General features: G+C 43.7%; 2 protein-coding genes, 1 long non-coding RNA gene and 1 pseudogene across 3 annotated transcripts; 1 reads left to right on the top strand and 3 right to left on the bottom strand.

Annotated features, from left to right (window-relative positions):
- Nucleotides 1-46010: 46010 nt before the first annotated feature.
- On the top strand, nt 46011-264027 carry ROR2 (receptor tyrosine kinase like orphan receptor 2). Its single transcript, XM_037041305.1, has 9 exons — nt 46011-46492; nt 214177-214254; nt 229555-229842; nt 230587-230617; nt 248960-249087; nt 254843-255157; nt 256245-256490; nt 259947-260149; nt 261480-264027. The coding sequence occupies exons 1-9, from the start codon at nt 46405-46407 to the stop codon at nt 262923-262925; spliced, it is 2823 nt and encodes a 940-aa protein (XP_036897200.1). The 5' UTR covers nt 46011-46404; the 3' UTR covers nt 262926-264027.
- On the bottom strand, nt 66678-67878 carry LOC118983676 (prostaglandin reductase 1-like). Its single transcript, XM_037041310.1, is given in 2 exon segments — nt 66678-67445; nt 67447-67878. Coding segments are annotated over 2 exon segments (888 nt in total). The 5' UTR covers nt 67809-67878; the 3' UTR covers nt 66678-66919.
- LOC118983793 (thymosin beta-4-like) lies at nt 115845-115979 on the bottom strand (annotated as a pseudogene).
- On the bottom strand, nt 258129-270624 carry LOC118983689 (uncharacterized). Its single transcript, XR_005065762.1, has 3 exons — nt 270613-270624; nt 264222-264224; nt 258129-258215 (listed from the first exon to the last, which is right to left on the bottom strand). It is a non-coding gene; the product is annotated as an uncharacterized LOC118983689 (long non-coding RNA).
- Between the last annotated feature and the right edge of the window lie 17734 nt (nt 270625-288358).

The raw sequence follows: 288358 nt of genomic DNA, 5'->3' as shown, positions 1-288358 counted from the left end.
GGTGAATTGTTTGTCTTCTCTTGGTCTATACCTAAACTTTCCAACTGTTACAGGTTCTTAATACATTCTCATATCCAGTAGGACAAGTCTCCTGCTTTTCTCTTCTTCACAATGTTCTTGGTCATCCTTACATTTTTGCTCTTCCAGAGGAATGTTAGAATAAGCTTATCATACTTGCAAATTGGCATGGTGTATCTGCACTGTACCACCTTCACACATGTTTATGGAGACATTTATTCTCTCAGGCACAAAATACTTGGTGAGGTCTAATGCTATAACCAGCAGCTGTGTTGATGAAATCGCTTCTAAACACACAAGGCTAGAAAGTCCACTTGTCGGGGCTTGGTGGACCTATATTTATTTCTCTCTACCCTCCCAGCACCAGCACTACCTGATGTTACTTGGTTATAAACTCAAAATGCCAGTTCTTCCTCATAGTACAACCCTGGGCAAATGGTTTTACCTCTGTGACAGTTGGCTCTCTCATTAATAATATGGGGACAGTGTTACAGGACCTGTCTTCCTCACAGGACCAAATAATGCAGTGGATGCCATGTGGAGGCTAGGTTCTGGGAAAGTGCACCAAGTGAAGTTCACTCTCTAATAAAATGAGAAGTGGAAAGGCGTGAAAATACAAGTAAAAAGCCAGCAAATAAAACATTGTCCCCCAACTATCTGTCATACATTCCCAACCACCCACATACATTCCCCACCATCACCTCTAGAAGAGGCGAGGGACACCCTGTTCTCAGGCTCTCTGGAAGACCCCTCCTCCCATCTTAACCCTCACCTGTCCATGTGCCACCTGTGCCTTCTGACTATCAGGAATCAGACAGAGGGAAATAATGTTCCTTGAGTGAAGGCCAACACTGTACACTCTGAGCACTTTGTAATCCTCATGAAAACCCTGAGAGGCGAATACTATTGACGTTCACATTTTATGGGTGAGAACAATGAGGTATAGAGAGGTGGAGTGAGTTGCACATTGTCATGCAGCCAGTAAGAGGTAGAGTCTGCTCCATATCTGTGTGCCTGTCCTCCAAATCACAGAGTGTCTGGTGCATTTTCATTGTGCTGTCTTTCTGTCGATTGTGCACTTCTGAGAGCCTTGAGAATGTTAGAGTTTTGAGAATGTCCCTCTCTGAGATACAGCTCTCTTCAAAGCAAGGTGTCTGGAGTGATGTTCAGCTAATGTTAATGGTAGTTATTTCCAAGTACTTGAATTTTGGGAAATGGTGCTTCTTTTTTATTTTCTGGCATACTTGAAAATTCAATAAATAATTGCTTCAGTTGTAGGAAAAATGAAGTTCACATTCAAAAGAAGAATGCTTTGGAAACTAATGTTTTTTAGAAATAAAAACTATTAGTTTAAATTTAAACATTCTTACTTTTGCACTTCATGTCTTGCATTTGCAATCTCATTCTTCTGTTTAATTTGTTTTTATATTGAATCTGCTGAAAATGCCTTATAGACTAAAAAGGAATGTATTTAATTGCTATATGGTTTATTAGATCTATTTTTATTTGCCAAATAAACACATATTCTTATCAATTATATGTTACCATCACTTTTGGAATTATATTTTAAATTTTTTTATTCTGATGCAAAGTTTTTAGTGTGCAGTTGACCCTTGAACAACATAGGACTAGGGGCACCCACACCCTTGATTATAGGACTATTCATGTATCTATTTTATCTTATTCAGTAATTGTAGTTTGTGGTTTTCAAAAAACTGCTCCATTTCTTCTAACTTGTAAAATTGATGGGGATGGAGTTTTTGTAGTGTTAACCTATTAGTTTAATAACTGGTGGATGGATTCATTGTGATACCCATCTTTTATTTTGACATTGATTTGGGTCTTCTATTTTTTTTATTTTTGTCCATTGCACTAGTAGTTTGTCAATTTTATTTTATTTTTTTACAAACACTTTTTTATTAATTCATTTACTTATTTTTATTTGTGCTTTTTTTCATTACTTATGTTTGCTTTGTTATTGTTTATTTCTCTTCTTTTTCTAGTCTTTTGAGCTGGGAACTTAGATATATTTTCTCTTTTCTAGTGTAAGCATTTGAGGCTATAAATCTCCCTCTCAGTATTGGTTAGCTCAATACCACAAACTATGATATGTTGTATTTTCAATTTTATTCATTTTATTCATTTTTTTATTTTCAGTTTTTAACTTACTTTGAGACTTCCTCTATGACCTATGAATTATTTAGGAGTGTGTTGTTTAATTACCAGTTACTTGGAGATGTTTCTGTTGCCTTTTAGTTATTACTTTTTAAATTGATTCCATTATGGTCAGAAAACATACTCTGTATAATTTCAGTTCTTTAAAATTACTTAAGGTTTGCTGTGTGACCTAAGACATGGTTTTCATGGTGAATGTTCCATGAGCACTTTACTAGAATGTGTACTCTGCTTTTGTTGCATGGAATGTTCCATAAATGTCAGATCAGTAGGCTGGTGGTGTTGTTCATTCCTCTATATTCTTGTGGATTTTATCAATTTCTGCAAGTTGGGTTTTGAAATCCCCGAGAACAATTGTGAATCTGTCTATTTCTCTTTTCATCTTTATCAGTTTTGGCTTACGTATTTTTAAATCGCTGTGTGCTGCACACACACTTTGGATTGCTGTATCTTAGTGGATTGATTGACCCTTTATCATCATGTAGTACTTATTTTGTTCCTAATTTTCTTTTTTGTTGTTGTTTGTAGTATTCTTTCACTATCCTTTTCATGTCCATGGGATCTGTATTGATTCCCCCATTTTTATTTCTTTTAAAAAATATATTTTATTGATTATGTTATTACAGTTTTCCCAATTTTTCTCCTTTTATCCTTCTTCCACCCTGTATCCCCCAACCCTCCAGAATCCCCTCCCCCACACTTACTTCATATCCATGGGTTGAACATAAAAGTCCTTTGATTTCTCTGTTTCCTATAACACTCATCCTGTTCCCGTCTATTTTATGCTTACCAATTATGCTTCTTGTTCCCTGTACCTCCTCCACCCTCATTCTTCCCTTCCTCCTCCCTGCTGAAAACCCTCCATGTGATCTCCATTTCTCTGATTCTGTTCCTGTTCTAGTCATTTGCTTAGGTTTTTTTTTCTCTTTTTTTTTAGGTTCAGTTGTTGATAGTTGTGAGTTTGTCGTCATTTTACTGTTCATAGTTTTGGTATTCTATTTCTTAGATAAGTCCCTTTAACATTTGATATAATAAGGGCTTGGTACTAATGAACTCTTAACCTTATCTTATCTGGGAAGCACTTTATCTGCCTTTTCATTCTAAATGAAAGCTTTGCTGGATAGAGTCATCTTGGATGTAGGTCCTTGAGTTTCATGACTTCAAATACTTCTTTACATCCCCTTCTTGCCTGTAAGTTTCTTTTGAGAAATCAGTTTATAGTCTTATGGGCACTCCTCGGTAGGTAACTCTCTCCTTTCCTCTTGCTGCATTTAAGATTCTCTCTTTATCTTTAATCTTGGTTAACTTAATGATGAGGTGCCTTGGTATGTCCCTCTTTAGGTTCAATTCCTTTGGGACTTTCTGGGCTTCCTGGACTTCCTGGACTTCCTGGAAGTCTATTTCCCTCACCAGATTGGGAAAGTTTTTCTTTATTATTTGTTCCAATAAGTTTTCAAGTTCTTGCTCTTGTTCTTCTCCCTCTGGCACCCCTGTGATTCAGATATTAGAATGTTAAAAGTTGTCCCAGAGGTTCCTAAGCTTCTCCTCATTTTTAGAAATTCTTATTTCTTCATTCTGTTCTGGCTGGGTGTTTATTTCTTCCTTTTGTTTCAGATCATTCATTTAAGTCTCAATTTTCTTCCCTTCACCATTGGACCCCTGTATATTTTGCTTTATTTCACTTTGGGTAGCCTTCATTTTTTCCTTCATTTTGCGATCACACTCAACCATTTCTGTGAGCATCCTGACTACAAGTGTTTTGAACTCTGCATCAGAGAGGCTGGCTATCTCCTGGTTGCTTAGCTCTTTTTCTGGAGTTTTGATCTGTTCTGTCATCTGGGCCATATTTCTTTGGATACACCTGTTATGTTGTAGGGGGTTGGGCCTTAGGTATTCAACTGGGCAAGGCAACTCACTTTGCTTCTTTTGGGTGCTGTCTGTTGGTGTGGGGTCCAAGAGGAAACAATGAAGCTCACCTGCTTGGCTCTAGCCCTATTTTCCAATGAACTCTGTCACATGAGACTGAGAGTTTCTCCCACCAAGGCAACCCCTATGGTAGTTTATAGCTAGCTTAAGTCTTTAGTTTCCCATTCAGCCAGCCCTGCCTTGCCCATGTGGTCCACTGCCTTGCTGCAGTCCTCTCCACCCACTTGTCTGCCTGTCTCTGCCCCTCCTACCAGTCTGGTGAATATTTCTTTAACTCCTTGGTTGGTGGAGTTCCATGAAGTTTAATTTTCTGGCACTTTTGGTTGTTTATCATTTTTAGATTGGTTGTTATCCTCCTTTTGGTTGTGGGAGGAATCAAAGGGTTTCTACCTATGCCTCCATCTTGGCCAGATCCTGTTTCTAATAATTTTCTTTTTTCTGAAGTTATTTGATGTTATTATGAGTCATTCTTACTTCTTTCAATTCTTTCATTTACTAATTATCTGTTGTTACTTTTGAAGCCATTTGCTTATAGACTACACATAATTGAGTCATGATTGTTATCCACTCTAGCTTTTTATTTATATTTTAATTTTTTCCATATTTACTAATAATTGACCTCTGTCTTGTAACTGATGTATTTCTACCACTTATATTTAAATTAGTCATTGATGGGTTAGAGCTTAAAGCTACCATTTTAGTATTTGTTTATTTGTACCCATTGTTTTTCATCCTTCTGGATTTTTTTCTTCTACCTTCCTTACGAGTTACTTGAACATTATTTAGCATTAGATTCTTCTTTATGTATGATTTTTGGACACCAGTTTGTATAGTTTTATTGGTTGATGCTCTGGGTATTTCCTCATGTCTCTGTAATTTATCACCACCTACAGTGTCAGGGTTTCACCCTTTGAGTGAAGTGCAGAAAACTTATTTCCATTTAAATCCCTTTATCATCTCCACTTTTTAAATACAATTATCTTAAGTGTTTTCACTGCATACATCGAGCATCATATCAAGTGGTGTTGTAATTTGGGCTTCAAACACAAAGTATAATTAAAGGAACTAAAGCAGTAAAGAATGATCTGTTGCATTTGTTTCTCTTTATATTTCCTTATTCCATTGTTCTTTCCCTCTCTGAAGATCCCATCATTTGTCTGTTGTTATTTTTTAAATTTGTCTGCTCAGGTTGCCAAAAAAAATACTACAGACCAGGCGGCTTAAACAACAGAGATTTATTTCTCACAGTTCTAGAGGCTGAAAGTTCAGGATCAAGGTGCATGCAGGTTTAGTTTCCTCTGAGATCTCTCTCCTTGGATTTCAGCCAGCCATCTTGGTTCCCTGTTCTTACATGGCCTTTTTTTTTTAATGCATAGACTCCCCCCTCCCCACCCATTTCTTTCTAGTCTTATACCAGTTTTATCAGGGATAAGGTCCAGACCCTTATGACCTCGATTAACCTTAATTACCTCCTTAAAGTTTCTATCTTCTTATGTACTCTCATTGGGGGTTAGGGTTTCAAAATATGACTTTTAGGGTGACATTATCCAATCAGTAATATTTTTTAATATTTGAGGGGCTTCATTTAGCCAATCTGTAAAGTAAGTCTCCTACCAACAAATCCTCTTTACTTTATCTGAGAAATCTTATTTCCCCTTCATTTTCGAAGGATAGTTTTGCCAGATATAGAATTCATGGTTGACAGTTCTTTTCTTGCATCATTTACCTTTTTTCTTTTCTTTATTTTTGTTTTTGTCTTTAGTTTGTCAGAAGTTTAATGACGATGTGTTTTTTTGTGAATTTCTTAGGGTTTTACTAAGATACTTGAATTTGTAGTTTCATGTGTCTGGCTAAATTTAGAAAATTATTGACCATTATTTCTTTCAATATTTTTCAGCTACACTCTCTCTTTTTCTCTGGGACTCCAAAGATAGCACATTAAATATTTATTTTTATTTTTTTAAAGATTTTACGTCATTTTTATTTTTAGAGAGGAAAGGAAGGAGAGAGAGAGAGAAATATCAATGTATGGTTGCCTCTGGTGTGTCCCCTGCCGGGAACTGGCCTGCAACCCAGGCATGTGCCCTGAGTGGGAATCGAACCGCGATCGTCTGGTTCACAGGCCCACACTCAATCCACTGAGCTACACCAGCCAGGGCAAGCACATTAAATATTTAGTTAGACATGTGTTGCAAATATCTTTGAAGCTCCATTAATTTTTTTCAGTTTCTATTTCTGTTTTGTTCAGATTGAATAAAATCTATTGATCTGTCTTCAGGTTCATGGATTCTATTCACTTTCATTTCCATTCTACTATTGATGACATGCAGTAAATTTTCAAAATTTTAGTTATTGTATTTTTCAGTTCTATGATTCCCATATGGCTGTTTTTATAAGTTCTATTTCTTTGTTGAGATTTTTCATTTTTCTTATTTGTTTCAAGAGAATTTGTAATTGCTTATTGAAGCATCACAACTGTTTCAAAATCCTTGCCAAATAATTTCAACATAATATTCATTTCAACAATGGCATTAGTTTTTTTTTCTTGTTAAAAGTATGGGTTTTTTTTAAATATTTGGTACAATGAGTGAATTTTTATTGTGCCCTGGACATTTTTGTTATTTTGTTAGGAAACTCTTAATTCTATTTAAATCTTCTACTTTAGCAGGCAATCGCCCTTTTAAATTGCCTAGGTCCTGGCCTACTCTTGTGGGTTGTGGTTCCAGTGACAGTTCGGTTTTTAGAGCCCTTGCAGTTCTTTTTTGGCCTGACTTGTTCTTCTGGCATTTCTGGGGGTGTTACTCAGTCTGCTGTGCTGCCTGAAGGGGTGGAAGTTGCTTCCCAGGGCCAATGTGGAATTGCAAGTCCACCTTCTGCCATGGGAAGTGGGAGGGGTCAAAGCCAATGGGTCTTTGTATTCTTGTGTCACTGAGTGAAGAACAGAGAGATGCTAGGCTGTGCCACTGCTGCCCCTCAGTTGGTCAGCCCATCCACCACTGCCCAGGTGTGGAGTAGAGGTTGGTCAGCCCAGCAGGGCTTTGAGGGCAAATTGGTCCCCTGATGTGCCTCCGGATAAAGAAGGCTCTGTCTGTTTTCTCCTTTCCCAGCTCTTTGAACAGGCCTTTCCTGTTTGTTTGACTGTGCTCCATGGTGGTTCCAGATTTCAGGACTCTCTGGTGCCCGTATGGGGCATATGGGAAATAAAAGAACTCACCACATCACCATTCCTCAATTCCTGAGGTTTCTAACCAGTCTACCTTATTCTTTTCAGCTTTTGGAATCCTTTATCATTGTTCATTGAATTATTTCCAGGCTATTTAGTTGTTTTTTAGGGGGAGGATGAGGGATAGTGTCTTTTATTGTTCTGGGAGTACCATTTAAGATTTTGCAAATGGAAACAGAATGAAACATTTAAATTTCATGGTTGCTAGAGTTACTCCTAGTCCTTGGTACAGAGTGGGTACTCTGTAATAATTATTGGTTAAATAAATGAGTAAATGGAGTTTTCCATACTTTAATTTCAGTGTCCTAATGGCATAAAGAGCTTTATATCTCTGAATTCTTGAACACTTACTACTCAGGACATTAAGGCAGCATCTTTCTGAGAAAAGACTGCATGAACTGGCAGGAGATTGCTATTTTCCAAAAGCTGATGACAACACTATCCACTTATATATCTCTATTCAGCTCCACATTTGTCTATCCATCCATGTTTCTCTCTGTATGTATATATTTACCTAGTCATCTTGTGGATCATTATTATACTGTTTCCAAAAAGAAGGAAACTTGTTATTCAGTATCCAGATATATTTAGCATAATAAGATAGAACTAAACATCTTTAATTGGAATCTTTGTCAGGAAAGAGGCCAGTATTTAACATAGATAAATGACAAATTTTAAAATATTTTGCACTTAACAGCATTAGATTAGTTTGACAGAATGAGAGCATTTTTAAAGACTTCTATGTTGAGATTTTAGCAAGATTTCCTTCATCTCATGCTCCCTTTTCTCTGTAAATATTATGATGCCTCTCAGGTGGGGTTGTTTAAATAAAAGGGAGGGAAATGCCTCTTCATCTTAATGAAGCCTTGAATAACTGTACCTGAGAGGGACAATGTGTGCAGTGTTTCACAAAGGATCATACCCATATGTTTCCTTCTTCATAAATCTGAATTTCACTCCTCAGCAGATACCCCACATTTTGTATTCAAGAGATGAAATACATAAGGAATTCATTGAGAAATCAGTCTTTGGTGGACACCTTTGATTTGACACTTTTGAAATATGATCCACATCACAGCAGCAAATGGTGCAAACCTCTTTTTTGGCAACAGCATCTGGACTTGATTATTTTAAATTAGGTAATGGGGTGCTGGCATCCACCCTTCTATGAAGCTGCTACTAAAACAGACCTTGTATCCCAAAATGATATAGGAAATTAATGTAAGTTCTAAATACTTAGAAATAATATTTTATATTAATTCTCTGCTTAGTTGTTTCAGTACCCCATTTTAATTAGTTTTCAGAATGTCACTTTTTATGTTTAATCAGCACTAAGGGCTTTCATGTCAGAGGTAAATTAAACCTGGAGCATTTTGTTAGTATTTAATTTCTTCCCTCAGAAACATAAGTGATACTGAATAGCTTCTTTAATGAATATTTATTAAAGGAATGGGAATTACTCCAAAATAATGAGCCATCAATGTAGGAATGTGCTCTCAGAGGGAGGGTGCTGTGTGGTTCCATGCACTCTGTCCCATGGGCTTCACGCCCTTTGCATCTCCAGGGGGCAGGAATTCAAAACCAAACCACTTTTCTTTCCCATTAACTGGAGTCAAACAAGAAGGTGTAAAATTGGACAAACTAAGTTTCAACAGCTAAGATATGTAGTTTTATGATTTCAGGAATGTTCATATTTGGAGGTTTATTTTTCAGCATCAGAGTCAGAAGAGAAACAAAAAAGAACACTACCACATCTAAAGAGCTTAACAACTATTTGTATTCCCTCCTTTATGTTGTTTCAGAAATAGTCACATAGCCATTTCTCAAATAAACCAAATTCCAAGTGCATTTACATTTCAAATATGAATGGCGAATTTTGGTGAACTCTCATATTTGGAATAGTCAGTGTTCTGGGAAGAGATTCTGCACAAGAAAGACCCAGAAAGCAGCTCTTCATTTGTAAACTTTCTCTTTACCTCAGCAATCCACAATGGGCTAAAAATAACCTTGGAGAATAAAACCCTAGGAAAATAATATTTTCAGAAAAAGCCCTAGCATCTCTCTTGAACTCTAACCTGACATAACTTTCTTTTGTTCTGCTCACTACCTTCTACTTCTAAATTGAGATTTTTTTCCCTTCCAATTATGGTGATTCTTATTTTGTGTGTGTGTGTACCTAAAATGACTCTTATACAGCACAAAGTGAGAGAAACTAATTTATTTGTTGAGGAATAGGTATTTATAGTCTCGGGAACATCAATGAGATTCCTGAGGCTGTTGTTTCTGAATCATTTTACATCAGGTTCCTGTACTGCATGAACAGCAGGTTCTGCCCTGCTGAGAACATCAGACTTTGGAGTCAGGAGGATAGAATTTCAGCAAGGGCCTTTCAGTTTCCTAGCAGTGTGACCTCAAGCAATGGTTTTGTTTGTTTTTTAATTGTTTACATTACAGTTTACATTCAGTATCATTTCATATTAATTTCAGGTATTGAACCCCAGTTCACCTTCTGTGAAGTAAGGTGAAACAAGTGTGGAGAGCAGGACTAAAAAAATGGCATTTATCTGGTCAAGATAGCATAAAGTAGACTTCCAGCCAAGATGGAGGTGTAGGTTGACACACTATGCCTCCTCACACAACCAAAAGAAGGATGACAACAAGTTTAAAAACAAAAAACAACCAAAATTGACAGAAAACCAAACTGTATGGAGGTCCAACAACCAAGGAGTTAAAGAAGACTAATTCATCAAGGCCAGTAGGGGGGGTGGAGTTGGGCAGCCAGGGGCAGAGAGGACTCTTGTCAAGGCAGTGACTGGGGTACCCAGTGAGGTGGCAGATTGTGGAGCAGGGCGCTGAAGGCTGTAGCTGGCTGGCAAGGCAGCAGCGGGTGGATTGGCAAGGTGGTGCATTGCCAACTGGGTGGTCTCACATTTGTGAGCAAATAAACCTGGAGAAACAACTGGGGAGCAGGACAGACTGCGCAACCCAAAGCCCAGCTCAGGGAAATAAAGCTTCAAACCACTGATTGAAAATACCTGCAGGGTTTGAAGCAGCAGGAGAAACTCCCAGCCTCATAGGAGAGTTCACTGGAGAGACCCACCCACATGGAAATCAGCACCAGAAGGGCCTAATTTGCTTGTGGGAAGTGAGGGAAGTGACTGAAAGCCTGCAGAGAGAAGAGCAAGCACCATTGTTCCCCCTCAGACCCCTTCCCCACAAACAGCGTCACAACTCAGTGACCTGGGTCATCCTGCCCTGGTGAACACCTGAGGCTACACCCCTCACTAGGTAAGAGGTGGGTCGAGACAAAAACAAAATGGCCCAAACGTAAGAACAGATCAAAGCTCCACAGCAAATACAACTAAGCAACAAAGAGATAGCCAACAAATCAGATGCATAGTTCAAAGCACTGGTCATCAGGATGCTCAAGGAACTGGTTGAATTTGGTTGCAAATTACATGAAAAAATGAATGCTACACTAAGTGAAATAAAGGAAAATGTACAGGGAACCAATAGTAATGGGAAGAAAACCGGGACTCAAATCAATGCTGTGGACCAGAAGGAAGAAAGAAACCTCCAAACAGAAAAGAATGAAGAAACAAGAATGCAAAAAAATGAGGAGAGGCTTAGGAACCTCCAGGACATCTTTAAATGTTCCAACATCTGAATTATAGGGATACCAGAAGGGGAAGAGGAAGAGCAACAAGTGGAAAACTTATTTGAACAAATAATAAAAGAGAACTTCCCCAGTCTGGCAAAGGAAATAAACTTCCAGGAAGTCCAGGAAACTCAGAGTCCCAAAGAAGCTGGACCCAAGGAGGAACACACCAATGCACATCAGAATTACATTGCCCAAGATTAAAATAAAGGAGAGAATCCTAGAAGCAGCAAGAGATAAGGGGACAGTCACCTACAAAGGAGTTCCCATCAGACTGTCAGCTGATTTCTCAAAAGAGACCTTACAGGCAAGAAGGGGCTGGAAAGAAGTATTCCAAGTCATGAAAGGCAAGGACCTACACCCAAGATTGCTCTATCCAGCAGAGCTCTCATTTAGAATGGAAGGGCAGATAAAGTGCTTTTCAGATATGGTCAAGTTAAAGGAGTTCATCATCACCAAGCTCTCCCATCCAAATACTAACCAGGCCCAACCTGCTTAGCTTCTGAGATCAGATGAGATCGGGTGCATTCAGGGTGGTCTGGCCGTAGACTCCAAGCTCTTATTATATGAAATGTTAGAGGGATTTATCTAAGCAAAAGGAGGTAAAAAATATGAACAGTAAAATGACGACAAGCTTACAGTCATTAACAACCACACCTAAAACAAAAACAAAAGCAAACTAAGCAAACAAGTAGATCAGGAACAGAACCACAGAAATGGAGATCATGAGGAGGGTTATCAACAGGGGAGGAGGAGAGAGGGAGGAAAAGGTGCAGAGAACAAGTAGCAGAGATGGTAGATAGAAAATAGAAAGGGGGAGGGTAAGAATAGTATAGGAAAGTTGGAAGCCAAAGAACTTATATGTGTGACCCATGGACATGAACATGCAGGTGGGAGGGGAGTGAAGTGGGGGAAATGGGACAACTGTATGTAATAGCATAATCAATAAAATGTATTAAAATAAAATAAAAATTTAAAAGATAGCATAAACTATATAAAAGAAAGTAGAGTCACTCATGTCAACCAAGATGGTTGCTAGTTGGCCATAACACTTTGGTTCAAGAGGGAAACTACCTAAGTCACACTCAACACATCTGGCAGGGAGACACACTTAAAACATCTGCACATATGACCAGAACAGTCATGCCTGCAGAGCAGGACTACCCATAGATAGGCTCTCAAACAAATTCCCTACTTGCTTTCAGGGGTGCCAAGACCCTTGTTAAGGGACCCAGAATGGTGGAACACACCACTCTTAAGGGTATAACTGAGGCAGGCCCCAGACCGCTGCTGAGACAGCTGAGCTCCACACACCAGAGTGCGACTCCACACCACACTGATTTCCTTTGGCATCAGCCACCGGAGGCTCTGCCCTGTGGACTGAGGACTGGCTCTGGAGATTCTCCCCTGAAAAACACTGACAGCTTTCTTGTTCACTGTGTTGTCTCCCAGACCTGCAGACTGTGACTCTGGGTCTCAGGTTCATTATCCCCCAATTTTGTCTCATGTGATGTTATTACTGATTGTGTCTTATTAGTACTAGTAATTAGTATTGTCATTAGGTTAGTAATTAGTATTTAGGTTAGTAATTAGTATTTCAGTTAGCAACTAGTAAGTAGTATTAGTTTCTATAAGTATTAGTAACTAGTATTGTTATTACATTTATATGGATTTGGATTAAATCTGCAGTAATAAAAGCTGAGTGAACCTGCATTGACAAAATCTGAGTGGCTAGCACAGTCACCTGTGTTGGCTCCCTATTATTTCTTAGTGCTGGTGTCACCTGTAGGATGGGTGGTCCTATAGGCAGCTTGGCACTTTTGATTTTAAGACCTGGGCTGGACATTCAAGCTGGAACTGAAAGCTGACTTGTAGGAAAAACCATATTGCAAACACACGCTCAGGAGAGCAAGCAGCCTCCCAGTGCTGCACACAGGGAGAGGCAGGTGATCCAGCCACACCAGGCAGCACTGACCATGGTCCACACACAGCCAGTCAGAAACGGCACCCACAGGCTGCCCTCAGGTCAGCTCTGCCAAAGCGGAAGCACATGGGGTGTCTAGTTGGTGCCAGCTGAATGTCCACTGACTGACTGTGTCTGAGCTTGGGCTTCCTCAGAGTGGCTCAAGTCAGTGGATCATCAAGCAGGTGATCTGGTTGGCCATCCCAGGAAGCGCCTGTAGGGGAGCAGGAGGCATTGACCTTGCTCCAGGAACAGTGTCAGTGACAAGTTCCCTTTGGGAACCCAAGCTCATCCCATTGGGGAATCAGAGGATGGCCACACCTCTGGGTGAGGGCAGCTACAGGCACATTCTTGTCCCCTGCACTTATTCCTGTGACCACAGACACTGGCAGTAGGGGTCACGGATCTGTAGACATAAGCTCTGCAGGAATGTGACATCAACATTGTCTGCTACATCAGCTATTGCAAGTTTTGCAAAAGAGAACTCAGCATTTATGGAGTCCCCAGAGTGATGTTGGTCACTTTTGGCAGAATTAAAATGAGGAATTTTGGGGACCCTGAACCTGCCAGCTGCTCAAATTCATGGCCAGACACAGAAGACAGGTGTTCACCTCCATCCAGCATTGGATAAGGCTGTCCCAGGAGGGTGCACAAAGGAAAGAGCTCTCTACTCTGAGGCTGGCCCTGAAGGAACTGACAGCTGGGGCAACAAGCACTTCCTAGAAGGAGGAACTGGATGGCATGTCTGCCAGGCACCTTTGGCCTAACTTGCTTCTAGAATTCTGGCAGGCAGTGCCACTGCCTCCAGGGGCCCTTCTTTGGACAAAAGACCTCCAGGTGCTGACATGTGGAGTAGTGATAGAATTGGATCCTTGTGAAGCACACCCAGTGAGGACCAGCAGGCCCCAAGCTCCCCTCACCCACATACAGCCTGCTTCTTGGTCCCCAACTCTCAACATGACAGACAACAGTCACCATCATGGGAGGGACCAAAACATTAACAAGCAAAACAGACAATTTAGGTAAATTATTCACATACACACACATGCACACACCCCACACTGTGGTTGCATATCAGAAATAAAAGAGCAATAGGGAGGGCTGGGGGAGTGGGCTGGGATAGGGGTAAAAGGCAGAAAACTGTACTTGAACAACAATTATAATAAAAATGCAATAGAATTCAAAAAAAGAAAGAAGAGAGCAATTTTTGCATTCATGAATTGAGAATAATCATCAAAGACCAAAAACAATCTAAATTATTGTTTCTACAACTTCAATAGGAGAGTGAAATATAAAGTTAAGGAAATTCCAGGATAAGAGGGGTAAAGAAATGGAAAAATATAAAAGAAAATATAAGAAATGAGAGGATCAGTCTAGGAGATACAATATCTAATTAACTGAACATATAGAAAGAACAGAAAAAAATTAAACAAACAGCTTAACAAAAATATTAGGTAGATGCTGGACCTTCTTGAAGGACAGTAGATTAAAATAAACAGGCTTCTCATTCTTCAAAAATTAACCCATGGAAATTTCCCACATCCTGGATATGAGTTTCAATATTGGAAAAGTTCCCCTGGCTGGTGTAGCTCAGTGGATTGAACACAGGCCTGTGAACTAAAGGATCACATTTTGAGTCCCAGTCAGGGCACATGCCTGGGTTGCAGGCCAGTTCCCAGCAGGGGACGCACAAGAGGCAACCATACATTGATATTTCTCTCCCTCTCTCCTTCCCTTCCCCTCTAAAGATAAAAGAATAAAATCTTTAAAAAATATTGGAAAAGTTTACTGAACACCTTTGGAAATAAGTTTAAAAGATTCAGAGCAAAGCACATTATTATGAAATTTCAAATGTCCTAACAAATTGAGTTTTGAACTGTGTTTCAAAGTTGACCTGTTAAAGTGATGTTATTTATTTATAATATTTATTCACAAAAGGCTATGTCTTGAGCTATGCTTCTAATTTTATGATTTAGCAGTGGCTAGATCACAGTGAATCACAGTGAAATGTAGTCAGAGTGAGACACCAGAGTTGGTGAATAAAGTCAGCCTTTGTTGAAAAATAAAATTCAGTTGACAACTTCAAATGAACACAGTTGTCTATACAAAGTAGTCTAAAAACTTGCACTATCTCATGATAAATGTGCTATAGTCTTGAGGTTATAAGAACAGTGTTCAAAACTGTTAACACAGCACTACCAGTATAATACAAAAGCCTGCACTTCTTATCAGGAAGACTGAACCAGAGCTTGCTTTTCTGATGGTGAGATAGAGTATGCATGCAGGTTTAACAGGTTTGTAACTGAACATTTCCTTACAGATCTAAAAAAATATTTGATGTCTGATGCTGGATTGTTCTTTTTAAAGCACCTGTTTTAACAGATTCTTATTCTCTCAGGGGTTTTCCTTAAGTGCTTTCACTTCAGGCAAATATTCTAGTCAAGGCTGAATTAAAGAATGTGGGGCTACTTCCATCCAAAATACCAGAGAGATTGATAACCCTAAACTTTCAGAGAGGAAAAAGTACAGACCCTCTGTAGTCACAGACACTGCAGATGTCTGCCCAACTGCCCTTTCCCCTTTCAGGCTTCTTTGAACTCAGATAGGAGGCCTGCACTATGGCCTCTCCCAGGGTGGAGATCATGGCCAGGCCAGGGATGGTCTTCTAGGGCCTCTGGGCTGGGCATGCGATGGCACTGTCCTGACCAAGGTAATGCAAGAATACATCTGCTGGGGATGGTTTAATTTTATTACTACTCTACGTGGGACTCAGGTTGTGATGTCTGGGGCTAGTACAGCCATCTTACCCCAATGAAGAGCATGATTGCTAACACACAGGGTGAAGAGAGAACTGAGAGAAGTCTGAGAGATTGATGAATGTGGGAAGTGCCAATCCAACCTTGAGGTACTTCCAGTCCTATTAAGGAAATAGTCAATGTGCTCATGCTATTTTTAGATAGATATTACGTTATTTGTTAAAATATATTTATTGATTGTGCCATTACAATTGTCCCATTTTTTCTCCTCTTTATTCTCCTCCACCCTGAACCCCTCCTCCTACCAGCATTTCCCCCACCCACCCACTGCCCCTTAGTTCATGTCCATGGGTCTCCAGCTTCTCTGTTTTCTATACTATTCTTAATCCCGCCCCCATCTATTTTGTACCTACAATTTATGCTTCTTATTCATTGTACCTCTTCCTCCTTCCTCCTCCTTCCCCCTCCCCACTGATAACCTTCCATGTGATCTTCATTTCTGTGATTCTGTTTCTTTTTTAGTTGTTTGCTTAATTTGTTTTTGTTTTTAAGTTCAGTTATGGATAGTTGTTAGTTTGCTGCCATTTTACTGTTCATAGTTTTGATCACCTTCTTTGTCTTAGATAGGTCCCTTTAACATTTCATATAATAAGAGCATGGTGATGATGAACTCCTTTAACTTGACCTTATCTGAGAAGCACTGTATCTGCCATTCCATTCTAAATAAGAGCTTTGCTGGCTAGAATCATCTTGGATGTAAGTCAATGCCTTTCATGACTTGAAATACTTTGTTCCATCCCCTTCTTTCCTGTAAGGTTTCTTTTCAGAAATCAGCTGAAAGTCTCATGAGAATTCCTTTGTAGGTAACTGTCTCCTTTTCCCTCGGTGCTTTCGAGACTCTCTCCTTATCTTTAATCTTGGGTAATGCAAGTATGATGTGCCTTAATGTGCGCTTCCTTGGATCCAGCTTCTTGAGAACTCCTCAGGTTCCTGGACTTCCTGGAAGTTTATTTTCTTTGCCAGATTGGGGAAGTTCTCTTTCATTATTTTTTTTTTCAACTAAGTTTTCCATTTCTTGCTCTTCTTCTCCTTCTGGCACCCCTATAATTCAGGTGTTGGAATGTTTAAAGTTGTCCCAGAGGTTCCTAAGCCTCTCCTCATTTTCTGGAATTTTTGTTTCTTCTTTCTGTTCTGGTTGAATAGTTACTTCTTCCTTCTGCTCCAAATTCATTCATTTGAGTCTCAGTTTCCTTCCCAACACTGTTGGTTCCCTGTAAATTTTGCTTTATTTCACTTTGCATGGCCTCTATTTCTTCCTCTATTTTTTGACCATAGTCAACCAATTCTGTGAGCATCCTGATTACCAGTGCTTTGAACCCTGCATCTGATAGGTGAATTATCTCTTGATTGCTTAGTTCTATTTTTGGAGCTTTGATTTGTTCTTTCATTTAGGCTGTATTTTTCTTTGTCTCTATGTGCCTGTTATGTATTAAGGAGTGGAGTCTTAGGTATCCACCAGGGTGGGGCAATCCACTTAGCTGCGCTGTGGCACTGTATGTGGGGGAGAGGTCAGAAAGGGGACAATGCTGCTTGCTCAGCCCTTGGCTGGCATTTAGTCACTTCCCCTTGCCACCCACAAGCAAATTGAACCCTTCTGGTGCTGACTGACAGGTATGTGCGTTTATGTACATTCTAAAACCCTGTGAGTCTCTCCAAAAAACTGTCCTGTGAGGCTGGGAGTTTATCCTAGCGTCTCAACTCCCACATGTTTGTACAGCTGGAGGTTTTGAGGCTCTATTTTCATGCACTGGAATCCTGTGTTGCACAGTCTGTCTTGCTTCCCAGTTGTTCCTCCTGGTTTGCCCACACGTGAATGTGGGACCACCTAGTCCACCAGCTGCCTCCTAATTTACTGCCCACTCAGTCTTCCAGCCACTGCATTGCCACAAGTCCTCTCCACCTCACTGCCCATCTCCCCCACTCCTACTGGTCTGGGTGAATGTTCCTTCTTTAACTCCTTGATTTTTGGACTTCCATACAGTTCAATTCTCTGGCAGTTCTGGTTGGTTTTTGTTTTTAAATTTGTTGTCATCCATCTCTTGGTTGTGTGGGGAGGCGAAGTGTAGATACACCTGTGCCTCCACATTGGCCAGTGACATTGTGTTCTGGGGAGGATCAGAACATGACACCACAAAATATGCCACTCTAGCATAAGAATTATTTTGAACAGGAAGCAATAGAGAAGCAGCAGACTAATAGAAAAGTTCTCAACTATCTGTCTAAAAATAGGGCATAAATTTCCCTTTGTGAAGGTGTCTCCCTCTCCTGTACCATGAAGAGAAGAACATTGTTTACCACTGGAACTGGAGGTAGAACTAAGATAAGTCTGCAACCAAACTTTACTAAATTACCCTTCCTTTCTGTTCCTTTTATACATTCCTATGCATATACCTTCCCATAGTTCCTGCCTCTAGAAGCCCAACCCCCTTACCTTTGTCTACTTGTGTTTCTACAATTTGTCACTCTTTGCTAAAATGATACATAAGCCTCTAAGTTTCACTGCCTCTTAGGCTCTTTACTTCTTTACTATGAGGGCCTCCATGTGCAACATAAAAAGTAAATTTTACACATCAAATAAAATTTGTGTATGACTTTTCTCCTGTTAATATGTCTTGTGTTAGTTTAATGTACAAATTACAGCTGTAGAACCTAAGAGGCAGAGGAAAAATTTTTTTCTCCCCTACACTTCCCTGGTACCTAATGTATTCTAATTAATACACATACAAATAATTAGCAATAATAGCAGCATGGGACTTTTTAGCAGCAATATGGGAAGTTACAAAATAGAGGAAGAATATCTTTGGAGCTCAGAAGATTATCAGTCATCCATAGTGGCAAGAACCCCATATTCTTGGTCCAAGAGGTTACTTTTCTCATGGGAATTTTATGTCCTCCTTTAAGGTGGAAAGGAGGAGAGCAGAGTACCTTCACCTCCCAGGGGTGTCCAACCTTTGGGCGTCTCTGAGCCACACTGGAAGGAAGAGTTGTCTTGGGCCATACATTAAAAACACAAACACTAACAAAAACTGATGAGCAAAAAAAATTTTAAGTAAATTTATGATTTTGTGTTGGGCTGCACTAACAGTCATCTGGACCTCAGGCAGCTTGTGGGCTGAGGGTTAGACACCCCTATGCCAAAGTGGCCTATCTGGGGGTGGCATGTTCTAATCCCTTCAGTGAGTAGGTCATCACATGTTTTCCTCTACCCTCATCCCACCAGCCTTTTCCCAGGATAGGGTCATCAACTTTCATTAAACAAGTAAACAGCCTGGGGCTATTAACCAGGATTATTATTACTTTTCCATGCAAATAATCACTCTGGGGACTTAGATGAGCTCTGCTGCAAGACCAGAATTTGTGAGGCTCTGCATTTGGGGCCCTCCTGGAGGTCTTCCCAGTGTCAGCCTCTCTACTGCCTCTCCAGTGGATTTTACCTAAACCATCGGGGAAGGCTGCCAATAGCCCCACTTCAGTCATTTCATCTCAACTGGAATTCAGGCTGGGCAGCTTTATTCTAACTGTTTATTGAGTGACAGTGTTTTTAAGGTTAATTTCTGTAGAAAGAGTTTTCCGAATTAAACCCTAAGGGTTAAAACCCTATTCAAGTTTTTAACAGAGCACAGTGAACCAATGCTGTTTTAATGTTGTGCTAATAATACTCCTATGCAATTATACTTAGGTAAAGAAACTCTAATTGTTTCATTTAAGCCATTCCTTGCCCCACAATGCTCCAAGACTTTGAGGGAGTTTGTTTAAGCAACTGTGTTTTCAAAGTCAAAACATGAGTAAATTAAAATTCTTTACTGTATTGGAGAAATTTTAACAGATCACATCTTTCTGGTGGCACTATTTTCAAAAGGAGAACTATGAACAAAATTGGGTGTGTTTTACAAGCTAACAAAATAATCTTCCCAACACCATTCTAATGTATAAATAAATGAGTATGTGTGCCCAAGGGAAACAACCATGCATTTCAATATGTATGGATAATGGGGGGGAGGGGGTCCTGTCTCTCCTGCAAAGTGAAGTCACTAAGTCTTTGTGAGTGGGGTTTAGGGATTACACTGCAAAGTATTTCAAATAAAATTTTATTATATTAGAAGAAATAGTATTCATTGCATAAAAACGTTAAAAGTTCAGGAGAGTATCAAGTACAAAAATCACCCTTAGTCCTACCACACAGGGAGAGGTAATCAACAAAGTATTAAGATTTGAAATCAGGAAAAACAGTATGGAATTTTCTAAGAAAACTAAAAATGGATTGACCTGCCTTTTGACCCAGCAATGCCACTGCTGGAATTATATCCTAAGAACCCTAAAACACCAGTCCAAAAGAACCTCTGCATCCCAATGTTCATAGCAGCACAATTTACAATAGCCAAGAGTTGGAAGCAACCTAGGTGCCCTTCAGTAAATGAATGGATCCAAGAACTATGGTACATTTACACAATGGAATTCTATGCAGCAGAAAGAAAGAAGGAGCTACTACCCTTTGCAACAGCGTGGATGGAACTGGAAAGCATTATGCTGAGTGAAATAAGCCAGGCAGTGAAAGACAAATACCATATGATCTCACCTTTAACAGGAAGCTAGCAACAAAACAAACAAGCAAGCAAAATAAAAACAAAGACACTGAAATAGAGAACAGGGGGACAGTGACTAGAGAGGAGAGGAGAGGGAATTTCATGGGAAAAAGGGGAAGGATTTGCAGGAACTAATATAAAGAACACATGGACAACAACTAAGGGGGATGGAAACAGGAGGAAAGTGGGGAGCACTGGGAGGGTGGGCTGGGATGGGAGTAAAAGGCAGAAAACTGTACTTGAACAATAATTAAATTTAAAAAAGTATTCTTAAAAAAGATTTGAAATTAGTAGAGTGACAGAGTTAATTCAGGGAGTAGAGAAGCAATCTTTAAAGAAGGAGGAATACATACAGTCCACTTAACACTCTAAAACAAAATAATATACATATAAAATAACCCTGTGATGTACGTATTATCTACGTTCTAGAAATCAGGAATTCTTTCTGAATGAGTTTCTGCTGGCATCTTTATTGTCCTGTTTGCAGTTATACTGCACCTGGATGGTGAGAACATGACAGTGATGAGCATTTAACCAGTCCCTACAATTTGTCAAGCACTTATTTGATTCACTCAAAACACAGACAAAACCTCCCATGAATGCCAAACTTTTTACAACTGATGAATTTAATCATCAATCAATATACATTTTAGGATATTATAGTGAGAAACTAGAAAAACTCCAGCGACTTCTCCATGGAACTCCCATTGGAATGGTGACTAACAAAGGCCGCTCTGGCTTTAGGACAGTTTCATATCAGTTGCATGCACAGGAGGCGGGTGGAGCTCAGAACTCAAACACAAAGGATGACAAATGGAGCAGTGAGATACATAATAGCAATGGAGCCAAAACTTTAGAATAAAATAAATATCTGTGATTACAAAATGATACAAATAAACTCGAATCAGTAAGTAAATGGGGAAATAAGAACAGCTCTTTTTTTTTACAGATGAACTCCAGTTAAGGGAGGTAGAAGAAAGGAGGGAATAGAAAGTCACCATTTAGCAGATACCAAAGTAATAATTGCTGTAGGCAAGATCCACCAGTGGGTGGGAAAATTAGTGGGGAAAGTTTGAGTAGAAACAAGATATTTGTGTTGTCTCAAAATGTGCCCCTCTAATACAGAGCCTTCATCATGGAGACCCTAGGAGACAGCCTTGCCCAAGGGAACAAGGGAACCTCAACCAAGGGGTGCCCTGCACTGAGAAACAGATAACGTCATTGGTGTGGTATACTTGCTGAATGTGCAATCTCAGTCTAATCATGAGAAAACACCAGGCAAACCCACATCAAGAGACAGTCTCTAGAAATAACTGAACAGTGATCTTCAAAAGTGTGTCAAGGCTACTCAGGATAAAGAAAACTGAGAAACTGTCTAAGAATGGAGGAGACTAAATGCAAGGAGGGATCCTGGAACAGAAAGAGGGCATTAGTGGGAAGACTGGGGCCTGTAGTTTGTTGGGTAGCATCCTCTCACTTTCTTGTGTTGGATCATGTGGTTTGGAAGATATTAATATTAGACGAACCTGGGTGAGGATATACAAGAACTCTCCATACCATTGCACAACTTTGCTGGAAGTCTAAAATTGTTTCAAAATAAAAAATATAAAGAAAAGAAACAATGGCAACAGAGAGGATGGTTTCCTTCCACTTGAGCACCAAATAACAAGTCCCACAGGCAGCTGCTCCCCAATCACTGGCATGGGTTTGCAATCTGATCTGGCTGCTTCTCTCAAGGGCAACTGGAGTAGTGTCGGGAGAATGGTGGTCAGGATTCAGTCTTTACAAACTGGGAAGATGCCAGTTTTAGTAATAAGAGAACTGGCTCTTGCTCCCCAGGACTGGCAGATGACTTAAGCAGAAAGTTGAATTAAGAAATCTTCAGAGATATGTATGCAAGTTGACTTAAATGTGTTCATAGTTTAAAATGTATAGCATGAACAATATTGTATTCTCAAGCTCATGTTGAAGTTTGTGGGGAATGACTAACACCCATCTTTTCTTCTGAGTTCTGAACCAACTAACAAATAAGAGAGAAAGTCAGAGACCAAAATGTCAGTTTCATTCATTTTTAAAGTTGATTGGAGAAAAGGGTTTTTCCTTAATATCCTCCCCAGCCCCATCCAGCCAGGTCCTGAAAAGGCTGAAAACCCAATAACTATATCTGAAGAGCCTGTTACCTCCCAAAATTGTGGATGAGATGGGCATCCCTGGCTTTCTGCAAATGCCCATCAAAGAAGTTCCCCTCTTCCTTTGCACCCACTGAATGAGATGGGAGAGACTTCTTGTTCCAGAGCTACATTCAGAATGCTGGGAAAAGCAGGAAATTGTTACCCTATAGCTTATACCAAAAAGTCTAGGGAAAGTCCATGAATTAAGGTCGCCAGAGATTACTGAGGAGGAGGAAAATGAAGAGTTAGTGTTTGATGGAGATGCAGTTTCAGTTTTGCAAGATCAAAGTACTCTGTGAATGAATGAGGGTAATGATAACATAGTCATGTGAATGTACTTAATAGCACATAACTGTATGCTTAAAAATGATTAAGGTGGTAAATTTCATATTATACATTTTTTACACAATTTTTAAAAATGTTTTTTAAAAGGTACATGGAGTCCTGGCTGGTGTAGCTCAGTGAATTGAGTGCGGGCCTGCAAACCACACGATTGCAGTTTGATTCCCAGTCAGGGCACATACATGCCTGGGTTGCAGGCCAGTTCTCAGCAGAGGACTCAGGAGAGGCAACCATGCACTGATATTTCTCTCCTTCTCTCCTTCCCTTCCCCTCTAAAGATAAGTAAATAAAATCTTTAAAAAAATAAAAAGTAAAAGGTACATGGATTAATACCATGACCACAAACTCAATTGTGATTTTACCACATCGTTACTATTTAAAAATTAAACAGAATGCCACCACTTATCTAGATTTATGTCAGCTCTGGAGAAAAGCAGAAATATTCTTTTAGTTATTCTCTCTTCAGAACAATGGCACAAAGACAATTAGAAAATGTTCTTAGCCCTGACCAGTGTGGCTCAGTTGTGGGTGTCATCTCGCAAAGTGAAAGGTCTACCTGTTGCATTCCCAGTCAGGGCTCATGTCTGAGTTGCAGGTTTGGGCTCATGTCCCAGTTGGGGTGCATATGAGAAGCAACTGATTGATATTTCTCTCCTCCCTTTCTCTTCCCTTTCCCCTTCTCCAAAAATAAATAAGCAAAATCTTCAAAATGTTTTTATAAGCTTCCTACCCGATTCAGGACTGAGGGAGTAGAGGACACTGTGAGGCTCCAGCAATGAACAGGGAAAAAGCTGATCCAGGGTTCTAAGCAATGGTGAAGTCGGTGGAGACAGGTGGTTGTGGGAGATGGCTCACTAGTGTTCCGTTCTGCATGAATGCCCTGGGCCTTGACAGGGTCCAGGTGAAGTGCCACAGGCGCCATGTGCCTCCCCAAAGACCCCATCTTGACTTCTTTCCTTATGAAGTGGCTCTGAGTCAGTTCCAGATGGAAACTGAACCCCTGACCTCTCAGCACACAGATATCCACGACACCCACTACGCCATCTGGGGCTCATAAACCACATTCTCTATCTTTCTTGGCTCTGGGGCTATTCAAAAGCTGGAGGGCGGTATTTGGGTCTGTTCTAGTTTATTCGTGGGCCTTAATTCAGAACATATTTTCACAAAGAGGCAGAAGAAAGCACAAGAGCACTAAAGTTCAATTTACATTCTCAGTCAGTGAAACAAAATGGAAATAAAAAACAGTTGTGCGAGAGCCATTTATAACTAAGCTATGGCTCCAAGAGCGCCTTTCCTATAATGTCATGGAATAAAAGGCATTTTCAAGCCCCCAGCAAAAAAGCTAGCAACCAGAAAAGGAGGGGTGAAGGCTTTCTATTAAAAAAATTAAAGCGCTGATGACAGTGTGCACTCTCTCTCCCCTGACTGGGCAGATCTAAAGTGACTTCAATATTTCCTGATGTAAAGTCTTTTCCTTCCACTCCTGGTTTGTTTCCACACAAACAGTCATCAGGAAGCACTACTGTGCCAGGCAAGCCTGCCATGCAAATGCAGGTTACCTTCACAGTTTGGTGGGACTCCTCAAAGACCACAGTTCAGCTGCCATCACAGTCCCTTAATTTCCAGGTACAAATTTGCCATAGTAAGTCATGTCTGGCTGGGTCTGCAAAAAACACCTCAAGTGCTAGCAGATGACGGCAGCTGCACCCCACCCCCCTACTTCGTGTCAGCTCCAAAGCTAAGAACCAGTGTGCCAACCACATGAGTAGTGGACTCCATGTCTTGCACTGCTGAAAAATGGAAATTCTTTGAAGAACAAATACAGACCCTCCTCACAAAAGCAGTCACATAGAGCAGCTCCCAGTTCCTCTGGGTGCCAAGCTGTCCTCATTACCAGGACTTATTTGGGCAAAATTTTCTCTAGAACATGCCTGAGTCTCAGGCTAGTTTTTCTTATAGTTTTTCTTGTTCAGTGTTTCTTGTACCGGGTGTTTCCCACATCATATTGCAACTATTCATTTACAGGTCTGTTCCTACTGTTACAGTGTAAACTTTCTAAGGACATGGAACACCTCTCACTCATCTTCTCCTGTTTTCAGCCCAATGCTTGGTATATAGTTGGTGGCTCCTTAAATGTTTATAGGAAAAAATAATGCTCCATCCGTGCACTCAATAATTATTTAAATTAAACTTTTTTCAACTTCTTGTTTTCCTTTACTTTGTATACGGAGAAATCTATTTAGAAGATACATATAGATATTATAGAAATGTTTGTGCCCTGGCTGGCATAGCTCAGTGGATTGAGCACGGGCCTGCGAACCAAAGGATTGCGGTTCGATTTCCAGTCAGGGGACATGCCTGGGTTGCAGGCCAGTTCCCAGCGGGTGATTCATGAGAGGCAACCATACACTGATATTTCTTTCCCTCTCTCCTTCCCTTCCCCTCTATAAGATAAAGAAATAAAATCTTTAAAAAAAGAGAGATGTTTGTTATTGCCTCCAAAACCCAACTCATAACCTGTATGAGAGGGGTTAGAACAGCTAAATCCTGTTTCCCAGACTTTCTCGTATGGGATTGGTTGTGGCCAAAGCTATGTCAGTGAAAGTCCTCTGGGAGGCTTCGCAGACCAGTACCACCTCGTTCCCCCTTCTGTTCCACAGGAGGCTGCTGCAGCTGTCTGCAGACTGGAGGCAGCAAAGTGACTCTTACTCATCACACCAAGGGCAGAGGAGCAAGAGACAGAAAGACCCCAGATTCTGGAGGGCAGCTTGGAGTTATTGAACCTGCATGAGCACCTGCTCTCTCCAAACTCCTTGCACTGTAAGAAAAATTGCCCTTCTTTATTCACACAATTTTTACCCCAAAGGTGATCTAATGTCTTTGAACATATTCAGCTCGACAAGAAATATTGGAGCAATTGCTCTGTGCAGAGCACTGTGCTAGGGTGACTTAGATGAAGCATTAAAGATGTTCTTTAGAATGAATAAGAAAGCCCATTTGAGTGTTTTTTCATGTCCCCAGTCTTATTTTTTTTTCTGTGATGATCTCCTGATGTAAGGCAATGTAAGTTTTTTTCCTAAACCATTGTAATACAGGAAATGGCTTTTAATACACTGCTCCTGAGCACTTCATCCTACACTTTCAAACAATAAGGATTTTCTTCTCTATAACCATAATACCATCTTCATATTTAATATTTCTCAGATATAGTCTAATGCCCAATCTACATTCAAATGTCCCCAGTTGTCTACCCTAAATGTCTCTTACAGTTGCTATTTCAGAACCATAGTCCAAACACTGCCTTATGTTTTTGTGTAAACTAGTTCTCCCAGCCATAATGCCCACCCTACCCCCCATTTTTTTCATGACTTTGGCTTGTAAAAGAGAACAAGCCAGTTGTCATGAGTTGTCTCACTGGTATCATTTTGTTGTTTCTCTGTCCCAGTATTTCCTGTAACTGGAGTTATGTCTAAAGGTTTAATGAGATTTGAGTTAAATGTTTTTGGTGATAACACGATAGGAGATCCACATACTAGTTTTCATGGTTTCTTTTCATGACATGCAGCTGGGTGCCACCTCCCACACTCAGGCAAGCTACTTGGATGTTGGTCTTTTGCCTTCTTTCCCTGCCTAGAGTGCACACTGTCCCTGTACCTGATCTCCCATGTGTCCTCGAGGTCCCACACTTCCATATCTTTATGTGTGCTGTGCTGTATACAGAATTCATCTTTTTCCTGTGGGCATGGTATGTCTGTAACTCCCATGTGTGGGCAGGACCTGGGACTTGCTTCTAACCAGCAGAATAAAGCACAGGTGAAGGGATGTCACTCCCCTGACTACATATGATAATAACTTTATCTAGTTAGCAGATTCTGACTCTTGCTGACTTTGATGAAGCAAACTGTCATGTTGGAGAAGTTCACATGGCAAGGAAATAAGTGTGGCCCCCACCAACAGCCAGTAAGAAATGAGGCCCTCAGTCCAATGACTGTCAAGGGCCTGATGCCTGCCAAGATCCGCGCTCATGTGCCTAGAAGTGTCTCCTTCCCCATTTGAGACTTCATATGGCTAATTGCTTGATTGTAGACTTAAGAGACCCTGAGCAAGACAGATCACTTAATTAAGCTGTACCACCCTACAGAAACTATGAGGTAATAAATGTGTGTTGTTTTAAACTAATAAATGTTGTGGTGATTTGTCATATAACAATAGATAAAGAATACATCCATCATACCTCAATGTTTTATTTCAGGCCTAATCAGTCTTAAGGACCAACCTAAACACCTCAGTATTCTTAGGACCCTAACGCTATGAGTCCCTGCTTATCGCTTATGCTCAGAACCACACAATTCATTATCTCAAATGGCACCAAGACTGTTAATATTATGTCTCTAACTGGACCACCTGCTCTTTGCAGGCTGGAGTGACATTGGAACGTTGTCCTTCCTGCATTCTGAAGCATCATGTTGTAAGATAGGTGGTGCTCACCGGACACTTGTTATTAACAGCAGTAGCAGTTATTATATTCAACAACCTGTAACAATATACACTCACTATAATCCTGCCTTACCAAATGTTGAGGTTGTATCAATAGCTATAATCAAATATTCCTATAGTAAGGAGAGATATTTGGCTCTGCAAAAGTAAGCATTGCTATTCGGGATTTCCTTTTTTTTTAATTAAAACAATACAAATGGAGTGGCAATGATATTTCCCAGATATTCTCTAAAAAAGACAATAAAAATATAAACAAGATTATTTTCTTATTTTTTCCTGAGAAAATTCTAATAATACGTTTAGTCTTTAACCAATAGACTCTTACCAGATTCACATTTTCTCCTTAAGCTTGGTGTGCTGAGTGTAGGAAGGACTCGAGGAATCCATGTGTTGTTAAAGGCACTTGACAGTACCAACTTCAAGGCAATTTGCAAAGGAAACACACAAGAAGGCTCTCAGCCACTTTCTATCATTAAACCACTTAGAACATGCATGGAAGAGAAAAGCAAACAATTGCTTGGAGGGAAGTAGAGACAGTAAAGAGAACTACGTGCTTCAGTCTATTGTCACCCAAGCATTGACAAAGTGTCACCTGTGTTCTCCACACTGCAAGAAAGCCAGGAACCACATTCCCAGAATCCCCTTCCCTGGGTGGTTCTGGGACTACTACTGTCTGCCTAGGAAAAATATTTGCAAGAGATTGAGAAGACAGATTATCAGAGATAGCAGTTATAACAGAAGATGTGGTCAGGTACTGAATTCAGAATACTGTCCCACATTCCTCTACATAGCTACCCACAACACTTCTGCAGAGTGAAATTTGGTGGAAGCTTCCGAAAATTTATGAGAAAAGCAGCAACTTCCTGGGAATATCCTGAGAACCTCTGAGTTTGAGGAGTCAGGCAAAAATTTTCAAGGAATATTTCATTTACCTTTATTCCCCCACTCTTTTCAACTATATTTCAATTCTTATGGGAGTCCCTTAGTAGTTGCTCCTACTTGTATGTTACCTAGGTGTGTGTCTTTAAAACTTTTCCACGTGGTATTTGGTGGGTTCTCTAAATGTCAAAACTTGAGTTTTTGTTCATCTTTAGGAATTTTTCTTATATCAGTTATTTCTTTTATTGTTTCTTGTCTGCCTATTGACTTTATTCTCTGCGTCAAAGAATTTAATAGATTTGTTTGACTTCTTTGTATATTTTGGTCTCTTAAGTTTTCCCTTATTTTAATTTCCCAGAATTTACCTTACAGACCACAGATACTTCCATTTTCACTTATGTTAAATCATTAATTTGAAACTGCAAATGAAGTGTTAATGTAATAATCATACATATATACGATTTTACATATTACATATATAACTTTAAACATTTCTTGCAACTTTTACTCTGATTGCTCCATTTTTTACAATACCTCATTCTCATTTTATTGATGCATGTGAATCTATCTAAGGTTCTTGACTGCAATTCATATTGGCCAGGGTTATTTCCAGGGGGGGAACACTGTTTTCCAGACATTTAGAATTTCTATTTTATTTCTTTCACTGACTAATTATCTACAACTATGCTTTGAATTTTAGTGTCAGTTTAGGGATTATAGTATGCATTTTAAATTTATTACAATTTACTTACAAGTGATATTATACCACTTCAGAGATAGTATGAGAATCTTATAATATTATACTTTTATTTTTCTTTGCTTCTTTATTCTATTGTTATATTTACTCTTTATTCTATTGCTGTCCTTTTACATATGTTATAAACCCCCCCAAACTGTTCCAGATCACATGGTCTTACAGCCTAGATTGTCTGAACCATTTTCTTAAACTACGTCCTAAACACCTCAGTTAAACAGAACAGGAAAACAAAAGCCTTCTGCTCAAATTTAGACTTTGGTGAGTCTCAGCTCAGAATGGTCATTCTGGTTTAACATGAGGTGGGTCCTGGCTAAAATGAAGCACAGTCTGGAAGTTCACGTAAGTGTTAGTATGGATGCTTCATGGGTTCATCAATGTGTTCATTTAGGCCCTAAAGTTCTAAAATAGCTGCTGGGATGAAAATGGATGTATTTGCAGTTTACTATAGACTATTTCTCATGTAGAAAGTAAAATGCATAATGTAGCACACAGCTTTGAATTCCATAACGAACAATAATTACTTACACATATGATGCTTACAATATGAGTGCTGTATACATACATATTCATTTATTTAACCTTACTTCATTGTAAAGTAGTCCATTTACAACAGGGCAGTAAAATTACTATATATGGCAATCCAGAAAATGTTTAACTTGAGAGTGTAATTAATTTTGAGGGTGGTATGCATCCCGTTATATTTCTTTGCTGCACTGGTTATATCAAGATTTACAAAAAGAGTTTAGTTTCCATCTCAGGTGAATACTAATTTCTTTCTCTCCTTTATAAGGAAAACATTTTGTGTTTTATTATTTCAACAAATTCTCAATCTCATTACTTATACTAGTCTTGGTAAATTTTAGTTATTACTGTTCATATAATTTTATGACATGGCATCTGATTCTCAAATAAATACTGACAGGATCAGGTCTGGAATTTGTGGCATTATACATTGTTTGTATCATCTGTACCCCCAAAAGATTAATAAAACATACAATCTTGTGTAGCAGAATAGAAGGATTTCCCATGTACTCCAGCTGTCTCTGAGCATATCTGGGGAATATCAGAGCCCTGGTTCAGGAGGAGAAGACCATTTGGGGTAGCAGTCCATGGCTAGAAGCACAGGCTCCAAAGGAAAGTGGTGGTATATCACTTCAAAAGGCTGGATGGGACTTGGGAACAGACCAATCTGGCCATCCCATCAGTGAGGACAAATAAACAATATTTGGACAAGCTCATATGGGAAGTTGAATAAACACTCAATAATAACTAAAATGTATAGTATAGTATTATAGATAATGATACATGCTAAGAAAAAAATAGAACAGGTAAGGGAGATGGGAATGGTCAGTTTTGGGAACAAGGTGGTCAGGGAAGGTGCCAGTGAGAAGGTGACATTTGAGTAGAATCTGGAGTAAGTGAAGAGGAATGCCACACAGCTTTGTAAAGAAGAGCATCGTAGGCAGCAAGGGCACTGGGCCAAGCCTCTTGAGAAAGACTAAGGAAGCCAATGAGGAAGAAGTGAGGAAGAGAGGAGCAGGGACCGACATAGGAGTGGAGCGTATGTGAAGAGCAGAGGGCCAGATCACACAGAATCTGTGGACCACTGGGAATATGTTTGCTTTTCCAATAGATGGGGACAATTGCAGAAAATGTTAATGGGAAAGGATGAAAAGATGTGAGCTGGAGTTTAAGTGCATCATCCTGTCTGCCATGTTGAGAGTAGACTGAGTAGGGCAAGGATAGAAGCAAAGAGAGCAGGAAGGGGCAAATTATACTAATTCAACTTTGAGATGACTGAGGCTTAGACTATGGTAGAGGTCATAAAATTGGTTAGTTCAGGGATATTTTTTGTTTCTTGTCTTCACCCATTTCTCTACTGCTTTTAGATAGAAAGGAAGGAAGACAGGAAGGGAGAGGAAAACATCAATGAGAGAGAGAGAAAAAATAATTTTTCAGGTTGCTTCCCACACTGACCCAGATGGAGGTTCACACATGCTTGGACTGAGGATTGAACCAATGACCTACATATGTGCCCTGGCCAAAAATCAAATCCTCAACCTTTTGGTTGCAGAGCAACACTCCAGCCAACAATGATGTATTCTGAAGATGGAGCCAACATGTTTGTTGATGGATTTGATGTGGCATGTGGGAGAAAATGAGGAGTCAAGGATGAGCTCAAAGTCTCTGGCCTGAGCAATATATACCGAGGTGGAAAAGATTGTGGGAGGAGGCGTAGGCTGGAGAAAAAGCTCAGCAATTGTGTTTTGGCCATTTTTAAGTTGGACATGTGCCTCAAAAATTCAAGTGGAAATGTTGACCATGTCACTGAAAAGATGACATTAGGCTTCAGGGGAGGGATCCAGCTGAAGAAGCTCTTTGGGAATGTCAGTCTACATTGGCATTTACAGACACAAGACTGCATACCACTTCCAAAAGAATGAGACTTCCTAACTCTTAGAAAATAAGGAGATGAGAGGAAAAAGAAAAGGATATGGAAAAAGAATAGACAGTATGACCAGAAGAATACCAGGGGACTGAGATACCCAGAAAATCAAACAAAGAAAGTATTTTAGGAAGACGAAGGCCAAAGTCTACTAGTAAATTAAGAAGATTAAATTTTATAACTGACTCCTGGGATTAGAACCATGGAAATTATAAAAGATCCTGTTAAGATCAGCTTTTGTGAAGAGGTAGAGGTAAAATTCTGGTAATAGTGAGTTCAAGGTAAGTGAAAATGGTGGAGTAAGGACTTGTGAAAATTTCCTGCTTCATAAAAGCTATGAAAAAACTGGTAAAATTATCAGAATTAATTTTTTGAGAATCTTGGAAATTAGTCAAAGTCTTGTAGCAAACCAGGGAGCATTCATGCAAGGAAAGCAGCCGAGTCTCAGTAAGAAAAGAAAGCTTTGCAGAGCTTTAACTTGCCCTGTTCCCATATCTTTCTCTCCAGCTCTTCAGAAACCTTAAAAACCAGCAACCTGACAGCCACCAGGGAAGACGGAATGGAAATGGGAAGTAGAGCCTTGTCTCAGAGAATTGTCCTTATTTGACATTTATGAGGGTTCCCTGGAAGACCTCAGTTAAAGGATGTCTTGACCTGATTCAAAGCTCATTCAGTGAGAAAAAAGCCTTTGCTAAGAGGTGTTTGTTAAAAACACTTAGAGGTAGTTGTCTAACTTCACAACTGCACAAAGTTAGGGCAAATTATAGGCTAACAAAAAACTTTAAAAGGAAAAACTGGAAAGTGAGATATCCATAAGGGCTTTGAGAAGCTCCAATATACTCCAGGGAGTCTAGAAGGCTATGCACGTACACAAGGCTCTGTGCGTGCTCAGGAATGACCTTAGCTCTCACTTCTCGCTGGTTTTTAGGCTCTGTGCAAGCAGGAAGAAAAAGCTAAGGCAGAGTTGTCAACTGCCTGGCTGAGTGTTAAAGGCATGCCCCAATAAGAATACAGAGCCCATGTCAAAAACTGGGAGACTTCTCATTTGTTCCAGGTGTTTAAGGAAATCTCTGATCACTAGCTGACCACTAAGCTAATCAGAGACTTAAGTGGCCACATTCAATAAAGAATACACACAGAACTTATTCAGAAAAGTTGTTAAACACACAAATAATAACAAAAACAAGCAATAAGAACAAACCCTGGAAGAAAGGAAAATCTGATTTCTAGGGCTGCCACATTATATTATTATTTAAAATGTCCAGTTTTTAACAAAAATAATTAGAAGGCATGCAAAGAAACAAGTAAGTATAGCCCATACACCGGGGGTGGGGGGGCGGGAATCAATAGAAACTATCCCTGGAAAAGCTTAGACATTGGACTTTCTAAATAAAGACTTCATTTTTTTTCTTGTACTCTCCCCTGAGGACATGCTCATTGATTTTAGAGAGAGAAGAAGGGAGGAAGAGAAACATCAACTGGCTGCCTCTTGCACATGCCCCAAGTAGGGACTGTATCCACAATTCAGGCATGTGCCCTCACTGGTAATTGAATGAACAGTCTTTTGGTTTACAGGGCAATGCTCCAACCAACTGAGCCACACCAGCCAGGTTAGACAAGGACTTTAAATCAGCTATTTTAAATAGTCAGAACAACTAAAGGAAATCACATCTAAAGAAATTTTTAAAAGTATGAGGATGAAATGTTACCAAATAGAAAAGAGCAATAAAGAGATACAAAATGCAAAAGAGGAGGTTCAAAAGAGTATAACAACAGATAAATTGATAAAAATACTAGTTATACTGATGGGGACAGATCATTGCTGTCCAGGGGCTGAGGGCAAGGGGAGTGTCTGATTATAAAAGGGCAACACAAGTGAGTTTTGGGGGTAATGAAAGCATTCTGTATTCTGATTGCGCTGGTGATTACAGAAATCTATGCATATCCTAAAATTCATATAACTCTACCTCCAAAATAAGTCAATTTTACTGTATGATGGTATAAGAGTAAAATGAAAAAACATCAAGTGCTGATTATAGAAATAATAAAAAGATAACAAAATACTTGTTTCACAAAATCTAAAAATAAAATTCCAGACAATACCATGCACAATGAAAAAGAAATAGGTGGGAAGAGAGTTAAAGGTCCTTGTCTTATTCAGAACAGGCTAGTTAATAACATCAGATTTAAATTTAGTGTATATAGTTTATAAGGATAATCAATAAAAATAGAAATATAGTGGATCTTTCAAACAATATAGTAAATATATATACATATATACAAATTCAACAGGAGGCAAGAAGGGAAAACCATAGAAATAAAGCATAATAAATTGGAAGCCCCCCAAAAGTTGTTAAAAACAAAGTCTCATATATATATATATATATATATATATTAATTTTATCTATAGTGTTGGAGACAATTGAATCAGATATTAAAATTATGCTGCATAGCCCTGGCCAGGTGCCTCAGTTGGTTGGAGTATTGTTCTATACACCAAAAGGTTGTGGGTTTGATTCCTGGTCAGATTGCACACAAGGGGGCAGCCAATCAATGTTTCTGTCTCACATCAATATTTCTCTCTCTCTCTCCCTCTCTCTCTAAAATCAATAAAGATATCTTGGGGTGAGGTGGCCTTTTTTTTTTAAGTGAGAGGAGAAGAAAGGGAGAAAGAGATGGAAAGAAACTTTGATGTGAGAGAGAAACATCTATCAGTTGCCTCTCATATGCACCCCAACCAGGGGTGGAACTGCAACTCAGGCACATTCCCTGACTGGAAATCGAACGGTGACCTTTTGCTTTGAGGGGCAAAGTCCAACCAACTTAGCCACACAATCAGGGCTCAGGTGAGGATTTCTTTTTAAAACATTTTATTTATTTATCTTTAGAGGGGAAGGGAAGGAGAGAGGAAGAGAAACATCAATGTATGTTTGCTTCTCGTGCATCCCCTGCAGGGAACTGGCCCCTGCCGGAAACTGGCCTGCAACCCAAGCATGTACCCTGACTGGGAATCGAACCGCGATCATCTGGTTCGCAGGCCCGCGCTCAATCCACTGAGCTACACCAGTCAGGGCTAGGTGAGGATTTTTTTAAAAATGCTACATAAAAGGCACACACAAAATAGTGGGAGAGAAGACCAAAAGGACAATTCAAGCAAAACAGAAAGATTAAAAATAAATAAATAATAATAATATATTCAATATAAGGCATATATTGCATTATAAAAACAAAGCTATCATAGCAATATTAATATCCCATAAGATATAACTTAAGGTATAGAGCATAAAAATTATCAAAAGGGATTATTTTATACTGTATCAATTAGGACTTCATGTGTGGCTTAACAAAACCGAACAAAAATGATATTAATGAAAAGAGTTTATTTTAACAATGTAAGTAGTTCATTGCCAGGCTAACCAGAAGGGCTTCAGGGGCTCAGCATGTCAGGAATATTTGGGCTTCCTTCTTTCTTTACATTCTGTCATTCTGTTGGGTTCCTCATGATTCTAAAATGAATGATTTACCTCCAGTCTACTCCTCCATTCCAGACAGGAAGAAGAAAAAGAAATGCGAAGAAACAATGGTGTCTATATCAGAAGTTGCAGACATGGTCTCTCTTAAATAGAAGGGAAATCAGCAGTTATGAATTTTCAGCTGAGTACATTGCTACTTCTAATCAAAACTGGGGCATTGTTGCTAGGGTATATGAGGTAGGCCTCAGTGCTTACTACTCACAGTGCCAAAACAAATGGTAGTCTAACTAGATAAAATTACCATAGATTTATATGTACCTAACAACATTGCTGAGAAATACAAAAGGTAAAACATGACATAACTACAGGAACAAATTTGCAAAGTCACAGTCACACTGGGAGTTTTTAAACAATCTTCTCTCAGACAATGATAAATCACTCAGGCAAAAAATAAGAATAAAGAAGATTTAAATAAGTGCTACTTAAAATTTGGTCTGTGTACCACTGTGCTACAAAGGTTAGGAACTCATAACAGAACATAATCAACTATGCCACTAAGCCCACAATTCAGTTTAGCTAATAGATTTTTTAAATATTAGATTTTCTTGATGAAAGGAAGATTTGAGTTGGTTTACACTCTAGCACAAACTCCTTTCTTGTCATAGACCTGATAAGATGTTCACAAACCAGCTACTTTTTGAGTAGTGCTTGTTTAACTCTTCTTTATCCCTGTGTAAAGATTTCTTCATTGATCAGATACTTTGACTAATGCTGATTTAAATATCTTAACAAGCTTGAACCCAAACAATAAATGATAATTATTTTCTTCTGAGAGTTACTAAACGCCAAGAATTCAATTAATCCTGTTAAAAACCCAAGGGCCTGCCCTGGCTGGCATAGCTCAGTGGATTGAGCGAGGGCCTGTGAACTAAGGGATCGCAGTTCGATTCCCAGTCAGGGCACATGCCTGGGTTGTATTGCAGGCTAGTTCCCAGCAGGCGACACACGAGAGGCAACCATACATTGATATTTCTCTCCCTCTCTCCTTCCCTTCTTCTTTAAAGATAAATGAATAAAATCTTAAAAAAAAAAACCAAAACAAACAACAACCAAGGGCTTATTAATGAGAAAGTCAGATTTAAATCTAGGCAAATCTAGAGGATATTGCTGGCAAGTGCTCTGCCATTGAACCCAGCACAGTAAGTCATCTCTGTGGTGGGCAGCCTAAGTTCCAGTGTAAGCCCGACCCTCCACAAGAATGCTGTGGGGTGACACACTTCATCCTCTGCCAGTATGCACAAGATCTGAACTGGTGCAATTTACACTTTCTATCATGTGGAGAGTGGTTTGATACAACTTTGAATCTCACATTTCAATTTTATCTCATATTAGTTTCATCAGTTAAGCAAAGTCCATTTGTGAGATTTTCAGAAACTCCTTGGCCTAGGGTGGAGCAGCGTTCATTTCCTTTACTTGAAGGGAATAAAGCAAAGGCTTGGGCAACATTTTCTGTTGTAGGGCAATTTGAGGAATGTAGAACAGATAGAAGTTATATGTTCATTTTCCTATGAATTGAGGGTAGACATCGTTGTGTCTACACCGAAACAACAGCGAAACACTGAAATCGTGGACACAACTTGCTCTCGACCTTTAACTGAGTCTCTTTTCTTTTTCTTCCTTGGCAGGCACATTTATCAACTTAAATTGTATCCTTAGCATCCTTATTCTATGCAATTATATAGTAAAGATCAAGTATGGGGTTAGTGTCTTATTAGTATTATTTTACAAAAATCTTATCTTGCTATGTGACTTGCTTTTTTAACTTAGCAACATGATTTGGAGGTCTGTCTGTCAATACCTATAGACCTTGTATACTGTGGTACAGTATCATGTCATGTATATGTACATTTAACAGACCCTATTGATAGGTATTTAGGTGATTTCTATTTTTTTTGCTATGAAAAATAATACTGTATGTAGTTGTACCCAGTCTACAAAGTTAGCTCTCAATTAAGTATACCTCAAGGCTTTCATGTCCTGATGTAATCCACACCCACACTGAATCTTGGCTGATACTGTGAATCACTGTAACCAATGGAAAGCAAGGGACTTGGTGCTGTAAAAACTCCAGGACTGTCTTAAAAAAGACTGTGGTCTTTGCAGTCGGCCATTATGTAAAAAGTCCTTTTGAAGAAAGGCCACACACAGAAGCCTTAGAGAAGGCCCCACACTTTCCCTGGAGACAAAGGCCTCGTGGAGGAATACCAACGTACCATCCATGTGAGCAAAGAAGCCGCCTTAGATGTTTTAACCCAGTTTAGTAGTTCTATCACCCAGTGGGAGAACCATCAGCTAAGCCTCATCAACCTACAGATCATTGAGGGATAATAATGAATTGCTGTTTTAATCTACTAAGCGTTGGGTTTACTTGTGGCAAAAGATAAGTGACATAGCAATAAACAGTGCAACTTCCCTCCTATCTCTCTGTATAAAGAGAACTGAATGACTAGGTCATAGGGTATACATCAAATGTTAACAGCCCCTGCTGAATTACCCTCCAAAATATCCACAGACCACTCTAGATTCCCATCCACAGTGATGAAAAGTAACATTTTTGCTTACCATGCTTGTCACATCAAAATTAAGATTTCATTTCATTTGCATTTCTCTGATTACTAGTCAAATTAAGCATGTTTTTCTGTGTTTACCAACCATCTGTGTGGACTTGCCTGTTAACCACCTGTTGGAGGAGAGATCAACAGGACTGTGTGCTGGGTTCCTTTCCAGTTGTCTCTCTGGGGCTACTCCTTGCCTCAACCTCCCTGGGTACCAGGCACCATTGCTATCAGAAAGCAACTCCCACAGCTGACCGACAGCTGCAAGGTATTTATCTATTCAATATCTGCCTTGGAGAGGCCACTCTAATGTCCACAGCTGTTGGGAACTGCCCTGCCTGGTTTCAGAAGCTGTAACCCCCCCATGGCTAAGGCTGAGTAAAAAGACCTCGGAATCAAAAGTCACTTAGGAGACAAGGCTTATCTCCCTGTCAGGGGCACTGCCCCTGCCCTCTTTATTTCACCCTGCTTGGCCCCCCAGTGGATGACCAGGTAGCCAATGACAGGTAAGATTCCTACAGGGAGAGACAACCTAAGACAGGCATGGTCACAAACGGTCCCTCAGGGAATAACTTGGGGGCTATAGAAAAAGGGGGTGATGGACCCTCGCCCCTCAGCTTTGACATAGCCCTAGTCCTCATTCTGTCTGTAAGAAGTCTCCTAATCTCTTGGCTGCCTTACTTGCCTGCCTGACTTAAGCCTGAAACAATGCCTTAAGCCTGAAACAATGCCAGAGGTGGGTGCAGCCCTGTGCTGAAAAGGGTGGGTTTCCTAGGGTGATCAGGCCTAAGAAAGAATGCATAAAATCCTGTGAAACATACTTTGCTAATGCCCTCAGTTTATATGATAAGGGCCCAAGCATGAAATGAGTTTGCTCCCCAAAGTTTTACCGCCCTTTAACTACCTGACCCTGACTCAGAATAGGCCCTCAGAGTTCTCTGAATGTTATCTATTGTTTGATCATTTCTACATCACAATGATTGATGAGCTTTACATATAAGCCCAGTATGCTTATGCAAATTAAACCCAACAAAAGCCCATTGAGGAATTGGTTCCTGGCCCTTCTTCTCCTTTGAGAGATTGGCCACCTTTCCTCCCTGAACAGATCATGTCTTGGTAGATTTATTCTCATCTGTGGTGGCTGGGGGGACCCTGCGGGTGGAGTCCCCCTCACACACAATGGCCCCACTGTCATACACTCAGGTGGACATCACTGATATTCCCCCAAAGAATTTTTAAAAAGAGGGGGCTGCAACCAGCCTGTGCAGCCTCATCCCAGATGATGAGAGACTTGAGATCACACACCTCACCCTGAGACTGGCCTTTTGAACTGTGATATCAATATACCCCTAAGCCCCTGTTCTAACCACAACACTCCATCAACTCACCTTTGAGGACTGCCTAAGCCCTAACAGGGCCATTGCGTCTCAACGCAGGAGTATTAGGGTGCCTTATCCACATCTCTGTAACACCTGTGGCCCTTTGTGGAAGGGGTCACAGACCTGCACAAGCACCCATTAAATCCAGCACCAGCTTATTGGGATTCACAAGTATGAAAACAGCACTCCCTTGCAGGGCTGTGTGCTGCCACTCTGCTTGCTTAAAGTTGGAAGATCAAGTCTTTCCTGGAAGCTCTGGTTGTTGGTCTGTGGAGAACCTTTGGAGTGAATCTAGCTCTGGGATAATTTAGCTGCCCCCAGAGAGTAAGAGCATCAACTTATACAGGGCAGTCGCAGATCAGCACTAACTGGCTCTTGAGGGCAAAGGCACAGTGGCCTTCTTCTCTAACACAGGGAATGAGTGCTTGTGTACATTTTGCCTGGTCTAAATAACTTTATATTGGATAATCTTGTATTATTCTTGATTATTTTATAATGAACAGTAAATAAGTTGAAAGGGCTACCTCTAGTCTGTGTTCATTTATCACATTATACTAGTGTTCTGGGGCTGCCATAACAGAGCATCACAGACAGAGAAACTTAAAACAACAAGAAATTCTTGCCTTGCAGTTCTGGAAGCTGGAAGTCTGATATCAATATGTTGGCCAGGCCTGCTCCCTCTGAAGGTGCCAGGGAAGGATCTGTGCCAGCCATCTCCGCAGCTGGTAGTTCCTTGTCTTGTGGTACCATAACTCCAATCTTCTATGTGTGTGGCTTCCCTTTCTACACATCTATCCCTGTGTCTCAGTTTCCCCTTTTCATTCAGAGCACAGTGATACTGGTTAGGGGCCACCTTGATGACCTCGTCTTTACTAGATCATCTAAAAAAATTCTATTTCCAAATAAGGTCACATTCCCAGGACTTCAACATCTCTTGGGGGGGCCATAAATCAACCCATAACATACATCCAAACAAGTGAAGTAATGTAAGGCAGTTCACCGTGGGTCTAACCTAGTGGAACTGGAACTATTTTCTATGCATTTCAGAGATTGTGCTATGTAGGAGAGGGGCTAGGTGTAAAGCACTGTGCAGTAAAACTGCACATTGTGGATTCATATGGGATGAAGATTTGCTTTTAAGACAGAGAAATAAATTATTTTAAAAGGGATTTGAAAGATACTATAGGAATGAAATATTGTTGAGCAAAAACCTTAGCAACATTTATATTTTCATCCAATAATCCTATTTTAGTAATCACAGTGATATAAATACATCTTGGTTTTATTGACCTTATTTTTTCAAAAAAGATTCAACTATTATATTTAACTGCACTGTCAGGAAAAATGTTCTTACCACATGTGTGGTGTAATGGGTAATTTTTTTTCTGGTCTTTGTCCCTGGTTCCTGGCACAGAGCTCCTAAAACTGTTAGAGTATCTTTGTTACTTACAGCAAGCCGCTTTTAACCATTGCTGTGTTTGTGCTGATGAGGAGACTCTTGGAGGACCACTAGGCAGTTTAGGAATGAGGGCTAGTCACCCAAACACCAAGCCATATAAGAGTTGGAACTTTCAGCTTCCCCCTGTACCCTCTCACTCCCAACCCTAACCTCCAGGGAGAGGAGAAGAGTTGAGGTTAACTTCAATCACAAATGGTCAATGAATTAATCACTTATGCCTGTGTAATAAAATCTCCATAAAATCTCCTAAATGAAAGGGTTCAGAGAGTTTCCTTGTTGGTGAACACATGGCAGTGCTGGGAGGGTCATCTCCCAAAAGGGCACAAAGGTGCCATGTCCTGCCCCCCTTATACCTTGCCCTATGCATCTCTTCTACGTGGCTATTCCTGAGTTGTATCCTTTATAATAAACCAATAGTAAGTAAAGTGCTTTCCTGAGTTCCTCTAGCCTTTCTTGCAAACTACTGGACTTGAGGAGAGGATTGTGTGAATCTCTGACTGGTATCTGACAAGAGTGATTTTGGGACTGGGTGCTTAACATACAGGGTCTGATGCTAACTTTGAATAGTTAGTGTCAAAACAGAATTAAATTTTGGGATTCCCAGTTATTTGGAGAACTGGAGAACTGGTGTTAGAAAAGACGCCATGTATTTTTTGCCAGGGGAGGAAAAAAATCTTCTCAACATGATTAAAGAGATTAAGACTAGAGCTTCAATTAGTCTGGGCCTCCTTAAAATGACCACATGCCAGGGGGGAGGTATCTTTGTACAAAACAATGAATCTCAGAGGAAAGTATTATTATCTGTCAGTGTCTTCCTGTTGCTCCAGTTTCTTGACATAAAGATTGGAAATTTAAAATGAAATTTCTTTGTTATATTGACTGCATTCAAACTATGAATATCTGGAGTTCATAGTTATTGGTGAAAACTGGAGTCTTTGTGTCATCATACCTGAATCTAAACTTTTGGAAACAAGAAAGCCTATTCAAGCTGTCTGTAGACCAAAGGGTTTAAGATAAAATATATAAAACCAGTATGGTTTGAATGGATGTGTAATTTCAGGATAAGCCTATAATAAAGTTCATTCAGTTATGTAAGCATGAAATGGAGAAACTGCTTGCTTTATTTTATAAAGATTTGCTATACATTAGAAAGACTGTGGTCTGGTAAATGACAGACTTTATTGTGTTTGTCCTAAATCATAGTTCAGCACCTTAGCATTTGTCTGCCTTGCTTCCTCCCTCCCTGCCCCTCCCCTTCCCTTCCTTTGTTAGCAAATGTTCTGCTACTGTATCTCAGGCATTAGTGGGGAAACATCAGCTCATTCCTTATGGAGCTTCAAATCAGTAGGGAAAGTAGACAAATCTTGTAAACTTGCCTCATGCCAGCAAGATAACAACTGTGCTCCATGCCTCCAGGTGGGATTCTAGGCACTGTGTCTACATGGACCTTGATCTGTTGTGGGATGAAGGCAACAGAGGAAGTGTCCCTCAGAAGTGACACCTGGAGGAATGAGTAAAAGCTATCTAGTGAAGGAAGTCAGAGGGTGCTTATACCAAGCAGAAAGGACAGTTTGTGAAAAGGCCTCAAGGGGAAGGGAGCTTGGTGCTATTTGTGTTTGAGGAAATGGAAGAGAAAAATGCCTGGAAAATAAGAACAAGGACAAGAAGGTGCAGAGTGAGGCTGGGCAGGTAGGCCACACTGACCTTCATGCAGGGCTCCTTGAGCATCCTTACAACATGACAGATCCTATGTAATGTGAAACTTATAATCCTTACATTAAGGGCCCTAGAAAACCATTGAATAGCAACATAGACTGGAGTTTGAGAGATATATGTGTGGAGAGTAGATTAAAGGTGGGTGATGGTAGAAATGGGGAGATACTTTATCCAGGTGAGAGCTGAAATCATTCTGGACTAGGGTCATGACAATGGAGACAGAGAACATTAGGCAGAAGGCACCCAGAAAGTAAAATCAACAGGACACAGAGTGAACTGACTATGGAGTGAACATAGGGAGAGAGGGAAGTAGGTAAGTGTCAGAGATGGGGCCTAGATTTTTGACTTGCGGAGCTACATGGATGGCAGTGCTTTGGGGTGAGGGAGGAAATTTAGGGAAAAGACTAAGTTTGAGGCAGGGTTCACAGCAGATCATGAGTTCAAGTATGAACAACTTTAGTCTCAGGTGCCATTGGAAGAACCAAAGTAAAAAGACCATGGAGATGGCTGAAAGCACAAGTTTGGAGGTTAGGGAACAGTTTGGGTTGGAGACATAAATTTTGGAGTTGCCAGACTTATAGACAGAACTAAAGCCATGAACTTGGAAGAGATTTTTCAGTGGGAGGTTGTGGAGTGAGAAGAGTGCCTGGTGAGACACCGAGTGGAAGAGAAGGGCAGGAGGAACACCTCAAAAAGCAATGGGAGAGCAGGAGCTCTTGGTGCCATAGAGCCAGGGAAACATGTGCTTGTGGGGAGGAAAGGTCTAAGGTCAAGTGCTGTAGAGAGGTTGCATTTCCTAGTCTGGGTGTCCCAGCTGATTGTGGCTAACCTGTTTGTGTGGGTTCAGGCCCAAAGCCAGATTCACAAGGAGAGTGGTGTGAAGGAATGGAGTCCTATTGTTTGACAAGTTGTCTCATTTATCTTATTTTATACTTGGATTTGTGTATAGCTTGCTGCTGGTAGAGCAGAAGGGTTCCGTTCAGTTGAGGATTTTCCTAACTAAAAAACAAACAAGTGGAATTCCCACTGCACTGGTTTGCAAGTATTCACCATGAAAGACCAGTGGGCAGAAGGCACTGTGTCACCTACTTTCTGGAGGTTGGTATGCTCAAATATTCCATTCTTAGAGATATTTTTGGCCTGATCTAGCACTTACTGAGACTCAAAAAGCACTATCCATAAAAGAAAACAATTAAGAAATTGGATATCATCAAAATAAAAAACTGCTGCTTTTGAAAAAGACATTGTTAAAAAATTGCTGTATTTTGCCACGTATAATGTGATTTTTTTGCTTGAATATTTGAGGGAAAAGTAAGAATGTGCATTATACACAGGTAGTACTAATTCTGTAGTGATATAAATGTTTTAAATTCTTTTATTTATGCTTATGTGTTAAAAGTATAACTCTAGAAAGCAATAATGATATCTGCAAGCAAAATAATACCCTGGAATACAATAATTGGTTTTGTTTCTAAATATAAATAAAAATTGAATTAAGAAATTAAAATGAAAGATTTTTTTCCTTAAAGTTAGGGCCCAAAGCATGGTTGCACATTATACATGGCGAAACACAGTATTCTCTCTTCACCCCTGTGTAGATCCCTCCCATAAGGAAGATGGTTGGCTTGAGAGAACAACAGATTACTGCAAAAATAACTGTGCCTGACTTCTAAGGCTAAACTGTAAGACACTGCAGCTTTTGCCTGGCTCTCACTCTGGGGAAAGCCAGCTGCTGTGTTGTGAGGATGTTCAAGTTCTGTAGAGAGGTCCATGTGGCCTCCTCCCACACCCAGCACTAACTTGCCAGGCATGTAAGCAAACTGCCCCATAAAGAGACCCCTGCCCCAGGCAGAACCTAAGCCAGAGGTGCCTAGTTAAGCCTCTCCTGAATTCTTGATTCACAAAAACTACCTTTGTGAGATAATAAATATTTACTGTTTTAGATGCTAGGTTTGGGATGATTTGTTATGCAGCAACAGCTGATACCTGTGGAAAGGCATAAGTAGCTCTCATCTGGCTTAGACCTAAGCCACATTCTGCTAACTACTTAGAAAGAGCATATTTTGATCCCTCCCATTTATAATGATAGATGTATTGTGTTTACCCATCTGTTCTGAACCCTTGGCAACCAAGGAAGGAGGGAATAAGGGGGAGATAGGGAAGAACAGGTTCGACTTACAGATGGAGAGACTGTGGGGAAAGAGAAACGCTGAAAAGATAATTTTTAAGAAGCTTTAAGGAATCTTGTGTCTTATAACCCACATTTCTGACCCTACCCAAGAAACTGTCAGCAAAAATACTTGTTGCTGTTTAAACTTTTGGTCAGGTTTGTGGGAAACCTAGTCATATGAAAATTGCATACAGATGAGGGGCTGAAGTGCAATTGCGTCACTTCCCCAAGTTCACACCAAGAAGGAATGGCAGAGCTGCCCACCCTAAGGTTCTGAAACTACAGCCTCTAGCTGTGCGCAGCGAAAAGCAAAGACCACATCTCCTCTGAAAGGACAAAGCTTTGCTGATTGACCAGTTTTTGAGCGCAAGGCTCACGGAACCCTCCTCTGCTGTCTGTCTGGTTTTCACTAGATCTAAAATGGAGGAGTCTGGAGCTAAGTGCTTCAAGACCAACTTTTAAAGTCGTGTTTACCCTGAAGGTATCTTTGAGGATCCCCACGGGAAGGAAAACCCAAAGATAAACATCCGGCAGTACTCAGACAACACTGGGAGAGCAGCCCCCAGTTGAGACCGGCACCAGCAGTGGCAGAAGCCTGTGTTTGGGGCTGGGGGACCCGACACCTGTATAATGATTTTACAGTCTTCTTCCATTCTCCCCCGATCCCGTGCTGCCCCAGGCCAGTGACGTCACAGTCTCTCCAATCTGCATTAGGAATGAGAACTGTGTGGGATGCTACCCCAAACACGGACAGTGAAAGGCCTAATTAACTTTAATATAGCTAATGGCGGAGCTGGCCCAGCCTTGCTGTCAACAAACAGGGAAAGAGCTTTTATTTCCTGCCACGTGTAAAGGAGGCGGTGGAAGAGCAATGGAGAGGGGGGCGCCTCAGGGGCCTCGGGGTCTGGCACCCAAGGCCCGGGCTCTCTCTAAATCACAATTCACCCCAACTAGCAGGAAATGGTGTTTGAACCAAAAAAAAAAAAAAAAAAGTCAAACTGCTCTACAGTCAGTTAAAATATAAATCTCGCAAAACAAAAAACTGCGATGCTGGTGGTTCCAAATCCTTTCTCCAAGACAGCAAAAACAAAGAAAATCCCTAAGTTTCAAACTTGAGGGTCAGGCCTTCCCATTCCAGACCTTTGCACGTGTTAAGCAAAACCAGGAATAAACAGGAAAATATGTCATTTGAATTGCGTTCAAAATGTCTTTGCAAGTGAAGCAAATCATTTCTGCATGCTCTGGGGCTCTGCAGAGAACAAATAGTGTTCTTCCTTTAATGGATAAAATTACACAATTTGCTTTTAACAGTAAACCAAAAGCTGCGGTGGCCTCAGCTAGCATCGTGCGCTTAATAAGGGCTCCCTCCACTCAGCCCCATCCCAGCAGTTTTTGAGTTTTTCGGAGGGTCGCTGTGGTCTCCACTGGGCGGCCGCAGCGTGGCGGGAGGGCAGGGAGGTCCAGGAGGGCGCTGGTGGGGCGGGGCCCTTTCCTTTACTTTCATGTTTCCCTTTTCCAAGCCCTCGCTTTTCTTTCTCAGGCGCCGCTGGTTTCTGGGACTAGGTGGCTCTCTTATTTTCTCCGGTGAAGGCTGGCGGGGCTCAGTGACCAGGGGCACGCTGAAGGTGGGTGCGGCTGGACACCCACAAGGTGCCACCTTTGCGACCAAGCGTCCTGAAGCGCAGGGCGGAGGGCGGGAGCAGGAAGAATGTCCCAGGACAGAGCGGCCGAACCGGGTCCCGGCCCCGGGCCCCAGCTTCCCGCGCGTCACGCCCTCCGCAGGCGCGTCCCTCCGGCAGGGGGCGCCTGCAACGGCCTCGCTCTGCCCATCGGGGCGGGCGAGTAGGGGACCCTGCCTCCTGCGCGCCCGTGGTCCGCCCCTCGCGCTCTTCCCGGTGGCCGGACGCCCAAGCCCGCGTCCCGGAGTTTTGCAGTCTGCGGGAGCCGGAGCCCGCGCTGCGGCCGGAGCCGAGCGGCGCATCTGGCCGGGAGAAGTGGCTGACCACGAGTTCCTCGAAAGGGACCAGCTTGGGAAGCGTCCGGGAGAAAGGGCAGCGGACGCGCAGCCGACAGGGGTGGTGGCGCCTGGCCCCTGGCGCCGCGTGGGCCCCCTGCGCCCGGCCTCCAAGGCCCGCGGCATGGCCCGGGGCCCGGCGCTGCTGCTGCTGTGCGTCTGGGCCGTCTGGGCGGCCGCCCCGCTCTTGCTCCTCGTGCCCCAGACCTCAGGTAGGACCCGTGCACTGGCGGCGTCTCCTGGCTGGAGTCCGTCTCTTTCTTAGCTCCCGGCCCGCGGCCCGCCGGCGGGGCTGCTTCCAATAAGGCGCGCTCGGAGGCCAGCTAAGTGTTTCCAGAGGCCGTGCCGCGGCGCTGCGGGGAGCCCCTCGCCAGGCGTTCCCGAGGGTCCTGAGTGTGAACGCGGCCGGGCCCCGGGTCCTCAGACGTGGCCGGTGCTTGTAAGAACCTTGACTCGACCCTCTTCACTAACTTCACTAAGGTTATCCCCGGCGCCCCCGCCTATTCCGGAGACCCCCGGGGCCCCGGGAAGTGTGTTCTCGACCCCACCGTTTGGTTGAGCCAGGCTTCGGCTTCCCTTTTGTTGGCCCCTCCCCCAACGCTAGGAGGTGGCCAAAGCCATTTGGGGGCGGCTGTCCCTGGGTGGTCTTTGGACTTTTGGGGGCACACTTCCGGACGAGGGACGAGGCCCGCATCTTGGGGGGTTGGGTCCAGTTCCTCGGTGGCACTCTCCTCGAGGGGCACCCGCTGTCTCCGGGAGACCCTCCGTGGGCTTGGCTGCTTGGACCCCGCGGCGCATAGGCTCTGCCTCGAGGTTCACAGGGGGCCTGGAGGTACCAGCCTGGGGTACCGAAGGAGGCGGAGCTCTCCCACGCCGTCCAGAGGCCGGGAGCTCCCCGGATTGTGCGCCGCGCGGCCGGATTCCGGGCACCCTGCCGGGTGGGGGAGGGCGTGATGCCTCGAGGCCGGAGGTTTGCAGGATGAGGTTCAACTCAAGTCCTAAAATGTGAGCCGCCCCGTTACACATAAGTGGGTTTGAGTGTCGTGCACCCCTCGCATTGTTCCCCCATTCCCGCATTCCTGCAGGCAGGTGAGAATTTAGGGGACCCGCGCGGGAAGGCGCTCGGCTCTAACCGTGTCCTGTTACCTTCTACGCCCTCCAGAGACCAGTCCGACGACTCAGGAATGCGGGGCAGCCTTTTCTGGGGTCTTGTGTTTAAGCAGATGCCGATTACGCCGGACCCTTCTGGTTCCTTGGGAAGGGGGTTTGTAGTAACATTGCTTTCCCTTAAAGCGTCAACCTCTCGGGGCGTGCGGCTAAATGGTAAGTTGGTATATTTGAAGTCAGGGGAATTCTGACAACATCCCTGTAGATTTCTGCATCCGTCCACCTGCAGGAACCCTTCTCCCTTTAGAGTCAGGGGCCTCATCTGCAGCGCTATTGGCCGGGCGGGTTGGGGTGTGGTGGGTGGTCAAACTCCTGGACTCCAGGTGCGGTTGTGTAGCGTGGGCGTGGTGGCCACTGGCGTGTTAGGGGCAGAAGTGTGGCAGGAGCGGTTTTAGTTGCATTTTCAGGGGAGGAGTGTGGGCGCGGAGCTGGAGCTGGGAGATGTGGTAAGGGGTGATGGGTCTGTTGCTTACATCAAGGCTGTCAGGAGAACAGGAAAGTGGCTCGCATTTCGGGCCGAGTAGTTTAAACATTGTCGTCGTCGTTTCCAGTCGAATTTAAGAAATCTCTGAGGAACAAAGCAATTCTGTGTCATTTTCGTTACTTTTTGAACCCTGTACATTTGTAATTTTTTCCAATAAAATAATTGGTAGCTTCTCCTAGGGGAGGGAGTAGGAAAGCTGTTTATAGTTTTCTTTCTTCTGGAACTAGCTGAAAACTCAAAGAATATGATCATATTCAAAATATGAATCAGTTTTACGATTACAGGAGATTTGAGTGTTTGGCATCTTTTCTGCCCCAATGAGGAATCCCGTAATTTGAGTGTGTTTTATACTCAAAACGTAAATCACTGTGTACAAACACGGAAAGGTTATCTCAAAAGGACTTACAAGTTCTTATTCTCCCTTTTTAGAGAAGGCTCTGTTCCCTAAGGAGACAAATCCCAGGTTTGGGACTGTGTTTGGCACTTAGGTAGGATAGGTTGGGAATGGAAGTTTGGGGTCCAGCTGCCCCACCTCCGATATGACAGTGTAGTGTTTACTTCTGACCCGGATCCCTGGAGTGTTGGTCGTAATAAATAATGGTAGTGATCCATTTGGAAGTAAATGAAAACATCTTGAATAAGAAAGCTTTGTGGGAAAAGAAAAGTTTTAATGTATGTAGTAAGACAACATGTTTTTCTTATTATGGCTGTGTAGCAAGCAAGGAAGCAGTGCACATTGGAAATCTTTCAGTATTTAGTAGTGAGAGCGAATTTAACCCTCACGGCTACTTGATAAGGAATGCCATCCTGAGACTTTGAACGCTACCGACCCATCGGTGAACACTTTGAACACTAATAAAGCAGTGGGTGCCTGCTGAGGGGCTCTAGTCAGTGAGCTGAACTTCCATTAGCACAGCATGTCATGGTTAGAGAACACTGTCAAGAATTCTGCTTAACACTTTGCATGCAAAAAAAAAAAAAAGTAACATGAGTTCAGAAGTGTGTGTTTACCAGGGGTAGTTTTGGTGACAATGACCTGCAGATTCATGAGGCAGTGTAAAATAATTTCTATTTTTATTGGTAAAACTTTTTGTTATTGTTTGGTCAAAGTACAGCTGTAATTGTTACATATATGTCATTATTTATTACGGCATGACTTGCCTTGGTTTACCCTTGAAGACAGTTAAGCTTGGCAGGGTCAGAATTTTATCCTGTCCTTTTTTAGGAATCTTTTCCCTGAGATCACAGGGATGAAAATGCGAGTGGGGGAATAGCCTGTCTGACAGGTAGGGAAGATGAGTTCCTTAAAGGGGAATTCTAAAGGTAGGTTTCAGCTGGAGAGGTGGCATGCCTTTAAAATGTATTCCACGGAGGCCAGGATGTACAAAATTATCATTATTGTTGAAATGGAACTGGGTGTGAAAGGCTGGGCCTCCCTAATCTGCAGACCCTTACCCCCCACCAGTCTTATTAAGTACAGGAAATTGGTGTGCTCTAATTATACTGATTCTAAATTATAGTCAGGAAAGAGAGAAAGTGGGCTACTAAGTGTTACCCTCCCCCCCCCCCCACAGGGTTTATAACCATCTTCTAATGCCAGAGGCCTTTTGGTATTTATCTGGTCCATTTCCTGAGAACCTGGAGGGGGACCTGTGCCCCACCCCCATTCCTGTGGTTGTCCTGTGGAGAAGGGCTGGCTGCGAAGCTTTGGTTTTACTCTGCTGTGCCTCACGGGGAAGGGGGTGTCCTTACAGGCTATGACTCTGTTCCTGGTAAAGAAAGTTATCATTAAAATATTTCCTTCTTTGGGGACCTTGTAGTGGCCAGTGACCACCAAGTGGATTCCATGAATATCATGCCTGAAAGGTTTCAAAGCAAAACACTGGGGGGATTGCTTTGCAGAGGAAGCATTCAGTGCCAGTTAAGTCTGTGTTTCTGTGTGGCCAATAGCAATGTCATGGAAGGACCAGTAGGTTAAAAGGACTGGCTTTGAAAACATTACTTCTCAGTGACCCTTTGAGTTCTTTGATTTTGTGTTGTTTGACTGTAGCACTGTAACAGAAATGTTTGTTCAGTAGCAGTGGGGACTTCTTGAGTTCTGAAGTAAAAATCTAAGCAAAACAAGGAGCTTGGTACATTAATTATAGCTGCACTGGCTGGGCTTGCACCATCCTCCCCCTTCTAGTATGTATTTATTTGGTTTGGTCGAGGAATTTGCAAAATTGGAAATAAGAAAGGGATGGCTCTGTGTGAATGTGCAGTTGTCATAAAGTATGTCTGGAGTGTGATCTGCTTAAAACCATAGCAGAGTGGTCAAGGAATTTTTTCCCTTTATTTAATTCTTATTCAAGTACAGTTTTATGTCTTATATTCCCAGCCCTGCCCCACCCCAGTGTTCTCCACCTCCCTCCCATTTCCACCCCCCACCTTAGTTATTGTCCATGTGTCCCTTATACTTGTTCATGTGAGTCCTTCCCCTTTTCCCCTGTGATTCTCTCCATTCTCCCCTCTGGTCCCTGTCAGCTTGTTCGTGTTTCAGTGTCTTTGGTCATATTTTGCTTGCTTGTTTGTTTTGTTGTTTAGATTCCTGTTAAAGGTGATATCATATGGTATTTGTCTTTCACTGCCTGGCTTATTTCACTCAGCATAATGCTTTCCAGTTCCATCCATGATGTTGCAAAGGGTAGGAGCTCCTTCTTCCTTTCTACAGCATAGAATTTCATTGTGTGAATACCATAGCTTTTTGATCCAGTCATTTACCAATGGGCATCTAGGTTGCTTCCAACTCTTGGCTATCGTAAATTGTGCTGCTATGAACATTGGGATGCATAGGTTCTTTTGGATTGGTGTTTCAGGGTTCTTAGGATATACTCCTAACAGTAGAATTGCTGGGTCAAAAGGAATTGTTGAATAATGTTGGAAATTTTCAGAAAGCTTTTCAAAAATAGGGAATTGTGTTGGTGTGGTTAGCACCATTTTTGGGATTTCTGGCTTTTTATTTTTTATGTTTTGTAAGTTCTATCTCTGAAAGAACCAAAAAATTCAAAGCCAAAGGGAAGGAAATAATTATAGAAAAACTTAGCCTAATTAGAATAAGTGGCTTGCCCTCTACCAAGTCTTAGGCTCCAGTGGCAGGTGGTGTGTGTGTGTCTTTATTTGTCCTTGGTATGAACTTCAGTAAGCACTCTGTCATTTTTTAGTTGTTATCTAGGGAGAGTGTAGCTGCTTCTTCAAGTCCCCCTCCCCCTCAGTGGGGGGGTGGTTTTCCCAACTCTCAAATGCTCCTGCATAATGGCTTCCACACAGTGAACTCCAGGAGGGCCAGTTAACCAGCCTCCAGCTAAATTATAGGAATCCTCTCTGGAGACTTGCATGGTGCACTATAGCAGCCACTAAGCACAATAGCTGTTTAGGTTGAAGTTAATTAAACTGAACTGAAGGCACTAGTTGTATTTCATTAGTTGCAAGTGGCAGTTGGCTGATGTCACTGGGAAGCTCTCTTGGCCACTGTTCTTTGTCCAGGGTTTGTGTGCTTGTCACTGTTGCTTCAGAAACATCTCCTAGAGTTGGGAGCAAGGAGGGACTTCCTGTTGTTGTTTGCTTAGATTTTTTTGTTGTTGTTTGTTGTTGACTGTGGAGATTTAAATGCAAAAATGAACTGAATTCACTCTCACCTGTGGGAATAGAATGCCCTGACTCAGAAGAGCTTAGAAGGCAGGCGTATGATGACCAAGGCAAGGAAACCTGAACTATAGGGAGTTAATAGGGTTTGGGGGATGGTGATAAATAGGGTGGGGACATAAGAGTTCCAGCTAGAATGTGAGCAGCCTACAAATGGATGGCAAGATTGCATAGGTAGTGAGGAGCCGCCAGTTGAGAAAGCTTCATGTACAATTACTGGGGTCAAAAAACCTACCCTACAAGTCCACCTCGTAGCACTATAATACAGTGATATTTTGTGATTTCAGCACTTATAGAACATTGGGAAATAACATTTGGAAATTGCATATTTTCTTCCCAACAGTGAAATAACCGCCAGATAACCATATCATAATCTTTTTATAACATGGGTACTGAAAAATTGAGGACCATAGAATTCTGTAGAGAGAGGGTGACAAGGTGCATTCTTGTCTTATACTAGTGTAAGAGGTTGGGTAGCAGACAGGAGTGTGAGAGGTGGTGGAGGACTGGAGAGTGAGAAACAGGCGGGTAGAGGATGTGGGGTGTGAGAAACACGTGTGTGGAGGACAAGGGGTGTTAGAAGCAGGTGGATGGAGGATGAGGGGTGTGAGAAGCAGGCGGGTGGAGGATGTGGAGTTTGAGAGGCAGGTGGGTGGAGAATGAGGAGTGTGATGTTGCATCCACCAACCGCGAGAACAAATGTTAGAGACTTTCAGGGTTTCAAAGATGTTACTTTATTGGCCAAGTTTAACCTGCGCAGGGGCGAACTCTCAAAGTGTCCGGAGACATGGTGCCCGCAGGGGCTGCAAACGAGAGTCGCGCCCAGCGCTTACAGCTAAGCCCTTATATAGAGGCAAGCAAGCAAGCGTTGCACAAAAGCAGATGTGGCGGCTAGCTGTTGGCTCACAGAGCCCGCACGTGGGAACAGGGTGGGGTCTGTCTCAACTGAAAGGAAAATTTTGAAACTAAACAGATGGCAATCAACTTACAGGATGTTTGCTAGGGATGCAGGCTCCTTGGGGCTGAGACTATTTTTCTTGTTCCCAGCATGTGACAATCGGGTTTGGAAGACAGGAGTGTGAGAAGCAGGTGGTGGAGGTCGAAGAGTGTGAGTAGCAGGTGGGTGTAGGTTGAGGGGTGTGAGAATCAGGCAGGTGGAGGGTGAGGGGTGTGAGTAGCAGGTGGGTGTGGGACGAGGAGTGTGAGAATTGGGGGTGGAGGACAGGAGTGTGAGAGGCAGTCAGGTGGAGGACGAGGGGTGTGAGAAGCAGGTGGGTGTAGGATGAGGTGTGTGAGAAGTAGGAAGGTGGAGGGCGGTTGTGTGAGAATCAGACCGGTGGAGGATGAGGGGTGTGAGAATTAGGCGGGTGGAGGAAGGGAGTGGGAGAAGAAGGTGGAAGACTGGAGTGTAGGAGGAAGAAGGAGCATGGGAGTGGGACAAGTGGGTCCAGGGGCTGAGTGAGATAATAGCTTGGAGGTTGGGAGTAGTGGACTGGCTGGTTGTTTATTTGCTGAATTTTGCAAAAAGAAACATGTAATAGAGAAATCAGAAGTGACCTCAGTCAGATCTTTATTAACACACATGCATAAAAAAGATTATTATGCATATGCATAAAAGACCCCTTTAAGCACTGTTAAGTGTGCATTTAGTATATTCACATTATTCTGCCACCATAATCCCTACCTGATTGCAGAACTTTTTTCTCTTGCCCAACCTGAAACTCTGTCCATGTTGAACAGTAGTTACCAATCTCTCTCCCCATTCCTGGAATCCTTCCTTGTACTTTCTGTGTGTGTGAGTCTGCCTGCTCTGGGGACCTCATAGAAGTGGAATCAAAATGTATTTGTTCTTTTGTGTCTGGCTTCTTTCACTCGGCATACTGTTTTTAAGGTTCATTCATGTTGTAGCTTGTGTCAGTAGTTCTTTTTTTAAGGCTGAATAGTACTCTATTATGTACACACATACCATATTTATAGCACATTTTATCTTTCTATGTATTGGTAGACAGTTTGGTGGTTTCCCCCCTTTGGGTGTTGTGAATAATGCTGTTATGAAAGTGTCTGTGTCCTGCTTTCAGTTCTTTTGGGTATATACACAGAAGAGGAATTGCTGGATTATATGGTAGTTCTATTTCTAATTTTTTAAGGAACCACTATACTGCCAGCACTTGTTATTTTCTGTTAGATAATAGCCACAATGAGTGTGAAATCATAACTTATTTGCTTTTGATTTGCGTTTCTCTGGTGACTAGTGATGCTGAGCATCTTTTAAAATTATCTGTATGTATTTCATGGCCATTTGTATATGTATGTATTTGGAGAAATGTCTCCAAATCCTTTGCCCATTTGAAAAATCAAATTTCTTTTGGTTGAATTATAGGACTTCTATATAGTCTGGATATTAACTCCTTATATGATATATGATTTACACATATTTCAGTGTTTTCTCCCATTCTGTGGGTTGCCTTTGTACTTTACTTTTTTAAAATATATTTTATTGATTATGCTATTACAGTTGTCCCATTTCCCCCCCTTTACTCCCATCCACCCTGCACACCCCCTCCCACCCACATTCCCCCCACTTTAGTTCATGTCCATGTGTCATACTTACAAGATCTTTGACTTCTATATTTTTCATAGTATTCCTACCCTCCCCTTGTCTATATTCTACCTACCATCTATGCTACTTATTCTTGGTACCTTTCCCCCCCCTCACCTCCTCCTCCCCCGTTGATAACCCTACATGTGATTTCCATTTCTGTGGTTCTGTTCCTGTTCTAGTTGTTTGCTTAATTTGCTTTTGTTTTTGTTTTAGGTGTGGTTGTTAATAACTGAGTTTGCTGTCATTTTACTATACATGTTTTTTATCTTCTTTTTCTTAGATAAGTCCCTCTAACATTTCGTATAATATGTGCTTGGTGATGATGGACTCCTTTAACTTGACCTTATCTGAGCAGCACTTTATCTGCCCTTCCATTCTAAATGAAAGCTTTGTTGGACAGAGCAATCTTGGGTGTAGGTCCTTGCCTTTCATGACTTGGAATACTTCTTTCCAGCCCCTTCTTGCCTGTGAGGTCTCTTTTGAGAAATCAGCTGACAGTCTGATGGGAACTCCTTTGTAGGTAACTGTCTCCTTATCTCTTGCTGCTTTTAGAATTCTCTCCTTCATTTTAATCTTGGGCAATGTAATTCTGATGTGCATTGGTGTGTTCCTCTTTGGGTCCAGCTTCTTTGGGACTCTCTGAGTTTCCTGGACTTCCTGAAAGTTCATTTCCATTGCCAGACTGGGGAAGTTCTCCTTTACGATTTGGTCAAATAAGTTTTCCACTTGTTGCTCTTCCTTTTCCCTTTCTGGTATCCCTATAATTCAAATGTTGGAACATTTAAAGATGTCCTGGAGGTTCCTAAGTCTCTCCTCATTTTTTTTTTCCATTCTTGTTTCTTCATTCTTTTCTGTTTGGAGGTTTCTTTCTTCCTTCTGGTCCACAGCATTGATTTGAGTCCCAGTTTTCTTCCCATTACTATTGGTTCCCTGTACATTTTCCTTTATTTCACTTAGTGTAGCATTCATTTTTTCATGTAATTTGCAACCAAATTCAACCAGTTCCTTGAGCATCCTGATGACCAGTGCTTTGAACTATGCATCTGATTTGTTGGCTATCTCTTTGTTGCTTAGTTGTATTTGCTGTGGAGCTTTGATCTGTTCTTACGTTTGGGCCATTTTGTTTTTGTCTCGACCCACCTCTTACCTAGTGAGGGGTATAGCCTCAGGTGTTCACCAGGACAGGGCAACCCAGTTGCTGTGTTGTGATGCTGTATGTAGGGGTGGGGTCAGAGAGGGAACAATAGTCCTTGCTTGCTCTCTGCTGGCTTTCAGTCACTTCCCTCACTTCCCACAAGCAAATTAGGCCCTTCCGGTGCTGATTCCCATATGGGTGGGTTTGTGTACGTTCTAGGATCCTGAGGGTCTCTCTGATGAACCCTCCTGTGAGCCTGGGAGTTTCTCCCGGCACCTCAATCCCCACAGGTGTTTTTAATCGGTGTTTTGTGGCTTCATTTCCCTGGGCTAGGACCCTGGGTTGCATGGTCTGTCTTGCTCCCCAGTTTTGCCTGGTTTATTTGCTTGGGAATGTGGGACCACCCGATCAGTCAGCCCCCTTGCACGCTGCACCCCTCCACAATCTGCCACCTCGCTGGGTCCGCCAGCTGCTGCCTTGCTCTGACTCCTTTCCGTCCTGACTGCCAGCTTCGCCCTTCCTACTGGTCTGGATGAATGTGTCTACTTTAACTTCTTGGTTTTCTGACTTCCATACAGTTCAATTTTCTATCAGTACTGGTTGTGTGTGTTTTTTTAAATTGGTATTGTCCTTATTTTGGTTGTGTGAGGAGGCACAGTGTGTCTACCTATGCCTCCGTATTTGCACTTTGTTGATAATGTCCTTTAATGCACAAAAATGTTTAATTTTAACGAATCCTTGTTATTGCTTTCTTGTTTTACTTGTGATTTTGATGTCATATCCAATACATAATTACTGAGTCATTGGAAGTTTCCCCCCATTTTTTTGTTTCAAAAGTTTATAGCTTTAGCCCTTCTGTTTAGGTCCTTAACTGATTTTTAGTTAATTTTTGTATATTGTGTGAGGTGATGGTCCAACTTCCTTCTTTGGCATGTGCATATTGTTTTCCAGGCACCCTTTCTTGAAAGGTCTGTCCTTTCTCCATCAAATGTTTTTGGCACCCTTGTCATTTGCTACTTACGTAGGTTGTTTTGGCTATTTGGGAGCACTTCCATAAGAAATTCCACATGAATTTTAGGAGGATTTTCTATATCTGCAAAAAATGTCATTGGGATTTTAATAAGGATTGCTCTGAATCTGTAGATGGCTTTGGGTGGTATGGACATCTTAACATGTCTCCCAGTTCACAAACACAGGTCTCTCTGTCCATTATTTAGATCTTTAATTTCTCTTAGCATCATTTTGTAGTTTTCAGTGTGCAAGTCTCTCACCCACTTGATTAGATTTGTTCCTCAGTGTAGTTTTCTTTTTGTTGCTGTTGTGAGTGAAAATGTTTTCTCAATTTACTTTGGATTGTTTTTTGTTACTGTATAGAAATGCAACGGATTTTTGCCTGTCGATTTTGTATAATGCAAGTTTGCTGAATTTTGTTTATTAGCTCAAATAGAATTTTTGTGGATAATTTTACTTCTTTCTGATTTTGGATGTCTCATTTCTTTTTTTAAAATTTTAGTCTAATTGCTTTGTCAATGGAAGTCTAGAACTTCCATTGTTTAGTAGAAGTGGTTAAAGTGGACATCCTTGTCTTGTTCCTGATCTTAGAGGAAAACTTTCCAGCTTTTCACCATCAAGTATCATGTTATCTGTGGGATTGTAATATATGGCCTTTTTATGTTAAGATAGTTTCTTTCTATTCTTAGCCTTATGTATTTTTTGTATAGTTTTGACTTTTGGAATGTGCAAATGTTTTTTTGCATGTTCAAAAATAATATTAAATCATTAAAGATGGTGGGAAATTAAAACTGAATTCAAACAAGTAAATAGTACCATTATATTGCAAATGAATAATGTAACTATGCTGACAGGAGTGAAAAGAAACCTAGTTCAAGTGACTGTGGACCCAGTACTTTGACCATATATCCTCAATCTGGATTAAAAACAACCAGCCGGATAACGGATCTTGCACTCTTAGTGGGTTTGTTTCTCATAGTGGTATAATTGTAACAATTCTGAAACCATTTTGTGAATTGTGGGATTGGGCAAGTGAGAGATGTATTGATAGCATTGGATCCAGGGTTCCCACTGAGGAAGAAGGGGTATACGAATGTGGAAAGAAGGAAGGCAGGGAGCAACCCAGAGGGGTTGGATTGGAATTGGTAAAATCGGTAATAATTCATGATTTCATATACTCGTGTTCATATATATAGTCATATAGTATATATGTTAAGATATATAATAGTATACTAAGATTATAATGAATAATTTAAAACATTTTTCCCTACACATAACAGTTATTTTATAGCCCCTTGTTAGCCATGAGCTCTTAGTGCCTAGGTCTTGGTTTCTAAATACTGTTGCACATTAAAAGAACTAGCATACATTGAAGAAATGACTGATATGGGTTCAGGACAGGAAAAAAATACAAGATGAGCCAGAAGCATGGTCTAGTGATAGAAAGTAAGTGATTGGGGGGGAAAAAGGGAACATCAAAAACACAAGTGCCAACATGGAAGAGTTCCAGTGGTCAAATCTGAGATAATTTAAGCATCAAATTAATAAGAGCAAACATGAATTATACATAGAACAAAACAGAAATTATGATGAGTAGCCCTGGCTGGTGTAGCTCAGTGGATTGAGCACGGGCCTGCGAAGCAAAGGGATTACAGTTTGATTCCCAGTCAGGGCACATGCCTGGGTTGTGGGCCAAGTCCCCAGTAGAGGGTGTGTGAGAGGCAACCACACATTGATGTTTCTCTCTCTCTCTTTCTGCTTCCCTTCCCCTTTCTTTAAAAATAAATAAATAAAATCTTTTAAAAAAGATTAAAGAAGAAATTATGGTAAGTAATTAACTACATGTATTAGTTCCAATGTATTTGCATAACAAAATACTACAAAGTACTACAAAGTGGTTGACTTAAAGCAAGAGAAATTGATTTTCTTGCAGTTTTGGAGGCTGAAAGCCCTGAATGGAGGGAAGGCAGTGCATGCTTTCCCCAAAGGCCATGAGGGAGAATCCTTTTGCCTCTTCAATTCCTGATGCCTCCTGGCAATCCTGGGCTTGTGGCAAAGTCCCTCCAGTCTCCACTCCTGCTTCACCTGGCTGCCCACTCTGTCTCTGTGTCCCTTCAGGCTTGTGTGAAAACAGCAGTCAATGTAGTTAGGTCCAGTTTAAAGCCAGCACGGTTTCATCTCCAGATCCTCAGCTCATTACTGCTGCAAAGACTATTTCCAAATAAGGTCATGTTTGACATTCTGGGTAGGTTTGAATTTTGGGGACACATTATTTAACTTACTGAATAACATAAATAAAAGGAAATGGGGGGAGGTAAAAACACTTTCTTATTTTTTTTAGATTTATTTATTTTTAGAGAGAGGGGAAGGGAGAGAGAAGGGGAGAGAAACATCAATGTGTAGTTGCCTCCCATGCTCATGCCCTGGCTGGGAATCAGACTGGTGACCCCTTGCCTTACTGTCCAGTATCAATCTACTGAACCACACCAGCCAGGGCTGTTTGTTTATTTTTTAGGAAAAAGAGAAGGGAAGGACAAAAAGGAGGAGAGAAACATCTGTGTGAGAAAGAAGCATTCATCAGTTGCCTCTTCTCTGCGCCCCAACTGGGAACTGAACCTGCAACCCAGGCATGTGCCCTGACTGGGAAGAGAACTGGTGACTTTTCACTTTGTGGGACAACACCCAACCAACTGAACCACAGTGATCAGTGTGAGAAGCCACTTTATTTTCAGCAAAATGCCAACTAATAGGCATGAAGTGAGTTGGAAAACCCACATTTGTGACAATAATTGTGAAGGTTGATTTGGACAGGAATGATTAGTGAGTGGGTGACTTTAACTGACAGGTCCATGTTGGGCAGGGTGTAGGAATGTTCATGGCTCATGGAATTTCTGTAGAATCCTTATTATTGGCAAGGGCACAGTTAGTAACTGTAGATGGAGAAACCAGATGTCACCTTAACTGGGTGGCCAAGGCTCACACCATCATGTGGACAGGGAATGCAGTTCTTCTAAGAAGGACATCACTTAGATGCTATTCCAGTGGGGCAGTAGAGCCAGAATCTGATGGTGACACAAACCAGCAGACCCAGGTGAAATAGCATTTTGTGAAACAGCTGGTCATAGTGAAGGACAAACTTGGCCAAGGAACAGGCCACAGGACAAGCCAGCCACGGGCAGAATGAGATTCCAGGTGAACCTGCATTGGAGTGAGGACATGCTGGTGGTGTCATTGGAACCTCTGATAAAACGATGTGAACGTATGTTATATACAAAAAAGTTGTCAAAGTTAATGCTCCTGAATTTGTTAATAGTGCAGAGGTTTTATTGGAGCAGGTCCTTGCTCTTAGGAAGTGTATACTGGGTTTTAAAGGATAAAGGGCATGATGTCTACAACCCAATGTGGATATGGAGAGAGAATGATAAAGCACATGGGGTGAAATGTGAAAAATTCGTGAATTTAAGTAAAGAGTACAGGGGCATATTATGCATGTATCTTGCTATTTTTATGTGAATTTGGAATTGTTCCAAAATAAAGAACTTAAAATTGTTCAGTGATGAAATGTGTGGCTATAGCCAGTGGAATCCATGACAGAGTTAAGCAGATCCTCTTAGAAGACTCAAATGGTTATAATTTTACTGGAAATGGTGTCAGACCTCACACAGGGATGGGGCAGGTAGAATCCACGTGCCTTCTAGGCCAGATGGAGTTTTACTTGTAGGACTGAATAGAGGACTGAGAATCGCCAAGTCTTAGTCTAGTGTCTAGATCGCCACTAGAATTCTTTTGTTAAGTATATTTTATTGAATATGCTATTACGGTTGCCCCATTTTCCCCCTTTATCCCTTTCCACCCTGCACCCCTCTCCCACCCAGCACTCCCTACTTTAGTTCTTGTTCATGGATCGTACATATAAGGTCTGTGGTTTCTGCATTTCTTACACTGTTTTTTACCTCTCCCTGTCTATTATGCACCTACCATTTGTGCTTCTCTTTCCCTGTGCCTTTTCCCCCATTCCCCCCACCCCCACTGATAACCCTCCATGTGATCTCCATTTCTGTGATTTTGTTCCTGTTTTAGTTGTTTGCTTAGGTTTTTTTTTTTAGGTTCATTTGTTCATAGTTGTGAGTTTATTGTCATTTTACTGTTTGTATTTTTTGTTTACTTTTTTCTTACATAAGACCCTTTAACATTTCATGTAATAAGGACTTGGTGATGATGAACTCCTTGAACTTGACCTTATCCGAGAAGTACTTTTTCTGCCCTCCCATTCTAAATGATAGTTTTGCTGGACAGAGTAATCTAGGTTGTAGGTCAATTCATGACTTTGAATATTTCTTTCCAGTCCCTTCTTGCTGCAAGGTTTCTTTTGAGAATTCAGCTGATAGTTTTATGGTAACTCCTTTGTAGGTAACTGTCTCCTTTTCTCTTGCTGCTTTTTATCTTTAATCTTGGGTAATGTAATTATGATGTGCCTTGGTGTGTGCTTCCTTGGGTCCAGCTTCTTTGGGACTCTCTGAGCTTCTTGGACTTCCTGGAAGTCTATTTCCTTCATTATATTTCCAAATAAGTTTTCAGTTTCTTGCTCTTCCTTTTCTCCTTCTGCCACCCTATGATTTGGATGTTGGAATGTTTAAAGTTGTCTCAGAGGTTCCTAAGCCTCTCTTCATTTCTTTGAATTTTTGTTTCTTCATTATGTTCTAGTTGAATGTTTATTTCTTCCTTCTGTTCCAAATCATTGATTTGAGTCCCAGTTTCTTTCCCTTCACTGTTGGTTCCCTGGATGTTTTTGTTTATTTCACTTTGCATATAGCCTTCACTGCTTCCTGTATTTTGCTTCTGTACTCAGTCTTTTCTGTGAGCATCCCGATTACCAGTGTTTTGAACTCTGCATCTGATAGGTTGTCTGTCTCCTTATTGCTTAGCTCTTTTTCTGGAGTTTTGATCTGTTCTTTCATTTGGGTCATATTTGTTTATATTGACATGGCTATTACATTGTAAGAAGCGGACGGATCCTTAGGTATTGCCAGGGCAAGGCCACCCACTTGGCTGTGTTGTGGTGTTGTATGCGGGGGAGGGGTCTGAGAAAGAACAATGCTGCTTGTTCAGCTCTTGCCCAGCTTTGAGTCACTTTCTCTGTTACCCACAAGCAATTTGGGTCCTTCTGGTGCTGATTCCCAGGTGGGTGGGCTTGTGTACATTCCTGGATCCTGTGGGTCTCTCCAACGAACTCTCCTGTGAGGTTGGGAGTTTCTCCGACTGCTGCAGCCCCCATAGGTTTTTATAACCAGAGGTTTGAGGCTTTAGTTTCCCCATGCTGGATCTCTGGGTTGTGTTGTCTCTTCCTCTCTCCAGTTATTCCCAGATTATCCATATACTAATATGGAACCACCTGATCCACCAGCTGCTGCCTTGCCTCCTCCTCTCTACCCACTCACCTGTCTCTACCCCTCCTACCAGTCTGGATGAATGTTTCTTCTTTAACTCCTTGGTTGTTGGACTTCCATACAGTTCGATTTTCTGGCAGTTCTGGTTGTTTTTGTTTTTAAATTCGTTGTTGTCTTTCTTTTGGTTGTGTGAGGAAGCAAAGTGTATCTGCCTGTGCCTCCATCTTGGCTGGGGGACTGAATTGCCAGAACTTCTAACACATGTTTCCTTAGCTTTTTAATTATAGAAGACGTCAAACATATGTAAAGTTAGCCTAGTACAATGAACCCCTACATATTTTTCAGCCAAGTTCAATAGTTACCGTGTCCTGTTAATTTTGGTTCATTCCCTCTGGCCCACTTAATGAGCCCTAGGCAGCCTTAATTTTTGTAACTGGAAACACTTAAGCATGAGTGGTAAGAACTATTCCACGTAATTGCAATGCTGTTATCACAGGCATCATAGGCAAGCGTTATCCCATGTGCTGCCAGCTTTTCTAGCTCTCTGGAAAATGGCCTTTACACTTGCTCTGTTCGCAGCAGTGGGAGCCAGGCAAGGTGTACCCACAAACCTTGGTTTTTACCATCAGAGCAACCTTCAGTCAGACTCTGGGGTTCCCATCAGGTTGCAGCTCTGCATTCCAGCAGGTGCATGTGTTGCTTCTCTGGCTCCCAAGGCTGCTGGCAGGGCCCAGGGGCCCTCCCCCACATAGAGGAGTGGGGCAGTGCACAGGGAGGGTCCAATCAAGCTTTATCTAATCCAGCCTTTGCCAGTCCCTTCATTCTGGACCTCTCCTTCTGGGTAGGCCTTACTGCCTCTGCCTCCCCTAGGAGAGTACTCTGCAGCAGCCCGTCTGGAGTGGGTCATTCTCTATCATTCTTAGTGCCCTGGGCTTATTAAAAGCAAAGATGCTGAGTGTAGAAATAGAGGGAGGAAGGCATTTTAGCTTTCAGGTGTTTACTGCCTCCCTCTCCCTTTTCATAGACAAAAGACTCAGTTTTTTGCTTCCTAGGGTGGAGGGTTTGGAATGTGTTCTCAACATACAGGACAGATGAGGGGGCTTTGTAAAGAATTCATAAGATAAATAACAAAAATAAGTCCCCCAATTAAAAGAGGAACACAGGGTATAGCAGGCAGTTTGTAGAACAAGTATGAAAGGGCAAAAATTTAGGAAAAGAACTTGGGCTTATTAGGATTTAAGAAAGCTGAGGTTATAAGACAGTAAATCCCTTTTTTTTTTTTCTGATTGAGTTTTGGCTCAATCAGAAAAGGCGGTGTGTGTCAGCAGTGATGTGGGGAGCATGGCACTGTGCTGTGTGAGCTGCTACATTGAAGGCAGTTTGACATTGTCTGTTAACATTTAAAATACACATATTCTATTGCCTGCTCTAAAAACAACATATGTGCCTGGGAGGCATGCTGTTCCCTGCTGCACTATTTCTAATGGGGAGAAAGTGGATGTATTGACATGCCTCTTCACAGGAGCCATAACTGGCCCCAAAGCTCAACTATTATTGCACAATGGCTAAAATGAATCTGGAGACCGGTGGATGTCACCAGAAGGAGATTTCAAAGAGAGTTCCTGTGTGGGGAGAGAATCTGGCCGTAGAAGGGTATGTGCCGCATGCAGTTGAGCAGTGCATCTGCAGTTCAGCAGTCCCATCTCCCTTGCCCATTTCTGTGGGGATACTTAGAGCAAAATATGGAAAACATTTAACAGGATGTTGAGGTAGAAATGTGATTGGAACTCTTTCAAAATTTACAGTTTCACAAACTCAAAGATACAGAGAACAAACTGTTGGTTGCCCGAGGGGTGGGCGTTGGATAAATGGGTAAAAGAGGGGAAGGAGATTAAGAAGTACGAACTTCTAGTAATAAATAAGTCACTGGGATGTGATATACAGCACGGGTAATATTGTCAATAATAGCGTAATAAGTATGGTGTAAGGTGGATATTAGGCTTATTGTGGTCACTTCATAAGGTGTATAAACACTCCATCATTATGTTATATACCTAAAACTAATATAACATTGTATGGCAACTATAACAAAAAAAAGGAAGGTGCAGGAAGGTGCTCACAAGGTACAAGCTCCCTAGTTGTAAGCACTAAGGATGTAACATACAAAATGATGACTGTAGCTAACACTACTCTATGATATGTAGGGAAGTTGTTAAGAGAGTAAATTTTAAGAGTTCTCATCACAAGGAAAATTATTTTTCCTTTTTAATTTTTTTAATTGTATCTATATTAGATGATGGATGATAACTAAACTTACTATGGTAATCATTTCACAATACATGCAATTCAAACTATTACGCAGTAGAGGTTAAACTTACCAGTGATATAAGTCAATTATATCCTAATAAACTGAAAAATAATTTTAAAAACCACCATAATTTACAGTTTCAAGTTTTTATGGCTGTTAAGATGGAGGTTCATTGTTCTTAATTACTTTTTATAAGCAGAATATTATATTGTTCTAGGTTGAATTGTGCTTCTTCACAAAAAAATATATTGGAGTCCTAATTCCCAGTACTCTGATGTGACTTTATTTGGAGAGAGGCCTTCCCAGACATAATCTAGTTAAAATGAGGTCACTAGGGTGGGTCCTGATCCAGTATGACTGGTGCCCTTATAAAAAGGGGAGATTTGGACACACAGACAGACTTGCACAGAGGGAAGCTGAATGTGAAGCCACAGGGAGGTCATTGGCAAGCCAAGGAGGAAAGCCTCAGAGAACCCAGCCCTGACCACACCTTCATCTCTGATTTCCAGCCTCCAGAACAGAGACCTTAAGTGTCTGTTGGTTAAGCCACCGTGGCTGCTGTGGTTCTTTGTGCAGAGAGCCCTAGCTGACTCATGTCTATTCATCTATACTTATGTGCATGCTAATCAGGTATTGTTTTCTACTGATTTGATGATTTTTTGAGCATCTGCAAAAGAATTTATTTGCTAAAAAGATTCAATTGCTAACCAACACCCCTTCTCTCTGAGTCCTCTGGGCCTTGTATGGTAACTAACTGGCTGGGTCCAGGGACGCTAGTGGTGGAGAAGTTGGCACAGAGTCACCAGGGCCAGTAGGAGTTCTCTGTGTGCCCCAGGGTCTGACATGAGCAAGTCCGTCCTCCAGGAGAGCTTGTGGGCCAGTGCTGCTTCCCCAGACAGCTCTGTGGCCAGCCCCGGGTAGCCTTTGAGTACTTCTGTGCCATTGGCTCCCTGTCCAGGCCTTCTCTCCAAGGGTCATTGGTCACCCACCCATTGGTCCTCTCCACCTTTCTCCAGCTGATTGTCTTGTTCTCAAGAGGGGACTTGAGGCTTAGATAGGGGTTCTCCCAGAGGTCAGAGCAAGTGAGTTGGACCCTCACAAACTCCCCTAAAAGCCCCAAGATACCAGGCACACATCCAGTGTGTCCTTCCCCAGGCCTTTGTTTCTCACAGGGAAGCCTGGCTAACAACAAGGAGAAAACCCAAGGAAAGCAGACATCTTTGGGAGTGGGATTGTGTAGCTTGTCAGCCCGTTGACTTGTCGGGGTGTGAGGGCCTTTGAAGTAGGAGGCCATTGGATTCTTTGAAATGTGGTCCAGTGGGGAGGCCTTGGAAATGCCAAATGGAGAGGAAGGGACACGTGGACATGGACTGGCTTACAGGACCCTGAACTCACAAAGTCCTGGGAGGTCTGGTAAGGGAAGGAGCTCTAGAAGTACATTTTTCTATCCTTTGGATCAGTGGCACTTGTTACAAAGCACAGGGATAGCTCTCCAGCAGTGTCAAGTTTCCATGGACAGAAAAAAACATTGACTTGACACTGGCCTTGAGTTTTCCAAGGGGTGCCCCTAGCCAGTCTCTTGGGAGCTTTTGTGGAAACCGTGGACAGGGGTGCAGGGGTCTATGGCCAGCTGCTTATATGAGAGGCCACTGGTATAGGCACTTTTGGGTGCTGGAGAGTGGGGTGTGAGGGGAGTCATGCAGAGGGAGAGTTAGGAATGGTTATATATATGGGTGCCAGTGTGCACCCCAGGGGCTGTCAGGGCTTCTGACTGTGGATGCTTTGGATCACAAGGAGCTGAATTTGGGGTGCAGTGAAGAAGGAAACTATTCAGTGCAGATCGCTCCCTTATGAAACAGCATGGCTGTAGGGCAGCCCTGGGGCAAGGCTTCTCTTTGGCTCGACTGCTGTGTTCTGCACCTGATTCAGTCTTGTCTGGCCTGGTCCTGTGCTCTCTTCTCTGCTGAGATATCTTTGGTGTATCAGTTCTGGCAGGGAAAACAGAGTTCTCATCTTGCATAGAAAGGAAAAGTGTGCTCTCCGAACCAGAGGGGAACTGACTTATATATACTGAAGTCCCCACCCCTGGTTCCTGATAGATCCATCCTTATACAAATGAGTGTCCAAATCCTTATAGTTTGATAGATCTAAAAAGCATCGTTCTGATTAGTCAGAATGGAGCTTCTGTGATTGGTCTGTGAAGATGCTCTTGGGAGGGGGACTGTAGCTGTGCAACTCTGAATGGACAGGAAATGCCTCAGTCTTATTGGTTAAAGTAAAATTTTAGGAACTCCTTTATAAGGGCTGGCTCAGAAGGCAAGAACACAGTGCAGGTGGGCAGTTCAGGGTGGGCGGCAGGCAGCTTTCTCCCCAAAGTGCAGCTTCTGTGAGAGGCCCCTCTGTGGAAATGGCTATGAGGGTGTTTTAAAAATTTGAGCCCAGTTAGCCACCCAGGAGCCTTCTTTGTGTAGGCATCTTTTTTCTAGGGTCCGTAGATACAACCTTCTGGTTGTCTGGTTCAGCATATAATTGTTGTGTAGGTTAGAGTCAGCCACCTTTTTCGTGGCATACCATTTTTCTTCATTATTTGCAAAATTCAGTTTGTCATTGTTTTCTTTTTTTATTGAAATGTACTTTATTAGATGGCTCAAACTCATTACAACCACTATTCTTATAAAGCGAAGGCAGTATACACTTTTACTAAGTGATTCAAAAGAAATTAAGTAATCATGCAAGTGATTTCTAAATTCTGTGTGTCATTTTTTTCATGCGGTCACTATCATTTTCCCCAAATTATCTCCTTTCAACAATCTCATAAATGCTGCTGGCATGTTCTCAAACCCTTCAGTGACATGTTCGTTGTACTAGATTTTACCCTCAGTGACACACTTCAGCAAGTCTTTCAGAGTCTTCTGGCGGACCTCTCCTTGCCAGCGGCTGACGATGAACCCTTCCATGCGGAGCTGCTGATAGATAATAACCTCTGGGGGTGGGCCTGGGGAAAGTGGACGAGTGAGGTTATATGTGGAGATGGCCCTGCAGAGAGCAATTCTTCCAAACTTCTTCATCTGGGGGATAACAACGTTTGAAAATTCTCCACCCACATTATCAAAATAACAATCATAACCATCAGGAGGAGCTTTGTTCAAAGTTTCTTCCAGAGACTCTATCATCTTATAGTTAAAGGCAACATCAAATCCAAACTTTTTAAGGTAGGCAACTGTATCATCAGACCCTGCTGCTCTGACAGCTTTGCAGCCCTTGAGCTTAGCTATCTGCTCCACAACAGAGCCCACGGCTCCTGTGGCAGCGTTCACCAGAACTGTGTCTCCAGCCTTCGCTCTGCAGATGTCAAGCAGGCCAAAATGGGCTGTCAGGACTGTCATGCTCGGTCCCGAACCTCAAAGACAGAGGTAACATGTCTGGCCACTCCTCAGGCAGCGTCTCCAGTTGTTTTCCATCAGAAATGGAGTGTGTTGCCCAGCCCGAAGGGGCTGAAACAGTAGCTTCTGTTGGGAAGGCTGAATTTTTACTTTCCACAACTCTGGCCACTTGCTCCCCCATCATTGTATCACCCTCCTTCAGTGTTTTGGCTGCCAGTCTCATATAAGGATCCACAGTGAGGAACAGAGCTTCCAGCAGGACCTCTTCATTTTTTAAGGGTGGGAGTTCAACTGTCTTCATCTCAAAGTTACCATTTGTAGGGTGGCCTTCAAAGTACTTCTTCAAGGTCCAATTCTTAGCATGAACCATCCTGACACTCAGCCGTCTGTGGGCTCCAGTGCCTGGAGAAGGCGGTAGAGATTGCTGTTTTCTTTTTGAAGAAGGAAAATCCATTGCTTGGCAAGGCAGGCCCAAGCACAATTACCTCTAATTAGTGACGTGTTTTTAAAGTTCAAATAAGGTTGCCTTTTTCTTTTGTTATACTAAACTATGATACCATTTTTTTAATAAGTAAAAAAAAACTCAAGATTTTTTTCTAGTCGACTAACCACACATTCCTATGGGGTCTAAAAGCCAGACTGATATAAAACAAAAGAAAAAGAAAGACTGAAAACCAAGTATGCCTGTAAGTTGGTTTGTCCAGGATTAAGTTTTAAAAATGCTCTTTATAATTGCTTTTTCCTGGCCGTAGACTGGGGCCTTGCCTGAGTTTTGGGTGGGGGGTAGGGGAGGTCCTCATGATAAGGTGTCCAATTATCTGTTTATAATTGCAGGCATTTACTTAAAAATCACTATGTGAAAACCCTCATAAAACAATACTACATGTTTTTAATCTTTTATGTAGGCAAATGCTTCCAAGAGTTCCCTCCTGGCATTGGGTGTGATCAAAGAGACTTCATTTAGCTTTCTCTGTAATGTCTTATTTTTTTGCCAGGCTAGTGTATTATTACTTGGTTTAAAAAAATCAAGAAAAAACAAAACAAAAAACCCAGTAACATGCAATGATTTGAAAAATGAAAACTGAGAAGAGTATAAAGTAAAAAGTATCTCATAGCTTCTCACCTTCCTTCCCCATGCTTTCCCCCCAGATACCCCCAAATAAACCTGACTGGCAGCCTGTCTACTTCATTCCACACATTTTCTAGGCACACATGCTTGTCTGTGCATCTTCTGTATTTGCTTATATTTAAAAATTGTGGTAGAAGTTACAGGACATAAAAACCATTTTAAAGGGCACAGTTCAGTGGAATTGCAGATACTCATATTGTGCAATATGAGTCATGCTTGCCCACATTCAGAACACTGTGTCGCCCCCAAAGCAAACCCTCTGAATTAATGGTTGCTCCCCATTTCTTGCCCTAGCCTCTGACAGCCACTGATCTTTCTGTCTCTGTGGATCTGTCTGTCCTGGAAATTTCATATAAATAGATGACAAAGTGACCTTTGTATCTCATGTCTTTAATCAGGTATAATGTTTTCAAGGGCCATCCATGTTATAGCATCCTTGATTTGTTTTTAAATACAGTGAGATTATATTCAGACTGAATTTAGGCTTGCTCTTTCACATACAATAGTTCTTATAAATCTTTCTATATTAGTGTGTGCCAGGTACCTTATTTTTCAAGCCTTCACTAGTATCTGTCACTTGGATGTGTGTAAGTCATTTCACTGGTCTCCTACGGGTATATACTTTTGATTTTAGCTACTGACATAAAACAGTGCTGAAACAAACATCTGTGGATACATATTTTGTTTTTTGTGTGTGTGTATTTGTATCTGTGGAGTCAGTTCTCAGAAGTGATTTTTTTGTCCAAGGTATTTATTCAAATTTTTTTTTTAAGATTCAACAAAATTGCTCTTCTAGAAGGTGGCAGCAGTTTATACTCCCCCCAAGAGTTTGAGTTTTTCTGTATTCTCCAAGCCATGGCTAACACTGGAAGTTGCCAAGCATTTTAATTTCAGTAAGTCTGGGGGTGAGCGGGGAGAAAGTCATGTTAATTCTGTGCATGGACATTATTTAAATTGTCCATGATGCTGGATGTCTTCATAAGTCACTTATGTTTCTTTTTTCTGGGAAATACCTGTTTGCTTTCTCTGCTTACTTTCTGTTAAGTTGTTTTTAGTTGTTTCACCGATTTCAAAAAATGTTTAAATTTATTCTAGATCATATGAACATATTTTTTCACAGGTGGTCCTTTGAATTTGCTTATGATAATTGTTTCCATGCAGAAAGGTTTGTGGTGTCAAACTAAACTGCTTTTATTTTATGTATTTTGAGTTTTGCCATACCAAGATTTTTAAAAAAATATCCTTTTTGGTGGGTTGTTATGACTTACCATTTATGGTTAAATCTTTCATTTGCATAGAATTTAGATCCAGCTTTATTTATTCACCTCAGAGAAGTGAAATTCCTTATTGAATAATTTATTTTTTTCAGTTATTGGAAAAGCAGTCTTTTATTGGCATTAAAAGTTTAATGTTAGGCCCTGGCTGGTGTAGCTCAGTGGATTGAGTGTGGGTTGTGAACCAAAGGGTCACTGGTTCGATTCCCAGTCACTGCATGTGCCTGGATTGGGGGCAGGTGCCCAGTGGGGACCACATGAGAGGCAACCATACATTGATGTTTCTCTCTCTCTCTGTGTCTTCCTCCCTTTCCCTCTCTCTAAAAATAAATAAATAAAATCTTTTTTAAAATTTCACGTTTGGTGTTATTTGGTGTTCATGTTAGTTTGGTGTTATTTCTAGATCATTCAGTGTCTGTTCAACTTTTAATTACTATAGTATTATGAATTTTAATATTTGGTGAGATTAATCTGTTCCTTTACCCATTTACCCAGAATTTTCCTGGCTGGACTCACTTAGTTTTCTAGATCAGTTATTTTCAACCTTTTTCATCTTATGGCACACATAAACTAGTTACAAAAATTCTATGGCATACCAAAATACACATTTTTTTCTGATCTGACAAAAATAGGTATAATTTTGATTCATTCACCCTAGATGGCTATTGTGTTGGCTGTTGTCATTTTTTTTACTTGACAGTCTAAGGGAAAAGAGGTCAGGCCCCTAATTAAATAGTCGGGTAGTGTACGTTTTAAATATTTATTGCTGCACACCAGTTGAAAATCACTGCTCTAGATGACTCTTAGAACAATTTTTATTATAAGTAAGGCAAGCTCTTACAGGTGTAAATTTTCCTGTAAGTGTAGGATCAGCTTCAGTTTTTAGATGGTGTTACATAATGTTTTTTATTGTATTTTTTAGATAGTGTATAATCTCAGTTTTTATTTCTTCTGTGACTCAAGAGTTGTAGAAGAAATTTTAATATTTCTAGGAAATTATTTTCTAGCTTTACTATATTTTGTTTATAGAGAGTATGGTCTGTATATATTAGTGTTGGGGAATTTCATTTTTTAAAAATTTTTTATTTTTTTAAGATTTTATTTATTTTTTATTTTTAGAGCGGAAAGGAAGGAGAGAGAGAGAGAAATATCAATGAATGGTTGCCTCTGGTGCGTCCCCTACCGGGAACCGGCCTGCAACCCAGGCATGTGCCCTGACTGGAAGTCAAACCGCTGTCGTATGGTTCGCAGGCCCGTGCTCAATCCACTGAGCTACACCAGCCAGGGCAGAATTTCATGTTTTTCAATTGCTTAAACTTTGGTTATTGCTTGCTATATCCATTTGGAACTTAGGAAAACATAATCTCAGTTTAGAGCAACCTTACTGGTTATGTAATTTCATTTTCTTGTATCTTTCTTATACTATTGTTTTCTTTATCTGCCTAGGACAGAAGTGAATTCACGTATCTGCCCTTATTTCTGTTTGTTTCTCTAATTTTACCTCAGTTTTTACTTTGCTTTTTGGATGTATACAGGGTGAGGCAAAAGTAGGTTTACTGTTGTGAGTATGCAAAACACAGAGTTTATTGTTGTATTATCTATTGTATTGTTTCTATACCAACAACTGTAAACATACTCTTGCTGTATACTGTATACAAAGGATCCTCATTGAGGATTTTACCTTTAAAGTGTCCCTTTTCCTTTTTGCTTCTGATTAAATTGCTTATTAATATTATATGGTTCTTCATATTTGTGACATTTGCTCAGCCAGTCTTTATGTTTGAACATTTTCTACCTCCTAGTTGTTTGGATTTAGACAGATATTTTAAATATAACAAATAGCTGTATTTGAGTTTTGATTCTTACTGATTGTTTTTCTTCTAGATAATAAGTTTTTCCTCAATTGTATTTCTTGAGATAATATATTTTGCCTTAAGTCTGTCACCTGTTTATGGTTAAATTTTCTATTTTTAATGTTTCTCTTCTTTTCCTTTGATTTGATTTGTTTTCTTTACGTTGTATGATCAATGTAAATCATAAAAGAAGGGCAAAGATTTATCAGATACATATGAATTCTTGAAATTCAGGAACTTTACTGGTTGTGCCCTGATAACGACTGATCTTGTCCAGTTTTCTTGGGATCCAGCATGCAAATTGAGCCTTCCTTTGAGTTTATTTTGTCTGTTATACCCTTGAAATATATGTTTTCCTATTTGCTAGAGTCTCAGGGACACCACTTACATAGGTTGTGTCTCAGCTTCTGTAGTCAGCAGGTCTTCCACTTCTTGACTCTCAAAATGATTTTCAGCCTTGCCTGAGAGAGATGGACTCACTTATGGAGAATTTTCTTTTTTCATCTTGAGGGGAACCCAGATCATTTGCAAATGCTTCCAGTGACTCTAGTGTGAATCTCTGCTTTTCTGAGGAGCTCAAATCCCAAACTCATTTGGATGACTGAGGGCAGAGAGCACAAAGGCCTTGGTGGCCCCCTGGCCTCTGGATGGAGGAGGAGGTTCAGTGTGACCCAGACCCTTCTCTGAGCGGAGAGTGCAGTCTAGGAAACTAGGTGTTGACAAAATAGTTATGTTCCAAAAAGGGTTACTTTGCTCTTTGGGGCTGTATCAGGCCTGTAAAATAGGGGAAAAGACAGCCGTTTCACCAGCTTCAATGATATGCCATTCTTTTTTAAAAACGCATATATTCCCTTTTTAAAATTGTGGTGAAATGTACACAAAATAAAATTTTCTGTCTTAACTATGTTAAGTGTCCAGTTGAGTGGCATGAGGTACACTGACGTTGCTGCCACTATCTCTTCCATCCATCTCCAGAACTTTTCATCTCCCCAAACTGGACCTCAGAGAAGGTGGTGCTGACCCCTGGCATGCTGTCTCCCTCACACAGGTGCTTTCGGCTCTCGGGGACATGGCCCAGGGGTAGGCTTGTAGGATGATGGTGTGGTATTTCAGGCACCGCCAGACTGTGTGGACCATGTGGCACCCTCCTCCATCCTTGCCAGCAGCTGTGAACGTCCGACTTCTTAGCGTCCTCTCTGGTCCTTGTTTTTGATAATGGTCATTGTAATGTGTGTGATGTGGTGTCTTGCTGTAGTTTTGATCTGTGCGTTTCTCAACACCAGTGATGCTGACAGTTTTCTCCTGTCCTTTGCCCATTGTGTACTGGGGTTAGTTTGAGGGTAGGCCTCATCCTGTCTAGAGTGGCAGGGGAGAATTTGGTGAGACAAATAGGTTGAGGCACCTTTGAGTAAGTGCAGTGTCCCAAACCATGTCCCCTCTAGTCTGCATGTGCTGTGGCTCCCTGGCCCTTCGAGCCACCACTGTGCTACTTCTGTCATACTGTGAACTAAATATGCTTTAAAGAAGCCTGGCATCAAGGGTAATTACCCAGGTAAAAGGTTTACCATATCTGGTCAATCCTAAAGTTTTTATTTGAAGTCCACATGTAACCTCCCCTGTATTAAGGACAGACGTTGTACTCTGTGTTGAGGTTTAATTCTTGACCCACATTGTCCTTTAGTCACAGGGAGCCCTAGAATATGTCCAGAGTCTGTCCATGGGTCTTTAGTGGAAAACAGGTAGCACTTCTGTCCCCCCTTCTTGAAGCTGGCCACATGTCATCTGGAGCTTGAACAGGTTGGAAGCCTAGTGTCCACCTTGGGATACTGTGTGTCCACCCTCTCAGCTGTGGATCTAGTCCATTGGCAGAGACCATGGGTGTGAGGTCTGATGCTGGCTCTGTTCTCCCTGCCTGGCTGATTTCACTGTTAGCTGGGTCCAGATTTTAAAGTACTAATAAAGTACTGTATCTAAAACCTGGAACTTTCATTTTGATACAGGTCAATAAGGCATCTCCCATGTCCGATTGTCTGGGGCCACAGAATTGAATTGTGGTTACTTTACATCACTCCTGGTTCCCTTATTGGGTCCTACTTCTTGTTTTGTGCACTGTGTCCCCTTTGAACATACTGTCTACTTGACCTGTTTATGATGTGTTGGCGGCCTAGCTCCTCACTCTGGGGTGGAGAGCTTCCCTTCCTCTGTTGATGCACTCTTGAGTGCCTGGTGCTCAGGCAAACTCAAGCATCTGCTTAGTGAATGAGATGCCAGCCTTTTCCTTCTGGTTCCTGCTTTTCCCTCTCTCTCTGCACGTCTTGTGCATGAAGGGAAAACACAAGTTTTATTCTTAAATACAAGCAAGGGACTAAAGTTAGAAAAAATTGGCATCATAGTTCCAGAACTTTCAAATCTGACAGTATGCTATGTGTCCTTTTTGTGGTCTCAATATAACGCTATACAGTCTTTTTCAACTCCTTACCAGTTCCTCAGAAGAGGAGAAATAGCTCTTGAATCTTCTTAATATTGGGGGTTTAACTGAATTTATTGGGGCTGGGGTACTTCCATCCCATGCAGGCATTTAAGGTTTAGGTGGCCTCAGCTGGGCAGGTAAGGGTTGGGGCCTGAGCTGCTCAGAGCCTGTGTGTTTCAGAAAATGCAGGTCAGGTTCAGTCACGTTGGAGCTTTTGATTCTTCTCTCACTCGAATCCACCCTTTTAGTGTGTGTAGGTGCCTGCTCTAAGTGGCTCAGAAGGACCTTCCCAGCAGGGTCCTAGGAAGCAGAATCCAAATGGGTGAGCCTGTCTCTACACCCCCCACCTCTCCACCATCCGCCGGAGAGAATTAAAGACATCAATGCTCTCTCTGGTAGAAGTAGTTGAAATGACAATTTTTATTGCCAACTGTCAAAAAGAACAAGTTCCTCCAGAGGCTTACAACTCACCTGGTCTTGTAGGAACCCAGGTACAAAATTGGTGAAAAGAAAAAAATTAAACGAGACCCTTAAATATGTGAAATTACTCTCTGAGATTTTTGAATAGTGTTAATGCTAGAAGTGAGGTGGAGGTGAAGGAATAATATTTGGAAGATCCTAAATTTAGAGTTCATTGTTCAGATGGTCCTGCACTCATAGTCAGAGAGGGGCCTCTGGGTTCTACTGAGTTGTTATTTTTAGGAGCTGGCCTTTGCTTTAATATGAATTTAAACTGAATGAAGTTGGCATTTAAAGAAAGAACGAAGTGAAAGGAGGTAGACTTGTGTTCAGATCCAAGCACGTCATACTGTGCAGAAGGGCTGTGGGGGTCTGGCGGCCTGTGAGTCCAGCTGTGAGAGCAAGGGGTTGGGCATGAACACGCCGGTGCTGGCTCGCCCAGGAGTCAGATGTTGTCCAGGAGACATGAAAGAGTTCCCTCATGCCACATAGTATTTGTCTTAAGAGATTTTCCAGCGTATTTGGGAAGCTGGACTATGTGAGTTAACAATAACAAATCTTGGGCAGCCTGGAAAATGAGGCCTAGAGAACATGGGCTGCAGAGGGAGGCTGCCGTGGGCAGGTACCAGGGAAGATCTGGAAGACGGGGCAGTCACTGCTGAGCTCTGCCTTGGGTTTTTCTATTTTTCCTGCTTTATTCCTCTGCAGTGGAGTTTTGCTATATAGAGGCAAGTCTCTTAGATTTAATACATTATGGGTACAGGACATTTGCAGTGCTTTTATTTCAACAACAGAACTATTGAGATAGAGTGCATAAACTATGACATTCCTCTTTAGTGTGTACAGGGCACTGTGTTCAGGGCATTCACAGAACTCTGCAGCCATCACCACTACTGAACTTTAAGACTTCCATCACCTACACCTATTTTGATAATATACGCGATGTACCACATGAAATTGCCTGTCTTTACTGTTTGTAACCTACAAAAATGTCAGTCTCATATGCTTCAACTTTCAAACATTTGTCTTAAAAGACCTCCTGAAAAGTACTGTAAAGTTGTTCCTCCATCTTATTTTAAACCAATGTAAAAGTGTTTGAGGCCAGAAACCTTGTGTGTGGGCAGTTTGGTGTTGGGCCATCCTCAGGCCATCTCATGGAAGGACTTGCCCAGGGCTTGACTTCTGAGGAGAACATTATGAAGGCGACTGGGAGGAGGATATTGGGACACAGATTTCACTTTGATACAACAGTGACCTTTCTAGTTACAAAGCTCTCTGAACCATGAGCTCTGCACTGCGCCCAGTTAATCGGGTGAGCATGAGCAGAGGCCGGTGGCGGGGAGCACTAGGGCATGAGCAGGAGGGGCTCTCCCTGCTGGTCTCTCTGGCTTTAGCTCACCTGTCCAGGTGCTGTCCTGCACTGCCCATGAGGAATGCCCTCAGCATTCTTAGCCTGCTCCAGAAGCCCCCATGTATTCCTGGTTGGCCCTGGTTCCAAAAGATGCCAGCTTCAGGGTCTCTTTGTCTTTGTCTGGGATCCCACAGGCTGAGGATGGTGTGACCCCTCTCTGGGCCTGTGTCCTATGCGGCCTTGGGCCCCAGCTCTCTTGTTGGCCCAGAAGTTCCTTGAGGACAGGACTGTGGCCACAGTTCTTGCTGCTGCACATCTAGCCCACTCTGTGGTGGACACAGGCCCGAGGGGTTCTGGAAGGAGTGACTAGACTCACCTTGTAAGCAGGTGTGTGTGTTCCTGTGTGCACGCACATATATATGCATATACAAATACATATGCTTTGTTTGTGTATACCTGAAGGAAAATGATTCTATCATGTTGAGTGACCAGTGTGAATCACTGCCTTTGTAGGTCAACACTAAGTGAAAGAAGCTAGTCTGAGAAGCTGGAAGACTGATTCCAACCAGATTACATTGGGGAGAAGGCAAAACCATGGAGGCAGTAAAACACCAGTGGCTGTCAGGGTTTGGGGAGGAGGGAGGGATGAATTATAGGTATGTGGAACACAAGTGATTTGTATGGCAGTGAAAGTACCCCGTGACCCTGTGGTGGCAGGGAAATGACTGACACATTTGTTACTGCCCATAGAAATTTGTAACAGAAAGACTCAACCCTGTGGTAACTATGGACTTCACTTAACAGCATGTTGATATTGGTTCATCAGTATAGAAAATGTACTACAGCAATGCAAGATGTTAATAACAGGAGAAGCAGTTGAGGGGGTGTGCTGGGAGGGTTTCATGGGGAAGTCTCTGTACTTTTTGCTCATTTTTTTCTGTAAACCCAAACTGCTCTAAAAAAATGTTAACTCAGAAAGTTTGAATAGCAGCAATTTCGTATGATTCAACTTTCCTTCCAGATTTAAAAAGTGTGACTTGCACACCGTAACATTCACCATTTTACAGTGCACAGTTGAATGGTTTCTGAGTGCATTCACAGAGTTGCACATTTTTTACTGTAGGCTGTTTTAGACCATTTTCATTACTTCAGACAGAAAACCTGAACTTTGGGGCCTGACAAAAAACCATCTGCTTCCTGTCTCTGTGGGTTTACCTGTCCTGACATTGGACCAGTCTTTGAGTGGACACACATTTTAATTCCTTTTGGGTATCTACCCTGGAGTGGAGTTGTGGGGTCATATGGTACTGTGTGTTTGACATTTTTAGGAGCCATCTAGACTCTTTTCCAGTGTCTGCATCATCTTACATTTCCACTAGCAGCAGTGTATGAGGGCTCTCTACATCCTCCCCAAAACAGGCAACACGGGCAGTCATCTTAATTGCCTGTCTTTTTGATAGACTGTGGGTTTTTGTATGTATGTTTGTTTGTTTAAAGAGATCCAGTGTGACTCTTTGAAATCACCTCTGGACACATTTTCTGAGTGTCACCCAGTTGCGGAGTTTAGCTGGCCCATCTGCCTCGTGGCTCAGAGTAGAAAGGAGTGGGGTGTGTGCCTGCTGTGGGAAGGAGGTTGGGAGGGTGGGTAGGTGTTGGGTGCTCAGGCCCTTCCAGGTAGCTTTCTCATTCTCTCTTGGTGAGTAGGACTCTTTGAAGGCCCGGGAGGTGTGACCCTCTGGTGCCTTTAATGGTGAGGGTACAGGGTCTTTTCACCTGTTGTATAATAAGCATTGTTCCTCAACTCAAGCCTCTACTCCTTTTTCTGTGACATTAATTATATTTTCTCATGAAACCTCTTTCTTGGTAGTTTCTTACCAGATACCTTCTTCTCTAAGAGTATATCTGGGTTTGTGATTTTTTTTTCCTGAGTTGATTTTTAGGTAGTAGTGGCCAAAGAGTTTAGAATTAAGAAACCTTCAGCCCAGTGGAGGGGAAATGACGGCACGAAAAGCAGCAGAGATTCCGGTTGGAGAGGGAATTGGAAATTCACGGCAGACCCACCTACCAGAGCCCAGTGTTGTTCTTAAACTGTTTTAGGGAGTGGGAGGAATGCAGTGAGGAAGGGAGGAAATTCATGGTCATGGAGGGGTGGCTGGTGATGAAATGGATAAGCAGCACTTGGGTAAACATAGGAATGAGTTTTGGAGCCACTGAAAGGAGTAAACCTAGGCAGTTATGGAAGAGCACTGTGCCTCCTGATTTCATCTGTTCCCTGAGACTTGTAGGCATTGGGCACTCTCCATCTGAGGATGGAGACCTCTGCGTGCTTGTGAATGTCTGTTTTTTGTAAAGAGCTCAGAGGGTCTTTCTGCCACGCTGTCTAATTGCAGTTTTTCTCCTCCCTTTGCCTGTTTCTTGGGAGAAAGGGCGAGTTCAGTATCATTTTGTATGATAAGGCATCACATTCTAAAAGAGTTGTTAAGTTTCTATTCTTAATTATCCCCCTCAATTTTGAAGTACCTGGTGTCAGGACATAGAAAAGGGTGCCAGGCCACAGCTAATTTTCATCCGTTTGGATGCTTTACTAGAGGTATGAATTACCATAAGGAAAACAATGACCATAATGGAAACAGAGGGGATAGGCTGGCTGGTGGTTAGAATGCTTGCCTTCTACTTAAGAATTTTCTGATTTTAAGGGAGGGTTTTTGGACTTGAAGTCCAATGGACATTGGCAGTTGAGCAGAGAAGGGGTCCTGAGGATAGAGGTGGGGGGTTGGGAGTGGGTGGAGGCGATGATCCCTTTTAGTTACTCTGGGAGGAAGGTGACCAACTGAGGCTCTGGCTAGGGGCAGAGGAAGCAACAGGGGTGGAGCTATGGCACTGACTGTTCGCAGAGCATTCGAGGCAGGGCATTGCACTAGTATTAGCTTGGCTGTATTCACCAACAGTAAAGTCGTGGAAGCTTCTGCTGAACAAAATAAGCTAACAGGACTTGGAAGGCATGTGAGATTATTCATGACTTTGGGTTTCTAATTTCATTCCAGAGTTATGGACCAAGACCATGAAAGAATTTCAGGTGCTTCAAAATGATTAGTGGCTGAGTAAACAAATTTCCATGGTTTGATCAGGTCAGTACTGGCTCCTAGGAAAAAAGTCATCCTGTCTTACTTTCTTGTTCTCTCCTGAGTGGGGCCAGCTGTAGCCAAGGTGTGAGGCTGCTGGGCTTCCTGAAGTCCTCCATAAGATTTTGAGTTCTTAGAGCCTCTGTTAATGGGTGCTGTGATGCAACTGAGATAGAGATGTTAAGAATGATCAACACTTAATCCTGTAACTTAAACTAGCAGCCTGCCCTTTGTACTGCCCTCACTTCTGAGAAGGAGAATCAGAAGTGTACTGAACTTCTTGTGCTGGTACAGAAGAGATGGATTCCAGTTAAAAGGGGGCCACTTACATGGGCCATGTGTGCAGTTCATCTGTTGGGGGACACCAGTGACAGTCACAGTCCTTAGTTCACTTCATCACCCTGTGTGAGTTGAATACCACTGTGCCTTGGGGCTGACACTGGCTGACTTCTGAAGCTGGTATTGAAACATTAGGTGCAAAAGCCTGCAGGCTACTGCCACCATTTTCAGCATGGCAGGCAGTTTCTTTGTTGAAAGGGTCAGTGGCTAACCCTAGAACTAGCCCTGATGTCTGATGCTGCATTATGGGAATGCAGATGTTGACATGGAGGGTGGAACCACCTGTGGATATAAAAGGTGGCAAGTTGGCTCTTAAGTGGTGGTTTTGAGTAGACTTGTGTTGAATCTACTTGTGTTAGGTAGTGGTGTTGAGCAGACTTAATACAGATCCCAGTGAAAAGAAACAGAAGAATTGAGCCCTGTATGAGCTTTCTGCTGTCTCTGTGAGGCTTGCCCTGCCCCCATTCTTGTGGCCAGTGTTCAGGCATTCAGGTGTCCTGGAGCAGGGTGAAGCTCTGAACTCAACCCTGGCCCTCAGAACTACTCATCATGCCATGGCAGTTGAATTCTTTTTGCCCGTGATTGGTCTGGGGCCAGTTCATAGCCTGGTTCTGGCCAATGGGAAGTGAAGGAAGAGCTTCTTTTCCAGGAATAACAAGTGTGATCTCTGGAGCTGCCGTTTGTGGCCCTGAGATGGACCATCAGGAAGGCAGAAAGCTCACTGCTAAGCATGGTGGGGTGGACATATAGAAACTTGGGCCTTAGTGATGTCACTAGACCCTCCCTACAGATCTCTTCCTAAGTAAAGATCTTTATGGTTAGAATTTTCTGTCATACTAAGAGCCCCAAACATCCTAACTGCTAGACATGAATAGAACTGAACTGTGTGAGTATTGTATTTAATGCAGGCTTAAATTCTCTGTAAAATATTTGCGATGTCTGTATTTTATCTTTACAAACATCGCAATGTTTATAAAATAAAATTTATCAAGTTACAGCTGACCTGATGAACTAAAATGAGATTAGTTTGTGCCTGAGTTCTTAGCTTGTAACTTGAAGTTGACCTACTTTTGCAGATCTCTGAGCCCACAACATACCTTTCCAGCCTGGGTGTGCTGGCCAGCTGCCTTGACAGTGGAGCATGGCCAGGCAAGCAGATGGGTGTGCACCTGGGCTGGTGCAGTGGTCGGACTGCTGGTCAATTTTGGTGAGCAGCAGGCTGAATATTTCACTTTGGTATGATAAGTTCCTGGTTAGAAACTCTCCAGAGGGCCTGAGTAATCTTATTCTGTGAAAACTTTTTTAAACATTAAAAAAACACTTAAAAATATAAATATGTATCTATTTCACCATCTTAACCAGTTTTAAGTGTACTATTCCGAGGCATTAAATCCATTCATACTGCTGTGCAGCCATCACCACCATCCAACCTATTCTTCTTCCCAAACTGAAACTAACCCATTAAACAGCAACCCCCAATTATCCCTTCTCCCTGCCAGCCCCTGACGCCCATTGTTCTACCTTCGGTTGTTATGATTGTATAGGTGCCTCATAAGTGGAAGCTTTATGCAAATCAGAATTTTAAACTCTTTAAGACTGCTGAAAGCATGGTCTTGCTGGAACAGAGGGGGTTTGAGGATAGCTCAGGAAAGACATCCACTAGGTTTTACATGGTCATTGGATGTAGAGCTGGTGCCCTGCCCTGGGGTAGAGGAATTACAGAGGTGAGTCTTGCTGCCCAGCAGGTGAGGCAGCCCAGGCCCAGGGTTTCCAAGACAGAACACTGGTGAGGAAAAGGAGTTAGCAAGCCATTTTAATTTTCGCATCCAAAAGAAATTCTATAGGTTGTTTTTGGCAAAGTGATGTGTTGCATTAGGCTCCGTGGACTCAGGTACTCTGTAAACTAAAGAGTTTTGGGGTCATTGTGGTTTCTTTTTAAATTCCTTCTGTTGGCTTGGTGCCGACAACAACCAGGTTTGCCATGATGACTAATTTGGAGTGGTGGAAGGGAAGATTTTCCCTCCTGCTCAGTGGACTCCAACCGTCCAAGGTGTCAGCTTTATGGGTTTCCATAATGAAATTATAAGGGGGTTGCATTTCTTCTAGAAATTTGAGTCACTTTTGTTAATTGGCACCTTCCACTTAAAATCTCAGTGCATTTTGTTGGCTCTTTTGAGTGTTTTAAAATCTCAGTCAAGCTTTTTTGGGTAATCTCTTAAATATGACATTAATTTTGTTAGTTATTCATATGAATTAATAATCAGTCAATTTGAAGGAAGAGTTGTGGGTGTTGAATTTATTCATATATCTTCCTTTGGGACTGATACGGTTTACTTCCAAGTGATGATGGTATGCTCTGAATTCCTGTGTAAACACCCTGCCAAGAGAGTAAGTTCTAGTTCTGACCTACCTCATGGATCATCTGTCCTCTTGGGGATTAAATGAGTTAATGGTTTCGAAGCTCTTAGGACTAGTGCTTGGCTTGCAGAAAGTGATCAGTTAGTGTTGCTAGGGTCTCTCTTATAAATCCTATGTGATATTCTCTGAAAAGCAATTAAAACTTATTTCCCCCCAGCTAAATATTCTGTGTAAAACATCATCTGAATTCCCATAGTTGCGATATGTTGGATGGATGTTCTCCATAGATCAGTTATTGTTGGACATGCCTTGGGGTTCTCAGGGGCTGCATCTCCAAAAGCAAGCTTGCCTCCAGCATCCTTTGGGGTCTACCAACCTGTCCTTCAAGACATGGAATGTCCTCTGCATTCACCTAATGGCCAAGACAGGAGCTAGGGAGTTGTTCCAGCTTCCTCCCTGTCTTCTCCCAACCTTCCCAATTGATACAACAATGTCCATTTCAGCTCCAGATTGACTTTGGATTCCCCCTCTCACTGAACCTGTTCCCTACCCAACATTTCCACCATGGGCCCATGTAAATCTGCTTAGGAGCCTGAGGTTTATCTCATTATGTTCTACAGTCTCTTTGTGACATGTGGAGAGGCCTCCCGTAGCTATATTGAGGTGGGCAAGGATGATGCTCCTTCACAAGCAGTTGGAGGTGCCTTCCAGAAGAGTCTTGAGGACTCTTGGGCTGCTACAGAATTCAGAAGTGGCTTCTAGAAGCAGTGAGAGTGACCCAGGCTCCTTAGTCATACCTTTCTTCCTTGCTGCACCTCCAGCTGCTGGCCCTCATCTTCCTCCTGTGACATCTCAAATTAGAAGCCGTGCCTGGCAGCTGTTAGGACAGTGGCTGCTTTGTTTCAGGATGGACCTTGCTCTGAGCTTGCATCTGCCTTCTCCAGCCCTGTGACCTTAATCTTAGCCCCACTTAGTCATCAGTGTCCATGTTTTGTTGGAGGCCTCTTTGGTTGTAACTGATCAGCAGAGGCCAATTTCTGCCCTTGAACCCTGGTATGGGTATTTCTTTGTCTTGGTGCAGCTGATAGGTTGTAGGGGACACGACCTTAGGGTATTCCCCTTGAACCCTGGTGTGGGTATTTCTTTGTCTTGGTGCAGCTGATAGGTTGTAGGGGGGCACGACCTTAGGTATTCACCAGGGCAGGGCAACCCTCTTTTCTGTGCTGCAAGCTGTCTGTGGGGGAGGGGCCAGAGAGGGAGCTGCTAGGCTTGCTTGCTAGTCTGGACCATACTTTTCAATGGACTCTCCTGTAAGACTCAGAGCTTCCCTTACCTCCACAATCACCGTAGCCCACAGCCACCTCTAAGTCTTCTTAAGTTAGCCCCTCCTGGTGCAGCCCGCAGAGCTCAGCAGCCAGCCCCGCCCCCAAGGTCCTCCACATTGTGGAGGTTTTTCTGAGTTGGTGTGGGGTCCACTGCCTTACCAGTCTGGTTGTCCAGGTTAATTTTTTCTTTAATTCCTTTGTCGGAGTTCCATGCAGTTTGATTTTCTGGCAAGTTTGGTTGTTTATTGGTTTCAGATTGGTTGTTATCCTCCTCTTGGTTGTGCAAGGAAGCGAAGGGTCTCTACTACACCTCCTTGGCTGGAACCAAATAAAAAAAATTTCTTTAAAGATTTTCATTTGTGGTAAATTATATGTAACATAAAATTGACTATTTTAGCCATTCACTTCAAGAAGTTAAACAGTTAAACTTTCAGTGGCAGGATGTAAACTCCAGTTATTGTGCAGCCATTACCACCATCCATGCACAGGACTTGTCTGTGTTTCTAACCGAAATTCTGTCCTGGGGTGGCCACCGTCCTGCTCTCTATCTCTATGACTCGTATTCCACTATGGGCCTCATATAAGTGGAATCATGTACTGTTTGTCCTTTAGTCATGGCTTACTTCACTCAGCATGACCTTGAGGTCTGTCTGTGTTGTGACGTGTCAGGGTTTCCTCCTTCTGGAGGCTGAGTGCTCTGTCATATGTGGTAGACCTCTTGTTTATCCCTTCATTGGTTCTTAGACATTTCCATGGCTTCCGTCTCTTGGCTGTTCTGGAGAGTGTTGCTATGGACATTTGTGAACAAATATCTCTTTAAGACCCTGCTTCCATTCAGTTTTGTTTTTGTTTTTTGGTACCCGGCAGTGGAGTTGCTACATCAGATGGTAGGTCTGGTTTGGAATACTCATGGTGGGTGGGCTTTTGCATTACAGCATTTGCAGACTCCAAGGAAGTCATTTCCCAGCACAACAAACCATGGATGTTTGCCTGAGGACCAGACTCTCATTCCCTTGACTCCAAACCTTTGCCTGGGCTGCACTGGAAGCAGCATGTGCAGGGCCAGGGAGGGGGCCAGGGGGAGGGGAGTCCTTGAGCTGGGTGTGGGTTGGGACCGGAACCTGCACTATGGCTGATGACTCTGAGGAGCCTGTGCTGGCAGGAGACTCGTGACTCATTTCTCTCCATTCTCGGTTCCATTTAGAAGAGTTCCCCAGGCATGTCCTGAGAAGATGACTTCTATTTAAGGAATGGAAGATGCCCCCTGTAGGCATTAAGTGAGCTGAATTGCATGGTGTGCTGGTCAAGGAGGTCCTTAGGATAGCAGCTCAGAGCATGGTTTTCTCAGAAAGATGCCTTAATGTGTTCAATTTTGATTTCTTCTACTTTGAAATCACTGTTTTTAGTCCTTTATATATTGGTTTTTATTCTGCAGAATCTTACTGGGGTTAAAATGATGACATCCCAAAAGAACTAGGGTCAGAGAGCCACCCAAACCCCCATCCATACCTAGGCGGTGCAGGACATGCTCTCCCACTCTTGTCTTTTTTACATTGATTTTGAACAAATTCTTTGCATCCATTTGTGTTTGAAAAGGACTGCCTCACGTGTGTCAGCATAAGGCTGGCACTGTCCCAGCTTGTGCTGTGCCCAGTGAGGAAGGGCCTCAGGGCATGTCTTCATGCTGGCCTCTGAGAATGAGGGAGTGTGAATAAATGGCTCCTTGTCTAGGACTTAGAGGATTTCTCACTTACATGGATTTTGTTTGCTGCTGTGACTCAGTCTGTCAGTTTTGCTCCCTTGATTTAAATACATAGAGGAGCTCCAACGGGGACTTGTTATGAATGGGGATGGAGTGTCAGTTTTGCAAGATGAAGAGAGCTCTGTGGATGGACGATGACCTCGTGGCTGCACCACAGTGTGAATGTACTTAATGCTTCTGAACTTACACTGAGAAGTGGCTAAGATAGTGCATGTTATTTTATGTGTTTATGACAAGTTAAAAGATCTGAGAAAAAATTAGCCTGCAGACCTGAATGCACTGGAAGCTGTGTAAATCTGGATGGAGCCTGGATGTATTGTCAGCAATGTTCTGGGTGTTTCAGACTGTCAAGGGAATCATTGTGAACCAGTGCTGTTCTAAAACACAATAAAAAGAATTAATAGAAAATAAGACAAAATAATTAGTTTAGTCCATTTAGTAGTGCAAATATTTTTTATTTTTTTATTTTTATTTAATTCTTGTTCAAGTACAGTTTTCTGTCTTGTATTCCCAGCCCTGTCCCCCCAGTGCTCCCCACCTCCCTCCCATTTCCACCCCCCACCTTAGTTATTGTCCATGTGTCCTTTATACTTGTTCATTTAGTAATGCAAATATTATATGACCATGACTTAAAGGGGAAAAAACAATCAAATTACCAAAACCAAAGGGGTTTTCTTAAACTCCATCCACCAAGGGGCTGTGCATAGTGGGAGAGACACCCCCTTCACTGGCTCCTGGGCTGCTGACACCCAAGGGCTATCCAGGGCTGAGGTTAGGTGGCCCTTTGGCTGGAACTGGGTCTGTACATATGTGCTGGAGTTTAGTGATTTGGTGGTATCTTAGTACCATGTGGAGATGGGAAGGCCTCGTGGTTTGGTGGGAGCATAGACTGCTGAGCTATTCCCCAGGAAGTCTTCCCCCCAAATTCTCAGACTCTCAAAAGTTTCTGGGCACAGACCTGTTCCTTTGGTGAGGGAAAAATTTTTCTTATAAACGTGTAAGTTTGTCATTTCGAACATCCCAAGTCTGCATCCAGGATGAGTTACTGAAATGTCAATTTGCCCTCCCTAGGGAGAGCCGCCTGCAGCTCGAGAACACACAGGCTCCCCTGAACCCGGGCTGGGGGTGGTGAGGCTGCCCCCAGCACACTGTCCCCAGCCCTACCAGAGCAGAGGTCACTGCTGGGACAGTGGAGTTTCAGGGACAGCTGCTGCCTCTCAGGGTTGTAGTGTGGTTTAAAAACCCTCCCCCAAATTTTATTTTATTATGCTGGTTCAGCAGTTATTACTGTTTTATTTCTTTTGAAATAATTCTCTTCAAACGAGTAGTGTTTTTGCCTCTTTGTTAATAATAGTTTCTTAAAACCAGCAATTCAGAGTTGCACATAAATCTAGTCTGTAATTTTCTACATTTTCTTTAATGTGCAATCTTCTACTGGGATCTAGAATTTCCCAGGAAAGGCTCTTAAAAAAAAAAGAAGAGCATGCCAGTTGGCTTTCTTCCCTCATTCTTGATATTTTTACATTTGCTTTTATTTCCATTTTTCTCTCCTGAAAGGTGTGTGGTTTTACCACCACTTCTCCTCCTCCTCCACTCGTCTACCATGTGGAGCAAGGGCTCGTGGTCATTTGAAAAAAGAACACACTTGGGTGCACATGTCTGCACATGCGTGCATATATGTGCACACATGTGTGCCTGTGTATGAGAACTCATGCATGAGTGCAGCACACATGCATTTGTATGAGTAAGTGTGTATGTCTACACATGCACATGTTCAGCGGCTGTGAGCTTGGCACAGTTCCAGGCAGCAGGCAGTATTGAAGGTGATATGTATTGAGCAGTTTGATTTTCGTTTTTGGAGGCTCTGCCTTGTGACCTTTGAACCAAGGGCCCCTGAAGTATAGGTGGCATCAGAAATTTGGAGTAGTCAAGGCTCATTGGGGAAGCATGATGTGCCAGGGGTATCTGATTCTGGAAGCTGGACATTGTAAGCCTTGAAGGGCCCTTGTGTGTCTGATTGTCCACCCTTCTGCCTTCCTTCAGGGTTGTTGGCCACTCTCTTGAGTACAGTGAGGAGGCCCTGGCCCTGATGTGTTTAGGGTGGTCTCGGACCACTGGCATGGTGCCTGAACTCCTGCACTGCCTGCCTCAGTCTCACCATTGGGAAAAGGCGAGGACATGCCTTGCTTTAGCCCAGGCCCTGCCACTGACTTCCCAGACGGGGCCTAGAGGAAGATGATAGCCCAGACTGAAGCTACCTGATAGAACTTTCTTGGACCCTGGTGACTCCTGGGCGTCCTTGAGCCAGGTGTTAATAGAATGAAAGTTGGGAGAGCTGCCAGGTTCCGATGTGGGGAATCTCTGCGCTTCAGTATCTTATTATTGTCCTGGTGCTCCGTCTGGTTCAGCATCTATGTGAGGCTGCCTCTCTGACATAGAGGGTGGTGATGCCTTGCAGATGGTTCACCTTGTTTTTGTTTCTCTGAGTGTATGAAAAGCACTCTAAAATATTTCAGCCATCACCTGACTGTGGTTTTGGAAATCAAATGGATTTTGTCTGCAGATGTAGCAGGCTCTTCATGTATACATAAAACAAGTGTGGCTGTTTTATTGCCATAGACTTCTTGGTCCACCTCAGTTGTGGGTGTTTTTGTGAACTCCTGGCAAGCCTGCTTTGAAAACTGATGGAATGTGTGGTTGGCCCCGTTGTCTGTACAGCCTCTTGAACTCTCACAGTGCTCATGATGACCAGGCTGACTGGGGGTGGGCAGCATGCTGCTTTCTGGAACATTGACAATGTGGGGAAAACCCATTTATGGGGAAGGAGTAGATTTACTGGCGTCAGGGAGGAAATTGTCATTCCTACAGAGAATACTTCAGTTGAGGTTGTTTTCCAGTTGTCTGTCTTTGAAATATTCCATGGAAGAGTTTGGAGACAGGGAACTGGGCTCATTTCTGCCTGGAGAAGAAAAAGTATGGCTTGACCTCTTGGGGCACAGCCACCCCACTAGTCTAAAGTACATTTAGTTTGGAGGGCTTGTGTTACAGAAGTGAGAGGGTATGCAGTGGTGGGAACAGTGGAGCCTAATCCTCCCCCTCAGCTTTCGAGGTGCAGAGGAGGCCCCACCCAGTGTCCATGTGGCACCTTCTGGCAGGCCAGCCCAGGCCTTGCTTTGGGGCCTTCAAGCCAGAGCACAGAAAGTCCCATTGCTGTGTTGAAGTGGCAGTTTTCCTGGAATTCTCTCTTTAGGGGGGAAAAGAGTTTTTTGTGTTTTATTATTTTAAACATATGTGTGTCTGTTTTTTCTTGATTTTTTAAAATATTGCAGTAAAATATACATACCATAAAATGGGCTATTTTAACCACTTCAGAGTGTACTTTGGTGGCATTATGTGCCTTCACACTTTGTGTAGCTGTGACCACTGTTACTTCCAGAACCGTTTTTATCTTGCAGATCTGTAGGTCTGTCCCCATTAAACACTAACTCTCCCTTCTCCAGACCCTGGCACCTATCTTTCTACTTGCTGTTTCTATGAGTCTGATTGCTCTAGGTTTCAGAGCATAATGCCCTTAAGATTCATTGTGTTGTAGCATGTGTTAGAATTTTCTTCCTGATTGCACGGTTTTTATGGTCATTTGCTTTGCAGTGCAGATAAAATGTTCATATGTTAACTCCACCTTGAGGAATAGGTTCATATTAAAATGAGTTCTGCTGTGTCCTTTTATTGTTAGGATGGGCTGGTGTAAGGGCATCCCCACCGAGGGGGATCTGAAGGGGGTGTGGACATTGTAGCCAGACTCATAGAAGCTAGGAGGTCCCAGTACAAGAGTATCACTAGGTCTCTCATCAGGATGAGCTTTTGGAGACCCACTTTGGTTCAGCAGGGAGGCATTTGAGGACTGGCTGGGGCAAGTGGGGTGGGCCCCTGGAGAGCTGATTTAGGGTCAGGATCTGGGTTTCCTTGAGAGAAAGAAAAGGAAGGGCCCTGAGAGGGAGGGAGGTTTACTTCATGTCCTTTTGCTAAGTAAGGATAGAAAATTGTGTATTCTGCTTTCGATTAAAAGTGAGATATTCCTCCTAGGTAGGAAAGAATTAAATAAAGAAAACCATTAGGAAAATTTAAAATAATTGCTTCTCACCCCTTCCTCTGTTTTTGTGGGAGTCCCAATCTCTTAGTTATTTTCAGAGTGTGTAGGAAGCCAGTTAGCCTCATTGAGATTGTGCTGGGTAGAGGCCTTGTAAGTTACTCCATCTCCCAGGGTCCCAGTTTCTGCATCTGCAAAGTGGATGTGACAGCTCTGTTTTGTGGAACACAGAGATGGGCCTGTTGAGTGAATTGAGGGAGAAACTGTGCACAGTCTTTTTGAAGTGCCTTTGGTGCTCTTGGCCTGATGCTCTAATCCTAACCAGTGGCATCTGGTGCAGGTAAAGATGGCCTCGTTTACACAGGAGCTATGGGCGAACAAACAAAGCTTCCCCTATGCCTCAGGATCAGAGCCATCAGAGCGCTTTTCTATTTAGTGCTCTGCAGAAGATATCTCCTTTCAATGTACTCAACCAACACTTGAAATTACAGGAAACTTTTCTTCTGTTGGAGAGCCTAGAGCTTAGTTCTAAGTGAGGGGTGGTGGTGAGTAAGCCAACAAGGTCATTGTAGGTTTGGATACATTCGAAGCAATTTGCAAACTCTCTCTGTCCCTTGGCTGTGTGCATTTATGACTCCCTACAGGCATACAAAACACGGGTCTACAAACTGTTAACATGTAGGTTTGCATTTTGATGGTTATAATTGGATATATTATAATTTATACTAGATATACTACATAACTTGTCTATTTATATATACCATGTAAGTTTTACTGTCCCTATTTATGGTATAGTTTGCATTTCAGATGGGTGTAGTTGGGCTGTCAAGTGAAACAATTTGGTGAGACAGTCCTTGTTTCTTTACATTGAATGAGAGACAGGAATGAGACAAGTCAGGGATGGTGGCTGCAGCCCTGTGTTTTTTAGTTCCTTTTTAATTAACAATGGATTTCCTTCTCAAAAATAGATGTGCATTCTTGACTTAAAAAGCTTTTTGCTTTTAGGAGCGGGCTAGGTACCTCTGTTTTCAGAGAATCAAAGTGCAAAGTGGGTGTAATTGTAGTGACAATTTGGGAGCAGTGGTTTTGTGATACAGATGGAAGCTGGTGAGAGGGGCCTCCCAACTCCTGCCCTCGACCCTCCCAGGCAGCCATCAGGAGCCCACAGCAGCCCCTTTTTTGGATGCTTTTCTCCCCCATAAAGCTAGCAGCATCTCGACTCTTCGAAAACTCTCCATCACCATTTCCCTCAGTGCCTCTGTTTTTAACAGTTACTTTGCACATTAGCTATTGTTCTCTTCCGGGTTACTCATTGCCCACCAAACTTCTCCACCCTCCCTGAGTCAGGTCTTTGTCCCACCCCACCCCAAGCTTCACTTGTGAGCCCTGAGGGCACAGTGGGCCTCACTATGCAAAGCTTATGGTGACTTCATGTCTGGGGTGACTGTCAGCCTGTGTAGAGCTGGGAGACCCCAGTGCAGTGGGTTGGCCGCACTGCAGGGCTGCACACGGGTAGGGGTGTGGGGCCTTATCTTACCCCACTTCCCCAGTTCTGGGTGTGATCTGTGGCTCAGATGCCCTCCCCTCTGACTGTCACATGAGCTGTGAGACTGGTCTCCTCTAGGATTCCAGGCTGGGGTGCTCTTGGTCTCTAGGACTGTACAGATTAATGTTTTACTAAATTATCAAGGTTGCATTCACAGGTGAAAGGGAGATTTTATACTTTTAGAAGTTTAATTCTTACTCTTGGTTTTTTGGTGTGTGTGTACTTGCATGCATGTTCGTGTTTGTATGCATGATGTGCTTGAGTGTGTAGTTTTCTATGTGTGGCGTGTGTGTGTGTGTGTGTGTGTTGGGTTCAAGGTGTTGGTGGGTAAAGGCAGAGTTTGGGGAACCTGGTCTCAGGTGGCTGCCTTGCCCACTCCCCTTCTCCGGCCCTTCCCAGTCCAACTTTCCCAGCCTCTGTGCTCTTAAGCAGACTTGTTTCCCAAGTGACTTCCACTTGCCTGTTGACACTCCTGTGCACCGTACTCAGGGTATGGAGGCTGAGTTGGGCCCCACGCACATGGACAGAGGAGGGAAAGAGGCCCAGCCCAGAGTTTCACTGGCAGTAAACTCCAGGCCTTGCCTCAGTACCAGACCCTGCTCTTCCTTCTCCCAGATGTCCACAAGCCCTCCATCTGGGACTTCCTCATGGCAGTAGCCTTTGCTTCCTCTTAGAGGCTGTCAGCACATGAGGACACTTCTCTGCCTCATTAATCCTGTGCAGTTTTCCTTGCTAATATTGCCTACACTGCCATACCACCCTGGTGAGATTGACCACTTGGGCCTTGCCTATAGGCCAGATTTTGGGGTGCTAGTGTCTGGCCCACTGGGCCAGGCCTCTTGGTGCAGCTCAGGAAGCTCCGGGCAGCTGTATGTCCTGGAGACACTGAGCCACCTTGTTCAGAAAGCCGGCCTGCCTGTGCTTCCTGGACAGTGCAGAGTGACTGGGGCCAGGGAGAGGTACCTTAGCATGTGGCAGTCCAGGGGTCCAAGGCCTTCTCTGGCCTCCTGAGGTCTTCAGGCTGGTGCAGAGTGCCAGGGAATCCAGCAGGTGCCACTCACAGGTAGAGGTGGATCTGTGCAGTATTTTTTCCCTCTGTTCCAGGTCTCTACCATAGGTGGAGGCGGGAGCTGCACTTGACAGGGTGTTCATTCAGCTTGTAAACAGATTGGCCTGTGAAGTTTTCTTTTCTTTTTAAGATTTATTATTTATTTATCTTTAGAGGGGAAAGGAAGGAGAGAGGAAGAGAAATAATGTATGGTTGCCTCTCGTGCATTCCTTGCTGAGAACTGGCCTGCAACCCAGGCATGTGCCCTGACTGGGAATCGAACTGCGATCCTTTGGTTCACAAGCCCGCACTCAATCCACTGAGCTACACCAGCCAGGGTGCCTGTGAAGTTTTATAAGCATCTGTGAGTTAGGGGCACCGGGGCGATGGTTCTCATTGCCAATAGGTCCCTGGCCCACATCCCCTGGTGGAGGCAGCTCTGCACTGTGTTGCACTCACATAGGTGAGTGCATTTGTCATTCCTTAAAAATAGGTGCACATGCGAGTCACACCTCTGTAAGTTGGTGTGTGGGTTCTGTGTCACCTCTCGGGGCTGGGACCCTATTGTGTGTTTTGGGTTTAATCCAGTTTAATTAATTCTGGCAGTTTAATCCAGGTCATTTAATATCCCAATGCTCCTCTCTCCTCTTGCAGGGACCACTTCTCCTCCCTTGAGGGGGTGTGGCGTGGGGTGCACAGCAGTACAGTGCTGGCCTCCTGGTGCTGCCTGGAGCACTGCTGTCAGCATTTGGGATCTTTCAGAGGGCCAAAGGTCCCTTTCTCTGAGGGAGGTTTGGAATGGACCATTTATGGAGAAGTCCTAGACATGTGCATGGGTGGGCACTTTAAATGTGCACAGCTTTGGGGACTTCCTTTCCAGAGGAGGCGACCTGATGGTGAGACTTAGGGCCGTGAGGCTTAGGGGTGGAGCCCAGACAGGGGGAGGTCTGGACCAAACCTGTAGGATGTCCATGTGGCCTGGGTGTCCCACTCCCTCCATTACCAGAAATACCTGCATGGACACAGTGGCACTCATAAGTGGACTCAAAGAGTGGGGCTTCAGCCATGGATCCTTTGTACTGTTTATTAGCCCCATGACCTTTGACAGCACCTGAAAGGAGGTTGTGCCAGGAGGCCCAGTTTTCTCCTCTAGTTTAAATGGGCGAGAATGTCTTCCCCATGCCATCAGTTTGACCTCAAACAAGAGATTGTATTTGGATGCACTTCGAAAATTAGGTAGTATAGTTTTGCCCTGACTGGTGTAGCTCAGTGGATTGAGTGCCGACTTGTGAACCAAAGGATCACAGTTCGATTCCCAGTCAGGGCACACATGCCTGGGTTGCAGGCCAGTTCCCAGCAGGGAATGCACGAGAGGCAACCATACATCGATATTTCTCTCCCTCTCTCCTTCCCTTCCCCTCTAAAGATAAATAAATAAAATCTTTAAAAAAATAAAAAGTAAAATTGGGTAGTATAGTTTTAAGTGCTAATTGTTAGCCCAAAGTCTAATGGGATTGCAAACTCCTGTCTCCACTTCTGGGATGTTGATTCTGATCACAGTGCCTCACTGGGCTCCGTGGGCCCCTAGCTCCCTCATGATGTCCAGTGTGTCCCCGGCTTTCAGCGCTTACCCTCACCAACAAGGAAGAGGAGCTTTTCTGAGGCAGAAGCACCCTTCCCCCCTCCTAATGAGCCATGTTTCCCTAGCAGAGGGTCCCATTACCTATGGGAATGCCCAGGAACATCTGATGTTTAATACTCAAGAGGGTGTGGGGGACCCTGCTGTCCATCTGGGGTTGCTGGGCCCTGCCAAGCGGAAAGCAGGCCTGTCAAGTGTGATTAAAAAGCCCAGTGTGATTTTATGTTGGTGGTAAAATGACTAGGAAGTAATAATAAAAACACGGATTTGGAGAGAACATTGTTTTGTTTAATCAGTTTAAGCCCCTAAGAAAAAGAACCCTTAGAAGTCACTTAAAAAAGGATTACAGCATCCATGTGAATGTTTTCCACTTAGGTGTTCAGTTAGGGGTTTAAAACTCTCAGGGGCAAGGGGCCAGACAAGTTGCTATTTCTGGTTTTAGTCCTCATTCCAATGAGGCAATTTCTAAAATGGAAATCGGAAGTGGAGGATGAGTGAGAAACAGACTGGTCTGAGCAAAGAAGAGTCATCTGGCTACTTGAAGTCCTGACCGCCACACAAAATCCAGATGGGGCAGGTCTTCCCAGAGGCTGAAGGGAGAAAACTGGAATTAGACCATCTAGCAAGAAGTGAAGATGTGAGGAGCATAAACTTGGTTGGTTTTTAGTGGTATTTCTGCATATAGACTCAGTGGGGACAGAATTGTGGAGAAGCAGAGGTCCAAGGCTATATTTAGAAGATCCCACCAGAGACCGAGTCAGCAGCCAGGATGGTACGGGCAGGGCCTAATGGTTCCCTTACTGCCACTTTTTCTGATAGACTACAGGATACAGACTGCTTGGAGCTTTCTTTTAGTGGGAGGTAGAAAGATACTGGGAAACCTTTCCAGTAACGAGTCCTAATTTCTCTTGGACCCTATGGATTTTATTATTGCCTGAAATACTAAACTTTGGCATTTGTCAATAACGGAGGCTGGCACATCCGCTTTAGTAGTTTGCTTTTCAGGTTCCTCCATGTCTTTTTAGGACTTGACAGCTCGTTTCTTTTTAGCTGAATAATGTCTACTATTGTCCGGATGTACCACAGTTTATATGTCCATTCACCTACTGAAGGGCATCCAGGTTGCATGTTTTAACAGTTATGAATAAAGCTGCTATAGACATCCCTGTGTAGGTTTTTGTGTAGGCATAAATTTTCAGTTAATTTGGTTAAATTTCCAGGATCATGATTGTTGGATTGTTGGGTAAGAGTATGTTTAGTTTTGTGAGAAACCACCAAACTGGTTTTCAAAGTGGCCATACCATTTTTTTAGCCCCACCAGTAGTAAGTGACAGAGTTCTGTGGCTCCACACCATCTCTAGAGCTTGGTGCTGTCAGCATTCTGAACAGGAAGAGTTTTCATTGAATAAATGACTGAGTATCCTGCAGGGATGGGAAAGGGCAGAATTGTCCTTGATGCCCAAGAATACCGATGGGAATGCCCAGGAACATCTGATGTTTAATACTCAGCTTCTGGGCATCTTTAGAGCATGTAGTTGTGTGAATTTTCAAGTTTTGCATTTTTCTCTTCAATGGTAATCTAAAATAGGTGTTAATTAGTGAGCAATTGCACATATTATGATGGTGGGGAGATCAGATGAGCTTGAGAAACATAGTTCAATGAAAGGTAGAAAATGAGGGACAGAAACACTGGAATGTCCCAAGGAAGAACATTCCTAGGAGAGCGAATGGCTGGTTCAAAGGTTCTGAGGCTGGAGCAAGGTTGCAGTGTTTGTGGAGCAGGGTTGGTGCTCCTAGGGCCGTGTAGGCCACAGCAGGAATGTAAATGTTACTCTGTATGCACCAGGAAGCTTTTGGAAGCGTTTGAGCAGAGGAGTGCAGTGATCTGGTTTTTAGGTTGTGAAAGACCCTGCTCAGGGTCAAGCCAGAAGTGGCAGAAAATGGAACTTAGCTACAGGCGTCTGCATCTTTCTGTAGGTGGTGGGCAGAATGCTGAGGTGCTCCCAGACTTCCCCGCTACCACCAGGCTTGTGATAGATTTCCCTTTGTCATTAGGTAATGTTACATGGCACAGTTGACCTTCAGAAAGGGAGATTGTCCAGCCAGCCTGGCCTCATTACTTGAGACACACCTGGGTGTAGAGGTCAGAGACAGGAAGTCAGGAGTTCGACCGGTGCTGCTAGCTTTGAAGACTGAGGGGACCAGTTGGTAGGGAATGGGTGTGACTTCTAGAAGCTGAGAGCAGCCTCTCTGCCTCTAGCTGACAACCAGCAAGGGAAGGAGGGCTTTAGTCCTACAGGGCCAAAGAACCAAGGTCTGACAGTAATACAAGTGAATCTAGAGCCACTAGAAGGGAACAGAGCTGTGCTGACAACTTCCTTTTAGCTCTGTGACACTCTGACCTGAGAACTCACCATGCTGTGTCTGGGCTTCTTGTCTACAGAACTGTGAGGTAATAATCATGAGCTGTGCTGTTTCAAGCCTCTAAATTTCTGGGAACTTGTTATGCATCAGTGAAGATATACTGAACACGAATACCATCTGAACACTTGAAAACACAGATGCAAAATATTCTGTATAGAATTTAGCAAATAAGATGTGGCACTATGTTAGAGGAATAATGATAAAAAAATCTTTATTCTAGGAATTCCATGATAATTGAATATTTTAAAAAATCCAAGTTAACATGTTAGAGGGAAAAATAATATCAGGGATACTACAAATGCTTGTGCCAATTTTCATAATTCTTTGCTGATGAAAAAATTAGTAAAATAGCCCTAGATAACTCAATAAAAGGAATCTTTTGGAAATCTACAGTGACTATTTTACTTACAGTAAAACGTTTGAAAGTCAGGGAAAAGTTATAGATGTTTGCTGTCATTGTTACTATGCAATGCTGTTCTGAAGTCCCATCGACATGATAAGTCAAAAAGATGAAAGAAAGCTGTCATTATTTGCAGGTTATATAACTGCTGCTCTGGACAATTCAAGAGAATCAACTGACTGTGAGGACTAAGGCAAGAGATTAGCAAAGTGACTGGATATGAGTTGATAGAGGCAGACCAGAGAAATGTGAGTTCAGCTCCAGACTACCACGATAAAGAGAGTCACATGAATTTTTAGTTTCCCAGTGCATATTAAAGTTGTATTTACACTATACTGTAATATACTAAGTGTGCAATAGCATTAAGTCTAAAAAACAATGTTTATATGCCTTAATTAAAAAATCCTTTATTGCTAAAAAATTGTAACCACAGTCTGAGCCTTCAGCAAGTCATAATCGTTGCCAGTGGAGAGTCTTGCATTGACGGCGGTGGTTGCTGACTGATCAGGGTGGTGGTTGCCAGAGGTTGGGGGTGTGAGGCTGTGCCAATTTTATAAATAAGGTAACAGTGAAGCTGAATGCATTGATGGGCACTTCCTTTCATGAACGATTGCTCTATAGTGAGTGATTCTCTGTGTTAGCTTTTTACCCACAGTAGAACTTTCAGAATTGGAGTCAATTCTCTCAGATCCGGCCACTGCTTTATCAACTTAAGCTTATGTAATATTCTAAATCCTTTGTTGTCTCTTCAACAGTCTTTACAGCATCTTCACCAGCAGTCAATTCCCTCTCAAGAAACCACTTTCTTTGCTCATTTATGAGATGTAACTCCTCACTTTTAAAAGTTTTATTATGACATGGAAGCAATTCAGTCACATCTTCAGGCTCCACTTGTAATTCCACTTGTAGTTCTCTTGCAATTTCGAGCTCATCTGCAGTTACTTCCTTCACTGAGGCCTTGAACCTCAAATCATCCAATCAACTTCTTCCAGCTCCTGTTAATGTTGATATTTTGACTTTTTCACATGAATCATGAATATTCTTGATATCTAGAATGGGGAATCCTTTCCAAAGGCTTTCAATGTATTTTCCCCAGATCCATCTGAGGAATTGCTATCTATGGCCACTATGGCCTTATAAAATGTATTTTTTAAACAATAAGACTTGAAAGTCGAAAATAATTACTCCTTGATCCAGGGGCTACAGAACGGCTATTGTGTTAGCAGGCATGAAAGCATTAATCTCATTGTATATCTCCATCAGTGCTCTTGGGTGACCAGATATACTGTCCATGCACAGTAATATTTTGAAAGGAACCTTTTTTTCCTGAGCAGTAGATCTCAACAGTGGGCTTGAAACATTTAAACAGATGTGCTTTTATCCAGGATATGTTGTTTCATTTATAGAGCACAGGCAGAGAAGAATTTAGCATAATTCCTAAGGTGCCTAGAATTTTGGGAATAGTCGATGAGTTTTGGATTCAACTTAAAGTCACTAGCTGCATTAGCCTCGGACAAGAGAGTGTCCTTTGAAGTTTTGAAGCCAGGCATTGACTTTTTTTCTTCTCTAGCTTTGAAAGTCCTAAGTGGTATCTCCTTCAGTATGAATAAGGCTGTTTCGTCTACTTTGAAAATCTGTTGTTTAGTGTAGTCACCTTCATTAATTCTCTTAGATCTTCTGGATAACTTGCTGCAGCTTCTACATTAGCACCTGCGGCTTCACCTTGCACTTTAATGTTATGGAGATAACTTCTTTCCTTAAACCTCATGAACCAACCTCTGCTGGCTTTAAACATTTCTTCCTCACCTCTCAGGCTTCATAGAATCGAAGGGAGTAAGGGCCTTGCTCTGGGTTATGCTTTGGCTTAAGAGAATCTTATGGCTGGTTTGATCTTTTATCCAGACCATTAAAACTTTCACCATATCAGCAATAAGGCTGTTTCACTTTCTTATCATTCATGTGTTCACTAGAGTACTACTTTTAATTTCCTTCAAAACTTTTTCTTTGCAATCCCAACTTGGCTATTTGGTGTAAGAGGCCTAGCTTTCAGCCTGTCTCAGCTTTCAACATGCCTTCTTCCTTACTAAGCTTACCCATTTCTCTCTCTCTTTTTTGAAAGACCAGCATCGTCTTAGGATACTTTTAAAAAGATTTTATTTATTATTTACTTTTAGAGAGGGGGAAAGGAAGGTAGAAAGAGAGGGAGAGAAACATCGATACCAGAGAAAAACACTGATAGGTTGCCTCCCATATACGCCCTGACCACGAACTGAACGTGCAGCCCAGGCATGTGCTCTGACCAGGAATCAAACCTGCGACCTTTTGCTTTGTGGGTCAATGCCCAACCCATTGGGCCACACAACTGAGGGCTTACACATTTTTCTTTTGATTTAAAGTGAGAGATGTGCAGCTCTTCCTTTCAGTTGAACATTTTGAGGCATTGTAGGGTTATTAATTGGACTGATTTCAATATTGGTATGTCTCCCAGAGTATGGAGGCCACAGAGAGGGAGAGAGACGAGAACAGCTGGTTGGTGGAGCCCTCAGAAAACTCATTAAGTTTGCCGACTTACATGGGCATGGTTTGTGGTGCCTCTAAAATAATTACAATAGTAATATCAAAGATTACTGATCAGAGATCACCATAACAAATATAACGATAATGAAAAAGTTTAAAATATTGTGAGCATTACCAAAATGTGACACAGAGACACAAAGTAAGCAAATGCTATTGGAAAAATGGTGGCAATAGACTTGCTTGATTCAGGGTTGCCACAAACATTTAATTTGTAAAATACACAATGTTGGTGAAGTGCAATAAGATGAGGTGTGTTTGCGTAGGAAACCTATCAGCTTCCTGATGCATCAGGAGGAACCTATTAGGACAAAAGCAGAAACTGGAAAACATCTAGAAATAAGTCTAGTAAAAATGTGCAACACCCATGAGAGGAAAACCATATACTTTACTAAGAGACCCCCAAAGAAGACCCAAGTGAAAGGAGAAGCCGTATTACTACTGTCTAAGAAGACTCAGTTTTGTCCAAATGTCAGCTCTGCTAAATAATCTATGGATTAAGTGCATTGTTAATCACAACCTCAAAAGGCTTTTTATCAAACTTTGTGAGCTGATGTAAGTGGGGAGGTTATCTTAGTAGACATCAAAACACAGTCTAAGGTTCTAATTATTTAAATTGTGTGGTATTGACGTGGAATAGACAACTGCCACAGGCTGAGTTGCTGAGTTGTGTCCCTGTCGTATGTTGAAGTCCTGACCCCAGTTACCTTAGAATTATCTTTGGCGGGGAACTCAAAGAAGTAATTAAGGTAAAATGAGGTCACTAGGATGGGTCCTAATCCAATATGACTGGTGTCCTTATAAAGAGAGGAAATTAGGACACAGACTCACACAGAGGAGCAACCCCGTGCGGACATGGGGAGAGGAAGGCTGTCTTACAAGACAAGGAGAGAGGCCTTGGGAAACCAGCCCTGCGTCATCTTGATCTCAGACTTCTAGCGTCAGGACTGTGAGAAAATGCATTTCTGTTGTGTAAGCTGCCCAGCCTGTGTGTGCTTTGTTATGGCAACCCTGGAAAACTAATACAACAACCAAGTAAGAAAACAGAAGAATCCAGGAACTGAGCCTTGTCTTTGTGAACACTTCACGTAATAAAGATGTTGGGGCCCTTGGGTATTCATTTGGGGAAAAATGGCTCTCTCCTCACTGTTCACAATAATAAATTTCAGATGCAGTGTTGGTCTAAGAGGTTTAAGAAGTATGTGGAAGAGGTGAAGTTTATAAGCTTGGTCTGGAAGTCTCCTTAGTGAATACAAAAGCTACGTGGGAGAAGATTCCTGCTTTCTTTACGAGAAATATTATCATTCCACGGTGAAGATATCTTTGAGTGATTTCTTCTCATTTGTTTCCTGAGAAAAGCTTCCACTTTGACATGCATGCATGGTCTGTTGTTCTGAAGAAAGAATGCCAGGCTGATGGGAGCGGGGTGGTAGACAACACCAGGGGCCTGGTGGAGATTTCCCCTGAGCTGTGTGGTGGGAGGGGCCTCATTCTAGAGCCACTAACACCCAGGCACATTCCTGCCAGGTCATGTTCATGGGGCAGCCAGTGTCAGTGTTTGCTTGCATGCTGTTGTTTTAAACCATATGTGTCAGGCATAGAATTGTGATACTTACCTCAGAACATGCAGGGAAAATGGCTCTTTGGATAGGGGATTCCTTTTTTCTATTTTTAATGGACTCAATGTGTGTGAACCTTGGTTTTTAAACAGCATTCGTTTTGTGCTTTTTAGCCCTTTGAAGCCCACTTGTTTTCTGGAAGTGGTAGAGTATCCAGTCCAGAGGTCTGGACTGGGGGTGAGCAGCACCATCCCCTCTGGGCCCTGGCAGTGTCCTGGTGAACAGGAGCATTTGGCCCACTGATGGTCTGTGGGGAGTGGCTGCTGGTCAGACAGGAGCCTGGGAGGATGGTGGGAGACACTGCTGGTGCTTCTACTGTCCTGAGGAAAGGCTGCCTGGGTTCCCTAGAACTTTCTAGAGGCCAGGATTTGAGTTTCCCTGCCCAAGGCTGAGTGCAGCCCTCTGTGCACAGGTGTGTCTTTGCCTGTCTTGTCAGTGTCCCCAGATGTGGCCTCTCTGGCCCCTGATGCTCTTTTTTTTAAAGATTTTTATTCATTTATTTTAAGAGAGAGGGGATGGGATGGAGAAAGAGCAGGAGAGCAGCATTGATGTGCAAGAGAAACATCAATCAGTTGCCTCTCACATGCCCCCAACCCAACCAGAGACTCTAACTGCAACCCAGGCATATGTCCTGACTAGGAATTGAACCAGTGGCCTTTCAGTTTGCAGGATATGCAGGATGACTTCCAACCAACTCAGCCACACTGGTCAGGGCTGGCTTTCTGTTCAGGCCTTTCTTTCAGAAAAGTGAAGAAAAGAGGTTGTTCCCATTGTTCTTAGAAAAGAACAATGGAGAAAAGCCAGCCAGACCCACACTAGGCTCTTACTGCTGACTGGTCTGAAGGCCTGGACACCCCTCCCCCCATGGGAGGGTGAGGTCTGACTGGCCAGGGCAGGGACCAAGGTGAGGCCTGTCTGCCTGTCTGGCTCTGGGATGGCTGTCCTGGAGTCTCTGGCTACAGAAATGCACTGCACTGCACCCCCCCACCCCCGCTGACCCCACTACACCATTACCCCCTCCAGTGTTCTCAGAGGCCCAAACCAGAATTATTTTGGAATATGCCCTAGGCTAGGAGGTTTCCTGTGTGAGCCAGCTGTAAAACACGATTTCTCAGTCTGAGAGCCCCTTAAAAGGGCAAAGTGCACAAATATGGATCTTCAAGTTGACCTATAATTTTTCAGATCTCAAGAAATTTCTGAGCCATCCTTTCTGAAACCAGGTCTTTCGGGACATTTATTCTCAGTCCTCATAGGGTGACTTTCATGACTTAGTTTTGAGATGGGGCCTCCACAGTGTGTCCACCTGCACAGAGGCCCAACAGTTGTGTGCTCTGGGGCTTGTAAAGGCCTGGGCATTGGCCCACACAGGTCAGACTCAGCTCTGTAGGCAGGGGCTTGACTGAGTGCCAGGTGTGGGTGCTCAGTCAGTACTTGGACTGCTGAGTCATTCCACCAGTCTACCAGGAGGGGCACCAAGGTTTAGTATTGTTCTGGCTAGGTATGGGGGAATAAAGCTCTCACTCTTTAATTACACAGCTTTTCTTCCAAATGGAGTTATCCTCTGATTGTTTGTTTTTCCAAGAAGTTGTTCAGTCCCAGTTAGAAAGCAAAACAAACAAACAAACAAACAAAAAACCAGACAGAGCCATTCATGTTAAAAAGAATCCCACTAAGCCACTTGGTGGGCAGCTTGTGGGTGCAGAACAGACTTGGTGGGCGCTCATGGCTCTCTCGCTGTGCCAGGAACCATGCAGAGTGTAACCCAGGCCACGGCTGTTGCTCCAAAGGGCCATGGGAACCTTAGAGGGAGATTGAGAAAGGAAGAGGGCTTTCATTTTGGCTGTTGTATTACTCATTCACTTTTTGGGGATATATCTGAAATACTATATACCAAATTAAAGTTTTTCCAAACCTGAAAAACAGATGGGCCCTGAAACCTTTGAATAATTGGATGTTAGAAATGGAAGTCTAAAAGATTTCCTTTTGACTTGGTGTGTCTTGTGCCCAGGATTGGAGATAGTCACCTGAAGTGGAACCCCACTTGGCTTGTCCTCGAAGCCTTGCCTTCAGAAAGGTCTGTCTTTTCTGGGATCCAGGAAGGTAAAAGCTGTCTTGCTTAGGATTCTTGAAGAGGTTGAATTTCCTCCTACAAACCATATGCATAGGATTCTCTCCTGTGAGGCTTTTAAATGCTAAGTAATGGAATGGGTTCCTGACCCTTGGTGAGAAGAGAAATAACCCCAGCAAGTAGTATTATCTTTCCCTTTCATCTGCTCATCTTTCTGCTGCCGGACGAACATCCTCTGGTGATACTGCATCTGTGTGCTCACAAGAAACCTGCTGTTACACCCATACGCTTTGCCACCCCTAAAGTGGGAAACTTCATTTGCTTAAGGAGAAAATAAACTTTATGGGGGACGGAATTTGTTGTATATTTCCAGAGAAGCTTGGGGTGGTCAGGAATCATTTCCTAATCTTCCTGAAGCCCCAGGAGGGGCCACTCCATCCTGGAGCCTGAGGAAGGCTTTTGTCTCAGTGCAGGGGTTGGGAACTAGCTGCTCTCAATTCCGGCTTCAAGGTCCAGACACCACAGCGTACATAGCCTGTGGTGTAGACAGAGGCCTACATCCATGTCATGAGTCCTGCCCAGGTCAGCTGGGGTTGGGGGGTGCCCTCAAAACATGGAGGGAGAAGGATTGGCGTGGTTTCCATTATGAAGGTAGAGGGAATAGCATGAACCCATGGACTCCTTACTGGCTCCAACAGTAATTGTCCACTTGCGCTTTAATTCTCTCCCTTCCTCTCTAAATTCATCATTTCATTTGTAAACATCTTCCTACATGTCTCAAAAAGATAAAGGCTCCTTTACAAAGGAACTGGACTGCCATTACCATACCTGAAACAGTGGACAATAATTTAATGATATAAAAATGCAGTCAGTGCTCACATTTTACTGTTTATCTCACGATTATTTTATTTTTTATTGTTCAGCCAGGGCTGCAATTGGTGATTGACTTCAACCCCTTAAAGTAAATGAAATCTTACTACTGGAGAAAATTACAACATGGGGGAGGAGCTTTGGGGTTTTTCTAATGTTCCTCTTTGCAATGACATTTTAGTGAGTCCCGCAAATTCTGTCATATCCTAGCTGCACCCAGGCATTTTGCTGTGTCCTTTAATGATGTCCTCCATCCTACTCTCCCTGGTACAGTAATGCAGTCAGGGATGGGGTTGAGCTCTGGCCCTGCATCCCCAGGGAGAGATGAAGGGATCATGAGGCTAGTTTACAGAGGACAGTGGTTGTCCTGACCTATTGACTGTGCTGATAATTCAGCTTGAGGAAAAGCAGTGTCCTTGGAGGTTCATTCCTGTATAAGAGGTCCAGGAACTGGGCTTCTAGAAGCTTAGACCTCCGTTGCTTCCCACCTCCCCTCATTTCAGCAGAGGCTGTTTTGTAACTGTTCTTGTACCTTTTGACCTTGGACCTTTGCTCATGCCTTCCTTTGTTCATCTCCTGCGGGCTGTGGGCCACACTCCCATTTGGAAACCAGGCTGTCTCCTGGAGAGTTGACTAACAAATGGGAAAGAGCTGGGACTCAGATGTTCAGGCCATTCAGTGAAGATTCTGGTGAAAGGAGAGAGCTGCTGGCTTTCCTACCTCTGCTCTGGGGTCTGCCATATCTGGGCTCTGGAGCTAAAAGGTGTTGGCATTTTCAGTAGGAGACTTATTGACTTGGAAAATGCTGAGTTAAGGCAACAAAATGTTTCCTTTCCCCACTGATGAGTCATCTTCTCAGCACAGGAAGTCTGTGATTTAATTTAGAAAGTATGGTTAAAAAAATTTGGTCCAGAGGCTGTTTGGACTTAATTCAGTGCATGTTAGTATCGAACCAAATTATATCCTGGCATTTATTAAAGAAAAAACACAGAAATGGAAGTATGCTCAGCGGATGGAAGAAATAGTTTTGGATGTGCCTGGCAGCCCTGGGGGTACTCTCCAGCTCTTATTCAGGGTGCAAATCTAGGACAGAAACAAGTTTGTGTCATACATTTTCAGATCAGATATCAGAGAAGATTGAGGAAAAGCCCTTTAGCATTAATATTCTGATGGTATTAAAAACTGTCAGAAGAACAGGCATGGTGAATGGGGAATGTAGAATATAGAATTTCTGTACCTGAAAGTCCTGGTTAAAACAAGGAAATCAAGCCTAGGTTGAGAGTCAGTAATCTTCTCGGTCAGTCAGGTAGGTAGGTTGTGCCTGGATCCTCCCCGTACCCTATCTCCATACAGCTTCCTGGAGGAGGTGACTGTGTGTTGTGAGTTCCTGCCAACACACTGCTGGAGGCGAAATGCTCCTGGGAAGGGCCTTGACTGGTTTGTGTCAGTGCCTGTGTCTGTTTGCATTAAATCGGCAGAGGCGAATACAGGGACTGGGGAGGTAGGCATTACTGTGTGGGACTGAATGGAACTGTACCAGACTGACAAATGCTCAGGGTGGTGAAAAGAGGGGGAAAGGTAATCAAGTGCCACACCTTTCCACGAGGCGATCTCCCTTGGTAACTGATTCCTCCAGCTTCCTTCTAATTGAGTGGCTTGCTGGTTCCACCTAACTAGTTGGGTGGTGAGTGTTTTCTCTCATCTGGCTTTTGCAGCAGTCATAACATGCTCTTTTCAAGACTCAGTTGTGCCCTGGCAAGAACTCCTGACATTCTACTCCCAGCTGGAAGTCAGGCTGGAAAGGGGCCTGGGTGGGGATAGGGTGGTGTGAGGCTGGTGAGATGGCCTTAGGAGAAGTCATTTTGGTGGCATGGCAGCTCTAGCAAGGACTTTGTTGGAAAGTTATGGCAGCTTCCAGCAGCAAGGGCATCTTGGAGAGGCTGTGGCTGCCAGAGCACAGAATGGAGACAGATGTTTCATGTGGGAGCAAGAGGGTTCCAGTCACTGGATATCTTGTCCTGAACCCTCTTGGCTGTGAAATTGTATGGAGCCTCACTCCCAGGTAGAATTTTCTGCTGTGATGGAAACATTCTTTATCTGTGGTGTCCAAATTGTGGTTACCAGCCACATATGGCCATTGAGCAGTTACAATGTGACTGGAAAACTGAATTTCTAATTTATTACTTGATTTTAATTAATTTAGATTTTAAAAGCCCCATGTGGCTGGTGACTACCATGTTGGGCAGTGCTGTGGAAAGATTTTACCTTTAAATATTTATCATCGATTCAAAAGGATATATACCATGTAAACATGCAGCGTGAAGAATGATGAAATGAATAGCTCGGTACTTACCGCCTAGTTTAAGAAATTAAGCTTTACTCTGTTTCTCTGGGTCCCCTTAGCTTCTAAAGTAACAGCTGTCCTCCATTCTGTGTTAAAAATTCCCTTGTTTATTTTTGCAGTTTTACCACATAGTAATGAATTAATTTCCTAGGGTTGCTGTAAGAAAATATGATACACTGGTTTAAGCAACAGAATTTACTGTCTTACAATTCTGGAGGGTTTTTAAAAAAATATATTTTATTGATTATGCCATTATAGTTGTTCTATTCCCCCATTCATTCCCCTCCACCCTACACACCCCATCCCCCACCATTCCCCCCATTTAGTTTATGACCATGTGTCTCAAGTTCTTTAGATTCTATATTTCTCATACTATTCTTGCCTCCCCCTATCTATTTTCTACCTACCATCTATGCTACTTATTCTCTGTACCTTCTTTCCCCTTCTCCTCTTCCCACTCCCCTGTTGCTAACCCTCCATGTGATCTTCATTTCTATGGTTCCCCTCCTGATCTAGCTGTCCTCTTAGTTTGCTTTTGTTTTAGGTGTGGTTATTAATAACTGTGAGTTTGCTGTCCTTTCACTATTCATATTTTTTATCTTCTTTTGCTTAGGTAAGTCCCTTTAACATTTCATATAATAAGGGCTTGGTGATGGTGAACTCCTTGTATTTGACCTTATCTGAGAAGCACTTTATCTGCCCTTCCATTCTAAATGAACGCTTTGCTGGATAGAGCAATATTGGATGTAGGTCCTCACCTTTCATGAGTTGGAATACTTCTTTCCAGCCCCTTCTTGCCTGTAAGGTCTCTTTTGAGAAATCTGCTGACAGTCTGATGGGAACTCCTTTGTAGGTGACTGTCCCCTTATCTCTTGCTGCTTCTAGGATTCTCTCCTTCATTTTAGTCTTGGCTAATGTAATTATGATGTGCCTTAGTGTGTTCCTTCTTGGGTCCAACTTTTTTGGTACTCTCTGAGCTTCCTGGATTTCCTGGAAGTCTATTTGCTTTGCCAGACTGGGGAAGTTCTCCTTTATTACTTGTTCAAGTAAGCTTTCCACTTGTTGCTCTTCCTCTTCTCCTTCTGGTACCTCTATAATCCAGATGTTGGAATGTTTAAAGATGTCCTGAAGGTTCCTAAACCTCTCCTCATTTTTTTGAATTCTGGTTTCTTCATGCTTTTCTGTTTGGTCATTTTTTTCTTCCTTCTGCTCCACTCCCTTGATTTGAGTCCCAGTTTCTTTTCCTTCACTATTGGTTTCCTGTGCATTTCCCTTCATTTCAATTAGTTTAGCCTTCATTTGTTCCTCTAATTTGTGGATAAAATCAACCAATTCTGTGAGCATCCTGATCACCAGTGTTTTGAACTATGCGTCTGATAGGTTGGCTATTTCTTGGTCACTTAGATATTGGCTCTGGTGCTTTGAGTTCTTGAGGCATAATGTTTGGTCTGTTTGCGCCAGTTACGTATGAGGGACAGAGCCCTAGGCGTTCACCAGGGCGGGGCAACTCAGTTGCTGGGTTGTGATGCTGTATGTGGGTGTGGGGTCAAATAGGGGCAATGGTAGTCTCCTCTGCTGCTTCCTGCCACTGGGGCCTGTGGGGTCTATCTCACTGTTTGCTCCTTTGCCTGGTTTATCTGTTCACGAATGTGTGACCGCGGTCGGACAGCCACCTTGCGATCTCACTGGGTCTGCCCATTGCAACCCCACGCCTGGGATCTACCAACCGCCGCCCAAGTGCCTGGGTTGGTCTGGCTGATTTTTCCTGCAAAACCTCACTCCACCAGCTGCTGGCTCCACCCCTCTTACTGGTCTGGCCGAATGGTTCATTGTTGTCAGACTTTCATGTAGTTCAATTTTCTGTGTTTTGGTTGCGTTTTTGTTACTAAAACTTTGTTGTCTTTAAACTTGGTTGTGCAAGGAGGCACAGTGTTTCCACCTATGCCTCCATCTTAGTCGGAAGTCCCAGTTCTGGAGGTTTGAAGTCCCAAATTTTGGTGTGGTTCCGGCTGGGCTGGTTTCTGCTGAGGCCTCTCTCCATGGCTGGTAGTCATCGGCTCCTCCCATTGTCCTCACATGGTTGTCCATCTGTGTGTCTGTGTCCTAATCTCTTCTTTTTAAAAAATATTTTTATTTATTATGCTTAGAGTTGCGCCATTCCCTGCCTTCATTCCCCTCCATCTTGCACACCCCTCCCACCCACATTCCCCCTCTTTAATTCATGTCCATGTGTCATAGGTTCTTTAGCTTCCACATTTCCCATGCTATTCTTGTCCTCCCCCTGTTAATTTCTATCTACCATCTATGCTACTTATTCTCTTTACCTTTCCCCCCCTTCTCCTCCTCCCACTCCACTGTTGCTAACTCTCCATGTGATCTCCATTTCTGTGTTTCTGTTCTTGTTCTAGTTGTTTGCTTAGTTTGTTTCTGTTTTTGTTTTAGGTGTGGTTGTTAATGATTGTGAGTTTGCTGTTATTTTACTGTTCATATTTTTTATCTTCTTTTTCTTAGATAAATCCCCTCAACATTTCATATAATAAGGACTTGGTGATGATGAACTCCTTGAACTTGACCTTATCTGAGAAGCACTTTATCTGCCCTTCTATTCTAAATAAAAGCTTTGCTGAATAGAGCAATCTTGGATGTAGGTCTTTGGATTTCATGAGTTGGAATACTTCTTCCCAGCCCCTTCTTGCCTGTAAGGTCTCTTTTGAGAAATCAGCTGACAGTCTGATGGGAACTCCTTTGCAGGTAACTGCCTTCTTTTCTCTTGCTGTTTCTAGGATTCTCTTCTTCATTTTAATCTTGGCTAATGTAATTCTGATGTGTGTTGGTGTGTTCCTCCTTGGGTCCAACTTCTTTGGGACTCTTGGAGCTTCCTGGGACTTCCTGGAAGTCTATTTCCTTTGCCAGACTGGGGAAGTTCTCCTTTACTATTTGTTCAAGTAAGCTTTCCACTTGTTGCTCTTCCTCTTCCCCTTCTGGTACCCCTATAATTTGGATGTTGGAATGTTTAAAGATGTCCTGGAGGTTCCTAAGCCTATCCTCAATTTTTGGAATTCTTGTTTCTTCATTGTTTTCTGTTTGGTTGGTTGTTTTTTCCTTCTGGTCCACACCGTTGATTTGAGTTCCAGTTTCCTTCCTGTCACNGTTGCCTCTATTTCATTTAGCATTCTTTCTGTGGTTTTCCTCCTTTCCTTTCATTTGGGGATTGTTCCTTTCTCTTCCCATTGTTTATGAGACTCTTCTTGCTAGCCTCAACTTCTTAAATTGATCTGTTATGACTCACTGGGTTATGGTGAACTTCTGTGATATAATACCGGTGAAATTCAGTGGTGCAATGCCCTTTGAATATCCTAGTGTTCACCGTTCCCACCTGCCCTTTTTTGTGATCGGTTAGAGGGGTAAGGCAAAATGGTTTAAGAGAGTATTCTATGCTATTTACAGTAGCAGCCAGTAAAGAAGAGATAGGAGATCCTTTGGCTATGTATAGTGTTAACTGTTATATTCCATCCAAGTAGCCACATTTTAGAAAGAATGGAAAGAAGATAAGACTCTTGTTGGGGAGGGAAGGATTGTGAGATGGATCTAGAAAGCATTGAGGTTGTGGATTCTGAGGCAAGGTGAGAAGAAAGGATGGTAAGTAGGTGTAGGGTGTGAGAGAATAGAGTTAACCGCTATAGTAATAGAATTCTGGAAACCATGAAGTGGGCTGAGATCTAAGAGTGTTGTGTAGTATTTACAATAGTATGGAAGAGGTATTATTTACAATAATACTAGAGCAACAATCATATGACAGAATCTGTATGGTCTAGATGCCAAGAATAGGGATTAGGGGACCTTCAGTAGTGTACTAATAGAACACAGGTCACGTGAAGGACAATAAATGAGCAATACACTATGAAAGAGAGATCAGGGGAAACTTTGTCAAATGATACAATATAACCAGCCAAGCAAAGAAGACTAAACAGAAAGAAGAGGAATACAAAAATATTATTCAAATAAAAGAAGTAAGAATATTGAAAAATAATAATAGAAATATGCAATATCTTGCAGGTCTCTGTAATAGCAAAGTGAAATTTGTCTCTGTGACTCAGCTGTTGGGATGCCCCCTCTTTGGGTTCAACTCTTGTCTTTTCACAGTGCTGGGGTTTTTTTATCTCATTTCTGGGAATTTCCAAAAAAAAAATAAGCAGACTAAGGAAGATAGAAGATATAAAATTGGAAAGAAAGGAAGAAGGAATAAAATAAAAAAGAATGAAAGAGAAATAAAAGAAATTGAGAGATAAATATAATAAAAATGAAAAAAATAATTACTTTAAGAAAAATCAAACAAACAAAAACAAACAAACAAACAAACGAAACAACCTCTTGCTGGTTTCAAGCTTGCCAAACTGTTTTTTTCTACTTTTGCTGGCTGCAGCAGGCTGATGTGTGGGTTTACATATGTGGGTGGGTCTCACTCCAAGTTTACCGAGTTTACCGGAGTGGTCTTCATGTCTCCGGAGGCACGTGTGCTCTCTGCAGTCCTAGGGTGTGGTCACCACTGTTCCACAAAGCTCTCTCTCCCCAGGTTGCAGGTGCACGCGCCCCCCACCAGGCTACCTCCAGTCACACGGCTCAGGCACACACTTTTCCCAGGGCTACACGTGGGTGCTTACAGCTCCTGTGTGTTTGCCACCCAGTCCTTACTCCCCTCTCTGCGACTTCAAGCAAACCAGGTCTTTCCTGGTGCTGCTCAAACCCTGCTTGTCTGGGGAGGGAGCCCTGACCTAGCTCTCTCCTAGCAGCCCTGTGGCTAGCCCAGCTGCCTGGGCCTGGGGTTGCAGCCTCCCTGGTCCCCAACCTGATCCCTTGGACCTTAGTCCTGAAGCACTGTCCTTACTGTCTGGTTTTTCAATGTCTGCTACAATTTTTGGCCTCCTATTTTCATATATGCTGGGGTACTGTTGGCTTTCTTCTCTGTTTCTCCGTAGATCGGCCAGGTTTCCCTCCCATGTGTAGGCGGAAGTGGAATCTGTGCCCTCTTACCTAGCTGCCATCTTCTCTCCCCTCTGTATTCATCTTTCCTTTTCTTTTATCCCCTCCTTAGTTGTTGTCCTGTATTTTTTTTCCTCTCTCTCTCTTAATTCTTCTTTTCCCAGGCCCTTTCCTTTTACTCTTCAATTCTCACCTCCACCTCATGCACAGTAACGTTCATCTCTGTTCTTATTAGGACATACTAGGTGGCTCCGTGGTGCAATGGATAGCCCATTGGACTTCTGTTCCTATTAGAACACACAGCGAACCTCCTCCCACTCTTCTTCCCTTGGAGAGATTTCAGCAGCCCACGGACTCAAAACGTACTTAAAACTCAGCATGGTGACAATTCCTTTCAACTCTCTTTTGTACAGTTTTTGTTGTCGTTTACCTATGTTTATTTAATGGTCTGTTATTAAAATACACTAATTGTAATTTTGCAGGCTTTCCTTTCTGACCTGGTTCTGAGATTTTAAAACTCATGTGTTAACTCTGGAGAAAATGAGATTCTAGTAACCTCTACATATTGGAAAATTAATGAATCTCAGGCCCATGTAACATGTCACTTCTTTGGGGGACGTTCCCTGATTCACAAGTGGAAGCAGTGTCTGAACTCCCACCACACTGCAGCACACTTTGCCAAGTTTATACTTTTTATCCTTTGTCACAACTACGCACGTCCCTTTTCCCTTCTAATTTTTAAGTTCCCTGAGAGCAAAGTCTATATCTTCTTAAAGTTTGTATCACTTATAAAGCATATGAACTGTATGTAGTACGCTTTTAATAAAAACCCTGTGTTAAGTTTATGCCAAATATAAATTCTTTTCTCTTTCTTTATCTTCTTGTCGTGTGTTGTAGTTGAGACATTTTATGCTTTTCGGTAAAAGTCTTCACACTTTACTAGTTCCTCGGTGACTTCTCTGAGTCCTGAGGAGAAACAGGATTTTGCCGCTAACCATTCTTACAACTGTAGAGACCTATTTGTGTGAAATTTTTGTTCCAAGTATTTTAAACAAAAAAGAGAAAGGCAGGATACAGTCTTCGCTATTTACTGTGGTTCAGGGACAAACAGAGTTACCACCTTGGAGCTGGCAGAAATCTATATCCTTGGACCTGGCAGAAATCTATATCCTTGGACCTCACCTCAGACTTACTGAATCATAATCCCACTTCAGCAAAATCAGCAAGGGATTCGTTAGGTGCATTAAAATCTGGGGACTGCTGATAAAGATGCACTCAGAGAGGTAGCAGTGCAAGTGTTTTACAGAAACAGAAAATGGCCAAGAAAAGGGAACCACTGTTGATAGTCAGGATTGAAGTGAGAGCAAAGCAAGGTGTGTACACACACTACATTCCTACTGGTTGTGGCTGTTGTGTTGAAGACACAGCCAACACTAAGTTAATAAACACTGATCCATTGCTCGTAGGGAAAACACAGACTTCCTGTGAATCCCTGGTCAGAACATTTTGGTCAACTAATGAAAACACAGCTCTGTTTTGTGTATATTTCTGTTTAAAGACACTGTCTTTAATGTACACATAATTTCAAAATATTTATTTATTATATGCAGTATTTTAAAAATATTTTGTTTACCTATTTTGAGGTGGTGGAGAGAGAGGGAGAGAAACACTGATGTGAGAGAAACATCAATCAGTTGTCTCTTGCATGAGTACCAACCAGGACCAAACCTGCAACCCAGGTATGTGCCCTGATGGGGAACTGGATTGGCGACCTTTAGCTGTGTGGGGTGACGCCCAACCAACAGAACCACACTGGCCAGAGCTATATGCAGTATTTTTTAAATACTAAAACACCAGCCAAGAGTGTTTAACATCTTCCCGAACCTGGGTAATGCAATTACAAGTATTTTTCACTTTTAGCCACACAGCTGTGCTGTCTGTTATGCTTTTTTTAAAAAAATTAAAAGGTCATTATGTTAGGTAGGATAGAGAGCAAACCAAGGCAGGGAAGAGGGGGCAGACATGTCTCACCCACTGACCCAGTAGCCCTGAGCCCAAAGTCCCCATAGATTTGGGTCATTATTACTTGAGGGAGAATGTTATGGTGGAATGAGCGACCAGAGGGGAAATAAAGGCAGGGCCCTCTCCATTACAATCTAACAAGCACTTACAGGAGGCTACAAGCCAAAGCGCACACTCCTGAGCCTGGTCCAAAAAGGCTGTCAGGAGTCCCAAACAACAAGTGAAACTATGATAGTGTAGGAGGCGGGAGCCCTGGAAAGTCTGTGCCTATCTTCTCCACTAGCTGGGAAAAGGCTGTATGTTCATCCCAAGGCCTGGCAGGTAGAAAGGGAGGGGTCCACAGTGCCCAAAGGAAAACAAAAACCATAAACAACTTTGGTTAATGACCTGACTCCCATCATGTTTCCAAAATGAACAAATAGAGTCTGGAGCAAGATGAGGATTCAGCTAACAGACCCCCACCCATACCTGCCCTGGGGTAGTCACATCTCTCCAGGGGAAACCAGCACCACCTTTACCTGCTAATCAAAATGTAACTTCTTCGCCCCACCCCATCAGCGATATAAGTCCTCAGAACAAAGGACTCACTCCCTTCTCTTGCTCTTGTGATTCTCTTGGCCCATGGAGGACCCCTGGCCAGCTGGCCTCTGGCTTGGGGGGGTCCAGGCCACCCCTTTTGGCCACCAGGCCTGTACTTTTGCCACCTTTGCTTTGCTTTCCTATTAGAACTCAGCCTTAATAAACTTTGCTTGACTAAGTCGCACCAGTCAGGGCCCAACCATAATTTTTAATGTTTGCCTATTATCTAGTATGATATCTGTAATAGTTGAAACACTTTGCTATTTTAGTCACGTAAAGTTTTCTTATTTTTCCAAATTATATTTACGAAGTTCAAAATCTACTGGAAAGTTGCAAGTACAGCACCCAGAACTTTCTCTTCTGAACCATTTGAAAATAAGTAGCTGACAAAGTACCTTATTAGCCCATATGCTTTAGTGTGTGTTTGCAACAAATATGGACATTTTTGTACGCACCTCTACAATCACCATCAAAGTCAGGAAATTAGGGTTGATCCATGCCTCGGTCAGACCCCATCCAGGACAGTGTGACTGGCCATCCCAGGAATCTTCTCCTTTTGTGAGAAGGATCTAATCTAGGATCACATGCTCCAGTTGGCCCCAGGCCTCTTTGGTCTCCTCCAATCTGGAGTATCCCTCAACCTGTTCTTGACTTTTACACTCTTGGTACTTGTGAAGGGAAAAGCCCAGTTTTGCAGAATGTTTCACTATTGGGCTTATCATTTTGGCATGTTCGGCAAGGCCAGGATGTGATGTTGTGTATCTCTCTCATTGCATCCTATCAGATGTGCAGGTTCAGTCTGCCCCTCAGTAATGAGGTTTACCTGCCAGGCTCTCCCACTGAAATGAATCAGTATTTGGTATTTGGTGAGGGATACTTCAAAACCATCACATTCCTCATCAGACTCTCACTTTATTCATGTTTTGTCTGTCAACATGGAATCAGGACTCCTGTTTTATTCAGGGAATTATCATACTGCCACAGGGGCTCCTGACTGTCATTGTCTATTGGTAATGTGTCTACAAACACAGCTGCTTTAAACATACTACTACATTAGTGTGCTAGGGTTGCTATAACAAAATACGATAGCCTGGGTAGTCCAAACACCAGAAATTTATTGTCTCACAGTTCTGGAAGCTGATGTCTGTGATTAATGTCCTGGCGGGGTTGGTTTCTTCTAAGGCCTCTCCCTGGCTTGTGAATGGCAGTTTTCTCCCTGTGTCCTCACATGATTGCCTATGTATGTGTGTTTCTGTGCCCAAATTTCCTGTTTTTTAAGGACATCAGTCACATTGAATTAGATCCAATCCTAATGATGTCATTTTAACTTAATTACCTCTGTAAAGACCCAATCTCCAAATAAGGTCAGTTTTGAGGTGTCAGTCCTGAGGTTTACCTGACAGGTAAACCTTATTACTAAGGTCAGTTCTGGTTGTTAGGGTTTTGAAATATGGATTTTCGAGGGATACCATTCAGCCTGTAGCACTTCATAAATTGGCTTTTGGGGGGTACTGACATTCTGCCTGGCTAACTTTTTTACTATGATGAAAACTCAGTTTTACCTCCTCAGTCTTGCTAAGAATCTTCTCAGACAGCGTGAGTGCAATCAGAGAGGCAAAGGGTGTGACTTTAAGAAAAGGGACAGGCAGGGCAGGGGTTAGAATTAAAGTCCCTGTGGTTCTTGTCTAAATTAATAGGACTCTCTTTTTTAAATTCTCACTTGAGGATATGTCATTGATTTTAGAGAGAGTGGGAGGGTGGAGAGAAAAACATCATGTGAAAGAGAAACATTGATTACTTGCCTTGTGTGTGTGTGTTCCTGCTGAGGATGGAACCTGCAACCTAGGTATGTGCCCTGACTGGGGATCAGACCCACAACCCTTTTGGTGTATAGAACAACGCTCCAATTAACAGAGCAACTGGCCAGGGCAATAGGAGTATCTTGACACTTGGTGTGTCTGTGGGGCCCAGGCTTCTGTTACACCCCCACACTTTTTTCTAGGGTTTGTTTCTTGGTAAACATACCTGGTGTTGCAAGACTCAAGATGAGGTTGAGGGAGTGATGTAGTGACTTCATTCAAGGCTCAACTTAATTCTGACCTATGTAAATTCATGGCTATCCACCAGAAGAGTTCAAGGACTTGTGGATATTATTTTCCAAGTTTTTAAATTTTTTATTTGCATATTTAAAAAATTTATGCATTTTAATAATTAAAATCATTTGAACAAAGAAAATGGCACTCTGGCCCTGGCTGGTGTTGCTCAGTGGATTGAGTGCTGGCCTTTGAACTGGGTTCTCTTCCCAGTGAGGGCACGTACCTGGATTGCAGGCCAGATCCCTAGTTGGGGGTGTGCGAGAGGCAACTGATTGATGGGATGTTTCCCCATCTTTCTCCCTCCCTTCTCCTCTTTCTAAAAATAAATAAAATATTTTTTAAATAGAAAAAGAAAATGGTACTCTGATTACACTGCATTTTACAGCCTGCAGGACACCTTGAACTAGCTTGGTTTTTACTCTGGGTTTCACCGTTGTCTCACCCAGCTTCTTTCTTCACCAACATGCAAGTTCTTTTCCTTCCCTGCCAGTTATACAGGCAGATGGGAGAGGCAGGTGCGGCCTTCATTGTCAGTAATTCTCTGATGTGAAAAGGGGCAGCACCATCATTTAAACTGACCCAACCTCTTGGCATCTTACAAAGGTAAATAGCTAAAAGAAGTAAAATATGAAGGCAACACTTGTACAGTGAATAGTGGTGGTACCTCCTCAGTATAACTCTCCTGCTTGCTTTTCCTTTCAGCCTCTTTTTTGAGGCAGTAGGTTTTTCTCTTGCATTTCTGTCTTTTTTGATTTCCACTTGCCAAATTTCTCAATCTCAGCCATATTGGGTTTGTCAAACATGGTTGCAGAGGAAGTGAGGTGAGGTGCACAAAGGAGAGGAGTCCAATCAGTGGCTGCCCGTGAATCCAGATCTGTGGGAATTTAAAGGAAGCTGAAGCTGTCTCTGTGGAGTGGGTGGGGGGCTGGGAGGCAGGGTGGGAGGAGGCCTTCCCTTTCTTTTGTAACTTTTGAATTTTGTTCCATGCACATATATGTTGCCTACTAAGAAAACAGATAAAATTTATCTCTGAAAAAAGGAAGAGAGGTAAAGAGGTTCAGTGTTCCCTCTCATGCTGTCCTTTGTCCTTAGATTTAGAAGAATGCTATCTCCTTTCCTGCGGCCCCGTGTGGTCAGGTGGCCCAGAAAACTGGGATTCTGTCTCCTATCCTGTGAACAGAGCACATGTCCATTCCTGGTGATGCGGGTAAATAGATGCCACCCATGAAGAGTGACTTTTTCTGTGTTTTGTTAATTTCCATGGCCTTTGGAGGTGCCTTTCTTTTGATTTGACTTTTTAAGAAAATTGGAGATTTTTGTAATGAGTTCTTTCTGGAGGATTCAGGAAATATGGTTGGCTTTTAATTTTGGTCTCTACAGAGTGAGGGCCCTCCTCATTTTGTGCATCTTAGAAAATGATGGGTGGCCACCGTTTGGTTTAGGCCTTTGAGTGGCATATAAAAAAGGCTAGTTATTATCAACCCCCCACCCCCGAAAGAGTGCTGAATGTGAAATGAGGAGCCTCTGGGACTGCTTACAATGAATTAACACAGATCTTATCCTCAGGGAACTCACATTTTATAGAACAAGCCCTTAAGTGAATCGATGTTCAGTTTGGTACATGCAGTGAGGTGGGGCTATATGAAACATGGTGAACACCTGCTTCTGCCAGGTGAGGCCAGGAAGGCTTTGTGGAGAGCATTTGGCCTCAAGCTGCCCATGGAGGGTGAGTCATCTTCACAGAAGGAGGAGAACTATGGAGGTGTGAAGAAGAGTGGGAACTTTGACTTCGTAAGGGGAAGGGCTAACATGGTCCACTGAGGTGAGATTCATTTACTCCCATTGTCCCCATCTCCCTCTACCCTCCACCAGTCTGTAGAATAAGTGAATGTAATTAACAGGCACAATTAAAGTGCTACTCTGGTAGTTTTCTAGCACAAAGGGATTTTTCAGGTACTGTAAATATTTCCTTTGTTACAGGAAGCTGGAATTGGTACTGGGGCCCTGTGAAGTTCTAAATACTGTGGAAATCTTGTTAAAGCTGGAGGCTTAACCAAATTAAGGGGTGTCCCTCATAAAGCCTTTCTTTGTTAGCCTCCTTTTGATGAGGAAATAATTGATTATCTTTGGGGATAATAATACCTTGACTTATTTATAGCTCCTCTCCCTGAGGACCTCTAGAACAGTTTGCAGATGCAATCTAATTATAATTCTCACAACCTCCCACTGAGGTAGGAGGCAAATGTTATTGCCCCTTAGGCCCCTTCCCCTTCTTGTTTTAACATAAACCTAAACCTAGGAGGTGAGGAGAGTTGCCTGAGTATAATTTAGCCTGTCGATAGACATAATAGGAAAAACTGCTGTAAAACAAACCCCAGCTATAAAATGACTTGATAACACTGATGATTCTTCGGAATTATTACAGACTTAAGAAGAATTGGCTCTTAGTGATGAATGTAATATTGTCTATCTGGCAACACTTAATATGTTTCCTAGAAATTGTATACATATAGATGGTAATTTTTTCATTATTAGTCTCTCTCTCTTCCCTGAATGCCATACTCTTTGGCTCTTTTGATCCTTTTCTGGTCACAGAAACCCTGGATTCCCTGGTAAGCTCATTCTACGTCTTTCTGTCCCCATCAATCTGGGCTGGGTACATGACTTAGGGATGGGCATGTGCTCCACAGCAGTCAACCCTGGTACTTTCTGATCCTCTTTTTCTCTTAGGAAGTGTAGGTGAAACCTTGAGTGTGTGGTGGTGAGGGAAATCAGAAGAGTGGAGGGACGCATGGGCACTTGAGACAGGAATGTTCCAAGAAATGATGTGTAAATGGTATGTTTTCTGAGTTCCACACACCCACATGCTGGGTATCATTCTCAACTGATAGTTTGGCTGGATATCATTCTAAGTGAAGGTCATGTTTTCTGGAACATCACCCCACAGTTGCTAGAACCTGTGCAACTGTCCCTCATTTCTTTTCTGGTGACTTGCTTTAGTTTGGAGAGATGGGGATCTTCTGTTTATCCATGGTGCTCAGAAATTTCACGATCATCTGTTAGATGCACATGTATTGGTATGTTGTTTTGAGGGCAGGTTTGGTTCTTTTTATATGGATACTTGAGTCTTTAAGTTTGAGGATGTCCTTTCTTTCCCCCTGCCCCCAAAGCTGTTTGTGTTATTTTATTTAAAAAAATTTTTAATTGTTGTTCAAGTACAGTTTTTTTGCCTTTTACTCCCATCCTGTATCCTTTCTTAAATAATGCCTCTCCCATTTTTTTTTGTTCTGTCTTTCCAAAAGTTTCTCTTTCCTTTCTGTTTTTCTTGCTGGGACATTTCAACTTTGTCTTTGAACATTTCTATTGAATTTTTGCTTTTATTTTGACATCTTAATTTTCCAGTAGTTCTTAATCTGCTAATTCCTTTTTTATTGCATACTGATAATTCTAAGAGTTCAATACAATTTCGAATGTCTCTAGAAATTTAATGTTTTTACTTTCTTTTGCAATTATCTTGGTTTTCTCTGGAGTCATTTTTTAAGAAAAATCTTGGTGCCTATTTTTCATATTGGATGCTTTCTTCAGATGTGTGTTAATTCTTGTTTGATTCTTGATTGAAACAATAGCATACACCTGAGTGGATGGGTAGACTCACTTCAGGTTCATTTTGGGGATGGGCACTTTGCCCAAGCAGATGGGTGTCTGGCTGCAGAGTATGTTACATCCATGTTGATTGGTACTATGTTAAGTAAATAAGTCACTCGGAGAAAGACAAATACCATGTGATTTCACTTATGCACAGAATTTAAGGAACAATATAAACAAACAAAATTGAAAGTGACTTAATGGATAAGAACAGACTGATGGTTGCTAGACAGGAGGGGTTGGGGGCTGGTGAAAAACCGGAAGGGATTAAAAAGTGCAAACTGGTAGTTAGAGAATAGTCACTGGGACGTAAAGCACAATATAGGAGATACAGTCAATAATATTGTAACAAGTATGTATGGTGCTGGGTGGGTATTGGAAATGTTGGAGGGGAACACTTTGTAAAGTATGTGATTGTCTAAATACTACACTGTACACCTGAAACAAATACAAAATAAAAAACCCATGTACATATAGGTTTTTGAATATATATATGTGTATATATATATATATTCAAAAAAAGCAGAAAAAAAGAATGTCATGGAATCATAAAGTAGTTAACTTCTGAGTCTCCGTAATATCTTTGTGACTTATTCGCCTTATTCTCAGTGTCAGTTCATTCATTTTTATGACTGAGCAGTAGTCCATTGTATGGGTGAACCACAGTTCACTTGTCCATTTACCTGTTGAAGGACATTTGGGTTATTTCTAATCTTTGACAATTAAATTAGTGTTGAGGTTTTCAGGAGAACGTAAGTTTTTTTAAAATATTTTATTTATTTATCTTTAGAGGGTAAGGGAAGGGGAGAGGGAGAGAAACATCAATGTATGGTTGCCTCTGGTGTGTCCCCTGCCGGGAACTGGCCTGCAACCCAGGCATGTGCCCTGACTGGGAATCGAACTGTGATACTCTGGTTCGCACGCCCGTGCTCAATCCACTGAGCTACACCAGCCAGGGCAAGAACGTAAGTTTTTATCTCTCTCTGGTAAATACCTACGAATGGGATTGCTTTGTCACATGGTGTGTATGTTTAGTGTATAAGAAACTGCCACACTGTTTGCCAGAGTATCTCTACCTTTTTGCATTCCTACCAGCGATATAGGAGGGTTTCAAGTTTAGCATTTTTGTTCCTCCTGCTTCATTGCTGGTGACCCGCATTCTGTTTCTGACACAATTCCCTTCCTTTAGCAGTTCTTTAACTCTAACTACAGGTTTGCTGACAGTAAATGCTGGTAGTTTCTCTTTATTTGGAAATGACACCTTCATTCCACAAGGGCGTTTTTGCTGTGTGGGCATAGAATTCTGGGTGAGTAGCTTGCTTCTTTGAGTGCTTTACTGTTCCATGTCCTCTGAGTGCCACTGTTTTTACTGAGAAATCTGTAGCTATCACAGTAGTTTTTCTTCTGTATATAATTTGTTTTCTCTGATTGGCGTTAAGATTTTCTGTCTTTGTCATGTCTTTAGTTTGTTAGCAGACTGATCGTTGCGGTTGGGTGTAAATTTCTTTGGGTTGATCTTCCTAGCGTTTCCCTGAGTTTTTTTATTTGTGGGTTTATGCTTTTTCCACATTTAGGAAGTTCATTTTTTCACTTGTTTTCTTGCTGTAGGACTCTGATGATACAAATGTCAGACCATTTAATTTTGCCGCACAGGTCTGTTAGGGTCCCTTTTTTCAATGTTTTTCCCCTTTGTTCAGACTGTACAATGTTTATTGACATCCCTGTCATCTCCATACTACTCTCTCTCCCATCCTATGAAGCTTTGCTTCCATTTATTGTTTTCATCCTAAAGTTTAAATTTTTTTATATCTTCAATTTTGTGTTATATAAAAATTGTATCTTTCTGTTGATTTCCAACATGCTTATCATTACTTGTTCTTACTTGGAGTATTTTTATAGTAGTTGTATTAAAGTCTTTGTCAGATCATTTCAACATCTCTGTCATCTTGTTTTTTAAAGATTTTATTTATTTATCCTTAGAGGGGAAGGGAAGGAGAGAAGTAGAGAAATATCAATGTATGGTTGCCTCTCTGAGTCCCCTGCTGGGAACTGGCCTGCAACCCAGGCATGTGCCCTGACTGGGAGTCCAACCGTGATCGTGTGGTTCGCAGGCCCACACTCAATCCACTGAGCTACACCAGCCAGGGCTCTGTCATCTTGTTTTTAATGTCTGCTAGTTGTTTGAGATTTTCCTGGTTCTCTGTATGTTGAGTAATTTTATATTGTATCATGGAGATTTAAAATACTATATTTTGGCTCCGAGACTCTGAGTGTTGTTTCACCCCTATGGGGAATGTAGATACTGTTTATACTTTTGGGTTTAGGCTGCAAGTTCCCAAACACCTTCTGAGATGTGTGCTTGCAATGTCAGTTCTGGTTTCAAAGCCTTTGTAGTGCTGTTTGGATCTGGCCCAATTGGGACCTGAGTGGTATTCTATTTTTCAGTTCTATTCTCAACATCTGTTTAGGGTCAGATCCACACATGTGCAGCTCATGGGTGGTCTCAAGAGTTTACAAAAAAACTTTAAGGGATCACTTTTTTGAATTTCTTCTTCCCCATGACCTCCCCTGTACCTTTTGGTTTCCTGAGGCTTCATTTTCAACCTTTTGGCACAAATCTTGGGCTTCAGTTGCCTGCTGTGCAGCATACTCTCCTGCGTCTAGGGCTAAGCAGTTGGAGGACAGAAAGAGAAAAATGCAACGTATTTCACTATCACTTGGACCCCAGCTCCTCTGATTGCAGATAGGCTCTTCTTCCTCAGAATTTTATGTCCCCACACTCACCTGTTGCCACCTCCACCCCCACATCCTTAGCATCCCATAGGGACTGGGCAGGAACAGAATGAAGAAAGTGATAAATAAAAGAATTGTGTGCTTCCCAATACTCTTCTAGAAGGTAAAGATACATTTATTTTTACACTTTTCAAGTAGAGCCAGAAGGCTCCCCCTGTGGCTCTCTCTTCTGTGCTCATGGCCACCCTTGAGTTTCAGCCCATGTCTGTTCTGGTCTGGGTCCCTGTTGACGTCCCGGAGCCACTCCTGCATTCTCTCAGTGTGAGACACAGGCAGGGTGTCCCTATTCCATCTTGTCCAGAACCACAACCTCTAAGGTATTTTTTTATTATGATAGATAATTTGCTATTTGGATCTATTTTTCTGTTTTGTCTTAAAACATAGTAACACTAACCCCAATTTGAGGAGGATTGGCAGATTTCAGTTGTTTCAAGATTCTATCCATTTTTTTCTAAGCAAAAACATGTATTTGCAGTGTTTTGTTACAGTTGCTTCTCAGTTCTCTCCTACCCATGGAACTCTGGGGATGATGAAAATTTCCGTATCTGTGTATGGTGGCCAGTAGCCTCATGCAGCTATTAAGCATTTGAAATGTGGCTAGTTGGACTATGTAATAAAATTTTAAATTGTTAATTTTAACTAATTTAAATGTCAGTAGCCCTGTATGTTTAGACATTTCCTATAGTATGATGCAGCTTTAAGACATGCTGCTGGTAAGCTCGGTTTTGGGCCGAGGGAAATAATACCACTCTTTTCTTTCTTTGCTGGTTTCCTTGAGTACACTTTTGCTGTGACTTCACTATTGTAACATAATACCTAGCTGTGATGTTTTGGTTTAGGTAATTTAGGAAGTGGCTGTTTTTTTTTTATGTGTTGCTAAATTTGGATAGCATCCAATGTTAGAGGCATATTCTTTGGAGCAGTTTAAAGAAAACATCTTCATTACACTTTAGGGATGGGGCCTGATTGAACATTGCTGGCAGCTCTGATTAACTGTTCCCTTTGTTTCAGCAGTCGTCTTAAGCAGGTTGACATAGGCCCTGAAGAAGCCAACATTTTTTCACTGTACCCATCCACCCATGCTTTCAGCTGAAAACCAAAGTAGAACTTAGTCCATACTCTCTTAATCACTCATTTATAATAAACTCATATCTTGGGTCCATATATTGAAATATTATCATGCTCTTGTTTAATTTTTAAATATATTTTATTGATTATGCTATTACAGTTATCCCATCCCTCCCCTTTACTTCCCTCCACCCTGTGTACCCCTCCCCACCCACATTGCCCCCCTTTATTTAGTTCATGTCCATGGGTCATACATATAAGTCCTTTGGCTTCTACCTTTCCTATACTATTCTTACCCTCCCTTCCTATTTTCTACTTACCGTCTATGCTACTTATTCTCTTTACCTTTTCCCCCTCTCTCCCCTTCCCACTCTCCTGTTGATAACCCTCCATGTGATCTCCATTTCTGTGTTTCTGTTCTTGTTCTAGTTGTTTGCTTAGTTTGTTTCTGTTTTTGTTTTAAGTGTGGCTGTTAATGATTGTGAGTTTGCTGTTATTTTACTGTTCATATTTTTTATCTTCTTTTTCTTAGATAAATCCCCTCAACATTTCATATAATAAGGACTTGGTGATGATGAACTCCTTGAACTTGACCTTATCTGAGAAGCACTTTATCTGCCCTTCTATTCTAAATAAAAGCTTTGCTGAATAGAGCAATCTTGGATGTAGGTCTTTGGATTTCATGAGTTGGAATACTTCTTCCCAGCCCCTTCTTGCCTGTAAGGTCTCTTTTGAGAAATCAGCTGACAGTCTGATGGGAACTCCTTTGCAGGTAACTGCCTTCTTTTCTCTTGCTGTTTCTAGGATTCTCTTCTTCATTTTAATCTTGGCTAATGTAATTCTGATGTGTGTTGGTGTGTTCCTCCTTGGGTCCAACTTCTTTGGGACTCTTGGAGCTTCCTGGGACTTCCTGGAAGTCTATTTCCTTTGCCAGACTGGGGAAGTTCTCCTTTACTATTTGTTCAAGTAAGCTTTCCACTTGTTGCTCTTCCTCTTCCCCTTCTGGTACCCCTATAATTTGGATGTTGGAATGTTTAAAGATGTCCTGGAGGTTCCTAAGCCTATCCTCAATTTTTGGAATTCTTGTTTCTTCATTGTTTTCTGTTTGGTTGGTTGTTTTTTCCTTCTGGTCCACACCGTTGATTTGAGTTCCAGTTTCCTTCCTGTCACTGATGGTTCCCGGTGCATTTTCCTTAATTTCACTTAGTGTAGCTTTCATTTTGTCATCTAATTTGTGACCAAAATCAACCAATTCTGTGAGCATCCTGATGACCAGTGCTTTGAACTGTGCATCTGATAGGTTGGCTATCTCTTTGTTGCTTAGTTGTATTTGCTGTGGAGCTTTGATCTGTTCTTTCGTTTGGGCCATTTTTTTTGTCTTGATGCGCCTGTTGCATAGTGAGGTGGGGAGCCTTAGGTATTCACCCCAGTGGGGCAACCCACGTAGCTGTGTTGTGAGGCTGTATGCGCGGGAAGGGTTTGAGAGGGAACAATGGCACTTGCTCCATTCTGCCAGATTTCAGTCACTTCCCCCATTTCCCACAAGCAAATTGGGCTGTTCTGGTGCTGATTCCCAGTAGGTGGGCCTGTGCACATTCTAGGACCCTGTGTGTCTCTCCAATGAACTCTCCTGCAAGGCTGGGAGCCTCTCCTGGCACCTCAACCCCCCAAAGTTTTTTCAGTCGGTGTTTTTAGACTTTATTTTCTGTCGTTGGGGCCCTGGGTTGCGTGGTTTGTCTCACTACCCATTTTTGCCTGGTTTATCTGCGAGGAAATGTGTGAACCCCGTCAGCCAGCTGCCTCAAATGCCTCACTGGGTCTGCTCGGTTCCTCCCTGTACCTGGGGTCTACCAACCACTTCCTTTTCCTACCACGACCCCTCTCTGCCGGCTGCTAACTCTGCCCCTCTCACTGTTCTGGATGAATGGTTGTCGGGACTTCTGTACCGTTCAATTTTCTGTCAGTTCTGGTTATTTTTTGTTGCTAAATTTTTGTTGTCCTTAATTTTGGTTTTGTGAGGAGACACCGTGTGTTTATCTATACCTCTATCTTGGCCAGAAGCCTAATGTCTTCTTTTTGAAAAAAATTTAAGTATAGTTGGTGTACATTATAGTGAGTGCCTCCACATTTTTATACCTTACAATGTGATTACCCACTAATGTCCTTTTATGACACCAGCTATATTATATTAGATTAGGACCCACTCAAACAAGCTCAGTTAAACTTAACTACTTTGAGGATCCTATTTCCAAACACACTAACATTCTGAAGTACTGGAGGTTAGGACTACAGCATGAATTTTCAAGGGGTACAGTTAATACATGGCTTTAGTTTTACCGGCTTTTGACCTTTATATGTATTCCTGTGCAGCCTGCTTTTTTTTTTACTCAATATTTTCATTGTACCTTCATGCTCAGTGGGAGATGCCTTTCAGCTGCCTTCTACTTCTGGGCCAGGGGGTCAGTTCTGGGTTCTTGTTTGCGGTTGAACAGGCCTGAACCAAACCACACTTGCTGTTGGCTTAGAAGGCTTTCACATGGCTATGACAAGGAGAAACTCCCTGTGGAGCCCTGCACTCCTGCCTTAGCCAGATCCGGACACACAACACTCACAGTGAGTGGCCACTGCCCACCTTGCCCCATGATAAAACTTTTGTCCCAGCCTCCACTTAAGAATTTTGATCTCTTTGAAAACAACTCTCCCTGGCAGGCATTTTCTGCTCTCTCTTCACCATAGCAGTCTACTTGCCCTCATTGGGCCTTTGTAAGCTTTCTTTTTCTCTGTAACATTCTCATGATCCCACAGAGCTTTGTTTTAACTCTTGCTAATGACTTTCACTGTCAAGGTGTCATAGCTCAGTGATGCTCACCCCGTCCCCCCACTCCAATTTTCACCAGTGATAAAGCTGGTTCATGTATGTCAATATTTGGAAGGAAAACAATATAAAAAGAAAACATTATTTATAATTATGCCGCTGGAGATAACTCATTGTTAAAAATTGGAATATTTACTTTTATTTTCATTTGTAATCATAGGATATGCTTTTATTTTAGACATTTTTTTCTTATTGCCTATATAATCCTTTGATAACCATCATTTTTTTTCTTTTAAGATTTTATTTATTTATTTTTAGAGAGGGGGAAGGGAGGGAGGAAGAGGGAGAGAAACATTGATTGGTTGCCTCTTGCACACCCCTTGCAGAGGACCTGGCTTGCCACCCTATGACCTGGAATCAAATCAATGACCTTTTGGTTTGTGGGGTGATGGCCAACCCACTGAGCCACACCAGTCAGGGCCCAACCATAATTTTTAATGTTTGCCTATTATCTAGTGTGATATCTGTAATAGTTGAAACACTTTGCTATTTTAGTCACGTAAAGTTTTCTTATTTTTCCAAATTATATTTACGAAGTTCAAAATCTACTGGAAAGTTGCAAGTACAGCACCCAGAACTTTCTCTTCTGAACCATTTGAAAATAAGTAGCTGACAAAGTACCTTATTAGCCCATATGCTTTAGTGTGTGTTTGCAACAAATATGGACATTTTTGTACGCACCTCTACAATCACCATCAAAGTCAGGAAATTAGGGTTGATCCATGCCTCGGTCAGACCCCATCCAGGACAGTGTGACTGGCCATCCCAGGAATCTTCTCCTTTTGTGAGAAGGATCTAATCTAGGATCACATGCTCCAGTTGGCCCCAGGCCTCTTTGGTCTCCTCCAATCTGGAGTATCCCTCAACCTGTTCTTGACTTTTACACTCTTGGTACTTGTGAAGGGAAAAGCCCAGTTTTGCAGAATGTTTCACTATTNGTCCATCCCACTTCCCATTTGTTTCTCCGAGTTTATCTGTGTGTGAATGTAGGACTGCCTGGTCTGCAGTCCGTTGCCTCACCAGGTCCGCCAGCTGCTGCCTTGCTGGCCAGCTACAGCCTTGTGCACCCCATTACACAATCCACCAACTCACTGGGTCTGCCACCTGCCACCTTGTGGCTAGTCCTCTCCGCCTGGCTGCCCATCTCCACCCCTCCTACTGGTCTGGACGAATATGTCTTCTTTAATTCCTTGATTGTTGGACTTCCATACAGTTTAGTTTTCTGTCAGTTTTTTTTTTAAAAATTGTTGTTGTCCTTCTTTTGGTTGTGCGAGGAGGCACAGTGTGTCTACCTATGCCTCCATCTTGGCTGGAAGCCAGAAAGTTCTTGTCTAATTTTTTAAAAGATTTTATTTATTTAGTTATTTATTTAGAAAGGGGAAGAAAGAGAGGTGAAGGGAGGGAGAGAAATATCATGTGTGGTTTTCTCTCATGTGCCCTGCACTGGGGACCTGGCCTGCAACCTAGGCATGTGCTCTGACTGGGAACTGAACTGGTGACGCTTTGGTTTGCAGGCCAGCACTCAATCTACTGAGCCATACCAGCCAGGGCTTTCTCTAACTTTTTTAAGAAAGGACAAAGATTTAATGTTCAAAATGTGTTTCTTTGTAGTGCTTATAGTAAGATATCAAATTGCTTTTGGCTGCTTTGTGTTCTTTTAAGTGAAAATTAAGTGTTTCTACCTTCTCTGATGTTATTTCTGCAAAGTCAGTGTTTTGATATCCTAATTTGTAAGGAGGAGGAAGGTTAATGTGATTAAAATCACTTTTTTTTTCAATGAAAAAAGAAATTTCACAGTTGAATCTTTTGATTCCCAGAGTCTCTAGTCTCGGGACTGTTTTTGTAAACTGAAGTGTCAATTAGAGAGAGGTGTCATTGTCATTTGAGGGAGAACCTGCTGGTTGAAAGTGTGCAGACTGCCTATTTTATTCAAGTGGCAGGCTTAGGAACACTGAGTGCCTTCATGTGGTTTTTCCCTTTGTTGTCCTATGAAAGAACTGGTGGAAAGAGTTTAAGCTTTTTATTGCTGTATAGAATTACTGTATTTGAAAACTAGACTAAAAAGTTTTTTTAGCCATAGTTCTTTGAGGGATTTTTCTAAGTGATGGAGAACTTAGTCGAACTTTGCTGTTGGGGGAGAGTATTTTGCAAAGCACAAAAATTCTTGGCTAAGGGACATACTGTGGCTATTTAAATTTCCCTTTTGAGAAAGTCTGTTCATTAAAGCCATAACAAGAACTTGGTCCTCCCTTCTGAGCAGCCAGAAGGCAGATAAAACAGCCTGTGTAACATTTGCAGAAATAAAACATATGGTACATTTGGATTAACCTAGATCTGATTTATCTGTTACTTTTTTCTGTGTATTGTTGTAGTGAAAATGATCTATGTGTGAGTTAGTTGTTGTCTGAAATGAGCACATCTTGAGAGCATCCCGGCCTCTGTGACTTCTTTGGCATTCCCTCATGGATGTGGAAACAGCAGACTCTTAGAGCTTCTTCTCAGAAGGAAGAACTGTGCAGAGGGCTGCTCCAGAAAGCATATGCAGACCCTCTTGACCCATGTGACTTTGGCCATCCAGGCTATGTACCTTTGACATGTTTTGATCTATGGCAGTGTTTTGCTGCAGACTGGGGCATAAACATCATGGCATGTTCAAGTCATTATTGGTTGGCCAAAAAGTCTGTATGATTTTTGTCCATAAACTAAAAGACATTTTTATTTTCATTAGTATTTATTGATTTGGATATTTTGAGTATGTTGTTGACTGTCTTTATTTGATAGCTATCACCTTCGACTGGTCTATCTGACTGTGGAGTATCATCTAGCAAGACACCTCTAGCACAGAACTTCTCAAACCACTTTTGACCTGTTTGATCAGTCACAGCACTTTCTCCACACATTGCACAAATCTTTTTTTGCATTTTAGATGCATTTTTACCTTTCTTGAAGTAATAAGTCATAGTGTGCCGAAAATGTCTCTTTCTTCCATCTTCAGTATTAAAATGGCTGTACAGAAATTCACCAATTTTGACAAGTTTTTAAAAAATGCACATTGATATGACAGCTGTCACAATACAATATAACAGAATTGTTTCAAATGAAGTTAAACAGAGCCAAGCACAACTCTAGGCATCTTACAGAAAAAATCAAATGAACTTTTTGGCTAACTCAGTATTAAGATTCTGTGACAGGATGGAAGAATTCCACCCCTTTTGCATTGACATTGCTTCTGTCTTCCCCTTCCCCTTCCCCTCTCCGTGTCTGTGGCCCAGGTTCTCAGTTCCCAGGAGGGGAGGTGGGAAGGATACCCAGAACAAATTTGTTGACTCAGACTGGAACATAGGTTATTTTCCATTGCAAGAACCAGGCGTTGTTCTGGACCAAACCATTGACAAGTGTGTTGGAAATGGTAGGACCTCTTTTCCACAGGCCTTTAAGGTTGAGTTTAAATTCTAGGGAAAACACAAGGGTAAGAATGGGCACCTTGCACAGTGGAGTGGGTCCAGGACTTTATCTCTCAAAGTAAGCCCGCCTCTGCCTTTTCTTGAAGCCAGCCTCATTTTCCCTTTGCTTCTACTTCTTTGCTTTTGCTGTAGCTTTTATGTTGCTTGAGCCTGTCCCCCTTTCCTTCTCATTTCCAGCATCTACAAATTAGTCACTTGTGATATACTTTGGATGAGGTTTAATTCATATACAAATGCAACTCACCAGTTACAGTGTACAATTTAGTAATTTTTAATGTATTCAAAGAGTTGTGCAGCCCTCTCTATAATTAATTTGAAAAGTCTCATCACCTCAAAAAGAAACCCATTTCTTTTAGCTACCACTCCTGTCTCCTAATCCTCTCTAGTCCAGTGGTTTACTAATATAGTTTTGTCTCTGTGGACTTGCCTATTCAGGGCATTTCTTTTTTTTAAAGTATGCTGTATTAATTATGCTATCACAATTGTCCCAATTTGTTCTCCCCTTTATCCCCTTCTGTCCTGCACTCCCCACCCCCACCCTCCAGCATCCCCCCCCCCTTAGTTCATGACCATGGGTCATACATAAAAGTTCTTTGGCTTCTCCATTTCCCATACTACTCTTAACCTCTCCCTGTCTATTTTGTGCCTACCAGTTATGCTTATTGCCTGTACCTTTCCTTTCCTTCTCCTGCTCTCCCTCCCCAAGTGATCTCCATTTTTGTGATTCTGTTGTTGTTCTAGTTGTTTGCTTTGTTTTTCAGTTTTTTATGTTCAGTTGTTGATAGTTGTGACTTTGTTGTCATTTTACTGTTCATAGTTTTGATCATCATCTTTTTTTTTAGATAAGTCCCTTTAACTTTATATGTAATAAGGGCTTGGTGATGATGAACTCCTTGAACTTGACCTTATCTGAGAAGCACTTTGTCTGCCCTTCCATTCTAAATGAAAGCTTTGCTGAGTAGGGTAATCTTGAATGTAGGTCCTTGCCTTTCATGACTTGGAATACTTCTTTCCAACCCCTTCTTGCCTGCAAGGTTTCTTTTGAGAAATCAGCTGATAGCTTTGTGGGCAGGCACACCTTTGTAGGTAACTATATCCTTTTCTCTTGCTGCTTTTAAGATTCTCTCTGTATCTTTAATCTTGGGTGACTTAATGATGGTTTGCCTTGGTGTGTTCCTCTTTGGGTCCAATTTCTTTGGGACTCTGGGTTTCCTGGACTTCCTGGAAGTCTATTTTCTTCACCAGATTGGGGAAGTTTTTCTTCATTATATGTTTCAATAAGTTTCCAAGTTCTTGCTCTTGTCTTCTTCTGGCACCCTGATGAGTTGGATATTGGACCATTTAGAGTTGTCCCAGAGATTCCTAAGCCTCTCCTCATTTTTTATTTTTGAATTCTTGTTTCTTCATTCTGTTCTGGTTGAATGTTTATTTCTTCCTTCTCTTCCAAATTGTTGATTTGGGTCCTGGTTTCCTTCCCTTCACTGTTACCTCTATATTTTCTTTTATTTCCTTTGTATAGCCTTCATTTTTCTACTGAACTCAATCATTTCTGTGAGCATTCTGATTACCACTGTTTTGAACTCGGCATATGATAGGTTGTCTATCTCTTTGTTGCTTAGTTTTTTCTCTGGAGTTTTGATTTATTCTTTCATTCGGGCTATATTTCTTTGCCTTGGAGCACCTGTTATGTTGTAAGGGGTGGAGCCTTAGGTATTCACCAGAGTGGGGCAATGGACTTTGCTGCATTGTGGTGCTGTATGTGGGGGAGGGGTCAGAGAGGGAATAGTGCCGCTTGCTAGCTTGCTTGGCTCTGGCCCTGCTTTCCATCACTTGTTTTGCCTCTCAAACAGATTGTGCCCTTTCAGGTGCTGATTCCCAGGTGGGTGGGCTTGTGTATGTTTGACCCTGTGAGTCTTTCCAGTGGAATCTCCTGTGAGACTGGGAGTTTCTCCCGCCAGTGCACACCCCACAGATTTTTACAGCCAGAGGTTTTTGAGGCTCTATTTCTCTGCTCTGGAATCCTGGGTCACACAGTCTGTTTTGTTCCCCCCCCAGTTGTTCTTCCTGGCTCATCTGCACATGAATGTGGGAAATCCTATCTGCCAATTGCTGTCTTGCCTTATGTCCTCTGCCCAGCTTCCTATGTCCACCCCTCCCACCAGTCTGGGTGAATGTTTCTTCTTTAACTCCTTAGTTGTCAGAGTTCCATGCAGTTTGATTTTCTGGCAGTTCTGGTTGTTATTTATTTATTTATTATTTTTAAAGTATTTTATTTATTTATCTTTAGAGGGGAAGGGAAGGAGAGAGGGAAAGAAATATCTATGTATTTCTTGCCTCTCATGCGTTCCCTGCTGGGAACTGGCCCATGACCTAGGCATGTGCCCTGACTGGGAATCAAACCACTATCCTTCCGTTTGCAGTCCTGTGCTCAATCCACTGAGCTACACCAGCTAGGGCTGTTTTTTGTTTTTAAATTCAGTTTTATTTTTCTTTTGGTTGTCAGACTTCCATGCAGTTTGATTTTCTGGCAGTTCTGGTTGTGTTTTGTTTTTAAGTTCATTGTTATCTTTCTTTTGGTTGTGTGAGGAAGCATTTCTACCTACGTCTCCATCTTGGCCAGAACTCCCTAATATATAGCATTTCCTTTTTAACTTTGTATTATGAAAGAAATCCAAATGTTTAGAAACATAGGTAAAAATTCATAGACACATCACCTAGCTCTTTGGAAAATGTATGCTATTCAGGACATTTCATAAAATGGAATTACACAATATATGGTCTTTGTGTCTGGCTCCCCCTCCCCCAAGTTTGCATCCTTGTTTGTAGCAAATATCAGAACATCATTTTTTTAATGGCTGCATAACATTTGATTGTATGGATGTACTACACGTTATTTATTTATCACTGTAAAGGCAGTTTGGGATGTTTCTGCTGTTCAGCTATTCTAAACAGTGGTGCTGTGAACATCCCTGTACAAGTTTTTGTGTGGACATTTTTTCACCTCTTGGGTACATGCCTGGTCTTGAGGTAGCTCTGTTGAACATTGAGCTGCTGAGAGACTATCTTCCACAGCAGCTCCACCGTTCTATTCCTGCAGCCATGCATGGGGGGCTCCGATTGCTTCACGTCCTTGCCAACACTTGTTAGGTGTCTCTTCATATCTATCTTAGTAGGTATGAAGTGCTATCTCATTGTGATTTTGACTAGCATCTTGTGAATGACCAATGAAGCTGAACAAAGTTAATGACTTTCTTTGCCATTTGTATGTCATTGATGAAGAAATGATCTCAGATTCTTGGGCCATATTTTGATAGAGTTATTTGTTCTTTAATTATTTAGTTTTGTTTTTACTAGCTTGGGCTGCCATTACAAAATGCTGTAGACTGGGTGGCTTATACAACAGAAATTTACTTCTGACTGTTCTGAGGCTAGGAAGTCCAAGATCAGGCTGCTGGCGTTGTTGGGTTCTAGATAGGGCTCTCTTCTTGGCTTGTAGCTGAGTACCTGCTGGCTGTCCTCATGTGGCAGAGCTCTGGTCTCTTGTTTCTTTTTCTTCTTATAAGGACACTAATCCCATCATGGCAGCCCCTCCCTCTTGACTTCATCTAAACCTAATTACCTCCCAAAGGTCCCACCATAGGATGCTGTCACCTTGGGTTTCAGGGCTCAACATGTGAATTTTAGGAAGACACAAACATTCCATTTATAACAGTGTTCTTTATGTATTACAGCTATAAGTCTCTGATCAAACATATGATTTGCAAATTTTTCTCTCATTTTTTATTCTCTTTTCACTTTCTTCACTTTCCTGATGATGTCCAGTTTATATAGCTTTGTTTTAGTTTTTTTCTTTGGTGTCCTGTCTTAGAAACCATTGTTTAAGTCCATGTCATTTACATACCTCTGTGTTTTGTATCCATGTTTTTTTCTAAGCTTTTCATAGTTTTAGCTCTTATATGTAGGTCTGTGATACATTTTGCATTAATTTTGTGTATTTTGTGAGGAGGTGGCTCAACCTAATTTTTTACACATGGATATCCTGTTGTCCCAGCACCAGCTGAGTTGTTTCACCTTCACAAATATCAGTTCACCGTGACAGTGAGGGCTTATTTCTGGATTTTGAATTCTATTCCATTGATCTCTGTGTCTGTTCTATGCTATTAGCACACGATCTCAATCACTGGGAAGTGTGAAGCCTCTAGCTTTGCTCCTCCATTTCAAGATTGTTTTGGCTATTTTGTGTCTCTTGCATTTTCATAGGAATTTTAGGAGAAACTGATGAATTTCTGGAAAGAAAAAAATTGAGATTTTGGTAGGGATTGTGTTCAAGCCATAGGAAAACTTGGGGAGTATTGCATCTTAACAATACTAGGTATTCCAATACAGGAGTATGTGATGCTTTTTTATTTATTTAGGTCATCTATAATTTCTTTTAACAATGTTTTGTAGTTTTCAGCCTTTTAAGTTTTGTACTTCTTTTGGGGTGAAATGTAGTCCTAAGTAGTTCTTTCTTTTTAATATTAATATAAATAGAATTGTTTTCTTAACTTCATTTTCAGGTTTTTCATTGCTAGTGTATAGGAATATAATTGCTCTTTGTATATTACCATATTTTGCCATGTATAATGCTCACCCACTTAATGAAAGTTTTTGACTCAAATTCACAGGAAAAACATTTTTTGTTATGAATTTTCAACCCAATTATTTATTTATTTATTTAGGTTAAATTAAATTGTTTGTTTGTTTGTTTATTTATTTATGTTTAAAACCAAAGTTGATTATTTTATTCCGGTATTATTTTGCATAAGGATTTCATTATTGCTTTCTAGAGTTACACTTTTAACATGTAAACATAAATAAAAGAATCAAAAACATTTGTATAGACATGGAAATAATGCTAACCATGTATAAAGTGCACCCATGAGTTTTTTTTCCCTCAAGAGTTTTGGGCAAAAACATGTGCATTAAACATTACAAGAAATATGGTACTTTTTATGTTTCTGTTTTATATATATATGATCATCAACACACTCACAGGTGGATTAAATATCTCCCTTTTCAAATGAGCTTTTCTTCTCCTCTCTTTGCCCTGATCAGCTCTCTCCATTTGTACAGAGAGCAGGAAACAACTCCGGTAGGATGTGACTTTTTCTCACAACCAAGGGTTCACTGAGTGCTGCCCTAGGCAGGCCTAGGGCTCACCTCTGCAGAAATCCCACAGTTCCTCTCTCCCAGGGTGGGAAGGTGGGCTGGGTTTCTTGCCCTTTCCCTCAGGCAGACGTTGAAGGTCTCTGTAAGTTGGTCAGGGGTTCACCTTTCCAGGGGGCCTGCAACCCTGGGCCCTTCCTGGGGAGTGGGGTCTCCTGTTACCTCTTGTGCCTTCCTGAAAGCATCCTGATTAGAATCTCTGCTCAGCTCCCAGAGACAGGCCTGCCTTGCAGCTGTCACCTTTGCAGACACACCCAGGGCCTAGAGGACCACACGCTCCATTGCCCCTCAGTGTGGGCTGGGCTTGGGGGTGGCTGGTCTTCTTTGTGTGGTTTCCTTTGTGATGCCCCTGCCAGCTGGAGCTGTCCACATCTGTTGTTGCTCAAACACATCCCTTATCCAGGGGTATTAAACTCATTTTCTCCAGGGGCCACATCAGCCTCGAGGTTGCCTGCAAAGAGCCGACTGTAATTTCAACTCCTTAACAGTCAAAGGGTAGTTACATTTATACAGTCCTAAAATTATTTCAGCCCTTCGAAGGCAACCATGAGGCTGATGTGGCCCCAGTGAAAATGAGTTTGACACTCCTGCCTAATCCAGTGTTCTTAAGAACTTTAGCCTAGGACAGGGTTCCCCAGCTCCAGGCTGCAGACTGGTACCGGTCCATGGCCTATTAGGGGCTGGGCCACACAGCAGAAGGTGAGCTCACATTACTGCCTGAGCTCTGTGCTCCTGTACCCACCCAGTTCTTCCATAAAACTGGTCCCTGGTGCCAAAAAGGTTGGGGACTGCTGGTATAGAAGATTCCGGAAAATACCCTTGCCTTCATCAAAGTCTTTCTTGGATGTGTGAGAGAAGGACTTTCATCTGGTCAGAACTGAGTTCTGACTTCACCTTGGGCAAGGTTAGTGCTGGTGTCTCCTCATGAGTCACCAAAGTTCCTGTTAACTGGCCTGCTCTGATGGGCCTCACACTTGTCTGGACTCAGGCCCACCAGTTTCTAGGACCCTGCCCCTTTCACCTTTGCAGCATGTATCTTTCAGCTTTCCTCAGTGGTGACTCTGAGGCAGGGCCGTATCCTGCATGATGAGTGCCAGGGTGGTGTGTTTAGAAGGTAGACATTAGTACCTGATGCCTCACTAGGTGCAAGTTGGTCAGCCTCTCTGTACTCACTTTCCTCGCCCATGTGGTGGAGATGCTGTTACTCACCTCAGAGAGTCATTGCGGAGATTGATGAGTTGCTATATATCAGTGCTTAGGATATACATGACACGTGTGGGCACTGAGGAAATGCTTGTGAGCAGGAAAATTACTAAGTGAGCTCAAAATCACTTTTGTTTTTAAAAATATGAATACTTATTTTTAGAGTAGTTTTCGGATCACAGATAATTTAAGTAGAAGGCACAGATTTCCCATATACCCCTGCCCCCACAAGCACAGCCTCCCTGTCACCAGTGTCCCAGCATCGTGGTACATTTGTTAAAGTCACTGAACTTCTACTGACATGTCCTTATCGCTTGGAGTCCACGGTTTACATTACATTCGTTCCTGGTGTGCATCCTGTGGTTTTGGATAAATGTGGAATGACATGTACCCCCTGTTAGTGTGCCATACAGAGAGCAGCATTACTGCCCTGAAATTCCCCTCCGCCTCACCTATTTACCAAGCCCTTCTCCCCAATGCCCTGGCAGCTGCTGATAGGTATTTAAGGTTTCTTCATGTCTTCGTGGCTGGATAGGTATTTCTTTTTATCTCTGAGTAATATTTCATTGTCTGGATGAAGGTCTTATTTTTTAAACCATCATCTTGCCTCTGTATGACTAAGACCTGGTGTGAGTAGCAGTGGTTTTCAGCCTTCACCTGGAGGGCTTATTACGTACAGCTTATCCAGCCCTGTCCCCAGAGTGCTAGTTTCTGTAGGTCTGGGATGGTGCTCAGATTGTGTATTTCTGAGGATTGCTTGGGGCTGTAGCAGGCCACTAGGTGCTTTGGAAGCATGGCTCTGTGAGGCATATGTGCAGTGTAAATGTCTACATGTGCACTGTGTGTATGTGTGCACATGTATGTATGTGTGTGCACACACACATGCATCTTTCCATTGCCTGGGTGGCTTGGTGGTGGTTACCACCCTCCCCAGGTTAGCCCTCGGTGGAACAGGAGCCCAGCTTGGGGACTGTAGGAGCACACATCCTCCCCTGGAGGCCAGCCTAGGGGGACACTACTTTTGTTTCCCATTTCTCTTTCCATGGCAGGATTAGGGCCCAATGCCTAGTGGGACCAGGCTTCGTTTGTACTGAGTGGGCTGCTGGTTCTGTACTGGCTTCCTCCTAAATCCAGAGGACTTGTGGGCACAATTTCCACCCCCTTCTCCATGTTCACCCCTTTATTTTTTCATGCTCACTTCAACCGGATTTATGCTTGATTAAATTACCCTCTTTTATCTTAATTAAAGGAAAATGTGGTTGGAGAGCACTCCAGACGCCACACAATGGAAAACAGATTGCCGAGCCAGTGGGGAGGACAGGAGGCCCCAGGTCCAGGTCCTGTTACCTGCAGGCAGGCTCTCTGGGGCAGAGTGCCTGAAGTGATGACCTGAGTAAGGTCAGGGCATTTGCGCACACTGCTTCCCAAAACCTCTCTGCTGGGATCTGTGAGTCCCCTCTGGCCGACCTACTTGCACTTTGTGAAGACCTGCTTTTAGTTAAGTTCTTGGTCCTGAACAGCTACCTGTCATGGTGACACTGTGTAAGTGTCCCAATGCCTCCCTCCACAAAGCCCTCACTCCTCATTGGGGCTTCTGTGGTCTTGACTCATGAGGTCAAGGCTTGTAGGTATGATGGTCTTGAAGCAAAAGGGCAAACAGACTGGCTAGTGCTTGCGAAATGATCTCTGTCATGTATGTGGGTGTTTGGAATGTTGAGTGAGACCTCTGATGTCCCAGACCTGCTGAGTCCCCCAGGGATGGGACAAGGAGATGACTGAGGAGAGGTGCCAGTCACTGAGGGATAGCATTGTTCAGTCCCCATTCTGCCACACCACGTAAGACTAAGGGCCATTTCTGGGGTAGGTAGGAAATGAGCTCTGGGGCCCCTGAGCCTGGCCAGGTGGCTTCAGTGGAGAATGGTTGAATTTATTGCTGTGTCCATTGTGCATAATAAACATGATACCCATTGCATGGAGTTGTTACACAGGTAGGGTAGGGAGCACCTGCTGAACAGTGGGAATTGTCACTGCTGTTATGGGGTATCTTTTAGGAAGTGAACCTGGGGCCATTGCACAGTCCCAGTCAGCTTGGGTTGCCGTAGGAGGTACACAGATAGGGTAGCTTGAACAACATATGTTTAGTCTCTCACAGTTCTGGAGGTAGAAGTGTGAGATTATGGTGTGGTCAGGGTTGGTTTCTCTTGGGGCCTCTTTCCTTGGGGTGTAGATGGCTGTCTTCTCTGTGTCTCACAAACAAAGCCTGCCTCCTGGACTCTGAAGAGACCTGCATCACTGCTGTGAGATTGAAGCGCTCATTCCTGTCACATGACTTTGGCTCCTTAAAAGAGAATATTTCATCTCTTTGTTAATTTAAGTTATTGGGAAGTAATAGGGAGTCAGATCACCTTCACCCACAGATTAGAATGAAAGAAAATGATTACTTACTACTCTCCAGTGAAGACTCTGCAAATGAGTAATGTCTACATACAGAATGGGCTAGGATGGAGTGTTTGAGGAAAGTTAAGGCAGCAACTGTGTAGTGGGCAGTGTCGTCATTGGCACCCGCCCTCCCTGACCCCTACCAGGTCATGCAGGCTACTGACTCCAAGCCCTTGAGACTGCCTCAGGCTTTTTCAGGCCATTCTTGGCCACAAGCCAGGTAGAATGCAGATGCAGGATCTCTTAACACATATCCCCTGCCTCCAGCAGCTTTCACCTGCAATGCCCAGGACTGGGTAAAGAAATACAGTGGCTGCCTGGCTCATTGGGTGAGTCAGCTCCACAATGTGTGGCCTACTGGCGTACCCAGAGAAGGTGAGTACTAGTAACCTGCTCATTTGTTCTGGCTCAGTGGGCCAGAGAGGTGGCGTATTTCTTTACCTAGTCCTGATTATTGCTGGTGAGGGTCATCTGGTAAGGTCCTGCCCTAGAGGAGCCCAGTGGGTGGGTAGTTTCTGAGCCCCGACCTGGGCAGCTGTGCATAGCTGGAGGACATCCCATATTGTAGTGGTTGAACCCTGTTTGTCATCAGTACCCCAGTGGAGCCTCGCATTGTTTGGCAGACTCACTACTTTACTTTGTTCAGGGGGCTCATTCTCCCAAACACTATAATGATTGGTTTTATCTGTTTACACAACCAACATTTCTGAATTGCTCTCATTGCACTCATATTCCAGAGAGAGCCAGAGTGAGAAAGGCAATAAGCAAATGGACAGGTAGTGTTAGGTAGTGTTAGGTGATGCGTGCAGGCAAAATAGGATGTTGAGGTGGGTGACTGAGACCTGCCTCACATAAAGTTGAGAAATCTTCTCCCTTCACTTCTTTAGGTGTTCTTGCCTCTTGAATCACAGAGAAGAAAGAAGACTTCACAAGGGAGATGCTCCCTTGTCCCTTCCCCCTTCCCCTTTCCCCCTTCCCTTCCCCCTTCCCTTCCCCCTTCCCTTCCCCCTTCCCTTCTCCCTTCCCTTCTCCCTTCCCTTTTCCCGTCTTTTCCCTTCCCCCACTTGCCCCACCCCTCTCCTCCCTCCCTCCCTCCCTTCCTTCCTTCTTTCCTTCTTTGAGTTCCTTGACTTACTTTGTGGACCCCATTCCTTTTCAGCTTCCTCCAGAACATCTTCTTGCATTGTTTCACTTGTTGTAGCCCTGCTCTTTGAACTGAATTCTTTGTGTGTCCTTTTAGATATGCTCAGATTTCCTGCATTTGGGGATAAAATTCTGCCCATCATACACCTCCTGAAAGAAGTTGAATGCACTCCTTCTCCACAGCCTAGGAGGGATATATTGCTTTCCTTCCTGTTGCACATGGGATAGTCTTATTATAGTCATATACACGGTCTTTTTTTAATATTTAATTTTATGTTTTTAATTACAGTTGGCATTCAGTATTATTTTATATTAGCTTCAGGTGTATAGCATAGTGATTAGAAATTTACGTACTTTGCAAAGTGATCCCTCCAGTAAGTTTAGTACCCACCTGGCAGTAAACATAGTTATTACAGTATCATTGTCTATATTCCTTATGCTGTACTCCACATCCTCAGGACTATTTTGTAACTGCCAATTTCTACTTCTTAATTTTTCACCTAGTCTCCTAACCTCCACCCCCCACCAAATCTGGCAACCCCGAGTTTGTTTTCTGTGTCTATGAGTCTGTTTTCTGGTTTAGTTTTTTTTTTTTTTTTTTTTTAGTTTCTACATTAAGTGAAATCATATGGTATTTGTCTTTGCCTGATGTATTTGGCTCAACATAGAACTCTCTAGGTGCATCCATGGTTGTCACAAATGGTAAGACTTCATTCATTTTTCATGTACAAATAACATTCCATCATATATATGTATGACATCTTCTTTTCCCAGATGTCTGTTGGTAGACACCCAAGGCTGCTTCCATGTCTTGGCTATTGTTAATAACACTTCAGTGAACATAGGTGTGTATATATCTTTTCAAATTAGTGGTTTGGATTTCTTCAGATAAATACCCAGAAGTGGGATTGCTGGGTCATGGGTAGTTTTATTTTTAATTTATTCAGAAACTTCCATATTGTTTTCCATAGTAGCTGCACTAATCTGCATTCCTAATGACAGTACATGAGGGTTCCCTTTTCTCCACATCCTCACCAAACTTGTTTGTTGATTTATTGATGATGGCCATTCTGACAGGTATGAGATTGTAGCTCATTGTGGTTTTAGTTTGCATTTCTCTGATGACTAGTGATGTTGAGCATCTTTTCACATGTCTGTTGGCCATCTGTATGCCCTCTTTGGAGAAGGGTCTATTCAGGTCCTCTACCCATTTTTAAAATCAGATTGTTTGTTTCTTGACTTTTATAAGTAAGTTCTTTATAAATTTTGAATATTAGTCCCTTATTGGAGGTATCATTAGTGAATATGCTCTCCCATTTAGTGGGATGTTTTTCTTGTTGATGGTTTTCTTTGCTATGCAAAATCTTTTTAGTTTGACGTAATCCCATTTGTTTATTTTTTGTTTGTTTCCCTTGCTTGAGGAGACATATCCAAAAATATATATTATTAAGCAGTGTCAGAGATTTTACTGTTCATGTTTTCTTCCAGGAATTTTTGTGGTTTCAGTCCTTACATTTAACTCTTTAATCCATTTTGAACTTATATCTAGTGTAAGAAGGTGGTCTATTGTATTTGCCATTATGAGAGGTGAAAGTAGTCTCAGGCACACTAGGAGGTTGTAAAGTGCCAAATGAGCTTATTTGGTACAGTAAAATTTCTCTAAGATGAAGTTAAAATAAGGCAAACAATAGGTATACTTTTCTTAAAGTGATAAAAGCATTTTTAATTGCAGTTGATACTATATATTTTTCTGTGTATAAAAAATGCAAGGAACTCAGGTAAGCATTTTGGAACTACCATACTTTGCTGTGTATAATGTGTTCCCATGTATAACATGTATCCATGTTTTTGGCTTAAACGTTCAGGAAAAAATCTTTTGTTTTGATTTTTTAATTAAATTTTTAATTTATATTTAGATTCTTGGTTTTTTGTATTATAAAAGAATTTTAGCATTTATTTTTGAACATATTATGGTACAAGAAATTTTATGTAACAAATAATTACAAATCACAAGACCCAGATACAAGCACAAGAAATTTTATGTATTGGTAACAAATTTATGATACCCCATGTATATAATTCACATCCTTATTTTTCTCTCAAAAATTTGGGCAAAAAGCGTGCATTATACACAGCAAAATATGCTCCTAAAGGGGATATAGTGAGCTGGCTGTATTCAAGATCATCATAGAAACATCAGTGTTATTTTTATATACCTGCAAAAAAAAACCCCACTGAGAACAAGTAATGAAAAATAATCCTGTTCACAATAGCAACAAAACTAATCAGATACCCAGAAATAAACGCAATGAGAATGTACATCAGCTCCATGACTTCACTAAAGAATGTAAAAGAAGTTTGGCATAATTAGAGAGGGAAATCTAGCTGTTGGATGGGAAAGCAATATTATAAAGATATCAGTCAGTTCTTCTGAAATTAACATACAAATTGAATACAGTTCCATTTATTACCTCATTAAGTTATTTCCCAGAATCTGGCTTGCTGTTTCCAAAATCCATGTAGAATTGAAATTGGCGAGAAGAGCCAAGATAATTTTGAAAAAGAAAAACTAATGTTATTTTTGCTCTGATATCAGAATTTATTTTAGTAATTACATAGACAAATAGATCAAAGGGATAGATTATATGTAATCCATTAACAAATCTATGGGATATACATTTATTAAATGAAATGTGCCTTTTCAGTTGAGTGGGAAAATAACTAAGTTTTTAATAAATAGTGTTGGGAGAGTATCATGTCAGGCATCTGCTTTATACCAGTCACCAGAAAAAAAATAGATGTAAGAATTTGTTTATGACTTTTGGATAAAGAATTTAAACTCAAGTAAGACAACAAAAAAATAAAAGGAATGATTGATACATCTTAATAGGAGCTCTGTTGGGCAAAGAATAGTGAAGAAAGAAATTTGTAGAAGGAATATACAAATAGCCAGTAAAATTAGGAAGAAACCTCATTCTTCCTTAGCAGTGTAATATTTTCTTACTGCTGCTGTAACAAGTACCATAACATTAGTTGCTTAAAACAACACAGATTTATTCTCTTACGGTTCTGGAGTCAGAAACCTAAAATTGGTTCAGTGAAAGTGGCTCCTTCTGGGAGCTTCGGGGGATAGTTCATTTCTGTGCCTCTCCACCTTCTCCAGGTGCCCACAGTCCTTGGCTCACGGCCCCTTCCTAATCTTCAGAGCCAGCAGCAGAGCCACCTCATCTCTTGCCTTTGCTTCACGGTCACATCGACTGTTCTTGCCCTCCTACCTCCCTCTTACCAAGGACCTGAGTGATGATTGGACCTACTTGATAAACGGGGAACATCTCCCTGTCTCAAGGTCCTTAATTTAATCACATCTGCAAAGTCCTTCCTGCCATGTAAGGTAACATATTCACAGGTTCTAGGGATTGGGAGATGGACATCCTTAGTGGACCATTCTACTACACTCCTGTTAGGGAACAAAAGAGGTTAAGATTTTTAGTCATCATTTTGGCAAGGGTTAAGGAGGAGTGTGGTAAGGCTGATGAAGGGTAAGGAAATGGGCATTTTCATAAACTGTAAAGTATAGATTGGCACATCCATTTTCTAGGGCAGTTAACCATATCTCTTAAAGTCAACAGTGTGTGCTGCCATTGACCTAGTGATTTCATGTCATGGGCTGTGTTCCAGACTCACTGAGCGAGGGCAACAGAGGGTGTGAGGGTATTCACGGCAGTGCAGTTTGTGAGAGAGAAAAGGAACATTTACTGTTCATCATTTTGAAAGTAGTAAAAAACAAAAACCCCGCAAACATGGCATCTTCATATTAAGGAATGTTATGCATCCTTTAAGAATGAAATGAAAATATGAAGTTACTCTGACTTCCAAGATCATGATGGCTCAGTGCACAAAAGTCATTTGCAAAATTGCATGTGTGCCATTTATTTAGGGAAAAAGACATGTTCAGAACAACCTATTTCCATAGATAGAGAAAGATTTGGAAGCATAAATGACAAAGTACTAACCGGTTGTATCTTGTGGGGGTGGGGGATAGAGGTATGTCCAAGTGGAGCTCAGCTTTATCTAAGAGCATGATTCATCGGGGTCAGAGTATTCACACACATTTGAAAAGCAAGGTCATTGTGCAGTGAGCACAAGTAGTATGCACCCTTGAGGAAAGTGAACTTGGTTCTTGAGCTGTGGATTCTGTGTGAATTGGGCATGTGGCTGGGTGGGGACTCCAGTCACAGCTCTTTGTAGTGGGCTTTCTCAAAAAAGCAAGCATTAGTCCTCACCCAGAGCTGTCGAATTGAGCCTGAGAGTGCTGTGTTTTCTCCCGGTCACACCCATTTGGCTCTTCTGTGGAGATCCTTGTGGTGTCACAGTTCATCTGTACCTCTTGGGCCTCTTGGGCTGCTCACATTCTCTTTTCCCATGCTGGGTCCTCAGGCTTGATGTCCTGACAAGGCTGGGAATAGTGTGGCTTTGATTAGGATGCGGAGCAGAGTTTGTGAGCACAGTTCCTCTGATGCTTCTGTAATCACAAAACCATGGGGAAAAAAGGGTTTGGTCCTGCGGTGAGGTTGTCCAAGGTGATTGCCATCCCGTTGTCACCTTCAGAATGGCACAGTTTGAGTGTGGGCCCCCTTTTTTAAAAAAGATTTATTTATTGATTTGAGAGAGAGAAGAGAAGAGAAAAGAGGAGAGAAGGGAAGAGAAACATTGATTTGTTGTTCTAATTATTGATGCATTCATTGGTTGTTTCTTATATGTGCCCTGACCGGGGATTGAACCCACAACTTTGGCATATTGGGATGATGCTGGGGCTGAATGTGGACCCTTTACTGGGTTTGTGGACAGTGATTTCTGTGAACTTGAACTCTCAGTTCTCGCTGGTTGTGTGTTAAGAATCCTAATTTTTGCCCTGGCCAGGTGGTTCAGTTGGTTGGAGTGTTGCCCTGTACACCAAAGGATTTCGGGTTTGATCCTCGGTCAGGGAACATACTTAGGTTGCAGGCTCAAGCCCTGGTATACAGGGAGGGAACCAATCAGTGTTTCTCTTTCACATTGATGTTTCTCCCTCTTGCTCTCCCTCCCTCTTTCTCTAAGCATATCCTCAAGTGAAAATTAAAAAAAAAAGAATCCAGATTTTCCTAAAGAAGAATACTCTTATAGTTGTGCTTTAGAAGTCTTTGAACAGAAAAGAATTTCATAATGTGTGTGTTTTTCCCTCCTGTTATTTGGAGATCATTATAAAAATGACCCCAACTGCCAGCCAACATGAGTTCAGCCCGATGTTACAGACTGAAAAGCCTTATGTCTTGCTGTTACCCTAATGTAGAAAATAGATGGCCTTGGGCAGAGGCCTTCTCCCCTCTCTGAGAAGCCTGAAGAGTATAGGTAAGTGTCCATTCCCTGCTGTGATCTCTGTGAATACCTACCCCTAGATCCTGACCTTTGAGGGGTTCTCAGGAGAGTCTTTCACCTGGTTCATTGAGCAGCATTTTCCTCGACTGTTGATCACCACATGCATCTGTTATGGAAAAAGAAACCAAGATGTGGAATCAAGGCAACAGATTTTCTTGCTTTATTTTCCATAAAACACATCCATCCCTTCAGTTTGAGAAGACTCCAGTATCATTACTTTTGTGCCCCTGGTGATAAAACTCTTCAAGTTTCTGCTTGTTCTGAAAGCTTCCACAATACAAATAATATTTTCTGTAAAAGACTCACCTGTTTTATATTTTAGGGCAGTTCTGACACTGCCGGGTGGGGGTGCTAGCCTGGGAATCGGTTGAAGCTGGTGCTTGTGTGCTTCCCATTTTCGAGAACGAGGCTGCATGCTCCTTTCAAGATCAAAGATGTACTTGTGTCCAGCTGAGCAGAACATGAGCTCTGGGGAGTGCAGTTTTTGGTGGCAGTAGAGAGGTGCAGGATGACTTTCTGTTCAGACAGCACCCCTCGGTTCATCATGTGCTGGGGGTATTCTTTCCCCCATCTCCCACCCCCACCCCTGGTACATGTGACATGAAGATGAGGAAAGTGGCTGTGGGAGAGAGAGATGTGATTTAGGAGATAGTTGGGTCTTTCTTGTCAGTTGAGATTTATTTTCAGAGACCTGTACTGTAATGTTTGCTGCCCTTCACACGGTTTCCTCTGGTGTCCTTGGAACCTGCCTACATGAAGTTGCGATGGACTGAATGTCTGTGTCCCCCTAATTCGCAGGCTGAAGCCCTACCCGCCTATGGGATGGCATGTGGACGCAGGGCCTGTGGAGGTGATTAGGGTAGATGAGATTATCAGGGTGGGCCCCTGTGAAGAGATCAGTGCCCAGGTAAGGAGAGGAGGATATACCAAGTGAGGACCAGGAGGGTGTTTGCAAGGAAGAGGGTCCTCACCAGTATCTGAATCTACCAGCACCTTAAATTTGTACTTGTGCCTCCAGAACTGTGAGAAGTCAGTGTATGCTGTTTAAGCCACCCAGTCTGTGCTGTGCTGTGCTGTGCTGCGCTGTTCTGTTATGGCAGACTGAGATGACTGAGATGGGGGTTAGGTTTGGGAATCCTTTCTGGAGACACATTTGGGCTTCTTTGGGGTGTGTGAATGTAGCCTTTCATTTTGGGGCATACTACATAGAGGAGCAGGTGATCGGTAAGTACTCTACAGTCGATGGGCCCTGAAAGGACCTCCTAGAGCTCAGAAAGATGATGGCCCTGACTGCTGTTGTCAGGCCCAGCCTTGGGCTGAATAAAAGGGCTGTGGAGGGAGGGAGAGTAGCCTGCCCCAGGGGCCCCTGGCTTGGAGTCTGTCCAGGCAGGGCAGTGTTCTGTTCCAGTGCCCAGCCCACCCTTGCTATGTGCAGGAGTGACTTGTGGTGACACCTTGAATCCCATCTGATTTCTTTGTGGGGACAGGGTCTGTCCTGGGCTCCTGGGGCTATTGTGAGTGGCTGCTATCCCTGCTGTAGCACTGCGTACTTATGGACGTGCTGTTTCCTCAAGTGCACTGTCTGTTCTCCTCTGTTTCCAGAGACATCTACTCATCTGTTAGTCCTGGCTCTGCCCTACAAGTCTCCACACTGTGCACTCTGGCTGCCCAGTATCTGATGGGGACACTTTCTGAAGTGTGTCTTTAGGCACTTTGGCATAGTTTCTGGGGGCACTGTTCTGTTACTGAAGTTATTGATATTTGAACCTGGTGTTTTCCAGGGGAATACATTTCATCTTCCAGCCCAGCAGTCTTCTAAGGGATTGTCTAGGGCTCTGAATTCTAAGGAGTGTCCGCCGCTGAAGGGACAATAGGAGGCTAGAGATGCCAAGCCCACTGAATAGAGCACACCATCACATGTTCAGTAGTAAGGTTTCACCTGAGATTTCCATTATGGAGAGGGTCCTATTGCAGAGAGAAAGTCTGTCTTGGTCATTTTTGGCTGCTGTAACAAAACACTCTATACTAAGCGGCTTCAACAACAGATGTCTATTTCTCACAGCTCTGGAGGCTGGAAGTCGGAGACCTAGGTGCCAGTGTGGTTGTGCACTAGGGAGGGCCCTCCTGCTGGCTTGTGGGAGGCTCACACCATGGAGGCAATTGTCCTTTGGGACCAAGGCCCAAGACCTCATGCAACCTCTGTCCCTCTCATAGGATCCATCTCCACACAAAGTCACATTGGGGTTACAGTTTCAACATGTGGATTCTGAAGGGACATAAGCCAGTCCATAGCAGAATCAAAATCCACTAAATAGCATCCTTAGTTTTAAAATGAGGAGCCTGAGGCTTAACTTGATCAAGCTTGTCCAGGTGTGACCAGCAGGCCCAGGGCTAGGACCCTTTCCTAGCCCACCCTTTCTTTTGACCAGCTTGAGGTTCTCAGAGATGCATGCCTCAGGTGGTCCCCTTGCTCATGTAAAGGCCATCTCTGACTGTGCTCATTCACTTCCATCACTGTTCTGCCAGCTGCTCTGAGGGCTGCTTGTGGAAGTGCTTAACTCAGTGTCTGTATTTGTTGGCACTCACCAAGTTGTACGCCCTAAGCAGGTACCTTTTATTGTGAGTAAATTATACACTACTATAGCAGGTCCTTGAATAACGTCTTTTTGTTCAACATATTTTTTGTCATAATGCTGAGAAAAAACAGACGATTCCCATCTGGGACCGTTGTCTGTTTAGTGTGCACGTTTTCCCCATGTCTGTATGGGTTTTTTCCTGGGCCTCTGGTTTCCTCCCGCATCTCGAAGATGTGCAGGCGAGGTTGATGGATGTGTTGACATTGCCCCATCTGAATGAGAGAACATGTGTGTGCGCGCTAGTGAGTCTGTCTTTTTGATGGAAAGGTTGGGCCGGCCTGCGCCCTGAGCTGCCACCATAGGCACCTGCCCTCTGTGACCCTGAGTGGAATACGTATGGGAAAAGAATGATCTTCCTTGTGTTTATTCATCTTTCTAAATGTATGCATAGCTCGCATTTATTTCAGTGTTTAATATTGGAAGCGTTTGGGTGTTTATTTTGAAGTTTGATGGTGTTTTTGTGACCAGAAATATGCTATAGGAACTTAACTCCTGGTCGAATTGGTTTTGTTATGTGTCATTTTGCTTTAAGTTGCAGTTTCAGAGGACATATTGATGTTAAGTTAGGGCTTCCTTACTTAGGAAGGTATGCTGTGAAGGTATACTTAGTGAAGAGTCGTTGCATGTTGCAAACAGTGCTGGATTGAGTGTATGTGAGTTGGACTCAACCCCGTAAGAGTGGCAGTTAGAAGTGTGCTCATCAGAATTCCCATGCCTTTACCAAGTAGGTGAGTTTTTTACTAAGAATTGAATGGCTGTGAGAGGAAAGAGGATTTTCCAGGACAGATGTGTCCATGAACTTCTATAGGTTTCACACTTCTATGAGCAGAGCTGACTGGGAGTTCTTGGGTTTAGTGGGAGGCCTGAGTTTGCCACAGCCCTGAGGAGACTACTTTGGGTCAGGGCCTGGCTTCCCCAGGACAAGCAGTGACCCTGGGCTCCCAGACTAGACACCATGGTGAGGGACCCTGGGAGGACAGGGTCCCAAGCCCCTACCATGTCTTTATGTTGCTGGATGGTGGGTCATTTCTGAGAAAGTGACCCTTGTCCTGCTTGAGCACCGTGGAGGCTGGGAGGGCAGCTACTTGATCTCGAGAAAGGACAAAAAATCAAAAACTATCTATACTCAAGCAGACCACTGTACTCTCTCCTTTATTTCTGATTGGATTCATAATTTGGAACTGTGTCATGAATGCATATACTTTGACTAGCAATACTTTGCAAACCTTGAAGTGGCTGTTTTATTTTTTATCTTTTTATTGTTTAAAGATTTTATTTATTTGGACATCTGGCCAAGATGGAGGCATAGGTAGACACACTGTGCCTCCTCCACACTGTGTACAACCAAAACAAGGACAACAATTTAGGAACAAAACATAACCAAGTACTGACAGAAAATTGAACTGTATGGAAGTCGGACAACCAAGGAGATAAAATAGACACATTTATCCAGACTGGTAGCGGGGGTGGAGTTGGGCAGCTGGGCAGAGAGGGATTGTGGCACAAAAGGCGGTGGCACCTGGCATGCAAGATGGCAGTGGGCGGGCCCCAGGTGCGCAGGCTGTGGCTGGCAGACCCCGGGGTGGCAATGGGCACATCCAGCAAGGCGGCAATTGTGAAGCGAGGCACTGTACACAAGGCAGTTGGCTGACCAGGAGGTCCCACATTCAAGCACAGATAAACTGGGTGAAATTGTTGAGTGAGACAAACCGTGCAACCCAGGGTCCCAGCACTGGGAAATGAAGCCTCAAAACACTGATTGAAAACACCTGTATGTAGTGAGGTGCCTGGAAAGACTCCCAGCCTCACAGGAGAGTTTGTTGGAGAAACCCACAGGGTCCTAGAACCTATACAAGCCCACGCACATGGGAATCAGCACCAGAAAGGCCCAGTTTGCCTGGAGGAAGCAGTGGAAGGGACTGAAATCTGACAGAGAGTGGAGCAAGCACCATTGTTCCCTCTTAGACCCTTCACCCACATACAGTGTAACAACCCAGCAACTGGGTTGCCCCACCCTGATGAACACCTAAGGCTCTGCCACTCATACGTAACAGGTGAGACAAGACAAAAAAATGGCCCAAATGAGAGAACAGATCAAAGCTCCACAGTAAATACAACTAAACAACAAAGAGGTAGCCAACCTATCAGATGCACAGTTCAAAGCACTGATCATCAGGATGCTCACAGAATTGGTTGAATTTAGTCGCAAATTAGATGAAAAAATGAAGGCTATGCTAAGTGAAATGAAGGAAAATGTACAGGGAACCAATAGTGATGGGGAGGAAACTGGGACTCAAATCAATGGGGTGGACCAGAAGGAAGAAAGAAACATCCAAACAGAAAAGAATGAAGAAACAAGAATGCAAAAAAATGAGGAGAGGCTTAGGAACCTCCAGGACATCTTTAAATGTTCCAACATCTGAATTATAGGGGTACCAGAGGGGAAGAGGAAGAGCAACAAGTGGAAAGCTTACTTGAACAAATAGTAAAGGAGAACTTCCCCAATCTGGCAAAGGAAATAGACTTCCAGGAAGTCCAGGGAGCTCAGAGAGTCCCAAAGAAGTTGGACCCAAGAAGGAACACACCAAGGCACATCAGAATTACATTAGCCAAGATTAAAATGAAGGAGAGAATCCTAGAAGCGGCAAGAGATAAGGAGATAGTTACCTACAAAAGAGTTTCTATCAGACTGTCAACTGATTTCTTGAGAGACCTCACAGGCAAGAAGGGGCTGGAAAGAAGCATTCCAAGTCATGAAAGGCAAGGACCTACATCCAAGGTTGCTCTATCCAGCCAAGTTTTCATTCAGAATGGAAGGGCAGATAAAGTGCTTCTCAGATAAGATCAAGTTCAAGGAGTTCATCGTCACCAAGGCCTTATTATATAAAATGTTAAAGGGACTTGTCTAAGAAAAAGAAGATAAAAAACATGTACAGTAAAATGCCAGCAAACTCACAATTATGAACAACCATACATAAAACAAAAACAAAAGCAAGCTAAGCAAACAACTAGAACAGGAACAGAACCACGGAAATGGAGATCACATGCAGGGTTAGCAACAGGGGAGTTGGAGGAGGAGAGAAGGGGAAAAGGTACAGAGAAGAATAAGTAGCATAGACGGTAGGGAGAAAATAGACGGGCAAGGCAAGAATAGTGTGGGAATGTAGAAGCTAAAGAGTTTATGACACATGGACGTGAACTAAAGGGGGTGAATGTGGGTTGGAGAGCGTGTGCAGGGTGGAGGGGAGTGAAAGGGGGGGAATGGCACAACTGTAATAGCATACTCAATAAAATATATTTTAAAAATATTTTAGTTTTAGAGAGAAGGGAAGGGAGAGAGATAGGGATGGAGGAAACCATCAGTTGACTGCCTCTCACAGATCTCCAACCGGGTACTGGACCCTCAACCCAGGCACGTGTTCTGACCAGGAATGAACCAGTGATCTTTTAGTTTGTAGGACAATGCCCAATCCACTGAGCCACACCAGTCAGGGTTTGAAGTGGTTCTTTTAAATCAGGATGCATGTGTGGCAAAATACAGGCATTATTGCCTGCAGCCCTGACCAATGGGTGACAGCTGACATTATGGAAAAGAGTTGCTAAATTCAGCCTCTTTTGCCCCAGTGAGTTCATCCTGCTTCTGGTTTTCCTTTTGCCCTTCCCAACCATGTAGGTCCTGGTGGCAAGTATGTATTCCTGAGCCTGGGAGAGAGCTTGCTGTGTTGCAACAGACAGCCAAAAAGATCTTGAGTAAAACCACAGTGTGTGTGCCAGTAATTAGCAGAGAAGTGAGGGCAGCATCCTTGGGCAGGAACAAGTGCTTGTCTGTAGAAGGAGCAGAGCCCAGAGCCCGCCGCGCCTTCCCAGAGGAGGCCCAGGACCCTGCCAACAGTGCTTCTTTGTGTTCTTGGCTCCTGGGACTAACAGCCTGAAGCTGGGAGCTGGAAGTCTTGACATCAGGCAGCAGTTCGTATCAAAATAATCACTTTAAGAAACGGTAGGGAGCTTAGCTGGAGAACCATTTCCTCGCCCTAAAGCACATTCTGATTTATGCTGTTGGCTCTGGGAAGGCAGCTTGTAGAAAATTTAGAGCTCAGAGTTGATGACTCCTCCCCCACTCCAGGGATGAAAAACATTCCAGAAAGAGAGTTTTCAGAAGGTTTTTAGTACTGGCTAGTGGCTGCTGAAAGGATCCTGGTCTGTTGGGGAATGAGATGGGGTGGGATGCTTGGGCAGTGGGAGGGCCTGGCCAGCTGGCAGGAGTGTGTGCTGGGCCTTTTCCTCTGGTTCTGAGCTGAGGCTTTTCGGAACCTGTGCTCTGCCCCTCTGACTAAACAGTCACTTGAATTCAGTCTTGGAGACCTCCTTTCTCAGACAGAAGAAGGGGCGGCGCCAACCATGGTGTGTTGGGGAGGGCATATGCATGTCAAGGCTGGTGTGGTGAGGGTGGCTCTGCTGGTGTGTCCCCATCTTTGTGTTGGGTTCTGGGTAATGCCACCATGTCACCTGGCTTCTCTCCATAGGTGATGAGGCTGTCTCAATTTCATCCATTAAGCAGGTGTAGGTTTGGGGCTGGATGTGGATTCCACTCCCTGTCCCCTCTGCCCTGTGGAGACAGGTGGGCCAGGTGCAGAATGTGCTTCTCTGATGGGGCAGTCAGGATGCCCACCCCTCTGCCCTGGGCCTACCTGGTCTCCCATCTCATCCTTGGTCCACTCAGAATATTTGTCCTCAGCCCTCAGGTGGGGTGGTCAGATCTGGCCCCTACTGAGTAGTTCATTTGGTGGACGGGCAACCTCACATGACAAGTGGACTGTGCCAGGTGTCTGGGGAGGCCAGAGTGTTCAGAAGCAGAGCGGGAAGAGTGAAGGGTGGCAGGCGTGTTCCAGTCCAGCCAGCCTTGTAGATTTATTTCTTGTGCTCAGTGATTTACATGGAGAAAGACACGGCCCCATGGGGTCTGTGGATACATGGTACTTGCTATGTGGAAGCAAGCTCTGTGGTTAAAATCCTGGGGGGACTCCATTTTATCCCAGAAAAGTTGGGAATTGAAGTAAAAACATTCTTCCACCCCAGTCAGCATTCTTCCAGGGCCTGTGGGCCATCAGAATGTGTTCTGTGGGGAATAAAGAATTTTCTGGAACAATCAGTAAGTTCTGGATCAATGGGTTGTTTTGAGGGGGCCGTGTGGGCCTTGGACCTGCTCCTGCATGAGACCTCCTCCAGGGGGAACTGCTGTGTCCCTGCCCCTGGGGTGGGATCTTTCTTGCAGAGACCCTAGGCCCAGTCTGTTTGTCTCAAAGTTCCCTGGTACTTCTGCTCAGTAGGGCTGCTTCTCTCCCATCCCCATCCTAGGTGACTCTCTTTTCAGTTCATCTTCTCCCAGCAGATACTTGTGAGTGTACAAGTAAGTACAGAAAGCCCTCTTGGAGGGGTGGGTGTGCTTCTCCAGGGACTCTGCCACCGGGGTTTATGGGTACCTCCATCACAGGGCAGAAAGCAGCGGCCCATGAGAGGGTGCTGTCTGCTGCACCTGCACACAGGAGTCTGGGATGACTTGGTGACACTGGCACTTCCTCTGCCCATCTACTTCCTGTGAGCAGGATAGCTCAGGGGGCCCTTGGGGGATAGGCCTGGGTCCCTAGCCCATTGTGGAATGAAAATGTTGAAATATGCAGAAAAGACTGAGCAAAGTGGCCTGTTTCTCCTTGTTGTCTCAGATTCAGGGACACTTCAGAGCATGAGAAAAGGGCTGGGCATTCTCCTTCGGTGATGGGGAGGGGTGGGAGGGTTGTAGCCTTTGTATGGGGGGGTTTCCACTGGCAGGAGAAGCTTGGGCATAGGGTGAGGAGCAGGCACCTGAGTGCTAGCCTGTGGGCATGTTCCTCAGTGTCCTCAGCTATGACTTGGATGATAGGGGAGATGCAAAGATTAACCAGGATGGGGTCTAGCACATGCCACATTTTGAGTTGGCTATTCCTCATGTGTGTAGCAGGAATAATAGTAACTATGTAGATATTCAGGAGGGTTGGGATCAGGGGTATGTTTGAGAAATTGCGGTGTGGGGGAGAAGAAGAAGAAATCCTTCCCAATGCTGACTGTCCATCTGGTGAAAATACTTATTTTTAATGGTCTCTCCTCTTCATGCTTTTCCTCACCTTTATTTCCTTCCCCCGCTCTCCATCAGCCTAGCAGAGCAGGTGCAGTCTGTTCTGGTCATGTGGAGGGACCCTGGCTGGGACCTGGCTGCCTGGCCTTGGAGAACTTGAACTGAGGTGCCTTTAGATGGCTGCTGCCAGGTCATTAACGGAAGGTAGAGGGACATGCACAAGCTTTTGGTGGGTCAGGTCCCATTAATGTAAGAAGAGGAAGTTCAAAAAGCAACACCAGGTGGGGATAGCATTAGGACCTTTCCGGGGGTGAGGTGCAGGTTGCAGGCAGAGGAGGGGCTGCCCACCAGCCAGGATGCCAAGGACTTTGAACACTGGCCTGGCAACTGAGAGTCAGTCAACTCTGAGAGCAGTGGGGCAGCTTGGAGGCTGGAGACTGGAGACTGGAGAGGCTGCCAGCTGAGCCCCACCCAGCGCTGCTGAGAACCAGCTCTTGCATGGAAATAAAGTCGTGCAACTCCCCCTTCAGATCCATGCTTGCACCCATTCACAGGCCACAGAGTAGCTAGGTTTAAAGTATTGTCACTTTACATAAACCATTGAAAACACTCTTAAAAATCAACTCTGGCCCTGACTGGTGTGGCTCAGTGGGTTGGATGTCGTCCCATAAACCAAAAGGTCAGGGCACAGGCCTGGGTTGTGGGCCAGGTCTCCAGTTGGGGACATGCAAGAGGCAACCAATTGATCTTTTCCTCGTATATTGATGTTTCTCTCCCTCTCTCTAAAAAATGAACTAATAAAATCTTTTTAAAAAGTCAGCTCTGGAAGAGCTGCAGACTTCTGCAGTCCTGGTGGGCACTGTGGAGGGGCTGTGACTCAGGGGCTCCCAGGCTGGGGCCTGTGCTGACATTCTGAGGCCGGGGGAATTTGTAAACGTCCACACAGTGGAAGGACTTCTAAAAGTGTCAATGACATAAAAAGAGAAATAGCTTAAAGACAAGACAGCTTTAACTTTCAGAAGTTCTTGGTTAGGCCCCAAAAACGTTGACTTGTCCATGGATGTGGTATGGAGGAGTTAGATTCACTCATGAGCCCTGGCCCTGGGTGTGGAAGTCATGGCTCCCAGTCATCTGTGTCCTGTTCTGTACGTGAAGAGAAGGGGGCATGCTGTGCTGGGGGACTGCTGTCTGACAGGCACTGGGACCCAGGTGGCAGGATGGACCCGGGGTGTGTTCACCTTGGGTCTTGCTCAGCAGCAGTACGTCTTGGGGTTGTGATTTGTGTTCTGTTTAAGGAGCTGCTTAAACTTATCTTCAGTGGTTGGACATAAGGTCTTTCAATAATAATGACAGCATATTGTCACGTATCCATGATGTTTTGGTACATGTAAAATATAACATGTATGCAGCTCAGTGGTTTGAAAATAAGCCCTGGAAGACTGGGAACCTCCTTGGGCTCTGTGTCTTAGGTCCTAGAAGGAGCCCAGGCTCCCAGGGCCTCCGCAGGGTGGATGCATGGCACATGGCCACGCAGGTGGTGTTGGAGCTGGAAACAACACATTAGATATTTGTTCTCTGTCAGGGATGAGGGCGTTTTTATGACTAGGGCCCTCTGTGAGGCCGTTTGGTATAGATGAGTCTAAAACATGCAGTTAGAAAGTGTTGGTTTTTGTCATGGGTTTGCCATTTGAAAGCCTGATTCTGGGTTCCTCACCATAAAGTGAAGGCTAGAGAATGAAAGAAGAGGCAGTAACGTCACTGGTTGTTGTGGCAGGTGGATGAGGTCCAGCATAGATATAGCCCCATGTAGCTGATAGTATACATTCTCTCAGCTACATGGGGCTATACCTAGCTCCAGTGTACATTCTGTCTGATTTATTATTACCCTGTGTCCCCAGTCACCCAGGTCTGCCCTCCCGCCTCCCCAGGACAGCTGGACCAGGTAGGACTATATAACCAGGCAGATATCTGGGTGGATCTCTGGTGTGTGATGGGCTAGGCTCACGTGCAGGGTGCTGTTCCTGCACGAGAAGCAAGTGGAGCTTCGGGGAAGAAGGGCAGTACTTGCAGCTGGGCTCTGAGCAACACAACTGTACTTGGTGCCTGCCACCAAGGGGCCTTTGGCAAGCAACTGAAATAAATGTGCTCATGAAAAAAGCAGGAATACAGTTCATTGTTGCATCCAAAAATAAAAGGCTGTGGAGAGTGGGGATTTCATTAAACATATTTTGATCTCCTGGTAGTTTTGTGGCGTCAGCTGAGAAATGTGGCTTCTGGCTTGGCCAGAGGGCTCAGCTGGTTGGGGTGTCATCATGTGCACCAAAATATTGGGGGTTCAATCCCCAGTCAGGGCATGTATGGGAGGCAATTGATTGATGTTTCTCTCTTTCTAAAACCAATAAACATATCCTCAGGTGAGGACTAAAAAGTAAAGAGAAGTGGCTTCTGGCCCCCGGTGCTGCAGATGTACCACCGCTACACACACACACACACACAGATGCAAGGATGCAGACACGAACTCACACACACACACCCGGGTGCATGCTCTGCTCTGGCCGTACCAGGAATCAGTCAGGGGTTCGGGAGGAGACCAAGTGCCCAGCACCTCTTGGCTACCCGACCCCCGTCCCCTTTCTCCTGTTGAATCACAGAGTTAGCTCCTCATCTGGTCACCCCTTGTCTGTCTGCCTCGGCCACTCTGCCACATGTGGCAGTGCACAGGGCCTGTGTTTCTGGACCGTGAGCTCTCAGTGCCTTTATTCTGCTGCCCCTTTGACTCTGCCCAGGATCTGTTATTAGGTTTCCTTGCTACGACAGTGAAATTTTCCACTTTGCCCTCAAGAGTTCACAAAGAAACCTTCTCTCTAGTTTCTGCTGAAGTAGACTGCCGCCGTATGCTGAAAAATGATTTTCTTGTTCTTTGTGCTCTCTTTTTGAAAACTCCAGAGTGGGGCATTTGCTTTTATGAATGCTGGGTTTCACAAAAATTCGTAACATCTGTAATGGTTAAAATGCGTAAACATACAATACCTGCTTTGCTGATTTAAAAGGACCTGGTGATACAGACCCCATTTTCTGACTTAGGGTCTCTGTCCTCAGAGGCTTGGGCCCCTCCCCTCCTAGGAGGACAGAGCCGTGCTATAGGCGACCCCTGCACACCAGGGGGAAGGGCGTGGGCCCTGGGCTGCAGCTGACCTGCTCAGAAAGGGATAATTTGTAAATGTGAGGAGGGTCTAAATCAGAGTGGAAACCCCTGGGTTTTTTGGATCTGTGAGTGTTTTCGGGTCTCATTTTATAAAAAGGTGATTTATGATGAAGGAAACAAGATAGAGGGCTGCCCTGTAGGCAGGATAAAGGCAGTGGTTCTGGAATGTTCCAGGTGGGAGAAGTGGGAGGGGGAATGGTCATAGCCTTGCCTGTGCCTAAGAGGCACTGGGCAGAGGTGCCTTTCCAGGTGGGCTTGGAGGAGACGCCTCTGCAGGATGCGGCTTCCTGACCAGTGGGAGCAGGCGTGTAGGGTAGGCAGCACACAGCTACAGTGGGCTCATTCCCAACACCTTCTCTCCAGACTCTGGGGTTTGGGTGGCTTGCTCTGTCCTGAAATAGCCTTGAAATGCCTGACTTAATTCTTGTTTACATGCTGCTATCAGGCGAAGCTGCGCTTTTCAAAGTGATAGTGTCTTTCTCTGTGAGTTGTGGGCACACCGTCCATGATCCAAAAGGAAAATTCTACTCTCAGGTTTGCTTGGGTTAAGAAGTATGTTGGACATGTTAACTGCCTAATAAACTACAAATCTCCAAATAACCCTCCTGGATAAGGCGGGAAAATCTCCAAGTCACCTTGCATACAGGAAACCAGTCTTGTGAGGCCAGTCGGAATGTGTGTGATTTGTTTTTTCCCTGAAGTATGCATTTAATGTGGCATTTTGACAGTAAGAACTATCACTTGAGATTTTTTTGTTTTACGTGTTCCAGGTAGCATGTCTCAGAAAGTGGCACTTTAATCTACATCATTTGTTCTTTTACTCTACTTTGTAGTTTAAAATTAAGGTATAGGGAAAATAAATTGAACCTACAACAACACAAAAATATTTTTTCTACTTGCCAAATATGTGTACTTCAATCTAAGATCCCTGATCCTTAAGAAATTTTCTTGTGCACAACTGGAATTTTTCTTCTTTTAAAACAGTTTAATGAGACAACAGTTTCCCAGTTGTCTCAAATGGGAAATGAAAACTTTATGAGAAGCCTTTGAGAGTAAGTGCAGCTTTTTACTTGATGGGCCCCCTCCTCAAACCCCTCAAGATCTCTCACCTTTGAAGAGTGTTAATAAACACACAGGGCTGGGGGTCTGGTAATATAGCCAGGTTTTTCCCTTCCCCCCTCAAACACTTAAGTCTCATCTTATAATATTTGATAATCTTTTTATTGTTATAATTTTTAGTGTCATTATACTTGATGTGACCTCATGACATGGTTTTCTTGTTTTAAGACCAGAAAACACTGCAGAACAGAAATTCTTAAGGAAAGATTTAATAATGTGTATATACACAGTTTTTAAAAATCTGAAATGAGTTTTTAAAATTGTTTTCCTTGAATACATATTTCTTAAAAATTATTTCATTAACTTTCTTTTGATGGTTCTCAAATCCAAAACTTAAATTGTTATAGCTTCTTTCTTCTGGAAACAAACATCTTTTATACCACATTTTAAATATAGTGGTTAGCCATGGTTGATGTGTGTCAGTTGGTTAGAGCATCAGCCTGTGACTGAGGAAAGGATGTGGGGTCTGACTCTCAGTCAGGGCACATACCTAGGTGGTAGGCTGATCCGTGGTCCGGGTGTGAGTGTGTGCAAGCCCTGGTCCAGGCTCAAACAGGATGCAACCAGTCAGTGCTTCTTTGTCTCATCGATGTTTCTCTCTCTAAAAGCAGTGAAAAAAAAAGTCCTTAGCTAAGGATAAAAACATAAATTAAATAAATATAGTGGTTAGTTTAGTGCATCGGAGCACACACTGAACTCGGGTAGGGCTCAGGTGGCAGGAGGTGGCCTCACCTGGCACTGGGTCTGCAAGGCTGGAACTCTGGCCAGCAGAAGTTCATCTTCTCTCTCCAGGTAGGTGCTCGGGACTCTGTGGCAGGTGGTGTTCAGGTTCCCAAAGGCAGTGTTCTAGGAGTCGGGAAACAAAGACTGCCAGGTCCATGAGGCATGAGGCCTGGGCCCATGGAGTGGTACAGCATCTCTTCTGCCATATTCCCTTGATCTATGCAGCCACAGAGCCCCCAGACTCAGGAGACGGTTGAAGAGGACCAAGGCACTGTTTTGTCTTTGGTCCATCTTGTTGCTCCACTTGGATACTTGTATTTCTCCCTTCACACCATCTCAATAAATGCTGAAGCCTAGGCCTACATGCCTAGGGACAGTTTATTGGTTTAGGGTATGGCCTAAGAATATGTGTTTTTTTTTAAAGCTCAACTGTTTTATTTATTTTTTTATATTTTTCTAGATTTTATTTATTTATCTTTAGAGGGGAAAGGAAGGAGAGAGAGAGAGAGAGAAATATCAATGTATGGTTGCCTTTGGTGTGTCCCCTGCCAATAACTGGCCCGCAACCCAGGCATGTGCCCTGACTGGGAATCGAACCGCGATCGTGTGGTTCGCAGGCCCGCACTCAATCTACTGAGGTACACCAGCCAGGGCAAGAATATGTGTTTTTAAAATGGTAGTTCTCTAAGGTAGCTCTAAAGCATTACCAAGGTCATGATTGAATAGAACTACGTGTTTGGCATGTAATTTGTGCATAGTAGGGCCTCAGTAAATACTTAGTGGGGTGGATTTTCCTAAGGTGGCTGCTTGGGCAGGGCACACATTGTTAGGGAGCTGACTGTAAGGCCCTGGATGCCACCAGGGGCCGCCAAGGTTATTTGGTCCAGAGACCCTCACTCCAGGCCTCCATGGGAGTGTGACAACTTTGTGCACATGCACACCAAGTGTGTTATTTGCATGGTTTAGTCCTCATCACAACTGGACAAGGCCGGGAAGATTATAGCTCCCAGAAATTTGAACTTCACCGTGAGGTCAGCAGCAGCAGCCCACGAGTGGTAGCGGTGTAGCCCTGGCTCCAGGTGGGTGGTCCCTGTGTTGTCCCCACGGTGGGCAGCAGTGGCCAGGATGTTCTCGGGAGTGATACTCATGAAGGAGCAGTGGATCGGAGAATCAGGACCTTTTCTTAACACCGGAGTCACACACACACACCAGTACAAATAGCCAGGTTGGCCACATGCAACCTCATGGGTGAATCCCACCACCTGGAGGTCAGACCAGAGAAGGATGAAGCTGTGGGCAGCATGCAGGCTCCATGTGCAGGGGTGGTGTTTTTCATTGGGCACCAGTGTAGGTGGTAGAAGCCTAGGGAAGCAGGGAAGTGATTGCCAGAGAAGCATTGGTCTGGCTTGGAGAAGTGAAGAAGGGGTTTCCTTGGAGGGTATTTTTGTTGTGACTTCTCCACAACCAGGACTCCTGAGTCTGCTTCCCAGTTTTGCCTCCCCAGTCAGCCCCCGCCTCTGCAGTGTACTCCTCCGCCTCCAGTACTCTCAGGCCATAGACCCTTTTGTTCTCTGCCAGCTGCCTGCCGAAACTTTGGTCTTGGCTTGTTTCAAATATGTCCAGGCCACTGCTGCTAGGCCCTGGGTCCATGGCTGTGAGTTTGGGGTAGTACTGGGAACATCTTCCCTGGGAGACATTGGGGGGCCAGGACTGGGGCAGCCAAGTGTGGACAGACCTTCAGGCAGGGGCATTGCTCCTGCTGCCGGGCTCCTTTTGAGGATATGGCACGGGGGCTGGGCTGTGGGTGTGTGCAGAGAGTACCAGAAGATGCTACCCTCACAGTGCAAGTGCAGTTGTGAATTAAAGAAGCCACTGAAACTGGAGTGTTTTCAGAGAAGGACACCAGGCTATGTGTTCAGCATGTTTGGTATATGGGGTACATCTTGGCTTTCATTAGCAAATAGCTCTCTCTGCTCTAGCTGGGCTAGCGATGGGCACTTGGAAATGAAGAAGGAGACCGAGCACAGCTGGGTGGGCTTCTGGCACTTCCATTTCTGGTGTTTCTAGCAGGAAGGCAGCATGAAGCTCAGAGGGGCCATCTTTCTGGATGGCCCTTGTTTTCAGACCTGTGCAGCCTCTGGCCCCTTCCTTGGCCCCTTCCCTAGCCCCACATTAATGTGCTCAGAAACAGAAGGCAGAGTGCATTTCTGTGCTGGATGAGAAAGCAATCATTTCCTGGCAGAGGGCTTGGTCGAGTTGTAATGTGCCCTTGCTGGAGCAGAGCCTGTGGTATCCATCGTTATTGGGGCTGTGTTCACTTAAGTCTCGCAGGAGTCAGTGTTGCCCAGTGGAACTAGAGGTAACCCTGTGGGCTGCGTCTGGTGGGCTCCACCTTCTTTCACACCCTATGCATTGCCTTAGAGTTGCAAGGCTTTTCACTTGGGACTCATGCCTATTGAGAAGGCTTTAAAAATTGGATTCCACTCTATTTTTCATTCTGGGATTGTGTGTGAATAGATGTGTCTATTACTCAGTGTGGTGTTTTTCTTTAGGCTAGAACATAAATCTGGCTGACGTTTCTTTACTGTGGCTTTGAGAGAACAGCACCGCTGACTGTGCTGGGGACATTCTGTCCCCCATTATTTCACCCATGAAGCTTGGAGGGGAAGGAAGATGTAAGGAAAATTCAGACAGTGCACGTGCCAGGTCCAGTTCAGGATTCATGTTAGCTTGGTGGCTCAGTTAAAAAATAAATCACCAGACACAGTTGTTCTTTAAGCCAACTGAAAATGGGCAGCAGGTAGGAATAGTGGGGAGCTGGTTCTGGTGAAGTGAGGGAGCAAAGGACCACCCCAAGCGTGCCCAGGGTATGTCTCTAGGGCCCCCGTCTTGTCCCCTGAGCCAAGGGTGTGTGCTTTTCTCTCTGGGTGGCAAGATTTACTGGTCTTTGTCTAGGAGATTTATTTGCAAGCTGAAACACATTTTAACTTTCCTCTCATCAGCTGGAATGGACCTTGGATAAGCTATATAGCCCTAGAGCCCAGGAGGCCAGCCAGTCCCCCTCTGTACTTCTTTCACCATTTCTGACCTCAGCCAGTACTGCCCGAGGCTGGGGCAAGACCACCTGAAGAAACCGTGCTGCCCACAAAGGCCTTGCGTTTCCCAAAAGCTGGCCTGGAGAAAGGTGGTACTCTAGGGTACAGTCAAGCTGGGCCCAAGGAGCTTGCTCTTCACTGAAATGGGCACTCAAGCCCACTCTTCCTTGCATAGAGCCCAGCACAGTGGACTGGGGGAAGGCTGGCAGGACAGGAATTGCAGAGGTATTTGGGTCATATGGGTCGCAGGCTAGTGCGGGATGGACTGTTCTGTTAGGGAGGGGAAGGCACTGAGCTGGATGTGTGGTTGCTGGTTGGGGAGACCAGGGATTCAAGTACCTGGATGGTGTGGCTGCCTGTGCTGGGAGTGGTGGGTTGGGCAGGGCTGGGGAGCTGCTGCAATGTGGGCTTAGCACACTTGTCCACCTCCCTGTTCCCTCTGGGGCTACTGCAGGGTTTGGGGAATGTACACCTGCACCTGTTCCCTGCTTGTGTTTTCCAAGTTAAGAGGTGCTAGGGGGCTCCTGCTGATAGGGCTACGTGTGGCCAGGCCCATGGGCTGGCACTGCAGCCTCTTCTCTGGGACCCCTACTCACAACACCTGGAGTCCTTTCTCCACTGGGGCTCAGGGCTGTAGGGGGCTCCCAGTCTCCTCCAAGATTGGGGATTGCATTTCCGTTTCTCTGTTGTTTGGGGATGACTTGGGGAGTGTATCAGTCAGGGTTCAACAGGAGAAACAGAATCAGTGGAAGAGGTGCACATATGAAGTGATTTATCCCAAGGAGTTGGCTCCTGGTGTTGCTAGGAAAGTGAAGACCATCAAACAGGTGTGAGGAAGGGCTGAGGCAAGCCCGACTCTGGAGCTCTTTGTCTGCAGAGAAACCATTCACCCATCAGTCAGGCCCACCAGACCTTTTGGGTGATGGACATTAATCACATGTACAACATAGACCTGCATCTTTGATTGAATGGCCAGCCACATGAATCTGGCCATCACAGGGGGAAGCTTTTGTTTTTCTTCCTGCTTAATTTAACATCTTATTAATGTTTTAAACAAATAATCAGTGCTTTCTTCTGTAGCTAGTGACTGTGTTTAAATTTAAAGTAAAAAATGTACCAGTGTCAATCTAAGGAGGGTTGCCTCCTGCTCACCTGCATGGCATGGACTGATACCCCACTGTGTTCTGGGCACTGTGAGTGCCTCTCTGTTCCTCACCCCATTTCTACAAGGTCAGCCTTGCAATGACTGGTCAAGATGACCATATAGTCCACATGCAAGTCCAAACAGGGCAGGAAACCCATGCTCAGCCTGAGATATGATGTTTTTGGTCTGGAGGGGCCCTGGTTTGCATTCTTGACTTGGGGACATTATCGCTAACTAGTGCTTGGCTTCACACAGAGCATTTCTTTAAGGGGACGGGAGATGGGCAGTCTCTTCTGGAAGGGAGCTGCTTGGCCTGCTTGCTGCTACATGCACAGATGTCTGAGATACAGCCACTGGAGATCTTCCTTTTTGTCACCTAAACTGTATCCATCCCCAAACATGGCTTCCTGTTCTCCTTTTTCTAAAAACAACAAAGTTATGTTGCAAAAATAGTGATAGGAATTTTGTGAAAATCTCATATCTCAAAGGCCAAAAGTAACTGCTGGGTGTCTCTCTTTTTCTGTTTACATACAAAAATTTTTTGCGCAAGAAAGTGTTTATATTCACTTTCTTTGAAACTTGCTTTTTTCCTCTTGATATGGCAGCATAAACATCGATCGCTTCCAGGTGTGGATGTATATTTCTTTCGTATTCTTTTCAGTGGCTGCAAAATAAACTTAGAAGCTCTGTTCCTGAAGCTGCTGCCTCAGCTCAAGTTTCCGCCTCCACAGTGGGGAGTGTGCTGTTAGCCATGTGCCTTCTCAGATATGCTCTTGGGAGCTGTGTGCACCTGTGGCTCCGTAAGTCCAGGGGAGTTCAGTATGAAGAGCAAGGACACACTCAAGTTAAATGCTTTGGAAAGAAAGAATGAGGGAAACTTGTTAAAAAGTTGCAGTTGAATTAGATCTGATAATGAATATCGATGAGAGTTTTGTATTCAGGTTCATAGGTATATTTAAACATGTCACTTGAAGAAAACCAAGCCAGGAAATAGATGATACATTATAATAGATGTGATTTATGAAGAAATTAACATAAACAGAAATCAGTAGACTGATTAATGATGATTTATTTGTGTTTTTAGGTTAAAATATTTATTATAGGGGTGCATTATTTTTATTTTTCATTATATATAATGGGCTTCCATTAATCACGTTGGTAAGAAGGTGTCAGCTGATGTGCATTCTGGAACCTGGCTTTGCCTTCATTTTGCCACTTCCTGCTCTAGTTATCTGAAATTTTCTTCTCCATAGCTCCAGGTATGTGGAAACATTCGCAGCTCACGCCTGAGCTTGCTGCCTGCTGTGCAATGTGCATGTAAACACAGCCCCACACTTACAGGAGTGACATAGAGTGTGAATGCATTTGTCTCACTCTGAACGCAATTCAGAGAGGTGACTGCACACACAGTTCGGTTTATTTAGAGGTGGGACAGTGGGGTGATGGCTGGTTAGTGGAATTTAAGCTATACCTTAAGGTCATTTGAAAGTGGAATTCTCCTTCATTCCCAGCTGTGTTTACTTTCTGATGTTTGTAATCATTTAGACATTATGAATAGGGAGATTATGAGATAACCAAAAGGCTTTCAAGAAAATTAATCACATATTTTTAATTAAAGGAAACATAGGAAACTAAAGATAGAAGGGTAACTTTTTATAACATCAATATCTATGCCAAACTAAAAATAAGTGTTAATGGTGTAACCTAAATATTCCCATTAATATGAAGGCCAGTTAAAAAGCCTTACATGATATTGTTCTGCAAGACTTGCCCATGTATTGAGACATGAAGCAGAGCAAGGAGAACTTTAATGGATTGTACAAAATGAAGTTATTTGATGAGATTTTGTGCCTTAAAATCCCAAGTGAACAGACTAGCAACTTTTAGAATTAATTTTGAATTCATTATTATATTTGTGTAAAATATATTGGAAAAGCTTTCTGATGTATCAGTAGTATCAGAGGCTTTGTAGAGGGAAAATCCCACTGGCAGAAGAAAAACCACATACCACCCACCACCATACCAGTGAAAACATGTAGGTTTCGTTGAAGTAACCTAAAAACTTTACTGAAGGATAATGGAAGCATGTTAGAATGGTTAGATTTTAAATAAGGACAATAATTTATTCATGTTCTGGAAGCTAAATGTTTTACAGACGTCAGTTCTTCCCAGTGTAGCAACATGTAAAATAACCTCAGTGTGTTCCCAACAGGACTTTCAGATATTGCTGGGCAGCAGCACAGCCCTGTGGCCTATCTGGAGGAATAACAAAACTGTTAAATGGCTGAGAGAATTTTTAGTATGAAAAGTGGTAAAAGGAGATCTTTACTATGTTTGAAAATATAATATAAAGCTGCAAATGCTAAAACAATGTGGTATTGCCCCAAATAATGACTACTAATAGAATAGGCAATGAAAAGTAGTGAATGTGCAGAAGTAAAATACTCATGGGTGGTACAGAAATTTAGAAGTCCTTAGAATCCTTTAAAATCCAGAACTAGAAATCAGTTTTAAGGAGGGTAGATCACTTTTTGGTTATCTAATGGCAAAGATTTTTTAAAAGTTATATTCTTATACACTGCTGGTAGATGTGTAAATTGGGCCAATTTTGTTATTCCACTTTCACTTCTAGGAATCTGTCCAAGAACATTGGGAGGGAAATAAACAAAATTTTATAGGCAGGAATGTGTATCATAGTTTTATTTGGTACAGTTAACGATGGCAAAAAGTCTTGAGTGTTCTGTAGCAAGAGTATAGTTAAGTGAACTTCGTAAGCTACATAGAGAAGTATTTTACAGACATTTGTGAACAAATCACACTTTCAAAGAGTAATTAATGGCACAGCAAAATCTTCATAAACTATCTACAGTGAGGGAACTATTTTACAGTATTCACCTGTCTAGTCAGTGTAGATATACTGAGTGCTCACGGTGCTCCAGGCAGTTCCCCACTCCTGGGTCTGTTCCCACTATAAAGAGAATTCTCTCCCTTATAGAGTGTGTAGTCCGGGGAGGAATAAAATAATATATGAAATGGACTTCCGGCCAAGATGGAGGTATAGGTGGAAACACTGTGCCCTCTGCCACAACTAAATTTAAAAACAGCAAAGTTTTAGAAACAAAAATGCAGCCAAAACAGTGAAAATTGAAGTGTGCGGAAGTCCAACAACAACGAACCACTCAGCCAGACTGGTAAGGGGGCAGAGTCAGCGGCAGAGTGGGTCGGGCTGGAAAGATTGTTGGGTCCTACCAACCCAGGAGTGGAGACGGAGGCGGTTGGTGGATCCCAGGTGTCGGGTGGCAAGGGGCAGACCCAGTGAGGGCGCAGGGCAGCTGGCAATGGTCACACATTTGTGTGCAGATAAACCAAGCGAAGGAGAGAACAGTGAGACAGACTGCTCAGGCTAGGACCCCAGTGGGGGAATTAGAGCCTGAAAGCACCAACTGGAAAGACTTTTTTGGGGTCGAGGGGACAGGAGAGGCTTTCAGGCTCAGAGAGTTCGTTGGAGAAACCCACAGGGTCCTGGAGAGCACACGGGCCCACACACCCAGGAACCAGCACCAGAGGAGCTTAATTTGCTTGTGGGAAGCCACAGAGGGGACAGAAATCTGAGAGAGAGTGGAGTGGAGCAAAGCGCCATTTTTTACCCTGTGTGACCCCGCCCGCACATACAGCGTCACAGCCCTGTGACTGGGTTGCCTGGCCCTGGCAAACACCTAAGGCTCCACCCCTCATACATAACAGGTGCAAACAGACCAAACATTATGACTCGAACAGCTCAAAGCCCCAGAGCCTATAGTTCTAAGTAACCAAGAAATAGCCAGCCTTTCAGATGCACAGATCAAAACACTGGTGATCAGGATGCTCACAGAGTTGGTTGATTTTATCCACAAATTAGAGGAACATATGAAGGCTATACTAATTGAAATGAAGGGAAATGCACAGGAAACCAATAGTGATGGGAAGGAAACTGGGACTCAAATCAAGGGAGTGGACCAGAAAGAAGAAAGAAACAACCAAACAGAAAAGAAGGAAGAAACAGGAATTCAAAAAAATGAGGAGAGGCTTAGGAACCTCTAGGACATTTTTAAATGTTCCAACATCCGAATTATAGGAGTACCAGAAGGGGAAAAGAAACAGCCACGAGTGGAAAACTTATTTAAACAAATAATAAAGGAGAACTTCCCCAGTCTGGCAAAGAAAATAGACTTCCAGGAAATCCAGGAAGCTCAGAGAGTCCCAAAGAAGTTGGACCCAAGAAGGAACACACCAAGGCACATCAGAGTTACATTAGCCAAGATTAAAATGAAGGAGAGAATCCTAGAAGCAGCAAGAGATAAGGGGACAGTCACCTACAAAGGAGTTCCCATCAGACTGTCAGCGGATTTCTCAAAAGAGACCTTATAGACAAGAAGGAACTGGAAAGAGGTATTTCAAGTCATGAAATCCAAAGACCTACATCCAAGACTGCTCTATGCAGCAAAGCTTTCATTTAGAATGGAAGGGCAGATAAAGTGCTTCTCAGATAAGGTCAAATACAAGGAGTTCATCATCACCAAGCCCTTATTATATGAAATGTTAAAGGGACTTTTTCTTGTCTAAGAAAAAGAAGATAAAAAATATGAACAGTGAAAGGACAGCAAACTCACAGTTATTAATAACCACACCTAAAACAAAAGCAAACTAAGAGGACAGCTAGATTGGGAGTGGAACCATAGAAATGAAGTTCACATGGAGAGTTAGCAACAGGGGAGTGGGAGGAGAAGGGGGGAGAAGGTGCAGAGAATAAGTAGCATAGATGGTAGGTAGAAAATAGACGGGAGAGGGCAGGAATACTATGGGAAATAGAGAATTTAGAGAACTTGAAACACACGGACATGAACAAAAGGGGGGAATGTGGGGGGCATTGGTGTGCAGGGTAGAGGGGAACGAAGAGGGGGAATGGGACACCTGTAATGGCATTATCAATAAAATATATTAAAAAATGAAATGATTGTGACCTTCTAACAAAAAGTGTATATATCAGTACATAGAGGATATATAGTTTGGGAAGTCAGAAAGAAATGCACCAAAATTTTGATACTGGTTTTGTTAGGGTCAAAGTATGACAGGTGATTTTTTTGTACTTTCACTATACTTTTCAGTACTTTCCAAACTTTCTATAAAATATGACTTATAGTTTGATAATCCGAACGAAGTCAAGAAAGAAAGCCTCATAGTCTCCTCTTCTCAAAACAGTACCCACGAACACAGTAATTGTTGTTTTTTTTTTTTTACATTAACAAAATATCATTTACTTAACCCAAGGGTTTCTGTCCAGAAAGTCATCCCTGTACAATTGCAGCATCTTGGAATTTATTAGATTTTATTATTTAGGAATGCTTTGGCTGTAACACAAATAAAAATGTGGGTATGTCAAGATTAAAAACACCATGAAACAAGAAATGGGGCCTGCAGTGTGGATGGGGTTACTGAAAGGTATAGAAGTAATGTAGTGATGTCAGCACTGGCGGAACGCTGGGTTCTGTGTGCTGTGCATTTCACCCTGGGAGATGAGATGGCATCCCCTCCGCCTCTTTCACAGATGTCCAGGGAATGTCAAGTTGACCAGCTAGTACTTGGCTGAGCTGGAATTTGAGTGCAGGGAGCAAAACCATAAAACATCTACAGCAATGACACCAGCATTTCCTCCCCGAAAAGCAGTATTTCCCCAGAGCCACCCTGGGCACCTTCCTGTTCTCCCCCTGAATTAGTGGCTTTCCAGGAAGAAGACCTGAAAAGCTTGCCCTCGGCCTGTGGAGTATGGCAGATTGAAATAAGCCATAATGCTTGTCATTGGTGTATTTGTAAAGGAAGGACTTCTCTTTCTTTTCCCTGCTAAAACAATCAGAGCAGTGGTACAAGTCAGCAGTTCGCAGCTGTGGAGAACATCTGAGGGCTCCCCCTGTGGCTTTGCTAAATTGGTGCTTCTCCTTTCCCAGTCCGATTAAGAGCTGATTTGTAGTCCTGGGGTTTATAAAAATAGGACATGACATTGGTTGCCCCTGTTTTGGAGGTCCTTCCCAAAAGATGGGAGTTGGGTTGTGTTCCTCAAAGCACCTTTTCTCAGATCTCAGGATGGATATTCCTGTGGAAATCTTCCTAAGTGTTGATAGTTTGGGCTGTGGTAGCTCTCCAGGTCTTCCAAGTTCTCGGTTTCACATTTTCACCAGGGTCCTGGGAGGCCAGTTAAATGTGAGCAGGACGCAAGGGCTCCTCAGGGTGGGTCTGTGGCCTGGGCCTGCCCCCAACTCCCTGCCTCAGAGCACCACTCTTTTGTGGGGCAAGTAGCCCAAGTGTGGGTTTTACTTAATTCGTAGTCGCCAGTCATCCGAGATGACCAAAGGGTTCCTTCCACATTTGGGGAAGGGCTTCTGTGTATCACAAACTTGTTGCCAGGGATGGAAACAGATGTATGTGTTTTGCTTATTGTCTCTGATGTCTGAAAGACACATGTTAGCTGTCACTGGCTTTAAGCAGGTCACAAAGAAACCATTCAGGGTCAGGGGCTCAGCCATGTGGCCTGTCTGACTTGGAGCCCATGACTTAAGCCCAGAGCTCCCTGATTCCTTCATTTCTTAGAGGCCCAAGGACTGGGGTAACCCCATGGATAGCATGGACCTTGTTGGTTACCTGTGCCGCGGTCCAGCCGCAGCTCATCTAAGGGTCCTCAGGTGAGAGTAGGCGTTGGCGCTGGGTAACAGGCAACTACACAGCTCAAAGGCAGGTGAAGCACTGTTCCGTTTATTGCAAGTACAAGCTGATTTTTTATATTTTCATTTTTGGCATAGATTAACATTTACAGGTGTACAGCATGATCAGTTAAGCAGAAAAAATCAATACAAAGGTAACCAGGAAAATACGAAAGTTCCCATAGTTTCAGTTATGTTAAACAAAAGTTATTTTGACCAGGAAAACCATTAATCAGACAATTTGAAATAGTTCTATGTATACAGTTTAAATGTCTTATTGTTTATTAAAGTTCTCAGAAATTGTCATTGGCAACAGGTACGCTTAGACCAAGCAGAGGTTAGGAAATTCATTGTAAGCCTTTGTAATATCTAACTTAGCTATCTATCTTGCTGTCTAAAATGTTTTTTGTATACTGAGGACTCTGACTCCTTGGTAGTTGTTTCTAAGTGCTTAGTTTGTAATAGCTAACCAGCTTCTTCTGTTTTTATGCCTAATTCTAATTGATATATATTCCTATTCAAGGTAAAGGAGGGGCTGTTACTCTAACAACTCTTTAACAATCAGGGGCTATTTTCTAAAGGGGTTTTTGCTATTCTATGAGGCAGTTCTGTGGGAATACATATTTTTCCCTGAACTGTTCTTTCTTGGGTGGCTTTCACAGGAACAAATAAGTAAAGTACGATGCCTTAATTCAGCCAGGGTGATATTGCTTAGGACTTGAGCCAACTGTTGTTTTTTCTCTGAGAGTGGTCATTAATTCTAGGAGATTCCAAATTATCAGAAGTGTAAAGGTTAGAATACTAAGAAACAGTAAGAATAAAAGCAGCACCATATGTCCATTAATGCCACGTCCGTCCTGCTGGAAAACGCTTCTGTGAAGCCGTCATCTCCAAGTCGTGACTGTGTCAACCGACATGGCTAGAAAATGCTTCTGTGAAGCCTTTGTCCCCAAGCCGTGACTGTGTCAGCCGACCTGTTTAGCATTGGATGTGGCATACCTGGGTTAAGGCAGCCTTGCTTTGGCAGAGAAGAGAACTTGGCCTTGCTGATCCCTCCCCTCTGCCAAGCGGGCTGCCTCCTAATTGCAAATGCCTGGCTGTTTCCAGAGTAGGGCAGACTCCATGTCTGCCTGGTGATAGCAGGGGGAAGATGCCTCATGCCTCAGGTGGGCTCCCAAATGTGCTCGCCCAGAACATTTTCAGTATAGGTTGGTGAACACTGGGATCTTTTTGCCTTTCAGTCACCCTCCATTTCCTTCTGCAGTTTGGGTGACTGACTGTTTTAAGTAGACTTCTTTTTTTTAAATTTTATTTATTTATCTTTAGAGGGGAAGGGAAGGAGAGAGGGAGAGAAATATCAATGTATGGTTGCCTCTGCCGGGGACACACACAATACAATGCCTGCAACCGAGGCATGTGCCCTGACTGGGAATCGAACTGCGATCCTCTGGTTCACAGGCCTGTGCTCAATCCACTGAGCTACACCAGCCAGGGCTGATTAATTAGACTTCTTGAATGCACAGTGTCCCAAAGAGGGACACCCTTACCTCTCACACACTTACCTCTCTGTGCAGGTGGACCCTGGCTAGAGGCCTTGCTTGGAATGGGGAGGGCCCAGAGTAAGTGCTCTTGTATCAGAGTGACTGTGTCCAGTGCCCAGTGGTCCTTTCCTTAGGGCACTGACCTCCTGGGGTCCTTACTGATCCACAGTAGGCCAGCTACAGTCTCTTCCCTGCTGGAGCTAATGGAGGGGATGTGTGAGGGAGAGTGGCAAGTGCGCATCAGGAAACCTTGATCTGTCTTCTCAGAGACACTTTGCTGAGTAAGGACTCCGTGAGAACCTGAGGGTGGTGGGTGGAGCGGCAGGTTTCAAACAACCTAGGAGACTGAGGAGGGACCTCCTGTGTTGGAAGCTAACCCAAATACCTGTTGTACCAGTCCAGCACCCCCTTGCCAATGTGGCCTTTTTATTTCCCCTCATAGTTTTTTTTAAAGATTTTATTTATTTAGTTTTAGAGGGGAAAGGAAAGAGAGAGAGAAATATCAATGTGTGGTTGCCTCTGGTGTGTCTCCTGCTGGGAACTGGCCTGCAACCCAGGCATGTGCCCTGACTGGGAATTGAACCACAATTGTGTGGTTCGCAGCCCCGCGCTCAATCCACTGAGCTATACCAGCCAGGACTCCCCTCATCTTTTGATTATGGAAGGTTTTAAATATTTAAAAATGTTGAAAGATAGTACCACAGACATGTACACTCTCCATTCAGATTCAACAGTCCTTAATATTAAGCCATGTTTCTTGTTTTCTTACTCTCTACTCTGCTCCCCACCTTCATAAAATTGTTTGCTATACAGTTGGAAAATAAGTTGTCGATGTCATGCTATTTCTCTCCACCTAATACTTGAGCACCCTTGGAGAGGAGAGCCTGTTTCTCGATCTGACCACCACTGGACCCTAGTGGGGTCCACCTAGAGAGCCAGGCCAGAACACAGAATGCTTCCCAAACCCCCAGAGATCATCTGACCCCTTCTCTGGAGGGAGTCATCCCCAGCACCCCACCATCCTGCCCCATCCCGTAGAACCCTTTTCGCACCTGGAAGTTGGCATGGGACACATCCATGCATCCTGCTGCTGTCAGGATGTGCCTCATGTAAATTCCCTCAATGAACTCTTAATGTAAGGATGGAGTTGATAGTCCCTGTCTCCATTGTCTCGGTCCCAGGAGATTTTACATAACAACCCACCTCCTAAGAATAATGACTTTCTTTACGTAGCATTCGTGCCACTCTTAGATGGAAGAGAACAGTTAATTCTGTGCTACCATCGAATGTTTCCTGATATTCACACTTCTGTAGGTCTTCCCAAAATATGTTTTATTCCTTTCTTCTCAAAATAGGATCCAGTTAAGTTTCACTCACAGCTTTAGTTTTTATAACCATTTGGTCTCCTAAATCCAGAACAGTCCCCCTCCCCACACATCTTCTTATGTCTGTGACACCAGGGATTGGAGAACACAGGCTGGTTTGCTTTTGCATTGTCACAGGTTCTGAATCTGGGACTCCCCTCCCAGGGGTTGTGTGCTGGCTCTTCTGTCCCTTGGGCTTGCTCTTAGGCAGAGCGCTGGAACACCACTGGCCTGAGCACTGGTGAGTGGAGCTGTGCACTTCAGCTTGTTGCACCCGGCGCCAGGTGGGCCAACCGACAGGTAGGTAAATCCCACTGTGTATAGTGACTGCCCTGCTCACCTCCGGCAAAGCCTGTTGTTTGCCATCTGCTATTGCTAAGCAGTCTGTTTAGTCATGCTTGGACACTGTGCATAGATCCTGTTCCCTAAACAGCCTTTGCTCAGGGCTTTTGCTGGAATCAGTTGTTTTGTGGAAGGTTCTATAATGATATTCTGTGTTAATCATTTCTACTGCAAAGTGTCTCCTTACCCCCTAAGGGTGGATTTTTAAAAAACCCTCCGTGTACCATGGTTACTTAAAGTCATTTTTATTCTTCCTGGTACATTCAGCTGCTGGGCATGTGCAGGCTGGCGCCTGTGTCCTCCCTTGACCCTGTCAGTGCTCCAGGATGGGGAGGCATCCCCATCTCGTACCAGAGGCCCTAAGGGTCCCAAGGCCCTCTCCATGGCCAGCCCAGGGAAACTATGTTTGAAAAATTGTGACTTTTTCCATGTAGTTCCAGTTCAAATTTACTGTTGGAATGAGACATCTGTACCTTTTCATTACTTTCATGAGTTGACACATCCCAACTTTGTGCCTTAAAGGATCTTTTCTTGATTTCTGCTTAGTAGTGACTAAAAAAAAAGATTTTATTTATTTATTTTTAGAGAGAGGGTAAGGGAGGGAGAAAAAAAAGGGAGAGAAACATCCAGTAGTTGCTATTGAACGTGTTTCGACTGGCACTGAACCTACAATGCAGGCCTGTGCCCTGACTGGGAATGGGATCGGAAACCATTGGCACTGTGGGATGATGCCCAGCCAACTTAGCCACACTGGTCAGGGCAGTAGTGACTTTTTAAAGCTAACTTACGCTCATCTCTTCTTTGTTCATGTATACTCTTTACTATACATAAGTTAAGAACCAGTTTTATGTTAGGCCCAGGAAATACAAAGCCATGAAAAATGGGGGCCCTAGATCCTGGGCTCAGGGACCATTTGACATTATGTTTTCAACCAATTTCTAATCATGCTTAATTACAGAAACATAAATTTCTGAGAAAAAAAGAGTGTTCCCACATTTGGGGCTCACAGCTGGAAAGAATTTGCCCAGTTTTACTCTATCATTTCTCTTGAGCTCAGGGTATATTACACACTTGGAACTATCCACTGTCCATGTACCACCCCCCCTACCCCACCCCATGAATTACAGTCATGGGAAGATTATTGCTCTGTTGTCTTTAGAATATCACAGGAACTCTTCACAGCAGTGTGCCAGCCCTTCCCAGGCCCTCCTTAACCCCCCCCCCATTTTTGTTTTTATGAGCTCCATTCTCCTCTGGTCTTCCTCTTGGAAGCTGGACTGGCCCTGAGCCATCTTGAGTTTTGCTTCCTGACCCTGTGTCCTGTGGATCAACCTCAATTGGGCCACCTGTTCCAGAAGCACCTCAAGAGCAGGTGCCGTTCCCAGTGATCTGAGAACACGCACATGGACACCTGCTGGGACAGGTCCTAGGTAGGCAGTATGTGGGTCCCATCTTGTCCTTTGGTGTATGGGCAGGTGGCTGCTGTCTCTATTGGGAAAGAGTGCTATCTAGTCTGCTGTATGACCCCAGAGGGCTTGGTGCAGGGTCTCCCTTAACCCTTCAGATTTCTACTCCACCTCCGTGTGGCTCATTGCATGGGACTAGAAAACCATCTGTGGCCTGTGGACTAGAGGTTATGAATTTGAAGAACAGTTTAAGTATTTTACATTTGCATAGTGATTCACCTGGATTTTTTTTTTTTTTGGTCACTGTTTTGTTCGCTTGTGAAGACTCAATTACCAGGTCTCTGGGTTTTCCCTGCAGTGGCTGAAGTTTCTGGATCTGGAAGGGCCAAGTGTAGGTCCTGCTATTTCAGCTGTTCATGGGGCCAGTGCCCAGGCCTCCACCTGTGGTGGTGGTGCTCCTCTACAGCCCACACCTGAGAGCTCCCAGGACCCTGCTGCCATCCCGCTCTGGCTGAGTCAGAGCCACGCATACTCCCTGGTGAAGTGAGACAGTAGAATTGGGGGGTGGCTCTGACAGGGGGAGTAGCGGTTCTTACAGGGCTGTGTGTGGTTGGCGATGACAGCAGACTGGCTCTGCCCTTAGGGATGGTGATAGGTTTCCCAAACATTCACTTTGAGCACAGCCTTTGGCTTTGTTTTCTGGGGAATGGCGGAGAAATATAAGCCCTGGCCTTACCAGAAACATCCAGTAGCCCAAATCATGTTGGATTTTTTTGTTTGTTTGTTTTTTGTCTTTCTGTTTTATAGTGTTGCTTTTCCCCTCTGTTGCTTTTACAGCATACCTATTTTCTCGACTATTTTATTGATTAGATTTGAATTAAGCCTTGAGTAGAACTCAGTGAAGACAGGTTGTGTGATTTGCTAATAAGATCTCACAGGCAGCCAGAGGCAACCCCATGCAGTCCTGCCCTGAGGGTGCCTGCTATAGCCTCACCTGCCTTCATCACTCTCAGCGACTGAAGCTTGAAGGTCACTGAGCAAGCCAACTTTGTTTGCTGATTCCTTGGGCCAGGATCCATCTGCCTCTGTGTTTCAGACAAGGTTCTGAGATCTTGCATCATGTTCCTGGGGTGGGGTGGGGTCTGGGTTCCTCAGTAGTCATGGGTTTCCAGTGGAGACTGCTCCCTGAGATCAGATATAAGAATCTTCCCCAGAGAATATGTTTGTGTCCTGGAGTGAACATCTGAACCGAGCTGAGCCTGGGGAAGTGGGAGGCTGAGTGCAGCACCCAAGCAGTTTGGCTGTGTCTAAGCGGAATAGGGTGACTGATCAACCTCTGGCCCTGGAAGGGTAGGGGTGATAGGAGCCATGTTAGGTTGGAGTTCCTCAAGAAACCAGATGGACGCAGTGAGCTAAGGAATAGAGTTTATTAGTGGGGAATAAGAGGGAAAAGTGGAGCCAAGCTAGGGAGGCTGGAGAGCAACCTAGGGAGGTTAAGAATTGCTCAGTTGTTCTTAGGTCAAGGTTTTTAAGTGCAAAAACCCACGAAGAGTAACTGGTTGGTGTGTCAGAGTCTGATTGGCTAGAGCTGGTTGCTGGGTCCCATTTCTGCTGACTATTGTTCTTGGTACATCTCATCAGCCTGCAGTTAAAGCTGTGTCCTGTTTTGCCAGGTAGACCGACCCCAGACCCCAATCTCAGCCGAGCATCTGTTTGTCCTGGGTAGGGTTGGCAGGCAGTTTCCCAGGCAGACAGTTTCCTAGGCTACAGTTTCCCACCTGGTGATTTTCCATTCCTCCTAGGCCTGTCCAGGTCTGTCAAGCTGGACCAGAGGGGCTACATGGGAGGGACTCAGCTGGACCTGGGGGTGGCCCTGAGAGAGCAGGGTGCAGTGGCTGTGGGAGGTGTTGAAAACAGAATGGTGGCTCTGTGGTGGAGGGAAAGTGTGTCTTAACTGAAGAGGAAAATCAACAGTAATAACAAGGCAGTATGAGTACTTGGCACATACTGGATGAACTGGCCTGGTGGCAGTAACAAAGGGCCACAGAATGCATGTCCTAAGACATTCAGTGTCTCAGCTCTGGAGGACAGAAGTCCGAGAGATGGTGACATCCAGGTTGGGTTTTCTGAGGCCTGTCTCCTTGGCTTGCAGATGGCTGTCTTCTCCCTGTGTCTTAACACTGTCTTACCTCTGTGGGTGTATGTCTGTAAGTTTCTCCTGTTTCCAAGGACACCAGTCATACTGGATTAGGGCTAATCTTAATGACCTCATTATCACTGGATTACCTCTATAAAGGCCCCTCTCCAAATGAGCCCATGTAAGATGCAAGGGGTTCAGCATATGAGTTTTGAGGACAGGATCCAACCTGTACATATAGTTAGAGTATGTGGCACTGGGCCAGTGCCCCTCCCTTCCTCAGGATACCCTGCCCCCAGTCACCTGCTTTTATTACCTTTTGTAAGTGGAGAGCTCCTAGATACTCATCCGTAGTCCAGACCTGGTCACAACAAGGCTTTCCTTTCGCTCTGAGATGCTCCTTCAGGTCATCTTGCTGTCTCCAGACCCCTTCCCTAAAACTGCTTATGCTGCTCAGGAGCTATGAGGCATTGCTGGGTGCAAGGGAGCTGGACCCTGAAGACTGCAGAAGCCTTTGAGAGGACAGAGATTTGCAGCCCCTCAGATTTTATCCAGAAGGGATGGGGCTTGGGTTTAGAGGGTGTATTACCCTGCAGAGTCAGAGTCAGTTTGGAATCTTGGAGCATTTGTGCAGAAACCCCAAAGGAAATGTAAAAACATTCCAGCTCCCTCAGGAAGGCAGCAGCTTCATCAGCCACAGGTGGCCTGGGTGTGTCACAGGATGGAGGCAGCCCTGCTGGGGCTGTTCCACCCAGGGGAAACACAGCTTAGACTAAGAATCCGTGCTACCAGTGTCTGTTGCTCAGTGTGGTCCCACCATCATGGAGTACTCATGTCTGTTTCAGCCCCGGGTCCAAGTCTCAGAGGTTCTGATTTCACTTGTCTCTGTGGGGCTCTGGCATTGATCTTGCTCCAGTTCCCTAGCTGAATGCAGTGTGTAGGCAGCAGTACTCTGATCTACTCCACTGCCTGCCTTAGCCATGAAGAAACTGGGGCTTAGGCAGCTCTAGAGGTGCGCCCAGGACTGCCCCTACCTGCCAGCTGGTACAGCATGCTAGAGTTGGGGTTACTGACTCCACAGAAATGATGCAGTGTTTTGAGCTGTCACAGTGGAGCCCATATGAGGCACACAGATTTACAGACGAGAGCTGTCTTTGTGATCTTTTGCCTTTTTACTTAAAAATTAATATGAAGCCCTGGCTGGTATAGCTCAGTGGATTGAGCGTGGGCCTGCAAACTACACGATCACGGTTGGATTCCCAGTCAGGGCACATGCCTGGGTTGCAGGCCAGTTCCCGGCAGGAGCCATTTCCCAGTAGGGGATGCACAAGAAGCAACCATACATTGATGTTTCTCTTCCTCTCTCCTTCCCTTCCTCTTAAAGATAAATAAATAAAATATAAAAAATTAATATGAATTTTTATTCTTCTCCATTCCATATCCATCTTTGTCTTCATTTTTCAAATATTACCCCAAATTTGAGTTAAGAAAAACAATCCACTGTCTAGGAAGATGAGCATATTTCTCCTGTGGCTCCTGACGCACTTGCACTTCCTTCCAGTAGTACACACAGACACATACACACAGATGTGGGCACACATACTGACACAGCTATAGATGTACACACATAGACACACACCCATAGACACACAGACACATAGAGATACACACAGGCATGCTCACAGACACACAGACATAGACACCCACTTAGAGACTTCTCACCACTACACTTGGCCTCGTGGGGATGACTGAGAAGCCTGGGCATTCCCCGTGTAGTGACAGCTCTGCATGGTGCCTGGTGGGTGAGTGAGGGAGTCAGAAGTTCAGTGAAGAGGTGGAGGCAGTGGGCAGTGGCTGATGCTTGTGTGGTGGAATTGTTTTATTCCTGCACTTTCTAAGTTCTTATCCCAGTAAAAACATGAACTGTGTGTGCTTCATTCAGGACCTGAGCCCTGGGCTAGTGCACTGTCACCTCCCTGTGTCCCAGGGCTCTGCCCCTTGCCACTGCTCGTGGCTTCAGGGAAGCTGGCCACTCAGCGGCTGGCCTGGTCTCACTGTGGGCGTTTCACCACAGCCAGAGCACCAGTCTCCCCACTAGAGCCAAGGAGGGGAAGGAAGGAGAAATGCTGTTCAGGTGCTTGAGCAGAGCTGTGGGAGCAGTGGGATTTCTCTGTGGGGCGGGAAAGAGGGCTGCAATCTTTTAGGAACAGAGACCAGTAGCGCGGACACAGAGGAGAGCATAAGGGAGAGGCAGAGAGGGGACTGTGCAGGCCCAAGAGCCCTGCTTCCAGTGTGGCTGTCACTCGCTGGTGGCAGTTTGGGAAAGGAGCCAGCATCCATCTGGAAGCCAGCATTCAAGCTGACTTATGTGGAGCTGTTTGTATCTGTTGTCACAAAGAGAGGCCAGCCAGTCGCTATTTACTGTTTGGAAGCTGTCTCAGTGCATCTGGGCTGCTCTCACAAAACACTGCCACTGAGCAGCTCATAAACACAGACCTTCATTCCTCACAGTTCTGGGGACTGGAAGGCCAAGCCCGGAGTGCCAGTGGTAGCATGGCCAGGTTCTGGGGAGGGCTATTTGAGTTTCAGATGGCCTTCTTCTCACCATGACTTCACCTGCTGGAAGAGGTAAGGGGGCTCTCTGGGATCTGTTTTGTAAGGACACTAATCCCATCCATGGGGACCGGCCCTCATGACTACTTAACACCATCATGTTGCGGCCAGGTTTCAAAACATGAATTGTCAGAGGACACAAGCATCACACCACAGCACCAAGTCCCCTGGGGCCACTGCTAAGTGCCCCTAAACCCTGCCCTGTACTTTCTCTGTCCTATGAAAGGGTTAGACTTTTTTGTAACCAGCTCTCTGGCAGTTGATCTCTTTCCTTGTACAAGAGAGTCCTGTGGGCTCCTTTGTAGTAAATTCTTCCTCCCTGCCCGCCAGAGGGCTCTGTCGGGAACGATTCAGGTTTCAGTGTACCCGATGTCCAGTTAGCTCCAGGGGGCTCAGAAGGGGAGGTCCGGCAGTGCCACATGGCCACGCAGGTGGGTGTCATGGGTGGAGGAAGGGGACTCGTGGGGACATTGGCCATTCGTTCCAGTTAAAGGTATCACAAGAGGTTACTAATACCCTGGGAGTGCTATTGCAGGAAAAGTTGAGTTGTTCTTCCCGAATTGAACAAAAGATATTTAGCTGTGCATATCAAAGAATAGAAATCTGTCATCTTAGAATTCACTAATTTACAGTTATGTGACACAGATTTGAATAATAAGAGGATTTGGTCACTGGGCATGTGAAACCTATACAAATGTTGATCAGTGTTCTTGGAAAGAAGTCAAACTTTCAGACTGTTTGAGCAAGTCATGACTCTTTAAAGATTGCCACAAGCTGAATTGATTTAGTTTGGCAGAAACTACAAAAACAAACATGGAGTTTAGAAAAGCAAAGGCTCATGTGATCACAGCTTTGGCCCCAGAGAAGAGGAAATGCTTCATAAATTGCTCTGTGGACCACTGCCCAAGGCTCCCTCCCTCCACCTGATAATTTTAAGATTGTCTGGAACAGCTCTAAACAAAGGCTGAGACCCTGAGACAGCCTGGCCCTCCCCCTCCCCCTCCTCTGCTTTCTCTCCCCACCTCCCATTAACAACCCACCGGGTTGTGGTTTCTTTCAGCTTTTACTCCCTAAGTAAATCATCGTGGTAGTTAAACCCGGCCTTGACTTTTCTTCTGTTACCATGGATACCAGATGGCCACAGGACTGCCTGTATCCCGAGGGGCCATGGATCTGAGGGAGGCCCCTTCTTGGGGCCAGGCTGGCGCCTGTGAGTATAAAAAGGTGGGGCGATGGCCATCAGGGCGTAAACCCACTTCTCTGGCTCCTTGCATTAGACAGTCTTTTCTCACATAAGTCCACATGCTCTGAGGCCTCAGTTATGCTGATACTAACTTGGCCTCACCAATTAGCCATAGGGCTTTTGTGGCCCTGCAGGTCTGGGGGGCTACTGTGATTTCTGGACACCATGGAAGGCCTCTGGAACTATAGAGTCAGTTCACTGTCCTGGAATGAATTTGGGGAGGTGGGGACACACCCACTGAGGTCAGCCCCCCACAGCTAGGTCCCAACCCTCCTTCCCCAGCTGGACCTCAGAAGTACAGTTGAATGAGACTGAGGCCACTGGTTGGCCACACTGAGTTTCGAAGATGTGTTGCCCATAGTGTTTGGAGTGGGGGTGTCAGCACTCCTCACTGCCTGTACGAGGGAGGGGAGAACATAGAAGACAGGCAGAGCACAGAGGGCTGGAGCCCTGGGGCCTCCCATCCACAAGTCTTCATCTCTTCTTCTTAAGAAATGCATGGTGGCTTCAGAGGAATACAAAAGCCTTGGATTGTCACGTTTTTAGAAGAGTTACAACTTAAAATAGTATAATTTGCTAGTGAATGGTTATAAGCACTTTAAAATCCCACTTACGTGTTTTTTTCTTTTTGAAGTTGGGCTCAAAACCAGTAACAAGTGGTAAATGACAGTCATTGCCCTTCTCTCCTGTGCCCTTGCTTCCGTGGCTCACATTTAAATCCCCCATGGGTTGTCATGTCATTTCTCTTGAAATACACAGAACCCACCAATTCTGGAGGAGAGTGGAGACAACAAACAACTACAAAATAAATGAAGGGATTGTGGGCACAGGTGATGGAGATGAAGACCACCCTGTGAGGGCTGGGATGGAGTGCTGGGGCATGCGGTGTGGGGAGGCTTAGGGGGTGGCACAGAAGAGCTGTCTTAGGTAATTCTGCTGGGAAACCTGGCTGAGGAAACACCATTTCCCTCTCTGTGGCAGGAAAGAGTCTGGGTGTCAAAAGACCAATAGGGAGATTAGGTGGCTACTCTGGAAAGGGGGTGAGTTGTGCTAGAGTGGGAACCGGCCTGTGCAGAGGTGGTATGGATTGGTGGCTTTAGTTGAAGTGGGATGAGCTGCTGCTTGGAGGGTTTGAAGCAAGGAGGTGAGGATTATCTTCTGAGGAGACCCCTCAAGCTGCATGCTCCCAGAGAGGCTACAGTGGCTGAGTGTGGAAGTAGGGACCTGAGTGGTAGGCCAGAGCAAGGATGGTGGGGCAGGAGAGAAGGAAAGAAGGAGCTGGCTTTGGGACCTGCCCTTGACGGCGGGGCTGACTCCTGACCAACCGGCTGGCAGCAGTTAGGGGAGGATAGAGAGTGATGGCAGCTGTTGTTTGTCCTGAGCAACTGGATCAAGGTGGTGTGTGGGTTTTTTTTTTTTTTTTCCCACCATTTACTGAGAAGGGTTTTCAGAAGGGCTTCGGGAGCTCTGCAGAGCTGTCCATTTCAGTTGGCTGGATCAGGAGCGTGCTTAGAACCGCCATGGGAAGCAGATAAAGAGCAGCCCCTTCCTGTGGGTGGTTGTTACTTCTTAGTTGTTGTTGTTGGGTTTTTGAAACATACCCATTTGATGATTTCCTCTAATCGATTAAAAAGGGTCCCCAGAGCTACTCTACATTGCAAAGTGCTTCTCTTTGATTCCCTTGGCATCCCATCAAATACTTTTGGTTTACAGGGAATTTCCATGAAGACCATATCTTTCTTGAAGACTGACAGCTGAGGTGCTGTCACATTTTCAGTCAAGAATACACTTTGATAGCCAGCAGGCAGTTCCCGAGCTAAGAACTGTATTTACACAGTTTATTTGGGGATTACTGAAAATCCTGTAATTCTCTATGAGCCTGTCAAAAGCCACAGGAGCTTGATTTAATGCTTCAGTCTTGAGCAAAATGCACCCACTTTGCCTGTAAATATTTAATGTTCTCTTTTAAGCACCTTTTCTGAGTCATGTATTCTAATTGTCTTCAAGTTTATTTTACAAACCTTGAAAATGTGCTTACATTGCCATTCAGATAGAGCTATACTGCTCTGTAATAACAGCTCATCAGAGAAAAATTATTTCATATATGCCCTGAATTTGTAATATGGCATGTTGGGAGACATAGATCGTTTCAAAATGTAATGCATATTATTTATTGTCGAAAAGGGTACTTGATGCTGTTTGATTTCCTTCTTGAAACAAAATCTATATAACCATGAACTTTTTCTTATACCCATTACATGAGTAGAGCATGGCAATTTACTAGAAGAGTTAAACTGCTTGTGTTCCCTGATCCTGATCTAGAACAGTTACCATTTTTCTGCACCCTGTTCTTTGAGCAGGTGGTGAGAGGGAAGTTTGCTGGGGGGCAAACACTTGACCAGGCACGTGGAGTGACAGGGAAGCTGAGGAGTGTGCATGTGTCTGTGCATTGGATTGATGAGGAAGGGAGTGCCCAGTGCGTTTAGTTAGTCCAAACCAGCAGGGCTTGGGTTTGAACTCAATTTTCTTTGTTTCATGTTTTCAATTCTAAAGTGCACATGATAATTTTACAGGCATGTCACAGGTATGTGATAATCAATAGACTCCCCATTTCCTTTGCCTGTCATTAAGATCCTTGAAAGGCAGGGGGGAACCCTGTCACTTTATTTTACAGAGGAGGAATTAGGGGCATACATGGAGTCCTGACTTGATGAAACTGAACTTTTTTTGGTGTGGTCCAGACTCTGGTAGTCAGCAGCTGGCCTGCTGTAGTGGTATTGCCTATTGCAGTGATTTGCAACTGGTGTGCCACAAAAGTTTTAAAACATGCAGTACCTTACTGTTTAGTCAGGAGCACTGACATCTTCTCCTTAGTGTGTCAAATACAAAAGTGACAATATCCAACACAACTATAGCCATTTGGTGTGAACGAATAAAAATTATAGCTATTTTGTTAGATTAGCCAAAATATAGTATGTTTTTTGGTGTGTCACAGAATTTTAGTAATCAGTTATGTGTGCCATGAGATGAAGAAGGTTGAAAATTGCTGGCTTATAACGATGTTATATTTTTGGCCTATATTCAGAAGTCATGTCTCAGTGGCTCTGTGGTCACTGACAGACACCTGGCATCTCAGGGTGACTGTCTGGCTATGGCCTCAGGAGCCTGTCCTCAGCAGAGCATGCACAGGGCTGTAACCGAGGCCAGGATCTGTGAGTGCTAGAGGGGTTGTTGATGAAGCCGCTCTTGCACGCTTCTTTTTTACAAAAAATATATTTATTGATTATACCATTACAGTTGTTCTATTCCCCCCTTCATTCCCCTCCTCCTTGCACACCTCCTCCCCCACTATTCCCCCCTTTAGTTTATGACCACGTGTCTCAAGTTCTTTAGATTCTATATTTCCCCTACTTTTCTTGCCCTCCCCCCATCTATTTTCTACCTACTGTCTATGCTATTTTTGGTACCTTCTCCCCCCTTCTTCTCCTCCCACTCCCCTGTTGCTAACCCTCCATGTGTTCTTCATTTCTATGGTTCCACTTCTGATCTAGCTGTCCTCTTGGTTTGCTTTTGTTTTAAGTGTGGTTGTTAATAACTGTGAGTTTGCTGTCCTTTCACTGTTCATATTTTTCATCTTCTTTTTCTTAGATAAGTCCCTTTAACATTTCGTATAATAAGGACTTGCTGATGATGAGCTCCTTGTATTTGACCTTATCTGAGAAGCATTTTATCTGCCCTTCCATTCTAAATGAAAGCTTTGCTGGATAAAGCAATATTGGATCTAAGTCTTTGGATTTCATGAGTTGGAATACTTCTTTCCAGCCCCTTCTTGCCTGGAAGGTCTCTTTTGAGAAATCTGCTGACAGTCTGATGGGTACTCCTTTGTAGGTGACTGTCCCCTTATCTCTTGCTGCTTCTAGGATTCTCTCCTTCATTTTAGTCTTGGCTAATGTAATTCTGATGTGCCTTGGTGTGTTCCTTCTTGGGTCCGACTTCTTTGGGACTCTATGAGCTTCCTGGATTTCCTGGAAGTCTATTTCCTTTGCCAGACTGGGGAAGTTCTTTTTTATTATTTGTTCAAATATATTTTCCACTCGTGGCTGTTCTTTTCCCCTTCTGGTACCCCTGTAATCCAGATGTTGGAACGCTTAAAGATGTCCTAGAGGTTCCTAAGCCTCTCCTCATTTTTTTGAATTCTCATTTCTTCATTCCTTTCTGGTTGGATGTTTCATTCTTCCTTCTGGTCCATTCCATTGATTTGAGTCCCAGTTTCCTTTCCATCACTATTGGTTTCTTGTATATCTCCCTTCATTTCAATTAGTTTAGCCTTCATATGTTCCTCTAATTTGTGACTGAAATCAACCAGTTCTGTGAGCATCCTGATCACCAATATTTTGAACTGTGCATCTGAGAGGTTTGCTATTTCTTTTTCGCTTAGAGTTATCAGCTCTGGGGCTTTGAGTTCTTCTTGAGCCATATTTTGGACTGTTCGCACCTGTTACATATGAGGAGCGGAGCCCGAGGTGTTCACCAGGGCGGGGCAACTCAGATGCTGGGTTGTGACACTGTATGTTGGGGCAGGGTCAAAGGAAAGCAGTGGCGGCCCCCTCTGCCGCCTCCCTCCCCCTGGGCTGGGTGGTCCATCCCACTTCGCACAAATGTGTAACCGTGGTTAGCCTGCCGCCTTTTGCACTCACTAGGTTCGCCGCTGGGGCCTGCGTGGTCTATCTCACTCCTCTGCTGGTTTATCTTCGTGCAAATGTGCGATTACGCTCAGCCTGCCCTGCACCCTCACTGGGTCCGTGTTGCTACCCTGGCTGCCTGCGCACCTGGGTCGGGGGATCTTTCCTGCCCAACCCTGATCCGCTGCTGGTTCCGCCCCTCTTACTGGTCCTGGTTGAAGGGTTCGTTGTTGTTGGACTTCCATATAGTTCAATTTTCTGTTCTTTGGCTGTGTCTTTGTTTACTAAACCTTTGTTGTATTCAAACTTGGTTGTGGGAGAAGGCACAGTGTTTCCACCTACACCTCCATCTTGGCGGAAGTCCTCAGAAGATGCTTCTAAGAGTAGAAATATGCCAGGATTTCTTTTTCTTCTTTTTAATTTTCTTCCCTTCTTGAGCATTTTTCTTCTCGATGGAGCGCCTTATTTTGCAGTTCCTTTCAGTCAGGAGAGGAGAATACAGTTCAGGATTATCATGGAGCACCCGTAGTGTCCAGGCCCTTAGCTCTTGTTATGCCATCTTTATGTTTCCCCAATGGATTTGACCATTTCTGGTGTCCAAGGGCCTTCTCTTAACTTTGGCTTGGGGAAGCCTCAGGTTCCTGGGTTATAAACTCTCTTTCCTGAGAACTACATGGCTGTGATGGGAAGTGTGAAGGGGGAGTTGGAAAGGGGTATTCAGAGAACTTTCTGGAGTTGGCCCTGGCTTTGTACTAAGTGGTGCAGTACAGCCAAGGGGGTTGGGCATGATGGAGTCTTCTAGAGGGCTTTTTCTGGGCTCCTGGGCAGGGAGGGCTGGGTTTCTGTGGTTGGGTGTGTTTGACGTCCCATTGCCCTGTGGTTCCTCAACAATCCAGAACGCAGGCCCCATGGTGTATGGCTGTTTATCGTTCACAAAGACCCTTTTTCACATCATAATTTCCCTTCTGTCCATTTATTTGGCTCCATTAAGCGTGTGGGTTCTGAGTGGTGTTCCACAGATGGCAAACCCGCCCTGACCCAGACGTGCCAACCCTAAACAATCTGGTTACTGTTTAAACAACCGGTGTAAATAGTGAGCCCCTCCATTACCAAGAGTATAAATACATTTAGACAAGGACGAGTTCTGTAGAGTGAAAGTTTAAGTTATGCAAAAACACCAACAGCTGTAATTTGTAGGTCCTTGTAGGGAGAGGAGTGTGAGTGATGTCAACTGGAGAAAGCTGACACTTCGTTTATGTACATTTTGTCACTGTGCCAGGAGGCCAGCTTTGTTATATTTCCTCTTGTGTGAATTAGTCTTGAGGGGGCAGCACCTGCCAGAAGAAAATTACTTTTGCCCAAAGCCAACTTTGTCGAGGTGGCCTAGCAAGGCTGGCTTGGGCAGGGCCATTAACTTTGTGTAGGGACCTGCAGTTGGTTAGCTGCTCTTTTCCTAGTCCTGAAAAAATACTTAAAGGCAAACCACAAAGGCATGTGATTAGGGTGAACTCAGCAATAAGTAGACAGAAGAACACATGAAAAAGAAACAGGATGTTAGCCCCAGGAGCACAGGAGTTGGGCCTGCATCTTAGCACAGCCTGGGTGGGTTCTCCTGCTGAAAGGGCAGACTCAAGGCTCCTTCTTTTTATTTTTTGGCCAAGGTGGGAACTGTCTGAAGACCTATAAAATTAAGTAGTTTTCTTTACAAGGAGAAACCGGTGAGGCAGAGAGCCACTGGGGTGGGACAGATTGCTGGGTTTTCTCTTCACTGACCCCACAGGTCATGCATACCCAGCTCCCACCCAAAACTTGCTGGAGAAGGTCCTAGTGTGGAAGATGGCCACACACTTGTGCATGGTCCACCATCAGAGTTGCTAATCCTGCCTTGTATTCGGAAATAACATTTGTGTCATTTTTCACAGTCCCTGCAAACTGAATTTGCAGATTAGTTTTGAGGCCTTTCCTGATGTCCCCTTCCCCCCTTGGCCCAGAGTGGGGGCTGAGGGTGTATTTGCTGTAAGATTATCTACTTGGGAAAACATGCAGGTCAGGTAACCTCAGTTAGCTAAATCTCAGTTTGCTAAATCTCTCCTTTTCTCCCAGTAAATAAATTTGGGAAGTTGAATTTCTCTCTTTTTTAAAGATTTTATTTATTTATTTTTAGAGATAGTGGAAGGGAGGTGTAAAGAGAGAGAGACATCTTTTGGCTGCCTCTCACACACCCACTACTGCAACCCAGGTGTGTCACTGACCGGGAATTGAAACAGTGACCTCTTGGTTCACAGGCTGGTGCTCAGTCCACACCAGCCAGGGCAATGAGAATTTTAAACCTCAAATTGCTAGCAGACTTTTTAGTTGTGTTTTGCCCAGCTTGACCTAAGCAGGCAGAGATGTCTAGGTAGATGACAATGGCCCTTCTGTATGTATTTGTGCACCACCTTACCTTTTACACTAATGTGATTCTGGAAAAATAAATCATCTGGGCCTGTTGTACTTTTTATTTTCTATTCTTGAACTTGAGGTGTCAATCGTCCCATCTCCATGCATTGGAATCCAGCCCCATTCGGAGGTAGGCCTGAGGTGTCACCTTGGGGAACCTGTGCACCGCCAGCTCCACAGGCTATAGAACAGAGTGCCTGATCCTACCTGGAAGTGTAGGATCCCTACCTTCCCAGTGGTGGGAAGTCTGTGTTGGCCCCCTTCTGTTGTCCTATCACCAGCACTTCTGAGAGGGCTCTGGCAGAGGTGGCCCACCCTCCTCCCTCTGTAAAGTGGCCAGGGCAGGTGGGTCTTAGGCAGCTCTGCCCAGTCTCTGTGCAGCTCCAACCCACCAGTTTTCTCCTCTGGGCCATCCTCACAGGAGAAGTGTGGTCATTGCCCAGGCCTGTACTCGTAAGGGCTGACTTCAAGTGTGTGTGACCCACATGGCAAACAGTATTGGTCAGGCAGCTCCTGGCCTTCCTGGGCATGCCAGCCCTGCTGTACCCTCTGTTACCTCCCAAGCCAGAGTTGCAGGTGAGATCATGTGGTCCCTGCTTTCCAGGCTTCCTCTAAAGGAAGCCACAGGATTTACAGCTTTGTGCCCAGTAGACCGTGTGACAGCCTTCCTTTTTGGGCACACAGGCTTCTGTGGGGGTGCCAGGGCAGCCCCCTGTAACACCCTGTTTGAGGTGGAATTTATCTAAGTGGCAGACATTCCTGGGCTGCTGCAGGATGCCACATGTGTTGGCTTTCACCTCCTGTGTGGCCCCACACTGCCGCCCTGGGTGGAGTCACTGCAGTCAGGTTCCTGAGAACACGGCCTGGAACTAGCCATGCCTCTGCTCATAACCAGCCAGAGCACAGGTGCAGGAAGTGTCGCTGGGTTTGGCTGGTGTGTTCTGGCTCCTCCTTTGGATCTCTGTGATCATGCATCACAGGTGCGTAATGCCTGTGAGAAAACATCTGCTTAAGCATAATGCAAAACCACACTTGTCAATCTAGCAGGCCCTTCAGGCCTTGACAGAAGAAGGTATTTGCTGGCTGCTTCTCATGTATGTGATAGATACCTTTGTACACTAGTGCTTTAGGAGGAACTTGGTTTTCGCTGTGAAATAGAAAAGTTGTGAAAGCTACTCCAGAGAGGCAAGACCTGTTACCAAACACTCGCTCGAACATCAAGAAATTATTGTGCCCATTCTAGATTTGCTGGGCAGTTTTGGGCACAGTGGAAACAGCTCAGCCCAGGGTGGTGGCAACTTGGTGAGGCTGTGGTCGTGGTGGGGGTCACCTCCTGCCCCTATCTTGCACTTGGTTCTTTCAAAGGGCAAACTGTTACCAGATGGAGTCTGGGCCCAGAATGACCCAGCTCTGGAATGGTTCTGCCTTGGTCTTGCTGGTAGTGTGTGGTTCTTGACTTCTTGTGAAAAAGATTTTACAATGTGAGTCCTGGTGATTTTGAGAGTATATTTATTAAAGTCAGGAACATTGAAATGAAGGAAGGGCTTGAGATAGAAGAAGCAATAGGAGAGAACCTAGGTGGGGCCACTTTGGCTAAGAAATACAAGTCACAGTAAAAGAAGTGAGCTCACTAGGCAGAGGAAAATGGAGCCTTAGAGACAGGTTTAGGGGCTTACCACTGGAGGAGGGGCCACTGCCTGATGCTCTCCTTGGTGGCAAGTCTCATGGAGTCCTTTAGAATTTAGGAGAAGATAGCAGAGACACCAGGTGTGGGCATGCTCTGGCACGAGCACACTGCGGATTCTGTGCTCGAGGCTTTTTGTCTTCAGCCACCAGCTGTAACTTTAGGGGAGGTATCAGAGGAAGGTCTTAACAGAATATTCTTTTTTTTAAAGATTTTATTAATTTATCTTTAGAGGGGAAGGGAAGGAGAGAAGGAGAGAAATATCAATGTATGGTTGCCTCTCATGCGGCCCTTGCTGGGACTGGCCTGCAACATAGGCATGTGCCCTGACTGTGAATCGAACCATGATCCTTTAGTTCGCAGGCCCACGCTCATTCTACTGAGCTACACCAGCCAGGGCAACAGAATATTCTTTAGCTTCTCAGGTGTGCCCTTCAATATGTTGATTCATTAAAATGTGTGATAAAGGGATCAGGGTTATTCTTCTGGTTAGTTTTATTTTTAAAGAATGTTATTGAAAAGGGACCTGGGCTGAAGCTGGGCTGCCCCAGGATGGCCTAGAATGTATAAACCATTTGCTCCTAAGTGAAGACCAAACCTTGTGATTCATTAGTCGGCTGTAAGTTGCTCAGACTGTTTGGCGGTGTTTAATTGTTTTCCTTCAGTTTCCCTTATCCTGCTTGTCAAGGAATTTCCTTAGCAATCAGCTGGCTTGGTGGCCAAGTGTTGGTAGGAATTAGCATGGAGTGGCTGGCGTTTTAGCTCTTGGTGCATATTATCAGTTTCAGTGAATGGCCGCAAATTGTGTGTCTGACAGAGGCACTCATTATCAGTTACAGCAGTCCTTACTTTAGATACTGTTATTGGGTTGGGAATCAGGTAAAGCCAATTCCTAGTGATGTCATCCCATTCCAGTAAAGGTTAACATTAGCCAAGAGAACACCTGGGCCAGGTCTGCAGGCTCTGAACCTTTCAGCTACCACAGTAGTTGAGGGGACCTACTACCATTGCCTGCTCTGGCTGCCCACCAGTCCCCAGAAACCCACCAAGAGGTGTTGCCATGTGTCAGTGAGTTGCTGGAAGTTCATCACACTGATGGGTGCTGGCCTTTTGGGGTTTGGTTTTGGCCCAGAACCTATCCCCCTAGTAGAGCTACAAACAGCCATGAGGCAGGCCTGGCCCCTCCCTTTTATAGCTCTTCCTCTTTCCCTCTCTTTCTCCTTGTCCCACAGCCTCCACCTGTTCCTCCCTCTTCACACCTCCTACAGTTGTGGTGCTCCCTGGATGCCATTGGGATCATCTGGGGAGCTTAGCAGCTCTGAGTATAGGCCAGCATGGGCTTTTAAATGCCCCATGACTCTGGAGTGTCCCTGCGGCTGAGAGTTAGTTCTTCCCAGTCATGTGGGCCTGTATCTGTGGGGGAGACTGCTCCATATGTGTGCTAGTGAAGAGGTTAAGAGGAAAATGTGACCCAGCTCCACACTTGGGCAGGTGGGCCTTCCTGGCTGTTTCTTGAGCTCCACTTTCTCCTTGTGACATGGTAAAAGGGAGACACCTGACACTTTCACACAACTGACTCACCAGTTAGGCATTTAGATGTCCCCCAAAACCATTCACATACAAAACTACTTTCATGTCTTCAGGGAAGAAAACATGAGCTTGTCTCATTAGTCAGCATGTCTTCTGTAAACTCGACAGATGTCCTTCACGTTCACTCCATGATCCAGCCAGAATATTTCATTCTGGTTAGTGACAAGTGGGGCTGCCTGTGTGGTAGCCTGAAGGAGCTCTGTTTTCTGTGATGTGTGCCGTGTCCCAGGGATGCTGGGACAGAACTCTGCATGGACCCTCCCTCCCCCAGGGTGCCACGGCACTGCTTAGCAACAAAGCCACAGCCCGTTTTCCTCACTATTAGAGCAGAGTTTGGTTTTATTTCTGTGCATTGCCCTGCACTTCTGGATAGCCTATGGCCCAGTTCTCACCCCAGGTTCTGTTCTCCAGCTTTTTCTCTCATACAGAAGACAGGTAATTTGCCTTTTGCATTTTAAGCTGCCTCCAGGCCAGGCCTTGAGCTGGATGCTGAGGGCGAGGTCCTGAACAAGCAATCAGAAGGAATTTGGTGATCTGACTTTCATGTGTTGGGCATGAGTGGAAATTTCTCGTTTTTTTTAAAGAAAATCACTTTCAAAATGTTTCTGTGGTTTAATGTGTATTTTCCTTACACTTCTCTGTTGGTGGTTCTGTTTCCATCTGAATAGTTCAGGTAGAACTCAGGTGTGTGTGTGTGTGGGGGGGGGGTCTTTTGTGCAGATGAACAGCTCCTGGGTCCGAGGCCTGACCTCTCATCATGGCCGTTTTCATAGCAGCTTCAATTGATGGGTACACCTGTTGAAACCTCTGCATGACATTGTGAGCACTTGCTTAAATTGCTTATCCTCTTGCCCTCAGTTCTATCTTAACTTGGTTGTTTCCTGAAGTTTTAGTTCAGGAGGGCTTGCTGATGGCACATCAGCCGTACTCGGTATTCTTTCAGTGACCTGCAGGTTTCCATGTTTCAAAAATGGACCAAAAGCTCTAGACACTTTAACATAAGGAATCCTTACAGGTTTTCACTCCCCCAAACATTTCTTACCATCGACATGAGCGTAAGTAGGTGATTATTTTTAAGTAACACGCTTATTTTTCTTCCTACAGCGAATGTCAGCTTAGTTTTTCTGACAGTACCTTTCTTCTTGTTTGCACCCAGGTCATCACGTGCCGCCCAACTACGTAATGTAGCATATAGTGACACTACAGCTCATGTGGATAGGTTCGGGACAACAGACCCTTGGTGCCCAGTGTTTGACTGGTGCAAGCAGGGGCATGGAGAGGACCAGGACACCTGCCAGGGAGGACAGCAGGCATCCACCTGTCCTCTGCAAATCAACCCAGCTTATTAGGAAATAATCTGTCACATTCTCATAACTTTTTGGTATTTCATCAACCCTCCCCCAGCCTGTTCTAGGTCCAGTGTGGGATTTGTACATTTTCTTCTCCAAACCTGTTTTTGTTGATAAATGTTTCTCTAGCTTTCCACACCCAGCAGTCATATAATAGCTGGTTCCTCCTTTGAAATTTTGTTGCGTGCATTTTCACTTTTTAATATCAAACTGAAGCTAAACTTTATGCTGAACTCCACACTGGGTTCTTTCTCAGTATCTGTGTTGTGGGGCGATGGGTGCTCCCCTGTCGTACTTATGAGTCTGCTTTCCAGTTAGTTACATTCCATAGTTACATTTCCAAGAAGAATGCCAGCTGAGGGTAATGGGACCTTTGTCCTTAAGGGTCATGATACTGACAGTGGGATGCAATTCAGTTGAAACTTTTAATGGACTTCTTTCTTCATTCAGCTCTAGGTGTCTGTGGGATGCTTTCTGTTGAGGTGTTGTGAAACGTGTCTGTGTGTGCATGTGTGTGCACTTCCATGTGCTCATGAGTGCTTCTTTCCATGAAGACACACCTGGAGCACGTTGACATTTCTTCTTCTGCTGCCCCCTTTGCTTGCAGGTGTCTCCATTTTGGATGTTTAGTTCTCATGTCAAGTGTGTGTGACTGCCAAGCCAGGAGGTGCAGTTTCTCTAGGCTTCCTGCTCTAGCCAACAATGGGGAGTGTCACTCAGTCAGAGGGATAGAGGGAGGGCACTCACTAGATGGAAAGTGAGGGGTGGATGGCAGAAGGCTGGCCCTCAGGGGTAGCTCCAGCTCTGAGTCAGCCACCAGGGGCCTGTATTTAGATCCTCGTCTGTGTACCTGAGCTCCAGGTGAGGGGATTAATGCTGGAGGGGGGGCAGGTTGTCTCTTGGGGTTGCTTACCCTCTCCAAACTCAATGCCTGGGGAATGAGTGGATAAAAACTGAGGGGTCCCATGACTTGTTGGCTGAGTGTGAGTGTGCACAGGGGGCTGTGTATGACAGTGAGTGCAAGTGATACTGAAGCACAGAGAGGTCTTAGGAGGGCAATCAGGTGCAGTCCTGTGGCTTCTGAAGACCAGAGCCGTTTACTGTGGTTGAAAGTCATTCGAATACTTACTATTTGAGCATGGACAGGAAGTGCTTTTGATAAGTAAGCACCCTTCTGTGAGTAGAGGATTAAGGGCACATACTCTATTCCTATAGAGCATCTTGGTGTAATCTTTTAAATCATAAAGAAAAGAAAAAGGCATTTTTTTGCAGGAAAAGTACTAGAGAGGGCTGGATGATACAAATGAAGCTTTCAAGTGAACTAGTTAATTAAAATAGAGGAAACCTAAAAAGTCATCTACTAAAGGAATTTAGTGGCATTTTCATTCCTACTTCTAAGTCCCTTGAGCTCAGGACTGTGATCTGCTCTTGACCCATGACTATGGTTTCATCCCTAAAGAACTGCTCCTGTTGGTGGATCCCGGGGCCCAGGTGGCCTGCACCTTGGGTGGTATCTCCAGGACTCAACCCTGGGTGAGAGTTGGCCAAGTGCAGAGCCACCACTCTGATGAAGGCAGGCCAGGAGCATGTGCACTGGGCATCTGGTTCTTGCCAAAAGGCCAGATCTGGACCTGGGGAAGCAGGGACAACCTTTTCTTCTTTTCTGTGCCCTGCTGGGGAGGGAGACTTGGTCCTTTGTTCCTGTTACCTTCTAGTCACAGAGCTTGTGGGCTGGGCCACCAGGGTGCAAGCCCTGGGAGGCCTCTAGTGGGGCACTGTCTGAGGTTAAGAAGAGGCTGCCAAACAGAGGCTCCTTCAAGGTCAGCTAGGTGGCTTTGCAGTTGTGGGGACAGGCACAAGCTCTACTAAAAACACCTCTAGGTAATATTGATGCGTGTGTCGGCACTGTGTTTCAAATCAGAAGAGAGAGCGGGCAGAGAAAAGATAGTGTTAACCATTTCCCCCTTGCAGCACTGAGTTAGGTGATGATTTTGGTGGGGCCCAGCATGTTGTATCTGACCCTGGGCAAGCAGCTTTCAGGGATGGCTGCTGTTAGTATTGTTCCCTTTTCAGATAAGCATACTGCCACACATTCTTTCCTGGTGTCAGATGTTGGGAATGGGTGTGTTTCTGATGATGTTAGCCTCCATAGGGTCAGTACTTTAAAATCTAAAGTGTTTCCACTCAGAGATGATTCCTGAAAGCATGTGACATGGGTCTTGAAGTTCACACCTGTAATTCAGTGAGATTCTGAAGGCAGTGGTGAAGCAAACCTACATAGCCAGAATAATACTAAAACAAGAGTCCCCATGGAAAGTTCAGACTGTGCAGTTTTGTGTGCAGGGCTCCAGACAGGCCCAAGAGGATGCATGTCTCTGATCATCCATGTGCACCTGTGGTCCTGCTGGGGCTAGTACACAGCTCTGCAGGAAATCGTGGGGAGCATCTCTGTGTGGAACCTTCTCCCGTAATGTGCCGACTCCAGCCTGTTGTGGCCCTCTCTGTTCTCAACCGGCTTGTATGAATTTGTTGTTAATTGTGGTTTAAAAAACAAAATTTCGCGTCTTGATCACTTTTAATTGTACAGTTCAGTAGTGTTAAGTACACTCACATTGTTCTCCAGAACTTTTCATTTTATAAAACTTAAACTGTATACCCATCTCCCCCTCTCTCAGTCCCTGGCATCTGCTGCTTTATGTTCTGTTTCTATGGATTTGACTACTCTAACTTCATATGAATTAAATAATCATCTAATATTTGTCTTTCTATAATGTCTTTTGACTGGCTTATTTCACTTCACATAATGTCCTCAGATTCATTCTTGTACCATGCATCAAAATATTTTTAAGACTAAATAATAATAGTCCACTGTTTATATTTACCACATTTTATTCATTTATCCTTTGATAGACACTCAGGTTACTTCCACCTTTGGCTGTTGTTAATAATGTCAGTATAGAACATGGGGTTACAAATACTTCTTCAAGACCCTGCTTTTAATTCTTTTGGGTATACCTAAAATATGGTAATTACATTTTTAAATTCTCAAGGAACCTCCACACTGTCTTTGTAAGCAGTGCAACTTTATATACCCACCAGCAATTCACAAACCTCTAATTTCTCCTCGTTTTCACCAACACTTGTTATTTTCTGTTAATGGACTTGAAATGGTATGGTTTGGTTTTGCATCTCTCTAATGATCAGTGATTTTTTTCATGTGCTTGTTGACCATTTGTATATCCTCTTTGGAGAAATGTCTGTCTGTTTCTTTGCCCATTTGGGGGCCAGTCCCTTCAACTCTGCATGAGTGACCCTCCAGCTCCCTGCACTTTCTCCCTGGAATAATGGTGTGATGATTCCTTTACCTCTGCAGCAGGGAAACCGGGAAAACCTGCTCTTCTTTCCACTCTCCTGGCCCGTGCCACCTGCCCAGGCTGGATTCAGTTCATTTCCTGTGGGCAGAGGGGTGGTGTTTCTGGAGCTGTTTATGCCTGTTCAGTGAGCCCCTGTAGTCGTCATTGCTCGTGTTTACCTGGCCTTTGAAAAAGGTCTATTGCACAGAGGAAGTGCTGCCCTTATATCCTTGGGCCTCTGGAAATAGTTTCTTCTGCTCACAGTTAAGACTCAGTGAGGGTCTCAAACCCAAATGCCTGCAGGACACAGGTGGGTACCTTCCACATTAAGAAAAGTCTTATTTGTGATGGGCTTCCTTGACTAATCAAAGGCCCTGGTGATGGCTGCCAGTCTTAGCCCTGCTCACCCTAACCTGAAAGGGTACACTGGAGCATTCCATCTGCCTGGAGGCCTCGCTGCTCACAGTGGTCCACTGGCCAGCAGCATTGTGTTGCCTGGGAGCTGTTAGGAATGCAGAATTCCAGGCCCCACCTCACAGAGTCAGAATCTGTACTTAACAAAATCTTTGGGTGGTTTGTGTGCTTGTTAAAGTGTGAGAGGGCTGGTCCAAAGAGATTGCCTCAGAGTAGACATTAACCGCTCCTGGCTGTAAGCCAGAGAATGGAAAGCTTTCATTTGCACAAAAATCTGTCCATAAGTGTTCTGTTTGAAATAGCTGAAAACTGGAAACAGTGGGCGGCATTCGGTAAACGAATGTATAAACAAACTGTGGTCCACCCATACCATGGAATACTGTTTTGCAAAAAAAGAGGAATGAAACATGCCTTTGAAGGGCATCTAGTTGGTTCTGTAGACAGTAACTAGATGCCTTTCTTTTTTCTTTTTAATTTTATTGATTATACCATTACAGTTGTTCTATTCCCCCCCTTCATTCCCCTCCACCCGCACACTCCCTCCCCCACCATTCCCCCCTTTAGTTTATGACCACGTGTCTCAAGTTCTTTAGATTCTATATTCCCCCCCCCCACTCTTGCCCTCCCCCTATCTATTTTCTACCTACTGTCTATGGTATTTTCTGTACCTTCTCCCCCCTTCTCCTCCCACACCCCTGTTGCTAACCCTCCATGCGTTCTTCATTTCTATGGTTCCACTCCTGATCTAGGTGTCCTCTAGGTTTACTTTTGTTTTAAGTGTGGTTGTTAATAACTGTGAGTTTGCTGTCCTTTCACTGTTCATATTTTTCATCTTCTTTTTCTTAGATAAGTCCCTTTAACATTTCATATAATAAGGGCTTGGTGATGATGAACTCCTTGAACTTGCCCTTATCTGAGAAGCACTTTATCTGTCCTTCCATTGTAAATGAAAGTTTTTCTGGATAAAGCAATCTTGGCTGTAGGTCTTTGGATTTCCTGACTTGGAATACTTCTTTCCAGCCCCTTCTTGCCTGGAAGGTCTCTTTTGAGAAATCCGCTGACAGTCTGATGGGTACTCCTTTGTAGGTGACTGTCCCCTTATCTCTTGCTGCTTCTAGGATTCTCTCCTTCATTTTAGTCTTGGCTAATGTAATTCTGATGTGCCTTGGTGTGTTCCTTCTTGGGTCCGACTTCTTTGGGACTCTCTGAGCTTCCTGGATTTCCTGGAAGTCTATTTCCTTTGCCAGACTGGGGAAGTTCTCCTTTATTATTTGTTCAAATAAGTTTTCCACTCGTGGCTGTTTCTTTTCCCCTTCTGGTACCCCTATAATCCGATGTTGGAACGTTTAAAGATATCCTGGAGGTTCCTAAGCCTCTCCTCATTTTTTTGAATTCTCATTTCTTCATTCCTTTCTGGTTGGATGTTTCGTTCTTCCTTCTGGTCCACTCCCTTGATTTGAGTCCCAGTTTCCTTTCCATCACTATTGGTTTCCTGGACATCTCCCTTCATTTCAATTAGTTTAGCCTTCATATGTTCCTCTAATTTGTGACTATAATCAACCAGTTCTGTGGGCATCCTGATAAACAGTGTCTTGAATTGTGCTTCTGAGGGGCTGGCAATTTCTCGGTCGCTGAGGGTTATCAGCTCTGGGACTTTGAGTTCTTCTTGCGCCATCTTTTGGGCTGTTTGTGCCTGTTACGTATCAGGATTGGAGCCCTAGGTCTTCACCTGAGCAGGGCAACTCAGTTGCTGGGTTGTGACTTTGTATGTGGGGGCGGGGTCAAAGAGGAGCAATGGCGTTTTGTCTGCTATCTCCTGCCTCGGACCCCACAGGTGCAGCAGCTGCCACCGTCGCGTTTTGTCCCACTGCACAAGAGTGTGCCACCGCCGTCAGCCCTTGCCCCCTGGGGCCTGTGTGGTCCGTCTCACTGTGCGCAAATGTGCGACTGCGGTCAGTCTGCCCCACACCCTGACTGTGTCCGGGCCACTTGTGCCCCAGGTCTGAGGATCCTTCCTGCCCAACCCTGCTCTGCTGCTGGCTCCGCCCCTCTTACCATCCCCGTTGAACGGTTAGTGGTTGTCGGACTTTCGTATAATTCAATTTTCTGTTCTTTGGCTGTGTCTTTGTTCTCCAAACCTTTGTTGTATTCAAACTTGGTTGTGGGAGAAGGCACAGTGTTTCCACCTATGCCTCCATCTTGGCGGAAGTCCTAACTAGATGCCTTTCAAAGGCATGTCAAGTGAAGCCAGTGTCAGAAAGTTATGTAGGGGAGGAAAAGGAAAAACTTCCTCTGCTCTCTTAGGTTCTGTAGCTGGGCCCTGGGAATTAAACTGACAGACAGCTTAACAGGAAGAAAGGTGCATAGGTTTTATTGCACAAAGCCTTTCACAGAAAGAAAGTGAAAACCCAAAGAAGTGGCTAGACTTGGGACTCAAATACCATAAACAAAAGGAAATAAATTGTGAAGAAGGAATTAGACTGGATTCGGTTCATTTCCTACGGGTAGAGGGGTGGTGTTTCCAGGAAGGAAGGGGTTTGGGCTTCCAGGGGCAGAAGAGTGTGAGAAAGTGTTAGATACCCCTGGGGAAGTAATGGTGGAGAAGGGTGATTTAGTAGAGATTATTCATGCAGACCTGCCTTGGGGTTGTTGTTCTTTTCCTGGTACAAGAGAAGGGGCAGCTTCACAAAGGGAAGTCCTGCTTTTAGGCAAATGGAGGAGGGTAGGGAGCTCTCCTGTCTCTGCTCTTCTGGTCCCTTTCAGTTACATACTTTCTGATTGCACTTTTCTCAAGAAGAGAAAATGTCAGCGATGGAAGCGAGGAGAATAAAGCGTGGAGCTGTCGAGGGAGAGCAGGGATTTTTGGGTGATGAAACCATTCTGTATATTGATTGTGGATTTGGTGACCTAAATCTATTCCTGTGTTAAAATGCATAGATCTGTACATTAAAAGAGAAAAGTCAATGAAAATGCAAAGAAACCCAGTGCTTTAATGAAAACTGTGTACACATACCATTTCACATGTGTGGGTTGATTTTGCAGGGTAAACTTCATAGAGTGGAATTGTTGGGTGACATTGCGTACCTTTGTGGATGTGGGCCATTGTCCTGTGTGGGCAGATCTGTCCCCACTCACCCTCCTCAGCCTGTCTTGTCCTGTGACCCAGCCTGGTGATCTGTGGTGTCTGTTGGGGGAAAATCATCTCCATTTTGAAATGCCAGGTAACCATGCCAGGGACAGTGGACCATTGTGTTGGAACAGTGAGTCATGGCTATGGTCCATCTGCTTCACCTTCAGTTCAACCAAAAGAACTGATTCCTTTCAGCCAACTGTTGGGGTAGTTGCCCTCTATCCAGGCCCCTGTCATTCAGGACATGCTGGTGGAATAGCTCCAAGGCCACCCTCCTTAGGACCTGCGTACAGCCTCCTTGTCGACAGGTGAAGTGGCTTTAGGGATTTGGGACAAATCACAGTAGCCCTGTGAGTTTGAGCTCCCTCATAAAGCTGCCATAAAGACATTCTTGGTGTCCCTCCTTTTTCATTTCCCCTTTTGTACAAGGTTGTGGGGTCAGTTAGTCCAGAGGAAGAGGATAACCTGAAGATTTTCAGGCCATGTCTAGCAGCCTGCTCTGTGCCTCTTCCCTCTTGGATTGTTCCTGTGACCAGAGCTTCCTTAAGGAGCTTGACCTAGGGAGCAGAGTGACACTGACTCCATGGCAGCTGAGACCTCTGTTCAGAGGAGTTGCACGGATGTCAGAGTCCACTTTATCTAAATCCCCCTATGCTTTAAATTCTTTATACATGATGATAATGGGAGGAGGAGAGGTGAGGCAGATGGGGCACCATCCAGCGTCCTCTGTTGAGTTGTCCATGCAGCTCAAGTGCGGGGTTTGGGAGCCAGTTTGTCGGATGTCCTGGTCTGATGTCCTCCATTATGCCAAGCTTTACCTTTCAGCATGAGTAAAGGCCTCTCCTCCCCTCAACTTTAATGTGGTATTAGACTTGGCATCTGCTTTGAGGAATACTTTAAACAGGGCTGTGGCCATTATGAGCTCCCTGTTGTCTACAAGCCAGTGCACATGGAAGAAACGTCCATTTGCATAAATAATGAGTGTCTTTGGAAACATGGCGGTGAACTTGAATGTGGCATAGGAACTAAATGTGAAGCCAGATGGAGAAGGGTTTTTAGTAGTAGTGGCTTGGTGTGTCAGAACTGTAACCTCCTGGTCCTTTCACCTGTTTCTGCCCCCTTCCCCACCCAACCTGTGTCTTTGTCTCACTGGCCTTCCACTTTGTGTTTACATTTTTATTATGGTGAGAAACCACAGGAAGGTGAGAGCATGAAGTCCTTCCCATTCTTGTTTAAGGGTACATATTTCCTTAAGTAGTTAAAGTGTCTGGGCAGCCTGGGTTTCTCTCCAGCCGAGGGCAGTGACCCTACCTTTTTCTGTAATCCTAGGCAGGGTTCCAAGAGGGGGCTGGTCTGCAGGGGCTCTATAACACACTGGTGGCCATCCATGCCTGCAGTGCTGTCATAATCTGAGAAGCCAAATCATAAGGAAGAAGCAAATGCAGACATGGCAGTGTCACAGAGAGGGGAAGCAAAACCCCGAGCATTGGTCTTGCCCCTTCCCTTCCCTTTCTGCCATGACCTCTCTGCTTGGTGATCTGGGTGCTGGTGCCAGGGGCTGTGGAGCCCATCCTCAGGGGAAGGAGCCACAGCCCTGGCTGGCATCTGGGCTATTTCCCAAATGAGCTGCAAGAGGAGGAAGAATTAGGAAAAGAAGGACACATGGAGAAAAAGATAAAGTCTTTATCAATTTTCATGTAAGGATCATAAAGCACAATCAGAGAAGTTCTGTGTGAATCTCATAGAACCATCACAGTGAATCAGGGATTGAGGCCTCCTTATTGCCTTTTTGCATTTAAGGAGACATAGGTGCCAAGACGCCATTTCTCTTGCCCCTGGTTCACACCTAATAGGTGGCAAAGGCAGGGTGTGCATGGGCATCTCTCTGGCTATGAAGATTGGGCTCTTTCAGTGTACATTTTGGAGCTCTGTTTCTGGGTCTGAAATTGGGAGAAGTATGAACAAGGAGTCAATGACTGGACTAGAATATATCTAAATTTTATTTAAACCCTCAGGCTTGCTGACTCAAAACTAAAAACACACAGGAAAATAGATGGTACAATGGAGTCAAGCAGTTTCTCAACCTTGGCACTATAGACACTGGGGACCTGATAATTCTTCATGGTGGGGAGTGTCCTGTGCATTGAAGATGTTTGGCAGCATCCCCGCCTTCCATCAGCTACATGCCAAGGGCACCCCCACCACAGTGTGACAGTAAAAAATGTCTCTAGGCATTGCCAGGTGTCTCCTGGGTAACAAAAATTCTCCCTCCCCATTGAGAACAACCAGAGTAAAGGCAAGATATCCTCTGGGAAGGTGGAAAGATAATTGGAAGAGGAAACAGAAGAGGGTCTATTTATAACTTCCTCTACCCCCCAACACGTACAGATGTCCAAAACATAAAGGAAAATAACAAAATGACGGTGAGAAAGGGGGAGAAGAGAGAGGGAAGTGTGTGTGTGTGTGTGTGTGTGTGTGTGTGTGTGTGTTTGAGAGAGGGAAAAGGAGAAATGGATCATTTTAGCTTGGTGGTTCTGTTTGAAAATTCTTCACCAGCAGGTCTTTGAAAGGGTATTTTGTTTGTGTAAATTGCCAGCGGGTGAGCCAGGAGGGTATTCTCATAGGCCAGCAGCTTCTCTCATCCTTCTCTCACCTGAAGGCCCTCCCAGGCCCACTCAGCTATGTGATGAGCAGAAATAACAGCATTTCCTCTGAGTGCTGTGTCGGAAAAGCGGGTTTGAGGAAAGTAGGACACAGTGCTGGAGGATTTGATAGGAGGCACCTCATACTACGATTTTTCATGGGCAAGGAAGGAGAGCCCAGGATGTCAGCCCCCACCTGTGTACAGGATGGGAACTTGCACAGTTATTTCATCGGGTCACATTTTGCTCTAATCCAGCTGCTTAAGAGTGCTGAAGGTCTAAAGCCACAGGGTGAATTTTCAGGGAGCCTCTGAGTCAGGGGAGCATGTGTGTGCATGTTTTCTGGGTATCCCATGTGTGTATACATTATTGTATGCTTTCGTGATAATGACTGAGAGAGATCTCTAGGCACCATTTAATTATTAAGGCAAAATGCTTTATTATATCAAGTTAAGAGGACTCCTGCAGATTTGAGAGACAGAAAAGGCAAGTCAATCCTGTGGTGATTACCACGACATTCTATGATTGATTAGTGTAGGGCTTTTGGTTGTGAAATAAGAAGCCTCACAGAAATGCCTCAAACAGTCATGACTTATGAATCTAAGAGTCTCAGTGAGGTAAAATGATGTAATGAAAATGTACTTTTTATAGGGGCACAGGAAATAAGTAGTGTCTGGCGATATGACTGCTGTCTTAATTCTTCTAATAAATTCTTTGCTTTAAAAGGAGACAGTGTGAAGTTTTCTTGAAAAATTAAAATGGAACTGCACTATGATCCAGCGATTCCACTTCTGGGTTTTATCCAGAGAAACTGGAAACACTGATTTCAAAGAATGTGTGCACCCGTATGTTCTTTGCAATGTTATTTACAATAGTGAAGATATGGAAGCAACCCAAGTGCTTCCAAATCTTCAGTAGATGAATGGATTTAAAAAAAACTGTGAATATTTACCCAATAGAATACTATTAGGCCACACAAAAAAGGAGGAAATCTTACCTCTTGAGACAGTATGGATGGACCTGGAGAGTATTATGCTAAGTGAAATAAGCCAGTCAGAGAAAGATAAATACCATATGATCTCACTTATATGTAGAATGTAATGAAATAAACAGACAAAATAGAAACAGACTCATAGATACAGAGAACATACTGATAGCTGTCAGAGGGGGGCTGGGTAAAAATGGTGAAGGGATTAAGAAAAAACAAACAAATTCATAGACACAGACAACAGTATGGTGATTACCAGAGGGAGAAGGGGTTGGAGAGGTAGAAGAGGGTAAAGGGAGAGAGGTACACAATGATGGAAGGGGACTTCACTTGGGGTGGTGAACATACAGTATTGTATATTATACAGATGATGCATTATAGAATTGTGCACTTGAAATCCACATAATTTTATTAAATGATGTCATCTCAATAAGTTCAATTTTTAAAAATGCTCCCAATCTTACTTTCAAGGGTAAACACAAGTCGATCATAAAAAGGAAATAAATAAAAGGAGAAGTTTGGAAAAGACAAACACACTAATTTATAGAAAAAAGTGATAGTGGCAATTACATGTATTTTTATGATAACTACTAGCCTGGTTTATATTACTTTGATAGCATGGTCAATATTACTGCTATAAAACTGTAAGCATAAAATACAAATATTTGTGTTGATATTACAAGAAAGAAGAAATCAGGTGTCACCTCATGGTACCCCCCCCCCCCGCCATGTAAAGATGGTGGATGGGAGTATAGTGTAAAGACTCTATCTTGAGAACAAAGTCATGTTTGCCAGAGAGGGGGCAGGTTGGAGAATGGGTGGAAAAGGGGAAGAGGATTAAGAAGTACAAATTTCCAGTTATAATTTTAGTTATAGGGGTATAATGTACACCACAGGGAACAGAGTCAATGATATAATAACTATGTGTGGTGACAGATGGGTACTAGACTTAATTGGGGGATCACTGTGTAAAATTTTAAAAAATATTTTTTCAGTGGTTGCCATAAGGGTTACTGTTATCTTTTTAAAAATGTAGTTCAGATTAAAATACTAACTTAATTTTAATGGTACTTTGCTCCAATATATTGCTCTTCCCCTCCTCTTTTAATTATTCATGTTATCTAAGCTACATCCTTATACATTTTAAGTCCATCAACACAGTTTCTGGTTCTTTGTGTGAATTAGAATTCCTATTCAAAGTACATTATTTCATCTTGATTGACTCTCTCGACTATCTTATAGAGCAGTCTTCTAATGACAGATTTTCTCTTTTTTGTTCATGTGCAAGTGAGCTGGCTTCTTCGCTTTTGAAGAAGAGTTTCCTAGATGTAGTTGACCGTCCTTTTTCTTTGTCCCTGCACTTTTAAAATGTCCCTGCAATGGGTTTCTGATGAGAGCCAGCTTTTAACCTGACTAAGGGTTCCTTGTATTTTGCTGTGTATAATGCACATTATATACATGGGTATAATGATTACCTGCCATAAGTATAATAATCCTGTGTATGAAACACACAAAATGTGGGTGTGCCTTATACACAGCAAAATATGTTAATGTTGCTGCTTTCAAGATTCTGCCTGTGTTTTCCAACAGTTTAAATTGTGTCTACTTGTGCATATCTTAGAGGTTATCTACCTCTCATTCCTTGAATTACTTAAGTGTATGAATTAATGCTTTTATCCAATTTGGTAAGTTTTTAGTCATTACTTCTCCCAGTGTTTCTCTGTCTCTTTCTCTCTTCCTTCTGGACTACCACTGTGTGTGTGTTGGTGCTCTTGGCAGTGTCCCACAGACCTGTTAGGCTCTATTATTTTTCTTTGTTCTTTTAATTTTCTTCTTTTCAGAGGGGATAATCTCTACTCCAGTAAACATATTAAATTGTCTTCCAGCTCACTAATTTAATAGTCTGGGACACTTTCTGTTGGGTGGTCTCTTGCCACAGTGCCCCCACCACGCATGTGGCATACTTTACTATTTCCTTGTGTGTCTTTGTAATTCTCTGTGAAAAAAACGGACATTTTAGATAATAATATTTTAACAACTCTGGTAGCAGGTACCGCTACCCTTCCATGTTTGTTGCTGCTACTGTGGTTTTTTGTTTTTGTTTTCATTTTGCTTTTTGGTGGCATTTCCTTAATTACTGCTTGTTTGTTTAGTGTCTTTCCGTACTAATTCCATGGGTTTTGTGTTCCCTGTAATGTGTGTCCACTGAGTTATTTACAGTTTTGTTAACTTCTTTTCACTTAATTTTTTAAAAACCACTTTAGGTACAGACAACATTCAAAGTGTTGCATGTTTACTGTATACAGCTTGATAAGTTTGGAGGTAAACATCTGTGAATCCATCGCCACAGTCTATGCCATAAACATGCGCAACACCTCCTCGACTTCCTCCTGTTCTTTGCATTTATTATTGTTGTCGTTTTGTGGGTGTGATAAGAACACTTAACATAAGGGCCTGCACATTTTTAAGACTGGCTCCTAGAGGGTCCCTAGTAAGCCAGTAAAAGTGTGTAGTGAGCCAGTCGCTGCTCAGTAGATTTCCTTACAGACCTCACTGCATGTCTTCCCCCTTTACTAAGGGGATACTGTGAGGAGGCATGCCGTTTAACTTCAACTGTCATTTCCCAAGTGTACCAGGGATGAAGCACTGATGACCTGTCCCTTCCCAGGTCTTTCCTGGGTATGTGCATGGCCTTGTGTGGGAACACAGCCTTGGTGATCTTGGAAATAGTCAGAGCTTCTGAAGTGCCCCGTTGTCCTCTTGTGCTCCCAGATTGCCTTTCACATTTTGGGTGGGGCTTGGGTTTCCTGCCATTGTAGGCACAGCATTTGGCAGCCAACGAGTTGCCAGTAGTTTGTTGCTGTTTTGGTAATGCCCCAAGGTTAGCCTTCTCCTGCCACCTTTTCCACAACCTTCTCCCAGCCCAGCTCTGAGTCAACTCTAGAGATTTCCCAGGCTGCTGCAAGTCCAGACAAGATACTGACTGTGGAAAGTTACTTTTAACAGAGCTTCAAAGTGTGAGGTCTGCTGGCTGTCTGCAGGGGAGGGCTAGCTAGACTACAGTTGCAGCCCATGTTAAAGTGGCACCAACCCACTGGTTTACTGAGAGTCAATCCTTTCTCTTGGACAGATGATTTTCCAGTTTCTTCTGCAGCTCTGGTTAATTCTCTGAGGTCTGAAATGGTGAGTTCTTGTTGTTTTGCCTGCACTTAGGGAGCAAGTTCATCTAGATCTTCATGCTGTAGGTGGATTGTTCGGTGTGCTGCCTGTGAGCCCAGCATCTTCACTTAGCAGAATGTAAACTGGTGCATCCACTGTGAGGTATATATCACAAGGTGAGACATTTTATTGTTACATGGCACTTGGTATAATTTTAAAGCTGCAAAATTTCTTTTTATTCATCTGCATGTTGAAAAGCATGTGTTGTCAGAGAGGTGGAAGTGGAGTATGAGAGTGGAGAGGAAAAGCAGTGGGAGGTAACCAGGACCTGTGGCCTTTGCCTTGGAAGGGCGCAGTCAGGAAGGTGGGGCACGGGAGCTGCTGTGGAGAAAAGCTAGATGCATGTTTGAATGAGCTGAGGTGCTGTTTGTCAGATGCACAGGTGGAGTTGTGAGCAGGTGCTCAGGTTTCTGTGTCAGGCTTTCTGTGTAGAGATGTGCTGTAGAGATGTGTAGAGTTGTGGCTGCTTTGCTGTGTCATCAAGGGGACAAATACAGGAGAGGGGCTCTGGAGTGCATCAGCATCTAGTGAACCAGAGATGAGGAGACACTCCAGGGAGACCCACAGACATGGGCACTCACGTGAAGGGGTGGGGAGGATGATGCCCATAAAATGAGAAGTGCTGTTACATGTTGACAGTGTCATTACCAAAAATGGTCAGACAGACTACTCCAAACCCCACTGCACACCCCTCCAGGCCTGCTTGCTGCTTGGCAGACACCTGGGGGATGGGGGAGGAATGAAAGTGCGGTAAGTAGCATAGGAAAAGGAATGCCAGACTGAGAGGAGGGGCCTGGCCTGGGGCTCTGGCTGCTGCTGGAGACCCTGGAGAGATGAAGCTTAGAGGACAACAGTGTCCCAGTGATGTCTGTTTGAGGGCACCCATAGGGGACACTTTCAGAAGGGAGGAGTTAAGGTGTCCACTAGCAAGTGGCTGGCAGTTTTCTGCAGCACATGGGCAGCCTCACGACAGCACCTCCGGACTTAGTCCAGATTCCATTTATTCTTTCTCACCGAGGCTTTCTCTGTCTTTGTCAGCCTGAACCACACTGTTGCAAAGTCACTTTCAAGTCAGCATTAATTGTAAAGAAGCTTTGAAGATAAATAACACTACCTTTTATGGGTTGAATTCTGTGTCCCTAAAATAGATATATGGAGTCTCAAGCCCCAGTACCTCTTAGTGTAACCGTATTTGGAGATAGTATCTTTACAGAAGTAGTTAAGTTAAAATTGAGTTGCTAGTGTAGGCCCTAGTCCAATGTGACTGGTGTCCTTACAGGAGGAGATTAGGACACAGACTCATACATAGGCACAGCCTTGTGAGGACACAGGGCAAAGATGGCTGTCTGCAGTCCAAGGGGAGAGGCCTCAGGGGAAACCAGCCCTGCAGCCATTGGTGTCTCAAGTCTCCCAGAATGTGGTGCTTTGTTGTAACAGCCCTAGCAAACTCATAGAGAAGGTACCTGTGAAAAATCACCACCACCACCTTTGCTGATAATAGACATTCACCCCCAATTGCTTCCATGAAGTCAAGGTGATCACTGCTCACAAATCTGCTGCTTTCAAACATGACAGCTGGTGGCCCCCTCTGGGGGCAAGCGCTGCCTCTGCAGACCTTCAGAAGCTCTTCCCCCTGGATGTCATTCACTCCACCCCAGACTTCTCCAGTCACCCCTGAGCACATGCCCTCCCCACCCCCACTGCCCACTGCCACCAAGGCCTTTCACACTCTTCCCTTAAGCAAATGAAAGGTAATGTCCATCATTGCCATAGGACAGGGCATGGTTTAATTCTTTTTCTAATGAGGGTCGGTTTTTATTTATTTATTTAATTAATTGTTGTTCAAGTACAGTTTTCTGTCTTTTGTTCTCATCCCAGCCTACCCCCCTAGTGCTCCCCACCTCCCTCCCAAGGTTATTTTTTTTAAAGATATCTTTTTCCTCTTTACCTTTAATTTAAAACCTCCCAGAGATTCAAGGTGAATGGGAATTAACTGATACTCAGGAGTCTTCAGTGAAACCACATGGAAACAGAATGAGCTTGGAGAACTAACTCAACATTTCCATTTGCTATTTTTCTGCTGGTTTGCTGCAGTACCAAGCAGGCAACTCAGAGAAAGCAGCCAGAAGCTTGGGTGGCAGTGAAGAGGTTCTGGGTCTTGCCTTCCCAGCCATATTTATTGTGGGAGGGAGTGGGTGGGCATACCCTGACCGCCTGGCTCTGCCAGAGTCCTCCTGCAGCTTCAGGGGCTTCAGAGACATGATCGAGTCTCCTTACAATCAACATGCTTTCTCTGGCCCAGGTCCCAGGCCGATAGACTCACTTTTCAGAACTTTCTACTATGTTCTTTCCAATTATTGATTTTTCTCTCTTAAGGGTTATATTTCCAGCATCATGGATGTTTTTGGTTTGATGTGTTGCTCAGCTAAGTGATTGTCCTGGAATGTATGGTTGGCATTTTAAGTCACAAGTGGATGTGCTGTCCGAGTTCTCAGGAGCTGCTCACTGTGAGGTCTAAGTTGCCCTTCCACAGGCTGCTGCCTGCCACACGCTCACCCTCAAGGCGGCAGTGTTCTCTGTGCCCTGACTGCTGTTCCTTCTCATGTCCTGGAAATTACACCTTTTCAGAAGGACAAACAAGCCCAAGAATGCCAAGCTTTGGTGAATAGAATGCCCTCACTAATTAAAAGGAGACTGCTTTGAAGGTGTTTAAATATGGCAGAGTCTACATCTCATTAAATCACAATTGTGCTGATTCAGATCAACAGATAGAGATTAATGGATGAATAACAGAACATTTTAAAGAGAAACACAAATCAAAAACACCATGGACTCAAATCCAGGAGTGTGTGTTGAACTTCATTAGTAAATTCTTGCTTAACAGCGTCTCTGCTCTTAATGAGAGAGCTAGTCTTTTAATACATGAGAAATAGCCTGGAAATCAGAACAGACCCATATGCTACTTTGCAGATATAAATTTCTCTTGTCTTATTGATGCCATAAATTAAGGTGTCACAGAAGGTCTGCAGGAGATTGTGTTTGGTACACAGTGTCTAATTATTCAGAATTAGCACGTATTTGGGTGGGGTGTGCAGGCCCTGTGAGACTGACTCCTTAGCAACCCCATCCATGTCAACTGAAAATCCTTTCATCGGGTTGTTCTGCAGACACCATTGGTTCGTCCCTGAATAGACAAGATGTGGATAGGTCCTGCCAAGAAAACATCGTAAGTTCCAGGTTAAGAGCTCGTATCACCATGCCATGACAGTTCAGCTGAAAACCCAGCATTCTCCAAAGTGATCTAACTTCAGCATATACACAGTATGCTAATGAATCCCATGTTCAGTCCCAGGAATCTGTGCCATATTCTGTTTCTGTGGTCAGCACTCAAGCCTGGCTAGGAGCTATCTCTTGTGACTGCACTGTGAAGAGTAAAGGGAGCTTGAAAATAGACTCTTTTCACTATAGCTCTTTTCTGCCTGTGAGCCTTGGTTAGGGCTTGAACAATGTGATTGAATGTATTACTGTTTTTTAAATAAATGTCTGACTTTAGGATAGTGTTAGATTTATAGGAAAGTTGCAAAGATACAGAGAGTTCCCATAGACCTCACACTTCATTTCTCCTGGTGTTAAACCTTACCTTAGTATGGTGCACATGACGCAACACATGTGCATCATTCTTAATGAGTCCGTATTGTTCACGATCCCTTAGGTTTTCTTTACATGGTATCTTTTTCTGTTCCAGGATCCCATTGGAGTTACCACTTTGTAGTTAGGCATTGAAGTGTAATTTTGACATGGATCAGACTATACATTCAGTGTATCATTGCATTTCAACCAGCTACACTTAAAATGTTTGTTTCATATTAAATGTTCCTTCTTTAAAATCTAAAACCTAATAAAGAGCTAATAAATCAGTACTGTCTAAGCAATGCTACCAAATGTTTGAGGTTTCTAGTACCTTTACATTGTCTCCCTGGGTGTGTTCACAGTGAAAATCACCCACATCCAGTGGAGAATTAAGTTAGAGCACTATAAACTGGACACTGTTGATGGACACATCATGTGACATTAGCATCCTTTCAGGGTTTTACCAAAATGAAGGACATGTAGCTTGCTCTAGGTGGTAGCCTCATTTTCAGAAGAAAATAAGTCTTGAGGAGTTGGAGCAGATGAGGCTGCTCTCAGACTCTTGTCTCTTTTCAGGTATTCCCTTGTATCCAGTCAGGTGGCTGGGGCTTGGATACCAGCACCATCTAGATCCAAAGCTCTCAGACTGGCTGAATAGGAGATGCTGCAGCCTGTTAGACCAGTCACCCACTTAACCAGCTTGGCAGTGATTGCCCAAGCAGGTCATGGGGTTAAGAAGGTGGAGAGAGGTCATTTGGCCAGTCCCGATGACATGCAGAAGAGCACGCCAGTTAGGGAGAAAGCAGATGATAGGAGTGTCCATTTTGGTTGCCCCTGAACTGGTGAAGTAGTTCCCTGACTCTCTGGGCTGCAAGCCACGTGTCATCAGCAGCAGGAATGCAGATGTGGCCAGTCTCCACACCAAGTGAGCCTCTGGACCAATAAACATGGGTACCCTAGTTTTTTTCATGATTCTCTCTAATATCTTCTAGTCATGCCTGAGTCTTGCATCGTCTTCCACATTCTGTCCTACCTGAGGAGCCAGAGCCCCCCACAGTGTGTGGTGGTGGGACCTGCTGATGTAACACTGAGGGGGGCCTCCTTTGCCCACCTAGTACAGCCTGCTTGTAGCTAGATTTCATTTTATTTTATGCTGCTAGTAACATGAAACTTTTAAAAATGTAATCATAAAATTGATGTTTGTTCGAAAGGCCACATATTATATGGTTTCATCTCTATAAAATGTCTACCATAAATAAATCTATGCAGATAGAAAGCAGATTAGTGGTTACAGGGCCTGGAGGAGGCAACAGTGAGGGGATGGTAAAATGGGAACAAGGCTTCTTTTGAGGGTGATGAAATATTCCAGAATTGCCTAGTGGAAATGGTTGCCAGCCTTGTGGATATACTAAAAACCACTGGATTATAGACTTTAAAATAGTGAATTGCGTGGTATTTGAATTGTGTCATTTCAAATTTTGATGCTTGCCCTAGTTGGTGTGGCTCAGTTGGTTGGTCCTCATCTCACAAACCAAAAGGTATCTGGTTTGATCCCCAGTCAGGGCACATGCCTGGGTTGCAGGTTCAGTCCCCAGGCGGGGCATGTATAGAAGGCAGTCAATAGATGTTTCTTTCCCTGTCTTTCTCCCTCCCTCCCCATCTCTCTAAAATAAAAAATAAAAATAAAAAGTATTTGATGTGTGTTCATTGTAGAGGTGCTTAAAACTAAAGTAAGAGTTACCTATATAATTCCAGATAACTAATAATGACATCTTGATGTATGTGTGGCAGTTCCTGTTGTTGTTTTGTGTTTATTTTTTTTTCTTTGGGTTTTTTTCTTGCCCCTTTTTAAGGGTTCCATTCCCGTTTGAATCCGAGGAAACACTAGACCTTGTTCCCACTTGTGCCCTTTCTCCTGGCACACACATATTGTTACATTGCGCTTACAGCTTTTAGGAGGCGTAGTATCTTGAGTGAGGGAAACCATTTTGTGCCTATATATAGTGTAGGAGAATGACACTTTTAAAATTTCAGAATATAAATGATATCTTTAATTCTCAGGAAGCCACACCAAGGCCTAGTTTTGTTGGAAGTTAAGGTCTCAGTTCTAAGGACTGTGGCAGTTGGACAGCCTGGCTATGTTCCCATTGTGGACTTGTGAAGGAAATGCACTGGGCCTCTTCCTTTGGATGCTTCCACATCTGAGTCTCAAAGCTGGGGGCGGGGGGCTGGGGAGACTTGCTTTGCTGTCAGCCTAGTGCTCTACTTGAAACTTTATCCATTTTTCTGGGTATAGAGATAGGATACTTTTTTGCTCAAATACTCGAACATATTTTACCTAGTATCATGCTTGAAGCTGGAAGAAATAAATGACAAATGAAATTCCAGATGCCATGTGTACTGACTGGCACAAAGAAGGTTAACATTTCTAATGTCATCAGTGACTTTGTGTGTCTGGGTGGGGGTGACACCTCTGCCTCCTCTCACACAGGAGACTCCCTGTGCATGAAACCACAGGGTTCAGCAGAAGTGGGGCCTGCTTGAGTGTGGCTGGCAGGGTAATAATATGTGCGTCATAATTTACAGTTTTAATTGAACATTTCACCAAAAATGCCATATGGTGTGCTTGAGTGTGATATTGCTATGTTACAGAATTACATACTTATGATTTTGTGGTAAAAGATTTTATGATAAACACAGGGGGCGTTACTTGTGTCAGACCCTATACTTCAGCTCCTAACTGAAAACTGCCTTGGAAGACCTGGGAATGTTTTCCGCAGTGGAATTGGGCTAATGGCGCTTATTTTTCTTGGGGATGTATATTTATTTGACTGTTTCATGCCATTTGTCAATTTCTAAGCAGTTAATAATTTTTATACCTCTTTCACATGTGTGTATATATTACAAGTGTGTTTGATTTCCTGTGGTCTCTGTACATTTAAACAGTGCTGAGTGATGGCATGTGTGACATGCTAATTTAAAATTTGAAACCCAAACGGCAAGCCTTTAATTAACCCGTTGACTGCCTTGCATAGCGCCTGCTTGTCTCTCTCGTGCAGCAGCCTGTATTCGACCTACGTTCCAGTGCTTGGACCACTTGCCTCCCTGGGGGTGCAGCCCTGCTGTTCGCAGAGCGCTGAGGGAGGTTCATGTGCACAACGACTAACACGGGAGAATAATCTCGCTGCCACAGGAGAGCTGTGTGGCTTGGGAGGCAGTTTAAGAGAGTAAATATTGATGTCACTTCTGAATGGCAAACCAGGGACGTTGTTATGAAAGATGGCATGGGAGAGTAGCTTCCGACACTTGGGCATGTTTGAACTGGAAGTAGTGGCAATAAGGAGCCTTCTAACACTGGATGTGAAAGGCCAGGGGGCTATTCAGAAAGTCTCCCCTGTGAGCTCTTTCCACCTGAGGCTGCATTTTAAAGGTGCTGCAGATCTCAAGCATCACTTGCACGTCCTGTGATTTAGGAACTGGCCGTAAGGAGAGGATTGGGTCGGACACCTGTGCCCTGAAGTGTAAATGAGCCACTGTTTATTGAGCTAAACAATTTGAAGAATCTCAGCTGCCTGATTCCATCTGAAAATCACCTGTGCTTCCTTTTTCAGACCTCAGCTTTTTTCAAGGAAGGTCTTATTTTAAAAGGGGTCTGAAATGTCAGTCTGTTCTTGTCTCTCTTTCAGGACAAACAAGGGGTGACCCAATATTGAATTATAATTTGCCTTTGGTAGACTTTAAAAAAAATGTATAAACATAGAACATAAAATATACTATTTTAACCATTTTTAAGTGTGCAATCAGTAGCATAAAGTCCTGGGGTCCACAGTGTTGTGCAGCCATCACCATCATCCACTCACAGAACTTTTTCATCGTGCAGAACTGAAACTTTGTGCTCATTCAGCACGAATTCCCCGTTCCCTGCTCCTCCAGCCCCTGGCACCCAGCTTTCTATAGTCATACACTTCTTTCTGCATGAGTTTGACATCCATAGGTTCCTCATAGAAGTGAAACCATATTCTCTCTTTGTCACCGGCTTATTTCAGCCAGCATCATGTCCTCTAGGTTCAACATGATGTAGCATATGTCAGGGTTTCCTTCCTTTTCTAAGCTGCATGATATTCTATTGTGTGTGTGTCTAACTCTTGAATAAGCTTTGATGCAGTAAACCTAGATCTATCCAGGAGATGTGTTGTCAGTGTCGCCCCTGACTTCACTGTCCTCCCTCCTCTCTTCAGTGTGGGGACTCAGTCAAAGCCAAGATCCTCGGTGAAAGTCTGAAAGTAAAAGCAAAAGAGAAAAGGACTGGGTTGGAACACAGAGAAGGGTCTATGTGAAGCCCACTTGGTTCCTAGGACATCAGTTCACACCTGCCTATCACTTCCCCGGATTTGAGGAAAGGGACATGTATTCCCCATTGAGCGAGCTAGATCTATTTTGCCCTTGGTGTTTATGAGTTGGGGGTGGGTGCTCCCACTAACACACAGTCTCCAAGGGGTGGAGTAAAAATTGCAGTAAAGCCCTGGCTGGTGTAGCTCAGTGGATTGAGCGCGGCCTGCGAACCGCACAATCGCGGTTTGATTCCCAGTCAGGGCACATGCCTGGGTTGCAGGCCAGTTCCCAGCAGGGCACTCAGAGAGGCAACCATACATTGATATTTCTCTCCTTCCTTTCCTCTCTAAAGATAAATAAATAAATAAAATCTTTTTAAAAATTGCAGTAAAGATGAGAACTTCTGTTCTTACAGTTCTGGGTAGATTCATCTTAGGGCACTGGCTGCAAGTGGGTCTCGGGGCCAGAAGGGGAGTGACTTGCTTAAGAAATTCTTTAGTCCTGAATGTATTCAGAATCACCAGGGACCTGTGTCTGGAGGGCAACCTGCTGGCTCTGCTATGAAAGTGCTTTACTTTGGCAGCCAGTGTTTTGATTCTTCGCCTTCCCAGAACGAGGCTTGGGGCTCCGGAGAGTTGCTTCATCTGCCCCTGCTGCAAAGCATTTCATTTTGCCATGCTTAGGGTAAACACAAGACCTGGGTTTACTGTTGCATCAAATCCAGTGCTACAAGAGCCCCCTAGCAGTTACCATAATGCCTTTTCCCTTTAGGTTCTCTATAAACAGAGCACAGTCTTGCTAGAACATGACTGCATTTGCATAAGAAGCAAAGTAAAGGCTCCTGAAGTAAAAATTCATTAACGCGTATCCTGTGCTCTCTTGTCCAGGAGATTCAGAGGTTCTGGATCCGAATGACCCTTTGAGACAGCTGGATGGACCCAACAGCGCTATTCCAACTCTGAAAGGTAAATGAGAAATGCTCTTGTAACACGAGTCTTTAGCCGTGTTTTTAGTGCTATGTAGAGACTCATAGTGGTTTGCCATTTCTACTCAAGGCTTGGCTTTCTGGCCCTAATGGCTGGGGTGCACTGTGGCCTGGCACTGCCCCATGGATGGGCATGGTGGCAGGCCAAACTCCATAGCCGTCTGGAGATGTTTGGAAGGTTGGGGAGGGCTACTTGGAGGTGATAGGTCAAGGGTAGGCAGATGGGCACTGGAGGGAAGGAGGGGCCATAGGGAGTGTGGCCCTGAGTAGAGCTTTAAGAGGTGGACTCCTGGCTTGGCCACTAAATCTCCTGCTGACAAGTATCTCTCTTCTGGGATCATTCCCAATGTGATTGTCCAGAGTGGGAAGTTGTCTCAGATGGGCAGGCTGCTCTTCTCCACAGGGTCCTCAAGGAGCAGGTTCTTTGTCTTGTTGACACAGCCTTTCCCAGAGGTTTTAGCATCACTGCTCACTTAGCAGACTCTGTAGGCACCTTAGATTTATAGTCGATGGAACATATTTTCTGCCTCGCAGCTCAGTTATTCTAGGAAGTGTTGCTGTTCTTTCTTCATCCTCTGTAGCCTTGTTGCCTCAGATCCCTGTCTCGGTCAGCTTGGATGCTATAACAAAACACCGCACATGGGGTGACTCTCTCTGCAGGAGTCTGTTTCTCGAAGCTTGAGAGGCTGAAAGTCAAGGGTCAAGGGGTCATATGGTCAGTCCTGTTGAGAGCTCTTTGTGGCTTGCAGGTGGTGCTCTGTCCTCACTGGAGAGAGAGCTCTGGTCTTTTCCTCTTCCTATGAGGGCACTGTTTCCTACACAGAGCCACGCCCTCAGGACCCCATCTAATCCTAATGGCTTCCCAAAGGCCCCACTCCCAAATGCCAGCCCATTGAGTGTTAGGGCTTCAAAATTTGAATTTGGGGGTACACAACATAATTTATAGGTTATTGATCAGAACAGTCACTTTATTTCTGTTTAACTTTGTTTTTCTTTTGCTTTAGCATGATTTGAAGCCCAGAAATCCATAGTAGTTTCATAGCCTCCTGCATATCAATGCTCTCTGTCCCTTTAGGACTTGTGTCTAAGTCTGGGTCTTCTGGGGACTGAGCAGAGATGACTCAGGTCTGCCAGGCTCAGCCAAGGACAGTCAGCCAGAGTGTCCCTCCTTGTGGTCTTTGTGATCAAAATACTTGTGGTCTCTGCCTTGAGGAGCCTGAGGGCCTAAGGAGTTGGTATCATAAGGGAAAACTGTCAGGTTACACAATTAGGAATGATGGTATGGAGCCCAAGGAAGAGAGGAGGTCACATTGAGCTTGAAGGAAAGGAGGGCCATCTTGATTTGGGGAACAGGGCATTGCACTGAGATCTGAAGAGCTGACATGTCCTAAGAGGTGACAGGTAGGGATATGTGCCAAGGCAAATTCCTGCAAAAGCCCCAAGGCCAAGAGAGCTCAGTGTCTTGGGGCAGCTGAGAGAGATGGCTTCTGGGCTGGGATGGCTGAAGTTAGAGAGGTTGGACTGGATGACTTGATACTGCAGCCATCCGCCACGCGTACGTCTTTCAGTTTAAATCAATTAAATGAAATGAAGAATCTAGTTCCTTGGTCCTACTAACTACATTTCAAGTGCTCAATGGCTGCACAGACCTAGAACATTCCACCATCACAGAAAGATCTGCCAGGCCCCTCTACGTAGAGCATGCACAGCTCAGTGGATGGCAGGAGAGAGCTCTGTTTCATCACAAGTGCCTTCCCCCTATGGAAGGTTCTGGCCTGGGATTTGGTGTAACCTGGTTCACACTCTGAAGCTCATTGGACAGCTCTGGAGGATGATAGTGGGGAAGTGGAGGGGCAGTTAGTATGGAAGAAAGGCTGGGTGAAGAGAAGTGGACAAACCACAGTACTGCTCTAAAACCCAATATGTGGTCATCATGTGGACTTTCCACTCCCCTTAGTGAAGCATGCTGTCCCCCCAGTAGACTGTGGGCCTACTTGTGAGCCTAGACTAGGGGTCATGGAGCAGGGAGGAGCTGGGAGTGGGTGGGAGCACCACCTGCCACCACTGTTTCCTGCCTAGAGGGCTTACGGCTGAAAGAGCATCTGCTGATCAAGGGACAGAGAAATGCCTGTGGGCTGAATGTTCATGGACATATGTATTCTTATCTAGCCACAAGCTGCAAACATTGATGAGTCAGAGTCAGTGCCTCAGATGGCTCTTGGACCACCTTTTTGATGTTTGAGCAGTGCTCTGTAATGCCCTGTACTTAGTTGGGTTTTACTGGCTTCCTGACTGTTTGACTAACCCACATGTGACTGTGTTAAAGCCTGTGCCTGTGCCTGTGTCATTATGCAGGGAGTTTCAGGTAGGGTTTGGAAGTTTGCACTTCTCCAAGGCATAGGAATATCAAGTGCAGAGGATAACTGGTCAAGAGGCTGTGTGTGTTTGTGTAGACACATACTTGTAAAAGGGCAGTGCACCAAGTCCGAGAAGAATGTTGTTTCATTCAATTCATTCACATATCTCAGGTTTTGTAAACTCAGTGCTGTGGAGTGTCTGTGGAAGCACATCATCTCTGAGAAGTCAGTGGGGTGCCGTCCATCCTGCAGCCCCACAGCAGACCCAGCATGCTGCCTCTCTTGCCTAAGCAGAGAGCTAGCTGCTCAGCATCCCCCTGAAACCAGGAGGGGGAGTTCCTAACCACCCCCACTGGAGGAGGGCATATTGCAGTGATAGGTGATTTCAAAAGCATTCTGAATAATGGGGCAGGAACTGATGCCTGCTCACCATTCTGTGATCTGGAGATGAACTAAAATTTCTGTGGACAGAGAAAAAAGGGCAATCAGTAGAGGTCATTGTGTTGGCATGGAAATGAAGCCTGTTCTCTGGTTACTTAGTTTTGGTTCCCAATTCATGTAGGATGTATAGTTTGATCAATATATCTAGTTCATTATGGAACTTTTGGGGGGGTGTGCGTGTGTGTGTGTGTGTGTGTGTGTATGTGTGTGTGTGTGTCTCCTGGAGTTTAGTACAGAGTGAGGGTCTCCATGCATGGCTGATGGTGCAAAAGTGAAACAGCACTCTAAATTGCAGACACAGCTTTTCTGTCTGTAACTGGGAACGTGGACCTGGGCTGAGCTGTGAGTCTGAGCACCTGCAATGATGGGCTGAGTGTCCTCCGGCCCGTCATTAAAACTTTGGGTAGTGGCAGAAGGCCTAAAATTTTTCCCAGCTTCCTGTGCCAGAGCTCATGCGGGGTTTCCAGGCTCTCCATCTGGGCCACTCTGGAGGTGAAGGCCATTGGTTTAGCACCTCTGACCTCCTGCTGGCTGTGCATTTTATTTTCAGGGCCCGTTGGGTTATCCTAGATGTGGTAAACTGAATGGTGTTGGCAGAAAGCCCCAACCCCACAGGTCAGAGGTTTCAAAGCACACAAAACAGCATGTGCAGGGCTCAGACTGTGGTCAGGTCCTCGGACATGTGCGTGTGAGCACACCTGTGGAGAGTGGGATTGCACCCAGCTGATTTTCACCTTCAAGCCTTCCTCTTTACCTCATCTTCTTCCCAGGGTCCTCCAAGTCCCCGCCCCCCACCTCTCCCCAGGTAGTTCTGCTACTGATGCTGCATCTGGGATTGAATCATGGTAACCAACACCACTGTCATCTGGCTGGTACCATTGATTGCTGCCCTTCCTACTGCAGTGACAGAGGAGGCAGGGGTTCTTCTTTCTCAGCATGTTGGGTGTAAACATGATACTTAGGGGGGGTGACTTTTCCCACAAGTCCCCTGTCTGCCACAGATGAAAGTAAACAAGACATGACATGATCTGCTTGGGGAGCAGAGGTGGCCAATCCCTCAAAGGGGAGGGGCCTCGAGCAGTGGCCAGTTTCTCACGGGGCGGGGGGTGGGGGAAGGTGTTGAGTCCCCTCCTCCAGGGGCTCTTATTGGGTTGTAACACACAGGAATACAGGGTGGCAATGATCAAACAGTAGATAACATTTCAAAGAAACCTGAGGGCTTAATCTGAGTCAGTGTCTGTCAGGAAAGGGGGTTGCAGAAACTTTGGGAGACATACTCATTTCCTCTTGGACCCTTACCATATGAATGAAAGCACTCTTAACAGAGCAGATTTCACAGGTTTATCAGGAATTCTTTGTGATGCCAGACCCTCCCCACCCCGCCCCGTCCCACACACACACACACACAAACTCTTGCAAGGCAAGGAGCTGCACCCCCTCCCCATCAGGTATTCAGGCTTAAGTGGATTAGAGCCAGGAAGTGCTTCTCCCAGAGGACATGGGGACTCGATCTATGACATATAGCCGGAGGACAGGGGTCCATTGCTCCCTCTTTGTTGCAGCCCCCCCCCCCGAGTCCTTCCATGAAGGCCTCCCAAGTGGTCGAGTCTGGCTTAGGTTGCCCCCTGTTGTGAGGGGTCTTACCCGTCATTGACTTCCGACCAAGCTTTGGGGGCAGGGAGGAAACTGAGGCAGCATTTGCTACCAGAGACAAGCTTTGTGTTCCGTGGCTCACATTCCGGAGGTCACTTGCTCGTCCTTAGCCCCGGGGCGGGGAGGTTGGGGGGCGGTTAGGGTTACAATTCCTGAAACCAGGCAGAGGGGTCCCCAACAGATACTGCCATTCACATGTTTATTCGCATGTGCTTGTCTTATAGCTGTCCCTGGTGTGTATGTCTGTTTCACATATCTGCCCCTCTGCAAGGATGTGAGTGTCACCCTGTGCATAGGAAGCTGTCTCCTTCCTTCTTCGTCACCTTGTGTTAGTTTCTGCGGGCCATCACAATGAAGTGCCACGGAACGGGCCCTTGAAACGATAGATACTTACTCTCTCACAGTTCTGGAGCATGGAAGTCCCAAATCAAGGAGTCAACAGGGCTAGTTCCTTCTGGGGACTGTGAGGAGAAACCGATCCATGCCTCTTACCTCCTGTTGACAGTCCCTTCAGTTCTGTGGCTTGTGACAGCATCACTCCAGTCTCTATCTGAGTTGTCACATGGCCTTCTTCTCTGTGTGTCTCTGTCCAAATATCCTTCTTACGAGGACATCAGCCATGGGAGTAGGGCCCCCCCATATGAGTTCAACTTAACTTGACCCTGTTTTCAAGTAAGGTCCCATTCACAGGTTCTAAGGATCAGAGCTTCCACAGAACTCATTGGGGGATGTAGTTCACCACCCAGCATCCTTCTCCAAATGTGCAGACACTCTTTGGTGCTGCTCTCCATTTCACAGGTCATTTCATTTCCTTTTCCCTGTTTTTCTCATTTTCTCTGATTCTCATCCTTTTTAATCTTACACCTTCTTCTTCTGCCCCTGTTGCCCCCCCGTCTAAGCAGCCTCCTCTCATTTTACCTGACTGGTCCTGTTCAGACCACCAGATAGGTTAGTGGGGCAGTCTGAAAGGCGGGGGGCTCTGCTTCTACCACCTGACTGGTTCATTGACCTTTAATGCCCCCTGGGAAGAGCAGCACTCAGAGTCTCCAAATCACCAGCCCTTCCAGGCAGGTTGTCTGTTTTGTTTCCCATAAATCAACACCCTATGACCTTGTGACCCCTTGTAGATAAAGCTCTTCTTATCTCCCCAAATACCTACATGATCTGGCTGGGTTGGTGAGTATGTGGGTGGTCATTTGCAATAAAAATGAGGTCACTAATATGTAAGGCAGGAGTGGTATCTTAGTAGCAGGTCCCTCTGCCTCTGGTGTGTCTTCATCTGGACTCAGCTCCACTGTCCCAAGTGTGGGTGAGCAGAGAGTTGGCCTGGGCAGCAGGAAATAGAACTCATCAGCATGTCTTGTGAAACCCCCTCCACTATGAGGAAGGGAAACCCTCTGGGGAAACTAAAAGGGGAGATTTCTGTTCTGACGCTGTGGAATGCTGATGACCTCCCTGCGAGTGGTCAGCACCAGGCCTGGCTCCTCTCAGCCCATCCAGTCATGTCTGCCAAGGTTTGAGGCAGCTCTCAAGGAAGCCTTTGTGAGCAAGGAAGGAGTTTAGTGATGGGTCATACAGACCCCATATTTTGCACGTAAGGGAAATGAAGTTGAGAGGTTAAATGGCTAGCTGTGAATAACACACCAAAGAAACAGCAGCATGGTGCTTCATCTCCAAAGAGCTTTCTCTCTAGCTTTCATTTTGGCCAAAATTGGTAGAACAAACTAATGTGGCCACCCTCCCACGTAAATTACATGCAAGTGCTCAGTCAGATATTAGTCAAACATGTACACTATTAGATGAACTTGTAGAAGAAATGGAGAACTGCCCAGGAGCCAGGAAAGGGAAGGGACCAGCACTATGCTTGCCTGGTTGGCGGCCTTGGAGAATGGCCTAGGTATCCTGGGAAAATATTTCCCTGAGGCAAAGAGTTGGGCTCTGCAGGTGTCATACAGTTTTGATATAGGCTGCCCAGCAGTGGTAGGTGGTGTCACAGATGTGGGCACATCTCTGGGAGCTAGAGAAGAAGGAGCACTAATAAGATATGGACACCTCAGCAGTTCTGGTGCGGGCCAAGGGCACCAGCACATTTTTCAGGTCCTGCAATGCTCTGATATTGGAATAACCCCTCAGAACATAAATGTTCCACTAGAGAGAATACCAGAAGTAGGAAAATCCCAAGTGAGATGACCTTAAAAATACACTAAGGTTACTAATTTCAGGAGAACTAGGGGTTGGGAGGGACAAAAATCAAATTTGGTTTTAGTAAAATGAAGGCATTTGCATTTCTTGTATCCTAATACAAGGCTGGTGAGATATCAGCCCTGCTATAGAAAGTATGCTGTTAAACTCAGTTGCATTGGAGCCTTGGGTTTTAACATCAAGTTGGAAGGGAACCTGCACAGTCTGAAGAATAGAGGTGTTGAGGATGAGCCTCTGCAGAAAGCCAGGAGACCCGGGGGTTACAGTCTATTTCACCCATCAGCCTAGGGAGGTGCCTCCACCCTGGCTCCAGGTAGGAGACACGTTTTCCCCACGAGAACTCAAACTTGGACCCACCACACAGGGAACCAAATCTCCATGACTGGAATGTTGCAAGGATTCCAGAGTCGACAAGGGAACTTATTTGGCAGTGCCCATTGTAGGAATCCAGTCTTCAATGGGTTTCCACAGGAAAACCAGCCCGGCAGGGAAAAATTACAAAGCACACTTGGAGAGGCCCAGCGTGAATGGTGAGTTAGCAACCAGGGAAGCTAGAAGAATTAAAAATAAAGGAAGGAAAAGCAGTGGATTTGAAAAGGAACCAAAGAGACCTTGTGGACAAAATCATAATTGCTGCTATGAGAAACCTGATGGATAGGTTAAGGAGTAGACAGTGCAAAGCTAAAGATAAAAAAGGATAGGGAACATAAAAGTAGGTAAAGGGCATGAGGAATCACATAGGCAGTCAGTGTGTATTTAGAGTGAGATTTCAAAGAAGAAATAACTGGGAAGGGAGAAATAATATTTCATGAGCTTTTGATAGAGAATTGTATGCAATTGATGAGAGACACAAATTATCAAATGTTTAGAATGCACTGAGGCCCAAAGAGGCCAAAATGAAAATAAATTCACAGTAGTACTTTGAAATGGCAAAGGAAATATGAAAAGTAGCCCTTTTAAAAGGGCCAAGGTCAGATTACCCACAAAGGAATAGGAACAGACAAGGCTTATGGTAAGTGCAAAAACCAGAGGATGCTAGTGTAATTGCCAGTTTAGACTTCTGTGCCCAGATAGACTGTTACTCAGGGGTAAAAGTAACAGGTATTTTTAGAGCAAGACTCTGTTTCAACCTCATTGCTTTACTTGGAAAAAGAGTGTCAATCGGGAAGAGTTTTGTTGTACTGAGAGGAAGGAATGAGATGCAAGTGGTGTTGATGCGGAAAGAAATTGGCAAACAGGTCAGCAAATCTAAATAGCTCTGTTAGTTGAAAAGCAGCAATAATAATGACTATGGGGCTTAAAAATGGAGCATAACTAAACATTGGGAAGCCGTAACTCAAAGCCATAACAATAGAAGAGAGGAAAGGTGAATCAAGAGACAAAAATAAAAACAAAAACAAAGCCCATCACTTAAAAACTCACAGATTAACATGTAGACTCAGAAATTAACATGTTAAATATTATGTTGTTTGTAAGGTTCATGTGTGATATATGATCATAAAAGTGATTTAAAAATTAAAAGTAAAGAGTAGGGTGGTGTTAACCAAAAGTGCTCTGAGGTGACTACATTAATGTCAGACAAAATGCCCTTTCAGACAAAACCGTTATGTAGTAATATAAGGACCAGATGATGTGATAAACCCAAAGTTTATTGTTCCTAGCAACTCAACCTGACAGAGTTAGTTATAGCTGTTTGATAAGTACAGAATCAGTTGACATATATCTCATTGACACTAGTAGATGAGCATATTAAAAATTTAAACAACACAATGGACAAGCTTAATCTAATGAACATGCATATATGAAGTTTGTCGGGAAGGTACAATGTAATATGAAAAATAGACATTTATTGAAGGAGGTACAAGATACATTGTACATAGGACAGTGATGCCTCAGTCACCTTCAAAGTAGGCACCTTGGGACCTCACACAGTTCTCCCAGTCACCTTCAGCTGTCCCATCGTATTTTCCTGAATCTCACTGATGGTCTGAAATCTCTTCCCTTTCAAAAGTGATTTTAGTTTTGGGAAAAGTCAGGAGTCACAGGGCACCAAACCTGGGCTGTATGGGGGGGCTGAGTCACCTGAGTGATTTGATATTTTGCCAAAAATCTCTGCACGAGATGAGATGCATTAGTGGGTGTGTTGTCATGATGAAGTTGCCAATCACCAGTTGTCCATAGCCACAGCCTTATGAATAGTTTCCACAGAGGAAAAATGAACTCTATTCCACAAGTTCAAGCTTAACGTAAAATTTGATGCAGATTCATTGCTCTACTCAGTCACTTTGAATGCAACAGCCACACAGTATACATGCTCACTCAATGCTGTCTACTGCCCCCACTATTAGAGTAAAGTTGTCATTGTTCATACATGTGCATGCCAGTCCTCTCTTTGGCTGCCAGGTTACGTGGGTGTTGTGTAAGCCATTCTCATTTTATTAACAATGGTTGGACTTTTTCTAGACAGACCTCATATAATGCCTTCACTGAGAAATTAGAGTAAACATATTCTTAACCAGTCAAATGTGGACCATTTACAGGAATTGATGCCACATTGGGCTCTAAGTGAATCTGTGTGGTATCAAAGAAACACCATCACACAGGCTGTCTTCTGTGACAACAATGCAATTGTAGCACACTTTTAATAACTTATAGCTACAAGAAAAAATTATAATGTAAGTTGTAAGGTATTGGGTCCAATCAGCCATATGGAGTTTAAATAAACTGATTTATTGGGTGGCTGAAGAAGACGTTGACGGGAGCCCTGGTGCCTGGCTCAGTTTGTTGGAGCATCACCCTGTGTACCAAAAGGTTGTAGGTTTCGATCCCTGGTCAGGGTGCATGAAGGAGGCGACTGATCAACGTGTTTCTCTTTCTCTCTTTCTTTCAAAAATCAGTAAACATATCCTTGGGGGAGGATTTTGAAAAAGAAGATGAAGTGGGATTTCGCATTTAGTGCATATATTAGAAAATGAAAAAGATAGAAATTTCATTAACCGCAGAAGTTAGAAAAAGAGCATCAGTACAAAGATTTGAACAGGCTGTACAGAAGGAGAGTGCCAGTGGCCAGGATCTTCTAGGAGATGTTCAGGCTCATGAGGAATTCTCAAAATGGAAAATATGATAGCAGCATGTTTGTTGGGCTGAACCACTGTAAAGCCCTCAAACACCCAATGTTGGCAAGGTGGTGGGACAGCTCTGTAATCGAGGCATCATCAGTAGAGGACAGATGGTCTCAAGCACTGCTGAGCCCTAGAGAAGTGAGAGACTTCACAGCCCTCTGAGTTAGCGCTCCTGCTGTCCAGGTGCTTCTGCATGTGTGCAGGACGAGCCAAGTGTTACAGGAGGTCTTTAAACGCTTGTTTGCACCAGCAATGTGGAAACGGTTTACTGCCCCTCCATTGGAAAAAGCATAATGAAATTGTGGTTTATTTGTACAGTGGAATATTATACAGTAATTAAAACAAAAGATTAAATTCAAAGTTGACTTTGAGTGAAAAAAACACAAAACACTTAGCAAAGATGTTCTTTCAGGGAAAATTTTTAAAATTTAGGGTAATACAGATATGCTTTAGAACTGTGTGTACCACCAGTTATCTAAGAGAGGGAGTAACATGGGGCAGTGGGCTTTAGTTATATTTCATAATGTTTTATTTTTTGAAGTGTAAATCAAATACATTAAAATATTAGCATAAAATTTTGATCTATACATGGATACTATTATATTAATATTTTTATTTTTCTGTATGTTGACATTTCAGTATTAAAAAATCAAAGGAATTGCTGTTGAACAAAAACACTTAGAAGAACATATGACTAGTATGTTTTTTTAAAGTAAAAGGGCTATATTATTGTTATTTAAAGAAGATACCTAAATAGAGAGTACAAGGCAATTGACTCAAACTATTTTGGCTAATAAGGTAGTTTAGTAACGTGACAAGATGAAAGGGAAGTATACCAGGTGGACTGAACAATGGCTTCCAAAGATGCACACGTCCTAATTCCTGGAACCGGTGAATAGTCACCTTTCCTGACACAAGAACTTTGAAACTGGGATTAAGCTAAGGATTTTGAGATGAGAAATGATCCAGGTGGGTCCAGTGTGTTCGCAGACGTCCTTAAACGGGAGGCAGGAGGCTCAGAGTCACTGGTTGGAGGTGTAGTGAGAAGCAGAGGTTGGAGTGACCCAACGAGGGCACCAGAAGCCAAGGCAGGTGGTGGCCTCCAGGGCCAGGGAAGCCACAGGAAGAGACTCCCCTGGAGCCTCCAGTAGGCACAAAGCCCTGCAACACCTTGATTTGGCGGGGGTGGGGGGGTGGGAGGGGGTGGGGGTGGGTTGACCTCCAGAGCTGTAAGATGAATTTGTGTTGCTTTGCTCTACTGAGTTTGTGCTAATTTGTTACAGCAGCAAGAAAAAATCAGTACAATATATAGATATATAATAGTTTTCCTGTAAGCCTTAAACCACTTACATGGAAATAATAGAAACAAAACCAGTTCACTCACAAGTAAGGAAAGTTATGGAGTACCTAGAAAACTACCTAAAAATAAATGTTAAGATGTGTGTAAAGAAAATGACAAACCTTTTTTGAAAAGATGAGAAGGTCTGAAATAGAGACATAGACCTTGTTTCCTCAGTATTGTCAAAAGGTCAGTTTTATACAAATATCTATAAAAGCAGTTCTCCATCAACACCCCAAATTTTGTATCCTCACCTGAGGACATGCTTGTTGATTTTAGGGTGAAGGTGAGGGTGGGAGAGAGAGAGGAAGAGAAACACTGATGTGCGAGAGAACCATCAGTCAGTTGCCTTTCACATGTACCCTGACTGGGGACTGAACCCGCAACCTAGGCATGTGCTCTGACCAGGAATCAAACCCCTGATCTTCTGGTTTATGGGACAATGCTCCAACCAACTGAATCACAGTGGCCAGGGTAACAGTCCAATTTTTAAGTGGAATTTAGGATGATTCTAAAGTGAATGTGAGAAACTAGCCCCAAAAGGTAACATTTGTTATTCTTGATGTCTAGATATATTTCAGTCACCATAATTGAGTGTAACTTTCCCACAGTTCCAGGCCTAGTTCAGTGGGGTGGGAGCAGGGTTAGAAACACATGGGAGATGGTTCAAGATGGGGCAGCCCAAGGAACACCCTCTGCAAAGGTGACCTTTTGGTGCAGAGACTTGCCCCTTGAGAAATAGGGAAGCTCCAACACAAGGTGTTCTCAGTGGACTCTGCAATAAGTGTCCAGCTGGATGTGTTTTAGGAAGAGCAAAGAACACTCCCTTCCAGTGGAGAAAGGGTAGGGAAAGTTCCAGAAGCAATACCATGGATATAAGTTAACTTTTCTTTGTCATCTTTCTACTTGCTTTCTTCCTGAAATCTCAGTTTTAGTGACCTAGCTAGGGCAGAGGCAGTGAATTTATGAAGTTATCATATTGACTTACGGTTTTGGTCTCTCTGAGCCTCCAGTAGAACATGAAGGAGGTTGATTCAAGGCCTACATTGGAACAGGGTGGCCTTCTCTATGCCACTGTACCCAGAGCCACCCGGGGATGGTGCTGGCCATTGAGGACTGTGCTTTCCATTCTGGCAGTGCCCTCTAGTGCTGCCTGTTCTCAGTGTTGTCTGGTCTACTTGAAGTTCTTTCTTAGAGGGTTTGGGTTCGCTGGAGCTACAGCTCCGTTCTCCTCAGCCCTTCAGAGCAGGGTTCACAATGTTGAGTAGGGTTGACCCCAGGCTCTGTGCCCAAGCAGAGGGCAGGGCAGGTGGGAGCAAATCCTCCCTGTCTTTACCTCTCAAAAAGGAGCCTTCTTGGGGACACTGAAAGCCTCGGTCTTAGCAGTTGCCAACATGTCAATCAGGGGTGTAGAAGAAGCTGTTAAGGGGAATGAATGGAACATTGAAGAATAAGTCCATGTTTCCATAAGCTTCTGAGGGGAAAAAATGTGTTCTTGCAAAGAACTAGATACTGAGGGTCTATTTACTGTAATTGGACAGTCCCAGTTTCCCCTCAGGTTCCCTTCTAAGTGGTGCAGATCCTTAACTTTCTTCTCTGAGCACTACCGTTCTTTCTTCCTTGACAAATGTCTCTTCCATGTTGAAGAATTCTTCTGTACTTTCGAAGATATTTAACTGACCAGTGGAGATGTCCTGAAAATGGAGGGAGATGATGGCAGAAGAACTCTGGAACCAGCCCCTACAATCAATGAGATGACAGTTAACAGAGACTTCAGTGTCCTGACCCTCAGAACCCCTCAGAACTCCTTTTAGATTTTGCTAGTCGTCTCGGAGACACAGACCCTCACACCCTCCCTGTACCTGAAGCATTGCACTGCACGTGTCTGCTGGGAAGCCATGGCTTGTTATGCATACAGATAAGAATTACAATTAAACTTAATGCCAAGAGGAAGAGATTGTTGTGACTTTAATGTCATTTTCTATTTTAAATGACAATTTGCTGACTATTCTATATTCCTTAGTGTGCCTTTAATGTTATAAAGACCTTAGTGAGACATTTGAATATTAAGCAACTTGAAATTACTTCATATGAAACCCGGATTAATGTGGGATCTTGTCAGAATACAATGTGACAATGCGTTTGCCATATTCTGTCAGAGTGACTGCTCAAAACTGTGAAGTCAGAGTTGATGTTGTGTTCAGGGATGCAGGGTCTAGTGCAGGAACCTCAGTCACACAGGTCTTCCCTAGCTGAGCTGGTGCAGTTGAGTTCATGAAGAGCATTCATCCAGAATGCCACTTGACTTAATTTAGAACATTTTTTCAGGGGGTTGTCATGGACATTTCAGTTACCTTCCAGCTTTGTGTCATCCATAAGAATTCTGTTTGACACCTTACTTTACTACATTGAGAAAAGGGTTGGTCTGGAAGGAATCAAGGTAGACCCTACTGATATTTATAATATAATCACAAATAATAATCAGGGTGCATTAGTAACACCTCTCCAGACAGATATCTATCCAGTCTTCCTTATGAAGGAAAACTGCCCCTTTATCATGAAACCCACAGCATCCCACCCCCTCACCTACCACCAACCAACCACCCACTGTTGAGGGGACCATCACCTGTCCTGTGAAACTTACCCCGGGGGTCTTACTAGAAATCCTGTAATTTTTCTATCCAGTTTAATCAGTAATAACAGAGATAGGCCATCTTTCAATCTTTCAACTTTATTTTTTTAAAAGAATTAGGGACTAATCAGAAATCAAGCCAGAAGATTCAGAACATAAGTTTTTGAACTCAGAAGTGAGTTCATCTCCTGATGATTGATTGTCTTGTCTTGTCTTGTCTGTCTAGACTTGTTTGTTTTTTATGTGTTACGGAATTTTAGCATGTGTGTTTATCTCAAGAGAGTAACCTCCTGCCCCTGACCTACACCACAAATGCACATATACACACACATGCTACACACACACCCCTGTCCTCTACTGTCTGCCTCACTTCCTCTTGTACTGTTGGCATGGGTTGCAGTTGAGACCAGAGCAGCATTTCCAGCCCTGCTCACTCTGTATTTTGGGTCCTTCCCTATAAAGTGTGAGCCAGGGATAGCTCCTTTCTGCTTCTGACCCAGATGCAGTGGGAGGTCAGCACCACTTAGCTTTGTCATTCTTGTCTTGGTTAGGCTAGTGATTAGCTTGTGTTTTAGGACATCTTTTCATGAAACAAGAGAGAGGATGGATTTATAGTCAGTCCTCATTGTTTGTTGATTTCATGTTGGTGAGTTTGCCTACTGCCTAAAGTTTCTGTAACCACACATCCACCCTCACTCACATTTGTGGTTCACTCACAGACATACTCAGAGCAGGGAATTTGGATTTCCAGCTGCGTGCACTCCCAGCTGAGCGTGAGGGAGGTAATACTCTGCCTGCCTTGTTTCGGCTCACACCGGGAACAAGTGTCCTTTCCATGGTTGGTAGTCCCATGGTTTCACATTTTGTTGGTGATTTCACTGGTTAAAATGCCTGATACACCCTGGCTAGTGTGGCTCAGTGGATTGAGTGCCTGCTTGCAAACCAAAGGGTCACCAGTTCGATTCCCAGTCAGGGCACACGTCTGGGTTGTGGACCAGGTCACTAGTAGTGGGCACATGATGGCAACCACACACTGATGTTTCTCTCCCTTTCTTTCCCCTTCCCTTGCCCTTCTCTAAAATAAAGAATATCTTTATTTTTTTTAAATGCCAAATACTGGTGCTGAAGTGTGACTGGTGTCCCTAAGCACAGAGAGCTGTGATGTGCCTTGTGGAGAAAATATGTGAGCTGGATATGCACCCTCTAGGCAGGAGCTCCACTGCTGTTGTCTGTGAGCATGATGTCAGTGCATCAACAATAGATAATAAATAAGGTGTCTTTACACAAAAACACACCTAAAACAGGGTTAGGTATTGTTCATTCGATGAAAATGCTCTGACTGCAGGCTCAGTTATAGCAGTGGTTCTGTATTACCTAATTCTGTGTTCTTGCAACATTCTAGAACACAGTTCTGCCAATAATGGGACTAGACAGTGTGTGTGAGAGAAATTAAAGCCTCCCCCAGCAGCTCCCAGGAAGCCCTTCTCACCAGCCTCTGCTGAAGTTTGCTTTTATGTGACACTCTCCTTTTCAGGTTACTTTCTGAACTTTCTGGAGCCAGTGAACAATATCACCATAGTCCAAGGTCAGACTGCCATTCTGCACTGCAAGGTGGCTGGCAACCCACCCCCCAGTGTGCGGTGGCTGAAAAATGATGCCCCGGTTGTGCAGGAGCCAAGGCGTGTCATTATCCGGAAGACAGAATATGGCTCACGGCTCCGCATCCAGGACCTAGACACAACAGACACCGGCTATTACCAGTGTGTGGCCACCAATGGGATGAAAACCATAACTGCCACTGGCGTCCTGTTTGTGCGGCTTGGTGAGTGAGGACAGTCTGGGCCTGTCCATTTGCAGCTAGAGAGCCTGAGATTAACTTGCAGTTTGAAATTGCACACACATACACCAGCAGAGAAGAAATTAATAAAGCAGTTGCCAAAAGCCTTCCCTTGTGCATGGGGCCCAGTTTACCCTGCTTCCCATTCAACTAGTAAGAAGAGGGGCACAGATGAACACACTGGATGCAGAACATAAAATCAGGCACAAAGGTGAGCTGTGAGATTTAGTGGGAAGGTCATGTATCACAAGGTCACCCTGCCACATACAGCCTGGGGGGCCCGCACAGGCCCAAATACCTACCTACCCCACTGACACCTGGCCCAGCTGAGAGGAGGGGTGGACAGCCAGCATGATTACAGTTCTATACTCCTGAGCTTATTAAATGGCTGGAAGGAATGTATCCCCTTTTCATCTTGGTTGTGAGAAGGTCTCTGCAATGCTCCAGCCTGTCACACAAACCTCAGGCCACTTCATCACTGATTAGTAAGGTATATCTTATGAATCAAGGTTAGATGAAGATGAGGAGGGAGAAAGAGAAAAACTCCCAATAATATGTCCAAATAATTCTGCCTAAACAGACTGCCCCTCCATGCTTTGTGGTTTCCCTGTCTGTGGCACAGCATCCTGGGCAGGGGCAGAGGCTGCCTTCACCATTGGCTTGATTGGAAAAGAGTTTTGCTTCCAAATCATGAAGTATTAATAACGTGTCCTTTTTATTTCTTTTTAGGTCCAACACACAGCCCAAATCATAATTTTCAGTAAGTACCTGTTTTCCTCAAATCATTTTCTCATTCTCTGAGGGTTTCCATTACGCAAAAATCCAGGTTTTAAATCTATCACACAACGTCTTTGCCAAATTTGCCGAAGTTTGCTGGACTTCACACCAGGATGGCAGTATGTTTGCTGTGGGTTGGAAAACTATTATATTTTCCAGTCAGTGTTAGGAAAATTGTCATGAAAACAGATATTGCTAGCACCTTTTATGTATTGTGACCTTCCAGGCAGGCACCTGGAAGAAGTATCAGCATATGAACCAGTTTGCCAGGTTCTGTGGCTCTAAGTACCTGCACTTAGTATTTAAAGCCACAGAAGCAGTTGCCCCTGAAGTCCCAGCACCACCCACAGCCATAGGCAGACTCTCAGACCCACTTCATCCATGAGGAAGGCTCCAAACCTGGCTCAGGGTCTTCACTGAGCCATGAACTCAGGCCTCTGTTTCTGGGCCCATCTTTCCAGCATGCCTGTCCGTTATGGGAAGATTCCCTACTGGACCTGATCTGTTCTCATTGTGTGCCTGAGAATTACTCTGCAGCACCTGTGTTTGAGGTTGCAGGCATAGTTGGGTTCCTCATTTCCTACCCAGACATAGAGAACCAAAGCTTCACCTTCAGTGTTCTAAAGAGTGCTGCGTTGGGAAGCTGAGCGGTGTTTGCACCCCTGTTCCCCTGGTTCCTCATACACACTCACCACTGGGGTGAGGTTGACCCTCTGAGCATACAGCAGGTGCCTCTTGCACAAGGAAGATTTTTGGGAACATTCTGTCTTCAGCAAATGTGCTGAAGCATTTCTCCTTAGCGATCATTTTTTAGTGTAATGAGGAATGAAGAAGTTGTATAAAGGGAACATCTCTGAGGCATTATTCCTTTCTAAACATCTAACATCCTTTAGAAAGGAATGAGTCACTTCAAAAGAATTATTTTCTTTTCTGTCATATAATTTATTTATATGATAATTTATATACTTTATATAAATATATCACAAACATACAGTGTTAGAGTATATAAATATAATTTTTATTATATTTAAAATATTGTTAAATTTTTATACAAAATTTAAATATACTTGATATTTATAGATTTATTAAATTATATTAGTTAATAAATCTATAAATATCAAGTATATTTACATATTTAAATTTTGTATAAAAATTTAACAGTATTTTTACATGTATTTTCTCACTTTCAATTATGGGTTAAATCAATATATTTGTGCAAGGAATTCAGGCAGCTGTGTGCTCCAGGGTCCTACATTATTACATGGGTGGACCAGAGCCGGGCCTTTCTCAGCTTTGAGAGCTATAGCACCTCACTTTTACTCATTTTTTTTTACATAAATGGTACTATGTTCAACATGTTTAACAGTTTCAGAACATTTAAAATTCCCCAAGGATTCTTTCTTTCTTTCCATTCCCCAGAGTGAGTGCCTCTTCCTGCAGCATCAGGAATTCCCTTGCCTTCTGTGCCTTTCGGGACCTCCCTGTCTGTGACCCAGGACTGATGGACGGAGTTTCTTGAGGGGGGGATTCTGAGGAGTAGAGCGTGGAGGGACACAAGTGGGCGAGGCTTCCCTGTCCATTTCTCTTTGTCTCCAAAATGATCCCCAAATCTGTTAATTTTGCTATTCTGAAGGAGGAAAACTCTATGACCACCTTGCTCCCCCTTCCCCATCACCTCTGAGGCTTGCTAGAGACAGACGTTTCCTGGCACTTACGGTTAATCTTCACCAACTGTCTCTTCCTAGTCCTTGCCCATTGCCCTTAAATTGTTTCTTAATGATTTTTAATAATTATGTATCTTCTTGATAACACAGAAACCTAAATTTTCTATCATTTCTCAATAATTATGTGGGTTCTTATGTGTTTTATTAAAGAACACTGTAATTTCCTTGAAATATTCTGAGAGTATTTTTATTGGAATTGCAACAACTTTTTAGATGAATTTGGGAAAATTAATATTTAATTGAATTGTTAAGAACCACTTTCTTCACAATTTAAGATAGCCTTTTTTCCTAACACTTACTATGAAAAATTTCAAATACATAAAAGTAGAAAAAATTTTCCTACCAACTACACTCTACCATTTACATTAACTAGATGTTGCTACTTTTCTCATTTCCCTTTCTGTTGATCTCCACCCATCAGTCTGTCTTATTTTTTTATTACTGATTTCATATGTTGCAGATTTTTGTACACTCATCCTGAAATTTTTCACCATGGAAATCATTAACGAGAATTCAATATCTACACACTCCTGTTTCTTTTTCCAAAATTTTTTATTTAATTAGTTTTCAAGTAGAATTTTCTGTCTATTACTCCCATCCCATACCACCCCCGTGCTCACCCCGTCCCTCCCATTTCCACCCTTCTCAGTTGTTGTCCATGTATCCTTTATATATGTTCCTTTAAATCCCTCCCCTATTTCCCCTGAAATTCCCTCCCCTCTCCCCTCTGGTCACTGTCAGCCTGTTCTCTATTTCAGTGTCTTTGGTTATATTTTGCTTGCTTGTTTGTTTTGTTGTTTAGCTTCCTGTTAAAGGTGAGATCATATGGTATTTGTCCTTCAACACCTGGCTTATTTCACTCAGCATAATGCTTTCCAGTTCCATCCATGATGTTGCAAAAGGTAGGAGCTCCTTCTTTCTTTCTGCAGCATAAAATTCCATTGTGTATATGTACCATAGTTTTTTGATCCATTCATTTACTGACGGGCACCTAGGTTGCTTCCAACTCTTGGCTATTGTAAATTGTGCTGCTATGAACATTGGGGTGCATAGGTTCTTTGGGATTGGTGTTTTAGGGTTCTTAGGATACAATCCCAGCAGTGGAATTGCTGGGTCAAAAGGCAAGTCCAATTTTAGTTTTCTGAGAAAATTCCATACTGTTTTCCATAATGGTTGTACCAGTCTGCAATCCCACCAACAGTGGACCAGAGTCCCCTTTTCCCCACACCCTCTCCAACATTTGTTGTTTATTGCTTTGTTTATGATAGCCATTCTCACCGGTGTAAAGTGGTATCTCATTGTAGTTTTAATTTGCATCTCTCTGATAGCTAGTGATATTGAGCATCTTTTCATGTGTCTCTGGATCCTCTGTATGTCCTCCTTGGAGAAGTGTCTGTTCAAGTCCTTTCCCCATTTTTTAATTGGGTTAGTTGTCTTCTTAGAGTGAAGTCGTGTGAGTTCTTTGTATATTTTGGAGATTAAACCTTTGTCTGAGGTATCATTGGCAAATATGTTTTCCCATACAGTTGGTTGTCTTTTTGTTTTAATGCTGTTTTCTTTAGCTGTGCAGAAGCTTTTTATTTTGATGAGATCCCATTTGTTTATTCTTTCCTTTATGTTCCTTGCTCTAGGGGACACATCAGTGAAAATGTTGCTGCGTGAAATATCTGATATTTTCCTGCCGATGTTCTCCTCTAGGACTTTAATGGTGTCACGGCTTGTATTTAAGTCTTTTAACCACCTTGAATTTATTTTGGTGTATGGTGTAAGCTGGTGCTCGAGTTTCATTTTTTTTGCATGTAGCTGTCCAGTTCTCCCAACACCATTTGTTGAAGAGGCTATCTTTACCCCATTTTATGTTACTGCCCCCTTTGTAGAATATTAATTGACTGTAGAGAGTTGGGATTATTTCTGGGTTCTCTATTCCACGGCCAACTTCGGGGCATCTGCCACAGAGGACTTATCGGAAGCCTGGCACCTGTGAGTAAAGACAAAAGCGGCAGCGGCAGGGCCGGCTGACCTCCACCAGCCCAGAACGCCTTGGAGCTGCTGCTGCCGCCGCATTGAGAGTGTACAGGCTTCTGTCTGCGGCCAGTGCCACGGAGGACTCATTGGGAGCCCAGCGCCCAGTGGAGCCTTGAGCAGGCTGTGGGGTCCTTGGAAGAGAGCTGGCTCTGTTCCTCCCCATCTAGGCAGGGCTGGGTGGTAGAGACCTGTCTCCCTAGGTTTGCAGGGAGGGTGGCAACGACAGGGGGCCATGTTGTTGCGATCTCTGTGGTCACCAGCACACCAGTTCACCAGCCCAGGAAATTTGAGAGGAGCATTGTCCTAACCGGTTGGGCTGGGGATTGGGCTGGGATGAGAGGCAGGCTTTCTGGAGGAGAAGTTTTTATTGGAAAGTGGACTGAGGTGTTCTCCTGTGAAGGCAGCTCGACTTGCTTCTCACCCATCCACAGGACTGGGAAGGACCAGTACCAGATCCCATGGGACCCAGGCAGCCTGTCGGGTGGGCAGGCATGCACACCCCAGTCTGGTAGCCTGGCTGGCGTGTGGGAGTGTGCCTGGGCCTACAACCCAGGCCACAGAGAAGTCCTGCAGAAACCAGAAAAACCGGATTGAACAGTTTCAAACCAACAAGGGAGGGTTTCTTTTCTTTTCTATTTTTTTACTTTTTTAAACTTTTTTTTTTCAGTAAATGTATATTTTTTAAATTTTATTGTTGTTGTATCTTTCAGTACTTTGTTCCTCTTCTTTCTTTTTTCCTGTTTTAGTCTTACTTCCTTTCACCCCAAACTTACTGCCCTTTCCTCACTTGTCCTGCCCTTTTTTTGTGTTTCTTTCTATCTTTCTATACCACTATAAATACTTCACAACACAATTCTCAGGTCTTAGCCCACTTTACAGGTTCCTGAATTCTATTACTGTAGTGATTAACTCTACTTGCTCACACGCTACACCTATTTACTATTCTTCACTCTCACCTTAGCTCAAAATCTGACCACCCACAACCTCACTGCTTTCTAGATACAACTCACAAGCCTTCCCTCCCCAACAAGAGACTTATCTTTGGTCTATCCTTTCTTAAAAGTGGCGAATTGGGTTGAAGATTACAGTTAACACTATATAGAGCCTAAAGATCTTCTGTCTCTTCTCTACCTGCTGTGACTGTAAATATCATAAAGTCCTATCCTGCTGTCATAAACCATTTTGCCTCCCCCTCTGATCACACACACACAAAGAAAGGAATAGGTGGAAGCGGAGAACATCAAGATACTTGCAGGAGACTGCACCACTGAATTTCACAGGTATTCTACCACAGAAGTTCACACCATAAATCCAGGCAGTCAGAACAGATCAATTTAAGAAGCTGAGGCTAACAAGAAGAGTCTCAAAAACAATGGAAAGAGAAAGAAATAATGCTCAAATGAAAGAAAAGGTGGAAGTCTCAGAAATAATGTCAGATGAAAGAGAGGCAAGTCAGCTATCAGATACTGAATTCAAAGCACTAGTTATCAGGAAATTCAAAGAGCTCGAAATGAGCTACCAGAAACTGGAGGGGAGCTACAATGAGCTCTATCAGCAAAGGCCAAGAGGAAATGAAGAACACAATAGAAGGAATGAAAAGCAGGATTGATGAGGCAGAAGATCGGATCGGCGAGTTGGAGGACACAGTAGAAAGAATATCCCAAAAAGAGCAAGAAAGGGAAAAGAGGGTCAAAAAGAATGAAGACGGACTAAGAAAAATGCAAGATAATATGAAACAATAATATCCAAATACTAGGAATACCAGAATGAGAAGGAGAAGAACAAGGGATAGAAAACCCATTTGGAAGAGTAATGATGGAAAATTTCCCTAATTTGATGAGAGAAAAAGTTACACGAATCCAGGAATCATGGAGAGTCCCATTCAAAACGAACCCAAAGAGGCCCACTGCAAGACACATCATCATTAAAATGGCAAAATTCCAAGACAAAGAGAGAATCTTAAAGGCAGCAAGGGAGAAGAAGGAAGTAACATACAAGGGAGCCCCAATAAGGTTAGCTACTGACTTCTCAATGGAAACACTCCAAGCAAAAAGAGAATGGCAAGAAATATTTCAAGTAATGAGAACCAGAGGCCTACAACCAAGGCTACTTTACCCAGCAAGGCTCTCAATCAAGATAGAAGGCCAAATAAAGAGCTTCCAAGACAAAAGAAGTCTAAAAGAATATGCCTCCACCAAACCAGCTCTACAAGAAATACTAAAAGGACTGCTTTAAGGAAAGGAAGAAAAAGAGAGAGACAGAGAGGAACTGTGGTACAAAAATGGCAATGAATAAGTACCTATCAATAATAAACTTAAATGTAAGTGGATTAAATGCTCCTATCAAAAGACATAGAATAGCTGAATGGATAAGAAAGCATGGCCCACACATATGCTGCCTACAGGAGACCGACCTCAGGACAAAAGACCATCACAGAATAAAAGTGAAAGGCTGGAAACAAATTTTCCAAGAAAATGGTCAAGAAAAAAAATGCTGGGATAGCAATTCTCATATCAGACAAAAAAGACTTCAAAAAAAGAACCATAAAGAGAGACCCAGAAGGTCACTTCATAATACTCAAGGGAAGAATCCACCAAGAAGACATTAACATCATAAATATATATGCACCCAACATAGGAGCACCCCAATATATAAAGAAAATCCTAGAGGACTTCAAGAAAGATATTGATAGCAACGCAATTATAGTAGGGGATTTTAACACCCCACTATCAAAAATGGACAGATCTTCCAAACAAAATATCAACAAAGATATAGCTGCACTAAACAACACCCTAGATGAAATGGACTTGACTGATATATATGGATTTGACTGATATATATAGAGCCCTTCATCCTCAAGAAACTAAATACACATTCTTTTCAAAAGCACATGGAACTTTTCAAAGATAGACCACATGATAGGACACAAAACGAGCCTCAACAAATTCAAGAAAATTGAAATCATACCAATCATTTTCCCTGATCACAAGGGACTGAAGTTAGAAACCAACCCCACAGGACAAAACCCAAAACACCCAAAAGCATGGAGACTGAATGGTATGCTACTAAACAACAAATGGGTCAAGATTGAAATTAGGAAAGAAATCAAAAAGTTTCTGGAAACAAATGAAAATGAACTGAGAACAACCCAAAACTATGGGACACGGCCACGGCAGTCCTGAGAGGGAAGTTCATAGCAATACAGGATTACCTAAAGAAAATAGAAATATTTCAAACAAACAACCTAATCCGACGCCTGCAAGAACTCAAGGAACAACAACAAAGACAGCCCAGAGCAAGAAGAATAAAGGAAATAATCAAAATCAGAGCAGAATTAAATGACATAGAAACTAAAAGCACAATTCTAAGGATCAATGAATCCAAGAGTTGGTTTTTTGAAAAGATAAACAAAATAGACAAACCTTTCAGTAGGCTCATTAAGAACAGGAGAGGATACAAATAAACACCATCAGAAATGAAAGAGGAGAAATTACAACTGATACCACAGAAATAGAAGGGATTGTAAGAAACTACTATGAAGAATTGTATGACAAGAAATTTGAAAACCTAGGTGAAATGGACAAATTTCTAGAAAAATACAATCTTCCAAAACTCAATGAAGAAGTAGAAGGCCTGAACAGACCAATAACAGCAGATGAAATTGAAGCAGTTTAAAAAAAAAAAAAAACACCCATCCCGCAAAGCCCCGGACTAGATGGTTTCACAGAAGAAGTCTACAAAGCATTTAAGGAAGAGCTAACCCCTATTCTTCACAGACTATTCCAAAAAATCCAAAATGATGGGAAACTCAAACTCTTTTTATGAAGTCAGCACCATTCCAAAACCAGATAGAGACACAGCAAAGAAAGAAAACTTCAGGCCAATATCGCCGATGAACATAGATGCTAAAATCCTCAACATAATATTGGCAAATCGCATCCAACAATACATCAAAAAGATCATACACCACGACGGTGTGGGATTCATCCCAGGGATGCAAGGATGGTTTTATATCCACAAATCAGTAAATGTAATACACCACATAAGCAAAAGCAAAGACAAAAACCACATGATAATATCAATAGATGCGGAAAAAGCTTTTGATAAGGTACAACACCCATTTATGATAAAGGTACTCAGCAAAGTGGGAATAGCGGGAGCATTCCCCAATATAATAAAGGCCATATATGAAAGACCTACAGCCAACATCATACTCAATGGGCAAAAACTAAAATCTTTTCCACTAAGATCAGGAACAAGACAAGGTTGTCCACTTTCACTACTTGTATTTAATATATTATTGGAAGTTTTAGCCTCAGCGATTAGGCAAGAAAAGGAAATAAAAGGCATTCAAATCGGAAAGGAGGAAACAAAACTGTCATTGTTTGCAGATGACATGATAGTGTACATGGAAAATTCTATAGCCTCTACCAAAAAACTGCTCAAACTAATAAATGAATTTGGCAAAACAACAGGTTACAAAGTCAATATCCAGAAATTAAAGGCAGTTTTGTATGCCAACAATGATTAAGCAGAAGCAGAAATCAGGAAAAAAAATCCCATTCGTTATAGCAAAAAGAAAAATAAAATATCTGGGAATAAACCTAACCAAGGAGGTAAAAGACCTGTATGCAGAAAACTACACAACACTGAAGAAAGAAATCAAGGAAGACACAAACAAATGGAAACATGTACCGTGTTCATGGATTGGAAGAATTAACATCATCAAAATGTCCATACTACCCAAAGCAATGTACAGATTCAATGCAATACCTATTAAAGTACCAATGGCATATTTCACAGACATAGAACAAACACTTCAAAAATTTATATGGAACCATAAAAGATCCCAAATAGCACCTGCAATGTTAAGAGAGAAGAACAAAGTAGGAGGGATCACAATACCTGATATCAAACTGTATTACAAGGCCACTGTAATCAAAACAGCCTGGTACTGGCATAAAAACAGGCACATAGACCAATGGAACAGAACAGAGAACCCAGAAATAAACCCAACTCTCTACAGTCAATTAATATTCTACAAAGGGGGCAGTAACATAAAATGGGGTAAAGATAGCCTCTTCAACAAATGGTGTTGGGAGAACTGGACAGCTACATGCAAAAAAAAATGAAACTCGAGCACCAGCTTACACCATACACCAAAATAAATTCAAGGTGGTTAAAAGACTTAAATACAAGTCGTGACACCATTAAAGTCCTAGAGGAGAACATCGGCAGGAAAATATCAGATATTTCACGCAGCAACATTTTCACTGATGTGTCCCCTAGAGCAAGGGACATAAAGGAAAGAATAAACAAATGGGATCTCATCAAAATAAAAAGCTTCTGCACAGCTAAAGAAAACAGCATTAAAACAAAAAGACAACCAACTGTATGGGAAAACATATTTGCCAATGATACCTCAGACAAAGGTTTAATCTCCAAAATATACAAAGAACTCACACGACTTCACTCTAAGAAGACAACTAACCCAATTAAAAAATGGGGAAAGGACTTGAACAGACACTTCTGCAAGGAGGACATACAGAGGATCCAGAGACACATGAAAAGATGCTCAATATCACTAGCTATCAGAGAGATGCAAATTAAAACTACAATGAGATACCACTTTACACCGGTGAGAATGGCTATCATAAACAAAGCAATAAACAACAAATGTTGGAGAGGGTGTGGGGAAAAGGGGACTCTGGTCCACTGTTGGTGGGATTGCAGACTGGTACAACCATTATGGAAAACAGTATGGAATTTTCTCAGAAAACTAAAATTGGACTTGCCTTTTGACCCAGCAATTCCACTGCTGGGATTGTATCCTAAGAACCCTAAAACACCAATCCCAAAGAACCTATGCACCCCAATGTTCATAGCAGCACAATTTACAATAGCCAAGAGTTGGAAGCAACCTAGGTGCCCGTCAGTAAATGAATGGATCAAAAAACTATGGTACATATACACAATGGAATTTTATGCTGCAGAAAGAAAGAAGGAGCTCCTACCTTTTGCAACAACATGGATGGAACTGGAAAGCATTATGCTGAGTGAAATAAGCCAGGTGTTGAAGGACAAATACCATATGATCTCACCTTTAACAGGAAGCTAAACAACAAAACAAACAAGCAAGCAAAATATAACCAAAGACACTGAAATAGAGAACAGGCTGACAGTGACCAGAGGGGAGAGGGGAGGGAATTTCAGGGGAAATAGGGGAGGGATTTAAAGGAACATATATAAAGGATACATGGACAACAACTGAGAAGGGTGGAAATGGGAGGGACGGGGTGAGCACGGGGGTGGTATGGGATGGGAGTAATAGACAGAAAACTCTACTTGAAAAATAATTAAATAAAAATTTTTGGGGAAAAAAAAAAGGCTCTGGGCCCTGAAAGCTATCGAGCAGCAGCTCAAAGGCTGTTAGGCATGGCCTGAGGCCTGCTCGTCCCACAGCTGCTGCTCCCTCCGCTGCTCCTTTTGACTTTACTCACAGGTGCCTAGCCCCTGATGAGTCCTCTGAGGCAGATGCCCCTGTAGCTGGGAGCAGACAGAAGCCTCTGGGCACCAATCGCTGGGACAGCCACAGCTCAGGGCTGTTATGGGCTGGCCTGGCCGCCTCTGTCCTTTGTCCCGTCCCTGAGACCCCACCCACCTGTAGCTGTCTGGTCCATCACCATCTCTGGTCTCTTATTTTTATAAATGCTGGGGAATTGTTGGTTTGGGAATTCATTGTGGTGTTCCTCAGTAGATTGCCAGGATTTTCTCCCAGAGGTACAAGAAATGGAGTTGCTCCGTCCTACGCCACCACCATTTTCTTCCTCCTTCCTCCAGCTCAGACTCTGTTCCTCTCCCCACTCAGCCTCCTACACTCAGGGTGGCGCACGCCCTAATGGCCATTAGAAAGTGGGGACTGTTGCTAAGCCAGGAAAGGGAGGCCCCCATTCAACAAATTTAAATTTAGAGCCAGTCCCCGCAGTCCCTGTTCAAGGTGTTGAGAACACAGCAGCGAATGAAACAGACAAAAACTAAAAATTCCTTGTACTGTTTACATGCACTTAGGGGACTTCTTTCACAAAGTGTAATATTTAAAAGATTCTTTGTGTGTTTTATTCCTTTTTATTGATAACATTGTGTTGTATGAAGATACTACTATATGTTTATGCACTTGTTGATGGACATTTGGATTCCAAGTTTGGAGCAATTATAAATAAAATTGTTAAGAACATTTGTGCTCATGTATTTTGGTGAACACACTTTCATTTCTCTAGAAAAAATTCTAGGTGTGAGATTGCTGGGTCAGTAGGTAAAGCATATATAAAGTACAAGAAATTGATAAAGTCATGTCTCCAATTCACACTGCCACCAACAATGGATGAGAGTCCCAGTCACTACTTTCTTACCGACATTTTATGTTGTCAGTCATTTAATGTTAGCCATTTGTGTTACATAAGGTTAGCCATTCCAGTGTCTTGTGTTGTGATGATGCACAGTGGTTTAGTGTACATTTCCACCATCATTAAAAATGGAACCATCTTTTCAGCCTACACTTTTGTGAAGTATTTCGTAGGGCTTTTGTTCGGTTTTAGTCTGTCGTTTGTCTTACTGCATTCTGGGATCTGTGTATTATGAATACAACATTGTATATTCTGATTACAGTTCCTTTGTCAGATATAAAATATTCTCTCCAAGCCTGTGATTTGCCTTTTCATTTTCTTTTTTTTTAAGGATTATTTATTTATTTTTAGAGAAGGGGAGGGAGGGAGAGAGATATCAATGTATAACTGCCTCTCATGCCCCCTTGTGGATCTGGCCCGCAAGCCAGGCATGTGCCCTGACTGGGGATCGAACCTCGACCCTTTGGTTCACAGGCCGGCACTCAATCCACTGAGCTACACCAGGAAGGGAATGCCTTTTCATTTTCTTAATGCTGTCTTAATGATCAGGAAAACCTAGTTTTGATAAAAGTGTAATTTACCTTTGTTTTCTTTTATGCATCATGTCTGAAAAATTTTTGCCTTTGTCTACCACAATACTACAAAGATACCTTCTGTGTTTCCCCCTGAAGTGTGTTACAATTTTAGTGTTTATATTTAGGTCTGAGATCCGCCTTAAAAGCAGTTGTTTTTTGCACAATGTGAGTTATGTGTTGAAGTTCATTTTATTCCATACAAATACTCAGTTGTTCAAGCACCATTTTTCCCAATCCTCATCTGAGCATGCGTTTAGTGATTTTAGAGAGAAAGGAAGGGAGGGAGGGAGAGAGAGATAGGTGGACAGACAGACAGACATTGGTGCAAGAGAGAAACATTGATCAGTTGCCTCCCTTATGTGCCCCAACTAGGAATCAAACCTGCAACCTAGGAATTTGCCCTGATGTGGAATTGAACCCTTAACCTTTTGGTATATGAGGTGATGCTTCAACCAACTGAGGCACCTGGTCAGGCAGGGCTCAAGCACCATTTTGGGGAAGAGGTCCTGACCTCCTTGAATGCCTTAGAGCCTGTATTGAAAATCAGTTGACCATATGCGTGGATCTATTTTAGAATTTTCTACCGTGTTCTATTGATCTACTCTTATGCCCCCATTCCACATTGTCTGGACAATTTGTACACAAATTGTACACAAATTTGTACTCCGGTTAATTATAACATTATAGTCAATCATACAATCAGGTGGCGAAAATCCTCCTTCATTCTTGTTCTCCTTCATGATTATTTTAGCTATTCCAGTACCTTTACATTTGCATGTAAATCCTAGAATTAGTTTGTCGATTTCTGCAAAAGGGTCTCCTGGGCTGTTTTTTAACTTTTTGATTTTGAAATAACTTCAAACCTACTAAAAAGTTACAAAAATAGTAATAAATAGCCCATATGCTCTTTACCCAGGTTTACCAATTGTCATCATTTTGCCATATTTGATCTATTATTTCCTCAATGTGTATTTGTAATTACTATTGTTTCTGTATTATTGCAGAGTATTGCATTCATCATACTTCTTTGTCACTTAGTACTTAAGTGTGTGTTCAATGATATTTTCCTACAGAACTGCACCTTGAAATGTAGGGCATGTGTCCTTGAATTGTCCTTCGTTTTCCAGTTTCTTTAGTTGTCCCGCTTGTGTTGTTCAGACCCCTCTCGCCCCAGCACAGAGTTTTCACCATGTTGCTTGAGTTCCAACTGAGAAAATAACATGGGTCTATGTCTCTGTGTTTTTAGTGGTTGGTCCTGGCTTAACCCCGTTGGCTCATTACCCATTTCTATAATGTCTTTTTACTTTGCTGAGCCCAGTTGGCTGTTGTTTTGTGGAGCACGTTCCCTGTTTGATTAGGAGAAATATTGGTCTGTAATGTTTCAAGGATATTCTTGTCAGGTATTTTGATCAAGGTTATGTTTGCCTCATAAAACAAATTAGAAAGGTGTCCTTTGCTCTATTTTCTAAAAGAGTTGGTTTAAAATTACTAATGTTTATTCCTTAAATGTCTAACAGAACTCACCAGTTTCCATTATTTGGACCTAGAGTTTTAATCATGGGAAGGTTTGTGATTACAGCTTCATGTAGGAGATTTGAGTTTATTCTGAGTTATTATTTGTATTGGCACTGATTTTGATGTTTGTGTTTTTCAAAGAATTTGTATTTCTTTCTAAGTTATTGGATCTACATTTATATATTTGTTCATAATATTTCTTTTTTGTAGTTTATATTTTCACATTTCATTTAAAATTCTATTTGATTTTTCTTTTTTTTAAACCCAAAGGTTACCTGGAAGTGTGCTATTTAATTTCCAAATGTTTGAAGAGTTTCTAAATATCTTCCATTACTGATTTCTGATTTACTCCTGTGTGATCAGAGATACATGGTTTCAGTTATTTTAAACTTACTGTGAGCATACGTATGCTCTTACACTTCGTGGTGAGCATACGGTCTTTCTCGGGGAGCATGCCCTGAGCGCGGACACGTATGTGCTGCTTGTTGGGGATGCTCTGCAAAAGCCACTAGGTCAAGGGGGTAGTTACTCTTTCCATTGCTGTTTCAAATTAGTTCTACTAATTGCTGAGAGACCAGTGTTAAAATTGCCAACTATAATAGCGGATTTGTCTCAGTTGTTCTCTGGTTCTCTTGATTCTTGTTCCCATACTAGCTCTGATATTAGTTGCACATTCATGTTAATGTTTTTTTGGTTAACAGACCCTTTCATTTGAAAGGTGTTTTTGCTGAGTGTGGAATTCCAGATTCACAGTTCATTTTTCTCTGCTAGTGCTCTGAAGTTGTCATTGCCCAGTATTGTTTTGCATTATTTCTGATAAGGGTCCTGTCCCCTCTTTCTGTTTATCCTAGGTTTTTAGCAAGTTGGCTGTGATGTGAGTTGGTATGGTTTCCTTTATACTTATCTTGCTTGTTTTTTACTGACACTCCTTCATCAATGTGTGTTTTAATCAAATTTGAAAAAAACATTTGGCCATTATTCTTTTTGATTTTAAAGAATTAATGTTTTATTTTTAGAGAGAGAGGAAGGGAGGGAGAGAAACATTGATGTGAGAAAAAAATATTGATTGGCATGCACCCAACTGGGGACCTGGCCTGCAACCCACGTATGTGCCCTGACCAGGAATTGAACTTTTGACCCTTTGGTTTGTGGTCCAGAACTCAATCCACATCAGCCAGGGCTGGCCATTATTTCTTCAAACCATTTCTTCTGATTCCTTGCATCTCTCGAATTCTCCTGAGGTCTTGATTGCACATAAGTTTGACCCCTTGTGCTTTTCCATAGCTCACTGAGGTTCTGTTTATTTTCTGTAAATCTTTTTGTCTCTCCTTGTTTCAGTTTGGAAATCTTCTATTGACCTGTCAAGTTACGTATTTTTTTCTGATTTAATCCAATGTGTTGTTAATACCATGTTTTACTGGAGATGTGTGTTTCTTTTCTTCCCTTTGATTCTTTCACAGTTTCCATCTCTCCATGTATTCATTGTACTTCCTTTTATGCGTTGTTTTCCAGACTTGCACTTCCTTAAAGTCCTGGTCTGCTAAATCGGACATCTCTCTCATGTTTGGGTTGGTTTCTCTTGACTAGGGGTTATATTTTGCTGGTTTTTCACATATGAACATTTTTATTGTATATTGGATATTGTAGTTTGCACTCTAGGATGTTGTGGTTTTTACATTTTGTTACCTTCCTCTAAAAAGTGTTTTTGCTGCACCAGCCTGTTAGATCATGGTCAGGTGACCTGAAATTTACTGAGTTTCGCTTCAGGCTTTGTTAAAAGTGATTATGTCAGTTTATTTTCTGTGCTTTTTTGCTCTATGCCCCCCAACACCTAATCCACCCAGTCTGAGATATGCCTTCCTCTGCATCACTCAAGCAGCCACTCATTTACAAAGAACAACAATTATGAAATGGTTTTAACACTTTTAACAAAAACCACTGGGGAAATGTTATTTCCTACACAATATGCAGCTACATTTGAATTTTGACACTGATTGCTCTTTCAAACTCGGAGAAATCTTACTTTCTTTTAAGGGCCCTTCATTATTTATATCCATGAATTTTCTAAGCTTTTCTTGAAGCTGATTTTTATTTTTAACATTTACAAATTGGAAAGATGATTGGCAGTCAGCCCCATGAAGTCCTTGGCTCCTTGTGAAGAAGCACGTTCTATCACAACATGACTCCTTCCTTTCCTCTCAATTTCCTTCTTCTTTCCCATTGCTTTTTTATAAAAGAAAACTTCTTTCATGTTGTTTTTATTAAAAAACTATTGTAGTTTTTTATCTCTTTCCCCTCCTTGACCATGAACTTGGTGTGTAAGTTTCTTTTCATATGGCTGCTTCTGTCCCAGAATGTTTCTTTCGTCTCTTGAGTGACTGGTTTTACAGATTTTCCTCAGCTTTGTCACTTTTCTCCAAAAAGTTCCCAAACTATGCTAGGTAAAGATAAAGCTTAACTCTGTTTGAAAATACAAAGTAATTCCACCCTGGAAGTGTAGCTCGGTGGGTTGAGTACTGGTCTGTGAACTGAAAGGTCGCTGGTTTGATTCCCAGTCAGGGCACATGCCTGAGTTGTGGGGCCAGGTCCCCAGTAGCGGGGAGCATGCAAAAGGCCACCTATTGATGTTTCTGTCCCTCTATTTCTCCTTCCCTTCCCCTCTCTCTAAAAATAAATAAAATCTTTTAAAAAAACAAAGTAATTCCCAATTGTTTTCTTAAAATTCCATAACCCCAAAGGACATCCTTTTCCAACTATTTCTTCGTGTTTTGGACATTTTCTAAAATTCATATTGGAAGCCCACCGAGATGAGTAAGCTGTGGACCAGATGTGATGGCCTTGAGGCCCTTTCTCAGCCTGTCTCCCTACACTCCTGTTGCTCTTTCTATTCTGTGGACACCTGCTTAGCAGCCAGGGAGAAGCCAGCCCACAGTAAAGTCTGTTCCTTGACTCTTGAAGCAGAGAGAAGAAATTGTTACTCTTGATGGGGTGTCCCAAGGGACTGACTGAATCAAACCTCATACCCTAGGCATAGGTAACATTCCTCAGAGCACACGCCTCCTAATGATTTTCCTGGCAAAGCAGGCAAGCACCTGAATCCAGCCTGTGTGCAGACATGCCGGGGAAGAGCTTACTTGGATTTGTGGTAGTGTTTCTGGCAAGTGTAGGCATTGGTTTTAATTTAATCATCAGTTAACTCCACTTCAGAGTGAAAGAGGGTAGGTTGTGTGTGTATTATTAGCACATATGCTTGCCCATTTAAACTATATTTAAGGAGTCCTTGACCTAAAAAGAATAATGTCTAGTGAGCTGGAGAGAAAGGGCCTCTGGCTCTTGTCGATGCGAGAATCTGCCTTATTTTGATTGTATTGGGGTCTAGGTAGTTTGCTTTGAGAGAGGTTTTCTTCAGGGACCAAGAAAACAGCAGAGCAGGGAGAACCAGGCAGAGGTGACTGGAGAGAGCATGTTCTACATTCCCTTTGTCTCCCTGCTGCAGACGTATGGCTTTCACGTGTGTGAGAACCAGGAGAGTATTTATGAGTCCATTCTGGGGCGCAGGGCACAAAATCAGGGATGGGCAGAGCAATGACAAGTGTTGTTATGCTTATGGGCAGGTTGCAGGTCAGCTTGAAAGCAAGCATCTTAATTATAGGCCTGAGCTCATGTCCAGAGCTTGTCCTGGGACCCCCAAGCCCCCTTTCCTTTCCTGCCCAGCAGACAGTAGCCCTTGTATATCTGCTGTGGCCCTAAGCATCTGATGACCTCATTGGCTTCCCAATGAGGAAGACCCCAGAGGGGTTTTACAGAGAAGAATTTAAGACAAATGGCGCTATTCCCTACAGGCCCTGAGAAGGCCAGACTGCAGGGCCAAGAGTAGGAGTGTGCTTTTGTGTCTCCTTTTCTGTCCCCCATATTCACACACGGGACCTGTGCTGTCTGCCTGGTGATGATAGGTTATATCTCTGTGACAATAAGCACACCTGTGGTACCAATTCTGTGGGAACCACACTTTGAAATCTCCTCTGTTGCTTCTCTCTCCGTTTCAAAGATTTCTCTCCCACGATTTAAAGGTAGACCAGTTTCTGGATTATCATTGGTTTAATGAAAGCCTTGTCTGCAAACAACATTAAGTGTGTAGGGGTGCACAGAAATGTTTCTGATGTAGTTTAGGGGTTTGATGAAAGGTGTGGTGTTTACCATTCTATCTGTATTTGTACATGCATGTGAGCACATGCCCTCTCACAACGTGTCTCTCACACTCAGTTCTGCCCTGGTTCCAACCCTTCCCCACTTAAAGATGCTGAATTTTTAAAAAGTTAATAGATTTTGTTTTAGAGAAATTTTAGGTTTGCAGAAAAATTGAATATAAGGTAGAGCGTTCTCATGTTGCCCCTCACCTCTTCTGCACACAGTTTCCCCTATTAGTGATATCTTGCATTAGTATGGTGCATTTGTTACAATTGAGAAGCGAATGCTGGTATATTATTATTAACTGAAGCCTGTAGAATACATTCACTAATGTATGCTTGTGGAGGCATATTCATTCTTGGTATTGTATATACTATGGGCTTGGAAAATATATAATGATATATACACCATTATAGTATCATACAGACTAGTTTCACTGCCCTTAAAATTCCCTCTGCTTTTCCTATTTATCCCTGGCAATCACTGATCTTTTTACTATCTTCATAGTTTCACCTTTTTCAGAATGTCATATAGTTGGAATAACACAGTATGGAGTCTTTTCAGATTGGCTCCTTTCACTTAGCAATATGCAGTTAAGGTTCTGCTATGTCATTTCTTTTTGTCACTGAATAATATTCCACTCTCTGGGTGGACTACAATTTATTATCCACTTACCTACTAAAGGGCATATTGGCTGCTTCCAAGTGTTAGCAATTATGGGTAAAGCTGCTACAAACATCTCTAAAGGGTTTTGTATGGACTTAAGATCTCCATTCGTTTGGGCAAATACCTCTGAGGAAGAAGATAGCTAGATCATAAGATGCCAGACCTAAAAAGAAAAATTTACTGGGGTACTCTACTCCTTCCACTGAGCTTACAGACTATGTTTCCCCAGAGACGACGACCATGAGGATGGGTTCTGCCAGCCTTACCGGGGAATCGCTTGTGCTCGCTTCATTGGGAACCGGACCATCTATGTGGACTCCCTCCAGATGCAGGGGGAGATCGAGAACCGAATTACAGGTAGGAGGATGGTCTTCCCTTGGGAGACAGCTATAGGCATGGCTACCTCTCACCACGCAGATGGTCCACTTCTGTGTTTTGTCAGGTCCTCCCTTGGACAGTGTGTCGCTGCTCCATGTCTCCTGCAATAGAAAGAAATCTTTTTTAGAAGCAGTTGCAGTGGCTGCCATGCTTTACCTTAAAATGTTCCTCCCATTTGTATGTTTAAATTAGCAAGTGTGGGTTTTGGGGAATGACTACTTCTGACACACTGAATGAGGCCAACCGTGTGGGTCCGAAGCCCTGAGTTATCTTGTCCTCACTACCTCAACCAGGGTCTCCCATCCCAGGGCCAGCCACCCTGGTACAGGCAGCCCAGCCACACAACACTCGCTGCACTTGACTTTTTTGCCCTGCCTTTCATGACTCTGCACCCTCTTGGAGTTGTGCTGGTTAGAAGGTACATGGGCCCAATCTCAGTTGTTTGGGAGAGGTTGCAGGTCATGAATGGGGACACTGCCATGAGCTCAGAACTGTACCAGCCTTCAGCTGTACAGTCCCCTGTACCAAGGGACACTTTGAAGCATTAGAGAGATGAAGCAAATCTTTCAGGAATGAAGCAGCTCATTCTTTATCTCTGGTTGGATGTTAGCCTTCAACACACTGACTTTTACACATTGATATAAAGGTCTTTCTTGGAGAAATCCCTTAAGAATTAAGGACATAAATTAAATGAAAGCTCTGCAAAGCCCTCTTTCTCCTGTCTCTTCTCTCCCCATGAAGATGCACACATTTTTTGCTCCAGACACTATAAGCAACCAGGAAAATCTTGTGAAGAAGGCAGGTGCTCAGTTTAATTGGGTTGTCTACACAGTAGTTTTTTTAATATCCTCACCTGAGGATGGTTTTTTTTCACTGCTTCTAAAGAGAGAGGAAGAAAGAGAGAGAAACATTGATGCACGAGACAAACATTGATTGGCTGCCTCCCATATGCACCCAGACTGGGGATCAAACCTGCACCCAGGCATGTGCCCTGACTGGGAATGGAACCCACAACCTTTTGGATATGGGACAGTGCTCCAACCAACTGAGCCACACTGGCTGGGGCTCTACACAGTAGTTTTTGACCTCAGCTGCCCACAAGAATCACTGGTTGACCTCTGATGCTAGGTTCCCTAGTAGAGTCTGATGAGGTTTGCCCTGGTAAAGGGCAGGCATGACATCCCCAGGCAGAAACTCACGTTTGTGTCTTTGAGATGTCCTTCTGCTAGATTGGCCAAAAGGTCTGTGTGATTTTTTTCCATAAAATACACATTTTTCATTTTCATCAATAACTTTATTGATTTAAATATTTTCAGTATGTCACTAGCTCCTGGTATTGGCTTCTAATAGATAGAGGTGAGGGGTGCTGCTAAATGTCTTTCAATGCATAAGACATCCCCCAGCAAAAAAGTATTTGACCAAAATGTCAATAGTGCCAAGAAACATCACAAACCACTCTGACATGTTTGATCAGTCACTGCACCTTCTCCATACACTGTATAAATTTTCTTACATCTTTAATGCTAAAATGACAACACAAAATTTACCAGTTTTGATAGGTTTTATTTACGTATTTCTTTTTGGTTAGTGTGTGTGTGTGTGTGTGTGTGTGTGTGTATTTTAAATTGTTGTTCAAGAACAGCTTTCTGCCTTTTAGCCCCATCCCAGCCCACCCCCAACCCCTCCCCACCTCCGTCCCATTTCCACTCCCCCTTGTTTTTGTCCATGTGTCCTTTATACTTGTTCCTATAAACTCTTCCCCTTTCCCCTGAAATTCCCTCCCCTCTCCCCTCTGGTCACTCTCAGCCTGTTCTCTATTTCAGTGTCTTTGGTTATATTCATAAGTTTTTTTAAGTGCACACTGATATGACTGCTGTCACAATTTAATCTATCAAAAGTGTTTTGAATGAAATTAAAGACAACTAATAAGCACTTACTGGAGCCACCATATAGAAAAAAAAACAAATGAACTTTTTGGCCAACCCAATACATTTAGATCAACTCTGGCCTTGCCTTTTTTTCCCCCTCAGTCTGTAGGGTCTAAGGTCATGATTATGGAAGGGTCTGCCTGGCCTGTATAGTTCCAGAGTCCCCTGAGGACAGGGCCAGGTACCCGGTAAGAAGTGGAGGGGCAGTAGTGGAACCTGGAGAATCCTGAAAGGTGCCATCTGGATTCAGTGGTGAGAATATTTGGAAAACGTTGCTGTCTCTCACTGGAAAAGCTTCTCATGCCATTCACAAAACCTGGGCACAACACAAAATACTTTACGTCGTGACTTAGTGTATGCATACATGTATTTCACAGAATTGAAATTCATTATAGGAAACAGTATTTACCCTTAATAAGACTTGGATTTTTCTCTTTATTATTATTGTTATTATTTAGGATTTTATTTATTTTTAGAGGGGAAGGGAAGGAGAGAAGGAGAGAAATATCAATGTATGGTTGCCTCTTGCTAGTCCCCTGCTGGGAACTGGCCTGCAACCCAGGCATGTGCCCTGACTGGGAATCAAACTGCGACCCTTTGGTTCTCAGGCCCGTGCTCAATCCACTGAGCTACACCAGCTAGGGCAGTTTTATATTATTTTTTTTAATTGGTTGTACCCTTAATGTGAACAATGCACTCTGACATTCTTTGTTCTGTTAGAATTATCTTTCAAATTATCCTAGCACAACTCCAGAATTAATTTGACCATCCACTAATTGGCAAACGCTAATTCAAGGCCCACAATTTTCCCTCTGTTATTTCTTCAGGAATTGTGTAAATGATTGGGCAGCTTGTATATCTGGTCAGACTGGTTTTATAGCAGGTTTTAGATAAAAGTTTAGAATGAGGATTCTCTAAATTTGTGGATTTTTAGTTTTTCTTTTATATTTTATTATTATTACTTTTTAAATATTTTATTTATTTATCTTTAGAGGGGAAGGGAAAGAGAGAAGGAGAGAAATATCAATATATGGTTGCCTCTCGTGAGTCCCCTACTGGGAACTGGCCTGCAACCCAGGCATGTGCCCTGACTGGGAATCAAACCGCAATTGTGTGGTTCGCAGGCCCGCACTCAATCTACTGAGCTACACCAGCCAGGGTTATATTTTATTATTTTTAATTGTTTTCATTGTTGTTGAATTACAGTTGTCCCCATTTTTTCCCATTGCTCTCCCCTGCCCCGCCCAACCCCTCTCCCACATTCAGTACCCCCTAACTGTTGTCCCCTGTCCATGGGTCCTCTATACATGTTCCTTGACTCTTCCTCTTCTTTCCACCATTTCCCCCCTCCCCCCTCCCCTCTGGTCACTATCAGTTTGTTCTTGATTTCCATGTTTTCAGCTCTATTTTGCTCATTTGTCTATTTTGTTCATTAGGTTCCTATATAGGTGAGATCATATGGTATTTGTCTTTCACCTTCTGGCTTATTTCACTTAACATAATGCTTTCCAGTTCCATCCATGCTGTCACAAAGGGTAGGAGCTTCTTGTTTCTTCTGCATAGTATTCCATTGTATAAATGTACCACAGATTTTGATCCACTCATTTACTAGTTGGCACTTAGGCTGTTTGCAGCACTTGGCTATTGTAAATTGTGCTGCTGTGAACATTGGGGTGCATAGGTTCTTTTGGATTGGTGTTTCATGGTTCTTAGGATATAATCCCAGCAGTGGAAATGCTGGGTCAAAAGGCAGTTCCATTTTTAGTTTTCTGAGGAAATTCCATACTGTTTTCTGCAGTGGCTGCACCAGTCTGCATTCCCACCAACATTGCACTAAGGTTTCCTTTTCTCAACATCCTCTCCAACACTTGTTTGTTGAATTGTTTATGATGGCCATTCTGACTGGTGTGAAGTGGTATCTGATTGCAGTGTTAACTTGCATCTCTCTGATGACTAGTGATGCTTTGCATCTTTTCATATGCCTTTGGGCCTTCTGTATGTCCTCCTTGGAGAAGTGTCTGATCAAGTCTTTTGACCATTTTTTAATTGGGTTGTTTGTCTTCCTGGAGTGGAGTCGTGTGAGTTCTTTATATATTTTGGAGATCAAACCCTTGTCCGAGGTATCATTGGCAAGTATATTTTCCCATATGGTTGGATTGCTTTGAAAATTAATGCGATGGTGTTGTAGACTAACTGTGACTTAGAGACTGCATTCATTATGATGTTCAGTTCAGACATGCTCATCAGAACTGCTTCCCAGGATTCTGGGAACTTCCTAGGGAATGAGCTCCAAGAAACCTTCAGAGTGATGTGCCAGGGTATGGGCGAAAGTGAAGACAGGGATGGACTTCGCACCTAGAACCATACTTTCAGAAATCAACTCTCAGTTGATATGTCACGAGGAGGGGAGGAGGAGAAATACTAAAAGGGTCAGCTCTGACATTCGATTAATTGCTTACCCCAAAAGAAAGACTAATGGCTTTTGTAGTCTTTCCCTGCTTGGAATTCAAGGCCAGCATTCCTATCCTCATGGTCTCTGACTCCACAAGGATGAGATTGAACTGGGTTCACAGCTGGTTCTGTGGTCACCCTCTGTTCCTCAGTTTTAATATTAGCTGCAAGTGACCTGGAGGACAAAGGATGTGTGACCCGTATACCACAGAATGCTGGGCATGAGGTACTCGGTGCAGTGTGTGGACACGGCTGTTACATACACTTGTGGGACATTCTGTTTGCCACTTTACAGGCTTCATGTGGGCTTTCATTCCCTCAACTTTACCGTAGTAAATAGCTGGGCAGGGGGCAACTGGCCTCCCATGTAGCTGTCTAACCTAGAACCTGCCTTGTGGTGCCTGGTGGGTCTCCTAGGGATAAAGGGCACCGGCAGCACCACCTGCTGGCCAAGAAGGACACGGCACTACAAGGATGGGGCTGAGATATCCCAGATATGAAATTCCAGCCTCTCAGCAGGACATGTAGGGAAGGGGCCACTCTTTCCTTAGCCATCCAAGATCAAATCCTTAGAAGCAGATCTTTCAGAAGTCAAAGTGGGGTGGGCCTTTTGGCTGATGATTTCTTTTGAGGCCCGACTGCTACATCCTTCCCTCCTGCCCTCTTTGTTTCTCCATGTCAGGTGCCAAGTTCTTCCTCTGGGCTGGTTCATTCCCATCATACCTCATCCTATGATCTTGCCCCTAAAAAGCAAACCTAGGGATCCCAGCTTGGAGCCTCCTGAGCTTCTCCTCCGGGCCACATCTCTGCACCTCCTTTACCACAAGTCTTTCCCCACTGTACAGTTGTTATTCAGCTCTCTGCTCAGCACCCTCCCACCCTCTGCCTTCCTTTCCTTTCCTGCCACTTTCTGTCATCTGGCTCTTCCGGCCATGCTGAGACCTCCCCTGCAGGCCTTGCAGTGTCCGGGAGAGCAAGGCCTGGTCCCCGTGCCTCTTCTCCAGCTTCTCTTTCTAAAGCCACACCCAAAACTTCACTTATGCCCTGTGCTTGCAGAGCCCCCAGTCCTTAGCAGGGCCTGAGGAGGTGGCTTTTAGGTCTGAAATGGGACTCTTCCTGTGATAGAAGTATCTAGCTAGATGATAATCTTGGGCCTAGTTTTCCTTTTTTGTTCTACTTTTGATGTGAGGCCTCCCGCCTTCTATGTCTTGTTCAAATTAGGGCAGCTCACATGCCTCCTGGGACCCTCTGGTCGGGGTGAAGAAAGGGTGGAGGGTTGGAGGCACTGCCAGGCAGGGTGAGGGACGGTGGGCAGGGTGGAGGCTATCCCCCTAATAGGTTTCATGCCTCCACAGCGGCCTTCACCATGATCGGCACGTCCACACATCTGTCAGACCAGTGCTCACAGTTTGCCATTCCGTCTTTCTGCCACTTTGTGTTCCCGCTCTGTGATGCACGATCCCGGGTGCCTAAGCCTCGAGAGCTGTGCCGCGACGAATGCGAGGTGCTGGAGAGTGACCTGTGCCGCCAGGAGTACACCATCGCGCGTTCCAACCCACTCATCCTCATGCGGCTACAGCTGCCCAAGTGCGAGGCGCTGCCCATGCCTGACAGCCCTGATGCTGCCAACTGCATGCGCATTGGCATCCCAGCAGAGCGGCTGGGCCGCTGTGAGTCCCACCCACCCCCAGGGCCTCTCTTCCAGTAGGATTGGCAGGAGGGCTTAAGATAAGAGCAGGGGTATCAGTCATAGTACCAGGCCACACCCAGCTGGTCCCTGCCTGTCTTTGGGACCCAAGTAAGTCGCTCCGCCTCTCTGAGCCTCAGACTTCATTCTGTAAGGTGGAGTCATTTGTCTGCCTGAATGTCTGCCTGCCACAGCACAAAACACAGTGAGGGGAATTGGGGGAACAGGGGAGGCTTCCAAACCCTCCAGTGATCAACAAGCCCCTGTCCTCAGCTAGGTCCCCAGCCCTCCTCCAGGGCACCCAGGGCAGAGGCTGCATCCATTCCTTGGGCCAAGGGGTTCCTGAGTGTGGCAGGACTCCTCCAGGCCCTAGGGAGCCTGGTCCCTGCCCACTGTGCTCCCTGAGTCCTGGCTGTGGGGCTTGCTTGTGTGACTTTGTCAGTTGTTCAGTATCATTTCCTCTTGTTCCATTGGAATGATGACTGCTAACCTCGGAAGTGGGGATGAAGATTAAATAAGTTAATAATATTTAGAAGGTTCTTAGAACAGTGACCAAACACAGTAAGCACTCTAACTATTCAACACATGCACACCCCAGGTCTGGCTCCAAGAGTACTGGGGGGTTTCCTCTGGGGAGGTGGGATGAATGACATGGCTGAGACGTGCTCCCGAGGCAGCAGGGGTGTCTGAGGTGTGGGCCAGGCGTGGCAGTTTCTCTCCCCTCCTGCCCAGTTTGGTTTTACTTCCAGAGCAAATGTTCATGAGGTCCTCATTCTAGAATGGGGATGCCTGGTGGATCCCAAAGGCGATTTCAGGGTCATGCAATAACTTCTGCTAAGTTTTCTTCCCTTTGTATGTCCTTGATGTACCCCCAGTTTAATTAGTGAGTTTGGGGCTTGATTGTCATTATTTTAAATGCTGCTTTTCTTAGAAGTTATGGAAAATCCTTTGGTCTTTTGAAAACTTCAGTTTGAGTACATACAAATTGGTTTGTTGTCCTTTCTGGAAGAGTTACACAGGAAGGGCTGCTGACTCTTTATTCGGGCCTCCTAACACATCTCCTCTCTCAGACCATCAGTGCTACAATGGCTCGGGCACAGATTACAGAGGGACAGCAAGCACTACCAAATCAGGGCACCAGTGCCAGCCCTGGGCTCTGCAGCACCCCCATAGCCACCGCCTGACCAGCACAGACTTCCCTGAGCTTGGAGGGGGGCATGCCTACTGTCGGAACCCTGGGGCGCAGATGGAAGGCCCCTGGTGCTTCACAAAGAATAAAAACGTACCCATGGAACTGTGTGACATACCTTCTTGTAGTAAGTATTCTCTGTCTCATTTTTTAAAAACTATTGACTATTAAGTATGACGTGGAACTGGGAAGCTGATGGTACTGGGCACCACCCCCATTCCACCACCATGATTATTTGTTTTAATAAAACTGTTGCTTGTTATAAAATAATATCTGGTCATTATAGGATGTTTTCAATTGTAGAAAAGTCTAAGGAATAATGTGCAGATCACCTCTAATTTCCTCACTCTGTTTGCATTTGGGGGCCCTCCTGTTAGCCCTTGTCCTATGTGTATTCCTAGGGTTCACTTTGCATCTGGTTTCTCCACAGCACCAGCAGTGCCCCAGCCGTGTCTGCAGTTGGGGCACCCTGCCTTTGTCTTCTCCCTAACTTCCAAACTTAGATCTCTTCACCATTTTCTCTGCAATTATCTATTAAATTATGAATAGGAGAAGAGCTTGTCATTAATGATTGCAAGCTTTACAAACTTTGTATTTGTGTCCCACCCGCTCCAGTTGGCCTGGGTACCTGAAACTGGGCTACCTTCTGGGTCTTCCATTTTGGAATGTTAGGTAGAGGGTTGGTGGAAGATTCTTGGGAGAAGACTGATAAAGAGAGGTAATAGGTGAAGCACATTAAGGCTCGCCATTTACCTGGAAACCTTTCCTGGCAGCAGGGGCAGGGTGAGGCTGGTGTACCTCCACACTACCAGCATTGGGAATGCAAACCTGTGCTCATTTCCTTCTCTGAGTCCCAGACTTGCACTTCCATTCACTCAGCAAGCAGTACACACACCGATGTTCAACAGTTGTGTTCATCACAGGAGTAACATTTAGGAGTGTCAGTAGTTAGATTATAGTTAGCTACTGTATGGAATGTAAGAAGGGATGTTCATGATGTCCTGTTAAAGGAAAGAAGCAAGTTGTAGGACATTGGCTGTGTTCTGCTCGTTCTCTCTCTCTCTCCCTCCTTCTCTTCCTCCCTCCCTTCTTCCCTTCCTCCCCTTCTCTTTTTTCTTTCTTTTGACAAACAAAATGAGCAAAAGCTATTTGTGTGTGTCTGTGTGCACATAAGCACTAACATTTCACTGGTGAAGTTTGAGGAAAACATACACCAGACTTTTAGCAGTGATTTCCCGTGACCTACACAAATATTAAAATGTAAGAGTAATGAGCAGTTAGTAATTTTGTATGTAAAACTAAATCAAAGCAAAGAAAAAAATTTATGTTCTTTGACCTGTCAGTTGCAGGAATTTTAAATTGCAGAAATACTCGTACTTAGGAGGCAGAAGTGCAAGGACATTTATTGCAGAATCACTTTTAATAGCTAAGTAAGAAACAGACTGATTGTTTACCAGCAGGGGATTGGATGGAATTGTGGGTACTCTAAAGGAACGCTCAGAGCTCTGTGCTACCTGTGCTCTCTGAGATGGGTCATTCTGCCACAAAACCAGGAGCAGGGAAATATGGCTGATATGATTCTACTTAGAATGGATTCTAGTCAAACTTCTATTTAAAAAAACATAAGAAACTGCTGCTTCTATGAGTCAAAATAGTTGAATATTGGGTATTTCATGTTCAACTTAAAGTATATGAGGGAGAGACCCTCAAAACCTGGAATTTATTTATAAAAATTTTATATTTATTCTTACATGTTTAAAGTTCAGTGACCTTCAAAGTACTCTCCATTTGATGCAATACACCTATCAAGACTTTTTTTTCCACTGCTCAAAACAAGTTTTGAACTCATTGACTTTGATGCCTTTAGTGCTTATTATTCTATGTTTTATTTCACCTCTTTCATGTTGGCAAAACATTTCCCTTTGAGGACTTTGTTCATCCAGGGAAACAAACAAACAAAAAGTCACTTGGAGGGAGATGGGGTGAATAGGGAAGGTAGACATGGAGGTCATGCCGTTTTTGGTCAAAAAAACTGCTGAATTCTCAGTGCAATGTGAGCAGGTGTGCTGATAAATCCCCCAGCATAAAATGGGTATATGTGTTGAAAGTGTGGTTCAAAAATTTTTATTGAAGCTGACACAGCCTCTCACAACACCACCAGCTGGTACATGGCTACAGATGGGTTCCCAGAACACTCACCTACTAGGGAAGCCTATACTACAAGGGGCCAGCCCTCCTGAACATAATTCCAGTATTTTTTGGATCTCCTCTAATACATAAAAAATCAGGTGAATAGCAACCTATTAACAATGGAATAGCCTTTGGCAAAATGGGCTATTGGGAATATTCACTGTTCTGTAATACTCCAGTTGTTAATAAGTATGTGCTCTGTTTGTGATTTTGAGAAGGTAATGATAAGATAAATGGTCATATGTGAGGTAAGTATTTGAACAGTGCTCACACCTCTGACCTTGGCCTAAGAGGTGTGGCTTCTTCCCGACCCTGATAATGAAAAATTGACAGTCTCTGCTACCTCCTGAGGCTTCCTCCAGGTGGTGCCAGGAGAGTTTTGTGTGAGGTGTTGCTGCATTTTAGTTTGGAGGCCGGGATGCCAGGCTGGGTTTGGGACAGTGGTGTGTGTGCATGCATGCATGTGTGTGTGTCTGTGTGTTTTTATACTGAGGGGGCAATAGTGTTCATTTTCAGGTGAGTTATCTCTTCTGACTAGAAGTCACTTGTTTGCTTTCATATGGAGAGCTCGTTATCCACTAGTCATAGGGGCACCCATGTCCCATGTGATTATTCACAAGTCGGGTGGGAAAGTGGCCTGTTTTGGGGGCCAGTTCTGCCTCCTTATGAGGGAGCCCCCAGCTCTGCTCCAGTTGTCAGACTGCCACCTGGGGCCTATTGTTTGGCTCCAAGTTCTGGATGGGAGACAAAGGGCTGTCCCTCACTAGAAAATGGAAGGTCTGCCTGGAAGCCTCAGTGTTCATCCATCTGTCTCACCAAGGCTCTTCCAGAATTCTTGTGCCCTGTTGCACTCTGTACTAGGTGCAACAGGCCAGTGCCACTGCACTCAAATCAAATGTGCTTTCAATCAATACCCTAGAAGAATATGTTAAATTACAAAAAATATGGACCATCCTAAAATATGGAATGGGGAGCCAGGTCATTTCCAGTCCCCAAACTGAGTTTCCTTCACTGAGGACAAAGATCAGACATGTTTCGTTATGTTCTGTAAAGATGAAATTGGGCAGAGCACATGGTTCTAGTGGCATTCAGGTGTTAGGAGGGAAACACACTGCCGCTCAGGGCTCTGGGAGGCCTCAGAGTCCGTTTGTCTTGAGGGCTCCATATTCCACCCTTTCCATGGGGCCGCTCTGGACTGGGTTGCACAGGTTGACCCAGGGTGTGCATTTTTTTTTGGTATATTACCTTTTTTTAGGTTGGGTGTGTACTTGTGTTCCCTTGTGCAACCAACCCGATCATTCACGTTTGCTTAAAAAGTGTAGCTGGGTGTGGGAGTGGGCCAGTAGAGGACCTGGAGTTTTCTGAGAACTCAAGGAAGCCTTGCTGTTGGCAGGTCCCAGGGACGGCAGCAGGATGGGGATCCTGTACATCCTGGTCCCGAGCATCGCCATCCCCCTGGTCGTCGCTTGCCTTTTCTTCCTGGTCTGCATGTGCCGCAACAAGCACAAGGCTTCGGCCTCCACACCTCCACGCCGGCAGCTGATGGCATCCCCCAGCCAGGACGTGGAGATGCCCCTCATTGGCCAACACAAGCAGGTCTACCAGCTTACTCTCTGCCTGCCATGTTATCTTTCTTAATCTGCTCAAAGCACAGCACTCTTAAACTGTCTTTCATTTCATTGTCTCTTCTCTGAAATGTGTCAGCACATTTGTGTCTTTAGAAAATACGCGGTACGCATGTCGAGGATTAACATGCCAGTGGGAAGCTTTTCCTTCTCAGTTTTCTTTCTGTGATGCTTAAGCTGTGCCTGTGAGGACACCAGAACCTGGCTCAGGCTGTCTCCTCCACCTGAGGGTCTGTGTGATATTGTAAAGGGACAGGGGCCTGTTGCTACACAGTTTAGGGTGTGGCTGGTGTTGCTGTTTTGTTTTTCAGGGAAGGATAGAGCAAACAGTCTTCTAAAGGAAGTGGGCAGACCACTCCCACAGTAGGAGTGGTCAGGATGGCAGTAGCCCACTGGAGTGCAGCACAGGAAGGTCTGCACAGCCACTCAGCCATGTGATGAGAAGCTTGGAAGTCACCTTCCTTCCAAGCTCTGGGGGGAAAAATCAACCTCTTGCAGGCTTGGAAGGGGAAGAGTGGACTTTCACAACTCTGTCTCCAGCAGCGTTTGGGGGCAGGGGTGGGGTGGCTGGACGGAAAGGGGGATACAGAGCCCTCTGGGGTCAGAGAAGCTCCTAGAAGGATGGTGGCCAGACCCAGAGAAGAGGTGAGAACCATAGAAGGTGAGAGGTGTAAGGTTCACATTGATTTTTATCCACATGGTGCTTCCATCAAAAAGCATCTAATTGAGAATCTAATCAAGAGGAAGAAACAAGATAGACTAACTAAGGAGCAACAGGAGAACAGCTGCCTGGGCTCTAAAGTTGACAGAAATCATGGGACCTGCACCTTGGGTTCAAGAGAAAATAGACATGGGTCTTGGTTTGCTGAGCAGTGGTGGCCGGACCTCCTCCATGAGCACATCATATTGGGGAGCAGGAAAGGTCCTGGGTGGGAGGGACACAGCTGGGACAGTGCAGGGGCAACTGGGGCCACTGGAGCTCAGCTTAGTGGGGTACGTGTGTGAATAGGTGTGCACACAGTCTACTTGGATACCTCAGCTGCACTTGGGGCATAATTTGCAACGTGGTGGGGACCCGTTGAAGGTTTCAGGTAGCCTCATGACATCAGGGTGTGTTTAGGAGCAGAAAGTAGTGTGTAGGGAGGACTGAACCAGGGGAAGGCCGGACCAGCAGTTCCTCTGCAAGGCTGTCCTGCCAGATGGCACTGGAACTGGCCCTTCCCGCGCCCCTTAGAACTTCCCTATTCTTCCTTCTCGAGTTGCAGTAACAGAAATGTTTCACTAGGCTTTCTTCTTGGCAGGCCAAACTGAAGGAGATCAGCTTGTCCATGGTGAGGTTCATGGAGGAGCTTGGGGAGGACCGCTTTGGGAAGGTCTACAAAGGCCACCTGTTTGGCCCTGCGTCAGGGGAGCCGGCCCAGGCTGTGGCCATCAAAACACTAAAGGACAAAGCAGAGGGGCCGCTGCGGGAGGAGTTCCGGCATGAGGCCATGCTGCGGGCACGGTTGCAGCACCCCAACATTGTCTGTCTGCTGGGCGTGGTGACCAAGGACCAGCCCCTCAGCATGATCTTCAGCTACTGCTCCCATGGTGACCTCCACGAGTTCCTGGTCATGCGCTCACCACACTCCGATGTGGGCAGCACAGATGATGACCGCACAGTGAAGTCGGCCCTGGAGCCCCCCGACTTTGTGCACGTGGTGGCACAGATTGCATCGGGCATGGAGTACCTGTCCAGCCACCACGTGGTACACAAGGACCTGGCCACCCGCAACGTGCTGGTGTACGAGAAGCTGAGTGTGAAGATCTCTGACTTGGGGCTGTTCCGAGAGGTGTACTCAGCCGACTACTACAAGCTGATGGGGAACGCACTGCTGCCCATCCGCTGGATGTCCCCTGAGGCAATCATGTATGGCAAGTTCTCTGTGGACTCGGACATCTGGTCCTATGGTGTGGTCCTCTGGGAGGTGTTCAGCTACGGCTTGCAGCCATACTGCGGGCACTCCAACCAGGACGTGGTGGAGATGGTCCGCAGCCGGCAGGTGCTGCCTTGCCCTGATGACTGCCCGGCCTGGGTGTACGCCCTAATGATTGAGTGCTGGAATGAGTTCCCCAGTCGGCGGCCCCGCTTCAAGGACATCCACAGCAGGCTTCGGGCCTGGGGCAGTCTGTCTACCTACAACAGTTCAGCCCAGACCTCGGGTGCCAGCAATGCCACGCAGACCAGCTCCCTGAGCACCAGCCCAGTCAGCAATGTCAGCAATGCCCGCTATGGGGGCCCCAAGCCCAAGGCTCCACCCTTCCCACAGCCACAGTTCATCCCCATGAAGGGCCAGATTCGACCTCTGGTGCCTCCTCCACAGCTCTACATCCCTGTCAATGGCTACCAGCCTGTGCCGGCCTATGGGGCCTACTTGCCCAACTTTTACCCTGTCCAGATTCCCATGCAGATGGCCCCACAGCAGGTGCCTGCCCAGATGGTCCCCAAGCCTGGCTCTCACCACAGTGGCAGTGGCTCCACCAGCACAGGGTATGTCACCACTGCACCTTCCAACACATCAGTGACTGACAGGGCAGCCCTGCTCTCCGAGGGTACTGAGGATGTGCAGAACATCCCTGAAGATGCGGTCCAGAGCCCCATGCAGGAAGCAGAGCAGGAGGAGGACAGCTCCGTTCCGGAGACTGAGTTGCTGGGGGACAATGACACTATGCAGATGGATGAAGCCGAGGTTCAGCTGGAAGCCTGAGAGGTATGGTGCTGAGGGGCCCTGGTGGGAGACTTCAACCACCTTGACAGGTGAGCCCCAGGCACTTGAGGTCTGGCTTGCTGCTCTCTCACTATGCAAAATGTCATCTCCAGCATTCTTTTTGCACAGAGCTGCCTCTTGGCCATTGTTTGGTCATTCAGCCAGTGGCACCTGATGAATGGTGACCCCCAATGTGGCCTGCTTTTCCCTGGAGGAGGATGGGAGTGAGCATTGCCTGTGCCTTGAAGGAAAATGGCTGGCGTCTTCCCATCACCATCTTGCATGTGGATCCAATATTGCAGAACTTTGGGACAGCAGGCCTGCTCAAGGCAGCAAGGTGGGACTTGGGATTGGTGACTCTCAGCAACTTGCTGTTGGCTACAGATGGAGGGGCTGCCTTTCCTTTGGCTGCCCCTGCCAGGGACTGGTGGAAAGCGGACTTCTGAAATGGGAGTCCCATTTTAAGACAAAATGTGCCTTAAACCAACATGATTTTGTATTTTTGTGAAGTGATTTGAATTATCCTGCATGTGTATTTTGCTCACTTTTCTGGCATTTAAGGGAAAGCATTTCTGGGGTTTGGAATGTTACAAAGGAAGCAGTGGTATACACAGCACTGCATTGTTTGCTTTCTTGGAATCATGTACAGACCTTAAGTGTAATTTATATGATTTTTGTATGCCATTTTCATTGAAGTATTTTGAGTTTAAAATAATGACTTAGTAATTTAACTGTTTACTTTACCCATCTGGGATGCTGCCTGATTGTATTTTGGTTGTTTATGTTTGTAATGATGTAAGAGAGGTCCATTCATTTCAGAGCTCCTGTGAGAGGAGGCCCAGGGGCACCCTTCGTGGGACAAAGGCAGTGCCTGTGTGTGACTCCCACACCTGGTGTCTCCAGTGAAGTGCAACCACATTAGCTCGACTCCCTGCAGTTTGTGAGGGTGTCAGGTGTCAGGCAGTGTGGGATGGGGAGGTGCTGGATGGTGGTGATGTAGATGGTGATGATGTGGGCTGAACCCTTTGCAGCCTAGGCTGGCCTGGAACCCGAGAGTTCATGTGAATGTGGATGCACATTGTTAAATAAATAATGGAAACAAGCTCCATTGCTTTCTCTGTTAAGGACTAGGGGGGTGAATTCATTGTTGATGACATGAAGTTGGTCTTTGGTTGTAAACCTCTTTCCTCCTGAGGTCCCAGGATCCCTGTTTAGACTGGTAGCCTTGTGCTGACCAGGGTTCTGGAGCAGTGTGGTGGGATGAGGCCATGACAGGGAATGGGCCTCCTTCACTACCTGCTCAGAGCTGTCTGCACCCTCTGAGTGTGGCCAGCTGAGCCAGAGTGCACCTGGGCAGGGTCACTTGGTGAGGGGAGGGACAGGGGAGAGGCACTGTAACAGCCACAACATGGGTAAGGCCTGGGAGAGTTCCCACCAGCCCGAAATGACCCCTGCTGCCCCAGGGTCAGGAGCTGCCCCAACATGACCTCGAGGTTTTCTGTGAGTACTGCAATGGGTCCACAACCCAAGGGCCAGGTGGGGCTCTGGTAAAGATTTGCTGCTTCCCACTCGCAGGCCATGGTTTTTTAGCCAGCAGCAGTGCCTCTTTCCTGCTCCCAGGCTGACTTATGGGGCCAAGAAAGTGCATTTCTAACAGATGCCCTCCCAGAGGGTGCTGATGCTGTGGTCAGAGGACCCACTGAGAGCCACTGAGCACAGAATTGATTGCTCACAACTGTCCAGCATCTGGGGCCATCCTGAACTTCAAGTCTATCTTGCACACCCTTTGCCCACTGCTTTATTTAGCACAATGCTGCTCAGAAGAGTCCCCACCTGCCCCTGTCACACACAAGTAATGAAATGAAGTGTCAATGAGTGTATCTGCAAACCAGGACTGACCCCGCCCTGCTGGCCAGAGGAAAGTGATATGATGGGGTAGGACTGAGAGCCTCAGTGCATACTGGCCAGTGTGGGTTGGCTATATAGGAAAGGTCAGGGTTGGATGCAGCTACTTCTCATTTCCATTGACCTGAGGGAAGAACTTATCTCTAATGTGGTCCCCCTGGTGGTTTAATTGTCATGTTGAGGTGTTCTCTGCGTGTTCAGTCAGGAGGCCAGCCCTGCTACAGTTGTGGCCAAATGGTCCCAGACAGGAACCTGATGCCCAGGCCACAATCCATGCAGGGCCAGCAGCAGGGATTCTGCAGAAGCGTGTTGGGAGGGTCTGTTGTCAGTGGTGGGGTGCTGAAGGTTCCAATTTGGAGTTGGTTTTTTATTTTATTTTATTTTTTGGTTCACTGTGGCATTTGCTACTGCTCATTCTAATTATAAAATCTCAATTCATTTTGGGGGAGCTTGAGCTTTTAAAATTGGTGCAATTGAACAAAAGCACCAAATTTTTTGGACTGTAACGTGCACTTAGGTTTTAGAGGAGGGAAATGGGAAAAAAAATTTGAAACAAAAAATGTAAAATATTTAGTAACATAAATAACATAGGCTGTCCCCCCCTACCACAGTGAACCACTTAAGCTGCATTCAGACTATAACATGCACCCCCTATTCCTCCCAAATATGGGGATGTGTGTGTCTTGTAGTCCCAAAAATACGGTAACTGATTTGGGATGTTCCAGAACCACCAGACTTAGATCTAATGTGGGTGATTCAGATAAGTATCATTCATGCGGTCGACCCAGTAGTGTGCCTGTCCCTGTTCACCCCACAGGAGGGAGATTTCCACAGCTACAGAGCATCTCGTTTAAGTGTAGTTAGTTTAACCAAGTTGTACGAAGCCAGAAATATCTTGTGCATTTCCTGATATACAATACTTCTTGAAACAGTCTGTAGGAGCAATGGCTAACTTTCTGGACTAATTTTAGGGTGTTTGATTAAATACTACAGTATATGACAGCTTCTCACTAAATCGGGAAAAACCTGGTTCTTTCAATAGGAAAACACTTGAAATGTGCTTACTTTGGATTTACTTCAACATCGAGATTTGTGTTAGCTGTTCCTGGACAGTGTGATTTTATAACTGTTTGAAACAAATTTTACGCAGACGTCGGTTGTATGTGAGTTTCTTATGGGACCACTTAAAACCTTTTTTTCGTTTTTGAAATGAACTTTTAAGAAGGTTGTGTCATGGTGAATTTTCTTCAGAGTACTGTCTTGAAACCAGCCAGTGCAAGCCACTGTGGCCTTTTCAGGCTCAGTCCTGCTGTCTTCTTACCCACTTTATTCTCCCTCATCAGTGAGTCCTCATGTGGCAGAGACTGTAAGTATTTTGTGGCCTGGCACCTAGTGAGGGGACTCTTAAAAGACTAATGCTTTATTTATGTAGAAAAGACCTGGATTTAGGCTACTGGACACCTGCACAGAGGACATGAGCCTTATTGTTGGGTGTGCACACTTAGACCAATAGCACGGTTTACAGTATTGTATTTCTACTATTGTTCCATCATTTGTGTAGTTATTGAACAGCTAGTGCCTTCCTGTAGTTCAAAGGCACAGTGGGAAGTCCCTCTTGCACTCCTTCTGCTCAGCTTCCCTTCCCCTCCAAGTATAACTGTTACCGGCTTTTCTCTTTTAAAGATGTTATTTATTTATTTTTAGAGAGATGGGAAGGGAGGGAGAAAGAGAAGGAGAGAAACATCGATGTGAGAAACAATGCTTGCATCTACTACACACCCCGGCTCAAGATTAAACCTGCAACCTAGTGCCCTCACCAGGAATTGAACCCACGAAATTTTGCATTGCAGGATGACCTCCAGCCAATTGAGTCACAGCAGTCAGGGCTGTTAACTGGCCTTTAATGGATCAGCCCAGTTTATTAATGCATATATAAGTAAATATGCCTGTATGTTCTCATAGTTATTCCATTTTTACATAAGTGGTAACCTGTACAAATTGTTTTGTCTTGCTTGTTCATGCAATTGTGTATCTTGGGGGGTCTTTGCCTGTCAGTGGGTGGGTGCTGGTCTGCAGGAGTTCCTGGCAGTGGCCCTGCTGGTGACTGGTAAGGTGGCAGGTGGTGCCACACTGCACACCCCCCACACACAACCCAGGGCTCTGCTTTGTGCATTGCCACCAGTGATGCCTCGAAGTGCCACTTCCCCCAGCCCCCAGCCTGGAGCAGGGGGGCTGTGTCGGCACAGGTGAGAAGAAGGCTGTGCATGGAGGGGGCTGGGGAACACTGGGCTCAATTCTAGCGCATGTTTTTTAAAAGACAGGGCAGGTTAGTATTTTAAATCATTAGTATTGTTGTTTTTTTTTTTTTCACAATTCATCCTGTTCACTCTTCCGGTATGAAGTGTTAAAGGTTTAATGAAAAGTTGTCCAGAGACAGAGAGAGATTAAAATCATCTCTTGGGTGTCAGAGGGCCATGGGGGCTTGTGCAGAGAGGGGAAAGTTACCCAGAGGAGGGAAGGAACCAAATAATGCTCCCCTGGAACTCCAGAAGACAGCTGCAATGCCCCTGCTGGTAGTAAGGCCCTGTGCATGCACCGCGGTGCTCTTCAGGGAGGTACATTCAGATGAGCTGCGGTGCCTGCTTTCGTGATCTTGCTCAGGTCTCAGTGCAAGACAGGAAGGGAGAGGGTGTCCAGACAGGAAAAAGAATTCAGGGAGAAAAGGCACTCCACCCCCTCTGCTTCAGCTGCCCAGTCTCTGTCAGATGTGCTTGTTTTTCTGTCAAGAATTTGACGGTGATGGTATGGTGGATTTCACAGTGCTCTCTCCTCATTCCCAATGACTTACCTATAAAGCACTTATTATATTTTAGTGTCTGTTTAATATGGCTTTCCTAGGGTTTTAACAATCATCTATTGTCACTTTTCAAATTGTATTTTTAAGTTTTGTCTGCTCTCTGTGGGCTCCTTACTGGAAAATTGCTCTAAAACCACCTCTTAGGGAGAAAGCCAGTCTGAATGAATAAGAATGTGAAACTGTAAAGTTTTGTTAAGAAAATTCACCACTACTTTAAAATACACAAAATAATTCAAATAAGGTTACAAGAGCCAAGGAAAAGACCGAAGAGACTGAAAATTGAAAGATGGTCTTAGAGTTCATGAGGCATCTTCCTCTCAGGTTTCATGTCTGAAATGTGTACTGTTGGCTGGATTTGGTGTCAAACAAGATAGAAAATACCACCCCCACTTTCTCCTAAGAAGGCCACTGACCAAGGGGTGTTGCATTTGCTGAGTGAGATGCCTTGGGTAGAACCCCGCGATGGCAACTGACAAGGGTCACACAAGTGTCATCAAATCAGGATCCTGCATGTGCATGTGACAAAGGACAGAGACTGCCTCCCCTATCATGGGCACAGTGAGGGGATCTGGGAGTGCAGGTGGCTGGCATATTTCCTGGGAGGTGGGAATTTCCTCCACTTCAAAAACATTCTGCCAAGTGAGAGAAGCCAGAAGCAAAATGCTACATACCGTATAACTCCATTTATATGAAATGTCCAGAAAAGGCAAACCCATCAAGATGAAAACAAAGCAGATTTCCAGAGCGGACAAGCATGAGCAGTCTCTTGTGAGGCGGTGGAAGTGTTCTATGCTGTGCCTGGGATGAAAGGAGTTCTCTGCGTTTCCTGGGCCTCAGAACAGGACCCTGCCTACCCCAGGCTCCAAACCCCAGGGTCTGTCTGAACGTGGGTGGGGAAAAATCACATTCATTTTCACTAACCTCTAACTGAAATGCAGTATTTCCTTTTATTACAAATGTACGGGAAAGCCACCAAAGATGTGTATGTGGCACTCATGCCTAGTGGCCAGTAAAAATCAGTCATGTTGCAAGTGTGGCAGATCTTTCGATGTTTTGTTCACTCACCACCACTCCAACAGTTCATTCATTTACCAGGCCTGCTGCCGAATCTTGTTGCTGAGTTAATACAGAACCACATATAGAACATCATTATTTTGGTTTTTAAACACCTTTGATAATTTCAATATACATGTTTTCTTTGTAATTTGAATGTTTTATTTTCTGCATTAAAACCATATTCTGAGAAGGAATCCAAGTGCACAGGGGTCTGTTGGTGGTGCAGAAAATGTGTGGATAATATGGCCCAGCAGCATGCTTCTCTGGATGCAGTCCTCTCCTGCTTGACCACCTTTTCCACCCACACCCTAGCTGTCCAGCTGCTCTGGGCCAGGTGAGATGAAAGGGTGGAGGGGTGCTAACACCAACCACCTCCCTTTCTCATTCTGTTTCAAAAGCGCGTGTCCAGAAGACATGGCAACACAGAGAAGCAGCCACAGCTTCCTGGCTGACCATGAACACAAACCAATTCTGTATTTTTGGTTTTTTAATTAATTTTTAGAAAAGGGAATGGAGGGAGAAAGGGGGAATAGAAACATCAATGTGTGGTTGCTTCTTGCATTCCCCCTACTGGGGACCTGGCCTGCAACCCAGGCATGTATCCCTGACTGGGAATCCAACCAGCGACTCTTTGGTTCACAGGCCAGTGCTTAATCCACTGAGCCACACCAGCCAGGGCCAATTCTATATTGTTTCAAAGTAAATACCAATATTGTTGCTTCTTCACATCTACTGCACCCATGGGTCCCTACAACATCAGAGATGTTCTCTCTGTGTCCCTGATGGCCCTGGGGGCATGGAGACTTCGGTTCCTGGGGGCTCCATCAGCAAGGCCCATGTCTTCCCAGGGAGAGTGAGCTTTTTGTTGTCTTCCCCACCCCCACCCCCACCCCAGTAACTATTCTTCAAGTTTTAATTGTTATCAAATAAGGGTAAAGTTCTAGTCAGAATAACTTTCAGTACATGTTTCATGAGCATGAGATGAACTTCAGATTTCCTTCCTACAAAATACAGTTTGCCATGTTTATGTGGTACAGCCGTGGTAAGATCTGGGTGTATCATGAAGGTCCCACACACATGTGTTCATGGCACAGGCCATGTTCTCTTCATAAATCTCACTATAACCTTGGACTTTTTTTTTTTGCTAAAATAACCTAGCATAAACACCTGGTATGTGCAAGAAAACTGGATGCTTATTAGGAAGGCTCTGGTTTTGACCCACTGAGGTTAGCACAGGTGTTTAGACTAGCACGTAGAGTTCTAATTGTGGGGGGTGCTCTGTTCCAAATGCAAACATGCACTGCTGCTGACTGGGCCACAGAAATCACAATGAGATTCCAAACTGATACAAGGTGAAATCACTAGATTATTGGTAACAAAGGCTGATGGTAGCCTGCTGTTCACCTCTGCAGGGATCTTGCAAAGAGCAGCAGGCCCATCAGAGGTAGCAGCAAAGCCTAGTCTCCACCTTCTCCGAAGTGAATGTAGCAGAGCCCTGGGCAGGAGTGGGCACTTTTAGGAATTGGTCTTTAGTCACCAAATGTGCCTCTAAAAATTCCCACAACTGAGAATCATCTAAAAAGTTCATCTGTAAAGTCCCTTTCCTGGTAGCCTGTAATGGCTTTTTCACCCAAACATGCAGATACAGCAACATGGGCAGTTCGCTTATGCAAGAAAAAAAAAAAATAGAACTGGGAAATCCTTCTGACTGTTAAAAAAAAATCTTCTAAAAGAATGAATGTCCCGGCAACAAGATTAGTGATCTCAGGATCAAGGAGGATGGGAAAAAAGAAACTGGTGGTGAAAACTGATTTTTATGGGGACAAGAAGCCAATCTTACCACACGTGATTAGCTGTGCAGGCAGGAACCTTGTGCCCTTTAGATCGAGTGCGAGTGGCCTGGTGGGAAGCTGGTCCCCAGGCGTACCCGTGTCCTCAGCCTCCTCCATCCCAGGTTCTTCAGCCAGAAGTGATGCAACTAGAGACCTCTAGCAAATGAATTCTAATTAATTCACTGAGATCCTATGTAGCTCTCTCATGAAAAGTAATTTTAGCTTACAGGCAAAAAAGGGTAGGACAGGTATTTCAAGCACCAATTTAACCAAAGGGGGACATAAATATAAATAAGAATCAACAGAAAATTCACCCTGGCTGGTGTAGCTCAGTGGATTGAGTGCGGGCCTGCGAACCACACAATCGCGGTTTGATTCCCAGTCAGGGCACATGCCTGGGTTGCAGGCCAGTTCCTGGCAGGGGACACACCAGAGGCAACCATACATTGATGTTTCTCTCCCTCTCTCCTTCCCCTCTAAAGATAAATAAAATCTTTAAAAAAAAAAGAAAAGAAAATTGTGTGTCCCAGGTGCCCCTTGAATGAGAACCACAGGTGGTAGGTTGATCCCCACTGCAAAGATGGGGGTTCAAAGGGTCGGGGGAGAAGCCTTCGGGGCAAGAATTTTTCTCCCTCTTTTATTCGCTGTTGTGTCCAATGCATAGAGTAGGTGGGGGCTGGGGTGACTTCTAAGCTGGAGCTTTTCTGGGCTGGGTCTTTAAATCAGGATCTGGGACAGAATCACTGGACATAGCAAAGTGAAGAGGAGGCCTCTCCCCTCCGATGCCCAGTGTGTTCTCCCAGAAGGTGTTGAAAGACTTCTCTGCTCAATCAAGTGTCTGGACAGGCTGCAGTGAGCACCCAGACATACATCTCACACCTACTTTCTGTAAGATGTCACTTCAGGATGTGTTTCAGCAAACTAGGGGAGGAAATCAAGAGAAAGATGACACAGGGTCCAGGAAAAGTAACAAGAAAGCTTCCTAAAATTCATTGCTCAAATTTTCTGGCTCAGAGTAGCTGCTGTCTCCCTCCCCTTCCTTCCTCTTTCCTCCTTCCTCCCTCCTCCCCTTCTGCCTTGAGGTCTAAGAGGCCTGACAACACACACACTCACATACTATTCATCCCAGGAAGTATAATTCTTTGCTTTTCTTTCTGAAAACCATCATGGTGAATTTCTGGTGAGTGAAATTCTTCTCTCCATCTAGATTTTTTGAGTACTAAACTATTTCTAAATGTTGCAGTGAGCTTACTGCACACAGAACTCTGACCTGCACCATACCTGGCATAATACAAAGCTGTTCTTGTCACTTGTGGAGCCAGCATGTTCTGTATGTAGCCCCCCTTTCTCTGTGACCACTTTTATTTGCCTCTACAGTCATGTCTTTTCTGATACCCATTTGCTTTCCTCTGACACAGATTGACTTCTTACAATATCCACACTTACAGATGGAAGCTGAGAGAGCAAAGTTTCATGTTTCACCAGAAACCCCTTTCTTCTGGACCTGAAGCACAGCTAAGTGATAAAGTCTCATTGCACAAGGGGAGATGGGTTTCTGAAAGTTTAGTGATTGGCCAAGATCAGACAGAGATTGAGTGGCAATTTGTAACACCCAAGACCTTGTGACTACAGATCTTGGTCATGGTGTGCATGGATATAAACAGACATTGCATCGTTGAAAATAACCCTAAAATTAATACTATGAAGTTGAAGTATTGAGACTTTCAAGGTGACCTCGCCACACCAAAGAGAAATCTCTGTGTTAGCCTTCAGTCTGATTTAAAAGTAGAATGCCAGCATGATTATGGGACAAAATGGGGTGAATGGTGAGTGCTGGGATTTCATGAGAGATTAACCCTTTAGTAACTTTTGTCCACACAGACGAAAGTGTTCAAGGTGCTCCTCTGGCAAATACCCTCCACCCAGCCCAGACTGCTCAGGAAAGAGATGGAAAGGTTGATTAAAATACAATGGGATTTAAAGGCAAAAGTACTCAGAGATATTTATACTCCAAGTATGATAGGTAAGTACACAAAGGAACAACTCCTGGAACTAAACAGCCATAGTGGAAGCAGTAGATGTGTAACTGAGCAAACGGGCCCATCCACATGGCACCTTGATGCACAACACAACAATTAGTGTGGAGAGAAAAAGTTTTTATTTTCTGGGGTGAAACCTCAGAGAGGCTGAGAGCACTTATGCTTAGAGCCCTGTTCTTTCCTGAGAACAAGCACTTCCCTTGCTTCCCAAAAGGCTAAAAGCCAAAGTCAAGCCCAATAGTTCCCCATATCCTTACATTAAGCTGGCTGTGCTGACAGTTCTCCAGTCCTTCTGGAAAGTACCCTCGTGGGTTTCAGAGTCACCATCCTCTCGCAACATCTCTCTCCTTCAGGAGCTGGGGTATGCTGTCCTCAGCCTTCATGTTATAGTCCAGGAATATATGAGCCACGTTACACTGGATCATGGTGAAGTCCAAGAAAGGCACAAGTCCCAAAAGAGTGGCCTCTCTGTATGTCCCAAGTCCCAAGAATCCAGACAGAGCCTAGGTCTGTGAGGCAGCAGGTCAGCATCTTGCAAGGCTGGGTCCTTGGTGGCTTCAGAGTTGGTAGAGTGGTCATGAACAGAGCAGCAGCATGCAGTTTTCTCCTTTACTACAGAAGGCCGAATGGCCAAATCCTGACTACAAACTGCCTAGCTGCTACATCATGGCTCTTCTCTACACTCACTCCACTGCATGGCTCCTATCTCACCACTGGCATCATGGCCGAATCTCCCTCCCTCGCCTGGCTGCCCTCTTCACTGCAGATCAGTACCTCAAAGCCCTCCTGGCAGTCCAGCCTCTCTTTGCATGTCCTTAGTTTAAAACCTGACCCAGAGCTTCCTATGTGACCTCCTTTGCAACTTCTCCCACAATGAGCTACATTTGCATTTCCTGTATTTACATTTTTTTGGCTGCCACCTTTTGTCAGGGCAAAAGTGACTCAGTGATGCAGGGGGAGCCACCTTTCTGCCTCTTGCGCAGGTGCTGTACAAACCCATAGCTATGTCACTAGTCACATACATTATATTTTTTAAGATTTTGTTTCTTTGTTTGTTTATTTTCAGAGAGGGGAAGGGAGGGAGAAAACAAGGGAGAGAAACATCAATGTGTGGTTGCCTCTCACACACCCTCTACTGGGGACTTGGCCAGCAACCCAGGCATGTGCACTGACTGGGAATTGAACCAGCGACCCTTTGGTTCACAGGCTGGCACTCAATCCACTGAGCCGCACCACCCAGGGCTTCATCATACATTCTGAAAAACCACATACACACCTTTTGCCCTGGGGCGTAGCACAGTTATTATCTAGCTATCAGCTTGCCATTTTTTTTGCAAAGTATCTTAACTGCCTAACATTCCCTTCCCCCATCCCCAACCAAGGGTTATGGGGTCTTGGGGACCCTTCACTCTGTGTCCCATTTCAAATGCATCCTTCAGAAATTGAAAAAACAAGTCTGAAAATTCATGATGAGCTAAAGGACAGACTGATGTCTCTGTCCCCTAGGCAGACCAGTTAGCCTTTCTTAGGGCACATTTCAATAATCAGTAATGTAGTTGAGAGCAAAGTGAAACTCACCTACACTTAGGTTAAATCCAGCATTTCTTTAATGTTTTTCCCCTTCCTCCCTCCCTTTTTCTTCCCTCCTTCCCTTCCTTCCCTCCTTCCTTCCTTCCTCCTTCCCTTCTTCCCTCCCTTCCTTCCTTCCTTCTATATTGCCCCAGGTATGGGTCTGGCCCTGGATCAAAGATTTGGTATACCATTTTTAATAGGATGCTGATGAAATTTGGGTGAGACTGATGAGCTTCCATAAAAGAAACCTCTAGAGTTACGTATTATCTCACCTCACTCTCACCAGAAACCCTACAAGGAGGGAGTTCTGTTCCCACTCTGCAGCTGGGGAAACTTAAACCCAAAGGGGTTATAACCCAATGCCAGTTTAGTAGGAAGCAGGCATTTGAACCAGGGCTGTGGCACCTTTTGGAGAGTGGGAACAGGCATGCAGCGGCCTGGCCTGGGGTGTAACACTTGCAGCGACATCCAGAGTGCCTGGGCAGCTACTGGCCCTTCCCACCACCACTCGCCCTTCTCTTCCCACCAGAGGCCGAGGGTCACTGCTGGGGGGTGGGGCAAGGACTCACTGTGGGGCTGGATGCAATGAGTCCCTCCTGACTTTGGGGCTCAAGCTCAGGTGGGGTACAGTGAGGTGCAGAGTCTCGGGGTGTGGGCCGCAGGGTCTGAGGGTGGGGTATGGGGTCTTGGGGATGCAGCACCTAGTCTGAGGTGAGGCACAGAACATCCTCCTGAGGTGACTGCCCCACCCCACCATCACTGTTGCCAACTGGCCGTAGAGCCTTCTGGAAGGGTGAGGAAGGAGGGGCCCAAGAGCTGGTCCAAGCGCTGGCTCAAGGGGACACTTGGCTGAGGGACTTCCCTGGCTCCAGCACAGATTGCTGTGGCCCCCAGAGCAGGATCTGCACAGGTTGGGTCCCCAAGAATGAGTCCCACCCCAGGGTCCCTGGGTGCAGAGATTTGGTCCCATTTATTTTCTCTCCATCAGTTACATAATGTTAATTTAACTGGAAACCCACACACTAAAGAAAATGGAATTTATGATTTTGTTGCCACCAAAGTGGGGAAGTTTAATTTTTGCTTTTTAAAATACTGTAAAATCACTTTTTAAGCACTGAACTGAAAGCTTGTTATTAAAGTGGCAGGTACCACAACCATTAGTCTTGTCATTTTAAGTGCTTTTTGTAACTTTGCATTTGTATGCTCCACTTAATAGAGTTCCCATTAACCACAGTATTCTTGTGTGAAAGAAATAAATCTTCTAGGAAGTTATTTTAGAACACATGACTAGCAAAGCACAATGTGATGGGGGTGGAGGAAAGCAGAGAAAGTGTTAAATTGCCTACTAGAATGTTGCTGAGCAACTTCCTCCCTTTATCTAGGAGAATCTTAGATAAAATTCTCCTAAATATCAAAAACAGCGGGTACTTAAGGTAAATACCTATCTTCTCCCTGTTAAAAGATCGTATTTTTAAAATGCCCAGATATAAATCTAGTTTTAAAAGTTTAATTTCTCAGCCCTGGCTGGTGTGGCTGAGTTGATTTAATGCCCAGTCTGCAAACCAAAGGGTTGCTGGTTCGATTCCCAGTCAGGGCACTTGCCTGGGTTCTAGGCAAGGTCCTCGGGGGGGGGGGGGGGGGGGGGGGGNGGGGAGGGGGGGTGGTGTGCAAGAGGCAACCACACATTGATGTTTCTTTCACTCTCTCTTTCCTTTCCCTTCTCTCTAAAATTAAATAAAATCTTTAAAATTTTTAAAAATAGTTTAATTTCTCAGATTTTTAAAAGCTATCTCTGGGAGAATCATTTTTAAAAGTTAATTGCCTGAGCAGAACCAGAGAAGTCTGGTTAAAGTGAAAGTAATCAATGAAAAAATTGGCAGGAGTACCCCTTGCTGGAGAATCAGTTAGTATTTGTTTTAAGTTCTATTTTTCAAACAGAAGTGGAGACAAATAAAATAAGGTGATGGACATGTGCAATGCATCTTAGAGCCCAGAACAGGGCTTCTGTTGGTTTTCAGGAATGTTCATGAAGGCTCTCCTGATACTGGGTGACAGGCAGCCCGCTGGTGGGACACTTGGGATACAAGGCACATTCCTGCCCTGGGAGTCATGGGTTGGAGACATCACCTGACAGAGGATGGAACTAAGATAGGCCTGTGTGCTATTAGGCCTGGTAGGAAGGTAAAGAAGGACTTTCATATCTTACTGGTGTCCCAGTCACTTCAGAAAACTATATGGCAATTCCTTAGAAAGTTTAACATACACCTACCATGTTGATCCAAAAGTTCTCCTCTTGGTTATTTGCCTGGGAGAAATGAAAATATTTGTCTATTCACAAAAATATTTGTGAGTATTCCCTGAACATTGTGCAGGAATGTTCATTGCAGCTTTATTTCCAGTGTCCAAACATGGGAAACCACCCAAATGTCTGTTGATGGGTGAAAGAAACCAACCATACAATGGAATTGTGCTCAGCATATGTTTCTGAGACTCAACCACACTTGTGTGTGTCCATGTGTTGTTCATTTCTATGTACAACTGTACAATGGAATTGTGCTCAGCATAGAAATGAACAACACATGGACACACACAAGTGTGGTTGAGTCTCAGAAACATATGCTGAGTAAGAGGGACCAAACAGAGAGGTGCCTATGGCATGACTACCTGTGAAGGTCTAAAACAGGAAGTACTGACCAGCAGTGACAGGAAGCCTCAGGAAGCCAGTGTAGGTGCAGACTTTTTTGAATAAGAGATATGTCCTGTAGCTTGAATAAAGTTACATGGGTGTGTGCATTTGTCAGAATTCACCCAATTAGACACTTTGCATTCCTACTCATAAGTAATGCTTTTTAAGAAAAATACCAAGCCCTGCCCAGTGTAAATCAGTGGGTTGGGTGTTGTCCTGAAAACTGGAAAGTTTCAGGTTTGATTCCCAGTTAGGGCACATGCCTCGGTTGTGGGTTCAGTCCTCCATCCAGGCATATGTGACAGGCAACCAATCAATGTTTCTCTTTCACATTGGTATTCCTCTCTCCATCTTCCTCCCTTCCCCTCTTTTTAAGGGCAATACGCATGTCCTCAAGTGAAGATAAAAAAAAAAGAAAGGAAAAATATAAAAAACACTTTTAGTATTTTTAAACATAGATGCTAATACTTACCAATCATGAAATTTACAGAAGGCCAGTATACTTACTACATCTGACTACAATTAAAAAATCTTTATACAGTCATGTGGGTGGAAAGACAGTTTCAAGCTTGGAAGAAGGAAGGAGGGGGGCAGGCTAGTCAGTGGACATGTGAGGTGAGCCCAGCCTCAACTGCCACATGACTGCGATTTTGTGAGAGATCCTGAGCCCAGTCCACCCCAGTTTCATGAAAAGAACAGGTGAATATGGTAGCTGTAACTGCTCTCTAGGGTGGGTTTTTGCACAGCATGATAGAATGGAAGTAACCAGATGAGATGTTTGACTTTGGCATGGAAGGACAGTGAGTTGGGGTTTGAGTTCCACCCCTAGACCCCAGAAACCCTCTACTACTCACTTCTCCCAATTACAGTCCTGAGCACCGTCTGTGTGGGGCCTGCTCAGCTGTAGAACCACACAGGTTGCCCCTGAGTCTTGCTCTGGATCCTCCCTGCCACTATGGAGGTGACTGAACAGGTCCAGCCCTGGGATAATACAGTGGCCCTGGTATCACACTCAAGTCTGTGTTACTGATGCTATGAAAGGGCAAACTCAAACATCATGGTTTGGAGTAAAAATTGGTTTACTGACAGGAAGAACACCAACTGAGAAGATAGGAGACTTAGTGTGGCCTGAAACCCATCTTGCTCACTGGACCAGGCCAAGCGTTTTTAAGGGACTCAGGGAATAGGTACAGGCAGTGCTGATGAGAAAGTTTCAACTAGAGGATCTTGGAACTTGGCTATTTATGGTAAAGAGGAGTCAACACCAGATCTTCCTGGACAATGAACCTTTCTGAAAGGGTGCTGGTGTCAGAGCCCTTAGAGAATTCCAACAGGCATCTCTCTACACTGGATTTCCTAGAACACAGAGTGGGAGGTACATGAGGAAACAGCGACAAAATACAGCAAGTGTGAGAGAAAAAATGACTGAGCTGGCACTGCCAGCGCCCTGTGCACCATCAGTTGGGACTGTCATCAGAGATGTGTGAACTACAGGGCCTGAGGAGACTCTCTCTGTAGGCAAGAAAAAAAGAACAATTGATCCACCTGCTCCAATCTCCCTGGTTGTAACCACAGAACCAGCTCAGGGACAGAAGACCAGGACTTGAGGTCCTGCAGGGAAGCATATGCAGAGGAGAGAACTTCAGCCACTCAGGACCAAAGTCTTGCCCCCCACCCAGTGAACCAAAGGACCAGGGCATGACCAGAACTTGAACACCAGAACCCTTTCAGAATTCAAGGGTTCATTGAATTCTGCCTGTACCTGTTCCCTGAGCTCCTTAAAAACACTTGGCCTGGTCCAGTGAGCAAGCATCACTATGGTTCCAGGCCACACTAAGTCTCCTATCTTCTCAGTTGGTGTTCTTCCTGTCAGTAAACCAATTTTTACTCCAAACCATGATGTTTGAGTTTGCCCTTTCATAGCATCAGTAACACAGACTTGAGTGTGATACCAGGGCCACTGTATTATCCCAGGGCTGGACCTGTTCAGTCACCTCCATAGTGGCAGGGAGGATCCAGAGCAAGACTCAGGGGCAACCTGTGTGGTTCTACAGCTGAGCAGGCCCCACACAGACGGTGCTCAGGACTGTAATTGGGAGAAGTGAGTAGTAGAGGGTCTCTGGGGTCTAGGGGTGGAACAGGGCAACTCACTGTAGAGAGATGCCTGTTGGCATTCAGGCAAAGAGGTCAACCAAGTCCGTTGGCTCTTCAAGCTTAGAGTTCAGGGGAATACATTTAGGCTAGAAACACACATTTGGAAGTCTTCAGCACATACATGGCAAGGCAATCTGTAACAGTGGATGAATGTCATCTAGGGAACTAAGGGTAGAGTAAAAATAGAAGAGGCTTGAGAGTGGCCATGGAGCTCTCCACAGATTTGGGCCCATCAGACAGTAGGAGTAGGACTGCAAATATGGCTTGTCAAGGGCTGCTGTGGGACTTAGCCATCCTCTCTGTGTGGGGACTTGGGGAGGGGCAGCCACTACAAGTCTTGACAAGAGACATTTGGGTTCTTGATAAAGGAGGCAGAAGGCTCAAGAGCAAACTAGAAGGGAAAAAGGAAAAGAGACTAATAATTATGTTGTTCAGTGACCCTCTAATCTTTTTTCTTTTTTTAAGTATATTTTATTCATTATGCTATTAGTTTTCCCAATTTTCTTCCTTACATTCCCCTCTGCCCTGCACCCCTCAACCCTCCAGCCTTACCCCCCTTAGTTTACGCCCATGGGTTGTACATATAAGTTCTTTGACTTCTTTGTTTCCTATACCATACTTAACCTTTTCCTGTCTATTTTGTGCCTACCAATTCTTCTTCTTATTTCCTGTACCTTTCCCTTCATTCTTCCTCTCCCTCTCCCCACTGAAAACCCTGTATACGGTGTCCATTTCTTTGATTCTGATCCTGTTCTAGTTGTTTGCTTAGATTTTGTTTTTAGGTTCAGTTTTTGCTAGCTATGAGTTTGTCATTTTACTGTTCATAGTTTTGATCTTCTATTTCTTAGATAAGTCCCTTTAAGATTTCATATAATAAGGGTTTGGTAATAATGAACTCCTTTAACTTGACCTTACCTGGGAAGCACTTTCTCTGCCCTTCCATTCTAAATGACAGTTTTGCTGGATAGAGTAATCTTGGATGTAGGTCCTTGCCTTTCATGACTTCATATACTTATTTCCAGCCCCTTTCTTGCCTGGTAGGTTTCTTTTGAGAAATCAGCTGATAGTTTTATGGGCACACTTTTATAGGTAACTCTCTCATTTTGTCTTGCTGCTTTTAAGATTCTCAGTTTATCTTTAGTCTGGGTAACTTAATGATGATATGACTTAGTGTGTTCCTCTTTGGGTCCAATTTCTTTGGGACTCTCTCAGCTTCCTGGAAGTCTATTTCCTTCACCAGACTGGGGCAGTTTTCCTTCATTATTTGTTCAAATACATTTTCAATTTCTTACTCTTCTTCATCTTTTTTTGGTACCCCTATGATTCTGTTATTGGAATGTTTCAAGTTTTTCCAGAGGTTCCTAAGCCTCTCCTCATTTTTCTGAATTCTTGTTTCTTCATACTGTTCCATTTGACTGTTTATTTCTTCCTTTTGTTCCAGATTGTTGATGTGAGTCCTGGTTTCCTTCTCTTTACTGTTGGTTCCCTGTATACTTTGCTTTATTTTACTTTGGGTAGTCTTCATTTCTTTCTTCATTTTGTGACCAAGCTCAATAATTTCTGTGAGCATCCTGATTACCCAGTGTTTTGAATTCTGTGTTCAGATAGGTTGGCTATCTCCTTGTTGCTTAGCTCTTTTTCTGGAGCTTTAATCTGTCCTTCTATTTTGGCTATATTTCTTTGGGCACATCTGTTTCATAGTAAGGGGAGCAGGGCCTTAGGTATTTGCTAGGTGGAGGCAATCCTCTTTGCTGCGTTGTGGCTCTGTCTGTGGGAGGGAGGCCAGAGAGGGGGAAATATGCTCACTTGCTTCACTCTAGCCCCACTTCCCAAAGAAATCTGTTGTGTTACTGGGTGTTTCTCCTACTGTGGCAACCCCTGCGGTAGGTTACAGCTAGTTTGAGTCTCTAGTTTCCCATTCAGCCAGCCCTGCCTCACCTGTATAGTCCACCACTTTGTCGAGAGTCATCTCCACCCACCCACCTGCCTGTCTCCATCTCTCTTACTGGTCTGGTGAATGTTTCTTTAACTCTTGCTTGTTGAAGTTCCATACAGCTTGACTCTCTTACACTTCTGGTTCTTTATTGTTTTTAGACTGGTTGTTATCTTTCTTTTGGTTGTGTGAGAAAGCGAAGAGTTTCTACCTACGCCTCCATCTTGGCTGGAACTCCCTCTTTTTTCTTTTAATAGTCTATTTTCTATCTGTATTCTAGGATTCTAAGATTTTTTTCTTTACTCCTCATAATTCACCAATTTTGTCAGGCCCTAGCTAAGTGTATTGGTTGCTACGGGTGCCATATCAAAGTACCACAGGCTGGGCACCTTAAACAGCATTTTATAGTCTCATGGTTCTGGAGACTGTAAGTCTGAGATTAAGGTGTTGGTAGGGTTGGTTCATTTCAAGGACCATGTCTGAAGGATCTGTTCTAGATCTCCCTCCTAGGCTTGTGGACAGCCATCTTCTCCTTGTGTCTTCATGTCATCTCCCCTCTAGTCATGTCATTCTGTGTGCCCAAATTTCCCATTTTCATGAAGACACTAGTCATATTAGACTAGGGGCCCACCCAACTGACTTATGACTTCATCTTAACTAATTCCATCTGCAGCAACTCTATCTCCAAATGAGGTCTTGTTCAAAGCTTCTGGGAGTTAGGACTTTAATATACAAATTTGAAGTGGACACAATTCAACCCATAACACTGAGCATGTGTCTTTTTAAAATATTGGTGTTAGTATCACTTAGGACAGAATCAGCCCTGTCAATTTGTAGGTTCTAGTCTTCATCCAGATCAGAAACTTTTTCCTATTTGCTTAAACACCTCTTCTCCATGTTTCCTCTTCTTTTTAAAATTACCTTTTTGGTCACATGTTCCAATTCCTTGGGTCTACCTTCCAAGTCTCTTATCTTTCTCTTCACAATTTTCTTCTTTGTATTTTTGCTTTATGTTCTAAAATAGTCAGTTCACTTGATCATCTATAGAAGATCTGAACAAAGACTATCCTATTTTCTTATTCATGTATTGAAACTTAAAATCATGTATTTACTTCTGAAAATGCAATTTATGCTTTTGGTGAAGCTCCTTGAGAATTCTTACTAGTGTATAGATATGTTCTCATCTGCCTCTTCAATTCTGTCTGCTCAAGTTAGGGCACCAGTCAGATATGTTTGCCATCTTTCCTCCTATCTCTGTTGTGCAGGACCTCCACAATGGTTCTCTCCTTCCCTCTTTCATCATGACTTAGTGCATCACTGGCCATCAGGAAAAGCTATTAAGACTATCTTAAGCAACAGTGAACCTGTGTGTGGTGGAAGGCATACAGGTTTTTTTTTATCTTGTTGGGTGGCAGTCAACAGTGGCCACAGGGAAGAACCCACTTAGACTTCCCCATCTTCCCAGGGCGAGGACCTGCCCTCTCCCCACAACAGGGATGGGAGAAGGGTAGCTCTGCAGATACCTCCCTGTCCAGCTGGGTGAACAGTCTTTCAAATCTCCATGGAGACTAAGCAGTTGCATAGATGTGACCCCTCCCATAGTGCTTTGCTGATCTCTTCTGTTCGAGCTCTCAGTGTACCATATAGTCCTGGTTTTGGGTCTAGATCTCAAGACAAGGCAAAAACCCACTTGCTGATGGTTCCTATGCAGCCATCACACCTAGTGCTGGCTTTCTCTTGTGGAGACCCTGATCTTACCTATGGCCTCACATTTCACCAGCTCCTTGCTATCTTGTGTCTCACTCCATATGGAGTGAAAGAAGTCAGAGCCCAACCCATCAGTTTTCCTGAATCCTGTCTTTCATATTGTTGGTTTTTTCCTCAGCAGCCAGTTCCCACCTTTTCTTCCCAATATCCTTGGAATCCATGAGGATCCAGAGACACTGGATCTGCCTTTGACTTCAGGAATGGAGCAGCTGACCTGGCCTAAGTGCGTACCAGGGAACCAGTTCAGTTTAGGGACGGATGTGTGTCCTAAACTAGACTAATCAGAATAAGGGCTTGCCATAAATGCTAGGACAAAGAGTCTCCCTCTTGTCCTTCTTTCTGAGTGTGGTCAACACAATGTGGAATCCCAGCAACTGCTGGCAAGAATTCTGAGATCACCATAGAAGCCACTTTAGATTGAATCAACACTGTGAAGACAGAGCTGAAAGACAAAAAGAAAGAGGTTCATGGTGACATTGTTAAGCCCAGATCCATCTTTTTTTTAAAAAAATATTTTATTCATTTATCTTTAGAGGGGAAGGGAAGGAGAGAGGAAGAGAAACATCAATGTATGGTTGCTTCTTGTGCATCCCCTGCTGGGAACTGGCCTGCAACCCAGGAATGTGCCCTGACTGGGAATCGAACTGTGATTGTCTGGTTCACAGGCCCGTACTCAATCCACTGAGCTACACCAGCCAGGGCCCAGATCCATCTTTTAATGGCCAGGCTCATACATACCCTCTGGATATGTTCACCTGAGTAGCCCTGAGTTTGACCCTCAAACTCAAAAATCTTCCATGGAAAGTGACCATTATTTCACCCGTGACTCATTCTCTTGTTTTCCTATGTCAGTGAGTCCTACTGCTGTGTGTTCAAAGCTCAAGTCATTGCCTCTGATGCCTGCTTCTCTGCTTTTTTCCAGGTCTCTCTTGTTCGTTCATTCATTCATTCATTCATTCATTCATTCCTGTTTCTTCTGCTATGAACCTTCCTACATTCTATGGTTTTGCTCCACCAGTATAGGCCATTGTCACTCTTACCAGGATGGAACCAGCAGCCTCCAAACTTGTGTCCCAATCTCCCTGGATCTTCTAGTCCAGTCTCCCCACAGTGCTGAGACAGGACTTCTTCAGCTGTGAATTGGGTATGTCCCCTTTCTGCTTATATCCCTTAAGGAGTTGGCAATTGTGACTTTGGGTGGGTGAGTTTGGTGGAATCAAAGCCATTTCCTAGCAGGAGGGGCTGCACCCTCACTGGATCCCAGATTCCTGGGTTGAATGGCTGGTTTCTCAGACCACTCCCAGGTGCAGGTTCCTCCTCAGAAAAAAAGCCCATCCCATGTGTCCCACAGAGTGACTTGGCCCCATGCTTCTCTGTGAGCCAGTAGGAGGATGAGGGACCATGGTCTTCTTACCTCTTTCTGATCTGTGATCTGTGAACTTGTGTATTTCCCCATCTTGTATCTTATATTTTACAAAAACACAGTGCACTATATTAGCATCAGTAGAAAGAAACCCTATAACAGCATCATTTTCCTTTGGTGATGTAAACTCTAATGTGTATGGATGGTACCTCATTTCAATTTTTAATGTGCACTTCTTGATTAATAGAAAGGGTGATCACATTTTTATATTTCTTGACCATCTGGTTTTCTTTTCCATGAATTGAGTCATCCTACTTTTGGCATGTTTCTCTTGAGTGTTTTCTTTAATTTCTTATTGTTCTATAGGAGTTCTTTTCATATTCTTAAAATTAATACTTAGTTGGCCAGAAGAATTAAAATATCTTTTCTAATATATTGCTTGACTTTTTAACTATTTAATCTGTCTTATAAAACCATTTATTTTTAGCACAATAGAGTCAATCAGATTTTATATCTTATTCAACAGTTCCTTCCCCATCTAGATATCACATAAGTAGTTCCCTATAGTTTCTTCCAAAAATTTCACAGTTTGCTTTTCTCATTTAGTTCTTTAATCTATTTAGAATACATTTGTGTGTGTGTGTGTGTGTGTGTGTGTGTGTGTGTGTGTGGTTTGAGGTAGGAAAATAAATGTGCCATTTTTTTTTACAGTTGTCCAGCATCATTTGTCAAGAGTTCATGACTCTCTCCTCATATGTGTGGACAACATATATATGTAAAATATATGTATATACATATTATGTGTGCATAACAGGAAAAAATCGGTTTCCAGAATATTTTCTTTAGTTGTTAATTTGCTAAACACATTTAAATGACATGCTTACTTAAAATCAATAGAACTGTATTTTTAAGGCTTCACTTTTTGTGTTTTATGTTGCCCATGTATGCAAATACATTGTGGCAGGCTGATAAAGTACATTCTCGTATCACAATTAGTCCCAATGTACCAATCTCGTGTATCCGGGGAATAGAGCTTAGATAGGGGACTCTCATCTTGTTGTTGTACCTCTGAGTTGGGAAGGCCATGTGACTAGTTCTTAACAGTGCTCTCAGGTGGCATTGGGACATGCAGGAGTCACCCTCCTAGGCAATCAATCAGCAAATGGTTGATTGGTAAGTTTACTTTCATTTTCAAAATGAGATTTTTTTCTTAATATGTAAGGTATAGTAATTTAAGTTTTAAGGAATTGTGTCATCCATCCTGTTATTTATTTTTTCCCTCCCTTCACTTCTCTTTTCTCTCTGAACTCCCTAGAATTTCCTAATATAGTGATGGAAGTTACATTGCAAATGCCTGGGCTGTTGAGCAGTGTACCTAGCTAGACTTCAGAATGTTCATGGCAGAGTACTGGGTTGAGATTATGGCACACATTTAATTAGTTTTGCTTTCTTTCTTTCTTTTTTAAATATGTAACCAAAACTTTAATTCCAATGATTCTCACAAAACATATTACAAACGACAGCATGAAAAAAACTTTTGCGCAATAACTCAAAGTTCAGCTCTATGATGTACCCTTAACCTGGCAGGACACTGGTATCTTGAAGTCTCAAATTTCCAAATGAATAATATTGCAAAGAGCTATGTATTCATATGCAGCAATCACATAAAGAAAGGTAAAGCAAACAAAGGTAAACTAACTTTCTTGAAACTTCTTAGGTTCTACACTAACTGGACAACCTCTGCCCAGTATAAAGACTAGTTGGATTTTTTTTAAACCTCTAATCTAGTTTAAGGGTGAAGCTTCAATTTTTACAGGCTGGTTTGTGTTCACAGCAGCTTTTGAAGACTGTGTGTTCTTCTACCACTGTATGTTATACCCCAGCTATGGAAAGTCTCAAGTTTGATTTTTGCCATTTTAGTTTCCATAATACTATACATCATGCTTTAGCTGGGAGGAGTTAAGATATTTATTATTAGACTATGCAAGACTCAAGTTCAAAGAAAAACCAATTTTGCTTAAGGGAACATTGTAAAGTAACAATTCTTGGTATTGCCTGCCTCACATCATCCATTTCAAACCACAGAGAATTACACCTTTATGTCACTGTTTCAAGACAAAGATGAACAGCTAAAACATGTTAAAAATGCACCAAGCTTATGAAGTCTCAAGCAAAACTTGAATTTTCTGTACATACTCCTGTCAGATGAAGTTATTTTCTGTACGCCACTCCTCTTGAAAACTGGTCTTCTATTTCCTATCATTTGACCTAGATAGTTATGAGACTTAGAGAAAGACCAGGGAAGCTTGTGATTTCTTTCCCCTGACATTGATCTCTCTCTTCTCCTATTTCTGCAAAGGAGCCTGCTCCAGCTGTGGCAGAAGCTTCTCCTTCTTGGAGATCTGCGATGAGGTGGAAGACTCCTTCTCTGATACTCATCTCGAGGGCAAAGACCCCAAGAGGGAGGTGGACTACAATTTTGACTTCTCTTTTTACCATTTGACAGTTCCACTCGTACTGGCAGCCACATGTGTTCGCTCATCTAGCTCTGGCGTTTGCTTAAACATTGTTTAAGACTCTGTTACTTTAGCTTTGCTTTGTCTTGCTTTCTTTTGCTGGCTTTGAAGAAACAAGCTTTGAGGAATTCTACAGTTGCAAGGGAACAAACTCTGCCAAGGAGCCTCCCCAGTCACAAACTCAATCCCAGTCCTGATGGCGGCCTGTGAGACTCTAGGCAAGGACCCTGCTCAGTGTGCCTGGATTTCTAGCCTCGAGAAGCTGTGAGACAGTGTGTGTTGTCTTACTTACGCTGCTATGTAGTGATGTTGTAATTGTTATGTAGCAATAGAAAACTAATACACTAACTTACAGGTGATTTCTGAGAGTCACTTCCCTGGCTAATGTGCATGTTGGTTAGGAATGTTCCAACAAGTTCTACTGGGTTTGTATTTCTCTAGATAACAGGTATGAGAATGTTTATACTGGCTCTTTCCCAGGGCCCATTACATGAACTTGGGTAGAATGCTTATAAGTGGTTCTGTGACGTACAGCTTTTCCCACTTTCCCTGACAATGTTTCATGTGCTGTCTCAGTCAGAACATGAGCTGACAGCCCAAGAATGGAAGGGGCCAGTCTTCCCAATTCGCTGTTGTACTCCCAGCCTCCAGCTAGGGTCTGGTGCATAGTTGGCTCAAAACATGTTTGTTGAATAAATGAGTAAATGAACCAACGGTTGGTATTGTATTTTTCTTATTATTGCCACAATTCTGTCTTGGGCTCTGTGGCAAGTGTTTTACGTAGATCATTTCCCTGAATCATTAAAATAGCTTGTTAGGCAAGGGGTGTCAGTCTCATTGCACAAGTTGGGGAGATGAGTTTCTGAAAGTTTAGTAATTGGCCGAGGTCAGACGGAGATTGAGTGGCAATGCAAGGCCAGGTCTTCTCCATTGAAAACATTTCAAAACACATTCACAAATATACCTACATACATATTCATGCATATCTATCTATCTGTCTATCATCTATCTATATCTAATATATATGTACATTTTTAGTAAGGAGTCTGAAGTTTTCTTTCACCTACATTGATTATGTCACCTTAAAGGGATTTGGGTTCTGAAACTTCTCAAGTCCCTTTGCATTTCCTGCATCTCCTGTCACCTGTAACTGCCCTCACAGGATGTAGATGGCGCTGCAGGATTTGTCACTGGTTGGTTTTCTCTGCTCAGAAGTTACTGTATTTACTCCTGGCATCCTTGACTCTTGGAGAACTAACTTTCTAACAATTAATATGGAAGCGTGGTCCTAATTATGGTTGATTCTTTCTCTGTAAATTTCTAATAGTGATTTAGAAACTTCTATGTTAATCACCTGGAGAGACTAATTTCCTGAAAAATATAACCAGGGACAGGGATTCACATTACAGAGTGCTTACTCTGTGACTTTAAATGACTTACTTTACATTCTGACCTGTGTGGCTCAGTTGGTTGAGCATAACTCTTCAGAGTGAGAGGTCACCAGTTTGATTCCTGGTCAAGCACATGCCTGGGTTGCGGGTTTAGTCCCCAGTCAGGTAGCATACATAAAAGAGGCATTTGATATTTCTATCCCTCTCTTTCTTTCTCCTTTCATGTCTCTCTGAAATAAACAAACAAACAAACAAACAAATAAATAAATAAATAAAATGTTTAAGCGACTTATTTTACCCCATTAATCTCATCACATCCTTATGAGGGAGGTGCTATTATTATGCCTCTCACAAAGGAGAGG

Source organism: Sturnira hondurensis, unplaced genomic scaffold (assembly GCF_014824575.4).
Source record: "Sturnira hondurensis isolate 20B ecotype Veracruz unplaced genomic scaffold, ASM1482457v3 Scaffold0000460, whole genome shotgun sequence".
Lineage (NCBI taxonomy): Eukaryota > Metazoa > Chordata > Mammalia > Chiroptera > Phyllostomidae > Sturnira > Sturnira hondurensis.
This window is presented reverse-complemented; position numbering and strand designations above follow the sequence as displayed.

Bases quoted from the DNA above. Each gene is read 5' to 3' on its own strand.
- ROR2 (XM_037041305.1), top strand. From the start codon at position 46,405: ATGGCCCGGGGCCCGGCGCTGCTGCTGCTGTGCGTCTGGGCCGTCTGG. The intron at 229,843-230,586 runs GTGAGTGAGGAC...ATTTCTTTTTAG, and splicing joins CGTCCTGTTTGTGCGGCTTG to GTCCAACACACAGCCCAAAT. The intron at 230,618-248,959 runs GTAAGTACCTGT...ATGTTTCCCCAG, and splicing joins AGCCCAAATCATAATTTTCA to AGACGACGACCATGAGGATG.